Here is a 286,381-nt window from a genome sequence, read left to right on the forward strand (position 1 = left end):
ACGTACTAATTAATGCGAGGGTATGTCCATTAATCTTTGAAGGGAATTAGACAGATGAGAGTCAAGACCAGATAAGGAAAGCTTAGGGGCAGGAAGCCTCGATTAACTATTTACAAACTTCCAGTTCGGACCGGAATTCATGTTATTTCAATTCAAAAGTTTTCTCCTGAAAATGAAGTTAGTTAGATGATTGGCATGACTCCATTAATAGAAAAAGTATGATATATACAGCAAGACACTACTAAAATTGAGAACATTGTGACAAAAAATTGCAACCCAGCATTGTGAAAATGTCACAATAAATAATTGCTTAGTCATAAGAAATCAATGATATAATACACCATCACCTGACATAAATAATGGGCTAAATTTTGGATATATATGATTAAAGATTAGAAATAAATTTGGCACTAGAGGTAGGCGTTAGGCGACATCTCTTATCAAAATTAATAATTATAATATTTAAGTAATTTATATATCCAAAATTTAGCCCGATTATTTATGGCAGGTGGTGGTGTATTGGGCTTAACATATCGGGTTTAGTTTGTTGTTTATCAATGATATAGTTTCCTAATGAGTTTTATTTATGATGTAATATAACTGATAAGAAAGTTAAGTAAGTAGACTCATTTAATAAAGTACTTATCTTACACTTTTATTGAATTTCTGATAAAAATCATTTTTCTGTTACAAAAACTATTTCTGATCATCCATTAACAAAACAACACAACTAATGTAAATTCCATTAAGTAATTTACAATGTTTAAAAAACTTTAAAAATACAAATATTTCCTAATACTAAATGGTGATGAAATAAATGTGATCGATATTTATGAGAACATTTTAAAAAATATATCATTTTATAATTTCAAATTTTCTGTGAATTTTTTCCCAAATATAAAATTAAAATAGTTCATTTTGAAACTATTTTAAGAAATCTGGAATGATATCAAATCTTCTTCTGTAAATGCTTCTGGGAACTTACTATGTTGTGAAGTTTTGATTCTACTTCACTTGTTTTTACATTCATTGGCAACACTACATTCATTCTGAATGTCCCACCAATGGTTTAATTTCCATATGCATTTTCTACACTTTGAAGACTCTTCCTCAACTTTTGTATAAAACTGTTCTGCTGCAGTTTTGAAGAATTGTCGAGGTTCGTTAGCCTCAACAAATCTCATTAAGAAAATGGAACCTTCTGTGTTTGCAGATAATCTAGCAGCCTCCGATTCTGGATAATCCATATATGATTCTCTTTTTCCTTGAGGAAACACTTGTCCATTGGATTTTAGACCAAAAACTTTCTTTCCCTTATCAACTGACTCAAAATGAGAAAAGGTGTAAAGTGTAAGACTGTACTTGTGCAGTAGATCTGTCAGATACTGTAGTTTCAATCCACCCAGATAGGTCTGAAATCAAATTTAGATAAAAAATAAGCATTACATTGTAATTATAACAAATATCACATAAAGTTAAAACATAATGATTTCAATAATCTGATTATTGAATTATATGACTGAAAAAATACATATGTATCAGAAAATTTAGATATTAATATATAGATGATATTACAAGATAATTTAATAAGGCAATTTTTCATGTAATTTTTGGCCTAGGAAGTTCTTTAAATTGAAATTGAATTGCAATTTGAGAACTGTAAATTTAGAATATGTTGACAAGAATTAGAAATGATAATATAGTAACTGCTACATTTAACTAATTTTTAAGTTTTTCTAATCAAATCACTGTTTCTTCACTTAGAATTTTATTTTATCATCTATTTAATGCTAAGACAGTTTGATTAAAAATCATATTGTAATGCAATTATAAATTCAAAATGTAAAACATTAACTTTGCTTAAAATTAATTAAGTATACTGCAGAATTTTACCTTACATGCTATTAAAAACATTTATTTTACTAGTAATTAATGTTTGCTTGCATTGGTACTATTAGCATATTATTATATGTTATTATTTTTTGGGCAATAACTAAATTCTATGCAAAATGAAAATGCAGTCCATCATTAATACGAGTATAAGAACTGTGCAGTATTAGTCTTTGAAGCAACTTCCCAACTTGTACAATAGTGTGCTTGATATATAGTATTTGAAGTAAAGAAAAATTACTGTAATCTTGAATCTATAATTTCATTATGATGCAGTTTTTAATAAAACTGTTTCTACTTTTGCATTATAAGACATAACTATTTTTAATAAGCTTATCCTCATTATAACTTTTTCTTATATAACTTTTCTTTAAGAATAATATTTATTTATTTCTTTCTTATCAACATTTTATATTCTATGTATTAATGATAATGGTATATAATTATATACATAGGAAATATTCAATAATAATTAATAATATAAATTATAAGACCATTTTTGATTTGATATTTTTTTAGATTTGTTTTAAAAATTAAAAGTATGTTGTGAAGTTTTCAACCAACTTTCCAATGTATGAGTTTCTTGAAGGTAAACATGAAACACAGGGCCGGCCTTCTCGATAAAGGGGCCCGGGTGCAAGAAACTATTTGGGCCCAAATGTTTTTCTAAAATAAAAAAATTTACAAACACGAACATATATTAATGCATGTTTATTTAAAGCGTGATTTTGTTCTTGCTAATACATTAATTACTTCAGAAAAATTACTAAAAATACTGCATTCTTGATAATGTTGGGGCCCCCTCAATCGCGGGGCCCCGGTGCGTAGCATCCGCCGCACCCCCCCGATGGCCGGCCCTGATGAAACATCCAAAAGCATCAGAAAAATTCATAGCTTATATTATAATAAAAATAAATTAATAAACTATTTTAAAGAACTATATGTAGTTTAATTTTGGTTTCAAAATAATTTAACAAAAGTAAAGGGACTACACTGACACATCCAAGAGTGGATCCTAAAGGGTTATAGGCATTTATGAGAAATTTGAAAAAAAGAAAGCTGATATATTTCTTTAAACTTCATCAAACGATCACCTAAATGTTCGGGCTATAATTCCACTAATTTAAAGATTAACACAAAGTAATTTGCAACTAGAGAGGTAGACTTTAGGCACCATCTCTTAACTAAATTAATAATTATATTATTTTTTCAAATTTGAACATTGAACATTGAAAATCGAATTATAATATTAATAATTTATTAAATAATTTAGTTCTTTTCTTCCAGATGGTTCTGACCCAGGGTGGGGGTTGAACCCACAGCCTCCGTTTACTTTGCCAGTTCCACCACCTGAACTCCAAGCAAGCTTTCGTTTCCAGACGCATTTGAACTTTAAATATAACCTTATGTGGTTAATCACAGCACTGGCTGGGGACAACTCCTACTGCCATGGTACAACACCACAAAGCCTGATATAGGGGCTTTGCGATGTTTGTTATATTTTAATAAGTTTATCCTCATTATGTCTTGAAATGTAAAAGTAAAAACAGTTTTATTAAAAATTGCATCATAATGAATATCAGGCATTGAGATGTTTGTTATATTTATATATTTTTTAAATTATTGAAAATATTAGTCTTTCACTAATCACACACATCAGTGAAAGATCATTCTCAATATTTCATAAATTTTTAAGCAATGTTTAAAATACCAGAGCTCTCAACCACCTGTTTCTTGCACAGACAATTAGCTTTTCAAGAGTGCTGTTTTCCTATCTGCAAGCTTTGTCATTTGTCCACTTTTTCACTGTTGTTTCCAATTATTAATCTTTAAAAGCATTGTTTCAATTTATACTTTGTTTCAATAATAAAGATTTTTTAAGGGAGTTGGACAGTTTTTTAAAAAATATAATGGCTTTTTTGATGTGCTGTACATTGGATGATTTGTTTCAAATATCTTTAAAATATCCACTTGGCCACAGGTAAAGTTGATGGCTAAGTGGATAGAACATTAGTAATTGGTGGTAGAAGTTGATGGCTAAGTGGATAGAACATTAGTAATTGGTTGTGGGTTTGTAAAGTACCTGTGCTAGAAACTCCACGTCTGAAACCAAAATAAAAACCATTTTCCCATAGAAAGTCCTACTAGGAGGCATCTTTCACTTGGCAGATTGTCCATCTGTTGTGTTGCCTTATTCTATCAAACATGCTCTAAGAGTCTGAAACCTGTAAAAGTTTTGCAAAATGGTAGGTGCTCACCATTAACTTCCTTATGCAGAAATCCATATTTTTAAAATTCTGCAACATATTTTCTTTTTTTCTTACAATTATTGTTCTGAGATAATTTGTTCTTTTATATATGTTAGGCTCAAAGACCAAAAATGCTCATTCAGTGAAAAACACGACCACAACGTGTTGTGGCTAACTTAAACTGGCCACAAAGCGAAATTCGTGTCTTGGCTTTTATTATATTTGACCACTATGCTTTGTGGTGATTAAGAAAAGCCATAACACATTCTGAATGTTAGTTGGTGAACCATGATAGAGGGTGATACGATATACAGTGGTTTCTAACTTTAAAATATGGGCTCTAGCCTCGAAACATTTTTGTTTACAATTTTTAGTGCTGAACAACATTAGTTCTACAAGTTTTCCTAGAAATTTAATTTTCATACTTAAAAAATTTCAAAGAAATAAAATATATGGAGAAAATACACATTTGTTTTTTTTTGTTTTGTTTTGCTTAAAAGTGCTAAAGGTCAATCTACATGCACTAGTAGTTGCTTGATGTACTCTACACGATAATATAAAAATCAGCTGCTAAAGTTAAAAACCACTGTGTGATGGATTTATTATAGTTAAAAGCCACCACAAGTTCTGGATGTTAACTAATAACAAAGTGATGATAAGAAAATAAAACTTTCTTTTTATAGAAATAGAAAAATTTTCTTCAAATTCGTTCTTTTTCGCCCAAGGATGATGAACTTAGAATCATTGAAAGTGCTTGCGAGATAAGAAAAATTGAATTAACGCTGAACTCAGTGCTAATGAAGATACTAACTTTCTTTTTCATTATGATTTATGTATCTTCAATTATCTTATATAAGTAGGTAACAAAATTATTCACCACATACAGAAATGTAACTTGGTTACCTTTCAACATTTAATCATTCCTGAAAATCTGTTGCGGTGCTCGAGATGTCAACATTTTCAAACAACTAATTTACTAAAAATGATTACTTTGTCAGGAACTTTTATTAAATCAGTCCTTTTTTGTGAGAATCAAGAATGTTGCAGAGTGATTTATTTTTACAAAAACTATTACCATGATATTTTGAGTTGCATTTTATGTTCTTTGAATGACATTTGCATTTTTTATCAATACAGTATCTTTTACAGTGACACATTATAAACCCTTACCTACTTCCAGGTGTTAACATGAATGCTGAGTGAAGTGTTAATGAAGTTGAGGATACATCCTGAATGTTAATAAAGTAACTGTCAGAAATTGTAAATTCATTACAAGCATAAAGTCAATAAAGAAAACCCTTGTTTTCCTAACTGATAGAGACCTGATGGATTAATGCTCATAACAACAGCTAAAACATTTCTGGGAGCTGCATGTCCCTGATTAACATCAGGCACTCTAACTAAAACATTTGAACCAATTTCAACCTGTCCATTGTATCGTGGTTACATCAGGTAAAGTTCAGAATGTGTTATGGCTTTTCTTAATCATCACAATGCATATCATGAAAGCCACAATGCAAATTTTGCTTTGTGGTCATTTTGAGTTAGCCACAACATGTTGTGGTCATTTTTTTTGCTCAATGAGCATTTTTGGTCTTTGAGCCTAACATATCTACTTATATAAGCCATTGATCCCACTGTTTGTATATCTGTCATCTGTCACGGAGTGCCTAGAACATGCACTAGGAACATCCCTGCGATGATTTTCAGCTATTATTTAGTATTATTAATAGTATAATTTATTTATAACAGTATATATTATTATTATTATTATTATTTATAATAGGAATTTGTTATTTATATGAATTTTATTATTTATATCATGGAATGACACCACTGCTGATAAAATGCCCACAAGAGAGCATCCTGGATTACTACTATATTAGAATATGACATTGTTAACAAACACATAAAAATCCACTAACCCATATTTTTGTTTGTGATTGGCAATGATTCAAGTGTTGTTTACATTTTGAAAGTTTTTAAGGAGAGGAATAATGTTTATAAAAAGTTTATACAAAACCATATAAGAATTGATGAGTTTGCTTGCAAGTTGCAATCATATATTTGAGAATTGCTGTTCTACACTACTGTATTAGTATAATGAGTACAAAATGATAAAAACTATAAAACAGGTGTGATAAAATAAAATAAATTGTCATTTGCATGAATCGTAATGATCAAAATCCAGTATTGTAACTGAAAACAACACATAGAACTCTGTTGGGATGAAATGAGAAACAATCATAGTGATTACAGAATTCCTCTGATGAATTTTTTCCTGGTGTAATGGATGAATCCCCCTCACCTGTTGCTTGTACTTTTAAGTTTTCTGATGCAAAACACTTAAATGTATACTTTGGCATATTTATATCCAAAAACTGCATAGCTATATCATCAGTCATCATGCAAACATCAAATTATTTCATTTCTGACTACTATATTAAAATAATATTAAATTATATTTGAATTTTATTTTTTAAAGCGCATTATTGGCTGCCCTAGGAATTTGGCCGCCTGCATGCATGCATGCATGCACTGCACACCTATCAAAACTGGCCCTGGATATGGTTACTTATGGTGCCAACTGGGAATGCCTTCAGCACCCTCATCCTGCAAACTCTTACTCATGTCACTCAGCTGGCCATTGCTCAACTCCTGGCATGGTATATATATATATACATAAACAAACATCACAAAACCCGATAAATTTGTAGAGCCAAACAACTAACAGATTACATCTGGCTACTTTCTACGATTATGATTAATTAATAAATAATTTGTCACTAGAGAGAGAGTCATTAGGCACCATCTCTTATTAAATTTAATAATTATAATTAAGTTAAATGATAAATTTTCTTCCAGAATATTATTTACTTATCTATTTTATAAACTATTAAATGAATAATAATAAAATATGACCTACATTAATATCATGATCAGTAAAGAGAAGCATGATCCTGGAAGATTGCATATCAAATGGTAAGATTGTTGTTGCATATTTAATTGCTTCAAGAGTATTTCCTTTGTGCTCTCCTTCAAATTTAAGTATGTTTTCCAAATGAGAAATTAATTCTGCTTTTGAATGCCAAATATTACTGAAAAAGTTTATAAAAATAATGAGTTTTTCTGTGTAATTATCAAATTTGTCTCCTTATTAAATATCTTACCTGTCTGGTGTATAAATGTGAGGATCCCAATGAATGTGTTTGCCACCATATCCAATTACACTGAATACAATACTTTCATATCCATTCTTTTTAAATTCATCATGTATAGCTGAAAATAAGCTATCTAAACCTTTTAGTCCTGAAGTAAACATCTTGTGATATTCTTCAATTACTAATATTACTTCCAGTTTTTTAGCAGAATTAACAGTTTTCAGATACCAACTAGGTTTAGATGCTAGAAAGAAAAATTAAATTTTTAGGAAGAATTACTTTTGAAAATTAATATAAGTTAGAGCCAAACTCACAGCATGGGGGGAATTTCATTCCTCGAACAGTACAATAACCAGCAAGTGCATCAGGACTAATGCATACGTCCTTTCCTTGAGAAACATCCCATCGACATGCTTCTAAAAATAAATCTTCTTCAATACCTAAAAGTGCTGTACAAGCTGTTGAACCATGTGGGAATTGGCCTGAACAACGGGTCTGAGTATCTTTAGTAAACTCTGGCTTTTGTTTGTCTTGAATATTTCTACAGCGTTTGCGATTACTGACTTCATAACCACGAGCCAACTCGGCTGATGTTTCAACATGTTTACCATCAGGTAACTGAGGAAATAAAATTTAAATAATTTAGAATGATGTTATAAAATTATATTGAATTTTAAAAGATGCATAATTTACTTACAGAAAAGTCATTATAGGCTTCACCATCTGCATTTCCAAATAAGCCTATTGTTCCACTATGATATAAAGGATCAAGTATAAAAATGCAAAATGATCTCTGAGAATCACAAAGAACCTTTAAGCCAATAGAATTTATAGATACGATGCCACCTTCACGAGTAACAGATACTTTTCTAAAAGAATGTGTAAATAAATTTAAGCATTGACACTAATAAATTTTTATATTTTTTTCAAAATAACTCACCCATTTGGAGTTTCTATTGGTGCTCCGCTTTCTTGACGGCTATTATTTAAATATATTTTATTATCTCTATCAAGAGTTACAGTTACTTCAGGGAATAATATATGAAGTTTTTGTTCAGATAAAAGAACTGAGAATGTTGATTCTCTGACATCATGAGCCAACATATAAGTACAGTCTGGACCTGGAATATCTGGAAATTCATACATTTTTCCATCAAAAGTATACATATGGCTTGTACCAAATATCATAGCTGTTTTATGAAATGGTGATACAAGATATCTCCTTTTAAAAAGAATTTCTTTATTTAAATGAGGCAAGAGATAGAAAACTGGACTTCTATAAGTTCCTTCCCATGGTTGAGGAAGCTAAAAAATAAAAGAGTAAGAATATTAAATAATATATTTTTAAACAATAATATAAAATAGGCATACCCTTAGAATTGCTAGATCTATCAATCCTACTTTAACAAAACAATATTTCTCTACACACCATATTAAAAGAAAACATTAGATTTGTTTAACTTTAAAAAACTTTTCTTTTTGAATTATTTTTGAATGAATGATCTTATGATTTGAATTTGGTTTCAGAAATATTTACTTCGTGAATCTCCAAAGACTTTATTTTAATGAGCATTTTAGACTCAATTTATTGTAAGGAGATGTAGAGAAAACATTTTAACTATATTTAATCTCAAATTGATATGAATTAACATAAACTTTAATAAAATTATGCACTAACAACATATTTTTAAAAGTAACAACATATTGAACAAGTCAAAAAGGATTCATATTTCTTCTTGTTTAGGAAATAACACTATAAAATCCATGGTTACATTAGTGTCCCACATAGTTTCTTTACAGACCAATGCATTAATCTCTTATTTCCAGAAACTTCTGGATGTTGAAAGAAAGCTTTAGCTTGGTTTAAAACCAAACTAAGGATTTATTTACTCTATAAATATAATACATGATATATATGCATTACTTCATGATATTCTTAGTAAAATTGCTGTTTTTTAAAAATGTCTTTCTGTCACTTTATAAACTATTCTGCAATAAAACCCTTTATACTTGTATAATGCATATAAAAAATTATAAAACATTGGTGAATATTTTTTCTTTCTTTAATTTCATTATAGCATAATTTCTATAACATATGAAGAGAAAGTATTACTAAATTATTGCATTTATGTCTGTAGATACAGAAATTGGAAAATCAATACAGCTTAAATTAATTTCAAAATGTCATTTATATTCATTATAAAAAATGAATATATAAATAATGAAAAACACATTATGAAAAGATATTCTAATTGTGATGAAAGAAAATGATTAATTTAAGCAATATAAAATTAACAAACTGTTTGAAAACCATTAACTGTGATCATTCATTGATTTTATTAATAAAAAAACTCTGTGCACTCTTAAGAATAAATTTTAAAGAAATCATTAAGTAAACATTCTGTTAACTATAAATTTCTGAAACATATTTACCTCAAACAGATTTGGCCAATAGAATGGATGGGGCCCACTATAATGGTACTTTACAATGTTATTTTCACGACTTGTAATGTAGGATTTAATAGCTTCAATGGATTCTTGAGGAATCTGTGTGACTGCTTTATTGACATACCCTTGATAGTCAATGTTTCTGAAAGCATTTGCTGTAAAAATACAAATATAAGTTTAAGTTATAACTATTTTTTATTAATGTTTAAAAACTATCCCAAGATCAAAAACATATACAGTAGAGCGTCATTTATCCAAAAGCTGATAAACCGAAACGTCAGTTAACCAAAAGTGTTCCAGTCAGATTGTATCGTGCTGAATCGAATGTTTTTGATACTAGATTAACTTCCAAAATATAATTATTTTGTTTTTATATTTTTCAATATATTTATTTTGTTTGTACAAAATAAAGAAATAATTTTTAATGATACAATAGCCACAATTATTATTTAAAAAAATTTACATTAGGCTTAACATCGACAAAAATTCAATGCATAGCGACAGGCAGTGGAGAAAAATTTCAACATGGGGTAAGTTAATATATTTTTTCATATATAATCGATTATCTGAACAACCCCAGTCCCCAATTGATTCGGATAAATGATGCTCTACTGTATATGTATTTATGTACATACTATAAGTTCATGAGGATAACCCATAGATTGTGTCTTTAAAAATTATTTGTATTAAATGCTTAATTTCAGGTAGCCAACTATTTAAATTTACCACAAAGGAACATTTTTGTCCTGTTTTAGACAGCTTTAGTTTCTCAATAAATATAAGTCACTGTTCCAACTAAATTTGAACATTTTATATTGTTTTTTATGGGTCAAACAATACATTTTCATTCTAATTTGTTAAAATCAAACCCCACACATGTATAGTATTAACATCTTAGATCAGCTAAAAATATTAATTTTTCACATTTATATCAAAGAGCCTCCTTCATTTTTTGTCTGCAAGTGTTAACTATATCCTCCCAATTTCTTGTTTCTAGTACTCCCATCCATCTGGTCTTCAGTTTTTCCAGTCTTGAGCATTAATGATGTTTAGATGCTTTTTAGATGAAACACTGTTCCAGAACTCTTATATTTTTAATGCCATACCAGCTTCTAAGTACTATGGGCTGCTTCCAACATACTTCTTCTTTCTCTAGGACCCATTACATTAAGATCATGTTGTTCATGGGATATCAGATAATAGATTCAAAATGCTCTTTGACTGAGACTCACTGATCTGTAAATGGAACCTGTGTAGAAAAATTTGTTACTCAATTTGCTTAATCTGATCACATAGATTCCCAGCTTTTTAACTTTTGCCACTGTCTGTTCTTATTATCTGTATGATCAAGAGTAATATTTTAATCATTACTTAGATATATTTTTTCACTAGCAGTGTTATCATCGCTGTTATAGTTTTGCCTGATGCTATGCAATGTTTTCTAACTTCTTTATTTTTTATTTCAATTGTAGATTGCCTTTTATGTCTATCTGTTTGATTTAGATATGCTTTTACCGACCCCTATATCACTTTTTGTGAGCCCTGTGCATACATGATGCATTGATTTTAAACATGATCTTGTTTTCTGTGCCAATTGTAGGTTGAGTGAGTGACTGCTCTTTTCAGTAGGGTTCTATATGCTTCCACCTTATGAGCTATGGAATCACAGAGTACCAGTGAATATATGCATCAATGTTATCTAGTTTTCTGTACACTTTGGTACAATATTGCTTTTTTGATAAAAAACTGTTACATTCAAGAAGTTCAATTCTGATGAACTTTTCTGATCTATTTTGAGAATAATGATTGCTTTATTGGTGTTAAATGCTTTGATGAAGTCCTTTATTGAGAAGTCACTGTTTCAAATAATAATTAGATCATTAATGTATGTTCAAATTAGTTTAACTGGCTACAATTTTCAAATTGCAGACCTATTAATTCCAACTGGCACCTGCCTGTCTGTCCTTCCTTAATCTAAAAACAGAGTTAGATAGATGAAAGTTGAGACCAGATATAGAAAAATTTAGGGACAGGAGGCTCCAATTAACTTGAAAAAACTTCTGGTTTGGACTGAAAGTCATGTTATTTCAATTCAAAAATTTTCTCCTGAATGGAGTTAGATAGATGATACATGACTCTATTGTTAACAGGAAAAGTATGATGTACAGGGGCAAGTCAGTACTAAAATCAAAGCCTATATTTTTAATTTATTTAATTTAAAATATAGGCTTTGATTTTAGTATGGTCTTGCCCCTGTACATCATACTTTTCTTGTTAACAATAGTCATGCATATTTTAAATTAAATACATTAAAAATATGGTTAAAATTGCACCCAAACATTGTGGTGTCACAATAAATAAGTGCTTGCATTATTTTTGTATTTCTTTGTTACTGGTGCTTCCATCCAATCTTCCACTATTTTCGGCTAGGTTGCTTGATGCTGGTACCCCATTAGCACTCCTATTTCTTGCTTATAAAATGGTTTATTCCAGCTGAAATATGAGTTGAATATTATAATGTCCAAGAAATCTGACACTATTTTAAATTTATAATGCTTAGGTTCATTTTTTGCATATTACCTCTCTAGTTAAAGCTATGGCTGCTTCTATTTTAATGAATAGGAAGTGATTGAACAATTTACAAAATTTTTAATTCAATATTTAGAATATTAACCTGATGAAGATTATTAAAATTGATCAAAAACATTAGTTTTTTTCCTCTTAAATAAACCTTTTGCTGCTATTCAATGTTGCATGAGATTGAGTGATATACTGTAATTATTAATCATGTATTCTGAACCAATTACAGTGTGCAGATTACAAAAACAAACGTTTTCAAACCCCTTCTGAGTCCTTCATCAGGCTTTTTAACATTGCCTCAATGGATCTTTGGAATAAAATTCAAACAAGAGTTCAAATATAAGTTTGAAAAATTATTAAAACCATGTTGCACTTGCGCAGAGAGTTGCCCTACCGAGACTCAATGAATGGTTAATCCGTGTTGTCAATCAACTCTTGCCAGGTCAGTGACAAAACCATTTCCTCTTTATAATTTATGCACATAGATGTAAAGCTGGATTTAAAAATGTACACTGCCTCCAACCATCTGAGGTGTTCTGTGGGGGGCATAGTGAGGATGAGTTTGGCCCAGTTAAAGTTTGCTACAGTGTCCAGATCTGTTGCATATGTAGAGAGGACCAAACTCATCCTCACTATGCCCCCCACAGAACACCTCAGATGGTTGGAGGCAGTGTACATTTTTAAATCCAGCTTTACATCTATGTGCATAAATTATAAAGAGGAAATGGTTTTGTCACTGGCCTGGCAAGAGTTGATTGACAACACGGATTAATCATTCATTGAGTCTCGGTAGGGCAACTCTCTGCGCAAGTGCAACATGGTTTTAATAATTTTTCAAACTTATATTTGAACTCTTGTTTGAATTTTATTCCAAAGATCCATTGAGGCAACGTTAAAAAGCCTGATGAAGGACTCAGAACAGGTTTGAAAATGTTCGTTTTTGTTATCTACACACCATAATTGGTTCAGAATATGTGATTAACTATATCCTGGTGTGGTGAGTAGTTGTGTAACAATTATTTTTTGGATCAATAAGAATCTTGTGACATCACTATCATCTAATTTTGTCCTCCTCAATTTTCACTAATTTTCAATCCCTGGTTGCCTGTATGGTCAGTAGCAGCTCATTTCTTAACAAAATTTCAAATGGTCTTTTGCTTAGCATGCTAGGTCATCTGTCTTATACTGACTCAAATGAGATGGTACAAATAAGATTGGGATTCTCAAAACTCTACACACATTAATTATTTTGATTAGCTATTTTTTTATAGATACTTAAATGGATTATATTCTTCAATAATACTTTTATCTATGTTCCTCCTAGATCAACTCAAAATTTATCTTGCACTTCCTAATTTTTGTCTTTCTTTGTATAGACTAGCAGTTCCTAACTTGTGTTCTAAGGAATCCAAGTTAGGGTTCCTTAGAACACAAGGAACCCCAGGATAAAATTTGAAGTTCTGTAATAAAATTAGTTTTTGAGCTTTAATTAACAGTTTAAAATATCGAATGTATAAAAAATTTATAAATTTTCAAAAATTAATATTTTATAGGAATAGGAACCTATGCACAGACTCACATTTGTCGAAAATAAAACTTATTGAGTCTAATATGGGAGAATCAAATCTTGTATTTGATTCTTTGTATTCAAAAACTAATGTACAGGTATTTATTCCTATCAAGAAACTGTTTCTGAGGAAGTAGGAATACTCAAATACTTGAGTGTTTATTTAAAGATATGCAAAAAAATCAAATGCATTTGATTCTCTCAGTTGAATTCCTACTACATGTGCTGATGAAATCATCTACAAAAATTAATCCTTCACATTAATTACTAGTTTAAATTAATATCATTTGCTTTTCCATTATTAATCTGTTTTTTTATGTTAAAAAATTATTTTTGATTTGTTATTTTTATTTATAATCAGTAAAGATTGTCAGGTTTCGAAACTTTCTATTAATATGAAAAGGTTCTGTAATTAAAATAAGTTGGGAACCACTGATATAGACAGTTGTTTTTTTATTATTACATTTTACATGGCACCATTGAAAGGGAGGGGAATGAAAATCTTTTCCTGGACACAGAGAAAATTTAGGGTCCTCATAGTGGTAGATTATCAATATAAAATTAACGTTATTTTTATAACAGAAAATGAAATCTTTATTTATTGCTTATTAATTATTAATTGCTTTTTATTAATAAATAAACATTTTAAATATTTCATTTGTTCAAAAAGAAAAAAAAAAGGTTTTTTAGCCTTTTTTTTTTCTTTTCCTACTCTACCTGCTTTACCCCCAGACCTCATACAATCATACAAGTTCTTGTTGGCCCTGCTCTTATAGCAACTTTAAATATGAAGTTCTTCTTATGTTTTTAATTTTATTTATTTTAAATTTAAGTAAAAAAATGACTTATAATTTATTATTGTAATATATATATATATATATACATGTTTTATCTTATATTTTTAATTTTTATATATTATACAAATTTTATAAATTTTATACATGTATTTTATTGATTTTATTTTTGGTCATGTGTTTTGTGTTATGTTTATATTGCTGGGGTAGTAATCACATGCCATATAGCATTACTTAATGAGCCTTAATAAATAAACCTGAAATATAATCATAAATTTGATTATTGAAGATTTCAGTTGCAAGATAGAAAATGTTTTACTTTGTCATGAGTTCACATCATAAAATTTAATAAACCATTTAATGTAAATTTTATAAATTTTTCTTTTTTACAGTATTGTTTGACTATTTTTATTTCTCAAAATTTTTATATTACTCAAAAAAACATTAAATAAATAAAACTGCTTTTTCCAAGGTTTATATCTTTATCATACTAGCACTTTCAGGTTCCTACAACCCATCTTCAGAAATGTTAATAGGCAAAAATGAAAAAAAATCATATATTTGGTAAAAGTAGTCTTTTTTTTTTTTTTTTTTTTTGGACTTTGTGAATTATAAAAAGGATAAAATAAAACTGGTAATGATAAAATACTGAGGTCTTTTTTACATCATTGACTTGTTCATTTAAAGTTGTATCGTTTCCTCGAAGTCGGAATAAGAAAGTAGTTTTTACTTGTTTTTAAAACTAAAGATAATTCCTTTATTTTTAGCATTTTATAAGTATACCGATCCCATTGTTTTATTATTTATATATTTTAAAAGTAGTCTTTTTTTTTCTAAACAAATAATTTGATACAGGCATTATAGATTTTTATCATTAAATTTTCAAATTTTCTGCTGTTTTTTTTTACAAAGTTTTTAAAATAATTCTATTTGATGTTTATAGAACTTTCCAAATTTATTCAATGTTTTAAAAAATTAAAAATTATCAACATATAAGAAATTCTTGAATATTTATATTTACCTGCAACTGTGAAAGATTCATAATCTTCTTGTGCTTGTTTTGTACGTTCAGCTGCTTCTCTTCTTATATTATTAATCATTTCAACAGTTGGTTGTATAAATGGATAAAGCAATTCACGGATTTCTTTTCTATTTTCTTTCAATTTTTCAATTACATTTCTATAAAATTCTTCCTGCAGTATCATAAATTTATATAAGATGCCAAATATAATCAGTTCAATATAAAATAAATTTCATTAAATACCTGTTTCTTTGACTGTTTTCTTAAAGATTTAATAAGAACATTTATAGGATGATTGCGATCTTTCATCATAGCTTCTATTTTATGTGATAGAAGGGTAAGCCTAGGATGAAGTTTCTCTACTATTTCCATTGAATATTTTAAATCTTCATATCCTTTGATTGAAATTGTGAAAGGTGATAATAATTTCAATGCTAATGCAAGATTTTCTTTTACTTCTTCTGGTTTATCCTAAAATTTCCCAACACTTGGTTATTTTAAAACATTCTTAAATTATTGAGATAATAAAACATTAATAATGCATATTAGTATAAATATATGATTATATGTTATTAAAGATGTTATTAAAGGATACTTTTAATTAGTTAATAATTATATTTAGTTATAAACAATCAAGGTTCTAAGTTTTTTCTTTAACCTTTATCAAAATCGCATAAATAACTAAATGCTTACTGTATGAACATGAGTTCCTACAATAGAAAATCCACTTCCATCTCTTGCAATATCTGTTCTGTATTTAATATTCTTAAATCCATCTTCAGGAACTTCAATATTTAATTCCATATATGGAGTACTTGTGAGTTTAGAAGAATAAGTTATTTCATAACTTGGCAATACATCTGTCTGTCAGTGAATATACAATATTTTTAAGTAAAATAATAAATGTCAAATTATATACAAAATATAAATAAGCAAAATTAATATTGTATTAAAATAGAATTTTTAAAAAAATTGAGTATACAATGAATAAATTTCCCAGGAAAGTAACAAAAAGTATAAGTCTGAATTTTCTTTAAAATAAAAGAATTAAAAATTCTAAAAAATTATAGAAATTTATCATAGAATTTAAAGTAGAGGAAATTAAAAAAGAGATAATTATAAGAGAGCTTTAGGATTTTAAAGTTGTTTTGTGTTAGTAAATGCAGAGGGAGTAATACAGTGAATAATGCCTAAAGATTCTCAAGAAGTAAAGAGAAAAAAGAGAACAAAGAAAGAACAAGTTTAATATTTTAAAAATTTGAAGATGTTTGAAAATAAGTCATTCTAAATAGAATATTTCCTGAGGTTGATGATGATGATAAGAAATTAAATCGTCTTAAAAATGTTTTGTCTGTTAAAAATAAATGGCTTTTTGATTTAAGGTTTGTTGTGTATTGACAAAGAATATAACATTATATGGTTAGGAACTTGATATGTATGCAAAACATTTCAAAATTATCCATATATAGTTAAAATATTTAGATTTGATGTACTATCCAAATCACTTTTATAAATTTTTTCTCTTAAACCTTGAAAACATACACACTTTTTTTTTAGTTATTAATTTTTTGCAAATATTTATGAGAAGGATGGAGAATATGCAATTCTAAAATGTTACTACAAATTTGAAAATCTCAAATCAAATTTATAATCAGAAACTAGAAACATTAAAAAAACTTGTGAATCCTTAATAGCATTTCTAAATACAGTAAACTACCAATTATCCGGGCTAATGGTGGGAAGAGGTGGCACGAATAATCCAAACTATAATTATTTATTTCTAAAATACAACGTATTATACACTTCTAAGGCAGACAACTATTTTAACATGTTTAATGCTCATTATTAAGAAAATCTGTGATTTTGGTTTGTTTGCAGAAATCTTTTAATGATTTTTTAATATCAGTTCGAATTTTTCTAAGAGCTATTATGTCATTATACTCGAATTCCCATTGGTCGATGTATTCCAACAAAGTGTCAACAGAATTCAGGGCCATGTTGTGACTAATGCGATTGATAATTTCTTCTTCTCTACTTTCAGCTTCATTCTCTTGCTCTTCTGGTTGAATGAGATTGGAAATAATATCCGCATCACTCATTATTTGAAAACCTCCATCACATGAATCATGTTCTAACCACTCCTCAATATTTTCTCTATCAACATTTTCAAAGCCATGTAAATTTGCACTTAGCTCACTTATTTCAGATACTGTTTCACTTGTCTCGGGCTTGATAGAATCCAAAAAATCACCTTCTACATTTGGTAGAATTTTCCTCCACGATCGAACGAGTGTTATTGGCTTTAATAGGTGGTCGTCTCTTTAATCCGAAAAATTCGGTAGACTGTCTTACAGCTAAACAGGCTTAAAAACTTTTTTATTGGTTTTTCATCAAATGCATTTCGAACCAGTTTTATGAGTCCTGGTCCCTCATCAGTGCTACAGGAAACAAAAATTTTTTAACATGAGTGCCGCGAGTACTAAAATAATAAGATTTACAAAAAATCCTTTAAAAAACATTCTTAAAAAAACAAGGATTTTTTAATTATTAATTATTAATTATTTTTTATTATTTTAGTACTCGCGGCACTCACGTTAAAAAACCTTTGTTTCCTGTAGCACTGATGAGGGACCAGGACTCATAAAACTGGTCCGAAATGCATTTGATGAAAAACCAATAAAAAAGTTTTTAAGCCTGTTTAGCTGTAAGACAGTCTACCGAACTTTTCGGATTAAAGAGACGACCACCTATTAAACATAAATACAGCTACTAAAAAATTTAATAAAAAGTTATTGGCTTTATTTTGTTACACCATGTATCACATCCAGTATTGTCATTTTTTCCCAAAATTTAATCAAATCATTACCTTCATTAAATTTTTTTAAAATTAAATTCATGCACAGATAATCTGCAAACCGGATAATCTGCACACGGATAATCGGGAGTTTACTGTAATTATTATAATCAATGCTAAATGAAACATAAAAGTTTCCTAATTGATGGAAATGAGAGAACTTGCTCTCCATCTTTCTAATCTCTTGACAGTCAAACCATTATGTCTTGCAAAGTATATTAATCACACCATAAAATGGAAAATGCCAACAATTTTTAATATTTTGAGAAATGATAAAGAGAAAGTAAATCATTTGGGTAAAAACAGAGTTTAATTCCAAAATTCCAATTTACAAAAAATTGATGGATCAATTGTTTTGAGTATGTAGCATCAACTAACACTTGTGAGAAGATTAGATTGTATCACAGAAACATTAAGAAATTGGAAAGAAAACACCCTGCCACCAAATGCCCTGGATAAAAAATCATGTTTCCTGGGGGCAATGCTGTAAGTCCTTAAAACTTTAAGAGCTGAAGAAATCCACTGTATAGAAGAAACTTTCTTATTTTTTAAAAAAGCTTAAAAACAACATAATTAATTGCAGAGATTCAGGTCAATTAGCAACATCATGAAAATTTTAATTTTATTATTAATCTATTATGGTACTTACTACAATCTTCTATTGTAACTTCAACAATAGCTTTTTGTTTACACTTTTGCATTTGCAATCATACAATAACAATAGATCTATCATGTTGTAAAGTTGAAATTTACAAATTTCATTTTTTTTATAGAAATGACAGAAAAAAATGTTTTGAGACATTCAATGTGGATATATAAGTAGAGTAACCTAAGGACATTTCCTCACATATTTCATTGGAAATAGACACATCAGCAATTTCTGACAATATGAAATTTTCAAAAGAACACATTCATGTGCTATTGCTCTATCACCAATGTGGCCACAATGCAATGAAGGCTCACAATCTCATCTGTAAGGTGTTCATGGGTGAACAAAAGTCAACCAACTATTGCAAATGTCAAAAGGTTGATACTAGTGAAGAAGGCATGATATGCATTTGTTTGGTGTTATCATGATAAAGCTGCTTCCAACTAATATCACTGTCACAAAGAGCTGTACTGCAAACATCAAGATTAAAGAACTTCATCCAAAAATTGACAAAGTCCAATATTACCATAACAACATGCCAGCATATAAAGCAAAGATGACCTTTGAGAAACTAGTCAGTCTGAGCTAGGAGGTTCTACCTCATCCACCTTACAGCCCAGAATTAGCACTGATTAACATCTATTTTGCACCCTGCAGGACAATATTGCTGGTATGTAGTTCAATGACAATACATGACACTCAAGGCTTTCTTCAAAGAAAAACCCCTAGTCATTTTATGCTCATAGGATTGAAAGTTTACAGTTAAGATGGTGAGATGTGATTGATATTGATGGTGATAACCTACAAATATTATTGTAATCATTGTTAAGTTTCTTGTCAATAAAATTCATTCAAAATGTCTAAATTTTACCTTTATAACTGGGTATTTCAGCATCTCTGTTGATGAGTGTTGTAACTCAAAAGTGCTAAGATGTTTTACGTTTTAATTTTAATTATTTCTCCATTAAAATATTGTTTTCTTATTTTTATTTGAAATTATATTAAATTAAAATGTAGAAGATATTTTTTGATTCATAGGATAAAATGTGAAAATTTTTTTATACATATTTCTGAGAAATGAGTAAATTTTTCATATCAGTCAGAAATATATGTAAAATTTTTAATAACAGATGATAAGAATTTATTAATAATACCTTGCTCTTTATATGATATTTCTTGTCATAAAATGGACCTTCAAAATCCATTCCAATTTTTCCTTCTGCATCTATATTAATAGCTGGGTGACTAAAATTCATTGTTTCCCATCCTTCTAAATGACGTTCAAGATAGAATACCTCTGAAACAAAATAATCAAAGAAAAGTAAAGTTAATAAATAATATTTTTAATACTTTAAATCTATATATAAAGAGTATTCCAATAATAATGAAACTCATGATGAGGATATTGAACAACAAGCATTGTAATCTGATATCCAAGATGACAACACAGCAATTTAAAATACTGACCATTAACATATATTTAGGTAAGTTTCTATGTATATCTTTGTTCAATCATCCATTAGTTATCATTACTTTCAATTTGTATATATATATTTAATCATATTTTGACCTAAACACAAGAATATGGTATCCATAACGGCATCCAGAAGAAGGCATTTCAATCAGTATTTTGAGGCTATGGGTTGCTAAGACTAACATATTTTATTAAGAAGAGAATTATTTAAATACAATAAAGATAAACTTTGTTTTTAAAATAAGTAGCTTACTTAATGGAAAGGCAGGGTCATTACTTTTAGAATACTCTATATTTCAGATTAATTTACCTTGAATGAATTTACCTTAATTATTTATTATATTAAGAAAACCGAGACATTTAAATATCAAATTATGAGATAAATGAAGCAAAACTTAAGACTAGTGAATTAAAGAAATGTTCTTTTGCTTAATGATTTTAATTAGACTCACTACTTAAAAACAGTTATTTCATTTTCAGGTTTATTTAGATCTAATTAAAAATACTGATTAATTCTATTTAGTTTTCAATTTGAATTCAAATATGAATCACATTTAAAATTATGAATTATATTTCATTCATAATATTCAATAATATTATAATATTTTATATAAATTTAATTAGGCAAAATTACTTCATATACAATGGAAACTCAATTATCCAAAACCCAATTATCTGAAACTAAATATTATCCAAAATGGTTAAAAAAAACATGTGTAGCATCCCAACTCTCCATATAACTGGAAATCATTACATCATTACTGTCCTGTATTCTCATTGTAGGTTCTGATAAACTTAATCTTTCATTGTTACAATATTTTCAATGTGCAGGAAACTAAATGTGAAAAAGTGATTGTGACTAGTGTTGCCACCTTTACAAAATTGCTGACCCAGATGGCAGGTCAGATTTGTTCGAACAGAAGTTCCTGACGAATGCGCAATGTCATTTTATAATGCAAAGAATAATATGCTTGCTGGTTCTAAATCAGTTACAGTTAGGGACTAGGGACTTGTGTAGGAGTAACATACAAGCAAAAAAAAAATAAAGGTCAAGAGGCAGGTTGCGTATCACACGTCAGCATAAACAGAGTAACATGGTGAAATGGCAGATGAGTTTCAGTGAGTGTGAGGTCTTTTGTTGTTCAAATGGTGTAAATTTATAACAATATTTGCAAGAACTTTGTTTCATCGTAATTTCACAATTTCTACGAAATTCCTGGACAAAATTAATAGTTCACCCGGACAGTGAGTCAATTCCAGGACTGTCCGGGTGAAAACCGGACAAGTGGTAACACTAATTGTGACAATTGTATATTGATGCCTTCTTTAATAAAAGATCATTTATGGAACTTTGTAGTGCTTGATGTTGTACCCAAAACAAAAACAAGCAAGTTTCTTGGATTATTTGAAATTTCGTTTACCTGAACCATCAAGTTCACGTTCAGATAATTAAGTTTCCACCAAATCTTATTTCATTTATGTGTAGTGTAAATGCAACTTTAGTTTTAAAAATTTATTTTAAAATAATGACTACATTACTTACGACGAGTTTTAGAATTAAGCATATCCCATTCAGGTGAATTAGTATTTATGTTAATTTCCAAATTATATGCTTTAGTTCTTGGTTTACATTCTAATAGAATTGTAGAATCAAAATTGTAAAATGAAGACTGGAAATCATGCTTCAGATCTATATATTCACACTTTTCCTTTTCACCCCATAGAAGGTTAAGATTATAGTCAGTTTTCTTCTCATTACCACGATAAATAGCATCATTATGCATTACTAAAGTTTTAACCCAGTCATGCTTAGAACCTGTCACTGTTTTAATTTCTCTTCGCATATTAGCTAATGTATTAACTCCTGTAAGTGATAATTCAGATCCTACAGGTCTCTGGTGGCCACTTTAATAAAAAAAAAATATTAAATTAAAAAGTTAATGCAAATATTAGGAAAAAATATTATATTTAAATTTTAAAATACAGAATATAACAGTTATCATAATAACTTAAATTTTTATAAATTATTCATGAAACAACATAAAAGAATTGTAATTATTATCTTTTATAAAATATAAAAAATATTTTTCAATAAAAAGATAATTCCTTATTCTTTAAATTTAATCTTAAAGATAAATTACATGATTAATCCAGTGATTTAGATATAAGGCTAGCTATACTATAGAATTTGACTTTTGATTATATTCTATAACTTAAAGAGAAATAATTCTTCAGAATTTTTTACCTTCAGTATAAAATTAAATATCATATCTTATATACAATGTAATTCAGATTCTTTCTCATAATATTAATATTTCTAAATCTGCAATATTAATTGTAAATTGTAACATTTAAGACAACTAATGTTTATATTTCAGTATTTATATTTATCAAATATATTTGGATTGTGACAATCTGATAAATTTCAAGTTAAAATATTTATTTAACCTTCTAACACACTGAGTTGAAATATAAAACTTCTTACTTGAAACCAATTAACTGGAGCAAAATTCGTTTTTAATGTGCTAATGTTTTCGATGCTCTCAGATTGAACAGAACTGGGTGGATAAGATGAATTCAAGGATTAAGCATTTTGCCAATTCAAGGCTTGCCATCAGACTCGGTATGAAAGACATAATAATGGACGCCTCCGACATCCCAAAACTAATTGCCTTTGCTAAGACTCATAGGGCAGCAGATGCACCCCATAGTAGACAAAGCTAGAGCACCTACATGCAAATTAGAGAAGTACATACACAGCATACTTGCCATTCACTTAGAAGGTTATCAGTACACGATATCTAACCTGGTACAGCTGTTGGAATAACTTAAGCTAATTGCTCCCCTATGTACGCAACTGTGATGGACTTCAGATCCTTGTACCCATCAATAAAACTTCCACCATGTTTTTGCATGATTATGGACTTTCTATTTGAATAAATAGGAGATAGAACAATGCACCAAGATATATTGGAGCTGGCCCACTTGGCATGCTATAATTTGGCATTCCAATTTAAAGGGAAGATGTACGCTCAAGGTAGAGGTGTTCCTATGGGTAGTCCACTATCCGGGGACCTCTGCGAATTGGTGGTGGAATGTTGGAAAGCAGAACCCTACCTAATTTCCTCCCAAATATTATCCACTATAGGAGATACAACAATGACATAATCATCTTTTGGAAGATGAAGCTGGATCTGAAAGACTTTATACATGCAATGAACAACAATCCCTATGGTCTTTTGGTTGAGATTGAGCAACATAGCCAGAACAGGGTTCACTTTTTGGATATAGACATAGTTTTTGAAGGATCAAACATACAAACAGCAGTGTATAGAAAATCAACAGCAATCACAACGTACATTTCAATAGGATCATGTGATCCCTTTTCTTATAAAGTAGCGGCTTTCAGAACATTAGTCATGAGAGCATACACACATTCTTCCACAACACAGGCATTAATGCAGGAAATAAATAACATAGAAAGGATAGCAGAGGAGTGTGGGTACACCAACCTTGTGCATAAGTTAAGTGAAAACTACAAGCGTAAGAGGATGGTAATGTCTGATCTAGAAGAAAGATATAATAAGAAAAATGTAGATGACAAGTTGACAGTCCAAGTCACATATAACCTGATTCCAAAAACAATATATACCACCATTTCAAAGAAATGGGAAATCAAAGTAGCATACAGGAGATGTCAGACCATTTATGGCCTGCTAAGGAATGGAAAAGACTGTCCAAACCAAAATAGATTACCGGGCGTCTACAAAGTCACTATAATGGATGGCAGGTTTGGTAGAGAAATGGTGTATATGGGTGCAACCAAGAGGTCTTTAGAGGTACAATTGAAAGAACATAAATTGGACAGTCTGGTCAGATTTTATTGCTACGCAAAATCATTATATGGGATGAATATACAATGGCCCATAGGAAATCACTCAAAGCACTAGATAGAATATTACAGGATTTTCGGAAAAATACAAGACTAATGGGAGGAATTTTATTGCTACTATCAGGAGATTTTCAACAGACATTACTGGTAATTCCAAAATCAACACTGGCTGATGAAATAAATGCATGTTTAAAGCAATTAATGTTTTGGAATCGTGTTGAAAAGTTATCATTAACAGAAAATATGTCTGCAATAATTACAGGAGATCTGAGAGCACAAGCATTGCTGAAAATCTTTTGAAAATTGGAAATGGTGCCTATCCCCTTGATCCACACACTGGTAAACTTATTTTAACAGAACAATTGTGCAACACAGTAGATACAGAAGAACAACTTATTGAAAAAGTGTATCCGTGTATAGAAAGAAACTATCTGGATAAAACATGGTTGTATGAGCAAGCAATTTTACCTACAAAGAATAATGTAGTGCAACAAATAAATGAAAAGATACAAAATATGCTACTGGGGGAACAGAACTATCCAACAGAATTTTTAAATTCATTAAATCCACCTGGTGTGCCTTCGCATATATTGAAGCTAAAAATTGGATCGCCAGTTATACTATTACAAAATTTTAATTCACCAAAATTATGCAATGGCACAAGATTATGCATAAAACAGCTACTTGACAATATTATTGAGGCAGTAATCCTAACCAGCAAAGAAAAAGGAAACTTTGTTTTCATACCAAGAATCCCATTAATTTCAAATGATTTGCCATTATGTTTTAAACAATTACAATTTCCAGTGAGACTAGCTTATAGTATGACTATCAATAAGGCACAAGGTCAAACATTCCCAATATTGCGGAGTTAATTTGATAGAATTCGTTTCTCACATGGTCAGCTTTATGTTGCTTTTTCATGTGTCGGACAAGCAGAAAATCTATTTGTGTATGCACCATACAACAAAACATCAAATGTAGTGTATAAGATTGTATTTTAATAAAATTATTTAGTATATATAAGATATTTGTGTATACTTAGTATCTAAGATATTTATGTACAAAAAAGAAAAAAAATTAAAAAGTTTAAAAAAAAAAGAAAAGTCTTTTAACACATCTTTTATATAAAAAAAAACTATATTACATATAAATATATGAACAAAAAAAACCCAGCAAAGAGGGTACTTGCAGCTAGTTATATATATATATATATATATATATATTACTTATTTACTTACAATTTAAAAATGTCAAATGAGCGTGGTTTATCTTCATACACCCTTAATAAATGGCCTTTTACAGTTATTGATTCTTCTTTATTTTCATTTGGAAACTTTAAGGAAGCATCTATGACTGTTTCAACTCCTGGATAACGTTGATCTTTATTTCTGATGTAATCAGTTTCACGCAATTTTTGTGGTAATAACTGATTTTCTACATGTTTATGCTTCATATGTCCTTTATATTTTATCTGTACTTCTTCTAAATCGAAATTATCCAATTGAATTGGTTCACCAACCTAAATAGTTATTATTAAAGAGGAACATTACTTTATGTCTTCATATAATCAATAAAATTTTTTTGTACTTATTCATTATTTAATAAAGAATAAATAAATGTAGTACTTACATATGATTTTCCTTCTTCAGTTTTTGGAACCATTCTATATCTAGTATACACAGCTGAAGAAGAACTTTCTGAATCACTAATTTCTCTTTCTGCTCGAATATCCCAAGAATATCTTGGAATTACAAGTTTAAATTCATGTGCACGTTTCCAGGTTCCTCTAGCATTGAATTCTGATCGGTGATAAGATCCATTGATGAATGACTACATCAAAACAAAAGTTGCATTATCTGAAGTAATTTTAACAATACATTATAATATATTTTTAAAAAATTTTTGCATAAGTTTTAAATAATTTCACTTTAAATTATTTTAAAACAAACTTATTCTAAAGATTTAATTTTTTATAAACACAAAATCAAATTACAGAAGCATTTCATTGTTGAAATTTTAATCATTTGAAATAATCCTAATAGCAAAGAAAACTCATAAATACGAGGGTCATTCTAAAAGAAAAGAATGTTTTGGTCTGACAAGATGCACAGTTCTTCCACCACAACCTAATGCCATGTCATGGTCCTTTCCATTTTTACGTGCCAATCTGATGCTAACAGTGAGCCGCAATAATTGTTTACTGTTTATAGTGTGACTTTGAAATGTGTGACAACAAATTAAAGATCTCGCCGAGCGTGAAGTTCATAGTGTAATACAGTAGAACATTGATTATTTGAATGTCGATCAACCAAGATCAACCAAAATGTCAATTAACCAAAAGCTTTCCAGTTGGACTGTGTCAGGACGTGTGTCGTGCTGAATCGAACACTTTTGATACTAGACTAACTTCTAAAGTATAATTTTTTTTGTTTTTATATTTTTTAATATATTTATTTTGTTTGTACAAAACAAAGAAATAATTTTTAATGATACAATAGCCATGATTATTATTATAAAAATTTTTGTTAGGCTTAACATCAATGAAAATTCAACGCAAAGTGACATGCAATAGAGAAAACTTTCAATGTGGGATATATTAATATACTATTATTGGGATATACTAATATACTAATTACATGGGATATACTAATATACTATATTAATAATGTATTTTTTCGTACATAATTGGTTATCCGAAAAATCGATTTTCCGAACAACCCCAGTGCCCAATTGGTTTGGATAATCAATGTTCTACTGTATGCTTTTTGAATGTGAAAAAAGTCTGCCCTATTGAAATTTACAGACAGATAACCGATGGTAATGTGATGAATGATGCTTCAGTTCGAAAATGGCGAATCATGTTTAATGGCAGGTGAATGAATATTCATGACAAAGAATGCTCAGGCTGGCCTTCAGTTGTGACTGACGAACTGAAATCAAGGATTGAGGAAAAAATTCAACAGGATAGATGTTTTACTATTGATAGACTCAGCTCATTCTTTCCTGAAATTTCAAGAACAGCTCTTTATGGCATTGTTAGTGGTGATTTGGGCTACAGAAAAGTGTGTGCCAGGTGGGTTTCTCGAGTTTCGACAGATGAACACAAACAAAATTGGATGAGAGCTGCACTGACTTTTCTCAGTCAGTACAACAAGGATGGCAAGGAGTTTTTGAACCACATTGTTACAGGTGATGAGACCTGGATTTCGCATAAAACTCCAGAAACAAAGCACCAGTCAATGGAATGGCATCATTCCAGATCCCTACCAAGACCAAACCTAAAAGCCAAACAAATTCCGAGCACCAAAAAGGTTATGGCTACAGTGTTTTGGGATCAAAAGAGCATCCTACTCGTCGACTACATGCCTAGAGGGGAGACCATAAATGCAGCGGGCTATTGTCAGACCCTTCACCAACTACGCTGCGCCATTCAAAACAAACAGAAGGGATCATTGTCCAGAGGCATTGTGCTTCTTCAGGATAACACACGTCTGTATGCTGCTGCATTGATAAAGAACTTGCTTCAGCAGTTTAAGTGGGAGTTTTTTGAACATCCTCCTTATAGCCTGGACTTGGTTCTGAGTGATTACCATCTTTTCTCAAAATTGAAGGACTTTTTGGCTGGGAATCACTATGGAAGTGACAATGAACTGAAAGAAGCCATTAATGGCTGGTTCAAGAACTTGGTGGTAACTGAGTGTGCAGAAGGCATAGAAAAGCTGGTGATACATTATGACAAATGTTTAAATTTGTATGGTGACTACGTAAAAAAATAGCTAAGGTATCATATCTGTTGTAAAATAAATTTTGTTTCATTATCTTAAATAAAAATATCTAGAGAAACAAACATTCTTTACTTTTAGAATGACCTTCGTACATTTATAATGAATTATAAATACTAAATTATTCAGCATTGATTTTAATTCAGAATATTGAATTATTTCAATGAGTAATTCAGTATTGAGATTTGCAGACTTTTCAACAATACTTTTAATGTATTGTACAAATTTTATTTTGATTTTTGACTGCAATACTGAAAATGATTTGATGTGAGAAAGCGACTACACAATTCTCCTCTATCTTTTAAAAGTACAATACAATCTTGGTAATCTGGCCATTTGCTAGTTTGAAAACATTCAGTAATTCAACACTAGTTGACTCATGAGAGTTAATGGCATTGTTGCCAAACTCACTAACTAAAGGGAATTATACAAGCTTCCCTCATGTTGACATACAAGTTTCCCATTAGTTAAAACTGCAGTTCCCACTAAATTTGAACATCTTCCTTCTAAATATGGCATAATGCACTCCTCAAAAGTGAAATCACAACACCACAAAAGAATGTGCATAGTCTGCTGATTGAACATGATGCCTGGCATGACACTCAACAAAAAGGGCTGACATGTAGCATTTCTCAGGATACTGCCAAACCATCCACAGCTGTCATTCCTCCACAGACAGAAGCAGGATTCATCCATAAACAATACCTGATGCCATTCAGTGGTCAAGTTGTGATGATGATGACATAATGCCAGGCATGCAGTCCTATGCTAAGAAGTTAATGGCACTCCCATTGTTATTTATTTATTTAGTGTAGGGCTACATATCTAGTTAGTAAAAAGAGCAGAAAGCAAAAAGAACACAAATTACAAATGTAAATCTAAGTCAAAAACATAGTTCAGAGCACTTTCAGTCACAATGAGGAAGTCACTCAGTTTTCCCGGATAAGATCTTATTGGACAATCTTCCAAAATGTGATGTATAGTCTGTCTTTCAGCACCACAATCACACTGTGGGGATGCAACTTTTCCTCATTTAAAAAGATTGTCTCTGCATATCCCATGTTTTGTCTGATTCTATTCAACATGCTCCAAAAATTTCTGGATAATTCAAAACCAGGTGCTTGCTTTATAATACAAGGGAGTTGTTAACTTTCCAAGAGAGACATCGGCCCATAGCCTTTTCCAAGTTTCAGTAAGGTTGAAATTGCTGGAATTCAAGGACTTAGCTCTTAAGAGAGGGGATGTCTCAATTTAAGTTGATTTATGTTGAGGTCATTGATATCCTGATGAATTGGAAGTTGTGGATTGCACAATATTTTCCTACATTCCATGAGCAGAGTGTCATCCCTTCAGAGTACTGGTGGGGGGATATGACTCAAAATAGGTAACCAATCAATAGGAGTAGATTTAATAGTATCTGTTATGATGCACAGGATATTATTTAATTGGGTGTCTAGTTTTTCAATATGAGCACTGTTCATCCATACTGGTGCACAGTATTCCGCTGCAAAGAAAACTAAGCCAAGAGCAGAGATCTGTAAGGTAGATGCTGAAGAGCCCCATGTAGTTCCACATAACTTTTGGAGAATGTTGTTTTTGGTATTGACCTTGGCAGGAAGATTCATCAGATGTGTTTTAAACAACAGAGTCCTGTCCAAAGTGACACTAAGATATTTCAACTCCCATTGCTGGTTGCCGTGCATGCAGTCTGACTTCATGCAACCTGTTGCGAATGATTTGGGTGGATACAGATTCACTCATTGACAGCAACAGGACTTGTTCATCATGGGCTGTTCAGCAAATCTGCAAGTCTGTGTGTTCTGTCGTGTGCCAGTGCAACCCACTCCATCTTCAGTGTGTTTGCAGATGTTCCTGCATCCATTGTGTCACACATCACTAGTACTCATGTTGTGACTAACATGTGTGGCAACTACATACATTGACAAACTGAGGTTATACAGCTTTAAGACACAGTCTTGTACCCTAGCCATTAGCTGTGGTATTCAGCTTGCTGTTGCCTCTGAGGCATTTTCTGTTTTTTCAAAAGTTTGACTACTGTGAACTATCGCTGATAGCATTTATGATCCAAGCTGGCTGCTAGTTTTTCTAGTCGAAAACTAGATATCACATGACCCAATGTATACACAAACTTAATCATTTGCATATCTCTGTCACCTCTACCAGTCCTGCAATTTTCATGTGGCTATGTGCATGCCTTAATGGTGTTACGATTTCACTTTTAAGGAGTGTATTAAAGAATGTCAGGTTTTTCATCTTTGGCTGCTCAAAAAAATTCAACCTCTTATAATAAAATACTGTGTAAATGTAAAAATCAGTACCCCAAAATCAGTACCTCAAAAGTACTGTACCTTTCACTAAATTTCCCACAGTTACTTCAATTTCCCACTGAACTTAACTTGCAACATGTTTACTTACAACAGCAGCACATTTGAATGTTTTGATCAGTAGTCCAACTTGTGTTTGTGACTCTACACTGACAAATTCATTTATGTGCCATTAAATTCATCTTACTTCCAATAATTGAGCAATCTCCTTAATCCAATACTGTTTCAATACCAGATATGTCAGATTACAAAGATTGTACTGTAATTATTTAAAAATGATGAAATTTATAGTTAAAAAACATTCTATATGAAAACCTTATATATAATATTAAAAATATTTTATATATCATAATATTATGTAAATATACACAATTTGTCAATCTTATACTTAGTTTTGTCTATAATTATAATCTTTCATATTCTCATTACTGTTACTGAAGAAGTCAAAATTGTTTGTTTCAGTACTAAGTTTAGTCAGTTTTGAGTAAAAATTTCTAAGTATTTCATTCATTAATCTAATATGTATGAATGGTATCTACTATATATAATTAATTATATTACTTAACATATCCACTGACACAATAGGAGAAACAAGTCACAATGTGATCAACATTTTCAAAGATAAATTTATCTTTCACACAAAAGAATATAAAATAATTTTAAAATTATTATTTAAATTAAAATTCTTAATATAACTGTAATGAAATCCATACTTAAAACAAATTGTTACTATTCAGTTGTAAGAATATTAAAATTTTTAACAAGATAATAAATATATTATATACTTATTTAAAGTTAAATTTAAAATAATTTAAGTACATTAAAATTACATTAACTTACCAAAAATTTACCACTTGGTTTTTCTAGAACAGTAGCATTAGCCTGAAGATGAAGATTTTCAGGTGTTTTCATTTTATGAGTCACTATTTCAACAGATCTCTTAGGAGAGCTAAGTCTCCCAATTGAATGGCGATGGAAACGGTCTGACTCTCCCTTTTCTATTTCCAATTCTCCTTCAAAATGTAGCCAAGCTTTTTTATCTGTTTCCCACATTGAATCTGGAAGATATTTAGCTGGCCACTTCCATCCATCTGCTAAGCTAATTAATGACCAAAGTACTATTTTAAATTCTTTTATAATTTAAATATATTTAAAAATATATAAAATTATTACTTCTCGTATGTTAAAAGAGCTTCAGCCTTCTTTACACCATGATGAGTAAACAGTTTAGAGTTCCATCTATAAATATTATAAGGAGTTTCAAAATCAAGTGTTCTTTCTCGTGTGCTAGCTGAAAATTCTTTACTTTTTGCAGAACGTTTATGATGTCCTTTGTGTCTTTCATGAATAGGTTTTGATTCTGTTTGTTCATTTACCTAAATATATAATTTTAAAATATATCCTTTAAATAATAATCAAAAATGTAGCCAAATGTTATAATGATCTATCTTACCTTGTTTATTAAAATAATAATAAATAATTTTTATTGTAAATTCATAAATGATGCTCATTTATTATCAAAATCAGATATCAAATAAAAATTTGCATATAAATTCTTACATATCTATATGGTTAAAATGCAAATTTATAATATTGATATTTTTAATTATGATTCACAAAACTTGGCACCATAATTAAACAAGTATCAATCATACTGCTTTTTAAGCTTATAAAACTTAATTTTATTTTAAAAACATTGTTATCTTTATTACATTACTTTATAACTATTCTTAACTGAAGATGGCTCAATGGTTCAAAATGAGTCAAAAATGTTTTTAAAATAAATATTAAGATTGGTAACCTTAAAAAGCAGTATGGTCAATATTTCATATTTATAAAATATAAAAAATATAAATACGACGTTGCAAAGTTAGGACTTTGCCTTTTGTCTTTCCTTCTGCCATATTTATTAAATGTAATAATGCCAGCCATGTTTCTTGTGATTAAGTTTTACTTTCATATCTATAATTTATTTATAAAGAAAATATAAAAATGCTATCCAATTTTCTATTTGAATTACAGTAGAGCATCGTTTATCCGAAAGCTGATCAACCAAAACGTCAGTTAACCGAAAGCATTCCAGTCGGACTGTGTCGTGCTGAATCAAACATTTTTGATACTAGATTAACTTCCAAAATATAATTTTTTTGATTTTATATTTTTCAATATATTTATTTTGTTTGTACAAAATAAAGAAATGATTTTTAACAATACAATAACCACAATTATTATTTTAAAAAATTTACGTTATGCTTAAAATTGATGAAAATTCAATGTGAAGCAACACAATGGAGAAAAATTTCAACATGAGATTGGTTAATATATTTTTTCATACATAATCAGTTATTTGAAAAATAAGTTATCCGAACAACACCAGTCCCCAATTGATTCAGATAAACAATGCTCTACTGTATTATAAAAATATCTAAATTTAGACTTGATGGTTATATAAATCTTATAAAATAGAAATAATTTATCTGCTACATACAACTATCACTTTAAATCTTCATTATGAAAATATCTCTAGATGCAATATCCAAGTTCATATTTCTCTTCTCTTAATTCTGATTATTTTTTAATGTAGTAAAATTTTTTCAAAATGCCTACAGATTTTAATCTCAACGTTTGACAATGTCAGATTTTAAATTTAATGTCAAACACTGATATTAAAATCTGTAGATAAAATGCTATTGGTGTAGATTTATAAAATCTATATTTCTGTCAAAGACAATTAAATGTCATTTTTTTAAGAAGAAATAAAATCCTAACATAATACAAAACAGAAAACAATTAATATAGTGTTTGAAAAGATTTTGTAAAGTATAACATTTGAATTTTACTACATTTATACAAGATTTATTTTAATGTTTGTAATTCACAATTGAATCTTCAATTTTTTAAAATCTTTTAAATTCTGCTTTATTTAAGAATATAATGTTTAGGAAGATGCATTAGTAAGTGCATGTCTTTTGAATCATCTTCAGAGAGATAATTTTGCAAAAGTGGCATTTTAAATTTATAATTTCAGATCCCAAATTTTAGAATCTATTGGAAAACCTGTATATTGAGAAGTGTGCCTTTACATCATTTTCAGTTGAAATGTCATTAATACTGTGGTTGGTATGCCTGTGCCTTAGCTGGGCACTAAGAGGGCCTCTTTTTGCAAGCCCATTATGGGTTCGGCCAGGCCCACAATGGGGCGACCGGGTGGTGAGGGACGGGGCCCGACATATCCGGATGGATCACCACCCGAAAAATTCCTGGGGATTTTTCGATCCGTTGGGATTCGAACCCGGTCCCCAGAGCGATAGGCTGCCACCTTGACCGCTTGGCCATCCGGTCTCAGTTGAAATGTCATTAATACTGTGGTTGGTATGCCTGTGCCTTACATCTTTTCCTACCCCACTTTTGCCATGTGGTGGATTCGACTCAGTGGCATGCTCCTAGGTTAAACATCGGGGTTGGGGTTATGTGTGTAAAACAGGGTGTGTAACTGGGGGGTGAAGAGATTTATTGGAGGGTGTGTCTCAGGGAGAAGACAAGGATGGAAGTGGAGAGAAGAGGAAAAATTGGAGGAGAAGCAGAGTGGTGTGTGAAAGTGCATGGTAAATTAGTCGGGAAGCCGGAAAGTAAAGACTGTGCAACCAGGTCAGTGTGAAGATTTTGAATTTCAAACTGTTTCTGTCCGGTGTGAAGTAAAGGAAGAGGTACACTTCAAACTCATTTGTCAGTACCTTTTATGTCTGCGTGTTACAGGAATTCTGTAGCAGTATATTTGTTGGGAGAATTGTGTGTTAATGTTATTCAGTAGATTGGATTGTTGGGCTCCGTACATTCCTGTGAGTTTCCCTGGAAGTAATGTATGTTCTCAGGAAAATTAAAGGATTATCTTGACAAAGACAACTATCCAAAGTTGTCTTTGTCTAGACCCTACTGAGGTTAGTGGTTTCCCTTTCTAAGCATCTGCTCTATCAAGCACACTTGTTATCAATTTGTCCCATTGAAGAAATCACTAAAGTTCTCCATGTCAACTCGTTTGTACTTTTTATACTCCCACATACCTTTTTGGACAGAATAACAGTGCTCCTTGATACTAGAGACTCAGCTGTTGTTCCAATGTAGATCCATTTCTTGTTGAATCTGTTGTCAATAATGGGGATAGAATACACCCCAGTGAATGTTGCCTGTTAATAAGATCTTTGGCATTTCTAACACCCAATTAAGAACTGGACCAATCTGAAACATCTGAAGAAATTTAAAATTTCTTCAGATGTTTCAGATTGGTCAAAGCCACTTTTCAGAATTCTGCAATAAATTACAGAGATTCCAAGACATTCTCTAAAGCATGGAGACCCATCTTTAAAGTACATCTATACTTTAAGACAGATCTTTAAAAAAGTATTTGTTTTACCTCATTGTGACTTCAGCACTTTCCACCAATAAAATAATTAACCCATTTTGTTTAAAAATGTTCAAATTTTCACATATATGTTTTACTGCTTTTTAACCTGATGATGATGTTTTAAAATCATCAAAAATGTTTGCTTTTTATTTTTATTTAGTAAATTATATTATTTGATAGATATTACCGGGATCATTTCATTATTTTGGATAATTTTTAAAATCATAAACTGTGCTGCAACAGATATAGTCATAAAGTTATTTTTTCTACAGTAAAGCCTGTGGATAAGAAAATACTTTGTATTTCCTTTAACTACATTTTAAACTATAAACATCAATATATAAAATAGTTCATTTAAAAATAAAAGTAACTCACATTGTAATTCATTTCATATTTTTTATCAGCATGACACTGTATTAGCCAATAATGTTTTACTCCAGTTTCTACATGATCATCATTGTGAATTTTTGTACGATATGCAGTAAGAGCAAAATCTGGAAAGTCTTTATGAGTTACTCCAAGCTTGTATTCTTTAGTTTCAACATTTACTTTTAGATCAACATTATATTCTCTTGTATATTTTGAACCTAAAATTTATTTAAAATTTCATTGATTATATAATTTAAATAGTGAATTATCTAATATTTTTATAAATAAAAGGAATTTTGAAAATAACCTGGAGCACTATTTTTCAGTTTAATTTCAAATGAACCTTTTTCATTGTTCCGAGGAGTACTTATTTGTAGTGTACCATATTTTAATTCACTGAAAAATAAAAAGTTTTTTGTTAAATCAATTATGTCTGACATTTTTTTTATTTTCATTAATTAGTTTTATATTTAGTTTACATAAATTAGATAGAAACTAATTATATATTTTTTAATTTGAAGACAATTACTTTAATATAAAGACACTTATAATGTCAAAACTGAAATAAAAATATGTAGAAATTTGACAAATATCTGATATGTATTTTATGACTGCATTGTTGATATGTAAAACTATTAGAATATGCAGTAGCTAGCAAAAATCTAGTTAAACCTACACTTTCATCATGGATTGTATTGAAAAACAAATTATGAACACTTAACTTATGATAAAATCAGATTTTCAAATTAGAAATATTTTACATTAATACTTAGTTAAACTGCAAATTGTCTTAATCTAAAACATTTCTTCAATTAAAAGTTGTACAAAATAATGGATTATGATCTATGTTATGCAAATGCCTGTGAATCATATAAAGCTAGGATTATCTGGCTGATGCTAACTTGTGCACTTTCATAAAATTACTTCAGAAGTCTGATGTCTTTAAAGAAAAATAGTCTATCTAAAGTAAGTAACAATCTATTCATTTTGAACTTTATCTATATAAACTGGATTATGACTCCTGACTGTTCCTACTGGTTCACATCAAATGACGTATTATGTTCAGAATTCTCATATGTATGAGTCTTCCACAAGTACAATCCACAAGTAGAAGAAATTTGTGGAATTTCTATGCTGTTTCTCATGCATTTCTTTGTTGTTTTCCCATAAACATTATCATTTCACAGTTACTGTTCTTTAGTAAAAGGCATTGCCACAGTGCTCAACCAATTAGTCAGATTGCATGATGATGGCTCTTTAATAGAGATGTTGAAAATGTATGATGCTACATGGTTTGTCAGAATCAAATATTTTAATTTGCACATTGTTCTTACACTAGAAAATTTGCATATTGCCACAGAACTATAGTGCAATTTACACATCTTTGTTGTGAATAAATAAATTTATTTTAATTTAACTATTAATTTATTTTATTGTAAACACTGTAGTGGAACTAATGCAGCATATGCATATACTCGTACAATGCTGGAAAAATCCTTTTGCACCTGGAAAATGTTAAAGTGAACATCTTGTATAATAACTGTAAAATTTTAGTCTGTTTTAAATACAGAAAATAGCTGTTTTCTGATAAAATGGGATAGTTATTGAATTATATTGTCAAACTGAATTTCACTTACACACATACCCCAAACTAGTGTGTGTGTATGTGTGAAGTCAACTAGAACATAAATAAAGGATAGATAGATTACTTATAATCCTAAAAATATTATACTAAAGAAAAATTGAAAGTATTATGTAAAAAAAAAAAAAAACATTGAAGACAGAGATACAGAGAGAATTTGAACAGGATTTCAACAAAAGAACATAATTCTTTTATTCAAGTTCTATTAAGAGCAGTTAATATATTTCACAGAACTTGATAAAATTTTAAAATTACAAACAATACACAACCTTACTTCAGTCCAGTAACGAGATTTTAATGCAAGAAACAAGTTTGTTTTATGCACTAAAATCTTGTTACTGGATCAAACTAAGATTGTTTGTTGTTGTAATGTTCTATTTTCATAATTTCATAATAATAAGATCAAGTTCTATTTTCGTAATTTTTGTTTTTATAGTCATACTTAATGAACAGAAATATGTATTAGGAAAAAGATTAGAACTTTTACATAAGAAAACTTTCAAATATAAAAAAGGAATGAAATTAACTTTAGAAAACACAAAAAAACTACTGAGGTGAAGTAGTCAACTTTCAACTTACACTGGTTGGACTAACTGACTTTTCTTTTTTTTTTTGCACAAAATTTAGAAAAACTTAACTGGTAAATGTTGAGTCTATTTTATATAAAGAAAATTTAAATCTATCAAATTAAAATAAAATTCAAATTCAAATAATGGCAAAACTAATAGTCAAAACTAAAATAATTTCTTTAATATGAAGAATACTATTGTCTTTTAAACTAGCACTTATTAATTTTTTTCTTTTTTCTTTCTTTTGTTCCTATATTCTGTTCATATTGTAAAGTTGACACTAGCTTATATGATTAAATTAATTTATGCAACATAATATAAAAAATACCAACTTAAGTGTTAATTCAATTTAAATTCAAAAGCGGATCAGCTTAGTTCACTTTCCAAAACAAGCTTAAGTCAGTTTGACATCATAACTGTCTTATATTCAAAAATATAGCAGAGGTTACTAATAGAATATATCTTGAATAAAAAGAAACTGATTGAAAAATTGGTCTGAGAAAGAAATTTTAAATATTTTAAAAGAAAAGATTGATAATTTATAATGAACTAGGTATAATATAATCATTTATGAATCAATGGCTCAAGAAACCTGGGCAAAAATAAAATAAGTTGCTTTAAAATTTTGTAGTGAAAACAAATAATTATCTTTGTTTTCAGCAATGTAATTTAATTTAATCCTGTTTAAATATTAATTCTAGTTACAAGTTTCAAGTGTGAATAGGGTGTAACAAACAGCTAATGAATATATTTGAAATCAAACGTACTGTACAACACCTTTAACATATCCAGTAGGAAGTCTTTAATAGCTTAAAAACGTTTTCGGCTGCGTTAATCAGCCTTCGTCAGTTAAACGAATACTAATAACGAATGAAATTCGAAATTACAAAAAACGGCGTTCGAATTTACAAAAAACCGCGACTGCACATAGACAGGTCTATGCTACAAACAGAATAAAAGAAGAAATTAATAAACGGCAATAAATACAAGAATATGATGAGACCGTAGTAGGTTCCCTCTCTTTCCCGTGCCAAAGCGTAACGTTATTCGACAAGTGACTTCCAGGCAGATGATAGGCCATCCGCATCTCGGTGGTTGATGCAAAGTGTAGATAACTGCGCTTTATGTATCTCTATTTTTTCCATGTATTTGACAGCCTGCCTGGATCGAGTGGCTCTTATGATGGAGGCCTTATCCCAGTGCACCGTTATATCATTTGCTAGACAACATGATATAACGGTGCACTGGGATAAGGCCTCCATCATAAGAGCCACTCGATCCAGGCAGGCTGTCAAATACATGGAAAAAATAGAGATACATAAAACGCAGTTATCTACACTTTGCATCAACCACCGAGATGCGGATGGCCTATCATCTGCCTGGAAGTCACTTGTCGAATAACGTTACGCTTTGGCACGGGAAAGAGAGGGAACCTACTACGGTCTCATCATATTCTTGTATTTATTGCCGTTTATTAATTTCTTCTTTTATTCTGTTTGTAGCATAGACCCGTCTATGTGCAGTCGCGGTTTTTTGTAAATTCGAACGCCATTTTTTGTAATTTTCGAATTTCATTCGTTATTAGTATTCGTTTAACTGACGAAGGCTGATTAACGCAGCCGAAAACATTTTTAAGCTATTAAAGACTTCCTACTGGATATGTTAAAGGTGTTGTACGTTTGATTCCAGTTCCAGTAAACGTTTCTCATTTTTTTAAATATATTTGAAGCAGTAATGCAACAAATAAGTTTGTAGAGCACTCCTATTGGGAATGGTATATGAACTGTATTTTCTTTAATATGCAGTAGATAGCAGTGAAAATGTTGTAATAATACTGTACATTTTACATCAAAATATTATATTACCAAATGAAAACAAAACTGATGTAAAATAAACAAACTATTAAAAATAAGTTTTTAAGATTGCATTGGAATTTTATGATTAAAAAAAAACCACTAAGTTGCCCAAAATGCCATTAATCAAATAAAAAGAGATGGTGTGAATGAAGTCACTCCATACTTCCTATTTTTATTAGCAAAACTTCATGTAACCAGGATTATTCAAGTTGGATAAGACAATGAAAAATTGTTCATTGAACAAGTGAGGAAAAGTCAAAATACTTTGACCTAAAAGATCCATTGTGCACTTTCATAAAATTACTTCAGAAGTCTGATGTCTTTAAAGAAAAATAGTAGGTCTCTAAAAGAAATCTGGGAGATGTCACAAAGGCTCAAAAAGCAAGAACTCAAATGAATATGTCTACCCAAGCAAAGTTCTGCATACTCACAAAGGAGATGTGAACATCTCCTTAGCAGAGTTTCAATCAGCACAAACATTTATGAAAGTGGCCAAAACCAGTCACAATATCAATCGAAAACTAAACATAAATTTTGCCAAAAGCTGGAAAATCCATAGTTGTAACAAACAGGCTAAGCAGAAATGCCTTACTTTACTTTAGACCAGTGATGGCAAACCTTTTTGAGAAGAGGATCAAATTATGTTCATTAATTCTTTTAGTACTAGCTCATGGGTCATTAAGTGGTGTCAATTGGAAAGGGGAGGGGAGGTGGTTAAAAACTACTTTTTTTTTTGCACATACCCTAATGCCTGTATTGGGACTTTAGACTGGTTTTTTTTTATTAATTTGACATTAGATATATATACTTTATTTTTTAAATATTTTTGATTGTCTGTTCTCTCTTTTAAGATATAAAAAATAAGTTTATAAAAATAAACAGATGGGTCATTTAAAAAGCCTGCGTGGGTCAGTGTCTGACTCGTGGGTCATAGGTTTGCCACCACTGCTTTAGACCATGAGTTATTCTCAATGGCTTTGAATGACCAGAAACAGTCCAGTCTTTAACAGCTCCAGAAAAAATTACTTGAAGAAATATTAATAGTTGGTTCAAGCCTAACAATATGGTAGGAAGTTCCTTGCTTGGCAAACAGATTTGCATACTTTCATTGTCAGCTATTCTCTCATGCTTTGGCATACATAAGAGAAATATTCTATTGCAGATAGCTAGTTCAGTAAGACAAAAACAAGCAACATTCCCAGACTGCTGAAGTAAACTGACAATAATCAAGTGCCTTCAAGGCAGGCTGACTGTCAGAAGCAATTTAGAAAGTCTTATTAAAAAGATATCTACAGATAGCAGTGCAAATACTAAATTATAGTTCTGTTAGCTATTATTTGGTGTGTTTGCACCATTTTAACAAAGCTAAGTAACTATGTAAATAAACTGACTAATAATCAAATTTTGATGATGATAAGCTAAAAAATTTTCAATATGATAAATACGTAATATTGTTTTAAAATTTAATTTATTGTTATAATTATATATTAATATACAGTTGAGTTCGCATAAGTCGTCATAGGTATAACTCAACATCGTCGGTTAAGTAGTCAGTTTTCTGTGGTCCTGGCCAACTTACATAGGCATTAATGTTAAAAAACTGGTTTACTTGACACCGTTTAAACTCATCACCACTGATAAGTCGACATACTTTTGCTGTCCCACACTAATTTAGACGTCCGATAAGTCGACTTCCCTCCTGAAAAAAATGAGTCCACACCACACTGTGTGGTGTAAACTCATTTTTTTCAGGAGGGGAGTTGACTTATTTATTAATATGTATATATTAATAAAAAAGATTATGTCTTAAGATTTTATGTATTTTTATATACAAAATAATAACAGATAAACGAAAAGAAAATATACAATCTATATCAACATCACAGCAGAATGTGATTTTGCATTTTCTCACATCAAGCGTTATTTGTAGCACCTGTTTCACATTTCTGTTAGAAATGAGTGTCTGAAAACTAACAATGCTTATGCTGAAAGAAAAATACAAACTTGTTTCTGAATTTGAATGTAAGAAAACTTTGCAAGCTGAATTTGAAAAACAAAAAAACTTTCCAAAAACAATATTGGTGGGAATCCTGAAGAAAAAAGAGGAAATTAAGAAACTTTTTCTTGGATCTTCGTTGTGGCTGTCTCGAAAATGCCAGAGAAAGTCGCTGTACAAAAATGTCGAAGATGCTCTCATATGTTAGCTAAAGCAAATTTGTTCATTGAATCTTCCTGTTTCGGGACCAATACTAAAACAAAAGGTGATGGAAATTGCTGGAGTACTTGGAGTAGAAACCAACTTTAGTGCCAGTGATGATGATCAGAGAGGCACATTGCATTTCTGTATTTTCCTAATTGTAGTATTGTGGTTATTTTTCGACTTTGCTTTAGTCGTCATATTGGATAACTCAACACATTTTCACTTCCCCTTGGGGTGTCGACTTATGCAAAACTCGGCTGTATATGTATATATATATAATTGTGAATTATACCCTTTTATTATAACTTAAAAGATTGTCAAAATTGGCTAAATAACAAAAATCTTTTATCATCATAAATATAGATACTTTTTAACTACTTTTAGCTACTTCATTTTTACAAATTACCTGTCATATTTTTCAAGATAATATTTAGATTCAATTCTGCCAAAAAGGAAAGTTGATGTTTTTAATTCATCTGGAAGATTAGGATAATATTTATAATGGCACAGTTTCACTCCGACTATTTCATTAAAGTTCTTCCCAGTGCATCCATCATTTTCTTTTATCAAATTTTCATCAATAGGAATATCCTCAATTTTATCACCAAATATTTCTTGATTTCTCCGACTATATAGAAAATATATTAAAATTGAAAGTAAATTAGCAATTACAAATTTTGAAAGTTTCTTATAATAAAATTTTTACACAAGACACATTAAATGTATATTAAATATAAATTAACATTACATAAAAATATATTGAGTATATTAATTAAGGGATCAGTGGCATATATAATTAATTAGTTGAAGTTCTAAAATTTGATAATCAGACCTGTAATTATTAAACACAATGTTTGTCTGAAAGAAATCTGAACCATTTTTCTTAGGATTGACTTTAGACTTTATTCATCTCTTTATAATACTTAAGATTTTTACTTACTTCATATAACATGTTATTTATGCCACTGTAAATAATGCAAAATACTAAATTTATTTCTGCTAAACAGTGTTACCTAGTTAATCTAAATATAGTATTTGCTTTTTAATTAATTTCAAAATTAAAAAAGTTTGATTAATTTATTTTAAAAGTTAAACTTACTATAATTCAAAATATTTTTGTTTCTTTTCTGGCGCTTTTGATGTAAGTTCATGAAAATCATGAGCTTCAGAATGGTGAAATTTATGATCAGCATTCCAGGATGCATGTGTTGAGGTATTTCCTCGGAGTCCAATCTTTGTAACAGTTGGGAATTCAAGAATCAACTCATCAATTACAGAATAAGAATTACTGTAACAAATAAATTTATTTTTTAAGTGAAATTTAAAACATTAATAAGCTTTATTATTACAAACTATCCATCCACCCATTCAATATTAACCTCAATCTTTCATAAATAGTAGAAAATAAACAAAATTCATTTGGATTACATGTAATTCAGATAAGCACAGATTTAGATTAAGAAGAGTATCCTGTATATATTAAATATAAAATATTCTTTTAATTTTATAAAATATTTTTTGCATGATAAACTCCTTTCACTCACTGTTCAACAGTAATTTTTTATGACAACCAAAGCATGTAATATTTGCATTTTCTATATACAGTAGTTCTATATAATATACTAGCTGACCCGGCCACGCGTTGTTGTGGCTCAAAATGTATCTATTATAAATGTATAACGTTTCCCCCGTGGGGTGAATTTCAAAAAATCTTTTCTTAGTGTACAGTACATTCTCTTGACGTACCCTATTAAAATGCAATCAAAAACGCGTCTAAAATAGTATAATAAAAGCAGAGTTCTACACAGTAAGCCTTAATCCTGTCCCTCTCCCCGCTGGGGAATATCGAAAAATCCCTTTTTAGTGTATATTCTGTTGATGTACCCTATTAAAACGCAATCAAAAATGCATCTAAAATAGTATAATAAAAGTCAAGTTCTTCACAGTAAGCCTTAATCCTGTCCCTCTCCCTCGCAGGGAAATATCGAAAAATCCCTTTTTAGTGTATATTCTGTTGACGTAACCTATTAAAATGCAATCAAAAATGCAAAAACTGCATGTAAAATAGTATAATAGAAGCCGAGTTCTTCACAGTAAGCCTTAATCCTGTCCATCTCCCCCAGTAGGGGGAATTTCGACATGTATATTATATAAGAACACGTGCGTATTCGAATGCAACGTTGTGTCAAAATTTCAAAGGAATCGGTAGGAACAAACAAACGTTATATTTTATTTATATAGATAGATAGAAAATGATCTGCTTTAGTCCATCCTCACAGAAAAGCATAATGCCTCACAGAAAAGCAAACGTAGGTCGTGAGTTAGTGCCATCTGTTGGACATAAAAGCCTTAATCCTAGATGTTATCTTTTAATTTATATGAATGTTTAACGGAATAATATATAGCCTATGTCCACCCTGAAGGTCCATTCTAAATATTGGTGAAAGAATTTTTGAAATCGGATGAGTAGTTTCGGAGATTACCTGTTACAACCAAACTTAGTTACCTCTTTATATATTAGTATAGAGTATAGATATAATATTTACGCATATGCAGATGTTTGTTATCATTAACTGACTTCATTATATTTAAATTAAAATTATTACAGAAATATTCTTACTAGCTCAAAAGTTAAGTCATCAAACATATTAATGGACACAGTGTGAAAGAAATGGCATAATTGTAATAATAAACACTTTAAATTGATAATTAATTACAGAACAGTTAGGTTAACATTCTAAGACAAAGATGTGAAATAAACCAGAACAGAATAAATAATGTAGAGATTGGGTGACATGAAAACATTATTAACATGCAATACAACACATGTCAAAATTTTTCATGTCAAAGTGTTAAGATAACATTTAAGTACACTATTTTTCAGGCAATAAAATGTTTTATTGCCTGAAGAAATTTGAATTAATAGGTGAACACAAAGAATTGAAACTGCTTTTAAGCAGGTTTTAATTTTTTCTGTTCGCTGAAGAACAGAGGAACAATACTAAAAAATCATTAAGAAACTATTATTTGATGGAATCATTCTTTTTCTTCAAATAATGAACTGATACAAAAGCTAATAATACAATAATTAAAGATATATTATAATATTTCTTTATGTTATATAAAAGTTGGCTCAAAATTTACTTCTAATTTACACATAACAATATTTATTAGTAAAATCTCTTTCAGTCCAAAGATATTCACAGGAAGAGGCCAGGAGGAATAATTACCTCTCCTTCTTGAAATTTGCTTTTATTGAATAACAATTTTATAGGTATATATATTTGGATATAAATCTTCATTATATAAATAAGGTTTATATCCACATATGACTGTTTAACACATCTTAAACAAATTAAGTATAATATAAAAAACAAAAGAATAGTATTATTGGTAATTCTTTCTTATATTATAAGTATTATCATATGAACTGTACAAATATTAAATACAAGAAACAAAAATTAACCAGTAATTATATATATATTATATATATATACAAGATAGTTCATTTTAATCAATCCATTGGATTAACTCAAAAAGTATACATTCTACAAAAAAATTCATTACACCAAAATTGTTAAATTTTACAATGTTACTTTACAAAGATAATGTACAACAAACTTTACAAGATAATGTTACAATTGGCAAAAATAGGGTAAACTTCATTTTCTTAAATAGGTGTCTCCATTTTTTATTACATATTATGATTCTACATAAAAAATAAACAAGGTATTATTATTTGGTGGAATCAAGATCAACATCTCTTTATCACAAGCTCGATGTCCTTAACACACTGTGGCACAAGCTTTTGTATCAGTTCATTATTTGAAGAAAAAGTCCATCAAATAATAGTTTCTTAATGATTTTTTAGTATTTTTCCTCTTTACTTCAGCGAACTTCACAGATATCCATAGATGTGTAAAGGCACTGTGATGGATACACAAAACTGCAAACACTCATAACTTCTAATAAGAGCATCTTTTGAAAAAAATGTTTTCAAAAGCTTGTTTACTTTTTTATATAGAATCATAATATGAAATAAAAAAATGGGGATACTCATTTAAGAAAACAAAGTTAATTCCATTTTCACCAATTTTAGCACTAAGTTGTGGCTCCTGTAAAATTTAACAATATTGGTATATATTGTTAAACTTTACAGGGGCCATTGAGTATCCCAATTTTTTTGTTGTATATTAGGATTCTATATAAAAAAGTAAACAATTATTTTTTTATATAAATTTTTTTTATAGAATGTATGATTTTTGAGTTAATCCAATGGATTGATTAATATGAACCACCCTGTATAATTAAAAGTTCTTTACACTTTTAATGAATATTACCATCATTTACCAGTATTAGAAAGAAATATCCTTAGACACTTGCTTAATAGTAAAATTCACTTATATCCTATTTCACAAATTGCATACCTATAATCAAGAGTGAGGTGTTGTGTCTGGTCCCCAACATTTTCAGAAGCATCAATTTTGATACGAGGGGAAAATATATTTATGGCATTGCTTCCCCATGTTAGTGGTAATCCCATGGATGTAGGTACATGATGATATGATTCTCCTATTTTTAGAGTGCGTGTATAATCATATTGTATACCTTTACGTAGTGATTCTCCAATGTTCTGATTAGAAATCCAGTGGTATTGAGTAGTTAGAAAAGAGAAGATACCATTGAGAGTAACAAAAGCAAGTTCATTTCCTATTAAAATAATATTATATTAATGAATACATTTCAGTAGTTCAATAATTTCATTATTTTGTTGAGTATTATCAATTTAAATAAAACTAATTACTTTACTATTATTAATAAATTTAAACAATTTTTAATTTTAATGTTATTTTAATTCATGTCTAACTTAATCAAAAAATAAATAAAATAAAATGTTATATATAAACAAAACAAAAATAAATAAGAATTTGAAAATTTTATTTATATAATAACAAGATTAAAATAGATTTCATGTTTATAAAATTTATCAATACTAAACTTATTTACACAGTAAAATTTGGAGTGATCATAAATCTTCAAAGTTAAAATTGGAATTTAATTTCAAGAATCATATGGCTATTGTTTTATAATCTCACAGATTTTAACTGATAACCTTTGAAATAATTTTTTTTATCATACTTTATAATTTCCTGAATTGTTGTTATAAACAATAATCATACATACTTGCATATGCCACCCAGAATAAAATATTGTACAAATGAAAAACAAAACATTTCTGTATGTTTGAGAAGTTTATGAGTTATTGTCATACTATCTATCCAAATTTCATTCTTGATTTATGAGAAAACAAATTAATCACTATGAAGTTAATTTGATTTTACTACCATTGATCAATGTGATTAACGTGAGGCCAATCTTTATACTGTGGAAATTTAAAATATATTACTAATCAAGTTATCTTTATGAAGGAATGGCTCACTAATACAGTGGGTTAGGTCCAAACTACTGCTTTACACCAGTAGTTTGGACCTAACCCACTGTATCTCTGAAACAGTCTTTTTTTCACTTTCCAGTAGGCTACATATAAAAGCTTAAAAACATATTTACACTATTATTTATTAAATATGAGTAATAGTGCTAGGTATAAAAAAATATGCAAAAATAGAAATTATATATAAAAAAAAAATACTGAAAAAATCTTAAGAGCAAAGCAAGTACTGAAATTAATAAACATGAACAGAATTAAAGTTGCTCCCTTTGGAAACTGACTTTGTTGGCTGTTGTGATGACTGGAAAGTAAATAAGAAGAACAATATTTAAAATTTGATGAATAATTTAAAGAACATCTAATCACATTTAATCTGATGCTGAAATTAAACATTTTAGCAAATTTTAATTAATAAATTAAAATGAACAGACAATAAAATCACACTAAATTTGACATTAAAATTTGATATATTAGCAATTTTTTCAGGGGAAAAAGAATCAGATGAATTCTAGACTGACTCATCTTCAAAAACCAATTTCTAAAAGTCAAAATGGCAGTTGATTTAGCATAAACAAGTATTTTTTACTTAGAATCATGTAAACTGTGTTTGAAAACTTTGTATACTATAGCACCATCTAAGAATAATGATAAAAACTTTCATAATTATAAAGTCATTTTATCATTACAAGTAAACTAAGTAAACTTACTGAATAATAAAAATAATTTTACATAATATTTTTTCAATTAAAATATAAATAAAATTATATATAAATTTTGTTTCTATTTTAAACCGTTTTGCCATCGACTGGCTTTCATCTAAAATTGCTAGTCAAGCCAATCCAATGATTGCTGGGAGGCAACTCTAAATAGAATTGATAAGTGCCGTATTAGCAAAGTTCCGTAAAGCAAAAGTCCCTTAAAGCATGGCACATCTATAAATTCCTTTAGAAAGGAAGGAAATCTATAGGTGGCATTTTAAGTAAATTTTACATGTTTTAAATACAAAAAAACACTATATATATATTGTTTTTTAAAAGCAATAATGTGCAAATTCTAAAGAAAATTAATTGTGTAAAAGAAACAGAATTCTCATTATAAATAAAATAGTATTACAAAACAGATTAGTGTTTATCATTGTATATGAAGACATGACTAATTAAAATTACAGTAGAGCATCAATTATCTGAATGTCGATCAACCGAAACGTCAATTAACCGAAAACTTTCCAGTTGGCAAATTTAATCTTTGGCTATGTCTTGGGCTACTCCAATATTATTTTGTTGTTGTGTGTGTTTTAGCTGGCAGCACTGGTGTGACCATGAGAGGCTACTTAATGATGTGCCAGGATTTTCAACGTGGGATAGGTTAATATAGTTATTCGTACATAATCGGTTATCCAAAAAATTGATTTTCCGAACAACTCCAGTCCCCAATTAATTTGGATAATCGATGCTCTACTATATATGAATTTTAAATCCTATTCCGACAATTTTACATTAAAGAATATTTTACTTTGTTATCCTTATCAATATCTTATGCCATGTTTTGTTTAATACACATCAATGCTATGATGTAATCAATTTCTTAATAAATAAAAAAAATCTTACAAAAATACAAAATACACAACTGAATTTGAATTTCCAAATTTTCGTATCTTTGAATATAAGTCAGAATTTGACAATTTAACTAAATTAAGAATGAATCAAATGAATTGGAAAAAATTTGACAAAAAATTTTGATTTACTTATATTTAAATAGATACGACTGGATTTTACACACATACACACATGTACTTATACAAGTGTACATAGAATTAAAATATAAATTGAAAAAAGAATTCACAGGAAACTGAAAATAACAATAATTTGCATAATAATTATTATTTATTAATTTAAAAAAAAAAAAATTATCAATTTATAATAAATTATTATAGAAACAGTTGAAAGGTCAATAATTGTTAATAAATGATAATATGAAATATATAATGATACAGAATTCAATAAATAAAATGAAGTAATTGGTTAAGATTAGTTTAACAAATATACTAAAGAAATAAAAGAACAGAACATTTAAAAAAATATACAGTAGAGACTCGTAAATCAGAACCCCGGCAATCGGAATCGCCGGTAATCGGAACGATTTTCAGTCGGACTGTGTCGTGCTGAATCGAACGTTTTTGATACTAAATTTACTTCTAAAGTATAATTTTCATGTTTTTATATTCTTCAATATATTTATTTTGTTTGTACAAAATGCAGAAATAATTTTTAACGATATGATAGCCTCGATTATTATTATAAAAATTTTCGTTAGGCTTAAAATCGATGAAAATTCAACACAAAGCGACATGCAACGGAGAAAAATTCAACACGAAGTGACATGCAATGGAGAAAAATTTGAACATCAGACAAGTTAATATATTTTTTCGTACATAATCGGTTATCTGAACAAATGACTAATCTGAACAACCCCAGTCCCCAATTGATTCCGATTTTCGGTTCTCTACTGTAGTATTAGAAAAGAAAAAAACTAAAATAATCTTAAAAGTGGAATCATACCCATATCCCATATCTGAATAATTAATTATTACAGATAAAATGGGGTTAACATAAAACTGGAAGAGAGTATATTAATAACCAATTTTTAGACAGACTTCAAGCAGTCAGAAACTAAAAGGTTAAAAAAAAAAAAAATTTACTTTAAAAAAAAATACATGTACAGTATTGCCAAGAAAAAATTGTTTTGAAAAATTATGAAAACTAATTTGCAATAGAGAGAATTCAGCTATTTTATTTTATTTAATTTCTTTATTCAAAACTATACCAATGATATCAATATCTGAAATTCATTTACTTTTGAACTGAATATTAGTTCTGTTTGAAAGTAAAATTTCATGTATTTTTTTTTCTTTGAGTAAAAGTGATGATAAATCAGTAATAATTCCATTTTCTCTACTTAAAATAATGCTTAAAATAAACTTTCATTTATAAATTATTTTTATTTGTATTTTATTTATATATTTTATTATATTATTTTTATTAAAAATAAAAGTTTAAAAAATAATAATGAAGAAGTTTCAATACTCTATTTAAACAGAGAACTTTTTAAAAATCTTATGAATGTTTTTATATAATATTTCAATAAACAATACAAAGCTAATTTCTATTGTATGAAATATATAATGATTTTAATAACCATAAGTTTTTAAAATTATTGAAGAATCAATATGTTACATTTGGAAATTAGAATCAATATAATCTATTGAACTAACAAACTATTATAAATATAAATATTTCATTCCTAAATATCCTTAGAAAAATATTTTCTATAAGTTTCAAAATCAAAAATCTTATTTAGCTATTTCTGCCTGTTTTCTATGTTACTATGACTTTTACAAACTGTAATGCTAAATGATTAAGGTAAAATGTAAAATAATTACAGAATTTATAAACTGAATATTAATTCAAGCAAAATATTAAAATATTTAATATTGTTTAAAATATAACTTACCAAATATTTTTAAATAGATTTCTAGAGATGGTTTTTGTTTTACATTAGCATCAAGAAATTGTTTAACTACTTTTCTTAAATTATCTGCAACTTTTTGATCAGGATAAACAAATGATAATTCTTCACCACCAAAATTTGATACTACTGGAATGAGTCCTTTTATTCCTAATTTTCTCACAACTTCAATAAAATTCGTAATTACCCATTGACCAACATTTATATTAGAATCTGAAAGTTGTCTTCTAATCCAAATTCCAAATTCTTCCCAATCTACAATAAACAACCTTTATTAATATATTTTATTACTATTAAGAATATGTTTGCTAAACAAATAAACATACTTTTTGCAGTTATGCCTGTTTCGAAAAGATTATAATATTTGTTGAAAAGTTGGACTGTATAATTAAAAGTGGAAGAATATGGTAAGGCACTGAGTGTTTCAAATATCACTTTATGTTCATATTTTGATCCAAAGCCTCTCATTTCTTTTGGTAAAAAGTGGAAATCATAAAAAGAAGAGTCTCGATATGAGCGTGAATGATGAATAGGACTACAACGAATATCTTCAAGATAAATTCCTTCTGTTTTAAAATGTTCTTTTAATTTATCAGCAAAAGTGCTAAGAGAAAAGAATTATATCATTATTACTCTATAAAGAAAAGAAATGTTAGCATTAAATAAATAGAAGTACTCAGTTTTAGTTGATCCAACATGTTCTTGTTCTATCATTTGGACATCTGATGCAATGTAGCACTTTACTTGTATACTTTTTTCTTCTCTTAACAAAAGTGCTATTTCTTTTGCTAGATCATCATCATCGAATAAATTAACTAACACATCATAAGCAGCTAATCGAACTCCTACTGCACGAGAAGTATCTCTCATTAAATGAGTAAGTTTTTTGTGGATGTAATTGTTTGGTTTCATTCTGTACATTGCCTAAAAACAAATGGTTAATTATTAAATTAATAAATTAATTACTGCATAATTATCAATAATAATTTTAGCATTTTATATTCCTTATTCTCAATTCCTTCAATTCAAATTCATCTAATTACAGAAGTTTTAATTTTTATTAAAAAGCATTTATTTACTATTGGATTCTATTACTATCATACTTTAGTATTATTGAATCTAAATATTAATATGTTAATGTTTATCAAATAGAGGCCCTTAAATTGGGTCCAATAAGGATTATTATTGGGATGAGATAATTATAATGTAATATACTAATATCAAGGTGTAGACTTTATGCCTATCAGTGGCGTGCCGTCATTGGAAGCGATGGAAGTGCCGATTCCACCTTCCAATGACTTTCCCTTGAATTTTATAAAATATAAATTTTCATATTTTAACGTACTTTGAATTAATTAAAATTAATATTTTATTATAACTGCATTATGTATCTTTTACAAATTTCTATACTACATGTGAAAAAAAACGATAAGATTGCTATTGTATAGTCGAATAATTCGGTGGCGGAAGGAATGTCGAAACCGGGTCAGTCTCCAATCAGCCAGATTATATAGGCATTAGCACATGCGGTTTACAGTGCACCAACCTCACCCGGTTTAGCTGGTAGAAGCGACACACTCGTAAAGAGTACAGCTTTATATCCCGGAGCGGTTGTGGGCTGTTATCCGCCTGCCTGTCAACTTCCAAGCAGCCAGATTATAGGCATTGGCGCATGCGCTTTACATAGCACAAACGTCACAGTTTAGCTGGTAGAAGCGACACACGCGTAAAGAGTACGCGACTTTATATCCCGGAGCGGTTGTGGGCTGTTAGCCGCCTGCTAGATATTCGGCCACCCTCGCCCGATTATGTGAATAACGAGGAGACTAGATCAACGGCAAGCAACCCGCGGGCCAGCTACGGCTGGCGAAAAGTTTCTATCCGGCCCGCGAGATCTTTAATAGATTATTAAATTGGAAAAATAACTAATTAATAGTTATTTTTCCAATTCTTTGTAATTTTCGAAAACGATAAGAGAAATAAATGTAGTAATTAACTTTTTATTTATTTATTTCATATTTGCAGACTAAAAAAATTACGAGTCACAAGAAGGCGTCAATTAACTACTACGGCACGAAAAAAAACGTAAAATTTATTCTGGCCCATGTTATAAAAAGGGTTGCCCACCCTAGACTAGATTTATAACAACCCAACCGATAGGAGTTTACTGGCACGTTTTTATGATAGTTCTGTATAGTTGACAGGAGTTTTAAAAAACTCCATTAAAATATTTGATATATTTATTCTGCTTTATTCCGCTCTCCCATCTTATATTACTTACGGATTTCAATGTTAAACCGGTGATATTACGATTTAGTATGTCCCATCTGTAAGGGGATGCAAAAAAAACGTGTACAATTCTAGTACAGTGTTAAAAATTAACTGTTACTTTGGCAGCATCATTTACAACCAAATGTAATGAATGAGACGTACAGTACATACAATGGTACAAAAAAAAAAGCTCTAGAATTTATTTTCCTTAAATTTACGATTTATATATCCGTTGTCATAAAAATTTGTCTTTCCACTGTTTTCCCAAGACTACAGATATTCAGGTACAAAGTAACTGGTTTCGACTTATTTCTACTTAAGAAGTGACTAAATAATTAAGAGATTAGGGAATGGGGACATAAATAAAACCCTGTTGAAAGAGCCAGAATTTTACTTCAACAAAAGCTTAACAGAACCAATCACTCGCTCAGTACAGTGGGAAACTGATTTCCGTGTACACCTGGTATTAAAACGAATTAGTTAGAAAACGAATGACTATTAAGTTTAACATAGTTCGATTTTTACAGCTACGGTGAGAAACGTTTAAAATTTACAACAGCCCCGTGGCGTCCTTTGAGATATACTAGTGATGCGACAAAAGAGGCATTTGACATTGACCGGTATCGGCACCCTCGGGATTTGGCACGCACACACTCACTACACACCTACCTGGACCGTCACTAGTTCCATCCATTAGCTACTCGTATCAAGATATTTGACTAAGTAGATTGTTTTAAGATTTAAAAAGTAAAGAATATTTTATGTTATTTTTATGTACATTTCTTTACAAAGCTATATTTTAATTATAATTTTCTTTAAAAGTATATTAATACAATCGAACAATACATTGTACCAGGTATGTATATCCACCGCACATTTTATTTCACCGAGTAAGTTTTTATAATTTATTTTTAATTTTAGCCCTTATATCATGGCTAGCGATTCAGAATGTAATTGTGATATTAAAAATACATTTAGAGAAGTCTACAGTTTTTACTGGCTTATCGAACAAATGAATACAAATGGACCCTAGACCAGTAATTCTTAACAGGGGGGCCGCGGCCCCTGGGGTCCATAAGAAGTTTGCCGGGGGCCGCCAAATTATGCAAAATTTCCTTCAGAATATAATAAAAAGAAAATTGATGTATAATCCGAATATCGTACTGAAAAGTGAAATAAGAAAAATAAAGTTTTCCTATTTAGTTTTTATTTATTTATTTTGTATTTCTTCCTACATACAACTTTGTTAGTACAGAAGAAATAAATGTAAATATGCTACTTACACCGCAGTATTTACTTCTTTTATTCCAAAGCAATTTTAAGAAACTATTAATGCTTGGAATTTTAAAAATAATTAGGAAAAATAGTAGGCTTTGAAAATTTAAATATTTTTGCAAAAGATATGCAAAATCCTTACGACAAGTGGGCGTTTTAGTTTTAGTTTAGTTTTAGCATCGACATTGGATCGATTTATCGACATGTTTCTTATTTTATTTTCTGTTAAAAATTAATGAGTTTTCATGTTTAATTGTGAAGTTTGAATGTTATTTAAATAGATAATGAAATAATAAAGTTATGATTTACATTTATTATATAAAAAATAAAGCAATAATAAAAAAATCAATTTATTATAGATAAATTATCAAATTATCAAATATAAATTATTATTAAAAAATGGGGGTCACAAAAAAATTATGAAATATTTAATGGGCGGCGATTATAAAAAGGTTAAGAACCACTGTCCTAGACCATCACTGACGCGCAATTAACTGATTGCCCCTGGAAGTCGGCTTCTTACAGAAACACAGCTTCCCTGTCATCAAATGTCACGGCACACCACTGATGCCTATTGTTTATTATAAACAAAATAAATTCTCTGTATTTTAAAGTAGTTTTAGTGAGATAATTTTGAAAAAAGATCTAAGAATTAAAAGTAGCTATAATTTTAATAATAAATATATATATTATATTAATAAATTATAATAAATTAAATTTTTATCATCATTGTGAAAGCATTATTTTAAGCAACATGTAGATATTGTCAAAAATGAAAAAAAAATAAAAATAAATCAAATTTTAAAATTGCTTTAACCTTGTTTCTAAAATTATTTTAAAGCTGAATATTAGCAGCTTGAGTTAAATAAATCCCTAAATTCATAATTGAAACGAGGATGTATTGCAAAAAATCCCAGGCATTGCCTAGCTTATTTTATGTAGAATATGTGAATTCAGACATCTTTTTGAATACAGATATTCCAAATTACACAAGTCTTAAATAAACCTGTCATCTTAAAGCAACTATTATTATTATTAAATAATTAATTTTTTTATTTGATTTTCATGGTGTTCTACTTTTATACAAGCTTCAGAATGTTTGTCATTTTTGATTTAATAGCTATCTTGCAGTGGCATGCCATTCATAGAAGCTGCCAAAACACCACTTCCCTTGTATTTTCTAAAATATAAATACATATTTATGTTTATGTTCATTATTTATGTTCATTATTTTCATATTTTAATGTACTTTGAATTAATTAAAATTAATATTTTATTATAATCACATTATGTATTTTATTACAAATTTCTACACATGTAAAAAACAATGATAAGATTCCTATTGTATATTCAAATATAAATTCGTATATGCATACTCCCAATAGAAGTGCTGTATTGTTGAATATGGTACAGCTTCCACAGCGAAAATATTTGAATCGTGTAAAGCAACCAGATTATATGCATTCATGCATGTGTTTTACAGAGCACCAACCTCACACAGTTTAGTTCATGGATGCTACACACTAAAATATCGTATAACACTTCCAATGATTCTATCTGGGGCTGGTACAGCTTCCCTATCATCAAGTGTCACTGCTATCTTATCAAATGCAAGAACATTTTTTGTAAATTTTGCAAATTCTATTGGTATTAATTAAAACAATCATAAATGTTTTTTTTAATTCTTGATATATTGAATTTTCAGACGCTTTATTTAATTGATAAAAGAGAACAATTCTGATAAAAATAAATTATAAAATGTTTTTTATTTTTTAGATATTTTTAGTTATTTATTCATTTAAAAATTCATTAAATGTGTTTTTGTGAAATTAACATAAATTATTATTTTATTAATATTTATTATAATATTATTTTAAAATAATAAACATTAAAAGTAGAAAATGTTTATTATAAATATTATAATAAACATTTTCTACCTTTAAATGAGATTATTAGTAACTGATATTGATAAAAATTAAAATTATAAAATAAAATTTTATTATTATTATTATTATTTTTTATTTTATTTTACTAATTTGTAACAAACTGTAATCAATTTACAATAGCAATCAAAGAACTATTTTTGTTTTTAAATATTATTTGGAATTCTACTCAGTTTTGCTAAGCCCTTTGTACTATATAAAGATTTTTAAAAAAAGAATACTATCTAATATTCAAAACTTCAATAACTACAATAGCCATCAACATTATTAATCTATTATTATTTTTTCAGGTGTTTACTAATATTTCTTTTATCTGAATTTGATCAATTTCTAAAACAAATTTTACAAATTAAAACTAAGTGTTATTAACTTGTTATAAGTAAATATGAATTACAAATTTCAAATCATTTAAGATATAACATAATTAATTTGATACAAAAATTAAAAAAAAATTGAAATTCTGAATTACTTCCAATAATAATAAAATTCTTACTTTAATAGCAGCCACAGATACTTCTAATGATGTTTCTTTACCAGCTGCACAAGAATATAATTGCTTAACAACTGTATTATGAGCAACTCTGGCAGTATCACCAATGTTTCCAATTGTCTAAATATAAATAATAAATTATTATTATAATAACTAAAATATTATTATTGCTCATCTTTCACTGTAATATTATATAATTCATTACAAAGTTTTTAAAAATCATATAAAAACTTTTAAAATAATTTAATTATTAAATTGTTCATATGACTGTAATTTGTAAGTATGAACAATATATTGTTATTAAAATTTAAAAAAATCAATTACATAAAATAAATACAATTTATTAAAAACCAAACACAGAAAATCATATTTTTCAATAACATTAATTTTATTACTATTAAGATGAAATAGTAGTTAATGTATGTTTTAATTATAAAAATAACCTTTAATTCAAATAATTTAAATTTATCTTTGATAAAATGAGATAGTTTATTCTTAGTCTTATGTGTTATCTTTATTTTAACTTAAGAATTATCTTTGATTTGTCTCTTAATTTTTAATTCAGGTTATTTGGGAGATTATCTGTGACTGGCTGTGATGGATTACTGCACATTGTACTTGATTTACACTTTTTGCATTTTTCCATATATGCAGAATTTACAGCTTCTAAATGGAAAACTTTTTCACTGGGAGATTCTCTGTTAGATTCTGATGGGAGAAAAGTGAAAGCATTATTAAGATTGAAAATTAATTAATTTTGAAAATATTAGGATTGAGCAGTTGTTAGGATTGAAAGGAGAATTTGAAGTAAAGGACAGTACGGCTGCATTAATTAAAATGAATTGTAATTTGAACTTTAATTTGAATGATTTTCTAGAGTGTATCCAAGCGTAGGTGTTTAATATAGATAAGAATTTGGCTGATTCAGATATGTGCATTGAAAACCTGGAAAAGGATGGCAACTATGGTTTAGGATCTTTAGACGATATTGTGAACAATTCTGAATCTCAATTAAAAGCAATTTTTGCAGTTGGTGTGTTTCAGCAGATGAAATATTACTATTATTATTCAGGTGTTAAAGAGTCTCATGGCAACAGAGCAAGTCAGATCCTTATTATCGAATACGAATCTGACTTGCTCTGTTGTTTTAGATATATTTAAAAATGCTCTCAAAATTGATTTTAGCCATGTTTAGACAGGTGAAGAGAGAACCAGAGAGACCTAAACTTATTTTCTGTAGTTTTTTGAATTTAGAAATAAGATGAGTAAAAACTACCTGTTAACCCACTAGTTTGGAACTATACTGGTGTGCTTAATAAATCTTTGTTGTTTTGGTCTTATATTCAAGACTATGATACACTTTTTTTTCTTTCTTGAAACATGGTGGGATGACCACACTACATTAGAGTTAGAAAAATATCTGTATTTATTAGAACTATTGCTTATGTCAAGGTTTTTGTTCACCAGGACAAAAATGTTCCTTCGTTGGAAAAGTTAAACAGTTGGCTACCTGAAAGTAAGCATTTAATATAGATAATTATGCAAGGGTTTTGCATATCTTGAGGCAATTATTTAATTGCGAATGGCCTTTTGAAACAAATAAGGATATTCAGATTTTGGCAATGTTAAAGGAAGATTTTTATAAATTTTGTGTTTATATTTTTATGGGACAGTGCTTCATTGTTCTGTTATATTTGCTATTAGTTCAGTGTGACTTTTCTGCTTTGGGAGATTATCTGTGACTGGCTGTGACAAATTATTGGACATTGTGCTTACTTTATATTTGTTGAATTTTTCCAGATACATTTTGCCTTATTTATTAATTTTCTTTGTTTGTTTGTTTCTAATTCTAACATTGTGTAAAATGGTCTCTATGGACATTTATTTAGGTTTTCTATGTGAGAAAAAAAATATAGGGGTTGTTTCAAAAATAGATAAATAAATTTAATTTTGTATCTCTTTTAAGCCAGCACCAATCCTGGACTAAAAATTTTTTCCACAGGCCAACTAGTAATAGTTTATGTCTTATACATAAATCTAAATGTTTTCAAACTTTATATATTTTTATACCTTAATTCTGCAGATTAACTACAGTGGCTAGTTCATTCTTACCTTTATAACTGTAAGAAGATATTCATTTTTGTCAGCTGTTGTGTAATCTGATGGGAATGTTACATCTTCTACATTGCAATCATCACTGATATATGATGTTAAATAACTAACTGCATCTGATACAGCTTGAGGAATCTATAATAAAAAAAAAGAATATTGCAACAATTTTCATTTTTTTTTTCTCATCAGTATTTCTCATTAAATTATGTATTTCAACTTTTTTACATATGAACTAATTTTAACAATGAAAAAATAATATTTTTGTATATTCCTATTATTTATATTAAAAAATTCCAAATTTCAATAAAAATTAGAAAATTGATATTTATTTGTTTCAAAAATTATAACTCTTATTTGTATTAAGAATTATAGTATTAACTCTTAATTATATTCATATCAATTTTTGATTTATGTTATGATAGCCTTTAATTGATTATGCATTGTTGATCAAGCATAAATCATTTACATCTATAAACTTTTCAAATTTGTGTACAATAAACTTTGTTTCAATGAAGTTATTTATTTTAAATATCCATAAAAACAAAATTAAAATTTATATACAGTATGAATAAAAGCAACAATAGCAAGATATGCAGATATTAGAAATGATATGAATCAATTCCAAAATTACAAAAAAAACTTGAAACAGTTTATATCAAAAGCAATATACAATGGTTGCAAGGGTAAATGAATAAAAATATATTTAAATTTAAATGATAAACTAAAGAACATAGTAATTAAGTAAAATAATATTACTTCAGAATGTTCCTGGTTATATTTGTAGATTGCAGTTCCAAGAGTTAACCAGCACAGTTTCATTTCTGTATGTTTACAGATTGCCTAAAAAATTATTTTTAATTATTATTATTAAATAAATTATTTTCCTGTAAGCCATTTTATAACATTTTATAAATGAATTTAATTAATTTAGATAATTGTTTATGATATGTATAATTAATAATAAAACAATTAAAACATACATGCAAATTTTACATTTTATATATATAAATGAGATGATAAAAAATATATGTACATATTCTATAATAATTTACAAATTTAAAAATTAATATACGATATCTGTAATCAAATAAAATAATCAATTTGAAAATGACCATTAATTTTAAAGGAAATAAACTGCAATTTATTAAGCATAAATTTAGATTCTCTTCTTTCTCAGTATTGAATTTTTTATTCAATGCTCACAGATAATGTAAGAATAAATCAAATAATTTAATAATTTCATTATAAACAATAATTACAAATGTTGATATCAGTTATTAAATAATGAATATAATTTTGAAATATGAGATTAATAAAGCATTTTAAAGTTTTGATTACTTACCAAAATTTCTTCAATATAAGTTGGATTTGGAATAGGCATATTTGTCAATGAAATAAGAACTAAATTCAAATACATTCGAGATATTTGATCCCGAACAACTAGATGTCTAAATCCTTTCATGCAAGGTCCTGTATTGCATTGTGATATGACATCTTTAAGAAATTGCAGTGCTAATTGCTTTAAATAAAAAAGTACACAAAAGATTATATAATTTTAAAATTATAAAAATTTTTATAGAAAAGTAAGAAGGTTAATTTGTTAAAATTATAAATATTTAGGAATCATACTTTTTGTACTTTATTGCATTTTGGTACATCTTTGATAAAATTACAAGCAGTCACTGAATCAATGAAAGGTATTAAATCTGTTGATTGTCTCACAAGATACAGAAGCTCATTGAAGAGGCCTACAGATCTTATTTGTACCTCCTCTTGACTAAATAATACTAAATTTGACAAAATATCTTGTGCATTTTGTAGAAAATCTGGAGGCTGTGTTGTTGGTTCTTCAATTTTTTCATACTCCATTTCTATTCCAGTAGCTCTCATCTCATTAAGTTGATATCTTTGTTTAAATAATGCTGATTTTGCTGATTCTAATGTAAGATGATATCTGAAATATTAAATACAAATGAATACTTTGCTTCAAATATATAAAATTTAAAAAGCTTTTAAATTCTTTTTAATTTAATCATGTATAGTTTATCAAAAATTTATCATTTACATTATTTATTTTTAAGATTCATACTTTATATTGGCTTGCACTGAAACTTCAGTATTTTTAGATGAATGTGGGAGAAGAATGTGCTTTTCATGGCAAGAGACTTTTTCTAATTTCATTTGGCCTGAATTAACATCATAATCACAATCAACACTGGATCTAATTAAAACTTGAGCAAAACTCTAAAACATAAATTTTGAATAAATATAACTTTTTTTAAAATTTAAATTAATAATCTAATTTAATATATATTATGATATTCTTAATAAAACAGAATGATTACAATAAATTCATATTTTATTACTCCAAAGTTAAATAAAAATTTCAAAATATAAACTCACAGTATTCCAAAAAAATGAAAATGGAGACAGTTTCCAATTTGGTTTGCTTGGGAATTGACACCTGTTTATGATTTTGTGTGAACTGTATTTCTGATCACTAATCGAATGTGTTTGCCTGGGACAGTTGCCGTGAACATCTCTTTGAGTCTAGTAAGTTTTAAAACAAACATTAAAATATATTATTTGTAATTAATTCTCTATATTTTATTAAAATATATTGCTTATATAAAAAAAATCAAGAAATTTATAAAACTAATCAAATAATTTAAAAAGCCAATGGGATCGGTAAAATTTTCAAATCTTAAAAAACTTTAAGTTAAAAACCAAGTAGAAAAAACTACTCTTTAAAATCCGACTTCGAGTGAGTCTGTGAAAAATTTACACAGACTTTTACCGACAAAAGAACGGAATCTCGATGGGATCGGTTGTCGGACCAAAACTGGCTGATATCTGCATGATACCGATTGATGAAAAAATATCACAGGCTCCAGGTATAGAATACTACGCACGTTACGTTGATGATATATTGATTATATATGACTCACAAATAACTTCATCTCAAGATATTGAAAGCTATGCAAACAGTTTGAGTAACAACTTAGAGTTCACCAGTGAAGAAGAACAAAATCAGGAATTAAATTACTTGGATATTACTATATTGAGAAAGGAAAACCGATTGCTATTCCGTAAGTACGAAAAATTATGTAATACAAAAAAGACTATTAATTACAAATCATATTGTCCCGTAGAAATTAAAAAAAACGTCTTTACTATGGACCTTAAAAAAATAGTGAACAGGACATCCTTACAAGAAGACATAGATAAAGAAATAAAACAACTTTTTAAAAAATATTTATTGAATGATTATCCAAAGAATTTATTATGTAAGTGGTACAATCAATTTGTAAATTACAGATATAATGTAAAGAATCATATTGATAATATTATATATGTTAAATTTCCATATGTACATAAACTTTATGAGAGATATAAATTAATTTTTAAACAGTATTCTATATGTATCGTGGCAAAACAAAAGAACAAATTGTTGAATATAGTTAATGTCATAAACAAAGATGATGCCAATATGTTAAACAAACTTGATGTTGCAGGTGTAATTTATAAATTATCTTGTACTTGTCCACAAACGAAGTCTTACGTCGGAGAAACCGGAAGGAAGTTAGAAGTACGTTTAAAAGAGCACGAGGCAGCAATAAGATTAAAAAGAGAAGAATTGCCGTCGTACCTACATCATAAAAATAATTTTTGTAACATAGACAGAAATAATATAAAAATACTTTATAAAGAAGAAGATTGTTTAAAACGTAGAATAATAGAACATTTTTGTATAAAAGAATATGCAAATTTAATCAATCTGAATGACGGTATGCAGATAGATGCATGCTGGGAAAACATCATCCGGCATAAAAGGAACGGAGGTTACCAAAACTCAACTACCCACTGATGAGGCTTGGCGAAATGCATTTGGGGAATAGAACCAATAAAATTATGAAAAAAGTATAGCATCTTTTCGTTTCTGTTTATTTGTTTTTAACTCACTCGAAGTCGGATTTTAAAGAGTAGTTTTTTCTACTTGGTTTTTAACTTAAAGTTTTTTAAGATTTGGAAATTTATAAATTAAGAAATGAGTATATATGTGTCTTTATATTTTACAAATCAAATTAGAAATTTTAAATAATTAAACTGTCAAATATCAGAAAAGTGAAATACATTTATTTTAACTTATTTATTAAATTATTTAAACATATGACATTTGTAATAGTTTTATCATTATTACTTTTTAAAATAAAAAGTATGACGTAACACATATGTCTGTAATAAATGTTTTCAATAAATTTAAAAAATTTTTTTAAAAAGTATATCTTAAAATTGAAACAATTAATAAGTTTCTATTATAAATTATTAAAAATTTAATTAATCTAATTAAAAAATGTAATCTTATAAACAGTTACAATAACCCCAAATTCACTTAAATATAATATAAAATCTGTTTTATTGGAACTCACTCTAGTATTTTGGGGAACCAAGCCAATCATCAAGAGATACACAATCACCTGATGATAAAATTTAATATAATTGGGCTGTAATTTTCAAATTGCAGACCTATACATTTCTGCTGTCTATCCTTTGTCAATCTCAAGAATGGAATTAGATAGATAAAAATCAAGACCAGATATGAAAAGCTTAGGGGCTGGAGGCCCTGATTAACTATATACAAATATCCAGTCTGGACCAGAAGTCCTGTGATTTCAATTCAAAATTTTCTTGAAAACAGAGTTAGATAGCATGACTCAATTGTTATCAGATGAAGTATAATGTATAGGAGCAAGACACTACTAAAGTCAAGACCAAATATGGAAAACTTAAAGGCTGAAGACTTGATTAACTATAGAACTTCTGGTCTGAATTAAGTTTTATGACTTTTTTTAAATTAAGAGATCATTAAAAAGTAGAGCCTGGCATTGTGACAATGTCACAATAAATAATTGCTCACTAACAATTTTTTCTACTGTTTTCATTAAAAAAAAGTGAAATACATTTAATTACTAATATTTATATTGTTAATTTATTTGAAGTATGCTAGATAAAAGCAGGGAAACAAAAGATATTATTGTTTCAATTATTAAAAATATCAATGCCATTGTTCATATATAGATAAATGCAAATACAGTTATGAATTAAATAAAAATTCAATCATGTTTAATTCTGTTTCTGTATTTTAGAAGCAGTTAGTAGAATTAAACAGTTAAATATTTAAAATCATTTATTTAAAAGATATGTTTTATAAATATTATATATTGTACAGGCCGTGAAGATGGAAAAGTAAAGCTTTCTGAAAACAACATGGCAAAATAAAAATCAAGATTTATAATTTAAGTACAGTAAACCTTGATTTATTATTTAATTACAAACAAACCATTATTTTTAAATAATGGTTTGTTGGTATAATTGTGGTGACATTGAGTTGTTTCACTGTTTAGAATAATATTCTTGATTAAGTTAAGATGATAATATTAATATTCTAGTAAAAAGAATTTGTTTTTGAGAATTATTGATATACTGGTATTTATTAATCACTACATTATAGACAGATTACTGTATATCAATTATTTAACTATTACTGAGCTGAGTGAGATAAGTTCATTTCTTTATGCTTAAATATCTTTGAATTTAAATAAACTCCTCCAAAACCACTTAACTAATCTCAACCAAATTTGGTATGGACATTAAGTCCAGATCAGTGAATGTTGTAGACCAGGGGTGGCCAACAAGTCGATCGCGATGCCAATTTTGGTCGATCGCTCGCGATGTCTTTGACTTAATGTGTTACACTTGTAACTGAACGCAACGTGTGCGTTCAGTTACACGCGCAAAAGCAACAATATGCATGCAGTTATGACTGGACTCGTAGAAAACACAGTCATTTAGCTTGAATATTTGATATTGTCATGCGGTAGCTTCTTTTCTTTAGTATTAACAATATTATTATTATTAATATTATTTATCCACGGTGACAACGTTGAGTTTCAATTTTTCATTTGTTTAAAATGTAAGTACCTGTTCTTTATGTTTTAAATTAAATTATGGCTTTTCTTACCTATCTATTTACTTGATAAGTGAGCGTTTTCGGCAACAAACCTCTATATTTTTGGATTTTTGGAAATACGTCAATTGAGAAAAATATCCCAGTATCACCAAATGTAGCAGATATATTTATTCCTGTTTCAAAACTACATACCTGTGTGAATTGGCATTTTCATACTTAAAGTTAACGAAGACTAAACATTCTGTCCTGACTGATTCCCATACTGAAGAATCATTATTATCTTTGTCAGGATATAACCTAATTATGTTTCCTTGGTAAAAGACGTGCAAACTCAGTCCTCCCATTAATGTAACGTAATAAAATAAATTCTAAATCTGTCTTCATCAGTAGCTAATTTGAATTAATAAATATTATTAATAATTACTCATGTTGTTTTAATTCCCCTGGACGTGAGTTTTTTGGCCCGTTAAATAATTACGTTGTTTTTTACGTAGGTAGATATACAGGGTGTTTCAGTACAAAGAGCACTCCCGCGAGCTATTGATAGATTAGCAAAAAATAAGTCTAAAAATCTTATATCATTCTTCCATGATAAATTTTCCTCGCCCAAAAAAAAATCGCGAAAGTAAAATCTTATAATCAAATTATCAGCCGTACTGTGCAGTTTTATAACAACTTTTTCAAGTTTACGAACAAATAGTACAACAATTTATACATTGCAATTGGTAAAAAAAAATTAAATTATATTTTAAGTTAATAAAAATCTATCTTGAAAGTGTCGAAAAATCGATTTTTTTTAGGTGCCGCCTGTATGGAATGAACTTGTAACTGCAAATATCAAAAGTTGGATCTGGAAATTTATTTTCTTTATGAGCCTATATCTTGAAAACTTAATAAGTGATTTAAAAAATAAAAAATAGTTTTGAACATATATTTTCCTTGTCTACCCATAGCTTGCGGGAGTACACCTCGTACTGAAACACAGTGTATAAACATAGTATGTATTTCACACCCCCCCTCGCCACTTAGACTATGCCTACGACAACAAGTCGATCGCGACACATTTTTAAGATAAAAAGTAGATCTTATGTACACAAAAGTTGGCCACCCCTGTTGTAGACTATTTGGAATCCTGATTAGATTGAGTCCTTGATGAATATCTTGGGAAAATTCTGCTATAGATTTAAGCTGGGACCAGAGCTGCAATAAACTTTTCGTAGGCCCTAGGCACTTTTTAATTTTTTAAATATAACCTTTTTCTTTTATCTTATTAAATTATTTTTGGATGCAAAACAGTAAAAGAATTATTGTTTCTGCAAAGGAGCAGAATTTAGTTTCCAGCTTCCTGCTTTTCTAATACAAATATTGCTCTCAGAATGTACTGTACTGTACATGTCTATCTTAGGATCAAATTCTGAAGGAGAATGATCTTTTTCAACATTAAATCACATTAAAAATTATTCAAGAACTAATTTGTCTGAAACAAAATTATCATATTTACTTGTACTTTCTGTAGAAAGTAAAATATTAAAACAGTTACTAGTTGAGGAAATTATTAAAGGTTTTTCATGCAAAAAGTGCAGAAAAGTCTACATAAAATAAACTGACTGAGCAAAAATTCAATGTTTTATTTTAATTCCCATAACTTCTATTCTCTCAATTTTTACCTTCATAATCCCTTAATTTTTCATAGGCCTTAGGTGCTGTGCCTTAAGTTCCTAATGGATAAGACAGCACTGGCTGGGATATATATATATAACAACATCCATATTAGAATTACCAAATAATTTACCAAATTTTGTTTCAGATTATTAATTAGGATTAAAATAGCCCAATAAAAATCAGGCAGATTGTTTGTTAATTTTAAGATGAGATTTTCAGTGCTTATAAATCTTGCTCAACTCAATATGCAGGAAATGAAAACAACAAATGCAATACTAGTTGCTGATATGAGTATTGATTAATATCTTGTTCATTAAAGACATAAAATAAGATTATAGGATATAATATTATAAACTAATTTATATCTTTAAATGCCAAAACTTATTATATGTATAAGTTTATTAGAATTTATCTTACTCTTTCTTTCCCATCTGCAGATTTGGAAAGAGAAAATCCAGAGATGATGCCTCTCTTGATGTTAACTGAATATATTGGATCTTGTGGTAAAGCAAATACAGATCCCAATTTTCCATTATTCAGAGAAAATAATACAGGATACCTATGAAATAATTTATTAATAATTTAAATTCAATATATTATATAATTATGTACATTATGTATTATTATGAGTTTCTGTAAGATGTTAACTCCATCTCTAATAACTAATTCTAAAATCAATTAAATCAGCAATGTAAAATTATTTTTTTAAATCTAGAAGTTTTTGGCTGTTATTCTTTCCTTAGAAACTATCCATTAATCACATGTACAGTTTTGAAGCAATTTTTGACCCTTCTACCTCCATATTGCATGCAATAATGTACTTTTAGTAAACCCCTTCCTTCCATTAAACTGTATGTGTAATTAATGGACAGCTGCTTAAACATATGACAATATATCATAGATTAAACGTGCATGTCAATTCCACTCATTACATTTTGCATATGTGAAAAGTATAGTGGAACATATCTCAGGATTTAACATTCTCTATGTGAATAGACAATAAAATATTTAAGGCTATATATAAAATAACGTAGACATTTTTGTACAGTAAAACCTCTGTAAACTGGAATCACACAGTCCTAGATATTTTTTTAGTTTAACAGATTTCTGTTTTGAATCAGTTTTAGAATTTTCCTCTTTTTTACCTGATGTATTTAGTAAAATCACTTTTAAATAAATAAGAATATTCTTCTCGAACTGCACTTACAATAATAACTACAGTTTACCAACTTTTAATATGCAGTATATTTTATTAACGTAATCTAAGGTTTTTGGTCAGTTAATTGACTGAAAATGTTAGATTACGTTAATAAAATAAACTGCATATTAAAGGTTGGTAAAGTGTAGTTGAGTAAGAACATTTTATTACAAATACTAGGCTTAATCCAAAGTAAGGACAACTAATGATGGGAGTATTTAAATGCTAGAATTGAGAACTATTTGATAGCAAAAAGTTTTTGTTTGTGTTGGGTATTCAAATCCTTTTCCATTGAGATCTTTATGAGTTTACACAACAGCAAATAAGCCAGTTTCAGTACCAAAAACAAATATGTCACTCTATTGCTATCAGAAATTGTAATTGTGTTACAGTAATACAGAGACTAAATTATTCTGTGATCTGGCTTCTTAAGGAATTTTAATACTTTAATCATTTACTTCAGTCTCTGTAATTACCAACAATGTTAATCAACATGTTCTCAAATACTCAGTATAAGTAAGTTACTAGCTACTTTGTACATAGAAAATTGGTAACATTAGGTTACAAATGACATTCATTGCTTGTTCTCAAGTACTTCATCCTTGGAAAACTCTTTTGATTCTGCTTCTGGTTAATTCCATCAAAAGCTATTATTATTAATAATCAGTATGTCCCCTTGTCACATAACCTTCATTTCTTTGACAAAGTTCAAAATCATTATTGAAACATAGTTTGTCATGGTCTGCAGTGACTGTTATACTTGGAAGTAATCTTACTTTTATGCTTTATCCAGGTTATGTTCTTCATACCAAAAACTTTCATTTCTGTATTGATTCCATTAAGTCTCCAGCTTATAATAGAATTTAATGTAGAAAATCACTCCATTCCAAAGAATTTTTTTTATTTAGGTAGGTTTCCATTTTATTCATGTTCCATTTTGGATAGGTTTCACTGTATATAATTCTTTTGAATTTTTTGAGTAGACTGGCTTGATAAGTCAATGTATTACAAAGGGAATCAAACAGACATCCTCAGGTTACAACTTCAAATGAGGATGTCAATTTGAATACAAATGAAAACATTTGTTTGAGTAAAGGGTTGAAATTTATTTGCTGGTTTTGGATGTCAGTGTATATTATTTGTAGTTAATATTGGTTTGTGTGCTGATTCTTAACAATGTATGTAATGAAATTTTAAAATATACAATAAAAGTGATAACCAGTTACATAAAATTCTTTTATAAATTGCTTTAAAAGTGATTATGGATAAGTGAAGATATTCCTCAACAAGATGGATAGAGGTGGTGATCCTGTAGAGCAGGGGTGTCAAACTCAAACTACTTAGGTGCAAATTTTTTGTCTGGAGTATGACAGTGGGCCAACAGAATAAAAACTGCATGCCAACATCAAACATAGAGGGAACTGTAGCCATATGTATGCCGTTCAGAGGGATCCTACTTTTCTCTACTGTCTATCTCCTCTCCCTTCTTCTTCCCCTCCCCTTTCCCTTACACTCTTTTCTGCCAGCAAAACACTTCGTGTATGGCCGATGTTTTTCTTGTATGTATATGTATACATGAAATAGTGTTGTAATTCAGAGTGAAGTAATGTTGGATCATTGAGTAAAACAAATACATTAAATCTATAGTTGTTAAAAGTGTTCTAAGTGTTGGAATTAAGAGGATGTCAGATTAGAGAGGTTTAACAGTGTTTATTTTTCATATGAATAAAATAAATTCATTATTGACTTACTCAGTTAACTCAGATAAATCACGATCTTTTACCCAATACTGAAGATGTCCATTTGGTCCTCCTCCTGCTGAAGTTTTGCATCCAGAAAGCTAAATGAATAATAAGATTTATTTGAATTTTGTATCTGTTTCTTATTCATAAATATTGTGAACATATTTGTTATTAAAATTAAAATTTAAAAAATGTATTTTTTATTTTGTTTAGTTTTCTTACCTCTAAATTATAGAGACAATTAACAGCAGCACTCACTGTTACAGAGCATTCAAGTTCTATCTCACTAGATCTATCATTTACTCCAGCAAAAGCTATATTGCCAACTGAATGATAGCGATATTTATAGACATGCCCAGGTTGTAAAAAGCTCTCTGGTAAAACAAATAAATGTTGTTAAATTCTTATAACAATTTGCATATATTTATTCATATTTTTATTTTATTTTATTTCTTACCTGAGTCAGAACTGTGCCTACATTCCTTTTTAACAATATCCTGTAAATCTGCATCTATTTAAAATTGAAAAATTCATTTAAAATGAAATTAATCATGGGTTTTAAGAATCTTTTAACACTAGATCAACTATAATTTACATTTGGACAAACTGAAAATTACTATTATTAATATATTAAACATCGGCATCAATCTACAGTATATGTATATATACATTGAGGTTGGGCCAATGACAATTGTGGATATTCACAATTGGAGCTTGCAGGGTACAGTTTCTCAGTCCCTGCATTCAGATTTCAAATGGTTGGGAGTAGCATTCTTCAACTTTTCCAGTATTCAGTCACCTTCAAAACATATCACTAGTCCATAAGTGGATCTTCACACAGGTTCTCTGAGTTCACACCCCTGTCTGGGGTCTATGGCTTACATCCCTTTCAGTGAGGGAGGCTGAGCAAGAAACACTTGAAAGGCAGTCATTAACTGCTATTGGTAGAAAAGTAGGTTAGACATTCAATTTTGCAAGCCTATAGTGAATCACTCAGGGATATAGAGTTAAAGGTACTGGTTCAATTTTCACTTCCTAAAACATTCACACAAGTTCCAAAACCAATGTTCTTTAGCACCACCACATTTTATTGGTCAACATTAATGTCTTTTGGGAGACTAATGTCAACCAATTACTTGTCATATTTTTAACTTACAGAATTCTGTAAGTTTAAAAATATGACAACTAATCATTCTGTTAGTGGATTTTGATAATCAGCAAACATTGCTCCAAGGCAGCTTTCCTTTAAGTCAATGGCTTTTGTCATAGATAGTGATCAGATGTCCAAATTGGGTACAACAGTCTTGCTTCTTAATATGCAATAACTGTATGAGACAGCATATTAAGAAGCTTTTTAAAACTGTATGCAAAAGTCCCACTTTTGGACTGTTTCGTAATTATATTCAAAAATAGCCTATATTCATTGCATAAACTGTAAATCAAAAATAAATCGCATACAAGTAATAACAAAAATTTTACTATGCAACTTATAAAAACAATAACCCAGACATGGGCAAATGCAGCTCTTTTTGAGTTACATGCAGCTCTTGTTGAAAGTGTTAATTTCTGCTTTTTATTATTATTTTTACAATTTTATTTCCACAATTTTGTGAAAATATGTAATTATATATATGTAATATTTAGTAATTTATTTCCAAGTTGGTGCAATAAATTAAATTGACATTTCAAATCTATTCTTTTAAAACAAAGTTCTCGACCCGGATGGGGACACCCTATGCTTCCCTGCCTTACCATACTATCCGCTATGACAGTACAGAACTGTGGCTCCCATGCATTTTGCAAAACCTACATTTCGGCTCCCACTGAACTCTTGCTTGCCCACCTCTGCAATAACCCAATTGGCAATTGTCTGACAATTCTATCTATCATGAACAGTGAATGTATATCATGTCATCATTGTTGGGTTTTGCTAATTATCTGAGTTAAAAAACAGTGATTAAAGCAAACAATTCTAAACTTGTAGCCATAATTAAGTAGTGATATCTAAATTAATAGTTCTGGAAGCAAAGGAATAGTCAAAAGTCCAGTTAGTGTATATGGCAATGCGAAGTACAGTAAGTGAAAGTTGTAGAAGATTAATGAATCAGTTTTAAGTCAGAGTCAATTTACAAATTTTAAGCAGTGGGTTAATTTGAATCCTCTCCTTCACTATCCAAGTACTCCCAATGTGATACAAATCCAGATGAGTGAAAAAATCACAAGAATTTTTTAGGGATTGTCCTTTCCTGATATGGGATCCTGGCCACATCCATGATGAGCTTGATTAAAAAGCCCTCTTAGAATTCACAAGGAGAAAAGAGTATAAAAAATAATAAAAAACATTGATGTGGACTGGCCAAACCCATGATGGGAACTGAAAAATAAAATCTTAAGGGAATATCCATTAATTACATGTATAGTTTAAAGAAGGGAGAGACAAAGAAGCATCTCCAGGGAGGGTGCTTAGGCTGATACCAAACCAGTCACTTTTGTTACTTTAAAATAAAAAAAATAATAATTAATTTCAATTAGGTAAGGTTAGGTAATTAAAGTAATTCTAAGGTAACTGAGTAACATTCTCTGAAATATGACAGGGGTATCCTCCTCCAAATCTGCCTCGAGCAACATCCATATTCTCAAAATCCTGCATATGCCACTAGGAGAGGAGATTGCAAAAAGTATATCATTGTACACATTACTAATGAATGGTCCCCAATATTCACATAGCAGAAAGAATTAAAATTAAAAAATATAGGCTTACATATTGTAGTTATCAGTTGCCAAATGTTATATCATATTACACTATATAGTAGCATTAAGTATTGAATCTATACATCATAAAAGAAAAATGTTTTGTTAATGGCTGAACATTTTACAAAATTGTAGATGCTATTTTTCTATTCTAAAAGAATATCATAACTATAAAAGAGTAAACAGTAGAATTATTATGTAGCATTAAACAGACTGACAATGTGCAATGTAATTTATATTTTGAGACACTTCTAAATAAATAGCTAATAGTAAAGCTAAAAACTGTAAGGCATTTGATTAATTATACTAATTTTTTAAAATCTATTTATAATATATTTACAAAAAAATCTTAATTTTAATATTCGTTATACTTTTCAGTCTTTTTGTATTATTAGGTCTGTAGAAACGTTAATTCAAGTATTGATGATTTAATGTTATCAAATTTTAATATCACATAAAATCTATTCAAAATTAAATAATGTTTATTTAGAAAAAACAATATGCAATGAAAAATTGGAAACAAAAAGAATAGCATGTAGGAAATAAATGTCATCGAAACAATACGAAAATGAAATTGATTCGATTAAAAGAAAAATATGACGACCGGCGGTTCCATTACTTCAAGTAATTCGCTGACTTATTCAAAATAAACAATACAAAGAAATCGTAATATAATATTTGATTATTAGTAAAATTTTCCTATCTATTTCATTTCAAATTTTGGTTTCTATCGAATCTATTACAATTATCCTATTTATTTTTCCGAATTAGTCGCTTCTAGATCGTAATATATGATCAAAGCGGATTAATTCCCCAAATACGACAAAAAGAATAGAAAAAAAATGTTAATTGTGTCCAAAAGACAAAGATTACTAGATATTTAAAGTGCGTAACTATCTCTGAAAGACTCGGGTTTGAATCTGACGAGTGAACCGCACTACAGCAATATTTTACGATTAGATAGATTAGAGGCTTCTTTCTCGTCATCCAGCTCGCTTGTTAAGGCTAATATCGTATTTTGTTTTTTATATTTATTTTAAAAACTACTTTTTTACTATGATTTCACGGAAGATTGAAGTGAAGAGTAAATCTAATGTTGATAGCGTACTTATAAAGCAGCTTTAATCATTACGTAATTTATACGATCCTTCTCTGGAGTAAAGTGCGCGACGTAGGAGAATTGTCGATCAACTTTGTGATAAATGGAATGTAATAAGTCGATGTATACAGGGGCGGATCTACACAGGGACTATTAAGGCTTAAGCCCTGGTCTAACTAATGCAAATTAAAAATTGAATTATTATCATAAATTTTTAATACTTTTTTTCATTAACAATGAGCACTTATTATATAGTAAAAAAATAGTTAATAATATAATAATGATGATAATTTATAGTATTATTTGTATTAACAAAAAACGGGGCCTCATTGGACTTCAATAAGCCCTAGGACCGAAAACCCCAGATCCGCTCCTGGATATATTACTTGTATTATTTATATTACTTTAAACACAATATTTGCATTACTTCAATCGCAACATGTTGAATATGTAAATTTAATAATAAGTTTTAATTAACGAGAACATTTCCTCAAATAAGATGTTTTATTTTTTATGAATAAAAACAAAATTTCCTGTTTAAAAAGAACGGATTAATCACGAGTGTATAAAATAATAACAACAACAACAAGCCGGAAATTGAATGTAAAACTTTTATCTCTACAACTACATTATATGTGAAAACTAAATTCATGTGGATAAATCTAATTTAATGATGTCAACCTGTGCGCGTTTTGGAATCTTCTACCTCCTTAAGACATTTATATTTCAATTCTTCCTAGATTTTGACTATTTTTGTGGGTAATTTCAACAATACCCCATTTTCTATTTCTCGTTCACTCTTCTTTTTTCAGTCTGTCTTATTGATAATGGACTAAGCTGAATTTTACATGGCATAATAACGAGCTAAAAATCTCACTGGAAAAAATGGAAAATCTAATTCACTGAATATTATATGAAACTAATTCACTGATTATTTCTTTAATAACAAAATAAATTTGGTTGTTAAAGAAATAATAACTTTTATTTCTTTACCTAGTTAATATCTTTAAAAAAGTTAAGTTTTCATTTTATAATTATTATGATTCTCTCTCTCTTTTTTTTTTTATAACTATTATTCCTGTAATGAAAATTTTCTTGCTTATTAGAAAATATCCTATCATTTTATATCTGATGATTTTATTTTAAAATACAGTTTTATCTTCAAAATAATATGAAGAACGAAAATAAATATAATGTTCAAACTATGCAAACTTTATCATAAATTTGAATTTGAATATTCATAGATGGCGAATTATTTACTCTTATCCTAATATAGCTTGCTACTTTGTTAATATTTTGATATTAATATAGTAAAATTTGTAAAGTATGATCAGTCTGCTTGTAAAATAAACTTTTGTTGTAATTATTTGTTATATAAAAGATTACTGCATTATGTAGAATAAAGAAAAACTTCTTCAATATCATTTTCTAGTTATAACCTTTATCTGACGGGAGATTAAAACTATCAACGTAAAAATGTGATCATCAGATCAAAATCTTACGCCAAGGATATCTGTCTGGATGATGGTAGACATCCTTGACCGTCTTTCTTGTCTACAATATTTGTTGTGATAATTGAGAAGAAAGCTATATATAACTAACGCAAATATTTTTCTGAATGACAGACACTATTTGAAATTAAATAAATAGATTTATGTATAGAAGAAATGTATTGATAATAAATGTCAATAAAACGATCAATATTATCAGTCGCTATTACTAATTAATTACGCCTACTACTTGGCGTTAGAGCCATTATATGATTATAGAGAAATAACAGCACGTATCAGACGTCATATTCGCTGAATTGTTTTTAAACATTCAATTTAAATTTTAAAAAAATCTGGTTTTAATTTAAAAAAACCAGAGATGTATAAGAATTTCAGAAATCAAATCGGGGGTGTGTTTTTATTTTAAGCTAGTTATAATTTGTTGATACCGAAACGGGAGGTGGAGCCTTAGCTGATAAATACAGGCTCTCGCTCATTAAAATTTATTCAAGAAATATAGATGGGCATACATGTCTCGTAATATCAAATTTAATAGTTCGGTTGGTGTAGGTTACCTAGTCAAACCGGGAATACTTTTCAGAATAACTTAAGTTCTGATCACTCGTAATTTTTACCATAAAACTAATCACACTATAAGGCGCAATTTTGCTTTATAATTAGCATTCATTTCACGGTTTCGATATTTAATTTCCACTTCACTTTTGACCACTGAGAATTAACGAATAAAAATATTTTTTCTATAGTAGTTGAAATTTCCGAAGAACAAAGGACTAGTTTTATCAAATTATTAAAATCTTGGAATCCAAGATCTTCAATCCCATCAAAATGTGTTGCACACATATTTTACACCCTTAAAACAAATATTTTGACCGTTTCCGTCAGTTACACTAATTTTTTCTTCATTCAATTTCTTCAAGTGTTTGGTTATCATCAACGTTATTAGTGTCGATTGACCGAATTGTCGAATTTAATGTTTCCGTTCGTGAAATACGTTCTTTAAATTCGACGGAACTATTCTGTTAGCTATATTTCATGCCATTTCTTCCTCAGTAGTACGATTCAAATTTATGATCCTTATCAACGTAGAGTAAACATTTTCTAACAAATTACAAGTTCAGTATACAATATAGGCTACTAATGCATTTAATATAAACTAGAGAACTAACAAGTTTGGTAACGTCTTTTAGTTGTAGAATTAAAAATTAGAGCAAAACTGATAAGATCATATTTAAATCATACTCGAACTGTCTCGTATCACTATTACTAAATAAAGCGCGATTTTGGTATAAAAAGTGTTCTGTAAACTAAATTTCCTTAATGTAATAAAAATGCTGTTTTTGTTTATGAAAAAAAAGTTTAAAAAATGAGTTTAAATTGCATTAAAAAACAGATATTTGTATTTATTTATAATACAATTTTTTATGTCATACCACAGTAAACAACAAATTCAATTTTATTTTAAATTCTTACAATATAATCAAATAAACTGTTTTTGATTATATTGATATATTTTTAAAAAATCGAAATAATTCTAATCGAAGATTACTTCGTATTTTAAAAATTATTGTTTTAACTCTCATTTGGGAATAAGTAAAAAAATGGAGATTAAACAGTACATGGTAACTTTAATTTTTTTTTTACTCATTCAGTTCCTCTTTAGTCTACTGTATTGTGGGTATTATTATTATTATTTTTTGTTACTCTATATTGTAAAAATTTTAAAAAACATTCTTTCATAACAGTATATTAACTTCCATCCGTTCAAAATCCTGTGCACAAACCTAGTATACAGCGCCGGATTCAATAGGTGCGAGGCCTGATTGAATTTTTTTTTTGCGGGGACCCCTCAAACTTTAAATAACAAAATTAATTAACTGTTAATTTACATATTGAAATATGTTGTTTTATTTTTAATAATAGTATACCTAGATATTTATTTTTGTAACATGTACTATTTTTAAATATATAAATTTTGACGTGATGCGGGGCCCCTTTAAGCGCGGGGCCCGATTGGCACCAATCGCCTAAAATCCGGCCCTGCTAGTATATATTTATCTAACTACTGATGTCACGATAACTAACGGCACTATTGTTCCTTTTGAACATATAAACGTAAAATTAATTTCTTTATCATTATCGTTTAGTTCAGGGATGGCAACCTTTTTCTACGTAAGGGCCGCATTTCAAAACTTTTGAAGTGACGCGGGCCGCACACAAGAGAAAAGAGGGGGGGAACTGTCGGTAAATCACAATTCTTTATTCATATATAATTATAAATTAGCATAGGTATACTTAATATAGCTTCTGGCACCGATCTAAACGTAATATATCGGAAATATATGGTTAAATATCAGTCACTGCTAGTTTTAAATTAGTTTCAATGTGTCTGTTAGCCGGTTTCTTGTTTTAATTTTTACTAAATTCATTGCGAAAAAAACTTTTCACAAATGTAAGTTGTAGAAAATAACGTTTGAATTTTTGTCGAATATCTCATTAAGCTGGGAAATTGATATATTTATTCATACTTTATGCCACGCGGGCCGCAAAAAATATTACTGCGGGCCGCGGGTTGCTCATCCCTGGTTTAGTTGTATTTCTTTTTATAATAGATTCATTGGAAAAATGAGATATTGATTTTGTTTTTTTCTAAAAAAAATTCATTAGAAAAGAGGTTCTGTAAAGATTTTTTAGATGATATAACGTTAAGAGGGACCCACGACGGACGTATTAACCCATAATGCGTCTTTTGGAGCAAAATTTAATATAAGACTTGAACTTATTTTCGAGGAAACACCGTACATATACTATTGTAAAAATATTTTACAACACATTTAAAGTTATTAATTAGTAGTAAACATGAAACTCTATTACATAGAATGTATCTGTTCGGTGTTATAAATATTACGCTACTTTTACACATTAGGAGTACGGTATATATAAAATGTACGGTTTTCTGCGAAAAATGTAATACTTTTAATAAATTTTAAAGTAAAAATTATTTATATTATTAAATATTAATATATGGCTACTAAAGGCGTTTTATCATTATTTCTAATTCTGAGATTAAAAAGTATTATCGATATTTAACCATGATTATAAATTTTTATATTAATAAAAAAATGAAAAAATTACAAATAAAAACTTGAATTAATAAATCGTTTAGATTATTAAATAAGTTCTTTCTTTGATGATGACGACAAATTTTTCTCAAAATGAGAGAGAGAACTTACCTATTAATGGAAGAATGAAAAGCACGTAAAGTGCCTGCCACTTCCTCATCTTGATTCAAGAGGAATGACACTGGGTGATATTTGACTAGCAGTAACAGTTCTCTAACATGCACAGGATATCATGCACACCAGACTGACAACGTTCTAGCTCCGGATCAGAGCTAACTTCCAAGTCTGTTAATATTTAACAGCCAATAGGGTAATATAAACTTAACCTCTGATCTACACTCATCAATCGCTAAAACTAATTGTTTAGATCTTATGCTTTTCTGAACTGTTCGATTCTAAATGATGATGATGATGATTCACCAGAGAGATTTTAATGTGATTTCCTACAATTTTTAAGTTAAACTAAATCCAAATAATTTTTATTACAATATATGAGATTCAAGCTTTTCACTTTTGAAAACCACGAACTCATACCACACGTCATAAACATTTAAAATCTACCAAACGGTAAAGATGATTCTGTAAGTAGGATTCTTATGTTCTTATCCCGCCTAAAGGCTTACAACGTCATTGGAAAGTTTAACTTTTCATAAAATGTTATGCCTTTTTTTTTGGTACAAACTTAGGCCTTCTTCAGATGCATGCCGATCTCACAATATGGTGCAATATTGTGAAGCTCACTAGTTAAAATATTCAATGTCTTTCTGTCCATCTGAAAGCCTGAATTTGTGTAAAAAAAGGGGGGGGGCAAAACATGTTATGAAAAGTTAAATAAAGGATTTACAGTGACGTTATGAATCTAGGCATGATAAGCATATTGATATAATAATCCTACTTATAGGATCTTTTCAGTTTGCTTATTTGGAACTTATCATCCAAATTTCTGAAGAATCTCCGATAAATATATAACTTAAAATGGCTTTAGTTTTGGATTCGTATCATAATGTCTTTATTTACTTTAAACACTCTTGCATTTCTTGAATAAACCCAAAAGCTACATATTACTAAAGATTATCGGTTACTACCACCACAGTTGGCAGTCTGGACTCTTTAGTACAGAATTTCCTTTTTTTTTTTAAACAAATAATGGACCTTTTACGTTTCTAATCAGCAAATAAAACATCTCTGCTCGATTTATAGTTAGAAATATGAACAGGATAGAGTGCTTCTTTATTCACGATTGGAATTTTAGTCGAAAATTATATTTACGATAATGATTATATTTCTAAATCTTTTATTATAAACAAGTTAAATAGAAAGATCTAAATATAATGTTATTAGTTTTAATTTATTGTTACGACAAACACTTCAAAATTATCTGGATCAATATAATATTTATTGATGATAACTTCTTGTTCAAATAAGATAAATTTCTGTTTATAAAAAATTTTCTTATCTGAGTTTAGAATGTCGATGGATGCGTTACGAAGTTTGATTAAATAATAGTTTAAACTTTGATATTTATTACTATAAATTCTATTTAACTTGAAACACAAATAATAAATTTTGTATTAAATAAAATGTTTTTTTTTCTTTTTAAATAATAAAATAAAAAACCTTGTTATGGCGTTAGAATGCATAAATACTCTATTGATTTTTATTTCTTATAAAGTTGAAAGCAGAAATTTGAACATTAGCTATAAAATCAGACAAATTAACTGAATATTTCCACTTAACAAAATTAAATGATTAAATAATTTAATTATTACTCTGAAAATTTTCTCTAAGATGAAAAATAGCTTAAATCTTCAACTTTATTTCATTGTTTTAATTAAAATTTTAAAAACTACTATAGTAACAAAACAAGTTTGATAATTAATTATAATTATTATTATTATTCAACTATTGTTCTTATTAAGATTAGAAAATATCCAAGATATAAAGTATAAAATAAAAAAATATGAAATTATTGTTGCAAATTAATAAAAATCTATTTTATAATCTTACTAAATAGAGACCTGAGATCTGTGAGAACAGTACAAAAGTCAAAGTTTGATGTTTGTTGATCAAACTATGCTGCTTTATTCATTTTTAAATAAAGACAACTTTCGAAGATAGTTTTCTGAAGATGCTTCTTAATATTCTGAAATTACATTTGATAAAAATGTTAAATATTCTTATTGATGTATGATTAAATTTTATATTTTTATAATTGTTTTTTAAATTTAATTAATTACATTAAGTTATTGTCTCAAGGTTGAAAACTTTAAAGATTTTTAATAATAAATATATAGCAATTATTTTGTTCAACTCATATAACTATTTTTAAAAAGTTTAAATATTTTAATTTAATCTTTTTTTAAATACAAAATTTATAAAGTTAAAAATTTTTTTAAATTTGAAGTAAAAAACATTATTTGGAAATTTTATGCTTCTTTTCCTTCAATATATTTAAATAATGGTGATGTAAAGAGTACATCCTTATATAACATCATGGAAGTATCTTGTACATGCTTATGAACAATATGAGTATGTTCTAAATAGCACTTTTCATAACGATGCAATACAATTTGATCAGAATATAAAATTTCTCTATTATTATTTTTTACTTTGTTTTTTCTCCAAATAGAAAGAGCTGGTTTTTTATATAAAGTTATAGTAGAAACATTCTTTGCTAATCGTTTGGTATACTTTAAAGTGAGAAATGGAAATTTTAATGTTTCAGCTACTATATCTGGGTATTCAGTACAGAACTGATAAACATTGAATTTATATTGTATTGTATTTTCTAAAATTTTTGTTAAATTTTGATGTTTTGGCACGAAGAATTCATTTAATGTTGTAATCATCACATTATTAGTATTATACACAAGAAGTGATCTAGCAAAGCAATCTAGATGGTATATATCTTTATCCAATGCTCCTCCTGGATAGTTCCACTTGAGAATATCAACTTTGTATTTATTGATTTTGGCATATTCTAGTAGTTTCCTACTTTTGGGAGATATTCCTTCATCGTAAATAATGAAATGACTTTTTCTTATGTTGTTATGAAATGTCAAATGTTCAGCTAACAAAATGACATCTTGAAAGCCACTAGAAAGAGGTTCTACACAAAATACAAATGATGCATTTTCAGTATGTCTTGAGATATTTATGAGACTTGAATTTACAGATTTGAATGATAATGTCACTCCATAAGGCACTTTATTTATATTTGAAGGTATACATTTAACAAAAAATCCTGAGTATTTATTAGATTGCTCTTCTAATTTCACTGTACCTAACAATGGTGTAGGGTAATTATCATACCATAAAAAACATTCCACATCTGATAACTGTGTAGACATGTCCAGAATCATTGCTAATATAATAACAGATGAAGTATTTTTATCACGTTCCCAAAATGCTGAATATAAATGTAAAGAATCTACAATATGAATCCATGAAACTTCCTCTTTAATTCTAATTTCTGGTCTGACAGTTGTTTTGTGATGCTTTAATTTTGAAAATTCTTCTCTATTTCCAAATGAATTTAAAACTTCCAAGACCATTTTCATTTTGGAATATTTTCTTTCATAAATAATGACTAAAATAATAGATGTAACTGCAGCAATGACTAGTGCAAGTTGAATATATTTCCTCATATTTACTTGTCTTTCACAAAACTAATTTCTTACTTTTTAATATTATGGACATAGTTTCTGAAAAAATAAATAAATAAAGACATTATTAATTTTAAAGTTGTAAAATTTTTAATAAATGTTTTATTCTTAAAATTCTTATATGAAATAAAATATAAATTATTACTTTATAAAAACCAAGATTTCATTAATTAATTTTAATCATCATATTTTATGGCATATAACACAACCCCACTTATTGATCATTTTTATCGATCAAGGAAAAGAGAAGTTTAAATGAAGTCATTTACAATTAAAATATTCTACATTAACACATGCAAAAGCTACTTAGCTGCAGAAAAACAAAAATAAAAATAAAAAGCAACCTACCAGTATTTTCATAAGTATAAAATCATAAACTAGAAAATCAACATTGTGGAATTCATTTACAATTAAAAAATAAGTTATATGAAAACTGTACAAGTAAAAGCTGCGCAGTTTTTGGAAAAAAAATTTTACAGACAAAATACCCAATAACCAGTATTTGCAATTTGGAAAATTCATTAGCCTATGGAAGATCACAATTTCACATATATGACACAAATTAATTTTTAAGCCACTATTTTGGGCAAAAGTTATGTTTTATATGCCATAAAATACTGTATATAAAGAACACATAATTTAAATCTCCTTACACAATTTTACAATCAAGAAAAATTTAAATTTTATTTATTTATGAACTGAGATAAATACATCTTAATAATAATGTTTCAGTTATTTTGGTTAAACTTAATTTATGGATTTAAAAATCTTCATGAATATTATTTTTATTATATATTTATAATACTAAAGATGAAACAATCTGGAATGAATAAAAGTATATAGACTAATAGTAAAAAACAAAAAATAAAATATAAGATAAGCAACCAGAAAAGTCAGAAATTATGATTCTGTTGAATGATAATACACTTGTATATAAAATTATCTCAAGATAATTTTTACTTAAAAAAAAATATTAAAACTTTATAGATGCTAAAATATTTATTTATAAACATCTATTGAGATATTTATAGAAGAATAAAATATATTAGAATTATTTTTCACTACAATCAAAATACAGAAATATTAATTTTGACTAGATAAATATTTGGTAACAAAATTAACTTATATATATTTATAATCTTGATTATAAAAATTAATTTTTTAAAATTACAGGACCAAGAAAATTTATTTATTAACATTGTAGAATAATTTTATTGATTTATAAACAAAAGTAATAATGATATATCAATTAAATTTAATATATATTAAATTTTTATATTAAAGCATCTTTAGATATTTTAATCTAATTTAAAACAAATATTTTTTGTAAACTTATATATTTAATAACAAAAATTCTTTTACTTAATTTTTAGTTATTTTTACTAGAAAATTAAATAAGTATTTATTACAATATTAAATAGTTGAAAGATGTAAGAAGCAGCAATCAGGGAACAGATTGAACTGTTGACATTTAGGATTCCAGTCCAATCCTTGATGATTGATAATCAATTTAAAGAATTTGACTTAATGACCAATAGGAACAAGATTATATGCCACATCACATGCTTCTGTTACTAAGAAATGATTCTAATTTTTTCTTGTTGGTTTTTAATCTATTTGGAAAGCAATCTATTTAGAATTTAGGGAAATTTTTTTTGAATCAAAGGTACAATAAAACTTAACAAATGACTTTTTAAAATTTTTTTTCATTAAATTTTCATTATTAAAATCAATTTTACTTCACAAGCATAATTAACAATATAATATATATTAAAAAGTGATAAAAATTTTAATTATATAAAATTTGTGAAAAAAATAAATGGTGAAAAACATCATTCCACAAATTTAAACTGCTGATTTTAAAGAATTCCAATCAAAGACAAGCCGACGAAGCACATAGTTCATGGACATATCATATAATCAGACTTGTCCAAAGGTCTGTACAAAAACATTTTTTTTTTCAATGCAAGAGGTGAAGAGTTCAATTTTTGTTAAAATAGTTGACCAATGCAGATGAAAGCCAATAAAGGATAAGGTCAGAAATTTTGTAATCTGTCTGGGTGGTAAGGTCAAATACAGGTTAAGAATGATGTAAGAATAATTATGATTTAGAAAAGTTATCATAACAGATTTTTAAAAAATTACTACTTTTCTTATTAAATCATAAAGTTAGAAATAACACAGATAAAAGATAATTAAACAAAAAATTTAAATTACAGAAAGCTTTGTAGTTTTAAGTCTATTGTTATTAATTAAGTTATTATTTTATTACAAAAACTATATTAAATGAATGACAGGATAATGCTAAATTTGAATATTAATTAAATTAATATTTTTAATTTCTTGGAAAATAAATTGATGTTATAAGGCTGGTCTTGTGTCTAAGATGGTGTAATAAGTCTAGGAATAAAGAAGCCATCATAGTGCCACAAGTATATAATATTTTTAAATTTCAAACATACATTTTATATAATTTCCTCATATTGTACTAGTACACAAAAAAGTTACATATAAATATATAATTTTTTTTATTAAAAGTAGCTAGTTTCTAATAGTGTTTTAGAAGAAATAGTATTATTACAAATATTTCATTTATGTATAATTACAATTTATTCATAAATGATATTATTACATTCAAATTATTAATAACCATTAACTTATTTCTATAGAGAATTTATCCAATAACTGTTAACTAATGATTTATATATTTATATGTATTGATAACTTTATCAAATTTTTGGAAAAAATAAAATAACATTATATATTTCAAATTGATATAGTAATAAAATAAATAGCAATAATTACAAAAAAGTAATTTATAAAGTTTTTTACTACAGAAATGTATTAATACTATTCCCATTCTCTAATTGACAGAACAGTAGATAAGGAAGTGTATATGAAATCAAACACAAAACAGAATTGTTTATAACTTGAGTGTTAACAGACTATTTAGTTCCCCTTTTAAATTACTGACGTCATGAAAATTCCCACGCTTTAATAAGGCCATTTAATATAAATATATAATTTTAATATCATCCTTTCATTCATTATTAACTAACTCTAGTATTTTATTTACTACTGGTGTAGTAATAAAAATATATCAACTAATTTATTTCATTCTTACAATAGATTTTATTATTGCTCAAGATGTTTTTGTCATTAAAATAATCTATAAAAACTTGTTTAAACGATTTTAATAATAACAATACTTATATGCCATTTTCATAAATATATTTTCATTTATTCTACAACTAACTTCTACAGAGAAGTTCTGTTGCTAGTTCAGAGTATGAAAGAAATAACTCAGAAGTTATTTCTTTCATACTCCATGGAAACTGCAAGGAGATATTTCTTCACTCTCTGAAGTTGCTGTTGTTTAGAATACGAATTTTCAATGATCTTTAAATACCTATTATAAAATATGGATTTGTTTATTCTATTAAACATAGTTCATATTCTATTCTTGATAATATTAAAAGAAATTTATTCTGCATAATAAATATTTACTGTTTGTGAGATTTTATAACATATTTCTAAATGAAGCCTACATTACTACAGGAGACATTAGTTAAAATTTTTATTAAAAAATCATTAATGTAGTGTACAATGCGATATGATAATTATTAAATAATGAAATTATTTTAATGTATTAATTTACAATTCAACACAATAAATTTATTGTAAATTTATACAGTATGAAATTATTTTGTTACTATTAATGTTAAAGCAACCATTTAATTATTTGTAAAAAAATTACTTTAACCTTAACATTACACTATTTAATATTATATTAATAATAATAAAAAAATTAAAATGAATTATGAAATTAAAGTAATTCTTATAATCTGATTCCAATATTAAAGGAGCCAAAAGCTTTTATTTGTATGTAAATAACAGCATACTCTTATACATTTAAAAATTTTAAAAATTACAACAATCTATTCATTTTAAAATCATATAATTAATATCATTCATTCATTTAAATTTATGTATCATATAAGATATATGATAAGCTCTATTAATTTGCATATCAAATTAAGATATAAGATGACAATAAACTATAGCAATATTAGAAATAATCAGAAGCTATAAAAATTAAAAGCTGAATAATTAATTCATTCTAACAATACATGAATAAAGAGATCATATATCTTAAAATAACTATTATTTGTTAAATTAAAACAGGAATTTAATTATGTTTTTATAGAAATTAAAAGTTAAACAACAATATTAATTAAAAGGAAAAAATAATCACAAAATATCAAAGACAGGTTTTTTTTTGTTGTTAAAATTCTTATTATTATTACGGCAAAACTTTCATTTAACAGGCTAATTTGGATGCAGGGGTGTATGTTAAAGATAAAAGTCTGTTATATAATAAAGTAGGTTTTCCAAATGCGTGTGTTTTAACAAATCCAAAATTTACTAATTAGTTATTTATCTGTTTTTACTTATGCAGATACAATTTGTGTAATTAAAATTAAGTATGCATGAGAAGTTTAATGTCACAGAAAAATTTTGTTATAGTCTGTTTTGTTATTAAAAATTGTTGTTATTATTACTCTTTATGTATGGTACTTAGTCACTGTAGTTCTCAGACTGTAATAAACAAATATACAATGTAAATTGAAATAACTAAATAAACATTTTTTGGAAAATACACTTTATGAGCACTGACTCTTCAATTTGAAAAAATAAATAAACTGTTAATTTAATTAAATATAAAAAGCATTTTAAAATTAACAGGATGTTCATTTTTCACATATGACACACAGACTGGAAATTTTGTACATTAAATCAAGGTTTTACTGTATCAATTTGTAAAATCCCAAATGAGTGCTATCAGGAGGCATGGTACAATCCCTTTCAATGAATACCTCTGTAGAATTGCAATCTGCATTTCAGGACAAGTGAGTTCAAAGATGATTTTAATAATGAAATAATAATATAAATTCATAAGTTTAAGTCATTTGTAATCATTTTTAACTGTTAGTTTTTTAAATTGAAATATATTTTCTTTTTATTAAGTGTTACCCTTCAATACAGTATTTAAGCCATTCTTTTGTTATGTCACTGTGTACATAGGGTGTCCACTTAAACATCTATCCAAGGACAAAAGAGAATCTAATTTAACCAGCATACATTAGATTTGATTATGTCACCATTCTGCTGCTATCTGCAACTTACACAACATACAAAGAATGCCATACATCAATGAGTAACATGATGTTAAATGTATAGCCTGATGAATCACAACTCCTTCAGCACATTTTATGGACTTGGTTTCCCAGAATGGAGTGTAAATTATCACAATGTGTACCACTGAGCAGAGCATGCTCTAGGATGCACAAAATATATGACACCAAATGCATTTATCCTAAATGTCAGGTATGGACTGTGTGATGAGCAATTTCTTGATAGAAAATCTGAATAATTCAATTGAATAATCTATTGCTTTTAGCCCCTTAATTTTGTTTTATTTCAAGTCTACATCAATTAGATATATATATACATGAGGGCTGGTGCTGGTCCCACTAGTAAACAGGATTGAATTACAAAAAATCTTTAATAATAATTTTTTTACAATAAGGTATGGCTCTCTATGACCATATTATACTGACTGAACACTTAAGTACATTTTGGACTCAATACGTCCCTCTTCAGTCAGTGTTCTTAAAATTATACAAATCACAACCATAAATTTATACAAAATACAAAAAAATATAAAAATAAATTGTAACATTATATAAATTATGAAAATATACATTAAAGAGCTATATTAAAAATGACATGTTCACAATTGTCATGAGTGACATCTAACAATTACAATATTTTCAAGAACATCACTTTCTCTGCTTTTCTTTTCTTAGCCACCAAGAACAAAAGGTACTTTATTTGAACTAGCTGATACACACTACTCTAAACTATCCCAGCAAGTTATAAACTGGCAGCTTTCAGGGCACTTATAAAGAGAGCGTAAACACACTGCAGTAAGGTACAGGACATAATTAAAGAATTGATCACATTAAAGAACTAGCATGGCAATTCAGAGTCAACCAGAATGTGCTAAAGGCCATAATCAACAAAAGCAGAATGGGCAATAAGAAGTTAATGAATGGAGAAGAATTGAAGAATGCACAGTGATGGACTACATGACAATCCTAAGCAATCTTTACAAAGAAATAGGAGCAGCAACAAACGAAAAGATAGTTTTCAAAAATGTGAGGTCGCAGAATTGGGGATAACCAAATGTCAGGATTTATTGGATGTGGGGTGAAGGAAGTCGAATAGCTGCAGTGAAAAATAAACCCATTTATTCATGCTAAATCTTACAATCTATAGTGTTGAACTGATGGAACTGAACTGTAGAGTCGATGGCTCCAGGGCAGTCAGCCGAGATGCTTCTATAGGTGTCAGGAAGTCTGGTGACAAAGTGTTGAAAACCAGAAAAGTCCAAGGCAAGATGGTGATGTTCGGAATGAATTGTCCAACTATAGAACAATGAAGACCAGGCAGATAACTCACAGCAGGAGGCAGAGGAAAGTCTCGTCAGATACCTTCACAATGGGAGACAGAGAAAGTCCACCTTTGTCCTTGAGATCCAGGCATTTAAATTCTTTCCTTAGATCTGTAGCTTTCCAATTGGTTGGTTTCTTGTGTCCAGATAGATAACAGACCATCTTGGGCTGCAGAGAGTCAAATTCAACACTGCATTTTATTCAATCAAGGAAAATGAACTGCACTTTGAAATTGCTGCTCGTATTTAACTATTGTTTCAAATTCTTGTAAGTCTGACACACAATCTCCATGCTATATCTCCTTTTAAGGTTATTTAAAACATTTTTTTTCTTCACTAATAATTTTATTCTTTCCCAATTTTATTTAGTTTTTCTTCCAGTTTTTATGAGCGTTAAAATCAAAGCCCAATTCCTCGAATTGACAGTTTATTAAATTTTTAACACGAGCTCAAGTATCACTCAGGCCTCACAAAAGGAATCCAACAGTATACCAGATGCTATGTACGAACAAGAAAGACATAGACCAGAGCCTTATTCCTGGAATTTACAGAATACCAGTATAAGATGAAAGGCTGCAAAAAGAGCTTTACTACATCAGAGCCACAGGGAGGTCATTAAAGTTCATTAAGTAGAGATGTCCACTATTGTCAGACATTGGTGACGTACAGTACCTATTTTCAATAAAATATGCGATGAAATCATTTGGCTACTTTACATGGCATGTAAACCCATACTGAATGTTCTAAAACATCTTTTTTTCCCCAGTTGTTTATAGAAAAAAATGAAATGTCTAAATTTCATCTTTACAATCTGATAATTCCTTTCAAGAAGAAAGAAATCTACAATTTAGCTTAAAATCCCTGAATGTTTTTACAGTGGTGCCTTGTACTTTGAATTTAATTCATTTCAGGTGGCTGTTTGAACTCTGAATTATTTGAAGTCCAAAGCAATTTTTCTCTTTAGAAATAATGGGAAGTGAATTAAACCATTCCCAGACCATAAACAATACCCATTTTAAAAAACTTAAAATAGCAAATATACATAATTAAAGGTGCTAATGATAAATTAAAGCACAAAATCAATAAATAAAATATATATAAATACTGCATAATAAAATGAAAATTGCATTTACTGGTTGCACACTGCCAACTTTGGTATCTTAAACATGGCTGCCAGATCCATCACACATGTACCACTTTCATGCTTTGCAATAAATTCCTTTTTTATCTCAGCTGTCCATATTCAACCTTCCTCTTAGGTTTGGTTGCTTCCACACATTTCTTGGATGCCATGATTAATAAGTAAAGGTTATATTATGAAAGCTTTTTTGCATTTTTAACAGATGTTACTCAATATAGATATGTGAAATAATTATAACAGTTGTGAAATTTAACACATTATTGCTAATTTGAGATTGTATTCTTTGTTCAAAAGCTTATTTTATGCTTCAAGTGTATTTTTCATTGTACATGCAGTTCAAACTCTGAAGCATCATTCAAACTCCAAAGCAAATTTTTTTGTAATTTAAGATTCAAACTCAGATGTTCATAGTACATGGTACCACTGTACTGTTCACCAAAGTATCTCTAGAAATAAATCTTATCATTTCATTTTTAATTTTATCTAGATTAAAAGTCTTTTGTTTTGCAAGTGACACAACACAAACTCTAGCTTCTGAAGAGAAACTGGAAAATTTTTGTTATTTATTAAATTCTATTAGTTCCATTAAAGCAAAACAGTTTAATTATAAATAATCATTATTTACTTGAAATTTATCATAAATTTCTAACAATATTTATTGTTTTGTCATTTTTTTAAGTGAAGATGTGAAGTGAAAAGATTTAAAGATTAATTAATAATTCTCAAATTACTTTTAAATTAAGTTTACTTAAGTTTTCTGACGTCAATAATAATAGAAACAAACTCAAGATGTGTTTACTGCTTGATTAAATAAATATTTTTTGTAGAATTCTAAGAAAAATTAAGCGTCAATTGAGCAATTAATCCTAGTTATCTAATCAATATTTGTAATTATTTAAGATTTTTGAGAATATTAATTATCAATACAGTATCAATTAAACAAATGAATGTTTTACGGAGAAATGATTGTTTATATTATTTAAAAATACTTTATTAGATTAGATTACTCTTATATTTTTAAGTTTTCAATGCTAAGCTACATAATTAAAACAATAATTTATAATCATATATTTGCTTAAAAATTATTTTGTGAATAAAAAAAGTAATTTTATTAAAAATATTTATAGAGCTTCTTCATTAATAATAATGAATTATATGCATTAAAATGGAAAATTTATCAAACTATATATAGTTGTTTTATATAGGTTCAATAAAGACTTCCAAATTTTTGAAAAGTGCATGACAGCAAAATAAAAGAATACTTACATGAAACTAACAATAAAATAATCAAAATTACATTTTTTGTGATCTCAAATTTTCAAAACTTTACTTTAATACAAGAAAATTTTGATTAGAAAATGAAAATCACTATTATACAAAATCTTTGTCACATTTACATACAGTGCCCTCTAGTGATACTTTCACAGAGTTTAATGGGCATCAAATATTGTTTATAGTTTAATTTCTTATTGGTATCTCTCTTATTTGATAAGTATAGAAAAGCTGCTGATGAGTTGTTGCATCTATGGATGAACAAATAAAAAAATTTATTCCAGAATTAAACTATGGACTTATATAACATTAAGATTCTGTAAACTTGTTAGAAAGAATAAGTAGTTTAATAAGTTTCACAAATTAGTTAATTAGTTTCACATAACTAATGATGCACAAATTCAAATTATTTAACAAGTACTTTTTCTTGTTACACTCATGCTTTACAAGAACATTTAAAAAAAAAACCAAAAGAATTTGATTATATAGAACAGATTTTAAATTTTAAAAATATATTGGATTCACATGATATACAGTCCCTGGCCAAATTATTAGACGCACTACAGATTTTTCATAATTCAATGTTTCATACCCGGTTTGGTGTAGGTCTATCTTATAAATCATAATTTTGATAAACGAAACTTATTTTTTAATGTCATTGTATACCTATATTTGTTATATTTCATTACAATGTTAATATATTGGTAGGTATCAGAGCTTAGACATTGAAGTATAGCGTACAAGTACGAACGTGTTTCAGTCGCGTTCTCGCTTGCTACTGGTGTGGACGTGTTTCTGTTCACCTCTTGTATTTAGGTCATGGTATACAATTACGCAAGTGTTTGTTTTCTTCGATAGTAGTATTTTTACCAACCAGATATAATAAATTGTGATCTTTTGACATGGGGAAAAAGGGAGACCTTTCACCACGTAAAAAAGCTGAAGTCAAAGCCCTTGTTAATACAAAAATGTATTCCAACCGTGAAATTTCACGAAGCTTGAATGTGTCTGAAGCTAGCGTACGATGTATAAAGAAAAAAGTTGAATCAGATCAAGATCTGAGTTTGAAAAGAAAAAATAAATGCGGCAGAAAGCCAATTTTCAACCCAAGGTCAGAAAGATGTCTTAAGAAAATTTGCTTAGAAAACAGATTTGCTACCACTAAATCAATAAAATCTCAATTGGAAGATGCAAAAGTGAATGCTTCTGAGCGCACTGTTTGCAGAAAATTGAAAGATCTGGATTTTAAGGCTTACCGTCCAGCAAGAAAACCCAAGTTAACAGTTGCAATGAAAGCAAAGCGTTTGAAGTGGGCCAAACAGTGGCGTGATAAGGATGTAGACTTCTGGAGATCGGTAATTTAACATTAAATAGATTATTTACTATAAAATAGACAAATTAACAGTAGATACTTGATTCATAAGATATATTTTTTTTGTTTTCTCAGGTCTGTTTCAGCGATGAAAGCACATTTGAAATTTTAGCCAACAAAGCTCATTTTGTCCGTCGTCGTAGAAACGAAAAATTTCATTCTGACTGCGTCATTCAGACTGTTAAGCACCCCACGAAAGTAATGATTTGGTCTGTCATCAGTGGCAAGGGCACTGGGCACCTGTACGTAGTAAAAGGCACCTTGAGGCAAGACCAATATAAAGAAGTCTTGCAAAATCGGTTGCTGCCACAGGTTAGAGAATGGTTCCCAAATGGGGAACCATTTATTTTTATGCAAGATGGAGCTCCCTGCCACACAGCCAAGTCTGTGAAAACATATCTACAAGAGCAAAATATCCCTCTGTTGGATTGGCTGGGTAATAGTCCTGACATGAACCCCATAGAAAATGTGTGGGAGCTCATGAAGAGGGAAGTGGCCAAAGAGGTCATCACAACCAAAACGCAGCTTTTGGAAAAAATCATCCATGTGTGGAATCATCATCCACAAATACAAGAGACAGTCCAGTCTTGCATCGACAGCATGCCGTGCCAGATTGAGGCTCTCATAGCTTCCAAAAGGTGGCTCAACAAAATACTAAAATTTAAATGGCAATTTTGTATTTTTTTACTATGTTAATAAAAACAAAAATTTTCAATAAATATAACGTTTTATTCGTGTTAGCACCTATGTAATAAAGTAAACTGTACATTACAAGTTAAATTCATTGGTAATAAATATTCAAAGACCAAATTGTAGTAGCTGATAATTAAAATTTGCATAAAAACTATAGTGCGTCTAATAATTTGGCCAGGGACTGTATATATAATATATATATATATATATATATATATATATATAATTTTTTTTAATAATTAGTTTATAAAGTTTTAATTGGTATTAAATATTTAATTTTTTCTCTATGTATTTTTATAATTCCAAGCATCTGAAATTTGGACTGATGGTATACTACATGCTGTATTACAACTAATTAAAACATTTTCTGCTAGAAATACAGTAACTAAATTGAAAAGTGTAGGTATTAATTTTCACATTGTTCTAATCAACTTAAAAAAATTCAGAAACTGTTGATCTTGCTAATGCAGTACTTGACTTCTGTGCTTTTATACCACTCTTATGTTCACTGACACATTTACAAGAAATATAGTAGTGGCTCTAATGTAAAATGTGGTATCATAACTTTGCTGATGGATATGCTATGTACACACCAGATTTTTCCATTATTGCCCATATATCCCTATCATTAGAAAGATGCTTTCATAATGCTGAAGATGGAGAAACAGCTAATTTTAGCTAAACAATACATGAAATAGTCCATAAATAGTGATGCAGGCACAAACCTAGCTTCTGAATGCAAAGAGAGGAGCTTGTAAGGAGTCAAGTTTGAACATTATTTACATTTTTAGAGTTTTACAGGGTGTGTTTAGTTGTTATTATCATTTATTTTGGGGCAGTTTATTTTATTTAAAGGACAAAAACTTTACCTGTGCAAAATTCAAAAGTAATAGTAAAAGCCTTAATGTCAACATGACTGACACATTTATGAAGCCAATGTCACCAATCTCAGAATGGCATCTTAGATTAAGTGATCTCCAAGTGGAGTTAAGGAACTGTCTCTTAATCTCCTTGTTACTGATTTTAGAAAAATCAGAAATCCTTTTTTAAAAAGATTGGAATAACTATTATGAAAAAGATTATGAAGAAAAATAAATAATATTGTTAGCATGTATGTATGTAAATGAGAAAGAGCATCATGTTCAATTGTGACATCATACCCAAGACAAATAAAAACCCTAATGAAGCTGAAGACAGAGAAATGAAGCTCCTGAGAGCAAGCAAGGCAAGAAGCAAGTTCAGTCGACGAAAGGATTTCTGTAATTTTTGGTGTATTAGTTAGACAGTTTAGATCAGGGGTGGCCAACATACGGCCCGTGATTAATTTTTCAATATTAGCCACTTAACTTCCAATAACTGGTCGAATGGATGATTTGTGATATTTCTTCATTTTTAAAAAAATTCCATTGTAGAGATTTACAACGTTTGTATTCATCTGTTATAAATTTCACTATCTGAAGAACGAAAGACCCCACACTCACTGAAACTCATCTGCCATTCCGCCATGTCCGCTCTGTTTATGCTGACGTGTGACACACAACGCCGCCTGCCTGTCGACCTCTTTTTTTTTTTCTTTCGCTTGTACATTTCTTTGCATTGTAAAATGACAATGACATTGCGTACATCAGGAACTTCTGTTCGAACAAACCTGACCTGCCACCCGGGTCAGCATATTTGTATTTCACATGATTTAATTTTATTATTTCATTCAGTCCATGAAAAAATTTTTCTTTCCAATTTGGCCTGGGGGCAAAAACTGTTGGCCACCCCTGGTTTAGATCATAAGAATCTTTCTTTTGTTTGTAAGTAATCTGCTACTGATTTAAATTGTTGGTTCTTATGAAGAATTAATTATAAGTTAGATTAAGTTCCCCAATTGTTGGGATAGTTTTGTGAAAATTAGTTTTAGTTTTGTCTCTGATTTGGACTAATTATAACTTTGGTTTTTATAACTTTTGTGTGGTTTATCATCACTAATGTAAATTGTGTTTTTTTAAACACCTTTGTACATAATTCATTCATAACATTTTCAATAAATTCTGTCTATGTTGATGCATAGTGAATTATTTTTGGACTTCTGTTGCACTAAGCATTGTTTTGGCTAATTCATTTGTGTTATTTCTGCCCGTTTCTGAAGTCCAGGCCTGACAACCAACCAACCATCTTCTTTTGTTGCTCTATGTAATATTTTGTTAGGTTTAGTTTCAGGCTGATAAATGGTGCATTACAAACTTAGTTTGTGAGAGTAAGGAGTTTCTAACTTTGTTGTCTAAATAATGAACTTTGAACCAGTAAAGTCACTATTAACAAACGCACCTTTGAGGGTATGAAGATCTTGTTGTAGATCACTTGTTGCAGAATAATATAAGCAAGTTCTTTCAATATGTAAGGTTAAAGTATGGATCATACCAACAAGAATTTATTATTAGTAAATCTAGTACTGAATTAAATTTCCTAAAAATAAAATATTTGTTTAATTCAGTGTTTGTTTGCAGTCTTTCCAATGCTTGATGTCCTGAATTCAAAATATTGAGCATTAATAAGCTAAAACATCATTATCAAAAGATTTTTGTTCAGGAAAGTAATAAAAGACCTAGAACACAAGACTTTCACAATTACAGTACTTGAGATGATTCAAGTATTAAAAATAGCTAAGAACAATGTTATCCCAGCCACACTTTGTAACTGCTGGATCCATTCAAAACCTGCATATGATGATGATCTACCAGAAGATAACATTTCCCTTTCAGAATCAATTCAAAAACACAATGCTACCAATGTCTGGGATATTGATCTAGTTATTACTGATGATGAAACTATAGTAGAGTCCCACAAACTTCACTGAATGTGGACTGAGATGATAATGCGTTACCTAAAATGATGAGTTTTATGTATAGCAACAGTGCTAGTCTAAACAACAAAATTTTCATAAAGGTATTTATGTGCAAATCCACGTACATATTAATTACATACCAATACTATTTCTATTTTCTAGTTAAATTTTAATTTAAAAAAGTATTGACTGTGCAAATACATTTGCATAGTGGTGTTTTGCAATGAAATCTTGGAAAAAGGGTTATATTCTTTGTTAAGACGTGGAACTGATGCTATTTACAAGTGTAGCCAGTGAATTATGGTAACTTATTTGATTCTAGTGTTATGTTATAGAGATAAAAATGACATGACATGTATTTCCTTTTTTTTTTGGATGACATGATGGGTTTTACAGAATGTTGAGTTATCAATACTATCAATGACAATGTGATCACGTCAATTGACAAGTCTTATTAGAAACTGTAAAAAGGTATTAAGAGTTCACAAATGAACACTGATCAAGTTGATGATGATGAAACAAATGAAATTAAGATTGAAGAACCTCCCCTTCAATTAATGAAGCTTTTGTTCCAATTATCCACTTCAGTTGAAGCACATTTGTCAAACCTGGAAATTCTGCAAGTAATCTTATTGTTACATGTGTGGTTTCCTTTGAGTACATTCTCATAGGGAAACTATATTATAAAGTGTGTGCTAATAATGCTTGGAAAGATCTTACTATAAAAATCTATAAAGATTTGTCAAGTATAGTAAGTCAAATGTATTATTCTTGCATAAAAAAAAAAAAAAAAAAATATATATATATATATATATATAGTTATAATATGTAGAATTATTTGATGAATGATAAAACATGATTCAGCCACTTTATCATCAAAACGTGCATGAAAACACTGTAAATTTTGTTGTTTAAAATTTAATACATGTCAAAATTATTATTGAAAGTATTCATTATATATTTCCTTCTATTAATTGTGTGTGCAAATTTATTTTTATTTTTTACCATAAATACATATATTTTTAAATTTCTGATGTTATATTTTCATGTAAATTGATATTTCAATAAAAAGTATCTGAACAAAAAATTACTTAGGAATTGTAAATTTATAACTAATTTTCCAAAAGATGTTATGATGTAAATTTTGACTCATTTAAAATGGAAAATTATTACATCAAAATTCTTAAACCTAAAATTTAATAATCTAAAAATACAATATATTAAAATTATCTTCTTGAATTAAACAAATCAATAATCTTTAAACACCAGTAATGTGAATTTAATGAAAACTTCAAAAACGTTCGAATTCATTAAATTCATTTGTTCATTTGTTTTGAACAAATGAATAATAAATAAATAAATGAAGTTTCATTAAAAACCTGGAGCAGGCCTTGGATAAGGCTGAAAACATTCGAAGTTTTCATCAAATTCATGTTACTAGTGTTTAAAGGTTATTGATTTGTTTACAATATATTACTTTATAATAAAACTTTAAACAAATATTCAAAGTTTGTATGTAAAATATTCTTATGTAAAAACTTGTATGTAAAATATTTTCATATATACATTTATTTAATGAAAGAGTCCAAAATGCATTTTAGTTCTTCAATTGGTGTTTGCTTCTTTTTTTTTCTTACAATATCTTTTCTTGTTTTATCATCATTTTGCAATGACTAATTTTTACTTCCACTCATGGCAAGCCTATTAATAAATTGTACAATTAATTAAAAATTGATAAATGATTGATAACTGAACTTCAAGAAAAATATTAAAAACTAGTATGATTTGTTGTGAAACCATGTTGTATTGTTCTTAGAAGTGTTGAACACGAAATCGTGTTAATAACAATCACATGACTTTTTCCACCTTTATTTAGTTGATATGGTACACATTTCGGGCCTTGTGCCCCTCATCAGTTAACAGTCTTCCCCCAGTATGGCACTTGCACACGGTAAGTTTGCACATTACAAGCCTGAGAATTAAAAGGTTATAAAATTCTTGTACATTATTGACTGTTGACTGATTAGGGGCACAAGGCCCGAAACGTGTACAGTATCAAATAAAGGTGTCTACAGTATCTAAATAAAGGTGGAAAAAGCCATGTGATTGTTATTAACACGATTTTGTGTTCAACACTTCTAAAAACTAGTAATTATTAGAAATTTTGTAATTCAATTGTAAAAATAGAAATTGACAAAAAAATCAATAAAATTGTATACATGTGTAAATATGTTGACTGTACACACACACACTCACAACTGACATTTCAACATAATATCAACAATATATTTACCAATAATAATGTCACAGAATTCACTAAAAACTACTATGTTGGTATTATTACTATATTTGAAGAACACTTGAAAAATTTTAGATTAGAATCAAGTATTTTTTATTAAAGAAAATGAAATTAAAATTAAGTAAATGAAAACTTGTTAGAAAAGAAATCAAATTCTTTACCTGATTGAAAATTATTAAGCCCTCAAAGGACAATACCACTGTCTTACAAAAAGCCAAAAGACCCAGAAATTAGAAACAGTAAATTATTATTGTAAGTCTGTCTCAAATGTTAAAAAAATACTCAATCCATTATCCATTTTTTTGAAAATAAATGCAAAAATCACTTTAGATGATCATTGAATACATTCTCTTAAAGAAATTAAGGATTATTTAAGCAATGTTCCAATTTTAAGAATATATAATCCTAATAAAAATGCTTTATATTTATACTAGTAAAGTAGGAATTGGAGAAATCTTAAAACAAAGGGTGAAATGTTCTACATCGAGTAACCTGATTAGTATATAAAACAGGAAAAACTGTTTGTTTGCAGCAGCTAAAAAGTAAAGCTTATAATCGAAATGAAAAGTTTGGTGCATGATATTTTAATTTTATTTATTTTATTCTCTAAAACACCTGTAAATTGCATGTAAATAATCTAAATATATTTTAGATGATTATCCTTCTCCTTTCTTGCATCCTGTTATCCTTACAAGGATATCAGGTATCTGAAGGGGGATGGAGGAAGCGGAGTCAGTAGGAGTTACAACAATGGAGGATATAGAAGGTTTGGAGGATATGGAGGATTTGGAAGATATGCTCATGATTATTAATAATCTTTCTTCTGAATGTTTATTGTAAGTTTTTAAAAATTTAGTTAAAATTAACTTAATTTTCAATTTTTAAACTTTTAAGAATTTCTATTATACGATATACAGTAGTTTTTATTCCTTTTTCAGGAAATCTTGAAATTCATTAGAAGTCTGTACAAAAATTTATATTTTATTGTATATTATGTCTTGAGTTTTTTATTTAAATAAAATATTTTTTCCTCAAACGTTTGTTTGAAAGCTTTGTGATCATTTTAAACTAGAAACATTTTATGCTCTCATTTTTATAGATTTTACAGATTAGACAAATTTACAATAAATAAAAGTAGCTTAATATTTTAACATTAATGTATTCATTATGTGAATTTGAGTTTTTATGTAGTTAATATGTCAATTGCATGAAATTATAGTTTTCATGCAAATTCTATTGTATTTTGTCAGTTTGAAGAAATAATTACTTGAATACTCGATATCTACACCCTGTGTAGTGTTTCTTTTATTCAATTAGAATCTAATTAATTTAAGAACCTAAACTTAATATTTTATTTATTTATTTTAAGCATTTATTTAATAGTTACTTTCAAAACTTAGAAATTTAATAATTAAATAAGCTTCTAGCCCAAAATTAACTACACATTAATCAGTTAAGCTATTAGTAACAGCTATAAATTGGAAGTAAAACATATGAAATCGAGAAGGAATACAATCACTAAAAAGCTGTATCAAATTATTTAAATATAGCTTTAATTAATTTCCTTTTCTTTCGAAGACACAATGTAGTGACGTAAACTTAAAAAACACTAGGCGAATTTTTCATCCTTTTTATTCGGTTGGAACACTTTTATTACATTACGCGTTTCGGGCCGATGCCCCTCTTCAGCCAACTAAACATTAAAAAGTATTTTTTATATAAGAGATGGCTATAGACAAATATTTAAAATAAATACCCGGACAGCATACATAACTAGTTTTTAGAGATCATTACCTTCTAAATCCTGGTGGTAAGAGCTTGTATACCATTAAAAGCTGGTCCGTACCGCATTCGGGAGCATAGACAGGGTGTGAATAATCCAAGGGTACAAATCTTTATAAAATTCCATAAAAAAGTTTAGTATCAGTCTGTAGAAGTATATTGGGTTATTCTCCACAGATCGTATTTTTAAAACCATACCTGAGATTTGTCTACCGGCATGTTATCTAGGAATTCCCCTGTGTAGTGTCTAGAGCCATGCGCTGATCTCGTACTCCTCCACCTCAACTGCGGGGTACGATCTGTTTCCAATTTGCATATATCTGGTCGAGCATCAGCAGGGGAAATATTCCTTTTAAGGGGTTTTTTCTTTTCCAATAAAATTATTCGGGGGCTTGGCGGTGTTTTTTTTAGAACTCATCAGTACACGGCATGTGCCCATTGCTATTTTTTCCGCTTTTGGTTTTTTTAATATCTGTCGCTATGCAAATGACGTAACATCAGATCTTAAAACAGTTTTTTATTTTATAATATTTTTTATAGTAATTTAATCCAATTTTCATTAATTTTTATGCTTAGATTAGTATTTATACAGGTCTATTTTTATTTTTATTTTTAATGATTTCTACACTTTCTTTGAATTTCCTGTTGTATGTCTTCTTTTCTCTATGTAGAATGCTTATTTTATTATCATCGATTTTACAGTTATTTAACACACAATGGTCATGGAATACTGATTTAGTACAACAGACTAAACTCAGTATTCCATGACCATTGTGTGTTAAATAACTGTAAAATCGATGATAATAAAATAAGCATTCTACATAGAGAAAAGAAGACATACAACAGGAAATTCAAAGAAAGTGTAGAAATCATTAAAAATAAAAATAAGACCTGTATAAATACTAATCTAAGCATAAAAATTAATGAAAATTGGATTAAATTACTATAAAAAATATTATAAAATAAAAAACTGTTTTAAGATCTGATGTTACGTCATTTGCATAGCGACAGATATTAAAAAAACCAAAAGCGGAAAAAATAGCAATGGGCACATGCCGTGTACTGATGAGTTCTAAAAAAAACACCGCCAAGCCCCCGAATAATTTTATTGGAAAAGAAAAAACCCCTTAAAAGGAATATTTCCCCTGCTGATGCTCGACCAGATATATGCAAATTGGAAACAGATCGTACCCTGCAGTTGAGGTGGAGGAGTACGAGATCAGCGCATGGCTCTAGACACTACACAGGGGAATTCCTAGATAACATGCCGGTAGACAAATCTCAGGTATGGTTTTAAAAATACGATCTGTGGAGAATAACCCAATATACTTCTACAGACTGATACTAAACTTTTTTTATGGAATTTTATAAAGATTTCGTACCCTTGGATTATTCACACCCTGTCTATGCTCCCGAATGCGGTACGGACCAGCTTTTAATGGTATACAAGCTCTTACCACCAGGATTTAGAAGGTAATGATCTCTAAAAACTAGTTATGTATGCTGTCCGGGTATTTATTTTAAATATTTGTCTATAGCCATCTCTTATATAAAAAATACTTTTTAATGTTTAGTTGGCTGAAGAGGGGTATCGGCCCAAAACGCGTAATGTAATAAAAGCGTTCCAACTGAATAAAAAGGATGAAAAATTCGCCTAGTGTTTTTTAAGTTTACGTCACTACATTGTGTCTTCAAAAGAAAAGAAAATACAAAACACGGTTTCCTCAAGATAGAGCTTTAATTAAGTTAGAAATGCATTTTGGGTACGCAGCTTCTCATCAACCCATTGATGACGGGTCTACTACTATTTTATAAAAAGTTACAAAAATACCAATAAAATTATACAGTCACAGAACTGGAATGAATAGGTTTAAGTGTTTACTGAAACTAAATTAATATCAATTTGAAATTAAACACATATCAGGCAGAAATAATGAATAAGCCAACTATGATGAATTAGAAGAAAACAATCTCAACTAGGACATCACACAACTTTGTCTCATTGCCACAGAATTGAGGCAGAGCTGGAAAGAAAGAACAATCTCTGCATCTGTTAGGAATAAAAGATGCAACCTTTGTACCTGACAGATGTGGACAGGTGAATTTTGCACTTGTCACCAAAAAAGAGGCTATCCTTGTACCTGCCAGTCATACGACACACAATTCTTGCACTGGCTGGGTATAGAGAGATGATCCAAGAACAAAACAATAGCCATCAATTGCTCTATTCTTGTGTTTTGTTTGTTTTTCTGCACCTATTTTTCATTAGGTGCATGCAATGCTGTTTTTATTTTTGAATTCTAGGCCTAAATTCCATTAAGCATGTGCAGTTGCATCAAAGAGCTTGGATATTGTCACTTTAATACCTCTGTATATCAAAAATGAAGTACACTCCTATTTTTTACATTTAATGGATCTTCATTACATTTTTGGGTTACATTTTTGGGATTCCTGATTACAATTAATGGAAAATGGCAGGTTTTATTTTAATCAAAATCATCCAGCACGGTTTCAAAATACATCCAAAATCATCCCATTAAATTTTGAGAATGAACTCAAATCTATAAGCCCATGGTTGCTAGCACACCTGTGGGCTTATAGATTTGAGCAATGTTGTTTTGTCATGCATGCTTGTGCTGACCTTATATCTCGAAAAGAAAGTAAAAATTTTTATTACATTTTTGGATTCCTCACTGCAATTAACAGAAAATAACAAAGTTTAATCAAAATCGATCAAACAAATTTTGAGAGCAAACATAATTCTGTAAGCCACGTAGAAGAGGCTTCGCTAACACGCCACCTCTAATATATAAATCTTTTCTAAACCTCGAAAATAGAATGAGAACAAAAAATTATTTAGAGAATCAAAATCTAAACTACTAAAATGTGAAATTATTGATAACTTCATTTTTAAAGTGTAAGAATGAGATAAAAACTTTTCATACTTGAAAATTTGAGAAACAATCTAATGCAGGAGAGAGAAGAATTTTGGACATAAAGAGAGCCAAAAATTTTCTAACCTAACATAAAAAATTAGAGTTAATAATATCTGTAAAAACCAGATACGTGACAGTATACATTTTACATATTATATTATATTTTATTCATTTAAATATTGAATGCTGATGGGTATTTTCTTATTGGTTTATGTTAAATTTTTAAAACTTTGTATTGTATTTTCGTTCCTTTAAATAAGAAACATAGATTATAAGTTTAATCCATTATTTTATTCAAATTCTGTATCTAGCTGAGGAAGGCCTATGAACAGGTTTAAAATGTTTTTAATATATTAAACTCATTGCTGGATATCAATAAGGTGTGTTATTGTATTTTTATAAGAAGAGATATTCAAAACTTATTTCTTTGACATATGTTACAATTTTATATTAAGTCAACAAAATCAAAACCATTTATGACAATTCTCACATCTTGGATTTGCAAAAAACCTTTCAAAATAGTAGCCATTGACATCATTGGAAGGTTTTAGAGTACAATCTTTACAAAAAAAAAAAAAAAAAAAAAAAATCCATCAATGAGTTTCATAAGTTTCCTGGCAACAATATTTAAAATTGCATGTAGTGCCATCTGTTATGATATTTTAACAAAACTTTTTATACAATTAATTATTATAAAATGGCAAAAAGCTTAATTTTGAGAATAGAGATGAGTTTTATAAAAGAAAAAATACTGTCAGATATCAACAATGAGTAAAATCTTTAAGTCTGACCACACTCGTGATATGACACACAACCCCCTCTATCTCTTCACCCCTCAATCTTTAATCACCATAATTTAATAGCATCAATCTCTCTAATACAAAAACCTCCCTGAAAAATTTCAGAAATTTTTGGAGGAAGTAAAGGAAAAGGGAAAATATTGGGATGGCAGAGTAATTATGGATTTGGAGGAAAGAGTGTGGTGTGACTCAGTAGTAGTTAACATCAGGGATGGGGAGGTGTTACCAGCTGCTTGGGAGTGGGTGGTCAAGAAAGGAGAATAGCAAAAATGAGAAATTAAAAGTTTTGAATGAAAGAAGACATCTGGATGAGGACATATGGAATCTGTCTGCTTAAAGACAGAACAAAGAATTGGAAGATGTAGAAAATGTAGCAATCCTCAAACACATGTTCAAAAATTAGGAATTGCCATAAAAGAAAAGTTCCTGAAGATGAATTAGATGGGCTCAAAAGTACATGGGAGTTAAAAATCAGTGTTTTTCAGATTAGTCTCCAGAAAAGCCATTAAAGTATCTTTTTATTATAATAAAGTTATTATCAGTAAGGTAAAATCTTCAAAACTCGAGGGACCAAAAAAACACTATTTTAAATTATCCGAAGTTTTTTCAAATTGAATGTTGTTTTGTAATTCCTGAATAAAATTATGAGTTTATCTTATACAATTTCACTAGTTTGGTTATAAATGCATTAATATTATGAGTTATTACTGAGTAACTTAAGCTATTTCAAGAAAACCATCAATTGGTGTGAACTTAATGAAAATAAAACTACATCCAAAGGAAGACCTGAAAATAACATATGAAAGGAGCTTAAGTGCTTCAATAAGAATTATTTGCAAATTTCATCTAGAGGACCAGTAGCTAGTTCTATGAAGAATTTACTATCTTGAGTTTGAGATTATAAGAATCATGTGATCTGATAAAAACAATCTCTATTAATAACTAAGCTATGTATGCATTCTATCCTGAATATGCACCCATATTTAATGGACTTTGGAATTATTGAAACAATAGATTTTTGCAAAAAATGTCCAAAATAATTAAATACCAAACAGATTTCTTCCATAAAAATAAAAAATATTCCCTCTTCATTGATGTGTAAATGTCCTTGGACGGATGTCCAATAAATCAATATGTAATTGGTGGAATCAAAAACGAAACTGCCACATGGGTGTGGAAACTTTCCTTATAAACACATAATATGATGGAAGATTTCAAATTAAATGATATTTTTGCAAGTTGCTGGACTGGACAACGACTTTGAATTTCACTGTATGTATATTTCAAATTATCCAAACTAAAATATATGCAAAATCCTATTCTCTTGGCGACTTCAAATTACACAATACTTCGAATTATCCGATATTAAAATAACAATATTTCTTTTTAAATTTGTAAAAGAATACAGTTGCTCTGAATAGTTACATTGCCTTTACATCTATGTACAGTACACTGTACAATACTTTTACATCCACATTCATTCTGTCTAAATGGTCCATTCATATTGTAATACAAAAACAATAGTAATTGTATACATACATGTATTTATTGAATTTTTTCCAAATAAAGCATTTTCAGAAAACTATTTGAAAAATCAAATTTTATAACAACAAATTTTAAAAATTAATAGTTATAATTAGCATAAATGAAACATTAATGATGAGAAATATTACTAATATTAAAAAGGATTATTCATTTACTTTCATTACAGGAAATTACAAAAAGAGAAATAATAAAACTTAGTTACTCATTAATAAATTTTTCATTTATTTATAATTTGTCAAACATTATCAAACATTTTAATTTTAAAATCTTTAAAATGAAAGAAATAAAACTTTAAGATTGCAACATATTATAAGATTTAAAAAAAAAAAAAAAATGCTAATGTTTGTTATTTATTTAACTTCTTTTGCCACTTTATATATAAATAATATAAACTCTAAACACTTTCTTACATTAATTTCAAAAAGAATCTTTGAAATAAACATGAAAAACCAGAAAAATCTAAAGAATAATTAAAATGTAAACATTTCAAAAATAAAAATTCAAATATCTTATTCAGAGAAGCTAAATACAAAAACAATCCTCAACAACACAATTCAAACACAACAAATCTTTGTCCAGTAGTTAAACTTGTATAACTTGTACTCTTATGAATCTTGCTTTAAGGCATATTACTTTACAAAACTTTGCTTTTATGGCATTAATAAGTATGAATTTATTATTATTATTTAATTTATTATTATTATTATTATTATTTTCAGCATTTGTCTTATTATTATTTTCAGCATTTGTCTTGCTCTTAAGAGGTTTTTCAGGCATTTTTATTTATTTTTATTTTTGAATTTTCTTAAGCCAGTGATATTGTACACTTAATGAATGTTTGTATAAATATTTCTAGTCAGGTTGCCAAGGCAGTTAAGGCAACATCCTACCACTTCTGAGGATCTGGGGATCTTGAATCAAATCTAACCCTAGGAATGTACCATGGGTAGTCTGTCACAGAGTCTAAGTCATCTCTGTCCCTTGCCACCTATATGCTCCTTTGGGGCCTGGCCAAACTCACGACGAGCCCATTAAAAAAATGCCCTTTCAGCACTCACAGGATGGTTATAAATATGTTTTTAAGCTTTTGTAAGCACTAGTGAAAAAATTTTCACTGTAAGGCAATGTTTGCTTTATATGAAGTAGTAGTAGTTTGGAATCTAATTGCTACATTATCTTAGTATGCCTATATTGATAATCTGCTGATAAAACTGTCAAGTACTTGTAATGAGAAATTTAACATTTTTATTTGTTTAAATTGAAAAAATAAAAATAAAAATAAATTATAAAAGTAATTAAACAATTAAAAATATAAAAGTCATGAATAAATGTAAAATTAACAAATTATAAAATTTTTCCAGAGTATTTACAAAAAACATTCTTATAAATCTTATAATATAATCGAGATGGGTTGATAATAATAATAAGTGCAGAGTCCAAATGGTAAGGAGTTGAAATTTGGTACACAGTTAGGGTACACCACAAGAACACACACTATGAAGGGATTTTTGGGAATTCCCCACGCGGGGGAGAGGGAGGGTTAAGGATTACCCCGAAAAACTTGGCTTCTACCATACTAGTTTAGATGCAGTCTTTTGCTTTTTTGTGAAAAATCAAACATATTTTTAGACCCATCTAAAAATTCTCTAATTAGTCTCGGAAGAGGGGTGACCTAATTCTCGCACCCGGCGAAAACTGGCAAGATCGGCTATGATCTAACAATCTTAATCTTCGGTATCGTTACTTTTCGCACAAGCAATGCCGAGCTGATCTGCTAGTTTCTCATAAACGGTGATGAAATTTTTGGAGGGGGGAAAAAACTATTTTTCAAAACATCAATTTTCAAATTTAAATGCATTTTAAGTCGTAAAAATAGGAATTTTTACGAGTTTGTTCTTCCCCCCCCCGAAATTAAGTTTGTAAATACGAAATGTAGTTTGAGACTAAAACATTTAACGTAAAACTGAAACCATTTTCCTAATTTTCCATTTGTATCTCTACTTATACATAAAAATTATTTTAAAAATATGTTCTGGCTAGTACCAAAGGAATATTTTATGTATATTCTTAACATAATAAGCGCTGCAACATAGCATAACGAGAGGGGGAGAACTAACAAAAAGTTGTGTAAACAATTTTATTTGTATTCTTAACTCCATTTCTCCTAAAAGCGTAACGTATTTCATATTCAATTTCTATTACAGTCCATACAATTGATTTAAAGCGAAAAACCCTAGTTGCTAATTGAATAAATTATTAATATTAAATATTAAATGTTTATTCAATACACAGACAAACCTTTTAAGAAAACAACAAACAACAGCGACACCTATCTTCAAATAGAAAATAAAGCAAAAACGATCTTTTTGAAAAATTCGTAATGTTAAAATTTAAAAATTATATATATTTATCATAATATATGAATTAATTTAAAATTATTATTACTAGTCTAGCTAAATGATTTTTTAGGCAAACTAAATTTAATCTAATCTAATTATCCATAATGGGCTTACTAAAAGAGGCCGAACCCATTATGGGTTCGGTCAGGTCCACAATGGAGCGGCCGGGTGGTGAGGAACGGGGCCCGACCATATCCAGACGGACCACCCGCCGAAAAATTCCTGAAGATGTTTCGATCCATCCGATATCGATCCTGGATCCCCAGAGCGGTAGGGTGCCACCTTGACTGCTTTGCCATCCGGCCGTTTAACAAGGATCTAACAAGGTGGTTTAATGGTAGAACGCAACGCAAACTATGGGCGGTCTGCTAAGGGAAGTTTTACCTCTAGGAAGGACTTTTTCTATGGGAAACTAATCCATACACGTGAAGAAAACTCAGAGAACTCTATGCGGCCAACCCATCGATCAGGTGCAAACCCACGACCTCACCAAACTACCAGTGTCCGGTGGTTTTATTCACTCGGCTACTTTCTAACAAGAAATATTAAACAAACAGGTTAAAATTTACGATGAATTTTATAGATCTCAGCTTCTATTGAATTGTGCCTTTTTAGTTAAACTTGCTGCAATGATATACCCCTAAAGCTAGAGTACCAAGGTACTCTACCTAGAGCTATATGTAACAATGTATAAATATTGTAAAATTTCGAAAATTTATTGTATCCGAATAAGAACAGGTAGTGACGCATTTTGCATCAATCAACTTTTGGTTGGATTATTGTAAGAGATAGCAATGAAAGTATCACCAAGCGTACCACTTAATAGCAGAAAAAGAAAATTTTGCTGAACAAAAAAGTTTATTTATTTATTTTTTACTCTCCGCCCTGTGGATACTAATTTTATACTCTTACAAAGTTTACTCTAAAATACAAAACAATTTTTTACGTATGTAAAACACGTTCTTTAAAATACCGAAAGGCATTTTTCGTCGAAATAATTTTAAAAAATTACAATAAGCTATTGGTTTTAATAAATTTAATTATAATAGATTTTAACATTTTAATTTTACAACTCATTTTATAAATTTTTGTTTCTGAATTTAACGTGTCTTTTTATGTTCTGTTTATGGTAAAATAGGAAGCTACTCGCTTCACGGTGTAGCTGGGGTTTTTTTGAAAATATCTATTGGGCGTCATAATAGTTTCTTTGAGATTACGCTTTATTTTTTGGATCCTTTTTCTTCTTTTGTCCTGCAATAAATGCAAACGGCAATGACACTGCTTTTCAGATAAGTGAAGTAGTTCCGAGATGTTAGGCAAGAAAAACTTAAAAATCTTGCTTGTCGGAAAAAATGGACATCCACAAGTCCATCTTTTAAAAGGATATGTAATCATAAGACTACAAACAGATGTTTTGGAGATATTCATTATACATTAAATTACATTGCATATCAACATGACGACCGAATCGATGAAATCAGCAAAGAAACAAACATCTTTTTAGTCAGATTTCTAACAAAAAATAAAGGCTGGAGAGATAAGACTCCAATGCCCTATCATCGTATCTTGAATATAAATTTGATTTTAAAAATTTTTACGAAAAGAGATATTTCATGTTCACATTCATATATTTAATCATTCTTTTGAAGAATTTTTGCACGATTAGAGAAATAGCCAGCATCTTTTTTATCTCTTGTCATATTGCAAATCAGCTTAATTTCTGAAACACGTTTTAACGCATCTAAAAATGTTTTTGTTACGCGCTTATAGGGTAATTTGGAATAAATTAGCGGCTTTAACTATTTCCTTTTATCTGTTTATATGTTATACGATTCTTCTTCGTCAAAATTACTGACTGATAAATAAATTAAGATTGAAACTGGAATAAAGAAGAAAACTTTCTTAGAAACATTTTCTGTCCACCTGTTTCTTTTTTATGTGAATTATTATTAAACAGTTTAACTTTCCATTTCATGTTTATTTGTTTTTTCATTATTTAGGTTAATTGTAAAAATTGGTGAATCCATGTCTGTTCCCCATTCTTATTTATGCTGGTAGATCCTATTGAAGTATAGGTCCGACGATAATGATAGTAACTGTGGCCAAATCTATTGTCTATAATGTACTGTATTAATACTTCAAGTTAATTAATTAATCTATCTATCTATGTATCAAAAAGCAATTTATGTTTTTATTTTTATTACAATTTATATAAACATTTTAAATCACTATAATTAGCGTTATCTAAACTGCAAACCAAAGACAAAATTGCAATAGTACGGTATATTATGAAAATATTTACAGCAAATTTAATCAATCAGCAGCAGAATCATTTAACATATCTACATGAAATTGACTAAAGATTAATTTACTAAAAATTTAATTTGTTTATTTTTAAAATAAACAAATTTAATTATAGTATTTAAAACTTTAACGATATTTTACTATATCTGTATTATATTAGCCAATACGATATAAAATCGCATAGACTGATATACTACAAAACAATTTTTTACAGTTCACCAGTTGATCGTTGGCCACGTGGAGTTTTCTGGGTTTTCTTTACGTTAGTAACACCTAAATAGAGATCAGCTTTACATAAAAGTCTTTCCGGAATGCGTCCTCCTTGGCATATTGCTCACGAGTCACGTTGCCATAACCCAGTGTTTCTCAAACTTTTTGGTCCGCGACTCCCTTTTGTACTTAAGATGTTCGAACGTTCAGTCAAATTAATGTACGTACTGTACGTGCAACAATTTTAAGGCACAACATAGAGCTCGAAGTCTTTTTCTGTGCCGATATTTATTTTTCTTATTTATTATCATAGTGACATTGCTTCATTCAAAATTTCCTGTAGTTGTAGTCTGTGAAATGTGCACTTTATGCACATGTTGAATCTTACCGTCAAATCTGCTTCCAGTCGTGCTTATGCCGAGTTTCCTTTTCTTAGATGTTTTGCTGAGCTTTACTTTTTTCAACCTGGTTTAATCAGTTTTTTACGGTATCGCATAAAAGCAAATCTCGCATTTTACAAGATTATTTTATTTAAATAAGTCTTGTATGAAGTTTTTTGGATGTTAAGGTTAGCAACTTCAATCTCTTGCGGAACCATCATAACCTAACCAACACGGATTACTTTTCAAATATTAACAGTAGATCAATATAAAGTAGTAGTCGTTGATCATCCTCTCTCCCAGGAGGAGGACAACTATTACTTTTGGTCGAATTAACTTCAACCTCCATCTGCAAGTCCCTTCTTCCTATCGGACCCATCGATATGGCAGCATTCGAATAGGAAAATTACATAATACGATGTTACCAGCCTGCACAAAATATGAAGTGGTTTTTGAGAGGACGAGTTTAAATATTTATTCCATTTTTCGGAAAATTTGATTGGTTGGCAGATCACCATTTTATATTCGGCTGTGGATGAAAGTTTGTTAGTGCTAAAATTATAAAAGATATGATATCTTATACTTTTTACGATGTATTTTCAATTGGTGTCTACTTGACCAATGAAATTGTGCCATTTCGTACCATCCGAGTATTGCGATAAAAGTGGCAATGTAGGCTGAAATAACCAAACTCTTTATATGGTTTTCGTTTTAATGTTTGTTATATCATAGTATTTGATTTATATAATTACAAAGGTTATCTTACGTAAGGATTTATCACACTGAGTGATCAATCTAACACATTATAAAAATTTTCTTCCTCTCTCTCTGCGTGCCATATCAGAATCTTAACGGCGGCAAGCACCCGGCGCAGGTTAAAAAGTGGTTAAAAAACTTCGGCCTCAACCTCGCTATTAACGGGCCAAGGTGTATCCTGGGGGAAGTTACATCCAGAGTGGTTTCCCGTTGCCTTTTCTGGAGCACAGTGTTACAAGAGGGGAAAGAATGCCTTCCGGGAGGTCTTGTAAGGGAAACTGGCCCCTCTTCAGGTGTTACAAACGTGGAGAAAACTCGGAAAACTCCACGTGGCCAGCCCGTCCGAACGCGGCGCGAACTCGCGACCGAACTCCCAGTGTTTAGCGACAGAACCGCTCGGCCACTGGTGGGCTTTCTGCCTCGACTGTACACAATTTAAAGAATTTTTAGTTTGTTAGATTGATCACTCGGTGTGATAAATCCTTAAATAAGATAACGTCTGTAGTTATATAAATCAAATACTACAATATAATTTAATATAATAGCAGGGTTCGAAGTACGAAATAATCTAATAATCTTAATGTTTGTACTTACTTTTTTCCGGGCTTACCTGCTGATGTATAAATATTTGATTGTTCATGTGTAACAAATTATGCAAGTGAAACTGAGAAAAAGTCAATAATTAAGATTGCTGAGCGTATTTAAGCAATCAAAAATAATTTGCAATCATAGCAGTATCTAAACATTATATTTAATTTACTTGTAACATAAGGACTCATTAAAAATAATTAAAACTGTTCCAGAAACGATAAAAAATAAATTGTATCAACATCTCGAAATCACTAAAATTCCAGAAGAAAACAAAATCAATGATAATACAATTGGTTACCACGTTTTGATAAGGAAAAATAAATATATCTATTAATTTTAAAGAAAATTTTTAAGATTTTAAATTTTAAAAACATTTTAATGACTGTATAATATATTAAAATAAAATCCAAGCTATGTTAGTGTTGGTAAAATTTATTTATTCTCCACATAAAAATTATTGATTATTGTAAATTTTTCGATAAGTATCCGATCTTGATTAAATTTACCATTCAAAAAATTTGAATTTTCACTCTTTTCCAGCATTAAGGGGAAACAGAAGATCCTGACATAATCATCATTTCATGTAATTCATCGTAAACATTTTCTGTCAAAAGTTGGACATTGCAATGATTATTTCTCCATATTTTGTACAAAAGATAACGATTCCTGCAATATAAATGATACAAAAATTACTATCTGTTCAATAAATAAATAATGTTTCGTTAAAGTACAACTCTATGCAACGAGCTTGATTCTCGTCCATTCTTTCCGTCCTATGGGCACTAAGAGGGCCTTCTTATAGCAAGCCCATTATAAGTTCGGACAGATCCACAATAGGCTGGCCGAGTGATGACATATCCGTTTGGACCACCCCCGAAAAATTCCTAGAAATTTTTCAATCGACTCGATCCCGAGTCCATCAGAGCAGTAGGCTGCACCTTGACCGCTCGGCCATCCGGCTAATTCTCGGGGACTGCCGCTCCAGTAATAATTAATTAAATAATTGAAATTTCATCAAGTTAATAATACACTGTAATAATTAGGCAATTTTATAATAATAAAATTATTTTTTATCAATAAATGAGAATTCGTTAGTTTCGGATTTTGAATATTTTCGAAAGTAAAACATTCGAATGAGCGTTCTAGCATTTTCGAGTTCGATTCATTATATTGAAATTCTAAGCGCAGATCGAAAGTGAAAATGGAATTTGTGATTAAAAGAACCAAGAGAAGAATTAATGAAGGTAAAAAGCATTTGAAATTAATTAAAACGTTGTTTAATATTATCATCATAGTTTATTTCCATCTTTTGTACGATGGCGTCTCTAGAATCTTCCGTTCTTCTTGTTGGTTCCCTTATTCTTCCATTCCTACAAATTTTCAAATTTTGGTAAATATTTTAAATTTTAATACATTTATAAATAAATATTTTCATTATATCATTAGCTGAAGAAAAACATGACGTCATCGAGAAGATTTTAAACGTCGGGACACTTCCGAAGACAAAAGATAATAACGTTAACTTATTGAAGAGCAACCTTATACTATCTCCTTTGGGCAATCGGGAGTTATTGTCTGTATCTACCGATATCAAATACAGAGACGTCAAGAGGGACAAAGTAATCGTAAAACCGAAGGATGTTTGTTTCCAGGAAATTTTCCCACCCAGACCGGGATTCGGGTTCGCTGGCAGGAGGATCAAGATCGTAAGCAACTTCTTCGAAATGAAGATAGACAAAAATTATATTTACCATTACGACGTAGATATTATCCCTCTGCAAAAGAATAAGAAACAATCCTTAACTTATAAAAGATATAACTGTCTCGACACCAGAGAAAACAGGAAAGTAATTGATAGTCTTTTGACAAATTTTCAATTATTTCGAGATTATTCCGTCGCTTTCGATGGAAAAAAGAATTTGTTCAGTTGCAATCTAATGCCCATCGAAGAACAGAAGACGTTCTCCGTATCGCTAAAGAGCAATAAGGGAATATGTGAATACAACGTAGTTTTAAAACCCGTCTGTAAAGATAAAATGGCTCTTCCGAGAATCGATCTAGAACCTCTTCGAGAAAGAAACCTCAGAAATTCCGAGGAGGCCATCATGGCCGTCGATACAATCATGCGTCACGGACCTGCAAAATCTCTGATACCTATCGGCAGGTCGTTTTTTTCTTCTTCGAGCGATAAAGAAAGAATTTCAATGGGAGGAGGTCGAGAAATCTGGTTTGGTTACCATCAGAGCGTTCGCATAGCTCAATGGAAACCCATGCTGAACGTCGACATATCGGCTACCACGTTTTATAAAAGCGGACCGTTGATAAATTTCGTCGAAGAAGTTCTGAATACTAACGTCAAACAGGACAGAGAGCTGAATGTTCGCCAGATAAAAATACTTCGAAAAGAATTGAAGTCTCTGAAAATTACAGTTAACCACTTGCAATACAAAAAAACATACAAGATTAACAGCGTCACGAGCGAACCCGCAAGATACGTCTACTTCACTTGGGAACGAGAAAATTCGCCATTTCATATTTCCGTTGTTGATTACTTCAAGAAGCAATACGGAGAACTTCGATACTCGCATCTTCCGTGCATTTGTGTGGGAAACACAACCAAATATTCTTATTTTCCTCTCGAGATTTGCGAAGTTTGTCCAGATCAACACTGCAATAAGAAGTTGGACGATAAACAAGTGGCAGAGATGATACGAAACACTGCCAGATCCCCGCAAGTTCGATTTAATGACATCACGAAAGCCGTTAAACAGACTTGTGAAGAAAACAAGGAACTTAATCGGAAATTTGGCATCGTTATAAACAGTCAACCGGTACGTGTAGACGGACGAGTGTTAACGCCACCTGTGGTCATGTACGGCCAATTGGAAGAAATTCTCCCAAAGAACGGCGCTTGGGACCTTAGAGAGAAGAATTTCTATCGTTTCATCGACGTAGAATGGTGGGCGTTTGTCAGCATGTCCTGGAATGTCTGCAAGGAAACGGACATGTTAAATTTTGCTCGGATGATCTGTCAAGGAGGAAAGAAATTTGGCATGATTATTAACAAACCATGCTACGTAAAAGAATATTCCCCTGCCAACGATTCCGTTGAGAGGCTTTTCAAAAGCATAATATCTTCGTGGCCCAGGATTCAGTTGATCATGATCGTCCTCCCATCTCGAGGAAATGGAAGCGTCTACGCCGAAATTAAAGAAATAGCGGAAATAAGGATGGGACTAATCACCCAATGCGTTAAAGACGCGAATATTTCAGGCAAGAAGTGTAACGCCCAATTAATCTGCAATCTATGCCAAAAAATTAACGCCAAATTGGGCGGAGTTAACAACATCTTGTCGCCGGTAGTCAACCCCAAGATTTTCGACAAACCGGTTATCATCATCGGTGCCGATTGCACCCATCCTTCGCCACATGACAGAATCAAATCATCGATTGCCGCTTTGGTGGGAAGTTTGGACAATTATCCAAGTAGATACGCCGCAACCGTCAGCGTGCAGAAAAACGGTAAAAAGAACAGAATAGAGATCATAGAGAACATGAAAGAGATGATGAAAGACTTATTAATCTCGTTTTATCGAAACACCAGAGGACAAAGACCCGAAAAAATTATATTCTACAGAGACGGATTGAGCGAAGGTGAATTTTCTAAAGCGGTGAACAAAGAATTGATGCTAATGCGCGATGCCTGCGCAGAAATGAATCCTTCCGAAGTATACGAACCACCCATTACTTTCGTCGTCGTGGGCAAACGACACCATACTCGTTTCATACCTGAACATTTGCAAGACGGAGTAGGAAAACATCGGAATATCCCCCCGGGCACCATCGTGGATACGGACATCGTCCACCCCGCCCAGTTCGATTTTTTTATCTGCAGTCACACCGGCATCCAGGGCACCAGCAGACCCGCCCATTACACGGTGTTGTGGGATGATAACAATTTTTCGGCTGACGAGTTGCAAACCCTGTCGTATTACTTGTGCCACACTTATGTCAGATGCACTCGAAGCATTTCCATCCCGTGCCCTGTTATGTACGCTCATCTGGCAGCCTACCGTGCCAAACAACACCTGATGTCCAGATGGGAAGATATGGACAGCAACAGCGATTGTAGTTCTGTCCTTTCCGAAGAACAGGTGCTATTGGAAAACAACTTCAAATATGCAGTCGAAGTCGATCGCAAGATCAGAAATTCCATGTATTTCGTTTAAGAATTTCTTGTAACGGCTGCCATGTTGCTTTGTGTTTATTCAAACAGCAGTTCTTTTCAAATTATATTTTGTTTAAACATCAAAATTGTAGAGTTTCAAGTTAAAATTTATTAAAGTTTCAGTTTATCTCAACATTTTTGGAAGTAGTGATTTATTAGAATATTAGAAAAATATCCACAACATTTTTTGAAAAAAGAAATGCCAACATCAAGATCGTATTTAATCAAATAGGGGATCCCAAATCGAGTAACACTAGGAATTTTTCAGACAGCTTTGATTCTCACCACGCGACTCTCTTTTGTATTAATCAATATGAAATGACTTCGATACATCAACTTAAAATATGTAAAATTGAATCTAATTTATATATTTGACGGGCGAATAGCCAAGCGACTAAAGGTTGGTTGATTGGTTGGTTGGTGTTTTTTGGCACAAAAACTATACAGGCTATGCTGCATGGCTTTTGTGCCAAAAAAAAAAAACACCAACCAACCAACCTTTAGTCACTTAACTATTCGCCCGTCAAATATATAAGATTCAAGTTTACACATTTAAAGCAATGGCGCGTTATAGCATCACAGGGTCCAGGCAAATTGGAATTAGGAAGTCCCATGTACAGCGTTGACGTCAGACATTTTCCTTTGCAGAAGCCTTTTGAAGGAAATACTTTTTTATAAAAAATTGGTTTGGGGCCCCAGGCAATTGCCAATAGGATAACGCGCCACTGACTAAAGGTGACAGGACGGGGGATCTGGGATCGATACGGACAGATCATAAGATCCCAAGAATTTTTCGGGGGCGGTTCGTCCCTCACCACCCGGCCTCTCCAGTGTGGGCCTGGCCGAACCCGTAACTGACTTACTAAAGAAAAAAAGGCCCTGAAGTACTCACAGGACGGAGAGTTAAAGAAAAGTATATATCTGTATTGTACTGTACATATTCAGTTGAAATGTTAAGATCAATACGAATTCTCGAAAATGTCTCCATTTTGCATTTTAATGTAAAATGGTAAATTTATAGACTAGGAAATATGCATTGATAAATGGAAAAGAAATAAAAATCAACTTTTAACATCATCACTAAATAAAATTTCGCATATAGAAATGTATCAATATAAGAACATTAAACAAATCCATATTTGCTTATATTTCAATGTAGAAATAAATATAAATTGTTATTAATATAACTGCCATGGACAAAGAATTATAAACTACTTTATAATTGACCGATACAGTTTAATAAAATCGATTGTCTAGTTACAGACGGTACAACAGAAGGATATTAATAATACTGTACTTACAAAACAGGTCTAAGCATCACCCAATACAGCAAAATGGATGGACCCAAAAACAAACTTCGCGCCTTCCTGGATCTCCCCACACGGCGGTTACAAAATAAGAAACAGAAAAAAATATTTATACCGAAATCCAACAATAACATTCAATTATACAGAATTTTATAAAAACGATGAAAAGTGACAATTTGTGTTATTTATCAAACTATGGTTGATAAATAACTCAAATTGTACACAGTGTAGCCTGTGTAGATTTATGGTCTATTAATTTTACCTAAGTATAGCAAATAGGTACTTTTACTGAATATATATCTGTTACAAAAAAAATTGTGAATTTCAATTATTGCCATAATGAACTAATTGTTAAATTGTTTAAACTTTTAAATTTCCAATCTGCAATAATGGCAAAATATTAAATAATAAAATGATTATTTTTCGAATTTTCGATAATTTCGAATTTTATGAATGGTACATTCTACCAAGATAAAACGGATACTTTTCGAAAGCTTCAGAATAGTTAATTATTTTTAGAGAGAATAACTTTCACAACAAAAATTGCAGTCTCTTTAAAACGTAAAATTATTATTATTTTTTTAAATTCCCAATAATCAAAGGACCTTTTTGTAAGCCTTTTAAGTGTCGAAATTCCTTAAGTACTGAGCTGGCATTACTGTTTCGTTGAAAAAAAATTTAGCAAACAACACGATTAGGCAAAGTGAACAATATGACCCATTTTGACTGATCGTCCACCTATCAAATAATAGTGAAGAACTCGCTTCTCCTTTTATATTCAAAACTCATTAGAAAACACACGTAATGCGCATATTAAAAGAACAACAGCCTACCGACTGAATTTTGAATTAAAACTCCCGAAAATCGAAAACGCATACATAGGTATGGACAGGGGCGGACTGGCCTTAAAATTTTTGTGTGGAAAAAATTATTACCGGCCCAGCCCATAAATTAAAAAAATGTCTTTTTTTCTATTCATATTTAAAGATGCAAAAATGACTCAACTCAAGGGCTAACTCTAGTTGCGTCGAATATATGTACGAAGCGGGCTCTTGATATTTAGTACGATTACAAACGACTAGATGTCAATATTTTAAATTTTTATTTTATATAGCGTTATATTGTTTTGTAATATTTTGTGCAACGCCGCAGGTTGCCCATCTACAAGCAACGCCACCGTGGGTGAATGGCAAACTAAAGATTAGTTAGCTGAACCTAAAGAATAGATTATTTTTAATTAAATCGTTTGGAATATAAGGAAATTATTATTGAATAAAATTTTTACTTACCTAAAATAAAGGAAATGATATAATTGGCCATTAAATCTGTTATGACTACAGTCAGCGTTTTGGTGGCTGGGTGGAAAACTAATAACTCGTGTTTTCAAAGTTTAGCATTAAGATTCATAGGGGTGGTGAATAGTTTCTAGCAACGTAAACAAATGATCAATTTTGTCTGTTTTGATTATTTTTCTTCTAGAATGCTTTGCGTTTGGGCCGAGTCGGGTCAATGTAGTGTTGGACTCGGGTCGGTCGGACTAATTTAACTTCAGACTCGGGTAGGGCCGGATAACAACAAAGGCCTACACATATATCTATATTACACCTTAAAATTGAAATTTATCTTACTTGACGAAAAAAAAATAAATGAAATTTAAAAAAAATAAAACCGAACAAAACGGTATATTATGTACTGTACATACTGTATTTAGAAAAACGGCCCAAAATATATACGGCCCATGTGGAATTTTCCACATTTTCAACATGGCCAGTCCGCCCCTGGGTATGGACACCAAATTTGGTTGATATTTGTTCAACAGTTCTGAACAATTACTCATTAATTATGACCACTCTAAGTTATTCGCTTCGACGGCTGGATGGCCGAGCGGTAAAGGTGGCAGCCTACCGCTCTGCGGGACCCGGGATCGAATCCGAACGGGTCGAATAATCCCCAGGAATTTTTCGGGGGGTGGTCCGTTCGGATATGTCGGGCCCCGTCCCTCACCACCCGGTCGCCCCATTGTGGGCCTGGCCGAACCCATAATGGGCCTACTAAAAAAGGCCCTCTTAGTGCCCACAGGGCGGAAAGAGTTAAAAAAAAAAAAAAAAAAAAAAGTTATTCGCTTCACACATATACACGTGTGCGTCTATATGTATGTTGTATTAACTTTTTAATAGTGAATTTTTAATAAAAAATAGCCAAGTTTAATCTCATTAAAAATTACATTATTTTTAAAATAAATAATAAATTTAATGTTAAAAAGATATATAAAACCTGAGAGAACAATACAATTTGTATAAAAGTTAAATTTTAATAATTTTTAATGTTCTTCAATGTGTTGTGAAAAAATATGAAATAGTTTTCATTTCCAATAAATATTAATAAAATAAAACATGAATTTGAATAAATATTATCATAAAATAAGAATAAGAATATTTTATACTAGAAGCATGTTTTCTGCTTTCAAGTTTTGTTTTTCTCGTTAGCCTCCAATAGTTATTTTGTAAATCTCATCTTCGTGTGGGCCTGGTTAAACCCATGATTAGCACAGAAAGAGAGTTAGGAACCTAATTTTTTCTTGTGTATGTTACTTATTAAAATATTTTAAAAATTCAGATTTATTTACATAAAACTAGCTGAACTGTAATTACATTTGTGACTATTTAGATGTTCACTGAATGCAGCCTTCTTAATTTTAATACATCAACATGGAGCAATTGTTCTTAGATTTGTACAAAACTTCATTACACACGCATTCCAGCAACACAACATTCTTGTAAAATTGCTATCACATTCAGTGATGTGTTAGAGATCTCACAAAATTTTTAGGCTTATTCCATTATATATCCTACACTTAAACGTGTATAGTAGGCCTATATATACCAAAATATAAAGTGAGATAAATGAAAAAAAGAAAACAAAATAGAGGGCAACACGGCACTATCGTGTTGATAACGTCACGAAGGTACAGTACTTACTTATATGTCGATTGCATCAATAAAATTTACGGATAACATACATTACATCTAACGATTCTAATCACATTCTTACATAATAGTTTTACATTTCGCAATGACTGGGTGATGCTATCTAGATTTTTTTTTTTTTTAATTTAAAATCTTTGAATGGTCAAGTATTTAGTGCGACTCACGCTTTGACTATCGTTCTTCTACAACATTTAATATTGTTATAAATCAATATCTTGCCTTATCACCCACAATATATTTATATTTTTAAGATGACAATCATCTGTTAAATTAATGAAAAACCCTAGTTTTAACTAAGTTAATTGTGAATTACAGAAATGCACCATAACTGATGACTAAATATTTTATCTCAGTTTACGTACCAGGGAGAAAATATTAAAATTGCATATTAAGTGTTTATAAAAATATCAAATTTTTAACTTGAAATATTCAATATAAAATCAAAAGTTGTTTCGTGTTCTTTTTCTGGAGAATCATTTGATTTAATATTAAAAGACTTTTATGATGATATTGAAATTCTGACTTCACGTCTGTCTCTATTTCTTATCAATATTTTCAACTTAAAATGCTTAAACAAATAAAACTCGAAATAAAAATTTACAAATACTTATTTAAAATTTGCAATTAAATATACAAATGTCATAAAATTGTATTCGTAGTTTAGAAAATTCATCCAAATATTAAACTTTTTTTTTACACGTCTATCAACAATTCTAAACAAGATAAAAAAATAAAAAAATGTTTAAAGTCGACGGCATTAAACGAGATAAAATGTTGTTTATAATGTGAGGCCATCATATTTTGGTAATAAGCAAAAATTTTGTCAAGATGACCTTCAGTTAGAATGATGATAAATATAGCAAAAGTGCCTTATTCAGTATTGTAAAAATGTTTATTAGAAGATCCGTTTTCAACAATTATATATATTTAATTTTAGAATTAGAAAGTAATAATGAATATAACTTTTTAATCCTATATTCATCCACAGACTCTGTTTTTCATAAACTTGTGCAAGCTGGTATTCTCAGCATTGTTTTTTAAGTATGGCCGAGAATTCTAAAATTATTAAAATTCTAAATCATGATTTTAATAGTAATAATTATGAATATTTAATTTTAAGACTTTGTTAATAAATTTTGAATTCGTTTAAATATGAAGTGCTTGTATCAAGACAAAAAATGATTTAAAAATACATAAAAATAGATAAATTTTTGTCATATTTAAATTAATTAGAAAAGTAAATTAAAACATAACTGTATAAAGAAGGAAATTAATAAATCTAATTATTTTCCTCCCAAAAAATTTTTGTACTATAAATATTATATAACGAGGACAAACAGACGTAAAATCTACCAAACTATCTACAGCAATTTTTAAACAATTTTACAAAGATCATAGTTTAAGTTCACAGAATCCCATTGGCTAATTGATATTAACAAAAATCCAAGTTAGCTCAGATTTGTAAATTCCATTAGATACCTTGTGCATGTCTTACTGTCGTCTTGATTCATTCTTTTTTTGGAGAATGATCAAGATGTGGAAGATATTGTACCTGTTTTGCATTCTTCCAGTCATAGGTATTTTATTTATTTATTTATTTATATTCATTTAAAAATAATAATTTTAATAATATAAACTTTAATTTTTAAAATTACTTGTACTAGTTTTATCATAAGTAAAATTAATACATTGTAATTGGATAATTATGAAGTTAATGTACAAATTTAATATTAAATACATCACATATTTTAATTTAATTTACAATAAGTTTTTAATTAAACCGTTACTTAATTTATATTAAATTTTTAATTTTTACACATTCTATGTATAGAATTAAATATTTTTTATTTAATTTGTAATTTTGTATCATATTAATTGAGATAATCGAGTTATATATAGATGATATTTATTATTTTTATATTGAAGTTAGTTAATTAATTTGATACAAAATAATAAGCTAATAATAATTAATATTTAAATAAATTAAACTTTATAGTATTAAATAGGGACCGTCAATTAATTGTATGTACAGTATAGTACAGTGTCGTTTATAGGAGAGAAGGGACTTTTTAAAAGTATATCACTGTATCTGATAGGCAGGGAGGGAGACAAGGCATTGTCTACGTGAACTTTCTAACAGTATTAATGGCATACGAATCTGTTTTTATACGCCCACTTGCTAGTCAAATAAATAAACTATCAGTTAGAAAATATTTACAGGATTTGTGTAAATCGTTTTTCAATGTCAGGGGAAGAAGGTCCGTGAAATACTGTAAGCACAATTAAAGGGGAGAGAGTTTATTCAAAGTACCGTATATCATTGTACACAATAGAAACTACATAAGTGGCTCAGAAACTGTACACATAATTAATTAATGGACGGTCCCATAATAGAACTGGAATGCAATGTTAATTAATAAGATTATTTTGATATTGTAATCAATGTGAATTAAGTTTAATTATATTTTTTTATCAATTATATTTGACATTGGGACAATATTATGGAAAAACTTTCGGATAAATATTATTATTAAGTAATTTAATCTGAATTTATTATAAGTGATTTTAATAAGAATTCTACTTATATAAAATACATTAAAATATTTGATATATACAGTTCCTAGTTTCAACTAACAGATCGGCACTATTAGTATTTATGTTAATGTTATTTATTCAAATACTGTATACGGTGTACTTTCCTCTTTTTCAATTATAATAAACAGTTTTGATTTCTAACAATAGAAAATAATTTTTTTTTTAATTCTTAAAATGATAAAATATTTGGTATTAACCAAAGTATCTGGTATTATCAGAACAGAGAAACAAACTCGAGTTCGATAAAAATTTTATCTCATGCCAGTAATTCCTAATAGTTATATTATTTATTTCATTTTCAACAGACCAATTATTCTTATATTATATACATATTTGCAATAAATATGTTTTAAAAATAACATTTAATTATAGATTTAATTCAAGCTGGCACACACCGGTATAAAGTTTAAAAATATTCAATTATGTTTTGAGTTTTTATAGATAAATTAATGATGGATTAAAGTACGGGGAGATCCCCAATCACACACTGATTATGAGGTCCTTATCTAAAGTGATGGTAGCAAGATAAAATTTTTGATTTATAGTTGTATTTCATATTTATATTACATGATCTTACACTATCATATAAGATGATAATATAATCATGTCATAGTAAGATTTGAATAATGAATGGAATTGCATCCAACTAACTAAATATTTTAGTCATATTTATAAATAAAAAATTATTTAAAATTTATTCCTATAAATGGATGTTGGTAAAAAGACAAAGACTTGTTTCTTGTAAGTATGTGTAATATGCAAATCAGTAATGTGTAAAGAACATTGCAAAACTGTGGGTTGGAGTTGAATTGTAAGTTAAAAGATTAAAAACTTTCTTCTGCAAGGTTCTTTTCTCTAATCAGATACTGAGTACAATAAATGCAATTTTACTAAATAACTTTATTGTATTTAATGAAATTTTGAGTCTTGAAATAACCACTCGTTTTATTAGTGAAAGTTAAGTACTGACATTCTAATTTAGTAAAGTTTTTAAACTCTGGCATGAGGTTTTTGCTTCTTTTTAAGTTTTAACCTTCAACGTGGTACTAAAAGCTTTAAATCAAGGAAATTTGGAATCTCGATTAAATGAATTTAAATACATAAATTCAGAAACAAATATTTTAATCATTTTAGTAGACTACTCGAGGTTTTTGTTTTGTGAATGAAATGTTTTTAATAATCAAGACAAACTTTTTCTCAATGAGAATTTAAAAAAAAATGTAAACATGTATTTTATTAGTAAACTGATTTTAAACTTAAAATTTTTTCTAATATTGCTTTTATTTTTTCCCCCTGAACTAGTTATTTTGTGAGATTATATATATATATATAATAAAAAACCTGAATATTCTAACAATTGAAATTGCAATAAAATCATACCGTTATAAAAGCTATTAAACGTTTAGTCTAACACATAAGAACTTATGTTGGAAATACCACCATGAATAAAAAGATTTTAACCTTTATTTTACATTTTTCATATATTTATTGGTTTATGTATACACAAGCAGTACATATATACTATTTTTAATATCCATATAGGTCATTAGTGTTATCCACTCTATTGACGGCGCATGGGTGCTTCATTTTGAATCAGAAGTGATATGTCAATTCTTGAAGCTCTCGCTCCAATAAAATTATCGCTACAAACAATCAAAAGTTAAGAGATATAGACATAAGACAATTTTTTTTTCTCAGTGTATTGCAATACTGATTATTTGCAGACAATTTTTGGGAAACACCGTAAGATTCATTGTAAACTTTATGAAATATTTAAATAACGTTAGGTGTTTAATGGATTCTCAGTAGCAACAAATTTAAAAAAGGAAAATGAATGAATAGGAAAATAATAATTATAATAGTAATAGTCGAAGTGGATGAAGTGTATGGTCCATCAATATGGATAGAGTATGTATATAAAATAAACTAAAAAGCAGAAACTAAAATGACTAAAAACTGAATGTTGAGAGTAATGTTATTTTTGTGATGCCTGCTTAATATTTCGTAATATTTTGTAGGCCTACTGTAAGTATGTTCAAATAACTCCGACCTTAACGATATTCAATTTATCAAATAAATAGATTAATAAAGTAAATATTTTTTAAAAGAAATTGAAGTGGTATTTGTGCATTTGTTAACATCGAATAGATTGAAAACAAGATATACACCGAAGATGTAAAACAGGCAATATATTCGCGATAATCACTATCTTATTTGTATTAATCTTAAAAACAATTAAATTTAATAAGATATTTTACGTCGATCACTTAAAAACTGATCAATTAAAAAATAACATAGATAAAATCTGAATTGAAAAAAATTTTCTATTTAGAACGTTGAACATAATTCACTGGCAAAATAAATAAAAATATTGATTTAATTCTGTTCGGACCAACAACGATATTTATTTTTATTTTTATTTTGGTTGTAGCGTTCGTTAGGCGAACCTGGTGTTGGTTCTGTGTTAATTCAGGGCTGAACCCTGAATCTATGTATCATTTTGTTCTACTTTTTGTGAATCCACAAATAAATTCACCAGCTATTTGCTGGAGGTGTTTGTTGCGTTAATTTATGGCCCACTTCGTAATTAGACGCACAACAAATTCATTTAATTAATTCAATTAAACATGAAATTTTTCAAACTCATGGAAAATCCCATTTTAGCACAATCTAGAAACAAAGTCTGTTGTTACACTCATCCAGCGACGTTACGCAAGTGGACCTGAGATTGCTAGTTGCATTTTATTACATTGAATGCAAATATTTACAACAATATTTTATGAATTATTATAAAAACTGTTATATGCATATACAGTGTAACCTCGCTTAACGAGCACCGCGGATAACGAACAAATCAAAATTTTTATGCATGACTCGCTTAACGAGCGAAGTTTCGCATAACGAGTGACGAGAACGGGAAGTCTCGGATTATGCGCATGCTCCATCATGCTATTATCTGAGATTTTTTTTTTGTTGTTGTTTTCTGCAAATCGAATTCGAATTCCATGTTGGTTCATTCCGTGTTAGAAGAAAAGATGACGATGATTCACGCTCCTTAACAGTGTATATTGTATAATTTTCTTTGAATAAACGTTATACGTAAAATACCGTATTTACTCGCGTATAAGACGATCTCGCATATAGGTCGGGGTGTGACTTTAAAGATCAAAATAAAGAAAATTAGATTTATTAATACAATTCTAATTTCATTTCGTTTAATCACAAATAAATTATCATCAAATGCACGTATTAACGCAAACAACCATGTTTTCTTAATGCTATAACCTTTTGTTTACTCAGACTCCCCCTCCGAAGCTTCGTTACAATTCTCCTCTTTTTCACTTTTACTCCTCAAAGCATCGTCCTCTGATCCTTCGAGTGAATTTAAAATGCAGTATTCCCTGAATGACTGCTAACAGCTCTTGAAGAATGCTTTTCCACACACCTGATACCCATGTAGCAAAACCAAAAGATTATAATGCACGTGACAGGAAAAAGTTTATTTTTAATGATTCAGAATGTACAAATATTCATTAAAAATACCAATTTAACAAATATGAAATAACTACATTTATAATCATTGCTAAATGACCAGCTATTTTCGGATCATCTTTAAATGCGACATTCACCTTGACCTCGATAGCACTCTTCTATAATGGCATCATGAACTATACACGGTTCACAAAAATTATTGCAAAAACGCAAAGGATAGGACGACCTAGGTTTTTGAAGCAATGAAAAATGAATAAAAACCTCATTTTATACGCAAGTAAATACGGCATTTGAGTATTTTTTCCGTATGGAATGCATTATCGTATTTTACATTAAATTCTATGGAAAAAATTGTTTCGCTTAACGAGTGTTTCGCATTACCAGTAAGATTCTGGAACGAATTATGCTCGTTAAGCGAGGTTTCACTGTATAAATATAGGAACATATTTATAAATAAATAAGTAAATAGAATAATATATATATATATACTGTTTTATTTACTTATTTATTTATAAATATGTTCCTACTTAAACACTGATAAGACTACAGTAGTTTTGTAGTATATACGTAATATATTTTACCGTGTATAATGCGCACATTTTTGCCAAATTTGTAAAGAAAAATAAAGATGCGCATTATACATGGTAGTACTAAGTAGTATATATATATATATATATATATATATATATATATATGTTTTTAATTCTTTTATTTATGTTTAGAATTTAAAAAAAAGTAATCCAGTCCTCAGTAACGATATCCACATGCAAAATAATACTCTGGAATACTATAATCTGTTTTGTTGAGCTTACGAACTTGCAACAAAAACAATTACGGCCGACGATTCAACGAATTGAAACAAAGAGCGATGTATTAGCAAAATAAAACAGAAATTACTAAAGGGGGGGAACGAAGAGACGTTGGTCATGCAAGTACCTAAATATAAAGAAATAAAAATTTGAATTAAAAAATTAAAAAGAAAGATTTTTTTTTCCTAAAAGTTTTGGATAAAATCATGGGTATGCATTATACACGGCAAAATACGGTATATATTTATATATATGTATTGTATTGTACAGTACACCAGGAAAATATTTTAGTCTCACCATTGTTTATACAGAAAAATAGTATTAACTAATGGACAGCTGGCGGTATCCACGAAATAAGGCAATAAATAAAAAAAGTTAATTTAGAATTAAAAATTTGAATTTAATTCCAAATGATGTACTTATTAATTGGGTTATAGCAAGGTTAATGATTAGATGTAAAGCAATTTGTCTATAGGTAGGCGGTTAGATAGCCATTAATGATACATTTAATAATTAAAAATAAATTTAATTTTGGTAATTTAAATTTAGAATATTCTAGAAGAAAAGATCAACCTGGAACAGGACTCAAACCTGCAACTCCTGCTCACAATGCAGGTGCACTGCCAATTACGCTATCCGGATTCTCTCAAATCTTTGCTTCCCCAGTAGTTACCTTGTTATAGCCCGATTAATAACCTGGCAGTTCGTTTCGCATTAATAATCAAATTAAGTTGATGCCTGTTGTTATATTGTGAGAATATAGAAAGTACGAACGAGTCGACACGGAGATCTTTAGTGATTTCTTCGATGGGACAAATTGATAACAAACGTGCTTGATAGAGCAGACGCATAGAAGGGGGAATCATTTATCTCAGTAGGGACTAAACAAAGACAACTATCCAAATTAACAAGATAACCCTTTAATTTTCCCGAGAACATACATTACTTACAGGGAAACACACAGGAACGTACGAAGCCCGACAATCCAATCTACCGAATAGTGTTAACACACAATTCTCCCGGCAATAATATGCTACAGAATTCCCGTAACGCGCAGACATAAAACGTACCGACAATGAGTTTAAAGTATACCTCTTTTTTTACTTCTCATCGGACAGGAAACAGTTCGAAAACGACATCTTCCCGCTGACCTGAAGTCTTTTACTTTCCGGCTTCCCGACTATTATTTTTGGTTAATGTTACTCTAGGTATCGAGATGGCGGCTCGTCTCCGATTCCAGAAAAACAGAAGCAAGGAAACAGTAGGGACGCACGTTCTAACCTAACCTAACCTATTCTAATAAATTACCATAATTATTAGAATAGGTTAGTTTAGGTTAGAACGTGCGTCCCCACTGTTTTCTTTCTTCTGATTGCTGGGATCGGAGACGAGCCGCCATCTCGATACCTAAGGTAACATTAACCTTTTTTTCCACGCATTTTCACACTCCACACTCTTCTTTTATGATTCTTCCTCCTATCTCTACTTCCATCCTAACTTCTCCCCGAAACACATCTCCAATAAATCTCTCATCCTCGGATACACACCCTGATTTACACACCTCCTCTCCACCGAGTCGGACCCACCACGTGGCGAAGGGAGGCAGGAAAAGACGTAAGGCACAATATGGAATTTAATGTCTATCAAAAATTACTTGTAGTTTAGACTAGTGTTTCTCAAACTTTTTGGTCCGCGACCCCCTTTTGCACTGAAAAATTTCAAAGGACCCCCGAAGAATGACTATGTGTAGGAAAACATCACGGAGGGACGGGGTTAAATACCCTCTCATGGTCGCTCCAGTGCTGCCAGCTAAAAACGCATATCAACTAAAATAATTTCGAGTGTATCGTAGTATCCCAAGACATAGCCAAATATTGCAGCGCCACAGCACTAGCGGAAATTTAAATTTTCCGACTGAAAAGCTTTCGGTTGATCGGTTTTCGGATAACGACGCTCTACTGTATTTCTAACTCGACTTGCCTACAGACGCAACGCTGCTAGCGAACACCGTTCCAAATGACAACGCTGTTCTATCATATAGTTTAGGCTGAGAGTGGAACTCTGGGGATTCCCCAATAGCGCACAAATTTATGAATATTAGGCTCGTATTAAAAAATTTATATTGTTTTTATTATTTATATGTGCAATTTATTTAAGTAATAATTATTTTATATATTTTTTATTTCTATTATTTCTAAACGTGAATCCATAGTAAATTTATAAAATATTTGAAAAAAATTGATCTGGCATCAATTTTTCAGCGACCCCTACTTTGAGAATCACTGGTTTAGACTGACAAGTGAGTGAAATATATTCACACTCCCAACTTCAACTACAAAAATGGATTGCAAAATTTCTTTATATAAGTGGTGATAAAACCATAAACTCAAGTCCATTTGACTACTTGGCCTCTTGCTGAATGTCCTTAAGCCATTAAAGGACCATGAAGAACTCGTAGTCCTTTAATGGCTTAAGAACATACAGTAATGGTTAATGTTTTCATCAATAAAGACAAGAGAGAAGGTTCATTGCAACAAGGCAAAGAGGAAAAGCTGTTGGTATCTTGGTTCCTGTTGGTAGTTATGGCAAATGCAGGAATTACTAGAATTGATAGCAACATATCTTGAAAGGGTTAATGTTACCTATAGGAGCGAACATGGCGGCTCATCTCTGAAACAGTGGGGACGCACGTTCTAACCTAATCTAACCTATTCTAATAAATTACCATAATTATTGCCAACCAAATTATTAGAATAGGTTAGGTTAGGTTAGTATGTGCGTCCCCACTGTTTCAGAGACAAGCCGCCATGTTTGCTACCATAGGTAACATTAACCCTTGAAAGGAATAATAATTTCTGATAGAATGAGTTTGATGAAGGAATCAAAAAGCACTGTCCACTACTTGACTTTGTGAATTCTTTTGTAGTCAAGCACATGCTCATCATTGCCAGGATTTGTATGTGAGTTTCATTAATGCAACATTTTATAGTTGTTCATGTTCTGCAGAAGACTAACTAAACTGATCTTAAAAGTTTCTACTTCTTTTGGAAATGAAAACACACTTATATACTCAGACTCATTGAATATTATATAACATATACATCGTATTGCTGAGAATCATTTTACTACTTTAAACTAACGTTCTCAACCTGATCAACAGGCCAACATCAGGTTATTAATTTACTGGAACATTTACAATCGTTTGATAATCGAACCAATATATACTGTAATATTGTAGTTACCTTCACATCCAGGAACACAACATCTGCATGGCATTATAAATAAAAAATGTTTCATTTTTAAGTGTTTTAGAATAACTAAAGCATTCATTTACATACCAGTTTCAGAAAAAAATATAAATCAAATATTATTTTTACCATGTGCTCATCTAATGCAAACTGAAACATACACCTTAGCCAATATATGGGAGTGGTTAAGCGTTTTGATTGGTTTATTGAAAGCGGGTGGAATCAAAACTATTTCTCTGGCCTTCCCTCTAGTCGTTTGTGCACGTGCATATTTTTTTCATTTGAGTGTGCTTGTTAAATGTAAGTATTTTTAGTTAATATTATATTTATTAATCGTTAAAAACAATTTACAAATCGATAAGGTAAGTTAAACATAAGAATACAGTATCGTAATGTTGGCAATTGTCACCATAGACTCTGTTTTTTGTGTATTATCCAATTGATAAGGACCAGTAACGCTGAAATGCATTTGGGATAAGTTAATTAAGTAAGCTGGATGTGTAGTAAGCCTGTCATAAATAACTGAGTAGTTTTTGTAACTAATTCTGCAATATGTCAGTAGGATTATTTACAAACTGTATCAAGCATTGATCCTTGTTTAATCTTTTTAAAGATGATGATTATTATATGTGAAGATTAAGATTATGATTTAGTAGTAGTAAATACTAGTTTGTACTAAAATTTAAGTTATCGTTTATTAAAATTAATAATATTACATAATTTTAGAAACAAAATAAAACAAAAATCAGAAAACAAAACAAAGAAATCAGAGTAAATAGTTTAGATAGAAAGATAAAAAAATCACTTTGACCAGTGTCAGAAACCGATTAGAAAGGGTCTCTACTTGCTTCCGCTATTGATTTTGATTTATATTATTTTAATTATTATTTAATTAAATACAGAATACTGTATATATAAAAGATATGGACTGCTTAAGTCAAATTTTACATTTTGTCTTAAAATGAATTCATAACATTATTTTTTAATCACAGAATTTATTATATCTAAGATTGTAATTCACTTTGTATATAAAAGTTGCTTTAAAAAGGTTTTTCTTGATTGTTATTTAATTTTTAACAGGAGCATCTTGGCAAGATATTATTGAAAAAGAATGTGACTTTCTTTCTAACTCAGGTAAGCTAAAATTAGTGTTCTAATTAAACAGTAATATGAGTATAAACTTATTTAAAAGAGAAACACAACAATGCTGGTAAATATATTTATTATTAGAACACTGTATACTTCTCTGCACTCAAAGCTAGAACTACTTAAAATAAGTAAGACAAAAACCTTTCACACTTTTTTCTAGCAGTTTAATCACTAAGTACAAATGTTTTTGGCTGTTTTGAATGGCCGAAAATGTTTGTACTTAGTGATTAAACTGTTAGAAACAAAGTGTAAAAGGTTTTTGTCTTACTTAATACTGTATATTCTCAAAAATATTATAAATTATTGATACTCATAATTTTATTTAATTGATATAAAATGTTACCTAAAATGTCACTTTAAATACAACTCCAGTCTTGTAGAAAATTAAGAATAACTGTTTTATTGTAATTATCAACATAAAAAAATAGATTTTTTTTATGTTGATAATTACAATAAGACAAATTAGAAAATTAATTTATATTTTCAGAGGCATTCAAAAATTAGCTATATGTAAAAATTTCATAAATTCACAAAATAAGAAGAAAAGAAAATGAACATATTGCATTCTATTAGTAACATCTTATATGTAGTAATACTGTAATTACTATTAATTATAAGATGTATTATGCTAAATTTAGAAATGTATTCATTCATTCAATTCATTACTATATAACGAATGAATAAATAAATTTAAAATATATTAATAACCTTCTGATGATTTTGAATATGTGAAAAAATCAGTAATGATAAATGTTAGTTTATTGCATTACTAATATTAAGGTTATCGTTACATTGACATTTATTAAAATTGGTAATTTTAGTAGCTTTAAAGATAAAACAAACTAAAATCAAAATGCAAATAAGTCAAAAAATAAATAGTTTAGGTAGAAAGAATCTAATTCACTTTGAAGGATTGAGAGATTTTTTTCATCTATGTTATTAATCATGTCTTTTTGTAAACTGTGTCTAAAAATCCAGATGTTCTGGACACACTAAAAATATCCTTGTAGCAAATGTCTTTTAATAACTTAACATTAACCCATAATATCTTTGTCTTTCCTACAAGTAGATAAATCTGGTTATCAATCAAAACTGATTATTTAGACAGCATTTATATAAATTTTATTAAAACTGAATTTTAGAGTAATATAATCTCAATGAATAGATAGTTTAATTTAGGTGACCACATTTTTTTCCTGCTTGAATTAATCTATAATATCTGAGATTATATCATTATGATGCCAAATTTTGTAGATTTTTATTTCAGTGTAAGTTGATATTTTGAAATACATTTGTATGAAAAAATTAGTAAATGTAATTTGTGATGAAATTATTAAAAACAATCTTTCAGTCTATATAGTCCAATGAATTAAAAAAACTAGTATTGATGTAGTATTCAAGAAAGTCAATTATGTATTTATATAGCTTAATTTAATATCAACTATATATTTAATATAAGTTATTTTAATAAAATTTTTAAAATAAATATAAAAAACTTTAATAATTTTTCAAGGACATTGAATATAAATGATAATATAATATTCAATAACAAAAGATGTATAATGAAGTTAAATTTTCTTATAGGGAATTTTCTGAAATCTGGACATTCTTATCAATATCGATATCATGCAACTGGTAATGGAGCTGCAGCTGGCATAACTGATATATCCAGTGAAATAGAATTAGATTGTTTAGTAACATTGAGTGCTGCAACTAGTTGTCTGTATAACTTAGAGGTAAAACATATTAAATATATATGAATATAGATTTGTACGATAAACAACTATAATAAATTAATAATTTTTTTATAGCTCTCTAATTGCAAAATATCAGCAAAGGGAGGACCAGAAGGGATTGGTAAACATTGGATAAAAGATCAAAGCTTAAGTTTTTTAACACAGTAAGATAAATTATTGTATTAATTATATGTTAATAAAATAAATAAATAAATAAATACTTTAAATTGTGTATATATACCAGTTTAAATGTTAAATATACACTAATCAACCAAAACATGATCACATAACTAATATTTCATTGATCCAAAACTGCCTGAACCTAGTAAGGCATTGCCTACAAGATGTTTAAAGGAGACTTAGAGTATTTTGTGCGAGGATGATAGCAACACAGTTGGCAACTCTACAGACTTTGTGGTGAGGTAGTTGCAAAGCAAACCTGTCAATCCCACACATCTCACAGATGTTAGATCAGATTGAGATCTGGGGAGATTAATAAATTATTTAAAGACAAAGTAAAGTTTTAGAAATCACAAGACTTTTAAATTGAATATTTATATTTCATCATTAATAGATTTTTATAGAAAATCAAATTGAATAGATTCTATATATAATTTTTAAATAAAGTGTAAAAATTGTTATTATAGCTTATTAAGGCTAAATAAATTAATTTAATTTTGGATGAAAATACTTCTTTAGATTAAAAATATGTCATATAACATTGATATTGAACTAATTTTATTATAATTATTAGTATTATTTGATTATTTATAATTTTAGTTATTTTGATCTGTATTATTATATTAAATGTTTTTTATTTAAAATTTCTAAAATTTTCAGATATCCAGTATTATTTTCTTTGAATAATGGAAAATTGGGTACTGTATTTGCTCATCCAGAAGATTCATTGGTTTCTGTTAATATTAAAAGAGGTATTATTTCTGGATTTGCTATTTCACCATCATCTACAGATGGTGAAGAAAAGGTAAATTATAAAATATATAAAAGTTGAAGAGAAGTTTTATTATAATACTAAAATTATCTGTATTTGTTTATACAAATATTTTTATCAAAATCAAGCTTAGTTTTAATAGTCTTAAGTTGATTGCAAAGTATTGTGTATAAACTTTTTCAAAATTTATGCAAATTAGAATTGCAAAAATTTAAAAAGTTTTAAGCTGTTTTGTCTTCCTTTTCTGCTTCAGTTTTATATGCATTGGCTTACAACTAAGAGGAACATAAGGAAGACCAAGAGTATTAGTCAACTTTTTTATTGCACTTTGGTTTTCTGACCCTTTTTGCCATGTCCTCTTAGTGTCCCAGGGTAGAAAGAGTTAAAAAAAAAGGACTCTTTTTTTGCTCATTTTACTTTTGAAGGAAGAGTTTATTGGGTACAAACCAAAATAATAAAACAGTGCAATAAAATATGACATGCCTTTTTTAGCATTCATTCATTTTTTTTTTAATCTTGTAGGTCTTTGTCAATTCTTGTATCTGTTCTAATAGAGAGGGATTATTTGATTGTATTGGATTATTGTAGTTATACAGTAAACTCTCCATTAACTGTAACTCAAGCAACTGGCAAAAAAATTGAAGAAATAATATTTTAAATAAAAATTAACATAAAATTAATTTCTAGTGGAAATATAAGTTTAAACTTGGTACACTGCATCATGAGTAAGCCCATGCTTTGCAAACCCCATTTTTGTCCTGCCATTTAATTAAAATTGCACAATACATTCACAAAGCTGTTTTTAGTATAAAACTATGTTAGATTAAGTTAAGTTTCTTTATTTGTTTTCATTTGCTTTTAATTACTATATTTCATTATTAATATCAAGTCAATATAGAGTTTATGGTATTGTATAGTATGGGGTATATTATTAGTTAGGTCTGTTTTAATAGCCTAACTAATAGAAACTACAATTATCTGGCATCTCCAATCCTCGTGGGTGCCAGTTAACTGAGGATCCACCATAATAGTGTTCCGTACATACATTGCTTCCAACTTTCAGTTTGGTTAGTATTTTTGTCATCATATTTATGTTGGTTCTGTTGTCCAGTTTTTGAGTGTTGTCAGAATTGCCAATTGATTTGATACTTTAATTGGTATGTTACTTTTTAGTTTCTTCTCTTCTGATTTAAAAGATGATTCCTGATCTTATAATACTTTGTCTGGATATGTATTTGTTAGATGAATTCCTTTCATAGTTTCAATTACTGATTTTGATATTGTTTTTCATCATTTTAAGTTCTATGTATTTTGAGAAGTAATTAACTATGTATACTTTTCCTTTTAGGTGAAATAAATCTTTGTCTAGTTTCTCCCATAATCTTTTTGACAGATATAGTATGTTTATATCTTGTATATTGGTATTCATGGAAGGCCAATATAGACTCTCTGGTCTTTCTTTTACACATGACTATTCCTCCATGTTCCATATGTTGTCTTTTAAAAATATCTGAAAGTGTCATGGTTGATATGACTGTACAGTACATGATAATCCTTCTACTTTATGTAGTTTTTCTTAAATTAAAACACACACATGAAACTATTCAATTCTAGCAGATATGTTTTCATTTGATACAAATATTTTTAGTCTCTTTTATAGGTTTTCTTCCGGTATAACATCCAAGAAAGGGAATGAACTTCATATGTTCTATTTAAGATTTTATATTTGTATATATTCTTTTCCTTGATACATTATATTAAATAGAATTTTGAAATGTACATGTTTCAATTATATGTAAAATGAACATTCTTTTCTTGGATCTGTAACCTGTTGTTTTCTTATTATGTTATAGAACCTTTGGAATATTCCAATTTAGAATATCAGAATTTTGTACTTGAAAGCTAAACCGAGGAAGGTCTACAAAATATACTGAATATGTTTGTTCATTTACTAAATAAACTTATTGCTTGAAGAGTGTGAATAATTTTGCTTTATAGACAAGTAATCTCTACTCCTAAAATAATATAGTCTAAGGAAGCAAAACTTCCAATTATTTTATTTTATTTTATTTTTTAAATTTAAACACCAGGCAGGAGAAAAGCAAAAGCTCTTTTGCAGTATCTTCTAAGCAAATGTAAAAACACCCAGTAAAAGAAAGACATATGAATTAGTTACAATTCAAAGTTTAGTGGCTAACAAGTTTTTCTAAATAGTTTTTTCTGGTTAAATGCTGCCAGTTCTTTTAAATTTTAAAATTTACATTATACTGTTGTAAATATTCATGAAACTATATAAAATCATAGAATATGTAGTTTTTTGTTATTTTGTCATTATATTATATATAGTTTCACATTAATTTTTATAATTATGAGTCAAATTGAATAATTATAATTATACAATGATAGAATCATGCTTCTGTTGCATTGCCAGTTCTATATTGATATTACTTGTTTATTGTTCTTTCTGCTTATTTTTGCTTTCACTAATAGTTATCTTGATACTGTGAGTCTTTTCACATATAATGTCATGTCTGTAATGTGCTTTCAACAGTTAATAGGGTAAATTGCATCTTTTTAAGAAGAGTCTAGATGCAGACCTCCTTGCCCATTGTAGTGATCTGTGGACCTCTACGATGGGCAAGAGGTAATTTAATATTTATACTTCTATTTCACAATTAATATGATTAAGATTACAAACTTCCAGGAAAAGATTTCCCCTCAGCACCACAAACAATTAAAAATCCATATGAATTGCTTCTTATACAATTTTAAATGTTATTTTATTTCTTTTGCTAATAAATAATTCAGTGTGATCAAATTTAAGCAGTAGCCACTGACTTACCCTCTGTCTCCCTTCTACTAGGTTATATATTTTGCGGACATTCATAAAGAATCAAGTTATATTATTAATTCAAGCAGCTTTGAGAATTTTATTGATTTTTTTTTTAAAAAACAATACAGTTTTTACTTGAAGTTAAATATAAGATTCAAATAGCAAATTGATATAAAAGCAGACATGAGATTGAATTAATTATTTACTTTTTTTTGAATAAGTTTATGTTTAATAAACATTATAAATATTAAATTATATTTATATAAAAATTATATATAAAAAAAAAAATCATAGTTCTGATACTTTTCTTGTATTTATTTATTTTTTTCATTTTTATGAAAAATAGACAAATGTACTACTGTAATGTTTTAAAATATGTAAAATAAAAAAATTAAAATATTTGTTGTTTTTAATTCATAGTTACATAGAGATATACATGGTACTTGTCCAAGAAAAATCTTTTATAAGAATAATCGCAGGATATCATCATCTAAAGATATGCAAAGATGTGCTTTCCCAAGTCATCCAGGTTGGCATCTTAGTCCATGGTCATTTTTTTGGAACATGGTGAGTTATTAACTTATGTGTAAACTTATTATTTATTAAATTATGTATTACACATAGTATATGTAGAATTATGAAATACTAATTTCTGATTTGAAAATGTAAAGTCACCTGATGTAGCATATTTCTAAAAATTTTCTGTTTAAGCCAATGCATCATCAACTGCCATAAATAATTGGGCTAACTTTTGGATAAATATGATTAAAGATTAGAAATAAAAGTTTATCCAAAAGTTAGCCTGATCATTCACGGCAGTTGATGATGTATTGGCTTAATGTTATCGGGTTTAGTGTGTTGTTTATTTGTATTTTCTGTTTAATCATTAAAAATAAATATTGTGATCTACATTTATTCTTGAGAGGATATATGCTTTTTTATTTCAATAATGAAAAAAATGTAATTTGTTTTGGAATATTAGAGATGATATATATCTTAAAAGATTCAATTTTTAAATTCCTAGTGATATTTCTATATGTCAAAAAATTCAAATATTATATTTTACTTGATATCTTCTCTAATTTAAATACATTTAAATTAAAGAAGAAATCAAGTAACACTAAGTTTTGACCAATTCATTAAGATTTGTAAAGAGAATTTTAATTAATAATTTTCATTAACATAATTTAGATAAGGTGATTGTAAATTCTAATATTTATACTTCTATTTCACAATGAATATGATTAAGATTACAAGCTTCCAGGAAAGGATCTCCCCTCATCACCACAAATAATTAAAAATCCATATGAATTGTTTCTTATAGAACTTTAAATTTTATTTTATTTCCTTTGCTAATAAACAATTCAGTGTGATCAAATTTAAGCAGGAGTTATATTAAGAAATAAGAATTTATGCAAATTAAAACAAAGTGTTCCATTGTAATATGTTAAAAGTTTATTATAAAGATATTGATGTAATGGACACTATAAAGCATTATATTGACAAAAATCTTAACAAAACACAAAAATTGTTCCTAAAAATCAACTAGTCTTATAATCTATGAAATTTGTTGATATTATTTTTATTATAATCCATGATATTTTTTTATGCAGAAATTTTGATTAGCTTAGCTATTTTTGTAATGATAAATACATTAATTAAGCACAGACATACAGAATTAGTTATGCAATTTTCCAATTGTGTTAAAAACTTCAGTTTTATTAACTGTACTTAAAATTTTGATATTGTATATTTTGAATAAAATTTTTTCTGTATGTATTTTAGAAAAGCAAAACTTTATTATAATACTTTGGAAATATTTAATTAACGAAAGTAATTATGACAAAATGATTATTCAGTAAAACTAATCAAGTTGAATATATTTAATGTAGTATATATAATCTTATAATTTTTATAATTTATATTTAAATAACTAATACAAAGTGGAAACTATTGTTGCTGTACTGAATACATCAATTATTTGAAATACAGTAGAGCGTCGATTATCCGATTCAATTGGGGACTGGGGTTGTTCGGAAAATTGATTTTTCAGATAACTATTATGTAAAAAAAATACATTATTAATATAGTATATTAGTATATCCCATGTAATTAGTATATCCCAATAATAGTATATTAATATATACCACATTGAAATTTTCTTCTTTGTGTGTCGCTTTGTGTTGAATTTTCGTCGATGTTAAGCCTAATAAAAATTTTTATAATAATAATCATGGCTATTGTATCGTTAAAAATTATTTCTTTATTTTGTACAAACAAAATAAATATATTAAAAAATATAAGAGCAAAAAAAAATTATACTTTAGAAGTTAATCTAGTATCATAAATGCTCGATTCAGCATGACAGTCCGACTGGAAAGCTTTCGGTTAACCAAACGTTTCGGTTGACCGGCTTTCAGATGAATGACACTCTACTGTATATGTAAAGTGAACATTCTCTTTTTGGATCTGTAACCTGTTATTTTCTTATTATGTCATAGAATCTTTAGAATATTCCAGTTTAGAATTGGAAAGCTTTTGGTTGATTGATGTTCGGATAATCGACGTTCTACTGTATTAATTAAATCAATAGATATGGAAATAAATAGCTTAAAGTCTGGTTCTTCTTAGTAACATTAAACTAGTATCTTCTCATAATCTGTATCAGTTATCATCTTTTTCATTTATATATAATCTACTTAATCCCAATGAATAAAATATAAAATTGTTATTGTAGAAATATCAAAAGTATATAAATTAAAGATAATTAGTAAGCAGTTATAATTTAGGTATTCTATTTCTTTTTCTCTGGGAAAATAAAATCTTTATTATGCATATTTTTAAAACTGATAACTGTAAACTTAAAGATAAATTTTTTGATTCAAAAAGAAAAAGTATATATTTGTTGGAGATTTATGAAATATACTTTCCAATATTTGAATAAATAAACAACTATCTATATATATTATGCAGTAGGGCCAAATCAAAAGCTTAACTTAAAGCTTTGACTTAAAATATCCAATGCGTTTAACTATTATTTAACTTTAATTTTAATTGATTGCATTTTGTTTTCAAAATATAGAAGACCCCCCCTATAACATGGGTTCATATAACACGGATTCGTATAACACGGTGAAAAAATTGCGATTGTGTTTGTATAACACACTAAAAGAGACTCATATAACATGGTAAAACGTCATCGCTGACTCATGTCGCAACAGGATTGGTCAAATCTAGACCAATAGCAGATATTGTACAAACCGTTGAGTTTAAACGAGCACTGGACCTACTAAAAAACATTTATTATTCAACAGCCATAAAAATTATATTTTTATTAATGATGTCTCCAAAGTTAAGTTATTTTTCTGCGAAAAATTTGCTGATCAGGAAACACGCTCGCCATTCGATGAGCCACTCCACAATGAAAATAAGCTTAAGCAATGGTATCGTCGAACGATGTGCACTCGGTAAGTAATCCTACAATTTTTTGTTTATAGCATAGTTTATATGGATTATTCCCAAAAAATTATACGTGATTTGGAAATGTTGAGTCAAATTAGTCTAGAATCGATTAATTTTATGGAGGAAAACCTTTCAAACAGCTGTAGCCCCTAAACTGCACACATGCTGGACTGTGATTGGCTCATGTATTTAAGTGACTCATACAACACGGATTCATATAACATGGAACGTATCTACTGTGTTATAGGGGGTCTACTGTAATATTTTATAAAAATGAAACAAATTTAAACATAATGTAGAAATAACAAATTAAAACAATATTAAAAATGCTTTAAAAGTTGATATTTTAATGTTTAAAGGCAATTTTAAATGTTTTAATGGATAATATTTTAAATGTAATATTGTTTGATATAGCATTCGTAAGATTATACTTTAATTCTTATATTATTTTGGTATTTAGAGTTTCATTCAATATTTAATCAACTCATCTGCTAACTGTGATTATTTACTTAATGTAAGACAAGATGAATTAGAAAGTATTTCATGTCATGAAAGACATGCAATTCTACTTGATTCTTCACAACAAACAGCAAATGCAGTTCAAACAAATATAAAGTAAGTACAGAATTAAAATATTTTGATTTCAAAATAAAACAAATTTATTTTTAGAATGTGATTATTATTATCCACTAAAATAAGTCATTAAAATGTAAAAAGCTAGTTGAAGTATATTTAATTTCCCTGTATTCTGTTTCAACTAAGTTGTTATTGATGTAGCCAGCACAATATCACAAAAATCACCATAATAGGATAACTACTGATGAATCCCAATATGCTTCCACACAATATAGTTGTAATGTACCACATGACACAAGAGGATGGGGTTACACAAGTTAGGGTTCAAATCAAGTACCAATCAATGGGAAGCAAAATACAATGATTCAAAATAACACTTAAATATTATTGTGGATTTTTACTTATAGATTGAACAGTATTATGTATTTAAACAACAATGATTATAACAAGAATTAATAATAAGTATATATTTCAAATACAATAGAGAACCGAAAATCGGAATCAATTGGGGACTGGGGTTGTTCAGATTAGGGATTTGTTCCGATTACGGTTTATGTACGAAAAAATATATTAACCTGTCCGATGTTCAAATTTTTCTCCGTTGCGTGTCGCTTCCTGTTGAATTTTTCTTTGTTGCGTGTCGCTTCCTGTTGAATTTTTTCCGTTGCGTGTCGCTTCGTGTTGAATTTTTGTCGATTTTAAGCCTAACGAAAATTTTTATAATAATAATCGAGGCTATCGTAGCGTTAAAAATTATTTCTGCATTTTGTACAAACAAAATAAATATATTGAAGAATATAAAAACATGAAAATTATACTTTAGAAGTAAATTTAGTATCAAAAACGTTCGATTCAGCACGACACAGTCCGACTGAAAATCGTGCCGATTACCAGCGATTCTGATTACTGGGGTGCCGATTTACGAGTCTCTACTGTATTCAAAAAAAAAAAACAAGTCAAGATCAATTATATACAAAATAAACAATCAATCAATCAATCAATGAAAAAATTATTTTTCATATAATCAATCAAATCACCAAAATAATTAAGCAAAGAATACACTTTTTACGAGCTGATCGCCTATCAAAGAATGCAGACAATTCACCTCAATGAAGGTCATTGTCAGGAGCTACACCATGTTGAAACAAGCATGTCATCTTTTTATTTGTTCCAAATAACTCTGCACTACCCTATTTATATATCTGTGCATCATGTGATTAGTCACTCATATAAATTAGTATATTTTGGTCTCTATTTTTGAATTTTGCATATTTGGAGTTTCTTGGGAGTTTCTATCCTTAAAAAAAACCCCAAAAAGAAAATAACAATAACTAAAAATAATGCCCTAACCATAAAATAACAACCAGACTTCAACTCCTTACATAGTTCTATCAAAACATTTCTTTACAGGAGTTCTTACATTATGAAATTACGTATTCACAATAAGCAACGTGGAAAGTATTAAAACATGGCTTATCTTTTTTGTGCTCAGTAAAAATCCTTCACTCACAGCATTCTTGAACAGAACTGAATTTCCTGCTTCCTCAAGATTTTAATTTTAAATTACCTTGTACTTGGTTTTAGTTTTTATATGTTAATAATTTTAAAATAAACAAAGCATTATTACATTGCTTATTGTGAAAATTTTATAATATAAGGATTCCAATAAATGAATTTTTTGATGAAATAATATTGGCATCCTTTCATACTTCACCTATACAGTGATTTCTGTGATGTCATATCCTTTACATCACTATCAACTTAGTTGAGACAAAGTATAGTCTTTTATATTCTTTTTATTCTGAAATCACTTGTGAATAACAAATAGGCTTATATAAAATAAGTTAAATACTTTTGAATTAAGTAATTTGATTCACTATGCTAAAAAATTAATTTTTATACTGAAGCATAGCATCAATTTCAAAACCATTAGCTGGCAAATGATTATGATATTTGGAATAATATACTTTTCTTCGTTCTGATAATAAAATTACTCTAATGAAAGACATGAAAATATAATTAACTGTAGATTGAATATAATATATTAAGTTAAATACTTGGTATGTTCTTTCATTACATTCTGTTTAATTTTATTATTATATTGAAAACACCCAACTAGTATTTAATTCTAGATGTTTTAATTGCTCTATAGTTAATTATTTAATTTTTACTTTCCTGGCTGTTATATATAACAGAGAGGAAATGATTCCTGCAGAATATTACATTTTTGGACTTGGGATCTTGAAACGTTGAGAAATGTAAAAAAATTTAGAGGTAATTTCTATAGGTATGGATGTTATTGTATGTGCTGTGAAGTTAAAGATGAGAATATTGTTAGCTGATGAACATGAATATATCGAATAAAAAGCCATGCACAGCAGATGGTGGAACAAAGTGTTTATTTTTGTAGATAAGATACTGGAGGATTCAAACAGAAAAACAACAAACAGTAACATAGCATCACCCAAAAATCCAAAATATCAGTCAAACTGTGACTAAATGTCGCAAGGTGTATAAAGAACTGAGCTCAGATAATGCTATAACTATTCCTTAAACCTAACTTTTACTAAGGAAGAAGGAAGTCGAAAAGGATAGGGAAGAAATAGTGAGATAGTTAACAGAAGAGAATTGAATACTCAGGATGTACAAACATTACACAACTTCTGTGAGAGGCCATGTGGAACTCACTTGGACTGACTTTGAGTTATCTTTATTTTTCTAGATTTGAGATTTGCTGTGTTGTCACTTCAATAAGTTTATTGATTTTTTTCAGGCCAGTTTTGTTTCACCAGTCTCGCTAATATGCGACAACACTCAACATCATCATCTTCATCCTTACTTTACGATGGCCAGCAGAGCAAAACTCCTCTCTCGTTCCAAATGTGCCCTCAGGTAGCCTTGTCCCTCTTTGTTCATTGGTTCCACAAATTGGCTCTCACTTTCCAAGAGACTAGAGTAAGAATGGAAAGTCCTAGAAGTAAGAAGGAAGAACAAAGGAAAGATTCTAAAACTATGACTAAGTGAAAATTATACTATGGCATACAACCACAGTATGTGCATGTGAGTCCCCCAAACATGTGCTGCATGCACATGCATGATTTTGTTCATCCTTTTTAAAGTTTAATAAATCCTGTGCTTTTTGTTGAAAATTTCTGAAATTTTGCAGGGAGGTTTGTTTATTAGGGGAATTGATAACATTAAATTTTGGTGATTTAGAGGTTGAGGGGATGGAAAGATAAAGGGTGTTGTATGTATCTTCAGTAGGGTCACACTTAATGATGATTTTACTCATTAGCATTTACAATTTGTTTTATAAAACTCATCTCTATCCTCAAAATTAAGTTTTTTGCCATTTTATAATACTTAAAAATATTTAAAAAATTTTAAAATAAAATATCATAACAGATGGCGCCACTAAATGTTGCCAGAAAAGTTAAGCAACTCATTGTTGGATTTTTAAGATTGATATAATTTTCTGTTCTATTTATGACAGTCTAATTTGAGATCTTACAATATTGGTTATTTTTTAAGTGAACCTGCAGTAAAATTATTTATATTACTTTGTGTATGTTTTTATATATACAGTAGAGCATCGATTATCTAAATCAATTGGGAACTGGGGTTGTTTGGAAAACCGATTATGTACCAAAAAATATATTAACCTATCCCATGTTGAAATTCGTTCAAATCCTGGCACATCCTTAACTACCCTCCCATGGTTGCACCAGTGCTACCAGCTAAAACATGCACACCAACAAAAATAATATTGGAGTAGCCCAAGACATAGCCAAAGATTGCAGCACTAGCAGAAATTTAAATTTGCCGACTGGAAAGCTTTTGGTTAATTGACGTTTCGGTTGATTGATATTTGGATTATCGATGCTCTACCATAAAGATAAATGTTTGATTTAGGGAAATGCTATTAAAAATTTTCTATAATGTAAGAAAGAAATTTAGACACCAATTTGTGATTGTTGAACAAAAATTTAATTTGATTAATTTAATTAATTATTAAAATTTTATATATAAGTACAATGTTTGAAATTAGTAAGGTAAATATTTATTTAACATTTTTATTAAATAAAAAATCTGTGTATAAATTTTCATGTTAAACTGATATAAAAGTTTTTAACTTAAACAGAGAATGAAAATGTGATTTATTTAACATTTAAAATGCTATTTATGTTTCTAAAATTTAGATATAGACTTGAATTGGAGTCTTCAAGCAGAAAATCATTCAAGCAAACATATAGATTGAATGAAATGCGTAACACAGGAATAGAATTTGAGTATGAAGAGACTCCTGATCCACTCTTACAATCATCAGATATACTGAATGAAGTTCAAAAAGTTTTATCTGATTTAGTTATTAATAGTCAGGATAAAATACATCTAGGAAATGTTCCAAAGTTTCATGAGTTTGTAACACTTCTCAGGAAATCATGTGATTTGATCCCTTTCATTGATTCAGTAGTTTCATGCAAATTCTTGGAAAATGTTCCTCGTTGTAATAAATTACAAAAGGTATAATTGTGCATATATTTATTTATTAAGATATTTTTTTATTAAATATAAAATATTCATTTTAAATTATTTGATAGGAGCTTGCTATGGATTATCTCAAGGATGCTTTAGTCCAGTGCAATACAGCATGTTGCATAAAAGGAATTCGGCATTTGATTGCTCGAAATCAAATTTCACAAATATACATGAATTTCATTTTCTTATCTTGGTCAGATATTCATATATTAAAGCCAGCATATATTGAAGAAATTTTGGTAATTAATATAAATCATTAATAAATTAGAGATAAGTTTTGAATTCTTATTTTAAAATTAAAATTATGATATAATTATTTTTTTTTATAAAAAATTTTAAGAAAATTAAATTATGTGATAGTCAGTGTGGCTGAAACTTCTTAAAAATTATGGATTATTTTATTTCATTATGTGAATAAATATATATGGTATTTTAATTAACATTCTTTTATCTTTGATAATCATAATAGAGAGAGAGAGAATAAGATTGAGATTGTTTTAAAATTTGAAATAGAAAACATAAAAATAGAATATTTATATTATACAAATATTATATACATTAGTGTTCCCTTCTGTGCAATATTTTTTAATTTTTTTAGTTTCCTAATTTACCATTCTTTGTGCTGATTATGATATATTTTTGATATCTTATGCATTAACTAGGATAAATAAATAAATATAAAATTTATTTATTTATCCTAGTTAATGCATAAGATATCAAAAATATATCATAATCTAGAAATAAATAAATTTTATATTTATTTATTTATATGTTAATTTTATTAAGTGATTTTGGAATTATTATTATTGTTAATAATAATAATTAAAGCAATCTATTAGATATTAAATGAAATAGAAATTCAAGCCAAAACTAAAATTAATCACCAATATAAATAAAAATTAATAAATATAGAACTATTGTTTAATATTAAAGATACAGTTTAGCATTTCACATCTGATATCATGTCATAGTAAATATTTATGGTACATTTAAAGACTTTTATCATTTAAAAAAACTCTTTTATATTTAGAATCTGATATGCTAATTGTTAGAGTCTTTACTGAGAGATGGAACACTTCTAAATATATAAAAAAACTAGAATTTTCTGAAATTTGCTGCAGTATTTGTCAAAACTTACTTACTGTTACACAAAAATTGCAATTAAATCACTAAAAGAAAAATGTAAATCATCTAAAACAGACACTACCAAAAAACTTTCTTATATCAATACACAATATGTACTTGTCCAGTGAAATAGCTTTAAAACTAGCAACACTTACTGTGATACAGTGTTTTTCCTTAGTTATTTATTAACAACAGAAACTGGTATCCAGAGTTACAACCAATAGGAAAAGTATAGTAAAGAGTGAATTAAATATTAATTACTTTGATACAAACCTTAATAATACATATACATGTCATGTTAATTATTATGAAAAACTGAAAAGTTATGCGAAATTCAACTTTGGAAGCGGAAGAAGACTATTGGAAGAAGTACACTCCCCAAATTAACATTTAACAAAAATTAATTTATTGAGGGATATTATTATTTACAAGTCTTACGACAGCATTTTAAGCTCAGCATAAAAATTAGGAAGAGAGGGAGTAATTCTATTCTGACTTGGTTTGAGAGAGAGAGCTCACAGTAAGCTGCGTAAATACCTTATAATATTCATAAAGTTCTAGACGTATCAATGCGATGTCTTTCTCGTTGTCTTTGATTCTTGATGATGTAAATCCTCATCTTCATGGCTTCTTGGGTGGCGGCGAGAAGTGAGTGACGACGGCGGGTGGGCGGAACACACACACACTGTTTTGAAAGGTTTGATGACGACTGCCCTTGATTGTCCTTACCCCCTCCCTTTTTATTGGGGGCCTCCTCTGGGTTTTTCCCCATGACTGGGCTACGACCATTTAGTGGTTTTGGACCAATAGTCAAATGTTCGTTCATAGTTCCGAGAGTGACACGTTTGGTGTGTCACTCCCCTATTGAGAGAGAGAGCATTAAACTGTTTCCCATGGACTTACTTCCCTGTTGTGGGAAACAGTTTAATTCTCTCTCTCTCTCTCTCTCTCTATCTCTCTTTGTAATTAAAACGATATTAATTAATTTAACAAAAAAATTTTTAATATAACAATAAATTTCTTCATTACATCTTGGCTCTCACAAATATATCAATTATAAATATATTAATTAATATATAATATTTAGCATTATATAAAATTTATTTATATATATATATAATTTTATAATAATTTTAATAACATTTTATTAAATATTTATTTAATATTAGGCCATATGTAAACATACAAAAATGAAATTATGCTGGTTGACTCTTGGAACTGCTATTTATAAATACAGTCAAGAACATTCTGAAGTAATATGATTTTATTCTTAATATTTATAACTTGCTAATAGTAATAAGATTTCTTAAATAAAATTTTGCTATTTTTAGATTCCTCAACGAGTTACAGAAGCTGTAGCACATTTGTCATCATATATTAGCACTGACTGTATTATTGATGATATAACATTTCCTTCAGAATATACTACAACTGATGATAAAATTGAATATCTTCTTACAATTATAAAGGTACTCTATAAAAGTAATTGATTTAAAATTTTATGTTATTTACTATGAATATATTGCATGATCCTGTTTTTTGTCATTTTGATTTGCATTATTCTTGAATTATGTCATTGGAAAGACAATAGCAGGTATAGATTAAAGGAAGTAGAGAAACTAGAATTGTTAATATATAGAAAATTTGTACAGGTGATTGAAAACTGGACTCAACATTAATTATGCTACATTCTTTTAATTTTAAATCCTTAAAATTTTTTCCTTTAATTTCAAAGTTTTAATAACACTATTTATAATCTTTATTTTTCAAATTAATTCTCAGTTAAAGATGAATATTCTTTTTTGTTAATTAATCAGTTTATTGGTTAAAATAAAAATATTTCGATTGAAACAGCTGGCAGGCACATCAATTATTAATTTTAATGATAATATACATTGAGACCACAAAATGTTTGGCTGATATAAAAATATATAATCATAAACAAAAGATGGCATAATTTGTCAAATTTAATGAATCTTTGCATATTAATAAAGAGACACACATCTAAGATGTCAAAGCTAAATTAAAGAACAGCATGAATTAACAGTACAATATTATCAATGTGTTTTCTGGCTAGATTTTTGAATTTTATTCAATTTGATTTCAAAATTGGAGATTCCATTTCAAAACAATTCAGGTGATACTGTATGGAACTGGTGTTGTAAAATTTGGCAACCAAAGCTATTAGGGCATATTTATTAGGACTTGCTTTTATTTTCTGGAATGATATGAATTTTATCATCTAGAGAGCTCTGATGTTTTGGGCTTTCTTCTGATCAGTAATATTTCTTATGAATAAATATTTACAGTTTCAAGTTGTTTTTTATATCGATTTTGTGTTTGACACTGTTTCACATAAAACACGTATTTAATTAACAATTAACTTTATTTCCTCTCTGATATGACTGACTGGGGTGACGACTACATAAGAACTCCCTCTCAGACAACGAAAATATGTAGGAATTTTCACCCTTGACCTGACACTCAGATCAAGTTACAACTGATCCGTTACAACATTGTGTTTTGTCATTTTATATATGATGACAGATTACACACAAGTTACCTGTAATAAAATGGCATAACATTCATAATTCAACAGTAAATGTTAAACAGAAACATTCTTGTAAAATAAGTTTGAACTTAACAGGAAATTTTTGGATCATCTTGTAGATTTTAATATATTGCATTATTTTATAAAATTTTTATGCAATACAGATAAACATTCCGTTGTGTTTTTTCTTTTCTTTATATGATAGAGTAGTGTAAACATTTGTATCTAAATTGAAATTTTTAAAATATTATTTGATTGAGAATTTACATTTCATTCTGAAATTATCAATTTCTTGCATATTACAATTGTTATGTGCAATTTATCATAAAGAGACTGATAGTCTAGTATTTTCTTTCTATTATAAAATATATTATTTTAACAAAATAAAGTAGATTATTGGTATTATAGAGTATATAATGTATTTGTAGTTTGTGCCATTTTAGCAGTAATTGTCGGTTTTTGGGCTATACGTTGTCAATTTATTTATTTATTATTATTTTTCGGATAGTTTTGATTGTCAGCACAGCTGGGACGGCAAGAGGGTATTTAAGATGTGTGGACTGGCAACTCGCTGGACTCTATGGTTGGCATGCTGGTCGCATTGGTGTTGCTTGGGAATTTACACATTTCTTTTGAGTTTGATGTGTTTTCAGGAACTGTGCATTGTGTTAAATTGCTAAGATAATCTCAGAGCTAAATCCATTTGCATTGAGGAAATTACCTGCTGGGTACATTAGCTTTAGTGTTTAGGTTAATGAATCGTTTGTGAATAATATTGTCCAATGGGTATTATGGAGATCCACATGTTGAATTGTTGAAAGGACTTTTGTGTCAACCACCATGTGTAGCCTAATTTGCAATTTGTAAATATATTCTGTATAATTATAAACTTAGTTTTATGTGATATTTCATTGTCTCCCATTGTTTGTGGTAATCACACTTCTACATACACACAATCATCCTCTTACAGATCTTTGTGAATCCCACAAGTTCATAATCATTTATTTTGCATTGCCATAATGATTGAGACAACTAATTTACATTTTAGTCTATTAAGTGCACTTATTTTACAATATATTGAATTATGAAAATTTTGAATTAAAGATCACTTATTACACAGATATCTCTTGTACTGTACAACATGGTTTCACTCTAACATAGTTTGAAAATTGGGGCTATCCCCCATACAACACGATTTCTGTTTTGCTCCAACACAATTTTGGAAATTCTCCATACAAAATTTGACAATTTTTAAGTGTAAACTTTGTTATTTGATATATATTTTTATTCAAGTAAGCATGCATGTTGTCTCAAATTTGCCCATGGAGTTTAGAATATTGAAATTTTCAAATTATTTTGTGCTTTTCCTCAGGTTTACTTTAATGAAAACTGATTGTGCAATTTTTATTTTCTTCCTTGTCCCGACTTTCCCATCAACCAGGTGACATTGTTACTTTCAGACTTTAGCTCTTAAGACTGTCACTGTATTTTCTTTTTATAGATTAATCTTCATATTTAGTAAAGTTTATTTAAACGTTTTTAGGTAAGTGTTATTAAATGTTTTTTAACCATAGGTATTACTTACTTATGAATGATTACTTCATTCAGAAAAGTGATGAATGAAATACAGTGGTAGCTTGGTATTCGAACACAAATTCTGGAAAAATCATTTGGTACTCAACTGAACAAACATGACCCTCTAGAACAATTTTTCAATTAATAACATATTTTTATTTCATCATTCATAAACATTTTTTATGATAAAAATAAAAAATATGAAAGTGTTGCTGATACTTCTGATCAAGATCAACAAAAAAGTTGAGATGATGACAATATTATGTAAAATGAAAACGCCCTTGTTTAACTAAAATTAATATTAATATTTAATATAGTATTTTTAATTGTGATTGTTAATTAATTACTTATTGGAAATAAATTATTGATTGCTTTAATAAACATATTTCTCTTAGTAACAAAAAAGAATAGTATACTTTTGCTAACTTCTGAAACCTAACTCTATGTTTTGCATTAGTTCTTTGTCTCATATAACATGGATTTGCATAATATGACACTTTTTTAGAATGTAACTACCATATTATACTAGTAATACCTGTATTTGTTATTACAAATTTATAAATACATAAAAAAATATTTTCAATATCAAATTTTTCAGACAATTGGAAATATTGGTGATATTGCTAGACTTTCCCATAATGATATCATCAGGCAATTGTATTCATGTGCAATTTCTAAGGAGTCAACTACAGAAATTGCTGTTGCTGCTATAAAGGTAAACATTTTTAAGTATATAATAAAAAATATTTTTATTATTATTTTATATTTGTGTTAAAATATAAAAGCCTTCCAGCTTGAAAAGCATAAAAGTCTTAAATACAAATTATTTTCACTTTTTATACTAATAATTTAAAAACTTATGAGTTTGCTATAATTTATAAAGTTCATGTAATGAACCTTATTCTTATTAACAATTCACTGATATTAATAAGTTAAAAATGCTTATTTCATTTTATATTTGTATTCTTTCTGGACTCTATTTAGAATTTCATATTTTATTTTCTCAAAAATATTGTTATTAATTTTTTCCTAAATAAGTTTTTGCTAAATTATAGATATTTTATAAGAAGGAAAATCCAGATTGTTATTTGTAGTATGTAACAGATAAATAATAGATAATAATAGTTATCAAAAGAATGCAAAACTTATATAATATAAATTATTAAAGTTCTATTTTTTTCTTACATTGGCATTCATTATATATAAATATATATATATATATATATATATATATATATATTTTATTATATATATATATATATATATATATATATATATATATATTTTATTATATATAAATAATAAAAAATATAAAATTTTTAAATACAGCCTCTTCAACCTTCAAATTTCCGGTACACGACGACGAAAGTTAACAAACTAACATTTTGTATAACATTTTGAACAGGTGTAAAGTATTCCGGTAAGGGATCACAGGTTCCAAAGGGACCTGGTATATATTGGATCCACCAAGAGGTTCGTTCAAAACAGGATTTCTGAGCATAAGTATGACATTGACAAAAAAAGACACACCACTGCTCTGTCGACGTACGCCACGGACCCCGATGTAAGAGCAGACTTCGATAACACCAGCCTCATTAAAAAGTCATTCAAAACAGACCACATCAGGGCCTTGGAGACCCTTGAGATTTACAAGGCAACCAAATCGGAGAGATGTATTAATTTCAAGGACAGTAATGTATTATCGTATGCGTGGCACTATACCTCTGAGGTGCATCCACATTGGTAGTTATGTATTATTCCTGAATAGATAGACCACGTCATTATTGTGATAGACTCCTGTCTATTAAATTTTTTTATATCTTTGATCGTTACTACATGCTGGAGCTATTCAATTTTTTGAATTTCAAAAGCATTCTGTATTCATCGCATTCCATTTTGCAAGCATTAATGAACCTGACGAAGATTTCAGTGGAGAATTGAAAACGTTAGTTCATTAACTTTCGTCGTTGTGTACCGGAAATTTGAAGGTTGAAGAGGCTGTATTTGATCTTATATGTACCGGTAGTCACTAGTAAAGATTGTTTTCTATAAAATTTTTAACTTTTTTTACTGTTATTTGTATTGTTTGGACTTGAATTTAGAAAATTATATTAATTTTTTGTATTCTTAATAGCTGATTATTATGAATATTTAAATTTTACAAAAGCTTTTACATTCTTAGGCAATGTTTAAAATGAAGCCAACTAATTATATACATAAGAAACTTATTTATTTAATGAAAGATAATACACAATCAGTTGCAGTTAGACTTGCTGCATATGATATTTTAGTTCATCTATTCAGTGATGATGAATTAGCTCAGGACATAGCTATACTACTTAGAGAAGAGAAGAGCAGTCAAATTAAATGTTATATAGCATCAGATATTCAAAAATTGGAAGAAAACCATGGATCAAATAGGAGAAGGTTAGTTGTTACAGAAAAATAAAATTTAAATTTAATATTTTAAGTTTAGTATTTTTAAGTTTTTTACTATTATAATTTTAAAATTTATTTAAAAATCATTATTAAATATGACCTATTGAGAATAATATCACTTTTATAGTTATATTATAATTGTACTTGATTCACATTTATTTTAAGAAATATCAAAGAAAAGAGAAATTATTATTTTACTATTTATTTATTTAACATGTGAATCACATTTCATGAAGTATGTTGAAGAGATGCGTGAAATGAAAATGGATATAAACATATTTAAGTTTCCAAACTTACTATTGATGATTAATCTACCAATTCCAAAAAAAACTAGAATTATATTTGATTAATTAATCCCTAATTAATTAATTGAAGTGTATTAGTTTTAAAACTAGTAAACTTAAGAATATGTTTAATTGGAGCTCAATAACTTACATTAAGTATCATTTTCTAAAATATTTTCAGGGAATCAACCCATTATTAGGAGAAACAACAGTCTTATTCAGATTGCTATTTCTTCTGATGATGGATTTGTTTGCCTAAAACTATTTTAGAAAATGATACTTAGTGTAAGTTATTGAGTGCCAATTAAGCATATTTTAAACTTTGTGATTCTTTATATCACTATAGCTAAATAAATATTATAACTTTAGTGCAGCAGGTAAGGATCGATTTTATACCAAATTTAATGCTCTATATAGTAAGTTAAAAATTATGATTGGAAATCATCTGACTTTTGGTTCATACTGGAACCAAAAGTCAGGTGATTTCCATATCGAGTCTCAATTTTCATCTGTCTACTCTGTTCTCAAGATTAATGAAGGAGTGATGGGCAGACAGCAGACAGGCAACAGTGGGAATGTATAGGTCTGTAATTTGAAAATTGTGTCCCAAATATCAAAACTAATTTAGCCTAAAATTTTTAGTTAAACATAGTTTAATACCACTAGACTTTTCCAGGCTGTTGTAAGACAAATAATTTTGCAATAAATTAATTTATAAATTATTAAAAATAATATAAATATCTACTTTCTGGAGTTTCACTCTGAATTTTAATTTCACTCTGTTGATGTTTGCTACTTGAAATAGTTAATCAAATTAAAAATTTATTTAGATTGTTTTACTGTTATGTTATATTTTAATATAGTTTCAGCCAAATTTGTTAAAATTAATAATACATTAATTAATTTATAACTTTAGTATAGCTCAGAAAAATTCAATGCCAATTGATTAAATCCAAAAGTTATTGAAAGAAAACAACAACAAAAAAATTAATAAAGTTATTTTGAAAATGTCTGTTTGATACATCACACTTAAAAAGTGATTTAACATACCATGCAACACAAAAAAGCAGGGTTAAACAAAATTAGGGTTTTACCAAGTACCAAGCTTGGACTTAACAGGCAAGCAAAATACAATGATTGAAAAATGACACTTATATAAGCAAAAATCCACAATAATATTTATTAATATATAAACAACTGTGGGAAAGTACTTGATCTTTAGAGTATTCCCCGTGCAGGAACAAAACAAAAAGAAACTTCAAAGAAATAAATCACACACTCTATGACTCCAATGCAAGGAACTTAAAGTTTATTTTAGTCCTTCCAATCACTACTCTGTCCCTTTGCTATAACAGACACTAAAACAAAAGAAACAACACACACAAAAAAACAATCTCGCGACTCTATCGTCTACACGTCCTCTCTCCATTCTTTCTTCCGAAAAACTCCTTCTTCTTCTGTTGAGCATACGCAATCTCCCTCTCTCTTTCTTTTTTTTTTCCGAAAATGCGGCCCATCCTTTCTTTACCCTGCAGCCCATCCAAGGATCATGCAATAGAACACGTGATCTTTAGACCACACAACAATGATTATAAACATGAAGCTAGTAATAAATATATATTTCAATTATTCAAAAACTAGTCAAGATCAATTATGTACAAGCAAAAAAAACAATCAATCAATAAAAGAAATTTTTTTTAGCTTGGGACATATGATTAATTAAATCTCTATCAATATCAAATAAAAAGCAAAGAATACACCTCTTAAGAGTTAATCGCTTTATCAAAAGAATGCCAGACAATTCGGTTCAAGGAAGGCCACTTTTGGGAGCTACACCACACCATTGAACAGGTGTGTCAGCTTTTATCTGCTTACAAGTGTAATTTCACACTATACTATTTACATATTTAAGTGTTATGGAATCAGTCACTTATGTAAATAAATATTCGTTGGTCTTAATTTTGAATTCAGTATATTTTGGAGGGTTTCTTGAAAGTTTCCATCCTTAAAACATAAAAATGTCTCAGAAAAGAAAACAACTAAAAATAAAATAATGATCGGACTTTGACTCCTTACAATAATGTTAAACTTTTTTGTTCAGATGTTTTCCTTTGAAGTCTGAATAATCCATTTCTTTTTTAAATTTTTAGAAAAATTATTGAAATATGGATATATCTGTAGTATGACATGTATTTCAATCTATATTGAAGTGTAAAGAACAATTTATAGTGTATATCTCAGTATTGATTTATTTAAAATTTTGTTCTTTTCAAAATTTTTTAGAGGGGGAGAAAGTATATTTGTACAGTAGAGCATCGATTATCCAAAACAATTTGGGACTGGGGTGTTTGGATAACTGTTCATTAAACACATTATATTAATATATTAAACACAAAACTGTACTGTATATAATTTGTATCACACATCTTAAAAATACATACCTTACATAATCTAGTACATTAAAGTAGGCCTACAGTTTAGGTTGGCAGAGGGGGAGAGTGCTGCAATACCACAGCACTAGCGGAAATTTGAATTTGTCGACTTGAATGCTTTCGGTTAACCAGTGTTTCGGTTGATCGGTATTCGGATAATTGTTACTGTACTGTATTTACATTTTATTTGTGTTTGTTAATATTAATTTTGAGAGTATCAATTTTGCTTACTTCTATGCAATTTCGTTGTTAAAACATATTTTTTATTCATTTTTTTTTTATCACAAATATAATTAAATTCCAAGTTAAGAAGCAGCATTAACTTTATTAAAAATAAGTTTAGATTCTTCATAAATTGTTTTTATGCTACAGTCTTTATTTCTTCAGTATATTTTTAAAATTAACTTTAATTTTTATTTAACAGTTTCCCTCACAGGCTTAAAGAAAAATTAGAAGAAAATAACATAAGCCTTGATGAAATTCACTGTAATCTTCTTCATCACTCTCAATCTTATCAGCGATCTTCTTTCTTTAATTTACACTTCTTACCTAAAGAAATTCAAGAATTTGGGTCAAAAATTGATCAAAAACTGATATTTGAAGCTCTCAGTGCTTTACCTTATTCATCTTCATTAAATTATACAGTGAAATTTTTTAGTAAATATTATAATTTATTTGAATATGGAATATCACTCAAAAGTAAGTTAATATTAAATGATATATTACTTTTGATAAAATATGAAGTATTTAATTTTAAAACTTTTCTATTTTGCAATAGATTGGGAAGAATTTGGAATTTGGTTAAGGAGACAGCTTGCTGATATAGATATAAATTATGCACGTTGGTCGGTAAACAATTTTGTTGAAATTGTCCAGAAATTAGGCATAAAAGGACTTATTCCTATAGTATCTAGTTATGGGAGTGAGAGATTATCTTTTGTATATCCTGATCAAAAAGTTGCAGAAAATTTAAGGAAATTGGTCATACAATTTCTTGAAGTGAATGCAAAACAAAAACCATCATTAGAAATATATTTCAAGATGTTTGGTGAGTAAACTTAAAATGCAATTTATGTGTTATGTTTCTTTCAAATGAATATTATATTGTAAAATATTTAAAAAATATAAAGTTTATAAATGTCTAATTATAATAAATACGTATATAGCTGTTCTCTAATTCACATATCATAAGAGAAAGTTAAAATCCAAAAAATCACTATTCATACTTGTGTATTACACTCGACAAATGAGAGAATTTTTCAGTAGGGAGAGAAATACAATATTTTCATGTTATATTTCAATGAAGCATTTTAGCTTTTTTTTTTTTCAATTGCTACTAAACAAAAAATTAATATATAGATATTGTTACATACCTAAATAGAATTATCTGATTATTGCAAAACTTGGCATATGGTTATATCTCAGATAGAAATGTAAATGATTACAATTGTGGCTTGTTTTACACCAGGTATTACCACCAGAATGCCTTTAAATTTCTATTCTAGCAGGCATACTGGAATAGCAGTTTTTGGCTATAAAAAGCTTGAAAGGCTCACCATATCTAGAATTTTTTGTGTTCTTGTTGTTTGGAGGTTTTTGAACACTAAACATTTAGCTGTGCAAAACAATCAAAGACATTATGCACAACTGATGGGGTTTGAAAAAGGCTGCATTATTGGGCTGAGAAAAATAGAATGGCTGTTTTGCTGAATTGCTCACCATCTGTGCTGTTTCCTATCAGAGTTGATTTTTATGTATATTGGAAAGGATTGACTAATAACAATGAGTAAGAAAAATTTCTCAGATTTGAATAGCTATAAAATACATGTATCTATTATGTACAGTACCCATTACTATTCCTGATTTTTATAGTATGGTATAAAAATAATAATATGTTGGGAAGGGGAAATTTACCAATACAAAGAATTGGGGGATTTGTGCTATCTGTCCCTTATAGATCAATGCCCATACTGTGCCAAAAACTTATATATATGAAACTGATAAATTTTAAAGTTTAGAATTCAAAATACCAAAATCAATAAAATATTGACTTTTATTGACAATGTTGAATATTAGTATTTGTTATTAATGATGAATATTGATATTAGTTGTCAATGATAAATATCAATATTTGTTGACAGGGATAAATAACAGTAATTTACTAATGGATAATAGCTCAGTTAATGACATGTGTATCAATGCACTTTTGTTCTTTGTGTTTGAACAGTTTTACTGTATTTAATTGCATTTGTAATGACTATATATGCATGTAACAGCAATAGGGCAAATTGCTTACAGTTTATCAGCTGTGTAACTGAGCATCTAAACACAATTTTGAAACTGTTGAGAGAACTGCAAAACACCCAGAATGTATACAATCTCCTGACAGATGGAGAAATTATTATGTTAAAAAACGAATTGTCGGTATTGAAAGAAAATCATTTACTTGTTAGTCTTACTTTCTTTGACAGCTGAATGACTGAGTGGTTAAGACATATTTCTACTACTCTTGGGACCTGGATTGAATTCAAATGGGCAAGAAGCCCAGAAATTTTTATTGGTGGTCCATCTTAGACATGTCAAGACTTGTGTAAGTTGCCAGCTGACACCATTTTGTAATAAAATATAAAACAATCTTTCCCTCACCACTTGGACATCCCTATTTAGGCCATTGTGAACATTTAAAGTTAAATTTTCCTCGATTTTTTAAGACAAAAAAACATATGCAACAAATTTACTACATGTTGTGGATCTTGCAGTTGGTTGACTTTAATGAGAGCAAAGGCAACCAAATTTTGAATTTGTTGAAGATCTGGGGTGACTGCACCTATCACCCCAGATCTTGAACAAATGAGTCTGGTGATTGCGCAGAACAATCATAAAGGCATTGACAACAACACAGAATGGCAAATCTGTCATTCTGTGATGTCTAACAGTCTGAAAGCAGCTTTTAGTGTCCACGGGTGGAGAGAATCAAAAATAAAGAACCCATACTTTTTCATTTCAATTTTGATTTAAGAATTATATAATTCCTGGAATAAACACAATTAATTAAAACTATGGAAAAAAGTAATAGTATAAAAATAGTTGCAGTTTTGTGATATAATTTATGTTATTTTACACTATTTTAAATGTAATGAAAATAAATGATGCCGTTAAGATAATATGTTGCTAATTTTCTCTTATTTTCTCAACTGCTAAAATGATTAATGTTGTAAAATCTCCTGAAATTATAAAATCATTTTGAACATCAAATGATTATCATTCAAAATATTTTAAATGAAATCAAAAATATAAATATTTTTATTGAATACTTTTGAAATTTATTGTATGATAAATGAAAATTACAATTCTCATGGACTTTTTATTTAATATAATATATATATTTTTTTTACTTTTATTAAAAATATTTTGTAATCAACTGATTATTTTATATTATTTTCCAGTACTGATTATTAAAACATGGTTGATAGTTCACAATTATAATATCAACATCAATATTCAATATATCCCTAATAATAACTATAAGATTTCTTCTAATGTTGTTGTGAATAAATAGTACCAACTACATTAGATTAGATTAGATACTTTACATTAGATATTTTTATATTTATATAAAAATTGTTTTTTTTTAAAATTATTATAAAAGTTTATTTAATTCATTTTATTTTTTAAGGTAATGAACTAGGTTTCGTTTCACTTAACAGTATATTCTCCTATTTTGCCAAGCAGTATCAATGGATGGCTAATCAAGATATTGTACAATCCTTGCATAAGGGTATAACATATAACATTACACGTCCTTTAAGATTAATTGAAGCTTATCATTTAGTACCAACAATGATGGGATTACCACTCAATTGGACAACTAACTGTACTTATATTATATCTCCTCGTGTAAAAATTGATGCCAATGTTAGTCCTGGAGAACGAACTGAAAATTTTCACATTCTGTATAGGTAAATAATTTTATATACTAAATTCTCTATATGCTACAGAGATTTAATAAAGCACCAGCAACTGCCATATGATATTGGGCTACATAATGGCTATAATAATAATAAATTACTAAAAAATTTGACCGTAGAGTTGACTAGTTTGACACATTAGGTGCCATTTCATATAAAATTTAATAATTATAATTAAATTAAATAATTTTAGATTAAACTAGAAGAAAAGATCTTAAGAAAATGGCCAGAAATATTAGAAGAAAAGAATCGACCCAGAGTGGGACACAAACCTGCAATTGCTGCTTACCGTGTAGATGCGTTCCCAATTACGCTACCTGGACCTCTGATCTGACCTACTCTTCCAGTGTATATATATATATATATATATATATATATAACAGGCTGGATGGCCGAGCGATTAAGGTGGCAGTATACTGCTCTGGGGACCTGGGATCAAATCTGAACTGGTCAAAAACTTCCCAGGAAATTTTAGAGGATGGTCCATCCGGATATGTTGGGCCCTATCTCTCATCACCTATCTGTCCTATACCTGGGATCAAATCTGAACTGGTCAAAAACTTCCCAGGAAATTTTAGAGGATGGTCCATCCGGATATGTTGGGCCCTATCTCTCATCACCTATCTGTCCTATTGTGGGCCTAGCTGAACCCATAATGGGCTTGCTAAAAAAGGACCTCTTAATGCCCTCAGGGCAGAAAGAGTTAAAACAAAAAAAGTATATATAACATTGTTATATTGTTATATATAATAATTTAATATAACATATAATACAATAGAGTCCTGCTAGTCTGAACTAATTGGGACTGAGCCCTGTTTGGATTAGCCGAATAATTGAAATAATGCAGAAACAAACAGTAAAGCAGAGAATGATGGCAAGCTCGGTGGTACTGCGGACCAACTTGTGCCACATGCAGACGTGGCAGTGGCCCTTGACTTCGCTTTAACAATATCCCAGCACTTCACCTGCAGATTGCATGTTTATGAGGCAGTGGTGAAACATAGCATCTTCTAACCAACTTTCATCATTACATCAAAAGAAATAAACAGATTTTGTCATTTTTGAAAAATGACTTTTGTTCCTGTTTTTGTGTGTAAGTACTGTATAGATCTGCTGTTTTAATAGATCATGTCGAACACTGATTTATTAATTTTGTACAGTATTAATACAGTACTACAATAAAATGCAAATTTTTTTCTTCTTTTTGTGGAATTCTAAATGTTTTTAAACCATTAATACCATTTAAATTTAACTGGAAAGTACAAAAAAATATTTATTTTGCAAGTTAAAAAATTTCCTCTCCATTGACCGAAATTTGGATTAGCGGTGTTTGGACTAGCAGGACTCTACTGTATTGTTATATATACTGGAAGAGGAGATTGGACTGGAAGTCTGGGTAGCATAATTGGCAATGAATCTGCACAGTAAGTTGCAGTTGTGGGTTCCTGTCATACTCCGAGTTGATTCTTTTCTTCCAGTTTAATCTAAAATTATTAATTTAATTATAATTATTAAATTTAATATGAGATGGCACTTAATGCTCCCCTCTTGGGTCAAATTTATTAGTAATTTATTATTATTATAGCCGTTATATAGCCTGATGTCATACGAGAATTGTTGGTGCTTTATTATAATGTATTAGGTTTCATTGAGTTGTTTATAATTGTATAGAGATTTAAAAAATTGAAAACAAATTTAGCCCAGGATACTGTGCTAAAAATAATATAATATACATATCTGAAAGAATATGGATCAAATTTGGTGACAGTGACTGTAATATATTAAATTCATATTTATTTGTTTATTTAATTGATTAAAATTCATAGATAATGTTAATGTAATAAATGAAAAAAAAAACTTTCTCAAAGAATTAAAAATAAAAGATAAATGTTTTGTTTACTTCGTACTTAATTATATATTAACAGCATAACTGCTATTAAATATTTGTAAGAATGTAAGAATTTTTTGTAATGCTGTATAAAAAAAATGAGATAAGTATATAACTTATGTAATTTGTATATTTGCAATTGAATTCATACTTCAGGAAAAAATATTAGCGAGAAATGCTTCATCAGATATTAGGTTAGATTGTATGATCATTTCATATTTCTGCTTGTGAATACTGATCATCTGCTATAATAAAAATTTTATGATCTTACTATATTTAGTGTTGATTCAAAAAGCTAGTTTCTGTGGGAAGATAACCATTATATAAATTTATATGAACAATAAATATCAAATATATAAATTTTATTATATTTATTATTTTACACTTTAAAAGTTGATAAATTTAATTTTAAAAATTTAAATAATAATTTACTTTTTATTCATTTTCTTTTTGTTTTGTTTTATAGTGAGGAATTCACTCTACAGAATCGTATGATTCTTGATTTTCCAATGGTGACACAAATTGGAGTTCAAGCAAATACATCCATGCACACTTCTCTTAGTTATGTATTTACTCTTCATCATTCTGATCGTCGTCATTTACATGAAATAATATTTCATAAACCAAAACAAGAACAAAAGTATACAGAATTCTAGTAAGTATTATTTGTTTTTGTATAAATAAAAAATTTTATGTAAATTAAATATATATATTAATATAAAAAAGTATAAATAAATATAAAATATTGTAGACTCCGCAAGCACGTGGTTTGCGGGTATGAAAGGAAGTGGAAATGAATAGTCGGTAGAAGCGTATAGATAAACAAACAAAGGTTTATTAATTACACACACAAAAAAAAAGGGAATTGATTGCCTGATTTAAACAGGCAAACAGCGTTCTTAACAAAATTAAGGATGACAATAACACTATGATTACAACAGTAATTAATCGCGAGACTAAAACTAATACGCGATTAAACCTTAAAAAACTATACAAACATTTACAAGATGGTAGATACCATCGCCGTATTTCGTGGGACACGTTGTTACGAAATGAGATTCTTCTCGCTGGTTCTTGTTTTTTTTTCTTCCTGATCGGCTGCTCTGCTTCGAATCCTTTCTCTCGTCTCTTCACCGCTCTAGATCCCCGATCCACGAAAGAGAAAAATGAAAAATGCCTCGACACGTGGAAGTCACCCGTTTATATCTCCCACCATCCGGGAGCTTTTTCTTTTCCTCCCACGTGATCCTCCAAATAGCCAATCAAAAACCACGGTACAGCAATGACGACAACAGACGGTACGGTACACAACAAAATGGCTGTGCGTCACATCTAAAACCTGATACAACAACATATACGCGACGCGACATAAACGAAAAAACAAACATATAAATAGAACAATCGAACAAAAAAAAAATACATATAGTTAATAGCGGCGAAGCGCTACAATATAACAGTATAATGCATAACCTCAAAGAAATAGCTTACTAATAATTTTTTGTGCCTTATCAAGATACAAAAGTATATTTAAAAAATAATTAATAAAAGTATGAAATATTACTACACTTTTATTATTATCATCAGGAAAGGCATTAGCACATACACTATTATGGCTCATTGGCTCATTCTTTTAACATTGAATCAGTGTTATGTTATTACTAGTGCTTAAAAAATATATTATTAAATATACTTTTTAGTTAAAATTGTAATGTGAAATATTATGTCTTATACTCTTCTTAATAAGTGTATCTCTTGCTTAAAATGATCATAATAGTATTTACTTATATTTTGTCATACAAAAAAGTGATACTTTTGATAACTTGATTTCAAATAACATCATGATAAATGTTAAATTTAAAACACTGCTTTATTACACAACTTAAGTAGATTTATAGCTATTCACCTAAACAGTGGTAAAAAAAAATCTGTACATCATACTTTTTATGGGTATTTCAGAAACAAAAAATTAATCATTACAAGAACTAAGTAGATGTAATCAGTTGTTAAAATAAATGTCTACCAGTGGCACACTCAAGATTTAATCTTGAAGGAGCAGAGTTAAATGGATAAAAAAATTTTTAATGTGAATTCAATAAAATTCCTTATGTGACTGTTAATTCATAAATGATAAAGAAATAGAACACATGACACAATATAAATAAAAAATAAATTTCAATAAGGAAAATATACTTGTAAAATTTACTAGTGTTTCTTTTCCTTTTACTTATGGGAGTGCCAGCACTGATGTCTACTGTAAACAAATTATTTTAAATCAAATTTTACTTATATAAAAATGCAAAAAATGAAAAATCCTACAGATCAAAAAAGTATTCATACAATTTTATTGATGATTTTTATTTCATTACAAATATAGATAATACCTAAACTAATACTTGTATGAAGTCCATTTGCATAAATTATGGCTTTAAGTCATCTAGGCATTGAATCTACAAGAATTCTTTGTAACATTCCTACTTAAGTAATTCCATGCATTTGTTAATGGTGAGTTTGAAGTATACTTGATTCTTTGGACTTGTTTGTCCAAAATTGTCCATAGATTTTTGTCTGAATTTATGCCCCAGAGATTGGATGGTGTTTTCAATAATTATAGTAACATTACCTTGCAACATACTGTGTGCTTTGGATCATTGTCTTGTTGGAATATGTAGTTTGCCTCTATCCCCAACTTTGTATACTTGATTTTAAATACATCACAATATCTCTACATCTCTCTCTCTGTGTGCCATATCAGAAATCCTGACGTTGGCAAGCACCTGGTGCATGTTAATAAGTGGTTAGTAAGGCATGTATCCTGGGGAAAGTTACGACCAGAGTGGTTCTCTGTTGCCTTCTCTGGTGTGTGATGTTACGCAAGGGGAAATGCCTTCTGGGAGGTCTTGTAAGGGAAACTGGCTCAAGCACTTGCTTCATGCATTTTCTGGATTATCTGCGGCCAAAGTGAAGGAAGGTGTCTTTGTGGGTCCAGATATTTGAAAACTTATGAAGGACGAAAAATTTGAAGCATGTAAGACAAATGTTGAAAAGGAAGCTTGGAGCTCTTTTAAAGAAGTTGTTAATAAATTTCTGGGAAATTATAAGGATCCCAACTTCAAATAAATTGTACAAATTATGCTTGAAAATTTTAAAAAATTAGGATGTTCTGTCAGCTTAAAAGTTTGTTTCCTGATGTGTCATCTGGACTATTTTCCTGAAAATCTTGGTGCCATTAGTGAGGAACATGGTGAAAGATTTCACCAAGACATTAAACAGATGGAATGCAGATACCAAGGTAGATGGAACAAGAACATGATAGCAGATTACTGCTGGTCGCTACATAAAGAACAGCCACAAGTTACACACAGAAGATCTGCTTCCACACAGAGTTTTCAACACAAAAGAAAAAGGTACTACAAAGCCTTAGAAACTTGACTTTATGTGGCCATTACTGAATATCCAGAATCATATGCTTTTGTACTAATGACAGTAAACGAATCAGTAATGAAGATTCTAAATATATATGTGAGTATTAAAGTAATTTTTCACACAAAACTTTTTACTTATTACAGTAGACCCCCCTATAACACAGTAGATACATTCAGTGTTATATGAATTCCGTGTTGTACGAGTCACTTAGATTTTACAAATACATGAGCCATTCACAGCCTGGCACTTGTGCAGTTTAGGGGGTACGGCTGTTTGAAAGGTTTTCTTCCATAAAATTAATCAATTCTAGACTAATTTGACTCGAACATTTTCAAAACACGTATAATTTTTTGGGAATAATCCATATAAACTATGCTATAAACAAAAAAAATTGTAGAAATACTTACTGACATGAGTGCACACCATTCAAAGACGCCATTGCTTAAGCTTGTTTTCATTGCAGAGCAACTCATTGAATGACAGATGCGTTTCCTGATAAGTTATTCTTTCTGCAAAAAATTCCCTGAACTTTGGAGACATCATTAATAGAAATATAATTTTTATGGCCATTGAATAATAAATGTGTTTTAGTAGGTCCTCTGTTCGTTTAAACTCAACAGTTTGTGCAATGTCCACTATTGGTCCAGATTCAACCAATCCTGTCGAGACACAAGTCGGCCATGACAATCTGTCTCATTCTTTTACCATGTTATACGAGCCTCTTTTAGCATGTTAGACGAACACAATCGCAATTTTTCCGCCGTGTTATACGAATCCGTCTTGTATGAGCCTGTGTTATAGGGGGGTCTACTGTACTTTGTTTTACTTCCTAGAAATGTATTTACATGATATATAAAGCGTTATTTTTCTAAATTTTCAAACGCAATTTTCAAAAAACTGTTAGATGATGGACAAAAACGAATGGCATATTTGAAATTAGCATATCAAAAAACATAAAAGTCAATTGCTACTTTGCAAAAAATATTTGTTTACTGAAAATTTGCAGACCTGTGTAATTTTATTTTAATTCTATTTTTTAGAAAATGGTTTGTAAATAGATTTTCTGTATGAGAAGTTGATATAAATATTTTATATGCTTTTTTTATTGAACTATGTATTCAGTTTTTAATTTAGTAATAATAAATTTATTGTATTTTTTATGTGCATATTTTTAATAATGCATTCTTATATTAGTTTTAGTGAAATATTCCTTGTGTCATTTCAGTCGTACAAATCATCAAATTGAACATGGTATATATAAAGAGATTCCCGATAGGAAGTTTGAAAGAAAAGAGGAAACTCGCTGTACTTCTGAGGATTTTAATGAGCTGCTTGGTGTAAAATTTTGTCATTATAAAACATATCCAAAAATTCCTGATGAAATGAAACTATCAGTTTTTATGACTGGCAGAATTGAAGAGAAATTTATTGCTCAGCCATATGATAAGTAAAGATGTGTTGAATTATTTGTTTCATTTAACGATGTTTTATTTTTAATATTAAAATGTAATTACTTTTACATTTTAATATTAAAAATGAAAATGAAAATTTGAATATTAAAAATGAATATAATTAAAATTTCAACTTTTACAGTTCAAATAAGATTTGATAATATTTATATAATTTTATGAATTTTAATTAATAATAGAAAATATTAAATTAAAGTTTACTTATTTATTTACTTTTTTTAAATAAACTGGGAAATATTCAAGAATACAGTATAACAATGTATTATAATTATAAGTCATTTAATATGTTCTCATAGTATTATATTTTTATTTCAGAGATTTGCAATATTACAAATTACAAATATTTAATCCGCCTACAAATGATAGAAATATATATGATTTCAAATTAAAATTCAAAGCTCAAGGTTAGTGCCATCTAATTTAGATCAGTGTTTTCCAAAGTTTTGACATCTGTGATACTCATCTTTAAATTTTCATAAGTACTAAGTTATTCTTTTTTGACAAGGACTTGTCAAAAAAGAGTTTGAAAACTACCCAGATGCAGCAATTGAGTAGAAGAATTTGTATGATATATATAATTTATTGGAAAGTATATACATTTTAAAACAATTTGTTACTAAAGTATATTTTTCTTAATGATGATTCTGTCAGTAGTATGTAGCTGAAAATTGCCATATACTCCACATATCCCAAGGATATACATGGGAAATACTTTGTGAAACACTGATTTAGATTATAAAATAATTCTCATTATAATTAATAAAATTTTTTTCAGGCACAAAGTATACTAGAGAAACAAATGTTGATTTTAACTTTAATACGGAAACAAAAGAAGGTCAGTTTGAAGTAATCATACCAGAATTACCAGATTTGACAATATCTGCAAAACGTTCTATAATTAATGATGAAGATGAAGATGAAACTGGAATAAAGCATTATTGGATTTTACATTTCAGTAAAAATAAGAAATATGAAATGAATTATAATGTTAGTAATTTAAAATTTTGTTATGTGAATAAATTTTTATGTATTTAAACATTTATATTAAAAAATTATTTTTCTTGTAATGTTAATATATTAACAGTCTTCAATAGTATAAAGTAATAAAATTATACTGAATTTCAGGATAGTATCAAATCTTTTACATTAAAAATTTCTTGATGCTATTAACATTACAATTATATAAACCAATTAAACATTTAATTTTACATTTTAATTATTATTATTATTTTAGTTAAAAGAAAAGATAGAATCAAAAATAATACCAAAAGGAAGAGGGCGTGCAACCAAAGAATTTATAGCTAAAATACGAGAAAGAACTATTGATTTGAAAACTCCTTATAACACTTACCAATGGATATCAAAAATGAATGTTCAAAATCATACAACAAAAGTGGAAGCACTTTTATCTGTTGAAAAGTGAGATTATTTAGTATAAATAGAATTCTTCACTTTTATTATTGTTTTTATCTTGTAAACAGTAACAACATATTACATTAATATTTATATAAAATAAAAATTAATTTTAAATTTTAGTTTGCAAGGCTATTGGAATTGGCCATCTAATATTCTACCCAGTACATTTTGGGAATCAGATAAAAAAGCTTGGATACAATTTGAAACAAATTTAGAGATGTCAAAGGTTGTACATGGGCAAATGATTCATGACATTGTAAGTACAATTGAAACTCCCAAAAGAACTTTGCAAGTACTTATTCACAGAATTCAAATGCCTGGTCGTTATAAAATTAATACAAATTCAACTGTAACAGAAAAATTATCTGGCAATTGTTTAGTAAGTATAATAATGAATATGAATTTATATTTGTAAAGAATGAAAATGAATTCATATTTTGTTAAATATTGTATTTTCAAAATAGACTTTTATGAATGTTTCATATAATGGTTGGAAAAGTGGAAACAAAGATCATCAAAGAGATATTCATATATTTGATATAGAAATTCCACAATATTCATGGAATATGCATTTTGAGAGAGATTCAAATGATTTTAAACACTTATGGACACTCACATTATCAAGAATAAAGATGATTCCATTGAATGAAAATGGAGAATCTTGTGTGAGTATAGTTTTTTAAAATTTTGCATTCATATTAGACTTTTGGATGATTCTTTTTAATTAATGTAAAAATATTACTTTTTAAGATTGGAAGATGGGATTCATCACAAAATGATAATTTTGATATTCAGAAATGGGATGTCAAATTTGAAGGAAAAATGACACACAAGTTATTAGAAGATCAGTTATTACCAGAGAAATTCCGTCAAACTGATTATGTTTACGATAAAAATCAAAAGTTTCCTGGAATAGAAACACATATAGATGTTTCTTTAAAGTTTCCTTTTGAAAGTGGAACTGAATCTTTAAATGCTAGGGGAGATATTTTAAGAGTATTTAAAATGTTACCTACAGGTAGTGGTGTTCAATGGTATGAAAAATTCATTTTAAAAAAACACTTAATGCATATTTATAAATTTGAAGTATTATATTTTACTTTATAATTATTAGGAATTTATTGTATACATTCAACAGTAACGTCTAGAACAGCGCTGTCCAACTTATTATAGCTCGCGGGCCATATTTTCTTCACCAAACATTTTGGGGGCCAAGAAGGTTGATAAATGAAAAGTCAGTTTATGTTAATTAAAAAAATATTTTATTTACACTAAAAAGAAAACTTTAAAATATTCGTAATATATTAATGAGAACATTGTGGCCGTAATTTTCACATAGTAAAATAATTTTACTATTAATAATAATAATTTAGTAACATAAATTTATTCATAGTAAAATGTACTCGCGGGCCGTAAAAATAATTTGGCGGGCCGTATACCCCCCCCCCCGGGCCGCCAGTTGGACAGCCCTGGTCTAGAATAATTGTATTTGGTTAAACATTTGACTATAATTTCAGAATTCAAAAAAGCAAGTAAAAGATGAACTTGACTTTTAGAAAAATTTAAATAACTTAAACTCTGGATTTAGAAAATGTAATTCATTATTTTCTAAAATGAAATATACTTGGAGTTTTATTAATTTGAATATTAAAGTTGATAAAACTCCAAAAAAACAAGTGTAAATTATTTTATTTATGAAGATGTAATATTTTTTTTTGTATATATTTTTTACATTATTTTCTATAAATATATATATTTTTTAATTGTTATAAATATATAATTTGTTATTCTACTATTCTTTAGTTAAATTCAAAATGTCACATAAAGATCATTATTTATTTATGTTTTTGCTATTCTTTCATTTTCTACTACAAGATATTTTTTTTAAATCAGTTTTTAGGAATTGAAAATAAGAATTTATAACAAATTATAATAATTAATTAATATTTTAAAAGTTTTATATTACTATATTTAATAATCATCATCTAAAAGGATTTAAAATAAATAATTTGATTGATTGGCTAGTTAATTTGAAATAATTTGATGTTATTCAAAAATGACTACAATATTTTTTTTTATTGAAATTATACAAATATTTTAGAATAGTAATATGGATGCTTAATAATTTAGGTTAAAGAAAATGTTTAGTGAAATTAAGAAAATATTAAAAGAAATTTTTGACAAGTTAGCGTTATCAATTTTGAGAACTGAGACTCAAAATTTTAAAGAGAAATGAAAAATTAGATATTTAGAAAATGACTATTCTTTTCAAAAGTTGATTTATGAGAACTTGTATTTTGAAATTTTATATGAAAATCTGAATGTAAAGTAATGAGATTTTTGTTTCTAAGATTTTTTTGTTGAACAACAGAATTCTGATACTAAATATGTCAAACATACTGAAAATGACAAAAATTAATGATCAGAATAGATTATAACTGGCATTAATAAAGGTGATCTAGCCATTGTGGTTACTCATCATTTATGCACCTTTAACAGTGGTGAAATTTGAATAACACCAATGGTTCTGCCCAGTTAATGGACTATCCTCAGGTGGGACAGTTGAACAAGAAGACATCTTTAAGCATGGATCTACATACTTAACGATGGCAAAAAAATTTGTTATTTAAATTTTTCCATTGTTAAAGATACATTAATTAAACTGTATAACTGGCAGTGTGAAATGAATTTACAAATGTAATCTATACATTTCAATCCAAACAACAGATCAAAGTATAAGAGAACAAGAATGTCAAAATCAAAAACTAGAAATATGCAAATAATTTATTATGAAGTTATTTCTGTTAATCAAATAATTAATCAAGAGATGCATTTGAATATAATGTAGTAATTTAGTGATGCTGTGCAATAAAAAAGATCAGAAAAATTTAAGAGCATTGAATAGAATAATTTACTTTATCAGTAATACAATAAAAAAATGTCCAATGTGCATCTTATTCTATAAAATATAAAACTTTTAAAGTTGATGAGAAAATATTAATGATAAAATGGAAAAATTGTGTAGAATGACATACAGTATTTAAATCTTATCTAAATTAAACAAATTAATTATAAATAAATAACATTAATTATACAGTTGTTTGATTTATTATCTTGGTTTTTACATCCGTCTTTGAGTTTTAAAAATTTGGATATTTGTTACAAGTTATAATCTATTTTTAAAAGTTGTTGTATTAGAATTAACTTATTTTTTAATAAAGATAACTTTATTAAATTATAAATAGATTTTTGAATAAATAAAATATTTAATAAATTTTTTATTTTTGTAAATGAAATATTGATATTATTAATTATTATGAATGTTAGAAAAAATAAAAATTAAAGAATTTTGAAAATTTTGGTTGTGTTTATATAAAATAAATAAATTGTTACTTTTTAATTCTTTATTTAAATTTATGTTAATGTTAATTTATTCATTTAGCATTTAATTAATTGATATATAAATATTTTATAAGTTGTTATTATTTTGTAATTGTTATTTTTTCTTTTCTTTATAATATATAAATTAAAATCTATAAAATACTTTAATTTAATAAATTTTGGACATTAAATCTATTGTTTCAGATGAATTTTTTATTGGATCAGATTTAACTTCCTATACTCATTTATATAAAATATTTTATATAAACTATTTAATTGTTCCTGAAACTGTGTTTTTACTATGTATTGAATATTGAACACAAGACTGTTATTTATTAAACACTTGGCTTTTTCCGTCTTTATTTAGTCAACTAAATAAAGGTGGAAAAAGCCAAGTGTTTAATAAATAACACAGTCTTGTGTTCAATACTCAATAAACTATTTAAAATAAATTTTTAAATAGTTAATTTATAAAATATTTGTTTCAGGTTTGATTCAGAAGGTTCCGAATTCTCGTTTACTCTATTTAACACAATCAATAATTTTCGAAGAGAAATCAGAGCTGTTACTGGAAGCAGACAAAGTTGGATTAATAAGTGGATAAGTTATAATGATATCCTTTATCGTGGAAATGATAAAAGATCTGAATACCATATGAATTTTCTTTGGGGAGAAAAAGAAACTTGTGAATATTTTGACGTTGAGCACAAATTTGTCTCCTCCTATTTTAACTTTGATTCTGACTTTTTGTTTGAATGCAAACCGGAAACTAAAGCCTATCACTTAGAATTCAATGCAAATTCCAACTCTCCTGAATGGGATATGCTCAACGTGAATATTAAAAGTAAGTTTAATTATTCTATTAAATTTTTAAACATATTATTGATCTGTAGAAGCTTTGATAATATTATATATAGTTTTATATAATTATTGAGATAAAGTCCATATAATTTTTAATTTATAAAACCATTTTGTCACAATTTTTAAATAATGTACCATATTGTTATCTGGTTATTAATTTAATTAAATCTATATCTTATTTTTAAACTAGTTAAATGAAGAGTTTAGTTTTAATATTTTGGATATCAAATCAAGACAGAATCAAAAACAACTGTCGTATTGTTTTAGTAAATCACTACCAATGTGCAATAGACTAGTTAAAATTTATAATTTATTTAATACATCTATTTTACATCTATGTCATTATATGTTAGATTAAGAAAATGATATAAATTTTATCAAATCATTATTAATATACATTTCAATAATATACAATAGTAAAGTATATTACTAAAAATAAAATATGATAATTGGATAACAATTTAACAAAATTTAAAAAGTTAGGTAAATGCTTATATATAAGCATTGTATTATATAATATATTATAAAATATAATTATAATTAAAAAAATAGATATTTTTGGAATATTTTAAATATATATGTATATAATCTTTTTAAAATATCCTTTTAAATATTCTAAAAATATTTGTTTATTTCTAATTATATTTTATAATTTTCTTTGTAAAAATAAGAGAACAATCTATATATATATAATGTTTGTACAGTACAATGAATATGAGAAGTCTGAATGTATCTTTTCTCATCATAATATTTCTTACAATAAATCATTTTATTTTTATTTTTAGAATTATTTCATATGGAACGTAATTTAGAAGGTTGGGACTCATTTAATTTAAATCATCCAAATCTTAGAATAGATGCTGAAGGAAAAACTGGAATAAACTCTGAAGGATTTTATTATGATAAAAAATATAGCATAAGGAGCCAGGTAATTCTAAATACAAAATTTTAAAAATATTGTAATTATTTATAATATAAATTGATGTTTTTTTATTTTGTTATATATTTGTAGACTGATATCATTCCGAATGCAGAGATAAAATATCATTATAAACTTCTAACAGCTTCTCATTACATAAAATTATCAATTGAGTCACCAGAAGAAGGACTTAGATCCGCAAATTGGATTGTGGATATATCTGGAGATAAAAAAAAATTTTCACTTACTGGAACACACATGCTCATGGTAAAAATTTTATATTTTAATATTTATAAAGATGATGATTTTTGTGAACTTTATAAGGTAAACATTTCTTAAAAAGCAGTCAAATTGTTTTATTTATAGCAAAATAAATGCATTAAAGAAACAGCATATTTTTAATCTTATTAGCCCATGTTTAGAAGTATGCTATTAAAAGACTAAGTAATCACCATAGACTTATATTTTGTTGTTGCTATGATACTCAAACAGCTTTGCATTAAATGATAAAAGTAAAAATATTTTGTACAGAAATATTGAAATATAATAACAATAGTGCAAAAAATTATTTAAAAAATTCCAGAAAACTAACAATCAAAAAGTAGTGTTTGATCATTAATCTTAAAAATAATTTATAATTATCATAAATACACATTAAACATAATGTTCGTTTTAAAATGTGCTAAAGTTTTATATGAAATAATAAAGTTTTAAATTCAGTTCAGATGGAATTTAAAAACAAAAAGCTTTTTTATTTTTAAACAAACAATCCCTCAAAACAAAAAGTTTAAAGAAAACTAATGCCTTTATTAGATTTCTTATATAGTTATACACCAATAATGAATAAAACCTCACTTTCTTAAATTATATAAATTCAATATCTTTTCTTTTTGGACTTCTGGTGATTAGCATATATTGGAAGAGGCGGGCTTCTTTAACAAGTGTGTGAAAATATTTAAGATTTTTTTCAATAACTTTCCCTAAAGATGAAGTAATGAATTTGAAACATTAGGTTTCTTTTTGTTATGTTTGTTTGTTCCAATAAAGCAGTTTGTTGTTTTTCATATTTATATATAATAAATATGTAATGTGATATTGTAATCATGCCAAAAGACAGACAGATTATTGTCTTTTTCTGGATAATTCTTATGAATATTTACATAGTAGTTAAATGTAATCTATTTTATTGTATATATTGGGCATGTTTTTTGGTAATACTGCTTAAAGCCACTTTGTTAAAAGATGGTTAAGCTATTTCTGTTTTAAGATAGCCACTGCACACTACTAGTACAGTGAGATTCAGAGTGCTGAAAACAGTAGTTAAGATGGCTGCCATCATAAATTATATGCATATTATGTACAGTACATAAAATGGAGAGTGTGATATATGAAAATGTATTTTAAACTTGTGTTTTAATTTAGAGTAAGGTTTAGTTTTTAATTTAAAATAAGTAATTTAAAATTTTATTTTTCATTAACTGTAAATTTGCTAAACAGTTGAAGCAATTATATTTTGATAACTAGATATTTTGGATTGTTATTGAAAATACAGTAAAACCTGTTTTTATGCGCTCTTTTTATGTGCGATTTTTATTTGTGCGATTTTTTTAATGCGAATTTTTAATTTGTGCGGTATAGTTGGCGACTAGTCTCGTGTGATTCGTCATGTCTTACGTTGACTTATTATAGCTAAATAAACTTATTATAGCATAAATGCACTTATTATAGTAATATTATTGCATGAATATGCGAAAAATGAAATAATTTACTTTTTAAGTCAACAAAACACCACCTGGACAAAAATATGTAAAACAGACGATAGACCAGACGATGCAGTCAAGTGCTGACATCTGTTGTCAATAAATTCTATTTGGTACGGTTTTGAGTTATTTTCTATGTGAGACTTTTTTTATGCGGTCCCTGTTGACCGCATAAAAAAAATAGTTTTTGCAACACAATTAAAAAAAAATATTTTTTAATTGTGTTGCGAAAACTATTATTTACAGCCATTCGTGAAGTTTCGTGAGATTTTTTTTAATGCGTTTTTTTTAATGCGGTCCCTATCCCCTGCATAAAAACAGGTTTGACTGTAATTAAAATCACTAAAATACAATATCCTATTAAAATATAATCACTATAAAATTGATTCTATTAGGAATACTTATAAGCATAATAATTTTTATTATTTGTGATTGTTTTACTTTGCTGTTTATGAAAAACAACTTGTATCCAAATCACATGCATATTTTCTTTTTATTTTTAATTTATAAATTATTATTATTATTTACAGAGGAATCCTGAAAAAGTGTATAATCGTGGGAAAATTTTACTGAAATTAGTAACTCCATTCAAGATATCAACAAAAGGCCATGTAGATTTAAAATCATTGTATAAGTTTGGAAGATGGCTTCATTCTAAAATAGAAATACTGAAAACTAGAATTCATTTGGTTAAAAGAGATCGTAATCATCCTATTAAACAAATTATGAAATCTCTTAGAAAAATTACAAGAAGAGAGGTAATTTAAATTAATGTAATTTTTATATTTTAAAATCATTCCCCAGACAGCCAATTTACAACATTAACAAAAAAAGTGTTATATAGAATTTAAAAAATATTACATATGTACTATTTAATGTGTTTTAATTAATAGAATATTTAGTAATAATTGATGTAAAGCATTTTTTAATACAGCATATAGATGAGCAAATTATAAATATTTATATGTTTTTTAAACAAATGCAGAAATTTATAGAATCAAAATAGGATTTTGTTTGTAATTGATTTAATTCCATAAATTACAGTCCAGGCACTATTTAAGTGAAGAATTCTAGAAATTAGGGAAAAATTTGCAAGAAATGTTATGAGTTCTGAAAAGGGATTAAACAGAAAGAAATGAGAAAGGAATTGGGGTGGAAACAGCTGCAAATTATTGGAAAGAGCAGTGAATAATCAGGAAACATGCAGATAATGAAACCATTATGGATTTATCTTGACCCTAGATCAGAGCCGTAACTAGGGTATGGCCAATGTGGCCCCCGTCATAGGCGCCGATTTAATAAAGGCGCCAATGAAAAGGTTTCAGAATAATATGTATTCAAAATTAATAACACAAAAAAAAACTTTTATATTTATATAGTATTTATGATCTGTAATTTCTACAAACATATATTTCAAAAATAAACCGCCATTTTTATTGTTATTAAAATATATAAATTCTTTCTTTCTATATCCTCGCCTTTTTCCATGTTTATATGGGGTCGGCGTTTTCTTCTCTAATGCATTTCTTTCATTTTTCTCTATCAATTTTTCTACTGATTTTTCTACTTCAACATTGTAGAAATAATGGTATTATCATGTTGGAATGCAAACAAAAATGTGAAAAGTTGGGAAATTTTTCTACTGAGGCTTCTTCTGTCTTAAGTCCCCTCTGGTTCAAGTCTTCTTTCCTATGCATCTTTGGTTTTCTTCTTTTATTAACAATAAAATTATTAATAAAAGGAAAGAGGAAAATTTATATATTTCAACTTGTTAACAATTATAACAAAATTGAAATATATAAATACAAATATGATATTTTATCAACAATAGTTTACTTCCGAGAACCTCTTTGCAGTAGATACAACTGCACGAATTTATCTATATTGTTATGATAGGTTTGGTGTTTATGTTGCATGCGCATTGCACTATTAATGACAGAACAAAAAGAAACAAAAGTATCATATTTAAGTGCAAAAATCCAAAACGAATTATTTCTACACTAGCATCTAAAGTTTGAAACAAAATTATAATATAAAAAGAGCAAAATATTTTAGCATAATAATTGATAGTATTCCTGATACATCTCATAAAGAACAAGTATTCCAGATTATCAGATATGTCAAAATTGAAAATGAAGTGGTAACTATCAAAAAGAGATTTGTTGATTTTGTACTATCAAAATGTAAAATGGGACAAGGACTTGCAATTGAAGTTTTGGATAAGTTAAAAACTGATGGTTTAGATTTCAAAAACATAAGAGGACAAGGATACCATAATGGAGCAAACATGGCCGGAATATATTGATATAATGGCATGCAAGTGCATACAGCACAATTAAATGATCTTGCCAAATTTGTTCCTTGTGCTGTGCATTCACTTAATTTAATTGGAGGGCGCACAGCAAGCATGACCGTGGGGATGGTTTCATTTTTTGGAATAATCCAGAAATTGTTTAATTTTTTGCTTCTTCTACTTGAAGATGGAAAAAAATTACAGTAGACCCCCCCTATAGCACGGGTTCATATAACATGGATTCGTATAACACGGCTAAAAAATTGCGATTGGGTTCATATAACACTCTAAAGAGACTCGTATAACACGGTAAAACGTCATCACCGACTCGTGTCGCGACAGGATTGGTCAAATCTGGACCAATAGCAGACATTGTACAAACCGTCGAGTTTAAACGAGCACTGGACCTACTAAAAAACATTTATTATTCAATGGCCATAAAAATTATATTTTTATTAATGATGTCTCCAAAGTTAAGTCATTTTTTTTGCGAAAAATTTGCCGATCGGAAAACACACATCCGCCGTTCGACAAGCCGCTCTGCAACGAAAGCAAGCTTAAGCAATGGTGTCGTTGAATGGTGCACACTCGGTAAGTAATCCTATAATTTTTTGTTTATAGCATAGTTTATATGGATTATTCCCAAAAAATTATATGTGATTTGGAAATGTTGAGTCAAATTAGTCTAGAATCGATTAATTTTATGGAAGAAAACCTTTCAAACAGCTATAGCCCCTAAACTGCACACATGCCGGACTGTGATTGGATCATGTATTTAAGTGACTCGTACAACACGGATTCATATAACGCAGAATGTATCTACCGTGTTATAGGGGAGTGTCTACTGTACAACGTTACTAAAGACAACACTTGAAGGACATAGCAACGCGAGATGGTGCTCTAAATCACGTTCAGTAGATGGAAGTTGTATAGATTACTCCCCATGGAATTTCAGGACTTTTAGTATATATCTGAACTCAGGGCCGAGACAAGTTCAACGGTACCCTGGTAGAACGCATTGTTAAAGGCAAGAAATCGTAAATATGATACATTCTTATTTTTGGTCTCTGGTCCAAAAGTAGGGTACTGTTGAACTCGTCTCGGTTCCCCAAATTTAGATGTATACTCAAACTCCTGAAATTCCACGGGGAGTTCTATACAACAGCCGTAAGTCATTTAAAATATCAAATTAATGCAGTTATAGAAGTCCTTAAAGAAATATTTTTCATTTAAAGATGGTGTCGCTACAGCTAGAATTATTATTGGACATATTGAATCATAAATTTTATTTCTATGTTAATTATGTGGGAAGATATTTTAGCCAAAATAAATGTTGTAAATAACCAGTTACAGGATAAATCACAAGACATTTTTCGCTCTTCTGAATTATTAAACGGACTAGTATCTTTTTTCAACATTTTAGAAATAATGGTATTATCATGTTGGAATGCAAACAAAAATGTGAAAAGTTGGGAATTGACTCAATACCCAAGATGAAGTGAAAACGCAAAAGAAAACTGTTACCTGGAAAAACAGAAGAAGGAACTATACTTTCAAGTCAGGATGAATTAAAACATTTGTTTTATGAAGTTGTTGACATTATATCCCACTAGGTGATCGATTTAAAAGTACGCATTCGATATCATCAATTTTTGATTTTTTAAATGGAAAAAATTTGGTTACCGTGCCATTAGTAGATTTTAAAAAGCTGCAGCCGACTGTTGCATTGTATATAGTGCAATTGGATGCTTTCAAAGTCAAGCAAAAATAATATTTAAAAATTTGATATCTTTACACCATTTACAAATATTAGAGAGAATGGTCAAGTGGGATCTCTCTGAGTCTTATCCCGACACCAGTATTGCATTAAGGCTAATGCTTACTCTGCTCGTGACTGTTGCTTAAGGCGAGAGAAGTTTCGGTAAATTAAAAATCATTAAGAACTATTTATGTTCTATAATGTCCCAAGACAGATCGAGTAGTTTAAGTTTATTATCTGTAGAAAGTGATATTTTTAAAGAAACCGATTTTGAGGACGTTATAGATGAATTTGCAAATCTGAAGGTGAGAAAAGTTCATTGTGTTTAAGTTTATTTTGGTATTGTTATTCGAAAGATATTAATTAATATTGTGAATGTTCATTAATCTGATATGTTAATTATAAAATTTTATTTTTTATGTTGATTACTAAGTAATTATTATTTTTGTTTTGTTACCAGTAACGTACTAATAAAGGGTTAAGTATTTATTTAATTTTGACATTTAAAAGTGATATTATTAACTTCATAACAATGTTGATAAGCAGCAGTATGTTGGAGTCATTTGCCTGTGTAACAAAGTGAAATCAATGATAGTCGAAAAAAGGTTATTTATAAAGATATATTTTAAATTATTTACCGTGTATAGTTGAAAAATATATTCAATGTCACTAGATAATTATTTTTTAATAACAAAAATTAAAAAGACGCCATTTTTATTCTTGGCCATAGGCGTCTAAAATCCTAGTTACGGCTCTGCCCTAGATGACTCTTCAAATTTGATGTTTGAATAATGTGACCATTTATTTTTTGACTCAAAACGGGACATTGGTTTATTTAGGTTAATTAACAGGTAGTCAATAAAAAAACGCTTTTTTTAAAGTTATTTATTCAGAAAAAGTCAGTTAGCTTAAAAGTTACGAATTAAAAAATATATATACCCGAAATGTTTAGTTATATTTATATTTATCAGAGGAACAAATTTGCTTTAATATAGCTGGTGATGATTTTAAGTAAGAATGAAACTCTTGGCACGTTTTTTTTATATTCACCTTAATTATCAACATCGCCTTTAGAACTGAAATTTGTAACTGGGTCTTCTCAGATGGCCACAATTTGTTCATCATAGAAAATACTCTTTCTACTGGAGCATTTGTAGCAGGCAAACATAAAATATATTCAATTAAAATAGAAAAGTTTTCATGCTGAAGATTGTTGGCTTGAAAGTGTTTGAATACTTCCACCCAACGAGTTTCCGTGGAAACATTTAGATTATTCCATTCGGTTACTTTATCCGATGTAATGTAGTTACAAATTAACAAAAATTCGTCAAAAACTTTTGCATCTTTATTACAGTCAATATATTCCTTTTCAATTAATACATCCAGAGATTTTTGAACGTCTTCCCGTGCGGGGACTTTTTTTAAATCTGACCAATAAAATATCTCCATTTCTTTGGTAAGAAAGCAAGTCCACTGCTCCAGATATTCACGGCTTGTTTGATAAAATTCTGTAGCCGCCCTTTTCACAAACTCTTCATCTATGTCAGTAACATTATCTTTCGATTTCACTATTAATTGACGGACCATAAATGGAAGAAACTGATTGGTCTGTTTCTGAGTCAAATTGTCTTTTATTTGATTGATTTCTTTTGCAGCTTCAATTGCCGATACAGTCTGACCTTCCAGTTTCAATACAGCTTGATGAAAACTTGCTGACAGACCGTGTAAAAAATAAAGCCACAATTCGGATGTGGGATCTTCAAAAAAGTTTTTTAGTAACAGGGGACATTTTTCAATACTCAAAAAGTAGTTTTTTAATGGCTGATACATTTTTAAAACCCTTTCCAAGGCAGGCATAAGAGCAAGCCATCTAGTTTTGCTATAGCCGAGCATTTGTTGATATTCCGTTTCAGTTTCGGCGCAAAACTCCTTTAGAGCTTCAACTTGAATCGTGTAAATATAAAAAAATGAATATATCTTCACAATAATGCATTTGTAATCTAAGGGTAGCCTGTCTGCAGCAGATTTTATTGCATTGTGAATTACATGGGCTCCACATCCAATACCTATCAATGGCTTTTTCAGTGATGATTGCAATTTTGTTAACACATTGTTAGTTCCTCGCCTAGCCGCACCTCCGAAATTGACGTTGGCATTGTCTCCGCAAAATGCCACGACTTTTGCTGTCAAATTATTATCTGTCAACACTTGGTTTAAATAATCGACAATGATGTCAGAAGTCTCACCTGGTTGGTCTTGGAGATCTCAAAATTTTTACTTACACACCTACGTAAGGTTGAAAAAAGCGCACTAGAATAGGGTATATTTTCTTGTTACCGTGGTTTGAAGCGTCGTTTAGTATTGTAATACAATTGGACTTATCAAGATCATCTTTTAATTCTTTCATTGCTGTAGGCGTCAAAACATTTACTACAATAGCTTCTGATTTCGTATGCGCGCATGTAAATTTGGGATCAAAACATGATTGAATTAATTTCGATGCACAATCATTAGAGCGAAAACTGTGGTTTTCTTGTATCGTGTGATAAGCCTAGACGCCTTCTGCTGCGGCGATGTCCAAATCCTTTAAAGTTGGTGCGTCCGATTTCTTGAAAAAGGTTAACATCGAAGAACTCGAAGCGGCGGTACGATCGGCATTTTTATGTTTTTCAGACTTTAAATGCTGTTCAATATCACTGGCACCACCATGGGAAATGCTAAATTCTGTACGACACTTTTCACATCTCACATCTGAGGGAGTATTTATTTGCTTGATAAACGGATATTTTGCTTGTAAGTTAACATTGAACATACACTTGCGTTTCGGCATTTTAACTTATCATTCCAAAACAAAAGAAGTTTAAGTTATTTACTAGGTACACGAGCATCAAACGACAACAAAACAAATATTGAGAAGTGAGCGAATGAAAAATCTGCCAAACAATTAGTCAACAAAGCACGAGCGATGACATCTTCGCCACTCTCGGCTATCGTCGCGTCAACCGACGACGCGGTTTGCTCTCGCACACCGATCGCGTCCAGCCGCCGGCATGACGGCCGTCCGGCCGGCTCGACTACTCAAATTTTTGCGTGGTTTCAGAAAACGGGACAATTTTGCGTCCCAGAGTTCATTTCGGGGACACCGGGACTCGTAACTCTAAAAAGGGACAGTCCCGTTCAAAACGGGACGTCTGGTCATGTTATGTTTGAAGAGCCACCTAGGGTAATAGTCTTTCATATAAATACATCTAATGAAGTGCTGACATAAATAAAATGAAAGAAATAGAATATTTGAGATCTTCTACACTACATGATGATAAGTGTTCAATGATATAGAACAGTCGTGTCCAAATGTCTCTTTGCCAAATCCAGCCTGCAATAAACATTAACCCAGCTTGTAAACATTTTTGACACATCAGTTATAAATGATAGAAATAGACCTACTTTTTGTATATTTGTGGCTCACCTATCTACAGTTTGGCTAACTAGTAAAAAAGTTTGAGAACCACTGATGTAAGGTATATGGTATGTAAGGTAGCCGACCTGGTGGAAATAGGGGACCTGGAAACCCCTCCTTGGCACCCGTGTTAGGTTGCCGTCTTTTAGATGGGATCAGTTAATCCCGCATCAAGATGAACCTTGGGAGAGGTAGTATGTGAGTTGTGACAGAGGAGGCAAATGATGACAAGTGTTTTTCACACGAAAACCGTTTATTTGTTAACATTAGTGCTTACATCATCAATCAACAGTCCTTCACTAATCCAGATGAGAACTTTGGCATTAGTCGCAGCCCCGGGGCAGACAAGAAGGATCGCTGGGTGTTGGGGATGATCGTCACAGATACGTCTCAGGCGATGGCACAATCCACTATGAAGCACAAAGTGAGCTTAATCCAGAGGAGACTCTCTTTTGACCTTGAAGTCCCAGTTTTTATATGTTTTCTCGTTCATCATCCATATTTTGGATTGGTCTCTCGTTCCTTTTCTCACTTTCCGATTGGTCTCCTTTTTGTTTCCAAGTGCAAAACAAGACCATCTTGGGTCACGGAAAAGGTCCAATTCGAGGTGTACATCTGATACCTCTTTGTCGATTCTGCTTGGGATTGTTTATAATAGTATAACATCTGCACTCATAATTCAGGCCATTGTTTGTAATTTCCTTGACGTCTAAACTTTAACGATCTTTTTCATCTGACAAAAATTTCCCCTTTTTTGGGAAAGTTTATCTCGTCAAAATTTTATAACTACTCGAGTCAAAGATCTACCTGTTTATTAGCGCTCGTGCTAGAATTTACAGATTATTTGACATATGTTTGACCAGTTCTGAGTCTCATTGTTTACATTTTTTGTGTCGCGTTGTTTAGATCAAAGGTTTTTTTCTGTTTCGTAACACAATTTATCGCTATCATTTTTTTAACAGAAGAATTTTGCGTTTTATTCGCTTTCGAACTTGTCTGGTGACTCACAGGTAGTATGGGTTATGAAAAGCTTTTTATTACCATTAAGGCAATTTATGAAGGTTATATGAGGTCTCAAGCTTTAATGAAATTGTATAAAATTATGGTAAATAATGCCATTAAAGCTACCAATTTTTGATATATAAATTTTGTTATTTTGTAGGAAGAATATTTTAAAAGAATGTATAGTCAGGCTGAAGAAAATTTGAAAGAAATTCAACATCTTCTCAATCCATTTGTAGAGCCTACTGTTGAAATGCTTTATAATATCAAAGAAATAATTATTGTTAATGCACATCACTTATTTTATAACTATGAAGCATATACAGTAGGAGGTAAATATTTTTCATAAAGTTTCTTTCTTATAATATAAAAAATTTAAATATAACAAAAACTTAATAGTTTTTTTTATATTTAACTTTAATTTAATTAAAAACTTATAGTTTTTCTCAAATATAGCAAACAATTCATTAATATTTTCAATAATAAATACTATTATAAATTTACAACATTTTTATGAGATTCAATCACTATTGAGATTAATTCGATATTATTTGTAACTATAAAATGTGTGTAAAATTGTTCCACATTAACAAAAAGTTATGCATAATTTTTAATTCAGTTAGTTATAAACAATATTTTAAAGACTTAATATAGAAAATATAGTGAAAAATTTATTGGAATTTATTAAAATATATGAAAAATTTATAAAAAATAAGAGTGTCACTTGTTAAATTTATTAAATTTTTTTCATAGGGCAGGCAATAAATCAGTTAGGAATTCACAAATATATGACTGAAGCATTAGAAAACCTTCCAAATGGAATTGTTGAAGCAATAAAAGTTAATGTTGCCTCCCATGATGAATATATAGTTAAGTTTCATTATTCAGGACCACATTGGTTTCAATGGCATAGTCTTTCTGAGGTAATATGTTAATTTTTTTATATATTTCATATTTATTTGTCATGTGGTTCTTAACATAATGTTCTTTGACACTCAGCATCAAATATATACAATAAAATACTCTGTTTTTTGATGTTAACAATTTAATAACTTTAAAAGCTAACACACTTTAACTCTCCACATGTACAGTTTGGTCTAATGATGTGTTCACTTGTTTATAATCGATCAGTGCAAATCGCAACCGTCAATCTCGTAACGGTCAAATCGTAACGGTCAACTCTTTGATAACAGGTGCGTGTCTGGGAATTGTAACGGAATTGTAACGGAATTGTAACGGCTGCGCTGATCGATTATAAACAAGTGAACACATCATTAGACCAAACTGTACCTTTTGATCACTATTTTACATTTTTCATCTTCAGGAGAAAATTTGAAATTGTAATAATCTGTTCAATTTTGAATTTACACTTAAAAATGACAGATATGAAATAGTTGTTAAAATTACTTGTGAAAGGGTTAAAGTGTGTTCATTTTTAAAGTTATTAAATTGTTAACATCAAAAAACAGAGTATTTTATTGTATATGTGGTTGTACATGATTAAGAGCTGTAGTTCATAATCACATAGAATTACATAATATTTTCTCCATTAGATCACATTCTGTGTATAATTGTATGGTCTAATGGAGGAAATGTAAGATGATTTGGTAATTATTTTTTCAAGAATATTTTATAAGAAATATTGATGTAAATAATCATAACAAAGCAAAAAATAATGTAAAGTTTAAGTAAAAAATAACTTTGCAATAGTGTGCATACATTATAATATACAATAAACATTATACTTATTGATATCAATGTCATTTTGGTAATGAAATCAAAATTGATAGCTTATTGGACAAAAATCATATCACTTTTTAAATATCAATATACTGTATTTACTCAAATATAAAACAACCTCGCATATAGGACGAGGTGTGACTTTAAAGATCAAAATAAAGAAAATTAGATTTATTAATACAGTTCTAATTTTATTTCATTTAATCACAAGTAAAATATCAAATGAACATAAATGTACACATTGTCCCGCAAAAATTACCAGCATTTTAAACTTTAAGGAAAAATATTGTAAAATTGACAACATAATTTGTTCATTTAAACCTGGACAATCGGGAACCTTTTTCTTTTTTTGTTTTGCCAATTCTTAACAGTCAAATCCATTCTCTGTCGATTACACTTATGAGTTTCTCTGAATTCTGATTTCCAAATAATCATCTGTTTTCACATGGGAATGGATTAAAACTTATATTGTGCTCTCATGTGATTTTGGAATTTCAATCTGGAATTTAATTCAAAAGCTTTCCTTTTCCTATTGCTATTCATCTTTACTCCTGACAATATACAAGAACGATTCAAACGATCCAGATAAAATGCTTATGTTTTAAATACAAGAGATTAAGTGTCCAGTTAAAAGTGTGAATACATAGTTCACAAAAATTATTTTCAGAAATGCAAAGAATCTTTTGCTTGCACATATAGGACAATCTAGGAATTTGAAGCTGTGATAAATGAATAAAAACCTTGTCTTATATGTGAGTAAATACGATATATTTATATTCAGTTGACACATATTATACATCACACCCTTACTTTATGATTCCTTATTTTGCAATTCTTATTTTACAACTGACATAAATTTTTTATCATCATTATATAAATATATTTAACCTGATGCATCCTGAATACTCTATATGTGATTCTTCACCAATGGAAACATGAATAAAGGTGGTTGTCATTTTTTAGAGGGTGCCAACTTGGTAGGGGGCACTTCATAGCTATAGATAGGCATCATCTAAACACTATTGCCAGGTCTGGCAGTTTATTACCAAATTTAGTAATATTTCTAACCAGTTAGCAATCTGGCAGCAATTTTTCTAAACTATTATAAATCTCTTAGGGGGCTTTGTCCTCTTATTTTCAGTATGGGCTATTCATAAAAATATCATGACAATTTATCAATTTCCAATGCTGCTGTTTCTATTTTTATTTCCTTTTTTAGCAAATCCATAGATGTTTTGCTGCATTTTTAGCTGTATATCTGTATATATGGTGCTTATGATCAAGCAGAACTGAATCACTATTTGATAAAAATAGGAAAGGCTGAATTTTGATTTTTTTTTTTCCCATAATCATTACACTCAAACCTGTTTTTGTGCGGTCTTTTTTTGTGCGATTTTTTTATACGTGCAATGTGTTTTGTGCAATTATTTTTTGTGCAGTATACCAATTTGATTGAAATTCATATACCGCACACAAAAAATCACACAAAACAAATTGCGCAAATAAAAAATCGCACAAAAAAAGACCGCACAAAACCAGGTTTGAGTGTATGTTTTTGATGGAAGGATTCTGCACAAAGCTCAAGCCATATTACCTGAAACAGGTCATAAAAGACCAAAAGTTGGGAGAGGAACTTTATGCAGTACACATATTTCAGTTCTTAGTAGAAGCAATAAAAAGTTTGGAAGAAACTAGAACTATTATGGAATATCAGTGGGGAATAATAGTTAAAGAAACTCTAGACCATTTAAAAGGATTTGCAAAGAAAAAGCTCGAGCAGTTGATTTAGGAAAACCCAAATATTCAAGAATTTGTTTATTGCAAAGACATGAACCAAAGAATTAAAACAGTTTGCTCCACTTGTTTCTGTAGAAGTAGAAAGATCTTTCTCCATATATAAACATTTGTTAGGAGAGAAGCAAATGAACTTTACAGAAAAATACATCAAAATGATAAATATTACGTACTACAACAGATAATGATTTTTATTTGAATAAAACTAATTGTGTTTTCTGAAATGTAAATTTTTGCACCTATTCTGTCCCTTTTTGGCCTTTTTCCCACACCTTTTCTTGCACTTTTTTTTTAACATTTTGCACCTAAATCCAGCCTTTAATGATAAGACAAGTTATAACATTTTTTAAGATTTAATTTATACTTATAATTTTTAAACAGCTTCCTCGATCATGGGAAGGAACATGGAGAAATCCAGTGTTTCAACTTTTACCTCAATTTCATTTAGAAAATCTATTTAAAAGAAGATATATAGTATCACCATTTTATAAAACAGCAATGATATTTGGTCCACTTCATGTTTATACTTTTGATGGAAAAGTATATGAATTTCCAAAATATCCTACACCTGACTGTATGTACTTACTGATGCATGACACTAGGGAATCATCATTTTCTATTATGACTTCAGAAAAAACAATTTATTTGCTATTTCCTGAGCTAACAATTTCAATAAATTCTGATAAAAAAATTTATGTGAATAATAGTCATGAAGAGAGTGCTGTACCCATTGAATCTCCAAATGGGTAAGTTTACATATTTATTAATCATTTTAAAAAATGAATTTTTATAGTTTTAATAAATAAATTAAAACAATATCTTAAGATTCATTAAATTCTATATGTCAAATATTTTCTGTCATTAAGAAAATATTTGACATATAGAATTTAACATTTCTCATATTAGATCTTAAGTTTTCTTCTATTTTTTGAAATATGTATTTTACTAGATTTTAACTATTTAATTAAGAATAACATTGCTAATTTAATCATTCAAATAAGTAATAGAAAAAATATGATCAAAGTAAAAACAATAAAAACTTATCATTAAAAAAATAAAATAGATTTCCTTTTGCAAATAAAAATATTTTTAATATTAGATATTTTGAAGACAAATTTCTCATCTTTAAAGCAACTATAAAAAGTAAAATAAAGTTACATCCATATGAGAAAAGATTTGAGCAGTTATTTTGTCTCCTACAAGAAATCCTAAAATATTATAAAATTTTGGTTTAGTCTATCTTTACTACGATTACAATTAAAAAATGATGAAATTGGACAAGAATTGTAGCCAAAGGAAAACAAGAGAACAGTGGTGTAGCAAACATAACTGGTGCCTGGGGCATGACACTTTATTGGTGCCCCCCTTCCCCTCCAGAAACACATATAGTTTGTCTTGGAGACCATTTGGGCGCCCCTCTGCGAGTGGCACCCAGTGCATGATATTCCCTCTTGCACCCCCCTCACTACGCCATTGCAAGAGAATATCAGAAAAAATATTAGGAATAAATACTAAAATTGAAGAATAATTATTTATTTGGTAATATTTGAGTGTCCAGAAATGTATTTTTAAATATGATTAACTGTCTTACATCATAGAAAAAATTTACTTTTAGAAAACCTAAATCATTAAATGTTTTGGAAGAATAACTAGACAAAGTTAGTTAAATTTTTAAATTGGTCCTTTTAAGAAGGAAGTATAATTTTATAAGTGTATGATATTCCCTGGTGTACAGGGTGGGCCAGTGAAAACGAAACGGCAGAGTGTTCGTGTTCGTCCAAGCAAAGCGCTCGGACAGGTCAATTTTACTTTCGAGGGGACATCTTTTGCATAAAAGTTTTTGCGATTCTGAATACAACAGACAACAAAAAATTTTAAAAACTCATTTATTTTGTATTAACTAAACAAACATTTATTTCGAAAAAATTGTTTGTTTAGTTAATATTCAGAAAATTTTTTCGAAATAAATGTTTGTTTAGTTAATACAAAATAAATGAGTTTTTAAAATTTTTTGTTGTCTGTTGTATTCAGAATCGCAAAAACTTTTATGCAAAAGATGTCCCCTCGAAAGTAAAATTGACCTGTCCGAGCGCTTTGCTTGGACGAACACGAACACTCTGCCGTTTCGTTTTCACTGGCCCACCCTGTATAATGAAATGTAAAGTTTTGATAAATTATTGTAACCGATAGTGGCATATACACCACAAAAAGTTGCTAGGTTGCCAGCTTTACAAATTCTAAATAGTGTGAAATAAACATCAACTTGAAAAAAGCGACGAACGAAAGAAAATCTCTTCAGTTATTTTAATGCTGGAACTAGCATGCACCACAAGCATACACTCAAGCAATGCTGGAAAGATCTCTTTTGTCCCTGGACAGATGCTTAAATTGACACCCTGTATACGTGATGTGGCAGAAAAGTAATGAGACAAATATTTTTTGCAACAATTTTATTTTATTTTTATACATTAACATTATCCCCTTCAAAGTAGTTCCCCTGGGCAGCTATACGTCGTGGAGGCATTGTTGCCAGTCTTCGTTGCAGTACTGGAAGGCTTCAACTGGAATCGCCTGCAGCAACACGGTTATCTTGGATCTTATTATTATTATCTTTGGATGTTATCTTGGAGAACAAAAAGTCACACAACTGAGATCAGGTGAACAGGGGCTAGGGAACCACAAGAATTTCTTTTTCTGTCAAAAGTTGGTTGATGGAGATGGCTGTGTGACAGGAGGAGTTATCATGGTGGAGCATCCAAGTATCCACAATGTCCTGTCTGATTCAAAGCAGTCAATGTTAGTTGACAGTCTGACCTCATAAGAACTCTCTTTCATTTCACATTTTCCACAGTTCTTGATGTTGAATGTCTCCCTGAGTGAGGTTTGTTTTCTACTGCTTCTAGGCTTTCCAAAAAAAATTTTTGTGCCACCGAAAATCTTGTGCTCATGATAAGGAGTTTTCCATAGGCTCATTGCAACTTTTCGTAGGTCAACTTCACAGGTTCACAAAGCTTAACACAAAATTTGATGGTGCAATGTTCCTCCAAATTTTGCTATTCCATTTTCTGTAATGCAATACAAAAACAAAAGTTCACTTATCATGCTCTCTAGGATCGAGTAGTTACTGCATGAGGTTGAAACTGAGCATCTAGGATGGCCTGACATACAAGCTACATAAAAGGGAAGTTTGCAGTGTTGCCAGATCGCTCTCAGTGATAACAATCTTGTTACTTTTCTGCCACACTTCGTATAAGATAATATATGTAGTCACATATATGAAAAGTATATTCTATTAAAGTATTTTTATTTTTACTTATTATTTCAGTAAAGTATCAGTGACTCGTGAAGGGGAAATTATAGCAGTAAATACTATTGGACTGAAAGTTCTTTGTGATACAAAAAGGATGTTTTGCATTTTTATGTTGGATCCATTACATCACAATGGAATTATGGGATTATTAGGCAATGCTGATGGTGAACATTACAATGATTTTATGGTTTGTATTTAAGATAATTATAAAATTTTTCTTTATTGATTTTTAAAGATAAAAATAAATGAATAAAGTAATTTAAGCATTCTTAATTGAAAATACATTTAAATTTTTAAATATTTGTAAATAATTGATTGATTTATTTATAAATTAAATAATAAGATAGCTATACTTTTAATAAATGAATGACACTTTTTAAATAGTATCAGTGATTTATTATGTCACTTATTTAGCACTTACTACTGAGGTGCCTTGAAAAGAAAGAATTGATAAAAATGTTAATTTTATGCATTTATTTTTCAGCTTGCTAATGGTACAATAGTTCAAACAGCAGCTGAATTGGCTCAGGGATATGAAATGAGTAATCACAAAATATGTAGACAATTGCAAGAAAGAATGAAACCAGAATGGTCTAGTGATATACATGATCAGTGTTCAAACACATTTACACGTCATCTATCAACGTGTGCAGTTTATTTAGAAGTTGATCAGGAAATTTTTAAGGAAGCTTGCTATTGGGATGTTTCCGAAGGAAATAATGCATGCTTTAGTCCAGATGCTTTAGCTGGATTTTGTACAGTTAATGGAATGAAAACAGAACCTTGCTGTAAGTAATAAGATTATATCTTTAATTTAAAGATAAAATTCAATATAATTAGACTGATTTTAGATTTATAAACTAAAAATTAACATATTACATGATATTTAGTAAAAAACACTCTTCTCTAACTGCACTCCATAAAAACAACTAAACCTCAAAACAAAACCTTTTAATATGTAGCCGTTTTATTATCTATTTGCATGCTTTCAGTCATTTGTAATGACCTTCTTCAAGAACAAAAATCAAATGCTTTCAATTTGTATACAATAAAATTTTTGAGACATTTTTAAATTTGAACTTGCTAGTGCATAAATGTCAAAAGGGTCAAGCAATCGCAAAGGGTCATTTGTGGGCTATCGGCCCTGAGACAGACTCTATGATTACAAGAAACCATTTATTTGACACAAAAGAAGCTTACAAGATTTTTGCAATCTTGGAAGTTCTACAATGGCAGCAGCCTCTGGGTCTTCCTCTCCTTTCCAAGATAGTCCCATTTTGAAGGAGTGTCCCTGGGTTGCGAATGGACAGTTTCCTCGATGTATTGACGACTCCGAGACAATGTGATTGACTTCCATTGATGGAAAGATGGTGATCTGAGGTCAGGAGACGGAAACGAAGATGGGCACGAGACACACACACACACAATAGATCTGTCACTTGGAACTTTCAGGAGAAGCCTGTTGCATCTTTGAATTTTCAGGTTTTATCCAATTTTCTCCAATTCCACTTTCCAATTTGTCTCTCCTCATCACCTGGTGACAATTTGAAACCTTTCGGGGGGTGCAGAAGTAGTCACAATCAAAGTTTAATTTGATTCCCATTCGAAGATAGTCAAACTTCATTTTTCCATTGTTCTATTGTTTAAAAGTTTGTGTCATTTTTATTAAGAAAAGCTATTTCTAACTTCTATTTTTTTCTCAAATAAAGATAATTTTGTCCTTAAAAATAAATTATTTTAATGTGAATTTCAGTGAGGTTTGGACCTGTCCAGAGCCTCACATTAAATTGTTTACAAGGGACTGAAATGGCCAATCAAATTTGAGTGTTTTGAACTGAAAAAATAATCATGGGCAGCAGTGATGTAGCAAACATAACTGGTGCCCGGGGCACAACACTTTATTGGCACCCCCTCCCCTTTCCAGAAACACATATAGTAATATAATATATTATATTTACTTGTAATAAAAATATAATACAAACAATAATAGAATGTAGTACCTACCTTAAAATATCTATAATATATTACAAATAATTAGTATTACCTTCATGCCCCCTTCGCTTCACTACTGATGGGCAGGGAGTGGAATGGCTCAGTTGAAAACATCCTTCAAAATTCAATGCAAGATGGGATACTTTAACTAATAACTTAGTGGAGGGATTGGAGTGCAATTTGATCATTTCTGTTTGTATTAAAATTGTGAGGCATGGAACTGGAAGTCCTGATTGGAACAAACTATGATTTGTTTTGTCTTATCAGCATCAAGAAAGTAAGGTTGTTAGAAGTGAAGAAACTGACCCTTTTGAAGATTGAAGACAGTAGAATAGTAGAACACATCTTATATAGGATGAAGTGGCAGTGGCTAAATAATCAAGGGACTGGGTTAACTCTTTAGGTATTAATTTTAAAGCAGTCAAAAGAGATGGAACAAGTGCAGCTAGATTTGAATTATGGCAGACTTTGGACTCTTTCTTGAACTACTTTAAGCTTGTTCCAGGATAACAGTTAAAGTATCCTGTCTTACACCAAATTCAATTTTAAAGAGCATTTTAACTGAACCACTTAGAATCCCTGCCAACATTACCTGCCTGTAGTTATTCTTTGAGGCCAAAATACGCACCTGATTGGCCATTTCAGCCCTGTGTAAACAACAATCTCATATTCTTAAAACTTAAATATTTATTAGGATATGATTTTACACTTTTTTTATTTATATTTATTTTATCATTTTATTCATTATATTTTTCTTTCTCAAATTATTTTAAAACTAATAATTTTAGAACAAATTTCTTGTCCATTAAATCAGAATCTGTTAAATTGAGGGTTTACTGTAATAGTGTAATTTGTTTATTTTATATTTTATTTTATTGACAAAAGTAAAACTTAAAATAAACAAAAACAAGTATAATGTAAAGATAAATATACTTATATATCTGTTTTTATTTTATTGTAGCATTTAAACCAAGATGGTATTTAAAAGTAGTTGATTCTTTGCATAAATTAGAAGTTATTGTTATAATGGATCAACATTATTCTATGTTTTCCCCTGGTTTAAAAGGCCTTGAAAGTTTATTAGGAGCAGTTGAGGATGAATTCAGAAGTAACGGATACAGTAGCATACTTTACAGTTTAATAGGATTTGGTGGAAAGGGAATTCGTGAAGATCCACATATAATAACACCAAATATGTAAGTTATAAATATGTTGTCTTTGAAACCGTGTTTGATGAATTTGTTGGACTACGAACTCAAGATTGAGTTTTAAAGTAAACACTTGGCTTTATTTCCATCTCCATTTAGTTGAAAAAAAAAAATCTTATTGCGGAAGGATCTTATTTTTTCCTTCGGAACTAAATGGAGATGGAAATAAAGCCAAGTGTTTACTTTAAAACTCAATCTTGAGTTCGTAGTCCAAGTTATAAATATTTTAATAGTTATTTAAATAGCTGATATACGATGTCCTTAAAATTTTGGGCGGTGTTCATAATTTTATTATATAAATTTACTTATGATAGCAAAATATGTTTTGAGATATTTGATATGTTTGTTACTCGTGTTTGTAGTTTTCTCTATAATTCAACTTCAACATAAGTCCATTTATATGTATGTTTACACTGAAAAAATTAAACTTATTCAGAATAAGAATGTTAAAATTTAAATGAATTAAATTCATTTAATAGTAAACCAGATTAAATTGTCATTTTTTTTTTATTGAATCAAGTAATAGTAAATATTTTCATCAAAACTCATCATTGTGTGTAAATAACAAAAGCTTTTTTCTAATTTCATTCTGAATTTGCCACTCAATAACATCAATAACCAATACCTGTAAACAAAAACAACAATTTTGATTATATATTGAAATATGTCAAATGCAATAAACTTGAATTAAATATCACATACCATTCACACATAATGCATGTTTAAAAATTATCTTGGACTTAGCAACTGTAAGTAACATACATACACAGTATCTCTGAGTGTTTCTGTGTCACATTGCTTGACAAATACTATGGAATAGCAACATTGTTTCCAAGAAATACCACCTACTGGGCACACAATCACTTGAATCAACCTGCAGATGGCAACATTGTGCAATACTTACAATTTGCATAAAAGGTGTTTATCAACAATTATTCTCACTATATAAAATTTTCATCTGTAGGAATAATATAGTAGAGGTTCAAAGATGATAACCAAGTTTTAGTGTAATGTTTTGGTTGAAAGCAAATACTTATCAGTTGCAGATGCCTCAACATCATCATTCAAGTGCATATGATTGGATGAGTTGAATGACGAGAGGCACGATGCTGTATATTTATGCTTCTTGTTTTTGTTTTTCTGCTCCTTTACACAGCAATATATGACTGCCATTTTATGTCAATAAAGTAGTGCTTCTACTTGTATATGATAAGTACTTCTTATTTGACTGTGTCCTGTACTAATTACATCAAGAAATGTCACTGTTCCCTGGCAATTGTCAAGCAATATAATTTGATACAATATTTAATAATTGAATGGTCAAAGACAGGATATATATATATCTTGAAAGGCATTTATGTATAAATTGAGTTGTCACTGTAGATATAATTTATTATTTATATTACTAGATTAAGCTCAGTGACTTAATCTAGTAATAGCTTAGTATAAAAATGGATTCAAGAATGCTATAGATTGAGAATATTTGTTTATGAAACTTGTATTTATTATGATGCTTTAAATTTATTATTGTTAGTCTGTAATAAATTTGTTTTGAAAAGCAATTTACAGTATTTTAAATATAAAATCATTTATTTTTAGTGATATGTGGCATGTATATAAAGATATTATATCAATGGGACAGTTATTGAAATTTGAAGGCAAAAAAAGAGGTGATGCTTTAGAAGCTGTAAAATATGCTACTACTATTTTGCCTTTTGACATGCAGTCTTCCAAAATTATTCTTTTGTTTACTGTAGATGATACAGATGTAAGTGATTTTTTTAATTATATCAGTATATTTTTTTAATTGCTTCAACAGATTTATTTATAAATTATATAAATATAATCATGCTATTTTATAGTTTTTAATAAAATTATTTTTAGTGAACTGATTGAGTATTCTTAGAGATTAAAATTTTAGAAGACAACTATAAAGATGATTTAAATAATTTGGATTTCTGTTTAAAAGATTCCTGAATTTCTTTGATTTTTCTGCATTATCTTGTTTTTAAATGACAATGTTTTTTTTACTTTACCTCACTTAATAATATGTCATTTATATATTCTATTATATAATTTATTCTATTGTTAAACATATATTCAAGATTAAGTTTGTACAGACTTGATCTAAGTTAGTTTTTTCTAAATTAGTTTTCAGATGAGTTATCATTTGAAAATTTGTTAATATGAAAGATAAATATGTGATCGTTAAAAACAACTTCCTTGCTAAAAAATTACTTTATGGTGCTTGGACATTATAAGAAACATTACATAGTCTGCTGATTAATAAGGATTAAAATAAAATAAAAGCATACTAAAAACACTAGATTCACTCTATTCAAAATACATTCCTCCTGTATTATACAGTGAGTAGCATAAGCAGTCAAAGATTTGAATGACTTATGCATGGTGTCTTTGGTATACATAGAATGGAAGCTATAATCAATTGAATGCTTTTGATGTCTTGAAAAAGTTCTCCTTTTAGAGGCAGTTTCAATTTCAGAAATACAAAAAAATCTCAGAGAAATCATAACTGGAGTATACAGTGAGTGGTTGAGTACCCAAAGTTTTTAGGATATGCAATTAAATGATGCAAAAGGTACTTTAAAAATGTTAAAATATATCTGTTAGGGATAATTGAAATGATTAGAAAGAAATTCAAATTTTTGACATCTTTAACTTTTCAATTTGGAATAACTGTTCTTATTTCTAGAAATATAAAAATTGATAATTTTTGAATGAACTTTCAAGAATGTAGGTTAGTTTTTGGTTTTTTAAATTTTGACTTTTCATTAATGTCTGTTTCATGATTTTTATCAATAAATTCTTTTTAAATTATTATGAATTGTTTTGTTAGTAAAGATACATTTATACATATAACTTTAATGTTATTTATCCGAATATATATTTTCATTTCAGACTAGATACAGCAATTTGAAAGTACAGTATCTTCATAAGCTCTTAGAGTCATATGCTATTACACTTTATACATTTGCTGATTTCTCTTCAATTGATAAGGGCAAGAAAGTATTTGGGCTTAGAGCAGATGGTCTTATTTTTCCTCAGTCAAGAAGAGGAGAGTCTTTTATGGATTTTCCAAAGACCGAAAAAGCAAAATTGACTTCGGGTACTCGTGGATCTATCTTTCTGAGAAAATTTGCAGAAGCCAACGAACCGTATGCATTTTACAAAATTGCTGCAGAAGAATTTTATGCCAAAGTTAGAAAAGAAGTTTTGAAAACAAGAAAATGTGATTGGACATTAAATCATTGGTGGGATGTCCAGAATAAATGCCTTTTGGGTGATTAACATTTTGTTTATTTTTGTTTTTGGAAGATAAAAATTTATAATTTTTTTTTGACAAAATTCATATTTCTTTATAAAAAGAAAATGCATCAACTTTGATATGAAAACTGCTGTATGATAAGAAAATATGTATTGTCATCTGATTTCATATTATATGTTAATAAAAATTCTCTAAATTTCCCTTTAGTTATGCATTTAAAAAAATATTTAAATATTCTACTGTTTTATTTAATAAATTACAGTGAGTAAAATTCCTTTTTAAATTCTATTGTAAGTTTTTTCGTGAACATTTAAAATCTTAAATAAAGATTCTTAATACATTTTAATTCTAGTCTGATTGAATGCAGATTATATTGAAAAAACATTGTTATTTAATATGGAAAACTTTGTTTCATATTTATTTGATTTACTAATTAATAATGTTCTATTAGAACAAATTATTAAAACTCCTAAATATTTTGGGCAAATAGCTTATATGACAATAGTGAAAACACTCGTGAATTAGCATGTACGGCAGTGGCGACCAAGGTTTATATAAGGTCAGGACACGCCTTAAAGTAAAATTGCATCAATTAAACTAATTTATGCAATTTTAGTTTAATTAATGTCGTATAAAATTGACTGCTCGTGTGAGGCTCTGGATAGGTCCGAACCTCACTGAAATTCGCGTTAAAATCATTTATTTTTAGAAAAAAATTATTTTTTTAGAGGAAAAAAAATAGAAGTTAGAAATAGTTTTTCTTAAAGAAAACGACGCGAACTTTTAAACAATAGAACAATGGGAAAACGTAGATCGTCTATCTCCGAGTGGGAAACGAATTAAACTTCGATTTTGACCTCTCCCGCGCCCCCGAAAGGTTTCGAATTGTCACCAGGTGACGAGAAGAGACCAATCGGAAAGCGGAATCGGAGGAAAACAGATAAAACCTGAGAATTCAAGGACGCGACGGCTTCTTCCGAAAGTTCCAAGTGACGGATCTATTGTTGTGTGTGTGTCTCGTGCCCATCTTCGTCTCCGTCCCCCGACCTCGGATCGACATCTTTCCATCAACGGAAGTCGACCGCATCGTCCTGGAGTCGCGGAGTCGTCGAGGGAACAGGCCATTCGCGACCCAGGGACACTACTTCAAAATGGGACTATATCGGAAAGGAAAGGAAGACCCAGAGACTGCTGCCGACCTAGAACTTCCAAGATCGCGGAAATCTTGTAAGCTTCTTTCGTGTCAAATAAACGGTTTCTTGTAACCGTTGAGTCTGTCTCAGTGCCGATCGCCCACATACAACCCTTCGCGACCGCTCGACCCTCTTGACATAGTCGGCACCTTGTCGGCAACCTCACACTCGTACAAGTTTGTTTTAAACATGCGACTCAAAAAGGCCCAAAATGGCGGCTCCAGTACGCGTGTCCGACCTTATATAAACCTTGATGGCGACAGCGCGAACTAGTGACATCTAGCGGTTCCAGGATATTGTGCCTAGACATAATCAGACAAAAGTTAATAGCGAAGGTTGAGACCGAAGTTTTAAACGAGAAAACGTGTACGTCGGACGTTCAGCGCCGCTTTCCTGTAAGCCTAGAAGTTTGACAATGGCGTTTGGAACATCGAGCATGATTCCACTGACTTTCCAAACACCATTGTCAAACTTCTAGGCTTACAGGAAAGCGGCGCTGAACGTCCGACGTACAGGTTTTCACGTTTAAAACTTCGACCTCAACCTCGCTAATGTAAAAATGCCCAACTTCGATAAATATCAAATCTTTAAACAGTTAGCCTAATATGAAATATATAACAAATTTTATTAAATGTAAAAATTTATGTACAGTACAATCATGAAAATTCCATTCACAATTTTAATTGTTGAAGTAATTATAATTCTGCTTTGGACATATATCGGTTGCAATGTGTTTTTTTTTTTTTTTTTTTTTTTTTTTTTTTTTGTAAACTTTAGCGTGTAAATGTTCAACGTTTAGTGCATGAATCAATTAATGAAGCTGAAATTTCAGGTATCCAGATATAAAAACGTGTTTCAAATAGAAAAACAAATTATGGTTTAACTGGATAATTAGCAGGGTACTTGTTTTCTTTTTTCTAACACATGGCTTAATTTAAACTCGATCGGATCACCGGTGTTTTCTCCGCACTTAATATTCCGTTAATTAATTAACTCATCTGCCCGTGTTTTTCTGTAATCCGAGTATGGGCCGTATCTTGAAAAGAAATTACACATTTCTTTTCAAGATATTCTTCTAAGTAGAATTACGAAAATATACTAACGGTCTACATTCCCCCCCGGATTTATGAGTTTTGAATGTAATTTTTAATATAGGCGTTCTACTCTTTGATAGAATTTCAGTTGTAGAATACTTTTCTAGTTCTATAAAATCTTCATTCTTTCCCATTCGTTAGCAACTAAACTAAGTTATTCTGCTTTATCCGTCCGAAGAACAATTATATTATTTTGTTGTAGGCTTAGGAAAACATTTTCAACTCCTTCCTGACGATCAACTGCCGAAATTTAAATTCAAAGAAACGCGTAATATTTTTTGTAATAAATAATAGCTTTTGAGACTTGAATATTTGAAATGTATCTAAAATAAAATCAATATAAAATAATTTTTCTTTCGTATTCAAATTTCCGTTTTCCGCAGGAAATTCTTCTCCAAATTGCCGCCGGCGAGGTCTAAATGCAGCCTGTCAAACCTTTGGCGACTTGTCGCTTATTTCTGGCGTTTACGATTAGAATAATCTCCATGCGTTTCTTCTTAAGCCCGCTCTTGCGCAAGAAAAATCACCACGGAAAAGTAATGCGGAAAAAGAATACAGAAAAGTAATTCTATAGTGGTTCTGTGCGAAATATACATCGTGTCCTCGTCAGATCCGGAAAAGAATTTACGCAATCGGATATTATTGTAATGAGGTCACAGCCGATATGGTCGAGATGGAGGAAAACGCTATTGTAGCATTTAGTTGGCATGTCTGCGTGTCGATGGATGAGAATCTCTTCTATAGACGATTGCATAGAATTCCGATTGCTCTCTTACTTCAAATACTATATTCTTTCGAAACTCTTTATTATGCAGTGGTGATGACGCAAGTCTCTACTTTATTGCTGTCGGTGCAAGAAAGTCCTTTTCCCTATTACGTAAAGGAAAGGTTAGACACGATTTTCTGCACTGGTTTTGTGGTACGGAAAGGGAGAATTTCTCTAAATACGTTTTCCGCAATTTTTTCCATAAGGGGCTTTACTCAAAACCATTAACTGCCTATAAGGAAATAAACAAAAATCGACACAAATCTTATGGTTCTAAGATTTAGTAGACACTCTGATAACACAGTGCGATTTAAAATCCGTCCGCACTGAGTGTGGAAACGACAGGCGCTTCCAGGAACGAAATAATGACTTGGCACGTCCAAAGACACAAAGTAAATCATGACGTCGGCAAATCAGCCCAGCCACTTAGGGGCGAAGACCCTTTACCATCGCACTATATAATCCATACCTAGCTAACGCGGGAGAGAGAGAGAGAGAGAGAGAGAGAGATTGCCTATAGAGCTAGTGGAAGGAACGGCGAAACTAGATTGAAACGCCTCTAGCGGCGACGCCGGGTAACAGAATCGGGGCTACAAAGGCAGCACCAGTGTTGTTTCACCTAGTACTTTTGTACTAATCTAATACCTTTTTACTTGTTCCAGTACCAAGATACCAACACCAGTGGCGTGCCGTGACATTTGATGATAGGGAAGCTGTGTTTCTGTAAGAAGCCAACTTTCAGGGGCAATCAATTAATTGCGCGTCAGGGCCCGTTCGTATTCGTTTGTTCGATAAGCCAGTAAAAACCGTATACTTCTTTAAATGTATTTTTAATAGATTATCTGACGTACTTAATAAATAAGAAAGTTCAATATAATTACCCTCGTTATTAGATTCAATAAATTCCCTACGCCCTCTAAATGCCAATTCTCGCTTTGAGAAAAAAACATATAACATCTATTAATTTAGATATACCTATTAATCGTAATTATCTCGTTATAATTTTCAATATTTATTTTATATTGTCTACCAATGTTAAATTCTATTCCTTTTTGATTTCCAAATTGCTTCAATTTTACGAAAGAATCGTCATTCGTCATAAATTTTATCGTCAAAATGTCGAAATTTTTTGTTGACGTATTTATATTTAATTTAGGCATTGATCTTTTTCTTTTAATAATGTTTTCTTTTTCATTATATGGTCTTGAGCAAAACTTTTTTAAAATAAATTTTTGAATCACTAGCCACGATATAAGGACTAAAATTAAAATTATAAAAAAAGCTTACTTGATAAAACAAAATGTGTGACGAATATACATACCTAGTACAAAAAATTCTTCAATTGTACGAATATACTTTTAATGAAACTTATAATTAAATATAACTTTGTAAAGAAACGTACATAAAAATAACAAAATATTCTTTACTTTTTAAATCTTAAAACAATCCACTTAGTGAAATACTGTAGCTCCCTACGAGTGGCTAATGAATGGAATCAGAGACGCTCCAGGTAGGTGTGTCCGTGCCAAATCCCGAGGGTGCCGATACCGGTCAATGTCAAATGCCTCTTTTGTCGCGTCACTAGTATATATCAAAGGACGCGACGGGGTTGTTGTAGATTTTAAACGTTTCTCACCGTAGCTGTAAAAATCTAACTATGTTAAACTTAATAGTCATTCGTTTTAATACCAGGTGTACACGGAAATCAGTTTCCCACTGTACTGAGCGAGTGATTGGTTCTGTTAAGCTTTTGTTGAAGTAAAATTCTGGCTCTTTCAACAGGGTTTTATTTATGTTCCCATTCCCTAATCTCTTAATTATTTAGTCACTTCTTAAGTAGAAATAAGTCGAAACCAGTTACTTTGTACCTGAATATCTGTAGTCTTGGGAAAACAGTGGAAAGACAAATTTTTATGACAACGGATATATAGATCGTAAATTTAAAGAAAATAAATTCTAGAGCTTTTTTTTTGTACCATTGTATGTACTGTACGTCTCATTCATTAAATTTGGTTGTAAATGATGCTGCCAAAGTAACAGTTAATTTTTTAACACTGTACTAGAATTGTACACGTTTTTTCTGCATCCTCTTACAGATGGGACATACTAAATCGTAATATCACCGGTTTAACATTGAAATCCGTAAGTAATATAAGATGGGAGAGCGGAATAAACGCAGAATAAATATATCAAATATTTTAATAGAGTTTTTTTAAACTCCTGTCAACTCTACAGAACTATCATAAAAACGTGCCAGTAAACTCCTATCGGTTGGGTTGTTATAAATCTAGTCTAGGGTGGGCAACCCTTTTTATAACATGGGCCAGAATAAATTTTACGTTTTTTTCCGCGCCGTAGTAGTTAATTGACGCCTTCTTGTGACTCGTAATTTTTTTAGTCTGCAAATATGAAATAAATATATAAAAAGTTAATTACTACATTTATTTCTCTTATCGTTTTCGAAAATTACAAAGAATTGGAAAAATAACTATTAATTAGTTATTTTTCCAATTTAATAATCTATTAAAGATCTCGCGGGCCGGATAGAAACTTTTCGCCAGCCGTAGCTGGCCCGCGGGTTGCCCGCCGTTGATCTAGTCTGCTCGTGATTCACATAATCGGGCGAGGGTGGCCGAATATCTAGCAGGCGGCTAACAGCCCACAACCGCTCCGGGATATAAAGCTGTACTCTTTACGAGTGTGTCGCTTCTACCAGCTAAACCGGGTGAGGTTGGTGCACTGTAAACCGCATGTGCTAATGCCTATATAATCTGGCTGATTGGAGACTGACCCGGTTTCGACATTCCTTCCGCCACCGAATTATTCGAATATACAATAGCAATCTTATCGTTTTTTTTAACATGTAGTATAGAAATTTGTAAAAGATACATAATGCAGTTATAATAAAATATTAATTTTAATTAATTCAAAGTACGTTAAAATATGAAAATTTATATTTTATAAAATTCAAGGGAAGGTCATTGGAAGGTGGAATCGGCGCTTCCATCGCTTCCAATGACGGCACGCCACTGCATTTTACATTAGTTTCCAATGTTAATTTACTCCTGAAAATTGAATCATAATAATACTGTAAGTGAGAGTTACACTAATAATAGTTACGAATAGATTGCTATCCACGTAAAACAAATCCCAACCAGAAAATTTTGGCAAGTCTTGAATGCCTCTCATATAAAATCGAAAAGATTCCTCTTGCAGAGACTTGTCATTGCTGTCAACAGATGCCTTGTAAATGTCATTTAGTAGATTTTTCGCTGCTTTTGTTACATTCAAAGAAGAAAAACAGACTTCAGAAAATAAATAAAATTGAAAAACAGTAAATCCAATAAACTGTGTAATGTAAAGTGATGATGAATAATACATAATATCATTAAGAAGTAAACCAAGAGTGAAAATAATATTGCAACTCACTAACATTGCCCATAAAAATAACATAGGAGAATAAATTGATTGTATATTATTTATTATATCTACTAATTTGGAATACTTACTCGTTGCTAAATTAATCATTTCTTTCTCGCCCTTGTGATTAAGTATTGTCATATTTAGAAACTTAAAAGACTTTTCGATCTCTTTGCATACCGAAGAAAAGAAAAGTAACAGAAAATTATTTTGTATAATTATGAAAAAGAAACAAGAACATACAATAAGACACAAAATTATATTATCCAAATTATAATTAATAATCGAAATGTGCGTATCATTCAACGTAAACACCATTTCGTAACGATAAAAATAGCAAATTCCGAATAGAATTACATTATTTATCCAAATTAAAATACATTTTAACAGAAGAAATCTTTTCCCATTGTTTCTTTCAATCTGCACAGTTTCGTAAATATTTTCGATTTCACTTAATATTCTATGCTTTGTAATATGAAAATGATACAAGAACACTAAAAAAATCGAAAAAGCGACAGATTGGAACACGTATATAAAACAATTGATTGTAAATGATTTATCTTTTAATATTTTTACAAACGAATGGTAAATAATAAAAATAGGGAAGATTTTAGCCCCTATCAGCATGAATATGGCATTGGGAGAAAATCTATTCTGAAAGTTTAACCCAAGTATAGCCATCGATATTATTAAAGGTCTGTACTCATTCTGAAAGGTTGTTCTTTTGTTAGAATTCTTTCCAAATTCTTTTCCACTTGGAAATATTTCGATGGAATTCGTTATTCTATTCATTTAATTAGCTTTTAGTTAACTGTAACGAGACAACAATTGAAAAAGTTTCCAAATTATAAATATTATATTGAATTATATTTACCTCTTTGTTAAATTGTATGACACAGAATGATTTTTTTCGATGTTTCTTTTTATGTGAATTACCTAATGGAAACAGAGCGATTAATTATTAAAGATTCTGTTAATTTAACAACATATATATTACGTAAATTATTTAATGAAATAGTACTGTACATTTATACAATAATAATTATATTTTACGTTAAAGTATTTCCATTTAACTCACCAGAACTGAGAAGCCTTTAAACTCTCAAAGTACAGTACATGGACGAAAATTTCAGCTTTTCGCTATTCCTTTGGTTCTCCTGTGACTTGAGTAATGGGGGAAAAAATGAATTGATCGAATAAGTAAACTTAATTTATTGAAAGTCCTCTTAGAAATAAAAAAAACGAGAGTCAACATGTTTGCAAATACTTTTTCGAATACAAAATAAAATCTAATATAAATATCATTCTACGCGGATAGGAAAGAAAGTTGACTTTACCATAAAGAATATTAAAAAGTGAAGTTGAGATAAATAGTCTTAATGACTGTTTTTATTTTACGATGAAACGATGATTTGTGACCTCGCACTATCGACAATTCCATTTTATTCAGTACTGTATACATTATCCATTTGTTTGCCAATAACGGTTTCGGGTTTTCATCACTCTTCTATTGGTGATATAACATTTGTTGTCGCAGTTGTTTTCTGAAAGAGTTTTTAAACTTTAAAATATTTCTAAATTTTTTGTATTAAAAGTTATTTTAAAAGAGAGTCAATTTAATAATTATAAACCCAAATGTAGGCTAATTTTAACTTGCGCTTTGTTTCTTTGTGTTATTAAGTTATGGCAACGCAACACTTGGGTGATATGATTAGGGATTAGGCTGACAACAAACGTTTATGAAGATCGAAGTTTCATTTGCATATATGTAAAAATGGGGATGATGCTAGGTATTTTATGGGAAAACGTAGGTTTTACTGTTTCGGCTTGACACGAAAGCACAAATGCGGTGACACGCTTATAACTTTCTGTTTAAAGCGGCTTAAAACTGGCATTTTTCACGGAGGACGTGCATGTTCACTGTCGTGTTTGTTGACGTTCAAAACACACATGTGCGGTCGCGGGACACGCATGCGCGTTTTGAAAAACTGATATCGTCACCACATCATTCACGTTAAATGCTCGTCATAAGGATCAAAATAAACGTTTGTCTAGAGCTAAATGTCCACTGACATGTCGCGCCCGACCAGCTTACAACTGGCAATCGGCCCATAGACTTTACATGGCAGATTTTGACTTGGAAAATCTCGGCCCATACGTGAAATTTCGAAATTTTGATTTCGTCACAATATAGGCTTTGACGAATTATACGTACAGGCTGTGATAGAGCCGTTGTGAAATAATGGCATTAATAAAGAAATAATAAGCGTGTTGTAAAACAATAGAAGGAATTTGATTATTTGTTCCTTATGACAACATATAACAATAATTTTATCAAAAAGTAATTAATAATTAATTCCCTTCTGTTGTTATGTAAATTTCTTTGCAAACAAATACGAAGGGACAGAAATGGCCATTCGTGTGGCAAAATTATTGATAATCGGGAGCCAATTGGGCCTAGGAATGACTGATTAAATGTTAAAATAAAGCTCTATATTTATCCTGTAGCGACATGAAAATACTTTGTTTATTGATGGAAATCAGTTCCACAGTGTGCTTTTCATTCTTTTATTTCGGAAGACTTTATATGCAAAACAAAATCATGTCTCAGTAATTCCAATAATTTTGTTCGATTCTATAAATTTTCTAGTTAATTTATTCTGAATTTTCCCTTTAAGTCCCTTAGAGTTCCAAAAGCTAAATAGCATCATATTATTCGTTTCCTTCTGCAATTTTTTTTAATCACTTTTGCTATGATTATTTATATCCATTTTCTCTTTATTCGCATTCTCTTTCTTATTATTAATTTCCAATTGATTTTTCCCGTGATTTACTGGTTGTATAGATATTCCTACTACCGTTCTGTTCGTGCACTCTTTATTGCTTGACCTAAAAAATGCTTGATTAATATTATCTCATTCGTATTTATGTCAATCGTATAAATACGGTTATCTTTTATAAAATAATCATCATTTATTTGAATTCTAGAATCATCTGGAAAATCACGTTTAATTTTAACATGGTCTGAAATTGAAGCTTTAGGTGAAAAAATTAAGGAAACCGTTGCAAATAATACAATAAACATGGGTCAACTGTTTGATGAAGTAGTGATTGCAAAAGCTGTTTTGGTCAGCTAACTACGAAATTTGAAAAAATATAAGTTGTGTAGAAAAATGGATACAACTTTTCAGTCATTTCAAAGAAAAGAACATTTCATTGCCCAATCTTATTGAAATTATAGAATACATTTTCAGCATGCCAGGCACAGGTACACAAGTCGAAAGAGTATTCTGAATAATGAATATATGGCCTGAAGAAAGAGGTAGAATGGCTGAATCAACAGTAAAAGTTTTACTACGCTGCAAAATTAACGCTGAATTAAATTGCAGTGAATTTTTCGAAGCCATTAAAAATAACAAAGAATTTTTAAAGAAAATTCATACTAATGATAAATATTAATAACTTCTTAAAAATGAGATATGTTCAGTTAAGTTATTAAAAATTGCTCTTAACTCATTGTTGTTTTTGTTAACAACTTCTTTATTTAGCCTTTTCAATCAGGTACTTATCCTAGTAGGTTTCATTTTCTGTTGTATTTTCTCAATATTGTCCCGGCTTGAGGAAAAAAATATTATGGTAAGCCTAATTCAGCATATTTTGAATTTTTAGTTATTTCTCATAAAAGAACAGATAATAATGATTGTTGCTCAGTGGCGTAGCGAACATAACTGGCGCCCGGAGCACAACACTTTATTGGCGTCCCCGTCCCCCTCCAGAAACACATATAGTTTGTCTTGAAGACCATTTGGGCGCCCCTCTGCGAGTGCGGTGCATGATACCCCCTTGCATCTCCCTCGCTACGCCACTGTTGTTGATTTGAAAATACAAAGCACTTGTATTACATTAGATTATTGCTTAGTTTAACTAATTGCTATTACTATTATAAATATGAAAATATTTGTTTCCAATACCAATCTGTTACATTATGAAGGCATTTGTTTAAACCAGTATTATTAAAACTGAGGTCCGAGGATCAGTGCAGTCCACCGGAAGATTTCGCTTGAAACTTCATAATTTTGTATATTAAATTAACACAACTATTTAAAACATTTTAAAGAGTCTTTTAACAGAAATTTATTTTATTACTTGTTTTTGTTTATTATTTAAACACAGTACCAAAGGTGGTTGGTGATTGAAATTGACCGAAGAAATTACTTAAAAATGGAACACAAACCATTTTTTCAAAATCATTAGAAACAAATTTTGTTATATTTTGCCTAATAATTTAGTTTAAAAATTAAAATTAAAAAAGAAAATGCATTTGAACTCTGTTCTTTCTGTTATTTTATTTAATTTCACAAAAATATTGGTCCATGAGGAATAGGAATGGGGAAAAAACTGATCGCCGAACAAAGCACTGGATTAAACTAACATGATTATTTCCTCTACTCAAAATCATGCAAGAATTTTTATTTTAATTCTTTAATGAGTTACAGTTCTTTTTGGCTTTATATTTCTTGCGTAATTATGAAATTAATTAATAATGACAATTTGTGGGTGGTTGTCGCAACATTTTGCTTTCCCGGATTCGACCCTGACTATAAATATTGTTGCTGAAAAATGAAATCAACGTATCGGTAGAGTATGGATGTAATTTTGTAATAGAATATGAGATACGAAAAATCTTGATTTTCATATAATTTTTAAATTTTATTTTAACAATGTATACGAATAAACGTTTATATCAGTTTACTAGAGTTGATACGAATATCGTGATTAATATTGGCTTTCGTTCGTAGGTATCTTTGTATAAGTCTTCGCATCAGCTTCTGTTTGGTAAAAAAAAAAAAAAAAAAAAAAATATTAGTAGCTTACAGTAATTAAATTTCAACGTGTAAAATAAATGTTTGAGATTTAAACTTACATTATTTGCTTCTTCATCATCAGTCTCCTGTTCCTTTATCACATAGCAACATTTCTAAAATTCATTCCGAATGATTTTTACTTGTGAAAAATTCTGATGAATGAATTAGTCAAATATCTGAAATTACTTACCAACCAAGCCAAATATCCTCGTAAGGGACGTAATCTTGTTCGATCTTGGACCTTTCTCGCTTCTATTAATGAATATATCCCAGAACATAACGCGTACCAATTCAATGCTAAATTGAAAGGGCTGGGGACGATTTCTTCAGTATAAAAATATGTGGCACATTGTCTGGTTCTGACATATTTCCATTCCATGTCAGCATTATCCTAAATTATTGATAAAGATGAAGTATAATATTTAAAATGCATGCTTGAAAAAATAAAGTTAATATAACGTAAAATGTGAAAAATTCTTACCACGACTTTTTGGAAGGTGTTCGTTAAAATGGCAATCAGCAAATTAATGAAAATTATAATCATTAACACGTGATAACCACCAAATAGCAAAGTCCCGATAGTCTGGGTGAAAGTGTGATGATTAACTTCGTTAGAAGGAGCTCCGATTTTACTTCCAACGACCACTTCTATGGAATCTAGATCGATTAAACCGAACAGTGCCCAGAATAAAGTCTTCATTGAAGAAAATAGGCTACAAAATTTTCAAAATTTAGTATTCTAATTTACTTTATTCATATTACTAATTAAAGTTACTTACGAAGTGAAAGCAGCATCTTGAAAGATTAGATCATCCCCGTTGTTTTCAATTTGTATCATTCCTTTATAGTGTGAATATAAACTTGTCATGCAAATTGCTGTGGTGCTAAGAAGAACGAAAAAACCCACCAAGAACCACGCGATATTGACTAGCATTCGTTTTAAAGATACCTAAATATGAAATATAATCTTCGCATTTCTAATATTTCTAAGCAAATGAATGTGCATTCTTCACCGATAACAATAATATTTCTGCTAATTTATTTACTTAACATTTATTTCACTTATTTAGAAATTTATTACCTGAATTGGACCCAAGTAAAAACTTTGCTGAAAGAAATACATCATTTTTGCAATAGCTAGAACTCCCGAACAGCTTAATAAAGCTTCGTGTATAAGAGTAAAGTCATACGGTGGCCAAAACTCCCTGGGAACGTCCTTGGCTCCTGTGCGATGTATATCGATCCATGATTTAAACCACAATATGAAGGTCATCGATAACATCAATTCCAGTACGAGATTATACCTGCGATAATTTAAATATAATTAACGGTATAAATTAAAATAGAAAGTAAGTAATATTGGATAAGATTGAAGAATTCCCTAGCAAATAGAATGCTCCAAAAGTCAATTGACCAATTAAAACGCTACTATTTAGATTAATAAAAATAAATAATGAAATCTCACCAGTTCCATAAATTCTTAAAAAATCTTTTATAGCCAAACAATGCTAGACGTCTGATTGAAGCCCATACAAATCCAGTAACCCAAAGTACGACCGGAATCTCCAATCCTAAAATCAAAATAAAAGAATAAATTAAAATTAATAATAATAAAAATAATTACAATAATATGAAACAAACAGAAAATAACCTGTATTTGGAGGACCTCTTTCAGAAGTATTCGTATCGATGCCAATCATGGTAAAAAGCAAGACGAAGAATATTAAATACGTTACAAATTCATTTATAAATCTGTTTAGGGGACAGCGCCATCGTTTACCCCAATAAGTGTTTGGTGCGGTCATGACAACGATACACACAAAAGGAAAAATAAATATTCTAAGCAGTATATGAGCCACTTTCCGAATTAGAGAATATTTTATCCAAGTTAACCATAAACCGTTCCATTCCGCGCTCACTATTTTCTGAACATGAGGATGAGCCACGAACTAAAATTCGAAATATTTGTCATAAAATCCAAATCAATAAGCCAAGTTTTATTTTAATGCCATCAAAACTTACTTCTTTCTGAGAGTAATCGAGAGCAGTTTGTAATCTCGGATATTTCAAATTCAAACCGCTGAAACCTTTTTTAATTTTCAGAATCCGTTCTACTTCATTAGGTTTTGGACATTGCGATAACAAATCGACTGCAAACTTTCGAACGCATTCCGACAAGGCATTATACTCCAGCTAAAAGTGTTAATTGGTTAATGAAATCGTCAATTTTCAAGATGAAATTTGAGTTTGAAACAAACCGTAAATTCTTTTTCTATTTCGGCGGATTCTCTTAATTGTTTATCCAGTATAAAAGCTGTAAAGATAGGATCATTTGTTGTAAGACAAATAAAGTAGGGGTTGCATATAGCCTTGTATATATTTAATCTTTGTAAAGTTGGATCTGCACCCACATCTTTGGCAAGACTTTTGCAATCTCTGCACTTACCTATTTAGAATAAATTAATTTTAAAATAAACAATTCTAAGTTTCAAGCTTCTTTTGTAAAAACTTTTAAAAATTTTTAAGAATTTCATAGTAACTACCGTAAAATATTTCAAATATAGAAATATCGTTACGGTCTATTTCACGTATGAAAAGTTGATTATCCTATACATAAATAATAAAACATATTTAAATATATATAAATCTTACATGTAGGGAAATGCGGTTCGGGTATTTGATGACTTCTTTTTAATAAAAGCCGAATTATTTCAATAGAACCTCTTTGAGCAGCTAGTATAAGAGGTGTCATGCCATAATCAAATTCTATACTGTTATAGTAAGGCTGAAATTCCAAATCTCTGTTCCTAGAGCGAGAAATTAATCAAATTTAGAAAATTTAAAATTATCGAATTAACTATTTTGTACTTACTTAAGAGCATTCAATATTATTTCTATGATTTTTATATTTTCTGTGCGTATGGCATGGAGGACACAATCTTTTATGTCTATGTTTGGAACGGTGAGTAAAAACTGAACCATCTCGATGTTTTCATTTTCGACTGCAATATGAAGAGCAGAAGAACCTTGATAATTAACGCAATTTACGTCTAATTGATTATTCTGAAATTTCATCGAAAATTAATAAGTTACTTATACATAGAAAACGACCTTTCCTTATTCTGTGTATGAAATTTTTAAAAGATACGTAAAATATTTCTTGTATACGTAAACATAATACTTGAAAAAAATCTTTACCGACAAGAAATCTTGTAATTCATTTACGTCTCCTTTCTTGACAAACTGGAAAAATTCTGTCTCCTTCTGGTCCAATTCAGGTAAAGAGGCTTGTTTGGGACTATCCTGAATTTGTAAAAGACTCGAACTCGACTGCATACTTTACTCAGTTTGGATCTTCAATACCAAAATAATTCTCGATATTAATAAATACACCACAATAGTAATTAGGCACTGAATAAAATTAAACGTTAGAAATAGAAATTCGAACAAAAGAACAAAATTACAACGTATTTCAAAAGCGACTTCAAACGAAATAAAGTTGAAATTTCAAAAAATAAAAAAAAAATTATTTTATAAACGAATAAAACTTGACATCATTTTGAATAAATAATTAAATAATCATAATAATGTAAAATGTTCATTTTAACCCTAAACCATCAGCATTTGAAAATATATAGGTGGCGATTCCATTGCCATGTGTGATTAGGTTCCATCCTTTCTTAGGTCCATTGCCATACATGATGAGACTTATTGTTACCAGTTTCATTCCGATTCGAAGAGGTAGTCAATAAAATGACTGATACTTTCTTTGCCTCCACTCAAAAGAGTCACCTGAAAAAATCAAAGGTCAAGACAAACTTTTGGACAAGGATGGAGTCATCCATACGGAATTTGTTCCTACCAGTCAAACTATGACCGCTGCATTCTTCCTGGAAGTTCTGTAACGTTTGTTGCAGTACATCCGATATGTACAGCCAGAGTTCTACGACACTAGAAAGTTTTGCGGCATTACAACGAGCCAGTGCTATGTGATCCGTGTGTGCCTATTCTTGACTCAGCATGGTGTGACTGTTTGGATCGCCTACTGTATTTTCCCGATCTTGCTCCTGCAGACTTTTCTTTTCTCGTCTCGAAGAGGTCACGAAGAGGTCAAGTTTTGTAGACGTCTGTGCGATTCAGGTCCGTGTACAACGATACTTAAGGCGATTCTCAAACAAGAATTTCCTAACTGTGTCCAATAGCTTTACAAACATTGTCAAAAATCTGTTGTGTTTCATGGAGAGTACTATACTTTGAAGTCCAATAAAAGTAATTCCTGCATTTTGTTTATGTTTTTTTATTTTTTATTCTAATATTCACTGAAATTTTTACACATACCATATATATATGATGTGCATGTGTGAGCGTGTTTTGGCCTTTATCTCGTTTATCTCAGAATGGTGTAATGGTTAAGAAACGAAATTTGGCATGGTAAATTGTGTATAAAAGGCACTGATGCTATTAATATTAGTGGTTAAAAGTCGACTGGGTCAATGTCATTTCTCGAGAGGGGTCAGAATTAATGAAAATTTTTCTCGTTATAAGCATTTACATTTTTAAAAATAAAACCTTCTCAAATTTCGCAATTTACATTTTATAATAACTAACAACATAAATTTAAAAAAAAAAATCTCTAAAAATTTTCATAGGAAATTAATACAGAGATTCTCTGTCTTTCTTCATCTTCATTTCAGGAACAACTTAGTTATAAAAGTTATTTTTAAAATTAAAAAAACCTTATAACAGTCGGGAAAGTTACGCAACTCGTTGTTGGATTTTTTAATGTTTAATTCAAAAGAACTTTTAAATGATATTTTCGAGTTTCCATTCGAGTTTTTTTTTTTTTTTTTTTAATTCTAAATCACAGATGAAAAGCAAGTAACAATAAAATTATTGTTAAAAGATATTAAAAACAAATATAAAAACTTATATAGAGATATTAATTCTCTTCAAAATATGCTAAAATTTTATTAGTTTATAATTATTACATTCGAAAAAACCATATAAAAATAGAAAATTAAACTGTAAATTATATAAATGTACAAAATTTATACTTTATTATAATAAAAATATTATACATCAGACAATGTAAACGTTTATATTTGTTTTTCCTAAAATAGTCTGCTTCACTTAAAGTCCATTATCTCACTCTATTCAATCATTTCTTTCTGAATAGAAAAGTTGTAGAGGAAATGTCGTCAAACGTTGTCCAATCCAAATATAGTTTATTTAAAGAGATTGCACTCGCATTAACATTATTACTTCGTAACTAACAACCAATTGGACAGATATTTATGACGCTATTCCGATTTCTTGTTTATTTTCAGCCTCATCTGTGTAGAAAATCTTATATAAAGAATAATTCCGTATGAACCACGCAGCTGATGTGTACTCTTTAATTGTTGTCTGGTAAGTCATCTTTATGATAAAAAATGCTTTTAATTACAAAAAATAATAATTTTACTTTTTTTTAAAAAATATATTTTATAAATAATTGGAAATTTAGAGGAATGGCTAGAATAAATACTAATATTTACATTCATAGTAAATGTAATCAGTACTAGAGATACGTTAACTCTATCATGTTTATTTTCATATAATTTTCATTTATTTCATAGAAAAAAGTAATTAGAACCTCGTGTTTTCAGGATAGAACTTTCTTTAAAAATAGAGAGCAAAACAGAAAAACAAAGAAACTTTATTCTAATTTACCATTTTTCATACTATTTAGTTCAGTGTGATTTAATATTTAGGAAATTCTATGCATGAATTACTATCGACAAACAATATTAATGTAATTGAGTCTCTGAACAACGGTCAATGACAAAAACATAAAAATGGCCGTTGTTTGAAGATCGTTTTGTGCGCATTTTGTACATAAAAGAGTTCCCGAGAGAATGGTCGCTGCTTAGAGGTGACTGTTTTTGGAAGTTTGTAATACATAATATTTAATATATAATGTAATAAACATATTACGACTTCAAAGCAAGGATAATCTATGTCAATGAAATCTAATTTTGAGATAATTAATAAAAATTTTTACACACTTTTCCATATTTTCTTTTTTTAGATCTGGGATCCAAGTAGAATTTGTTGTACTTGGATCTGTACTGCATAAGATAAAGCAGTCGCTTTTAAGCAAACTCCACATGCTAAGGCTATAAACACCAAAATTGGACTTGGTCGTCATATGATTTGAACGTTTTAGGATAACTTAGCAAATACAAAACTCTGCATAATTTATTTTATAAATTTTTAAATTGAATTTAATAAAGCTTATCAAATTTTTATCTGAATGATGCAACTTCCAATTAATTCAGAACGAAAATTAATCTAAATTATTATCAATTTCAAATGTTAACAAATGGATTTTCAGTTATATCTATGATCTTTTTAATATATATTTTTTAATACTTTTCTACTGTTTGAAAATATTTTATATGTTTACAGAGAAATTTATTCGATGCTTTAAGAGAATTTGGAATGGCAATTCGGCTGTTTTTTGTTGTAATTCTTTGGTTAACGTGGTTATTACAATGCACAGCCCTTACAGAAGAGAATAAGAAACTATATGAGTCAAGGTACGTTTAACGTTTTGCTTGACTTATTATTCGAATAAACAAATTTCATATAAATTATGCATGTTCGCTTATTTCTCAGTGTAGATATTATCAATTTTATTACAACTTCCTTCAGCTGAAAAAATAGAGCCTTTTAAATCATTCCCATCGTGGGTTCAACCGGGCTCACAATTGGAACGGAGGGGGTGAAATATTCGGGACAGACCACCCACGAAAATTTCCTGAGGATCGTTCACCAGGTTTTATCACGGACCCTTCAGAGCGATAGGCTGATGCCTTACCGCCTTGACCTCCGGTTATCTATCTAAGTTTAAGATTATTTTATCAAAAAAACATTAAAATTGCTGTTTTAAATCACCTAAACATATCACGAACTAAGAAAGGTCCCAATCAGAGCTGATCAGAGGAACCCAAAGAGGATTGACTCAAAAATTAGAAGTATTCAAATAATTATAAGCACCTTTTATTAATTTAACACGTGTATTGCTGATGGTTTGATAATCCACATTCATCATCGTAAACGTTTTTAAAAACAACGCTTTGAAGTCAAAACAAATAAATTTCAATTATTTTTTTGTGTGTGTCAATGGGAGGGCTTAAGTCCCTCGCAGCTCCCGACAGACACGAAAAATGGATAGTTTCGATTCAATGTTGATGAATGAAGAATCTATTGAAGGATCCGCACTGGTTTTCTATTATAATCTTCATTTTAAAGATTTCCTCTCTCCGTTATGGTTCTAAAGTATTATAAAATAATAAATATAATCTTTATATATGTTATTTATTTATTTATTATTAATTTTTAGAAATTTGGAAGAATGGAAATCACATTGGCATACAGAAAAGCAACGAATATGCGATTTTCACACAATAGACAGCTATGTGTCATTAGCTTGTGAAAAAGATATTTACAAAATAAATAATGAGGATCTTTCTCACAACTCTTTTAGCAGTTTAGTGAAGAGAGGTAAGATGTTATTTTAAAAGACGTAAAAATAATTTTAAACGTTTTAAAAGCATTTTTTTCTTTACGATAGATGAATATCTGCCGATTGGTTCAGCATATAGCTTCGGAATAAACAAAAGAAACCGCGTATTAAAACGTAGAAAAAGAGGAATTTTTCAAGAATGCTGTGATAATGTCAGTGGATGTTGTTGGGAAGAATTAGCAGAATATTGTCAAAATAATAACCGGAGAATAAATCACGGAAATATAGTTTAAAATGATCTAAATCTGACTTTAATATTCTTATTGAACTTATGTCAATTGCTTGCCAATTGTTATAATGATAAATATATCAATTGTTTAACGACGCTGTTGTTATAAATTGTATGTAAAATTAAATTTTATATTATGAAGATGCTCAGAAAAAATTAACAATAAAAATATTTAATTAAAAAGTATTGCAAAGCATGATTTTTCATTTGAGATATTGGCTACAACAACAAAATTTAATGCAAACTTATTGATAAACTTCTGTTGATAAATTCAATAAATTTCTATTCTATTAAACTTTTATTGAGTAACTGAAACATTGAGTTTTAAATAAATTATGAAAAGATAATACACTGAAGCCCATATTAATGAAAATAAAAGTGTTCAATAAGAACACTACATTTATGTATATGTAAAATATATAACAAACATTTTCTCTTAAACAATGAAGTTTTTTTCAGGCAAAAGAACAAGGATTTAAAGTAAGTTAGAACAAATTTTTTTAAAAAAAACTGTATATAAGGGGCATTGATGCTATTAAATTTTGGAGGTCGAGGAGGGTTATATGTCATATCTCGAGTAGGGTCGGACTTAACGAAAATTTTACTCGTTATTGGCATTTACAATTTCTTAAAAACTCATCTCTAACCTCAAAATTAAGCATTTTGCCTTTTTATAATTAATAATATAGAATTCATTTAATAAAATATTATAAGAGATGGCGCCACATACAATTTTATGTTGAATAATTACTAGCCAAATCTATAACTTATATATAAAAATAAGTTTTTATTGGCTTGTCCTTTATACAAATCTTTATTCATAAACCGCTCTGGAGAAAAATTTGTATACGAATATTATTTAGACCAAAGAATCGACACAAACAAGGAGAGAGTCAGGTGTTCGGGTCTCCGATTCGAACAGAAGGTGGTGAGCTCGTAGCCCTAAACACAAAAACTCCTTGTCCAAATAATAGGACCCACTTCTCACGCGTTTCCGAAAAACAAGAAATTGAAAATTGTGATGTCAATTCCTGTTTATCGAAAACTCTAAATTTTACTCTTTTATGTCGTTAAATAAAATTTTTATTCATTTATTTATTTTAATGGTAGTGTTATATTTGAAGTGTAACAGGCATGCACGAGGAAATAGTTCATAATATTAAAAATGAAAAAGAAATACGCTGGGACTATGCTACTCTATTTTCATACCAAATCTTGTCTTTTTTGTCATGAGCAGTAACGTCTGAAGCTTGTTAGTTTGTGGTAACAGTAAGTAATCGAACGAAATTATTTAGGAAAGCAAAAATGTTCGAAAATTGCAGGATGTGCGATTACACGTTTTGTTGAAACAATTTTTAACAATTTACACCTATAAATAAAAATTATCGACTGACTTCGAACACGTTATGAAATTAGTTTACAGTTTAAAATGAACAATCTAATACTTTGGTTTTATATTTTGTACCATTGCAACAGTATTGTTTATAGTATGACTAATATAAAAATCTGCACGACAAACAAGTGAAATATGCAGATAATGGACCTGTAAGGTCAATTCACATCTGCAATAATAATGCTTTCTAATAGGTGCATAACACATCGCAAGAGGTTTTTAAGAATCAATAGATAAATTAAAAGTTTCGAACGCAAAAATCAAAGCATATAAATGTGGAAAGTGAAACGCCATCTGCCGGCGAGACGACGAGGGCGGGACGAAACGCGACTTCGCGAGAGGAGCGACGGTTGAAGAAGAACGCGCGAAAAGACGGAAGACGAAAAAGAAGTCCTACATTTGTTTTTTATAATAATCACTATATTTTTATGTAATCTGTATTCCTTAAAACGTTCCTGTTATCCAAACCTTTCTTATCTCAATTAAAGTTCTTTCATTAAATAGAACGTGCTCAGCAAAAAATTATAAATAAAAATCTAACACCTTTATCGTTGCCGAGAAAGTTTAATTTAAAACAAACGTTTTTGACCTATTTCATAGGCCATCATCAGGTTAAAAAAAATCGACAAATGGAACAGTTCCGTTCCAGAAGATCGAATACAAATATTTAAATTTCAAAAATTAACAACGGATTAAAAGATGATACATAATAAACTAATATTGTATAAAATTAAAAAACAAAATAAAAATTAAAAATAAACTCAGAAAAACTTCTAAATACAAGCATCAACTAAAACTAATGAAAAACCATAAGATAAACATGTAAATTAAGAGTTCCTTGCAGAGTTTTTAACCATATACTTCCAGGCCGATGGAAGGCCCTCAGCGTCCCTCGCATTTATACACGCCCCTTCTAGTTTGCTCTTGTAAATCTCTATCTTCTCAGCGGTCCTTGCCAACGTTGGGGAGCTCACGGGTTTTATAATGTCCGCTTCATCCCATTTAACTATCGAGCTTTCGGTCTGAGCCATTTGGGATAGTACCGTGGCGTTGGAGCTTTTTCTGATGTTATACTTGTGCTCCTTGAGTCTTACACTCAAACTCCTTGTCGTAACGCCGATATAATCTTTCTTAATTTCCAGCTGTGCGTTCTCGTATGGTATCCTATACACACCTGCTTGTTCTTTCTTCTTAATGCTATCCTTGTCATTCCTTAAAATCTTATAAAGGTTCGGGGCTCTTTTCAGAATTATTGATGTCTCATTGCGGTTAGCAATTTCTTACATAATGCTTTTGGCATATCTGTTATAAGTGAATTTAGTGATTTTAGCGGGACCTTGTTTAGAGCCTCTTGCTACGTTCTTCTCGTACCTTTTAACCATTCCTGTTATTGCGCTTTTCCTGTATCCTAAGGTTTCGGCTACCTGTAGAATTCTGTTAATTTCCTTTGCTCTGTCCATAACGTTGTCACAATATAGAAAGGCCCTTCGGATTAGAGCTCGGAATGCCGCCATCTTATAATGATATGGATCATTTGATTGCGAGGGGATATAAAGCGGACTGTGCGTTGGTTTAACGTAAACACTGGTAGATAAATGCCCGTTTTTGAACTGGATGTTGATGTCTAAAAAATGAATTGTTACGGAACTTTTTTGTTCTAATTTCAGTTTTAGGCCGTCGTTATTACGATTGATGCTTTCAATGAACTCATTAATCCTACGGTTATTCTTCCATAATATAAAGATGTCGTCTACATATCTTTTAAAATATACTATATCCTTACGGAAGTCAAACAAAACTCTTTTCTCCAGTTTTCTCACAACCAGCTCACAAAGAATTCCTGAGATCGGACTTCCCATTGGAATCCCCCCTTTTTGTCTATATGTTTGTCCATCATAGCTGAAGATAGATTCGTAGCATATCAGGTTAGCCAGTTCTACTACTTCGTTGTTGTAATGTAACAATTCAGGGATTCTGCTGAACAATAATTCGAGTAGTGCTTCCTTGCATGATAGAATTCTTATGGACGGGTATAAGCTCTCATAATCCAATACCGTTCCTACTTCCTTTTCCATTAACGATATGTGCTGAATTTCCTTAACCACAGTTCCAGGATCTTGTGTCAGTAGTGCGTTGCTTTAAAGTTGGGAGGAGATAAACTTGTGTAATCTTTTTCCTAAGACAAAAGTCGGTCCCCTGCACTTTTCTACTATTGGCCTAATTTGTTTACCCTCTTTGCGAGTTTTAGCGAATGCAAACAACCTTGGAATAGCAGGCCTTGGATTCCGGCACTTCTTAAGAAAAGGTAATAAAGTAGAAAGCTTTGTCCCTTCTAGCTTCATGACCCGTCTATCAATGTTCTCAATGATATTAACGTTAACCTTTTCACATTCCGTTTTTTCGATATAATATTCTATCGCCTTTTTTGTAAGTTTCTCTTTTCATGATCACCATATGTTTAGTTTTGTCCGCTCTTGTTACCAGTAAATCGTTTACGTCCAGCCAACGCTTAGTAACCCGAATATCGTTATTCCTAAGCTCTCCTAGCTTCCAACGTTCTTGGTTTTTAATGACCGTTTTCCACCTAAAATAATCTTTTTCTAACGAATCTAGCCCAACTATTCCTCTTTCAATCTCTTGAATCGAGGCTTCCCAATTTCTTGTGTGAGGCCCGGAAATAGCCCCCCAGAAGGGAAATGTACAAGTTTGTTAAGTCAAACCCCAAGATTATAACTTTTATAAGTGTCGAGTCGCGACACCGGATTTTGATATCGACGCTCATAAAGAGTCACGGGAAAAACAAAATTTTAGGTAAAGAAAATTTAGAAAGAAAAATATTAAAAATTTAAGACGCAGTTTAGAAAGCAAAACGAAACTAGAAAGAAAAAAATATCAAAATGAGCGTAGGTGTCATAGTCAACGATTAAACGCGATCATAGTCTAAAAGACGGTGTCGGGTAAACCTTCTCTTGCCGACCTTTCCTGCGACCTAACGAAGCTCCATTTACACCTGGAGACAGGTGGGATACCAATTGGGAAGCGAGGAGGAGAAGAGTTAGCCAATTAGCGATGATTCGATCCCGAGAAAATTATGAAAGAAATTGCTAACCGCAATGAGACATCAATAATTCTGAAAAGAGCCCCGAACCTTTATAAGATTTTAAGGAATGACAAGGATAGCATTAAGAAGAAAGAACAAGCAGTTGTGTATAGGATACCATACGAGAACGCACAGCTGGAAATTAAGAAAGATTATATCGGCGTTACGACAAGGAGTTTGAGTGTAAGACTCAAGGAGCACAAGTATAACATCAGAAAAAGCTCCAACGCCACGGTACTATCCCAAATGGCTCAGACCGAAAGCTCGATAGTTAAATGGGATGAAGCGGACATTATAAAACCCGTGAGCTCCCCAACGTTGGCAAGGACTGCTGAGAATATAGAGATTTACAAGAGCAAACTAGAAGGGGCGTGTATAAATGCGAGGGACGCTGAGGTCCTTCCATCGGCCTGGAAGTATATGGTTAAAAACTCTGCAAGGAACTCTTAATTTACATGTTTATCTTATGGTTTTTCATTAGTTTTAGTTGATGCTTGTATTTAGGAGTTTTTCTGAGTTTATTTTTAATTTTTATTTTGTTTTTTAATTTTATACAATATTAGTTTATTATGTATCATCTTTTAATCCGTTGTTAATTTTTAAAATTTAAATATTTGTATTCGATCTTCTGGAACGGAACTGTTCCATTTGTCGATTTTTTTTAACTTGATGATGGCCTATGGAATAGGTCAAAAACGTTTGTTTTAAATTAAACTTTCTCGGCAACGATAAAGGTGTTAGATTTTTATTTAGTTTTTTCAGAAACAAAAGAAAATGTCTCACAAAAGTGGGGGCTCGCCAGGGATAGGAATAGGCTTGGATGTGGATTAGGCTTAACTCGAAGAGATTCGACGAACTGCGCTTTGGTTTTGTGAGTACGCTGGACATTTACGGACATTTCTGTTTTTGTGAACATTTCGACGTTGGACAGCCCGAATACATCGGCATTCCGGAAGGACTTCGACTTACATTTCGGCAAACCGTGAGTAGTTCTAAAATTCTATTTCTAAGATGGCGACGCCCGTAGAAATTATCGGCGAAACACTAAAGTCGGCGTCGACAAGTTCGATAAAATTATTGCATCAACTTATATTTGAAGAGGTTGGAGATAGGAATAACAGGAAAAGGTTGAAAACCTTTGGTGAATTCAGTTTTCCATCCAAAGAGGACGAAAACTTAAAAAAGAAAGTACAATATATAAATGAGAACTTTCGGTTAAACGATCTAGTTTTGTGCAACTTATTAAATGTTAAATATGACGGTACTAAAGACGAAATTGTCGAAAGACTTGTTCTTTCTCTTTCCGATTTAAAATTATTACAATCAGATCTGATCTTGGCAGACGTTGATACCGGAGACGAAGATGTTTTAGATGTTCAAACTGTTACTTATAATTCACTTAGCAATAATTGCCTACATGTATCGGATATGACTAAACTTTCCATTAATTTTCATGACGTGAAAAATGTAGTGAAATCTTTTGATGGTAGTGAATACTGTTCTATTGATAAACGGCTGGATGCATTCGAAGATTTTGCTAAAATTATGACTTGGTCTGATTTGCATAAATTTATATTTGCAAAACAATCCCTAACAGGATTAGCAAAATTATTTGCTGATAGTCAAAGTGGTATCAGTTCCTGGGATAAATTGAAATCGGAATTAAAAGCAGAATTTGGTAGTAAGTACAATTCAGCACGATTGCACGGTATTTGGTATGCTCCCAAATGAGTCTGTACAAGAATATTTCTTTAAAATGCAAGAACTCGCTAGTCGTGGAAAAATTGAATCCGAGGGATTGATTGAATATGTTATTTCTGGGATACGTGACGCACCTAGCAACAAAGCGATGTTGTACGGCACAGATAATTTGACGGAATTTTGTGAGAAGTTAAGAGTGTATGAAAAAATCCGGTCTACGTATTCTCGTTCACTTCAATCTAAACCAAATCTAGAGAGCACCATAAACCCAGCCTTATCGTAATAAGCATGACAGTAAAATTGTCAAGTGTTTTAATTGTAATGAAATTGGTCACATTTCAAGTACAGTCAAACCTGTTTTTATGCGCTCTTTTTATGTGCGATTTTTATTTGTGCGATTTTTTTAATGCGAATTTTTAATTTGTGCGGTATAGTTGGCGACTAGTCTCGTGCGATTCGTCATGTCTTACGTTGACTTATTATAGCTAAATAAACTTATTATAGCATAAATGCACTTATTATAGTAATATTATTGCATGAATATGCGAAAAATGAAATAATTTACTTTTTAAGTCAACAAAACACCACCTGGACAAAAATATGTAAAACAGACGATAGACCAGACGATGCAGTCAAGTGCTGACATCTGTTGTCAATAAATTCTATTTCGTACGGTTTTGAGTTATTTTCTATGTGAGACTTTTTTTATGCGGTCCCTGTTGACCGCATAAAAAAATATTTTTTAATTGTGTCGCGAAAACTATTATTTACAGCCATTCGTGAAGTTTCGTGAGATTTTTTTATGCGTTTTTTTTAATGCGGTCCCTATCCCCCGCATAAAAACAGGTTTGACTGTAATTGTTTATATAAATCTGAAGGTGTTAAATGTTGTGCAAAAGATTTAGCTAACGCTTGTCCTCAAAAAGAAGTAAACAAAATAAGCGTAACAACAAAATTGAAACTGATGTTGAAATTCTAGGCCCCAAAACAAAAGGACTCATTGACACGTGGTCGGACGTAACGATGATACCAAGGCAATTTTATGAAAAAATAGAATCTCCGAAACTAAATTCCGATAATGCATCTTTAATTGGATTAGATGGGAATAGTATTTCTCCGTTAGGTTTCTTGGAAAGAGAAATAAAGATTGACGAATACTCTTTCCTGCAAATATTTACGTGTTAGAAAGTGATCTGTGTAATTCTATAATAGTTGGAATAGATGTTCTGAATAAGTTGAATTTCTCTATTACGAACCATGGATTCAAGGTCATAGGAAAACGAAGTCAAAATACTATTCGTGTTGATTATGCTCGAATTTTTATTCCCGTAGAGAATTCGGTGGCTGAATCAACACTTGTTAGATCAGACGGCGCGTATGGAAAAGGGCAGATGCCTCTTTCGCATTCTATCGAGCGGAGTAAAGAAAACGGCTTTCAAAACACTAAATCACTTAATGAGTACCCATCCCTTGTGGCTAAGGATGTAAATGATTTCGGCGCAACTAAAAAGAAAAGCTGACTTTCGAATTTAATACAATTTCTTGTAAGCCTTACAATGAAAGCGAAAAAACGCAAAGGCAAACGGATGGAACAGTGAAGTCTTTTAATGTAAAAAATGGCTATGGATTCATTAACAGGAATGACACGAAAGAAGACATATTTGTACATCGGACAGCCATTACAAAATTAATCCTCAGAAAGTCGTGAGAAGTGTGGGAGGCGGAGAAATCGTAGAATTTGATGTTATTGGAGAGAAAGAAAATGAAGCTGCAAATGTAACTGGACCTAATGGATCTCACGTTAAAGGAAGTTCATATGCAGCAGAGAGACGACGCAATTTTAGATGTTGCTATTATCCTCGACGACATAGGCAACAATCTCAACAGTTCAAACAGGATGATGACGAAATTGCACCAGAAGATAACGAAAGGGATGATCGTCCAACATCTAGACGACCGAGACGCCCATTCGTTCGTCGTTATTACAGGAGTCTTCAAAATTCCCCAAGAAAGATGACAAATCCTGATAATTTTGAGAGTGGATTACAAGAACCGCACAATGAAGATAAAGGAATTCAGGACGCCGTCCATCCCGACGCTTTTTCCATCGTTTCTTTTATCGTAGGCCACGTTGTCCTCGAAGCGACACAGAATTTAGCCAGAGTAGTGTCGAAGGTGATGTCAATAAGGAAAATCGTAAATCCTACAATAAGAAAAGAAAACTCGCTCCCAAATATCAGGTCAGCAACCTCGTTGCTATTCAAAGAACTCAGTATTTGACAGGACTCAAACTAAGACCTAAGTTTTTTAGACCCGACAAGGTTACCTCGACGATGCCTAGGGACAGATATGCGGTTGAGAAAATTGGTCGATTTGAACTATTGTTTCGTGATAAATAAATATTTGCTTTTGTAATTAATACTGTATATTACAGTTGCAGCAATTATATCACACATGCACGGAATATAAAATAAGGTATGAAATATCAGTTTGGGGGAACCGCATCCTTATATGTAAATTATTTAGTACAAAATGACGTACTAGATCATGCTGCTGTATGCTTTCGATTTCCTCACTCACGGTCTTTAATCAGTTTGATGATAGTACAGTGCAATGACAATTCTTGCTCGGCGATTGTGGCGTAAGCATGTATTAAGCAAGTAAAGTACTGTACATAGAAAACATAAAGAAGATGGTGTAACAAAAGGATTTATTTTTCTCTGCGCTCCCTCCCATGGTTGACATTCTGACATGTCAACTTGCACAGCCGCTAATGTCTTATGCCATACAACGATGCAATTCGATTTTTGTGTAAAAACGTCATAAATACAGATAAGGTGGCAATCGTTGCTTGTAACTGGGATTGCAAATGTTCTTATTGATGTTATTAAGATATCGAAAAACATACCTGTAAGCATTGCAGGTACAGAAACTGCCGCCAAGCATATGTTTTCAATTATTACCGTTTTATTTTGGATGTACTGTACACGAAACACCATAAAATATAAAACCTTCATTCGATGACTACTACGTTCTTCCGTTACTGTTTTCTCCAGGAGGAGTTGTGTTTCACCAATGTAACATTTTGTCTGAAGGCCCACCAGTAGTTAACTGGTCCGAACCCTCAACAACTGGGAGTTCGCTCCAGGGTTTGCGCATCGCCAGGACGGACTGGACACGTGGAATTTTCCAGATTTTTTTCGCGTCTGTAACGCTCAAATAGAGGCCAGTTACATTCGGAAAAACTTTCCGAAAGGCCTGTTTTCTCGCTTATAAACAAAAAACATATAACTAGTAACCACGTTACATAATATGTTCATCGAAAAACTTGTCACGGAGCACCATGCCTAGTAACTCCTGTCCAACACGAAAGCCCTAAAAATTTATTACCAATCAACCGTTTTGGTTGGGTAGACGTAGACTACAGTACTTAATATTTGTTACGATCTGACTCCTCTTTAGATGATAAACTGGCTCTGAAAAGAGCCTTTTGTAGTTTTGATTTCATCAAAACTTTTTATTTTTAATTTTGTTAATTTGAAAAATGATTTTTGTATTTAATTAATTTAATTTAATTAATTTTTGTTCTTTTTTCGTCTTTTCGATCTACGTTCAATTTTCTCATCGATGTCAAAGCTTATCTTGAACTTTCTTTTTTTCGGAATTTTAATCTGTATATCAATATTATCCTTACTTTGTTTCAACATTACTGTTTTACTCTTATTTTCTTCTTCCTTTTTCTTCCTCATTACATTTCCCGTGTTATTTTCTTGTACATTTTCTTTTATTTCTTGTTTCGTTTCTGTAACTAAAGCCTGACTTTCACTTTGATTTTCTTCGTTCTTTTCTTCGTAGCTGAGCGAAAAAAAAATTCCCATTTCAACTGTTTTTAAAGACGTTCGGAAATTTAATTTTAAAAATTTCGAATATCTCATCACGTGAATGATTTTAAAATTATTGAATATTCGAAATTTTAAAATCATTCACGTGATGAGATATTCGAAATTTTAAAATCAAAATGGGGAACCTCTTTTCTGAAACTAAGATCCTTGAAACTAGGATCCTTCAAAAGCTATATTACGTCGGGACCCAAAAATTTCCTCCTTTACTTTCCCATCGCTCAGATGAGAAAGCTTGCTTCAGGTAAGCAAAGCCTTGTCCTTCTCTGTCCATATCTTTCACAAAGTTTTTATCAAACCGAGCTTGATGTGAAGAGGAGGTAAAAGAATTTTACTTTTTTCCACCCGGTGGCCCAGAGAGTTTGGATGCTCTCACCACCACGCGGTCCGCTGCCTTGGGTCGCATGCGTCCGGCCTCGTCGTCTACCCGCCTCCGGACACCCTCTTTTCTGCCGGTCAGTTTCCCTTGGCCTATCCAATTCCACCCGCGGCTTGTTTCCCGACGAGCTTGTTCTATCCCCGAAGTCTCTGTTCCCCTCGACTTTAAGTCCTTTGGGTCGTGTTTGCTGTTCCTGCCGCGTCGTATCGTCTACTTTTCCGGTGATCCCCAGCTGTAACTTAAGCTGTTCTAATTCTATCTCTGCTCTCTTCGTCTCGGACTCGATTTCCGCTCTTCTCGCCTTGGCTTTTGCTATCCTCACCTCGGCCTCAGACTTGATTTTCGCGAGTTCCGAACGAAGCCTTGCCTTTTCGAGTTCTAGCGATTCGTTTTTAGACGCGTTTACTCTGCTCTTGAGGGTCTGGTTGCCCTAGCCCTCCTGCGTCTGCCATTCCTTCTGCCTCGGGTCGTCTGAATTTTCTCTGATGGCCCGACGTAACGTAAGCCGTTCTAATTTTATTTTTTCTCTTTCCGTCTCGAACTCTGCTTTCTTCGCCTCGGTCTCGGACTTGACTCTTCTCGTCTCAGATTTGATTTTCGCGAGCTCGGCCCGTAACCTACGTGCTTCGAGTTCACTGACTCGACCAGCTTGTCCTACGCGCCGTCCCCGGCTCGTCATCTTTCCAGTCCCTAGTCTCTAGCTGCCGCGATTTCGTGCATCTAGGCATCTCTGTGTGCTAGCGAGAAACGAATAATTTACCTGGGTCTAATTGCTGGCGATGCTCTGTACGTACGTCTGCTTCTCTGTCGTAGCTCAGTTCTTCCAATTCTTCGGAGTGTAATCCAGGATAATCCGACGTAATCCAAAGTATCCTGTCGAGTCTGCGCCAGTAATGTTCAAAATAACACCAGTCGGATTGACAAAACAAAACGTTTATATTGATGAGACAAACATACAAAATAACGTTTACAACTAGGTATCCACAATACACTAATCTGTTACAACCGACTATGTTCCGTACAAGTTCGGAAGGAAAAACACCTTACGACTTCCGCTAACAGACAGTACTCGCAACACCTCTGAGTCAAGAAAAGTTCGTGATAGTCCAACGGGAGTCCACTCACACCAGGTCTCAACAAGGTCCCAAAAGAGAGATAGCGAGCGAGATAGAACTTAGAACCTAGCACCAGCGTTGCCAGATGTTTTTTGCCGTTGTAGCCAAAAAATTTTAAAAAGTAGCCCAAAAGTCGCCAACTACTCAAGCAGTTGGCTACTTTTGGGCTACTTTTGTACTAGGTGTTGTTTTTACCTAGTATTTTTGTACTAATCTAGTACCTTATTACTTATCCCAGTACCAAGATACCCAACACCATTTTCCTAGTACCATTCATGAAATCCTAATACCTTTCCTTTCAAAACATTCACTTTTATTCTATATTTTTTTTACTTTACTTTGGCAGTAAATTGAGTTTTTTATTTCTTCCTCATTCAAGTGCAGTAGTTGAATGTATTTTTTTGCAATTAAATTTAATGAAAACTACTAAATCGATTCCTTGAAGCAGTTATTAGCAAAGGAGCTACTTAAAAGCAACAACGATAAATGTTTAACTTGGAAACAATCATCTGCTTCAACAATACAAAAACATTCTAGTGAAAAAGATTATGATGATGATGATGATGATCTTACCAGTGATTTTTCAATGTGATAATTTTAAATTTTAGTATTTCACGTTCATTACTTTTGTTTCAAAATTCTGTTCATTTGATTGTTGTTGAGGAATAATTCTTGTAATTCTTGTTGATTCTTGTAATATATGAATTTTGTATGTTACATGCAGCACTATATATATTTTAATAAATAGAAATTTGATAAATTATAAATTTATATATTATTTATACGTATATATTTAAATAATATATAATATATACATACATTCAGCAGTTTACGATCAGAGTAATGCTTGCATTAGTTAATAGATCATTTTGACTTAATGCATTGATTCTGCACATACGTATGTCGTATTATCGATATTAATATAGATTTTAAAAAAATACTATAGCACATTACTGGTCGATTTTTTAAAGAAAACTTAGTACCATTTTTTGTTATCTAGTACTCTTTTTAGTACTGTACCTTTTTTAGAAAGGCTTGGAACAACGCTGCTCTCGAGCCAAATGCCACGGTCAACACGTATAAAGTACTAGATTCAATAAGCGCAGTCTTTAAAATTTAAAGCACTAACATCGGTTTGTAAGTAGTCTATACTTATTAAGTAATTATTCAGGTTTAAGAACTAATGGAATAAATGCAACACATATTTAGCAGCCTTTATTTCAATTATCTATTATTGCAAAATTTACATGTACAGTACAATATCCAACTACAGAGAACTCTCAAACTATAAATTATAACAGAATAAATATACAAGTTATATTTTTATAGCCTGCATATTTATTGTTATAATTTATAATGTACCTTAATCATTCATAGAACTATTAATACTTTTTAGTAATTTATCAGGTAATTTGTATTCACTCATACGTATGTCTCTGGAAAATAAATAAAATCGAATGTAAAGGAGTGCACGTAAAAGTTGCAACCCCATTCTATTCCGTGTGTCACTTTTTAAATGGTTAACAGCAGAAAAAGCTCTTTCTACTGAAGCATTTGATATCGGTAGTGTAAGTATATTCAATGCTGCTTCAGCAAGTCGTGTTGCAGGATTGTTACCTGCAGCATCCTTATATTCAATAACTGTTTTCCAAAAATGTTCTCCCGTTGTTTGTCTGGAGTAATTCCTGGAATGTTTTGGACACAGCGTATCATCTTCTCTAATTCCACGCTGTTAACAGTATGTGTCAGGTATGAGCAAGTACACTGATTTTAAATTCATCAAATCTATGCACAAGAACTGTTCTACAGAATGGTTATTTACGACTGAAGGTTTTATAATTCTTTTAGCAAATGACATAAACAGTGACTGTAATTCTTTAATAGCTGCAAAAGTATCTATACTCTCACTTTGAAAAAGTAAGTTATTATACATAGTAATAAATTATACTATGTATAAAAACAAAACGAGTAGACAGCACACAGGTATAACCTTTCTAAGCGCAAAACAAATGATGAAATAATTTGTGTAACCAGCCCAAAATATAGCCAAGTCAAATGTCTGTAGCCCAAAAAGTAGCCAGTGCGCCAAATGCTTCTTTTAACGCCAAACTGAAAAATAAGTAGCCCAATTTGGCGCAAAGTAGCCAAATCTGGCAACACTGCCTAGCACCTAGAAAAACTGCTCCTTATATAGCAGCCGACGTTCAAATTCTCCGCCAATCAGCTTCGATGTCTTCATAAAGTCCGGCCAACGGCCATTCTCCGACAGCCAATCGTCCGTCGATCGTCGATTCAAACCACAACGGCTTTCCCAACGGATCTTTTCTAACGGTTCTTCCGTAACGGCTATGACTTTTGAATTACAAAAGTTTCCGTTATGTTACAAACAGCGGGAATCGCTCGCCTGGGCGATTCCATCCATTACAAACACTTTCCGATGGCAGAATTAAAAAAAATCTATACATGTCATCGATCAGGAAATTATGTTCCAAAAGGATGTGGGAAACGTCAAATAAAATCACAGGGATCTTGCAAAAGTGGCAAGATATGTCTTGCTTCTATTGAGGTTTTCACCGCATCAAATTCATAATAGTTAAATACCATAAAAACCACTGTGTCTCAGTCTTACACACATCCATTTATCTGATAGTGAAAAAGCAGTTATTGCAGGTAAAGTGTATTTTACTGGTTGATTTGCAAAAAGTAATAAATGATTAATTATCGATACTTTACTTTTTAGGAAAACTTGCTAATGGAGTCACCCTGCAGAGAATGTTAGATGATATTCGAAATTCTGCAAGTAATGAACTTTTTCGCATTCATCTTGTGACAAGAAAAGATTTGCAAAACATCAAGTGTGCATACAACATTCAGGAAAAGAAGAAATATCATCCTGAAGATAAGATCAGTGTGCAGCTATGGGTGGATAAAATGAAATCATTAGAATAGTCTCCAGTTTTATATTTTAAACAAGTTTCTGTTGATGCTCAACAGAAACTTGGTAATGAAGATTTTATATTGATAATGATGTTACCTATTCAACAAGAATTATTAAAGATGCTAGGACAGCAGATGATCTGTGTGGACTCCACTCATGGCACTACTGCATATGATTTTTATCTCTGTACTATATTAACAGTTGATGAGTTTGGAAGTGGTCTACCATGTGCATACTGCTTAAGCAATTGAATAGACACAACTTCATATTCTTTGTTTATTGCTGCCGTCAGAGAAAAGCTTGGAAAACTGGAAACCACTGTTTTTATTTCTGATGATGCCTCTGCGATTCATGGAAAGATATTATGGGTCCTGCTTCACACCAGTTATTGTGCACGTGGCATGTAGATAGGGCCTGGCGTAAAAAAGTTTTCTCATCTTTCCCTGATAAGGTTACAAAAGCTCTGATAGACAAGATGCTACGAGTTCTTCTTGAAGAACCAAATTCAGAAAAATTTGAAAATCTGATAAAGGAATTCATCCAATCATTAAACCAAAAAGAAACTGAAGAATTTCAAAAGTATTTTGTTCATACTTATCTTCTGTTATAGAAAGGGTCTTGGCATAAACACAAACATGTATTTGGAGGCCATGCATAGAGTTTTAAAACATTGTTATTTGGAAGGTAAAGTGAACAAGAGGGTGGACCATTGTATTTGATGTGTTGTTAAAGATGACTCGTGACAAATTGTTTGAATGCATCATAAAGATGTGCAAGGGGACTATTTCACACGGGTTAGCAAAAATACATAAAAGTCACAAAGAAAGTGAAGCAATAGCATTTTGTGGTATTACCAAAGTTATTGGCAGTATACAATGGCAAGAAAAATCACAAAGCATAACAAATTCTATATAAGTGGTGGAGAAAAAAAATGAGAACATTGAAGACCATACTCGATGCAAGTTGTTATGTAACAAATGCAATGTGTGCGTGCATGTCTATTCATGTACATGTCCGGATTAAGAAGTGAGTTTAAACATGTGTAAGCACATTCATGCTGTAATCAAAATTTAAAAAAATTCTAACAGGAATGCAACAAATGAATTATCTTGTGACATTTTGGCTGATCCGAATACACTTTTTAAGAGTGTAGAAAATTATCGTGTATGTGTTACAGTAAAAACCCGTTTTTAGTTAAAACTAGTTTATACTTGATGCCTTTGTTAAAACCCGTTTTGTCTAGTTAAAACTAGTTTTAACTCAAATTCATTTTTGACTAGCAGTAAATTCCAGTTTTAACTAGACAAAACAGACGGCCGGATGGCCGAGCGGTCAAGGTGGCAGCCTACCGCTCTGGGGGACCCGGGATCGAATCCGAGCGGGTCGAATATCCCCAGGAATTTTTCGGGGGTGGTCCGTTCGAATATGTCGGGCCCCGTCCCTCACCACCCGGTCGCCCCATTGTGGGCCTGGCCGAACCCATAATGGGCCTACTAAAAGAGGCCCTCTTAGTGCCCACAGGGCGGAAAGAGTTAAAAAAAAAAAAAAAAAAAAAAAAAACTAGACAAAACCCGTTTTGTCTAGTTAATTTACTGCTGTACATGTTTTGATTTTACATAAAACTAGTTTTAACTTTTAATATTAATTAAAACTAATTTTAGTTACGTAAATATGTTTGGGGGAAATAAATAAAGTTATGTATATTCGGGGGAAGATGCCTAACATTTTGCTTATGAAGGAAATTATAGCGATAATTTGGGTTTTGGAGGCCTCTAACGAAAATATCATATTCTTGAGCATGTTTTTCAAATAAAACTTTGGAGTATATGAAAAATAATTGCATATTGTGTTTGCAATGACGACTTTTTTACTGTCTGGGATTTTAGGCATCTCACCCCAAGTATCCGGGTGAGATGCCAAATGACATTAGAGTAAGATAACAAATATAATTGCATAAAATTAATTTTCGAATATCTTAACCAAATTTAATTTATTGCATATGTAGTACAAAGTACTTCATAATAAGTATAACAGCACAGTATAAGTATTAAGTTTCCGCCCGTTCTAACGTGCTCTATAGCTAGCTGGAAGCTTTTTTCAGTCCAAAAACCTTTTTGAGAAGTCCTTATATAATTTCTATGCATATCCTGCAATAAAACGAGAAAACAAAAATTTATTAAAAATAGGCATATTGGAGTTCAATTGACAAAAAATAGGCATGTTACCTCAAGAAAAATGTGGCATCTTTCCCATTTGTTAGGGTAAGATGGCTAGTGGAGTCACGTGTTCTAGCATGTCCGATCGGGATCGGCGGTAGCTCACAATGGAAACTTTAAAACCTTAACTACATCACACATTAATTGTTTTACGCAATTTTTAATAAATTCTATTTTAACTTTTAGTTTTAAAATGATTCTAGAAACATTTCACAACAAAAACTTCGTTCTTATCTTGCTTTTATTCCTCTCAGATGTAGAAAATGAGGTAACGGTAGCCAACTACAGCTTTCCGCACTCAATATTGGCCCAACGATTCATCATACAAACAAATACATGACAATATCTGACGTCACCGTTTGAAAATATCAAAAAGTAGGCATCTTCCTCCCCTTACCATCTTACCCCGAATCACTCTATATATTGCAGTCAAAACCATTTTTTAGTTAGGATGCATTTTAACTAGTTGAAACTAGTTGATACTGGATGTCTTTGTTAAAACCCGTTTTGTCTAGTTAAAACTAGAATTTACTGCAAGTCAAAAATGAATTTGAGTTAAAACTTAACTAGACAAAACGGGTTTTAACAAAGACATCCAGTATAAACTAGTTTTAACTAAAAACGGGTTTTTACTGTAACATATGTGTGATGGACGAAGGGACGAAGGTGTTCAATCAAAAATATTTTTTCTATTTTTCCCTCCACCATTTTATCAAAAGATCTGTTGAAATCCATAAAAATTATTTCCCACGAACTTGCTTCCTCGTTGAGGATGATCCATCTAATTAGACGTACAGTATGTCACCCGGAACTTTCAGAAGTAATTCACGTATTGGACACCCGACCCTTAACAACGAGATTCTGACCTCATGGAAAAAACCCAGGTGGAAGAATAATACGACGGAACGATGACAAATCCAGCAGTCGTCGTTTGGTTAGCCACCGCGAGTCCAACCCTGAAAAACTTCCCGCAACCTTCCGATCTGTTTCCGAAACGACCCCACCTAGGAGACCGGGAATTAACTCCGTGAAAATAGTACCGTGTGAATTGTTTCATATTGTGGACTGTTTATTCTGTGGATTGTGAACCTCTGTGGAATATACCGTCTAGGATCGTGGATACCCGGCGGCTCAAGGACTCTCACATCTCCTTAACCAAGGTATATATCAACTCGCGAAGCGGTTGTAAACTCTCTCTCTCCGTGTATCTAAGAGTACAGTACGTCATTGTTAGCTAGGCGTCGTGCTGTAAATTTTTATACATTTTTATTAAAGTTATTCTTGTTACTTAGCCAGTGTCCCGAGTTACTCACTTCCTCGATTCTCCTACCTCCACCTCCATAACGAACCTACTCGCTCACCCGCGACCGCTCGCGTGACGTAAGAACCTGCGTCGCAATTTCCGAGTCCTGACCGACTCGGTGGTGTCACATCCTAACGAGGGGTCAAAGAGACTCCGACCCTCCGGTCACATATGCATATGTAAGGAAACTAAATCTATTGATCAATCGTCTGAATATTGTGAATTGGAAAAAAATTTAAATGTAGTTCATGCAATAGTGAAAAAACGAAAGCTCAACAAAATACAAATACACTTTCCTTAATGATTGGTTGAGAAAAATTTCAGTGGAATTCTCATTTAACATTAATTCAAGCATTACCTGCAACAATATACCTGCAAATAAAAATATTACAAAGCAAACTAGATACAAATCAACTAAACAGAAATCCGAGAAGATTCAGCATATTCCATGAAAAAACCTAGCAAAGCACAAAAGGAAAACATTCAGAAAATGATGCAGAATAAAGGAGAAAGTGTTTTAGAGATCCATACTGATAATGATCATGTATACTAGCACATTTACATTTTGCTTGTATTTACAGATTTTCATTTAATATCTGTAAATACAAGCAAAATGTAAATGTGGTAAATCAATTACAGTAGTAAATCCAATTGAATGTTTATAATTTAATACATTCAATTGGATTTACTACCTAGTTAAGTTATAAATTGTTGTTTTCTGTAACTCTCTAAATTGTACAAGATTGAATACTTAAAATCTACTATAAGTCTATATTGTTCCCTTTCTTTATGCGTTTTTAAACGTATATTTAATCTCGGGGTTCTATTATTTTTAAATTTTAGTATGTTATTTTTATTTATTTCACTAATTTTATAATTCGAATACATGTCTTTTATTATTTTCGTTAGGTCTTTTTTAATATTTTCATAAGGATTATTTTCGAGTTTTTTTTATATTGTTCGTTATTAATTTGTTCTTTTGTTTTATTTTCTAAATTATTATTATCCATTACTATAAGCTGTTTTGTTTTATCAGCCTTAATTATGGACAAATTATTATTTTTTAAAAATTCTATAGTTTTATTTAAATTTATTTTGCACTTATTTACTTTATACTTATTTTTCCGGCGCATAAGTTTTATATCATGAATAACACAACCTATAAGATTACTTTTCATTTCTTTTTTAATAGGTAAATCTTTTATGCTTTTATCTATATCAGCTATTACGTCTATAGTTATTTTATCTATAGGTATATTAAATTCACTTCCTAGAGCCAAAAATTATTTTATAGGTCTAGGGATTTGCATGTTAGTTTTGTTAACAATTAAGTTATTTTCCCATATATTCTTCTCTTTAGGGGTTGGATATTTAAAAAGTTTTTTTAATTTTATATCTTTCTTATATTTATATTTATTTGCTATTCCTTTATATGGGTTCTCAATATAATTTTGTCTATGTAATTCTTTCCTTAATAGGTATTTTAATTTATTCCATTTTTAAACTTTACTTTTAATAACAGGTTTTATGATTTTCCTTTCAATTTTCCAGATCATGTGTCTTGGTATTATATTACGTATGTTCTTGTTTAATCTTAAGGTGTTTGGAGTATACTCCTCGCTTAAAAAGCACTTGAAATAGTTTCAATAGTATATATCATGTTCTAACATCTCTACTCTTTTAGTAAGGGTTATTAGCCTGTTTGTCATATCCATTTTTTATACTACAATTTTTTTATAATGTCTTCTACTGGCGTTGTTTGTTAAGTAAATAAATTTATTTTGTAGCACTGAAGAGGAACAGGAGGAAAACACTGGACCGAAATGCATCTGTAGTGAAACAATAACAGAGTTTATAGCCTGTATAAGCTGTAAGATAGTCTACCGTTTAAAACAATTTTTCGGATTAAAGAGACTTTTATCAGTTCATCATATTATGCAGCTGTCATTACAAAATTCAATAATTAAAATTAATATTTTATTATAATTGCATTATGTATCTTACTACTAATTTCTATACTACATGTGAAAAAAACGATAAGATTGCTATTGTATATTCGAATATTAGTGGCAGAATGGAAGCACTGTATTGTCGAAACCGGGTCAGCTTCCAAGCAGCCAGATTATACTCATTCGCGCATGCGCTTTACAGAGCACCAACCTCACCCCGGTTTAGCTGGTGGACGCTACACACATATAACGCTTCCAATGATTCTATCTCGGATCGGTTCTGGGCTGTTAGCCGCCTGCCTGCTAGATATTTGGCCGCCCTCGCCCCATTATGTGAATCGCGAGTAGATTTATAACTTAACCCAACCGATAGAAATTTACTGGTATGTTTTTATGATAGTTCTGTGTAGTTGACAGGAGTTTTAAAAATCCCATTAAAATATTTGATATTTTTATTCCGCTTTCCCATCTTATATTACTTACGGATTTCAATAATAAACCAGCTTTATTACGATTTTGTATGTCCATCTATAAGGTGATGTAGGAAAAAACGTGTACAGAAAAAGATCTAGAATTTATTTTCCTTAAATTTACGATTTATATATCCGTTGTCATAAAAGTTTGTCTTTGCACTTCTTTCCCGAGACTACAAATATTCAAGTACAAAGTAACCGGTTTCGACTTATTTCTACTTAAGAAGTAGTTAAATAATTAAGAGATTAGGAAATTAGGGACATAAAACCCTGCTGAAAGAGGCGGAATTCTATTTAACCGAAGCTTAACCGAACCAATCTCTAGCCGAGTACAGTGGGGACTGATTTCGTTGTAATATTAAATGTAATAAAGACAGAAATTTTTCCAGTTCAATGAGAGTGACTGAAAAGTAAATTTTGGAAATTTCCGTCGACACCTGGCCCTAAAACGAATTAGTTAAAAAACAAACGACGGAGAATCTATTAAGTTTAGCATATTTAGATTTTTACAGCGATGGCGAGAAACGTTTAAAATTTACAACAACCCTGTCGCGTCCTTTGTAGTATACTAGTGATGCGACGAAAGAGGCATTTGACATTGGCCAGTATCGGCACCCTCGGGATTTGGCAGTCTACGTGCCATGCAACCTACTCTGATTCCATCCATTATAATACCAAATATGACATAAGTGGATTGTTTTGAGATTTTATGTTATTTTTATGTACGTTTCTTCACAAAACTATATTTAATTATAATTTTCTTTAAAAGTATATTCATACAATTGAAGAATATTTTGTACCAGGTATGTACATCCACCACACATTTTATTTCACTAAGTAAGTTTTTATAAATTTATTTTTAATTTTAGCCCTTATATCGTGGCTAGCGATTCGGAATGTAATTGTGATATTAAAAATACATTTAGAAGTTGACAGTTTTCACTAGATTATCGAACAAACGAATACGAATGGACTTAAACCATCATTGACGCGCGATTAACTGATTGCCCCTGGAAGTCGGCTTCTTACAGAAACACAGCTTCCCTATCATGAAATGTCACGGCACGCCACTGTTAAGACTACATAGTCTGCGGTGTTAGTATTCTACTCGAACGTCAGATGGCACTAGTTCGCGCTGTTGGTAGGATCGTTTGAATCGAATCAAAAAATTAAAGATGGCGGTTAAAATCAAGCTTATAGTTGAGAGCAAAGAAATATGTTTAAATATCTTTTAATTTGACAGTAAAACTTATAAATAGTAAGTAAAAACATCATTATTAAAATATCCGATAAACTGAGATGAGAAACTAAATATTAAGAGACAATTTTGTGAGATTGTACAGCAAGAATGCATGGCGTGCACCCTTCCATTTTGCCGTTTTATGCGCAAGTTTATTCACTGAGTAAATACAATTCTCTCCTACTTGTATACTTTCCGCCAATTAAAATACACGACAAAAGCGATCTGTATCACATGACAAAGACTGATCTTTCAACTACTTTTCGTTTCAGATCGATCCGTCTAAAACGAAAAGGTATAGGCACTCCTAGAAACAATGAAAGCCAGTAAATTATAAGTTATAACTAAGTGAATTCTATTTTATTGGAAATATTCGTGCATTTCTTTTATTTAATAAAACAAATACACGAATACTGTCAATAAAATATAATTAATTTAGAACTCCGAGTAGCCTCATTGTACATAAAAACAAAACCAGAATATTTATAATTCATAGCAAATCGTTAGCTCTATCCCATTGTCCAAGAATCGGGGAGAGAAAGATAAAAAAAAAAGGTACTCATTAGAATAAACACGATACATCTAATTACCTAAAAACTAACAATTATTAGTTTTCAAGTTACAATAAATGAACTGTTGCGGAAAAGGTTGAAGTTAATGATATAGCGTATCTACTTCGAGATATATTATTTACTTAATCACTGCGACAATAATATTTTTTTTTTCTTGTTTTTTAAATTATGTCCATTTTTGTATGAATTATATTTACTATTTTTTAAACTTTCCTGTCAATAGATGGCGCTACATGTAAAACGAGCAAATGAATGTAGTCAGAAATTAATTCATATGTAGCAATTAAATAAATATATTATGGTGGAATGAACAACATTAAGTTAGGAGTATGTGAGCGTAACTGCCGAGTTTCGTAGCAATTGGTCGAATGGTCTAGGAGTGTTTAGCAAACAAACAAAACCATTTTCATTTATAGATTTAGATTTATAAAAATATACATATATTATTTACAAAAATTAAATGATTAAAACAACTTTTTTGAAGTTACTGTAGGAATTATGTACAGATTATAATTTATTCCCGTTAAAATCACACTAAAGTCAAAGTACTCTTCGTTGAGCGATAAAATACTTCATCTTCTTGAACTCTTGCCAACTGGAAAAAAGATGTGAGAAATATTTTAAGATATTAAAATTCGTCACGAACAATTTTCACAAAGAATTAAGCAAATATATAAAATGATTATTATAATAATAATCATTTATATTTTAGATAGATATTTTTGAATGAACGGCGATTGTATTGTTTTTTTCTCTTCAGGAAATTATATTTATGAATGTTTATACTTATTTTATTTAGAAAATATATTAATACCGACTCGTAATAATTTTAAACAAACGTTAATAATGGCTGAATAAATTATTAATTACCTGTTTGCACATTAAGACATACCGTCCTCATATGTCTTAACATATTTCCGCTCTGAGAGAAACCTCTGTTGCATCTAGTGCACTTGTAAGGTTTCTCTCGCGTATGAGTCCTTTCGTGTTTCTTTAATGTAGAAGGATCAGAAAAACTTCTATTGCACCTAGTACATGTATGAGGCTTCACTTTTAAATGAATTTTTCTGTGGTTGTCTAATGCCGATTTTTGTACAAAGTTTTTCTGGCATGTTAGGCAACGATACTTGACACTACTCTTAATTTCTTCCCTCCTTAGATGACTGTTGAGTTTTTTCACATCTTTAAACGCTTTCTTGCAGCAGTGACAGGATATCTGATACATATCTGGAAAAAGTTTTTAAACCATGAATTTAAAAAAATATTTAAAATAATTATTGTATTTTCTTGTTTATACCAAATTCACAAACACACACAAGCGATAGATGGCCTTTATATTATTAATATTTGTAAATTAATCTGTATTGCGATAGGAACAAGAAATAAGAAAGTTTTATAAACAAAGATTTTAATAAATAAATAAAATAGGTAACATTTAACATATCTAAATAAACTAAGTATTAACACCAATTAATTGATTAAAATTTGTAGCTAGGTAACACATGTAAGAGAACGGAATCAAAGGAAATTATTATAGGTCTACGTAATTAATATAGCGATAGTAACGAAGATGCTCATTAAGTTTAAAAATGTGTAATTAGCTTTAGTCTAATTACAAGTCTCTTGTAATTAGAAATTCGAAGAATAAAAATGATAAGTTCATTTTAAAGTTTTAACAGGAAATGAACTTCGGGATTATAAACAAATCTGTTCGTTATAATCATCACACACTAATTATTTTATGAAAAAAATTTTCAAAAAATATTATCCGATACTTCTACAGAAAGTATTTGTTTTGATAAAACGAATTATCCATAACAAAGCAATATTTGAATCATTCATTTGTCGTGTAAAGCAAACTATGACCTAACCGTTCAATTAGCGACAATCTTGACATAACTTACGTTTCTACAAAATATATTATAAAATTTTAACTATAAAGTTTACAACATATAAGTTAAGTAAAAAATATAAAAAACATGGCCGACGGTAATACATTGTATAAATAAATATATAAAAACAACGTTTAACAAGAATTACTCTGTTTCCGTTTATTCGTCCGTCGTTCGCTCCAGATGACAGTCCAATTTCACAATCACGGAGGCGACCTTTCCTTAGAGGCTACTGCCTCCGGAATAAAATGCAAAACAGTCAACTAGCGTCCTCTGGGCTATCGCCACTTTCACAAATTACAATTTAAGTATAGAAGACTAGTTGACTGTTTTGCATTTTATTCCGGAGGCAGTAGCCTCTAAGGAAAGGTCTCCTCCGTGATTGTGAAATTGGACTGTCATCTGGAGCGAACGACGGACGAATAAACGGAAACAGAGTAATTCTTGTTAAACGTTGTTTTTATATATTTATTTATACAACATATAAGTTATTAAAAGTATAGTTTCACCAAAATCGAACGTGAAGTGAGAAGACATAAAATAAGTAAATTTCTAATATTGACATCATTCGGCGTCAGAAAATTCAACTCGTTCCCGCATTCTTACGTTTTGCCTCACAAACTGTAATGATATACATTTTTTTTGTAAAATAGGGCTGGCGGAAATACAGTATTAATGTAAAAACACGTAAACAAATAATAAAAATATCTTCTTTACTCGCCATGTCCAATCACCAGGAACAAACTATTCTCCACAGCAGAGACGACCTTTCTTTAGAGGCTACGCCTCTGCCAAATTATGTAAAACAGTCTAAAATGTCCACAGGTGACAATCCCTTCACAATTAAAAATATAAGATTTCTTTTTCCGCCAGCCCTATTTTACAAAGAATTTCATCATGAATCACAGTAAAGTCAAATTACTTTTCGTTGACCGATAAAATACTTCATCTTCTTGAACTCTTCCCAATTGAAAAAAAAATGTGAGAAATATTTTAAGACATTAAAATTTGTCACGAACAATTTTTTATATAGAATTAGACAAATATATAAAATGATTATGATGATGTCATTTATTATAAAATACAAATGATTGACTGCATTGTTTTTCTCTCTAGGAAATTATATTTAAGAATGTTTATACTTATTTAATTCAGAAAATATATTAATACTGATTCGTAATTATTCCCAAGAAACGTTAGTAATGGCTCAATAAATTAATAATTACCTGTTTGTACATTAAGACATGCCCAGCTCATATGTGTTAACATATTTCCACTTTGAGAGAAACCTCTGTTGCAGCTAGTGCACTTGTAAGGTTTCTCTCGAGTATAAGTCCTTTCGTGTTTCTTTAATGTAGAAGGATCAGAAAAACTTCCATTGCACCTAGTACACATATGAGGCTTCCCTTTTAAATGAATCTTTCTGTGGTTGTCTAAAGTTGATTTCTGTACAAAGTTTTACTGGCATGTTAGGCAACGATACCTGCCACTACTCTTAATTTTGTCCCTCCTTAGATGACTGCTGAGTTTTCTCATATCTTTTAAACGTCGTCTTGCAGCAGTGACAGGATTTCTGATTCATATCTGGAAAAAGTGTTTATTAAAAATGACTGTAATTTATCATATTTCTGTATTTTTAAAGAATATAAGTTATAAAACTTATTTAATTCAGAAAATATATTAATACTGATTCGTAATTATTTTGAAAAAACGTTAATAATGGCCCAATAAATTAATAATTACCTGTTTGTATAGTAAGACATGCCCTGCTCATGTCTTCACATATTTCCGCTTTGAGAGAAACCTATGTTGCAGCTAGTGCACTTGTAAGGTTTCTCTCGAGTATAGGTCCTTTCGTGTTTCTTTAATGTAGAAGGATCAGAAAAACTTCCATTGCACCTAGTACACATATGAGGCTTCCCTTTTAAATGAATCTTTCTGTGGTTGTCTAAAGTTGATTTCTGTACAAAGTTTTACTGGCATGTTAGGCAACGATACCTGCCACTACTCTTAATTTTGTCCCTCCTTAGATGACTGCTGAGTTTTCTCATATCTTTTAAACGTCGTCTTGCAGCAGTGACAGGATTTCTGATTCATATCTGGAAAAAGTGTTTATTAAAAATGACTGTAATTTATCATATTTCTGTATTTTTAAAGAATATAAGTTATAAAACTTATTTAATTCAGAAAATATATTAATACTGATTCGTAATTATTTTGAAAAAACGTTAATAATGGCCCAATAAATTAATAATTACCTGTTTGTATAGTAAGACATGCCCTGCTCATGTCTTCACATATTTCCGCTTTGAGAGAAACCTATGTTGCAGCTAGTGCACTTGTAAGGTTTCTCTCGAGTATAGGTCCTTTCGTGTTTCTTTAATGTAGAAGGATCAGAAAAACTTCCATTGCACCTAGTACACATATGAGGCTTCCCTTTTAAATGAATCTTTCTGTGGTTGTCTAAAGTTGATTTCTGTACAAAGTTTTACTGGCATGTTAGGCAACGATACCTGCCACTACTCTTAATTTTGTCCCTCCTTAGATGACTGCTGAGTTTTCTCATATCTTTTAAACGTCGTCTTGCAGCAGTGACAGGATTTCTGATTCATATCTGGAAAAAGTGTTTATTAAAAATGACTGTAATTTATCATAATTCTGTACTTTTAAAGAATGTAAGTTATAAAACTTCTATTTGCGAATCATAATAATCTGTTTAGCGATTATAATATGAAATTAGAGTGTCGTGAATGCGACCTCTCACGCATTCACTTTTTACGTATCATCAACACTTATCTGCTTGTGTAACAATGAAAATAGCCGAAAACAGATTTGTACTTAGCATTTTAAATATTACTGAATATAAGAAATAATAATGTTCAATAAAATTCAATAAACAACAATTGTTTATCTTCACACATTGCACATAATTATTACACTACATTCAAACACTACATTATCAAAGTTGTTCTAGACTCTTTACAATTGATGTAAACTGCTGGACAATTAACATCTTTCCAGCGTAAATTGCCAATGGCATCAAGATCGCACACAATCTCATTGAAAAGTAAATTTCGCGAACAGTTGATATTTTATATTCGTACAAACGAAAAATTTATAAATTTTGAAACAAATGGCACGATAATTGCAAACAGAGCGATATACCAAACGAACCGAACTTAAAATCTAATATACCTGTACTTGATCTAATATACTTATTTGATTAAATTTAATAAATAATTTAAAATATTATCTATTTTACTCTAAAGATAAAATTCAAAAAAAGCTTGGATTTTAAAATTTAAATTTGAAAAATAATTATTTTAAATACGAATGATAGAAAATTTCAGTTTCTAATTTATTCGTATTAATTCCGTATCTTTGAGATTATTAATAATTTGAAATAAGAAATGTATTTAGCACATTTTTCCTGCTTTGACTAAATTATAATTTCATTTATTTACTTTGTTTTATTATTATTTAACGTATATCAAACAATTGACTTACCTTGCACAATAATATTTTCTTTGGATTCTTCTTCTGTACAGTAATCGCGATAACGTTTCTTGATTGGCAAGGAGTGATACGGTAAAATATTTTGAATGGTATTTTTATTAATATTTTCAGCTTCGGATGATGCGAGCGTCGTATCCATGAATGACTTCCTCTCTGGACGAAGTTAGATCCAGAGGTTGTTCCTGGACTCCCTTTTTCACCGATTCGGTAGACTGCTCTAGCATTCTTCGAATTGGCAATTGTTAGGTTATCAAGGGTCGAGGTGACGACAAGTAATTAAAATGATGCCTGAAAGTTAGTATTTGTATAAAAAGTTGTTGTATAAAATAATTATTCATGTATTCTATTTCTGATGATAATTATCTATAACTAAAAGTAATTTTATTGTGTTATATAAATACAATTTTTATGCGTAATATGTATGTATTCATATAACTTAAACCTAGTTAATATATAATCATTCAGTTTAGCTTACGTGAAAACAAAAACGAAATTAACAAGCAAAATATTTGTTAATTTCATTATAGACAAATGGAATCTCTAATCTGTTAGATTTGTTTTTAAATTATTTCTTTTGTTTCTATAAAATTATTACTAATTCGAAAATTCAATTTTAGCCTTTATTTCAAGAAAGTAAGGAAATGATCTTGTCGAATTCTCTCTAATTCGAAAATTATTTAAAATTATTTCTGATAAGCTTCAAGATTATCAAATTATTATAGCAAATACATAATTTAAGTACGTTAACTCTGTTTTTTTCTGGATAAATAATAATAATTTTTCAAATAATGATTCATTGTCAATCTTCAAATTCATACTAAAGATAAGATGATACCAGAACTCGAAATTTTAATATAAAGACATCTATATTAGAAAGCAGATACGGTTATTCGTTAAATATAAAATTCTGGAACAGAATGGCTTACGTCTGATCACATATAACAAAAGTTTTGTCTCAAGTGAAAAACATGTGCTCAGCTAATTTAACAAAGCATGTGCTTTGTTAAATTAGCTGACACGTGACAGAGACTTTAGTTTCTATTTCTATAGAGCAGATGGTTTGTTCATTTCGGTTCATTAATTTTTAGGTATTCAAAATATCAAATATTCGATACTGGGCATACTTATACATTAGTTTACGTTTAGCCTATATTATTAGACAAATGTTTTCCCACGGTATTAACTATAATAACGCAATAAAAAATTTTCAGTTATTTTAACGTACAAATCAAATGACATTATTTTCATACAAAAGTAGGAATATATACCATGAATTTTGAAACCCTTCACTTGCTGGAATCAGTGTACATAACCGTGGAATTGACACTGTGGTAACAGGATAAAAACCGCCTTGCGCATACATAATTTGATATTCTACGGGGAAGAAAAATATTATGTCGATCAGTTTTTAACGTAAATAAAAATATTTAGTAAATTTTATAAATAAATTTATAAACTATAGTTTATAAATAAATCTTCGAAATAAATCGAAATTCTGCTCAATACTTTGAATATAAAGTAAACTTCGCTGGCAATTTTTATTTAGACTCAAGACGAGTTTCTAGTTAGAAAAGAAGTATTTTTCTTCACTTTGTTCTAAAATAAGGCATTCCCTTAGCTTGTTATATTATTTTAATTATAAACAATACAATTTTCTAGAAGATATTTACGATTATTTTATTATGTTAAAGAAATAAACCTTAAGCGCCCGCCATATTTTAGTGCAATAAAGTAAGACAATGGTTACTACTCTATTAATGTTATTAAATTTAATATTAATATTCTTATTACCTTTTATCAAAAGTACATTTTAAATATAGAATTTGTAATTTGTTATAACTAAATACTTGCTTTTAATTAAGTTATAAGTGTACTTATAATAATAAATGCATTCAAACATACCTGAGTACTTCGTTGCAAGGAACTCTCTTGAGAAAAACGAGAAATAATCCTACTGAAGTGTCAGCCTATTTTAAATACTATCGCTGAAGTCACGTGAACTTGACTCATTGTACCTACTCAATCAACATTTTTGTGACTAATGTTGATTCGTTGCTTAGTTAAGCCTTTCAAAGAATCGACCGTTAACACACGAGGCTTACACTTATTTAAAAATAATTGAATTTGGACATTAACTGCTCGATTGCCTTCTGTTCTATTAAAGAATTTGTGTTAATAACAGAGAGACAATATAATGTTGCATATTTTCAATTTTCCAAAGTTATCCGTCATTACTTAGATTGTTTATTCTTTAAAAATTTTAAAATAACGAAGTATTCATCAAATATTTATGATTTTCATTTTTATGCCTATTTACATCAGAAAACATTATTACTTGATTGATGTATTTGATTTTTGAATTTGTATAAAACTTAAATATTTAACTTAATTATTTCCTCTTATAAAAGAAATTTAAAAAAATAAATTAGATAGGGACTTATACATGTCGAGTTCGTGGGTATAATAATGCCTGAATTATTCTAGAATTACATAGTTTTAAATTTCGTAATTTTAATTTTGTACGTAACAAAATATTGTTCATTTAATATATTTGATCAGCCAAAATTTTTATTCGCTTTGTGAAAGCCATAAATGTTACTAGACATATTAATGATTCCATCTTAATTTTATTATTTATGTAACATATAATCGTCATTGTTATATTATTTCATACTTTTAGATATTTCACTGTTTCGAGTGAGATATTCAACTACAAATAAGACATGGACAATTCACTCATAGTACTAAATATTACGTGTTGCTTCTTTATTCTTCAATTTTCATGTTTATTGCACGTTTTGAATTGCGCAGCTATAGCCTGTATGACTATATTAACCATTGATCCAAAAAATTGGGCTATACCAACTAACCAATATGCAACACCCTTTTCTCTCCTTTTTTATACATAAATTAAAAAATTGCATAAAGTTTTGCTTTACGAAATAAAATTATAAAAGTATCGAAAAAACAACATAAGACATTTTTTCGGGAACAATATTGTTTTAAGATGTGCTTTAAAAAAACAAGAGCTATTTGTGTAGGCTTCGAATAATAAAAACAACACTTAAGTTGTTTTTTACTATGATCTTTTAATACCTGTTTAAGTCATGATGAATCAGGAGATTTAAGCTAACTTTCCAAATTTATTTTTCAGACGTAAATGAAAGGCCAAGTTTGCTTAAATTCTGATATTCAAACAGAATAACTGCTTTCACCTACACACTATTAAAGATATTATTTTCGAAAAATATGAATTTATCTAAAATTCCTTTGTGAAAATGTAATTTAAGTATTGTAGCAAGCGAACGTACTATAAGCCTCTCGCAAAAATAATTAATAAATTAATATAAAATCGATTTAATAAAAAGCAGAAATGTAATACCGTGTTATATACTATAGATGTTGATTATCAGTCGTATAACTTATGCCGAATAATCGATAAAATATTGGATTCAGTTCTTGCAATTTAGGCATAATACTATAAATTAGTTGGATTCGAATTGCTTGTAGTTGATTTTAACCAAATTTTGGTAATCTATCTTTCAATAACCGATGCATTCGTATACGCAAATTGTTATTTTCTTTATCCATTTGTTACTGTAAATCACACGATGACAGAGAAAGATGACTTGCGTAATTAGTCAGCTTAAGGCTATTATTGTCTACATACTTTCTTTTGAACACATCAAGACTTGTATGTGTGAAAGTATTTTGTTTTTCACAAATAAAAGAAGTGTGAAGAGAACGTACTGTATGTTAAGTTTATATGAAATATCACAATAAATTATTTTTGTACAAGCATTATTTGATATCAAACATTAATATGCATTTGGATTTTCAAATCCATTTAAGTGGAAAAATGTTAAATTTTTCGTTTTAGACAAACACAAAAAATCAGATAATTCTTATTGATCTTCAACTTTTACCTTATAACTAATTAATGGTCTAAATAATTTAAGCGCGGAAACAAAGTAGATTGGTAGTTATATTTATACAAAATAAACGTTAAATACAATCGAACATTTCTTCTATGGATACTTCCATAAATTCTTCAATAAACAAAAACCCAATCGATTAATTTAGCCCCACTTGATAATGTGTTAAAGGTTAATCCTTCGAAAGGCTTGACTAAAGCGTGAATCGACATGACTCAGAACTGGCTGCCTTGTTAGAACAATAATTTGAATCACATGACATTAGTGATCTCATTTTGGTCGGACCAATATTAAGAATTCATAGTTCTTTTTCCCCTATTTCCTTAATATTTTAATTTTGTTTTTATATTGTTCACGTAGATCTTGTTTATAAATAGGACTTATTATACTAGTGTAGTTTCTAACTAGCAAAGAGAGGAAGTCTTTAATTATTACGCCTTTGTGTCCTTTCTATCTTAATTTAAATTTAATTTGTATACTAGTACTTTTTATATATTAACAGGACTTATTATACTGTAAAATATGGATGCAGATATTTAGTCTTACAAATCAAAAATAATGTTCTTTATTTAGTTCACCTGTAAAGTAAATAAAGTACTAAATAAAGAACATACCAGGTGAACCAAATAAAGAACATTATTTTTGATCTGTAAGACTAAATATCTGTATCCATATTTTACAGTATAATAAGTCCTGTTAATATATAAAAGATACTAGTATACAAATTAAGTTTAAATTAAGAGGAAGTCTTTCTTTGCTAGGTTTATTTAGACAATATAAAAACAAAATTAAGAATTTTTTTACCTGTTACAACTGCGTTCATCAACGAAGTATTTGCATTGCTCTAATGCAAATTCTGTATTTTGAAAGTATCAACCACTTGCCCATCGAAAACAAAAAAAAAAAAAAAAACGAAGTCATTCTTTGGTAAACTTTGAAATCGTGTGTGGCACCATCTGTTTTAAAATAAAATCTCATATTATTATTTATTATAAATGACAAAAAGCTTAATTCTGAGGGTAGGGATAAGTTTTATTTTAAAAAAATTGTAAATGCTAATAATTATTAAAATCTTCGTTAAGTTCGATTCCATTCCAGATCTGAAAAGTGATTTCTGTGCTCCTGACCTTTAGCCGCCAAAATTTAATATCAATCCCTTAATAGAAAAACCTCCTTGCAAATTTCAGAAATTTTTCACAGATGGCACAAGAGTTATTTAGCCTCAAAGCGAGTGAAAAAACTCGTGCCTCCCTCTCACACAAACATCTATAGTTTATACATACAGAAAGAAAACCCAATTTTTTCATTTCTCGATGTTTTACCGGCCCGAGTCCAAAGGTGTAGAAATTTTGGTGATTTTAAATTAAACTAGTAAGACGCTGTATCAGCGTGTAGTCGGAACGAAGCTACTTTCTAGATCAGTGGTTCTTAATCTTTTTATACTCGCGGCTCACTAAATATTTCATACTTTTTTGTGACCCCCATTTTTTCAATAATAATTTATATTTGTTTAATTATCTATAATAAATTGATTTTTTTATTATTACTTTATTTTTTATATAATAAATGTAAATCATAACTTTATTATTTCATTATCTATTTAAATAACATTCAAACTTCACAATTAAACACGAAAACTCATTAATTTTTATAAAAAAATAAGAAACATGTCGATAAATCGATCCAAAGTCGATGCTAAAACTAAACTAAAACACCCACAACTTGTGGTAAAGATTTTGCATATCTTTTGCAAAAATATTTAAATTTTTAAAGTCTACTACTAAGCCAACTATTTTTCCTAATTATTTTTAAAATTCCAAGCATTAATAGTTTCTTAAACTGCTTTGGAATAAAAGAAGTAAATACTGAGGTGTAAGTAGCATATTTGCATTTATTTCTTCTGTACTAACAAAGTTGTATGTAGGAAGAAATAAGAAATAAATAAATAGGAAAACTTTATCTTTCTTATTTCATTTTTAAATACGATATTCAGTTATACATAAATTTTCTTTTTATTATATTCTGAAGGAAATTTTGCATAATTTGGCGGCCCCCGGCAAACTTCTTATGGACCCCAGGGGGCCGCGGCCCCCTGTTAAGAATGACTGTTCTAGATTATGAGGGAATAAAGAAACAAAGAATCATTCGTTCTCAACAATATATTTGATTTCTAATGATCATTTAAAGGTACATATATAAGGTCAGAATAAGCCATTAATTAATTGCTATGCCAACGTCTCATGAAATTCTATCACTATGGTCCTTGGACTTACAGATTGACTCGTAGCGATTTTTATTGTAACTCTTTAAAAATACTGAGTCAGTTATTTTTTTCACTCGACTCAATGTAACATAGGTAAGACCGATAGCTGTCTCTTTTTTCCCTATATCTATTTTGATTTTTGGAAGAGTTAATCCCTGTGATTTATGTATAGTCATCGAGTATGCTAAGGTAAGGGGAAACTGTCTACGAGATCGCAATATACTGCCATAACACGCTCTTCGAACGATGGCAGTATATTGCGATCTTGGAAACAGATTACCATAGATGAAAGGTCCCCGATAGCTATCGAATTCCACTAAAATAAACAGAGGAAGAGCTGGAGGGCGAGCATTAGGAGCATATATAATGTAGCGTATAGTTCCTAGTGAACCATTGACGAGACCTCCTTGCACCCATAAGTTGACTCTCAGCATGATTCTGGCATTAACTGACAGATTCAAATACTTGGAGAGACCAAGAGCTGAGTCATCTTTGGACGAAGGCGGGGCAATATCTGGAGTGTTTTCAGATGCTATATAACCAAGAGGGCATCCAGTTGACTGCAAGTAGTTTTCGTTGCTTGGTTTAACTTGCTCGTTTGTTGGATATAGCTCTACTGCCGTTTGGAACTGATCAAGTTCATCTCTGGATAAATAGGCTCGATTTCTTGTCGTCAGAATGTTCAGATCTGTATCAGAGAAATCACCCGAAGCTAGATGTTGTAAGATATCTGTGAAGGAACTATCTGCGCTATTTTGTCTATGAGAATTACTAAGTTCAATGAAGTTCTCAAAAGAATCAAATGCGAATGTTGGACATTACATTGTAAAAAACACTCGAGTAGAGAGGAGTATCTTTAACAGGAGGAAGCTGATGAAAATCACCAATCGGCTCATCTTTCTCGGGGTTTATCTCCCTCAGTCTTCTCTCGATCATGTAAAGCATTCTTGCACCAACCATTGACATTTCATCGATGATGACGAATTTGAGCGACTTCATCTCAATCTGGAATCTCTGCGCAGCTTCTCTCATTTAGAGATCGAAATTTCGTACTAACGATAGGAAGACGAAGGAGAGAATGGATCGCAAAGCCATCAATATTGATCGCTGCTGCTCCACGTTTTAAAAAGAAAACTTTTTAAACTTATTATTCTATAAAGATTCTTTATATTTGTTGTTGTGTATCTAGTTAGCAATAACATTTACCTTTCAAAATTACCGTTTTAATGCTTGTCATATTTTCCGACCACTAGATGACGCTTCTACACGTGCGTGCAGGAAACGACTAACACTTGACTTCGTGCATTCCTTGTCAACATTATAACTCTAGAATGAGTTGTCCGATCTTGATGAAATTTTCTAGGACGATTCATCATCACTCAAGAATGAACTGAGTAAAACGTCAACTCTCAAAAATGAACCATACTGAAGAAAAACGCGATCTTCGTTTTGACCACTATCTCCAGTTCTACAAAAATGGATCATTTTTGAGAGTTGAAATTTTAATCAGTTTATCCTTGAGTGATGATGAGTCGTCCTAGAAAATTTTATGAAGATTGGTCAACTCATTCTAGAGTTATAATGTTGTCAAGGAATGCATAAAGTCAAGTATTAGTCGTCACTTCGTTCCGACAATTAGGGCCACATAGTCTCTATCAGCAGGCTCCTCGATATAATGGGCAATGGTCACAAATAAATCATGTTTTTTACGCAGTTTCGGAAATGTATTATGGGGTGTATTCAATTTTACAATTAAAATACATGAAAGGAAGAAAAAAACGTCTTTAAACATGAGGTTAATTATCTATATATATAATCGAGACGAGTTGATAATAATAATAATAATCAGCGCAGAGCCCAAACGGTTAGGAGTTGAAAGTTGAAATTTGGTACACAGTTAGGGTACGTCACGAGAACGCACACTAAGAAGGGATTTTTCGAAATTCCTCCCCACGGGGAAGAGGGATAGGAATAAGCTTAACACTTCCATCAACAATAGAAAGTGTGAAGTCACAATGAAATTGTCAACAATAAAAGTGTTACAGTAACAATGGAATTGTTAAGAGAAAGCGACGTGCAAGACGCAGATGCAGTTTTTTTCGTTTTTGCGGAAATCGAACATATTTTTAGACCCATCTAAAAATTCTTTAATTCTGTCTGGAAACAGGGGATCCCAATTCTTGCATTCTGTGAAAACGGGTAAGGTTGACTATAATGTAATAATCTTAATCTTCACTATCGTTAATTTTGCCCGAGCACGCCGGGCCCACCCGCTAGTATCAAGTATTTGTAATTATTTGTAACAAATGTGATAAATTGAGTGTTATATTATTTGTCTATGCTTTCGTTTGTTTTGACTAAAAATGGCTGCCAAAGTGAATTATAAAGTTATATTATTTCTCTTATATCGACCTGTATTTAAATAGATTTGTTAACATATTCAAATTAATATCGAATTCTTCTAATTACAATTTATGATGACCGTAAATGTATTAATTACAATTTTTTAATTTAAAAAAATTGTCTTAAATTGTCTCATTTATATTACTTTACAACTTAGCAATTAGTTTCTTTGTTCAAAGGTTTCCAATCACCCTCATACAAATGCATTGAAGTCATTAACAGAATTCGTACAAAAGCGATTCCAAAAGGATTCGTTTGATCTAAGTCTTGCAGGATAATTAGTTTCGAGTTAAGCGAGTGACAACACGAATATGTTGAAAATAACACGTGTTACGAACCTATTTACTGTGACCCTTCTCTAGAAATTCGTGTCACGTCACGCAAAACATTGCTTTTGACAAATTTAGCATTTAGGAAAAAGTTTTTGTGTAAATGCATCATTCTATACATCCAGAAAAAATGATGTAAAAATAATATAATTAAGAGCATGCAATTTCACTGCTTATCAAATAACTTTACTTTTTTATTGTGTATTCGATAATCGCAATAAATTTGTACAATTTGTTTCATATTAAGGAAAAAATAAAAGGGAAAAGCAACTAAATAATAATTTTACTAAAGGGAGTAAAAACAAAAAATATTTTAGCGTTTTGCCATAATATGCTTTATTCAAGAGAATTTACTCATGCACAGCATCTTCTTGGAACAAACGCCAAATACAACTCTCAATGACGATCCTTTTCTAACGAAACAGCAAAGACGTTTATGAACTGCCAATAAACACAAGTTGTGGTGTGAATGAGTTAAGAGTTGTGTTATTTTCCTTTGCGCAATAGAACTTTACAATTTGTGTTACGTATATCTGTATTTATAATTATTAAATTTATCATGAGATGGCGGCCTAACCGCCGACTTTTAAGAGCCTATGTATATATATATAGAGAGAGTAAGCCAATGACACTTTACAGCCATTTTTAGTCTAAACAATCAAAATTGCTTCAGCGTAGACTCCGTAATTCTATTTAACTAATCATAGTGTACAAAAAAGTTTTATAATATTTCTACGAATATTTATCGTAAATTAATTTATTTTAATTTTTGGACAACGTTAACAAGATAATCCACTTAAATCATCGAAATCGAAAAAATAATTGAATGTCGTGAGTGGCATGAAAAAACTAGTTAGATTAATCTTTAACCTATTCGATATTGCATATAACCGTAGTAATAAAAACTAATTTTCGTGAAATTTTTTACCGTCAAAAATGTCAATAGTGACCGATAGATTACGATTTGCGTGATCTTTCAAAACTTCAGCAATTAGGGAATAAATTAAAAGTTAATTTGCAAATCAGATTTCTTTTCCAAATTTCACTTAAAAACCTGTACAATATATTAGTTATTTTGTTTCTGTTAACATTTTTCTGGTAGACGAGATATGTTTTCTTTTATTTCGCTAAGACTTTTAATTATAATTTTCGCCTTTTATTCTCATAAATCTAACATTGATATTTGATATATTTCTTACTTTTTCAAGAGTATCAAAGTTACAAAAATAGAAAGCAATATCAGACAATTCATCCGTCGTAGATACTGGCTAAAATTAATAATAAGTCCAGTGACAGTTGAGAAAAAGAAAGACTTTTTATTAGGAATAAGATTTTTCTTTCTATGATGGAAAAAATAGCTTAGTTAATTTTCCTTGAAACTCTAAATATTTTATTATATTTAAACACAAACTCAGAGTTTCATTTAAAAATTATGTAAATATGGACATGTTTTTTAAAAAGTTTTTTGCAGAAAATATACATTTTAAATTTATTTTATAGTGTTGCTTTTACATCAGCTTTTTTCGTTTTCCTAAATAGAAAAATGGCTTGGAAGAAATATGAAATTAACTCTGTTTCAATTTCTTGCACGATATTTTTTTTCCAGGAAGAATTTAGAAGCGATTTTCGGGACTGATTGCTAGACACAGTCATTTTATTTCATTTCATTTAATATCTGAAGATACTCATTTGTATGTAAATAACTTTAATATATCTATATCTCAGCGTTATAAAAGTATGTGATTATAATTTCTACCGCATTAACCACGAAAGTTAAATTATATATTCTTGCTTAATGGAGCATATGTTCATTTAACTTTCTGTGAACAAGACCTCTGTCGTTCTTTGTTAGGATGTTTCCACTACATTAAACTTTCACAGTGAATTTACAGTCGAAAATTATAAAATGGAACACATTTCACTTGTATTTTGTAGAACTGTTTGCTAAGTCATTAAAACTTTTTGTGTCAAGTCAGAACATCATGCTACTATAAAATACTACGGAGGTTGATTAAGCAATTGAAAAAAGTTAATAGTTTAAAACTATTTATTGTTTGCCTGTTATCTTCGTTGTTTACACATCATCTACGAAAAAGCTCACAATTTCTATTCTTTTACTTTCCTGGCTATTATTTGAGATTTTTGAAATTAAATTATCAGACTGTAGACAACCAAATTTGTTTGTAGTCATATATCAGCTTAATGTCTTATAAATATACGCATTCGGTATAAGTTTAGAATTCCTGTTGCTTTTTAATATTTTTACGTAGAGTAAAACCTCTCTGTACACAACTGCGTTAACTCGAAGCTGTCTACACGTCCTCGGGCGCTTTGTATAAGGTTTTCCGTGTAATACATCTACTTTAGTCGAATTTATCTACACGTTTAACTCGAACTTTTTCCCGTGTACCCTGACAGGTCCGCGATCTTCATTCTCTCTTATATCGGCGTTCTAATTCAGAATTGATTACGCAAAAGCTTTATGAATTGTATAAAATTTTGTAATTATTCTGTGAACAAACTGTCGAGAAACGGCCTGATAAGGGGAAATTTACCGGCACGGAAAAATTTGAGAAAATCTAATACTCTAAACTCTCGGGAGTTTTTACCTCTTGAACTTCCACTTAACGAGGTTTTACCGTATAAACTCTATATCTGTTAATGATTTTTTGGCATTATTATATTAGAAGACAAAGTATAAGAACGAGATTTGTGCCAAAAACACATTTACAACAGATACATATTGACCGATTCTCTCCGTTTAATAAATAATTCCAGCAACGAGTTACTTAACTTTCCCGGCATCTGTTATTTTATTTAAAACAGCTTTTTATATTTTTATCATAACTATTATAAAATGGCAAAAAGCTTAATTTTGAGGGTAAGGATAAGTTTTATTTAAAAAATTATAATCGTTAATAACGAGTAAAATTGTCATTAAGTCTGACTCTAATGTATAAACGTGGGGTGCGCATTAAAATCAGGAAAAAATCGACATAATTCAGACTCTTTCGAGCCGTATGCTATTCTACTCGTCATCATTACAATAGTCTGGCTTGTCGAAAATAATACTGATGTTTTTCAATGACTAGCTTATAGATCTGACCTAAACCTTAGATTTTTTATAGAATGACTTAATAAGGATATACGCCTATAATAATGGACGGGATAACATTTAATTCAAAGTAATTTTAAGTTTCGAAAAAAGTGTTTATTAAAAGAAATAATTTGAATTTGAAAAGTTTATATTAATTTATACACGATATTGTTTTTTTTCTTTTGCATAAATAAATTTTTTGAGAAGCCAAGCCGTGAACAGGCGATGCACCATTGGCCGTGACAAAGTATGCTGTCTGTAAATAAACCCCTGTAAATTTGAGCAATTATCTTTGAGATTTGTATATAATCATGACGTAAGATACTCTAACACGAAACTGTAGTCGCTTAAAACTTCTAAACGGTAAGTTTGTTGAGATAATGGAAATACTATAGTATAATGCTCTTGCTTTTAGGAATCTCTAAATACTGTATAAGTTTATTCGAACTTGTTCGAAGTAATAGAATCTTACACCTTGTACGATATAAAATATCATTGGCATGGCCTTTTTCCTATGTAACTTTTTAAAAAGGGGGCCTGGAAGCATGGACTCGCCTAGGGTCTCGTACAACCGAAACAGTTACTTGAAAGAGAGATTCTTCAAATCAATGCTAATTCTGCTAGTCACACTTTTGTCGTTGTGTGATTTATAATGGTAAACGGATCGGGTAAACGATGCGCTTATATGAATGCAACGGTATTAGGCAAATAAAGTACAAAATTTGATTAAAATTAACCGTAATCATTTCTTATCCAACCATTTTATAGCATTGTGACTGAATTCAATATTCTATCGATTATTCTGAATATAATCAGTTATACTATAGATATTGATTATCAGATATTATAACTTTATTATTATTACAATGTTAGCCTATATACTATGATTATATGGTTAATGTACCTATTAATTATTTTTGTGAGAGCTTATAATACGTTCGCTTCTACAATACTTAAATTGCATTTTCACAAAGAGATTTTAGATAAACTCACATGTCTTAGAAATAATATTCGTAATTGTATATAGGTTAAAAACAGTCATTGTTTTTGAATATCACAATTTAAGATAACACTGCCTTTCATTTACCACTTGAATAAATTTCCTGACTCATCATGACAGGTGCTAGAAGATTAAAGTGCAACTTAAGTATTTGCTTTTATTATAGAAGCCTGCACAAAAGGAAGCTATTTGTGCAGGCCTCGAATTCTTTTTAAAATATATTTTCCAGGAAAATTTATCGTGTCCTCAATGTTTTCCTAATTTAATTAATGAAGCAAGAATTTTATATATTCTGTTAATTTATCCACACAAACAAAAGAAAATTGCTTTCTTACTGGCTGGTTGGAATAATTCTTTTAAACAATGGCTAACATAGCGAAGTAAAACTGTCTCAAGTCAATACGTGAAATAAACATGAAAATTCAAGAATAAAAAGCAATAAAAATGTAAATCCGGGCCCCTACAAAACTAAACAGGGGCCCCCACAAAACTAATTACCGCGACAGCCTAGTGTAGCCTAATCATGAGAGCAACAGGCAGAGAAAACCAAACCCGGGAAAAAACCTAGGAAACATCGGAAAAGTTCGGGAAAAAATTTCACATGGGTATTTTTCAGTTAGATTAAAATAATTAGTTTTACACAATAAAATATATGTATGTTTACAATAACCTTATTTTTAAATGAAATTTACAACTTCCTAGTTGAAATCTAATTGAAAGTACAGTATTTTGTGTAAATTTTCTAAATCATCAAATTTGCCTACTCTTAAAGAGGGGACCCCGCCGAATTTGTGCCCAGGGCCCCTGGATTGGTAAATCCGGCCCTGGTAATAGTCAGTATAATGAGTAAATTTCAATATCGTATTTATAGGTGAATATTTCTCACAAGACAGTGAAATATTATAAAAATAACGATTATATTTTACATAAATGAATAGAATTAACATGGAATGATTAATAAGTAACAGTTACCGCTTTTACAATGTATTTATCTAGTATTTGTAATATTTTAGCTAATGATAATTTTGTTTTTAGAAGAAAACTTTTAAAATTACAAATAATCGGGGATTTTAAAATTGATTTACTTAAAAACAACTCTTCAGACACTTCCGGATTGATAAATTTTCTGCACGCTAAGGACACTGCTATGTTAAATTCTTGCACGCATCGTGCAATTTAACATAGCAATGTCCTTAATATAATAATAGCACTCCAGACATGAAACAGTACGCTATTCAGAAACTTACCATTAGTTATCTAAAATTTAAATTATTTTTCTAGAATAGCACAATTAATTTTGTTCATATTGTTATATCATCTCTCGGTTAATATTATTTATGGTTCCAAGATGGCGGCTTGTCTGATTCCAGCAAGGAAACAGTGGGGACACACGTTCTAACCTAACCTATTCTAATAATTTTGTTGGTGGTAATTATGGTAATTTATTAGAATAGGTTAGGTTAGGTTAGAACGTGCGTCCCCACTGTTTCCCTTCTTCTATTTGCTGAAATCAGAGACGAGCCGCCATATTGGAACCATAGGTAGCATTAACCCATCTCTCTTAACTAAGCGTGCCTTCACGCACAATTCTAACTATGAGGATACCCTAGCTGAACTCAGACATATTCAAGAAATGGGTGTAAAGGAGTCAATGTCCGATCATTAATTCTTGTTTTGGGGCGTTATTTTTATTTTGTTCTTTTCTTTTTCTTGGTTCCTTTTTTTTTGTTGTTACGGACAAACTCCCAAGCACCAATGACCAAAAGAACAAAAAAACGAAAATTTTTAACTTAGTTTGCATCGTTGCCCGATCCTGGAACATCATCCTATGTAAATTAGACAGTGCGGAGCTACACTGGATGAACAATTAAAAGCGGAACAGCCAGGACCAAAAGGAGAGAGAGCTTCAGGTGACCAAGGTGGTAAACGTCAGTGATAAGTTCGAGGAAATTGTGTTTGGCTGTACACTATTTATAGCTTGAGGAGGAGATAAAACGTTTTCTTTATTATGAGAAAGCTGTACAAGATTTTGATATTGTCTGTGGTTTGTGGAAATTATTAGTTTTAAATAAAGTCCTGGTCTGGTACTTGCCTCATTATTATGTAACCTATTGTTGTTTCCGAAAACGGTGAGTTACATGGCAACAAGGAATGGGTACAGCAGGAACCTAGTATGTAACATCACACGCGCTTACACACAGGGGAACACGAACAACACGCCTGCAGACACAGTGGGGTCGGGTGATAACAACCGAATGAGGAAAGTAGTAACGTACAATAAGCACCTTGATGAAATATACAGAGAGATTTCAAGCATTACAAAAAACAAGATAGCCTATAATCGGCCACGATCAGTATATGACCTACTTCGCAACGGAAAGGACCCAATAGACTTAAACCGCGCACCGGGAGTATATGAGATCCCTATGTGGGATAGCAGATTCAATAATAGCTTGGTTTATGTGGGCTCAATCAAACGCTCCCTGCAACAACGCTTAAAAGAACACAAGTATGATATAGACAAACAGAAGCATACCACCGCCGTTGCCCGTGTCGCCTCTGAACCTGGAATCACGGCCGATCTACAAAGTGCCCGTCTCATTAGACTCTCCCACCGCACGGACTAACTCAGAATCATGGAGACCCTCGAAATATGCAAAGCTGGATTACGGAACACATGCATTAATTATAGAGATGCGGCCAACGTTTCACAAGCGTGGAAGTACTGTTATGAGGGGGAGGACCCACGGTAGTTACATCTTAATGGATTTATTTAACGGTTATGCAGCAACTTGCAGTAATAACTTCTCACGCGCTAAACTGTCATCTTAGCACGAGCGGATTGTTCCATTTTCAAGCTCAACTGTTTTATTCGTAATTTTGAATTGAATTGGATTCGATTTGCATGTTCCATTTCACACGTTGGTGTATTTCTTACAACGACATCCTGAGGAAGACCCAGATTGGGTCGAAAACGTTTGATGATCTATGAACTTAGTTGACTGGAGTATTTAAGGTTTTGTTGGATGAAATATATATTCCTCCAGTATTTGATTTGACGTTCGTTTGAATGTAAAATTTTTTATTTATTAATGCAAAGTATTTTTTGGATGTTAGATCACATTACACATTAAAATTTTTATTAACATTTTATATTTGAAAATTGTTACTAGTAATTAAATTGACTGAAATAAAATTTTCATTGATACATTTTATCAATATCATTTAATTTAAATGTTTATTTAAAATTTAACATAGGTAGTAGAAATTAATTGATCAATGTCAACATTGAATATTAAGAATTAAAAATGGTATTTTTCTTCTCATATGAGAACTTGACGGGTTTGTCTGGATAAGTTAGCAAAATATATCTGTTTAAAAAAATCCAACAATGAATTGCATAACTTTCCTGGCTGTTATAACAGTTCATCAATTAAAATAATTATTCCTTTATCAAAAAATTGTGTGTGAAACATCTGTTATGGGATTTAATTAGAATATAAACGTTTTTGTATTTATTATACGGCAAAAACTTAATTTTGAGGATAAGATTAGTTTTTTTTATGAAAAGAAATTTCTAAATGCCAATAACGAGTAAAATCTACATTATCCGACCTCTTTCGAAATACTGCTACATAACACCTCATACCCCTACCCATCCGACCTTTCACCACCACCACCACAACCAATTTAATATCAATGCCCCTTGTATACAAGCTACCGTGCCAAATTTTTTCTTAGTCATTACCACATTTTGAGATATTAAACGAAATAGAAGCCAACAAATACACACACATTCTCAGAATTTTTTCCGTCATTTTTAGTTTTTAGGAGTCAGGAGGTTTCAAAAAACCTCGGAGGATCAAATTTAACACGATTCAATACTTTCCCTTATGAGTACATGACGATCGGGAAAATAAAATGATTTTATTTATACAAAAATACAACTATCATGTATTTCGAAAAATCAAATGATTAAAACAATGTTTTTTAATCAAAAATAAATATAAAACATGGCCGACAGTATTACATTTAATTGTATAAATATAAAATTGCAACGTTTTAACAGAAATACTTGTTTACGTTCTTCGTCCGTCGTTCGCTCCAGTTGACAGTTTATATTTAGAGTAGAAAACCGAAAATCTGAATCAATTGGGGACTGGGGTTGTTCAGATTAGTGATTTGTTCCGATTACCGATTATGTACGAATAAATATATTAACCTGTCCGATGTTCAAATTTTTCTCCGTTGCGTGTCGCTTCGTGTTGAATTTTCGTCGATTTTAAGCCTAACGAAAATTTTTATAATAATAATCGAGGCTATCATATTGTTAAAAATTATTTCTTGCATTTTGTACAAACAAAATAAATATATTGAAGAATATAAAAACATGAAAATTATACTTTAGAAGTAAATTTAGTATCAAAAACGTTCGATTCAGCACGACACAGTCCGAATGAAAATCGTTCCGATTACCAAGGTTCCGATTAACGACTCTTCTACTGCCTATTATTTTAGGCCAGGCTATGTTTTATATTTATTTTTACTTGAGAGTGTATTTTATGTAAAAATGGCAATAGCACCAGAGGACGTTTTTACCATATTTACATTTTAATGCGAAAAAGTAGCCTCTCAAGAAAGGTCGCCTCTGTGTTTGTGAAATTGTGAACTGTCAACTGGAGCGAACGACGGATGAAGAACGTAAACAAGTATTTTTGTTAAAACGTTGCAATTTTATATTTATACAATTAAAGGTTTTTTAATCAGTTAGGAATTATCTACAGAATATAAGTATACCCGTTAGAATCACAGTGAAGTTAAAGACTTTATCCCTTAAAAGTATTTTATCATAAAGTCTTTTAATGTTGATTTCATAGATGCTATATGTAAGTTCATTACTTTCTTGAATACTCGCCAACTGAAAAAGGTGAGAGATATATTAAGACATTAAAATTTGTCACAAACAATTTTGTTATAGAATTAGAGAAATATATAAAATGATTATGATAATCATCTGTATTTTATAATAAATGACGACTGCATTGTTTTTCTAGAGAAAAAATTATATTTAAGGATATTTAAATTATATTAAGGATTTAAGCATTCTCTAGAAAATTATATTTAAGAATGTTTATACTTATTTAATTCAGAAAATATATTAATACTGATTCGTAATTATTTTGAAAAAACGTTAGTAATGGCGCAATAATTACCTGTTTGTATAGTAAGACATGCCCTGCTCATATGTCTTAACATATTTCCGCTTTGAGAGAAACCTCTGTTGCAGCTAGTGCACTTGTAAGGTTTCTCTGGAGTATAAGTTCTTTCGTGTTTCTTGAATGTAGAAGGATCAAAAAAACTTCCATTGCACCTAGTACATATATGAGGCTTCCTTTTTAAATGAATCTTTCTGTGGTTGTCTAAATTTTGATTACTGTACAAAGTTTTTCTGGCATGTTAGGCAACGATACCTGCCACTACTCTTAATTTTGTCTCTCCTTAGATGACTGCTGAGTTTTTTAATATCTTTAAACGTCGTCTTGCAGCAGTGACAAGATTTCTGATCCATATCTGGAAAAAGTGTTTATGAAAAATGACCTGTAATTTAACATTTTTCTGTACTTTTAAAGTATGTAAGTTATATAAACTTTTAAATTCAGAAAATATATTAATACTGATTCGTAATTATTTTGAAAAAACGTTAGTAATGGCGCAATAATTACCTGTTTGTATAGTAAGACATGCCCTGCTCATATGTCTTAACATATTTCCGCTTTGAGAGAAACCTCTGTTGCAGCTAGTGCACTTGTAAGGTTTCTCTGGAGTATAAGTTCTTTCGTGTTTCTTGAATGTAGAAGGATCAAAAAAACTTCCATTGCACCTAGTACATATATGAGGCTTCCTTTTTAAATGAATCTTTCTGTGGTTGTCTAAATTTTGATTACTGTACAAAGTTTTTCTGGCATGTTAGGCAACGATACCTGCCACTACTCTTAATTTTGTTCTCTCCTTAGATGACTGTTGAGTTTTTTAATATCTTTAAACGTCGTCTTGCAGCAGTGACAAGATTTCTGATCCATATCTGGAAAAAGTGTTCGATATGTAAGATCTGGAAATCTCCTTGAACGTAAAGTTTTAATAAATTATATCCGAATTAATAATTACCCCTTTCTTATATCCGGATATAATTTGAATATAATACGAATTTTAATAAAATTGTTCCCTATATTGAATCAAAAATTTTTCTATTATAAACATTCTGCCTAAAAACGGTACTGGACGAGAAATTATGAGTCTCCGGCAGTATAGCTGTTTACTATCCATTGTTCTTACGCTGAGTACAGATCATCTTGCAACTTAAGTCTATAGTTAGCGCTCGAATTCGCCGTATTGTTTCCAATTCCGGGAACACCTATGGCCTAAGCACATGCACGTGACCACCTTTTCCAGCCAAAAGCTATATAAGATGCTTCCTTCCCTCCCCTCAGGGGAGTCAATCATCGATTTAGATCGAGTCGCGATCTTACCCTTTGTGCCTACGGAATATATTTGACTTTTGTGCCTCAAGTGCCACCGACCCTTCCCTAAAAAGGAATATTCGATCATCGTGACGAACAGCATATTTGAATTACTGATTGTCCAAGAGGTATGGAACCCATTTATGTGAGCTCTCTCTCTCCTCGCGTGGTAGGGATATATAGCTTTTTATATGTCACCCCTTTTATGTCAGATTTTTGTAACGTATATTTTGTTTTCCATTAAATTGTTGTTATCCTGTTATATGGTGTCTTGTTTGCTCGAATATCCGCTTATCGCCTTACCACGACTCCACCTTTCCTCCTACACTCGACCGGATGAAAATTAGTCTTGTTTCTACGGGATTTCTACCGACAAATAAGCCATCTCTGACTCGTGGGCAAGTCCCTCCGACTTCTTAGCCGAAATTAGACAGTCGTCCCTCCTCGGTACCCACAAATAAATGACTGTAATTTATCATATTTCTGTACTTTTAAAGGAAGTAAGTTATAAAACTTCGATTTGCGAATCATAATAATCTGTTTAGCGATTATAATATGAAATTAGTGTGTTGTGAATGCGACTTCTCACGCAATCACTTTTTACGTATCATCAACACTTATCTGATTGTGTGACAATGAAAATAGCCGAAAACAGATTTGTACTTAGCGTTGTAAATATTACTGAATATAAGAAATAATAATGTTCAATAAAATTCAATAAACAACAATTGTTTATCTTCACACATTACACATTATTATCACACTACATTCAAACACTACATTATCCAAGTTGTTCTAGACTCATTACATTTGATGTAAACTGCGGGACAATTAACATCTTTCCAGCTTAAATTACTAATGGCATCAAGATGCCTCACAATCTCATTGAAAAGTAAATTTCGCGAACAGTTGATATTTTATATTCGTACAAACGAAAAATTTATAAATTTTGAAACAAATGGCACGATAATTGCAAACAGAGCAATATACCAAACGAACTTAAAATCTAATATACTTAATCTAATATACTTATTGGATAATATTTTAAATTATTTATTAAATTTAATCTATTTTACTCTAAAAATAAAATTCAAATAAAGCTTGGATTTTAAAATTTAAATTTGAAAAATAATTTTAAATACGAATGATAGAAAATTTTAGTTTCTAATTTATTTCGTATTAATTCCGTATCTTCGAGATTATTAATAATTTGAAATAAGAAATGTATTTAGCACATTTTTCCTGCTTTGACTAAATTATAATTTCATTTATTTACTTTGTTTTATTATTATTTAACGTATATCAAACAAATGACTTACCTTGCACAATAATATTTTCTTTGGATTCTTCTTCTGTACAGTAATCGCGATAACGTTTCTTGATTGGCAAGGAGTGACATGGTAAAATACTTTGAACAGTATTTATAATAATATTTTCTGTCTGAAATGATGCGAGCGTCGTATCTGTGGACGATTCTTCTCTGGACGAAGTTAGAGCCAGAGGATGTTCCTAGAATGTCTTTTTCACCGATTCGGTAGACTGCTCTAGCATACCTCGAATTGGAAATTGATAGCTTATCAAGGGTCGAGGAGACGACAAGTAATTAAAATGATGCCTGAAAGTTAGTATTTGTATAAAAAGTTGTTGTAAAATAATTATTCATATATTCTATTTCTGATGATGATTATCTATAATTAAAAGCAATTCTATTGTTTAATTATTATGCCTTTGTGTCCTTTTTAACTCTATTTAAAATTTATTTTGTATACTAGTACTTTATATATATTAACAGGACTTATTATACTGGAAATTAGAGATGCAGATATTTAGTCTTACAGATCAAAAATAATGTTATTTATTTAGTTCAGGTGAACTAAATAAAGAACATTATTATTATTATTATTATTTTTTTGTTCAAAGAAGTATATGTTCAACTCATCTACAAAAAAAATTAGAGCAAATATTGATTGTGTTATATAAATACAATTTTTATGCGTATTATGTATGTATTCATATAACTTAAACCTAGTTAATATATAATATGAAATTCAGTTTAGCTTATCTAAAAACAAACGAAATTAACAAGCAAAATATTTGTTAATTTCATTATAGACAAATGGAATCTCTAATCTATTAGATTTGTTTTTAAATTATTTCTTTTGTTTCTATAAAGTTCTTACTAATTCGAAAGTTCAATTTTAGCCTTTATTTCGAGAAAGTAAGAAATGATCTTGTCGAATTTTTTCTAACTGGAAAATTTTTTAAAATTGTTTCTGACAAGCTTCAAGATTATCAAATTATTATAGCAAATACATAATTTAAGTACGTTAACTCTGTTTTTTCTTAATAAATAATAATCAATTTTTAAATAATGATTCATTGTCAATTTTCAAATTCATTCTAAAGATAAGATGATACCAGAACACGAAATTTTAATATAAAGAAATCTATATTAGAAAGCAGATATGGTTATTCGTTAAATATGAAATTCTAGAATAGAATGGCTTACATCTGATCATATATAACAAAATAATTATTATTGCCTTACTGTCCTTATTTAATTTCTTATTATACATATATTTTGTCAACGTGGACGTTAATTATTAACAGGAGAATTATACTGGTGTTAAGCATTTACACAAGAATTGAGGAAAAAGTTCTTAAAGAAAACAGACTTTCTTTATTAAGCTACCTGTACACATACATCGATACACATCTGTAATTGGTTTACAATGTTCTATCAAAAAACACACAATACCTTGAGTATTGCGTGTTTTTTGATAGAACATTGTAAAGGAATATAAAGCAAAATAAAATTAAATACAAAAACCAATTATTGTCGGTAATTGGATCATTGGCTGCTTGTATATCTTTAATATTATAGCCATTGTAACCCTGCTGATGAGGGGCATGATAGCCCGAAACACAGAATGATGTGAATCGATGTATGTGTACAGGTAGCTTAATAAAGAAAGTCTGTTTTCTTTAAGAACTTTTTCCTCAATTCTTGTGTAAATGCTTAACACCAGTATAATTGTCCTGTTAATAATTAACGTCCACGTTGACAAAATATATAATAAGATAAATAAAAGTTTTGTCTCAAGTGAAAAACGAAAGCATGTGCTTTGTTAAATTAGCTGACACGTGACAGAGACTTTAGTTTCTATTTCTATAGAGCAGATGGTTTGTTCATTTCGGTTCATTAATTTTTAGGTATTCAAAATATCAAATATTCGATACTGGGCATACTTATACATTAGTTTACGTTTAGCCTATATTATTAGACAAATGTTTTCCACGGTATTAACTATAATAACGCAAAAAAAATTTCAGTTATTTTAACGTACAAATCAAATGACATTATTTTCATACTAAAGTAGGAATATATACCATGAATTTTGAAACCCTTCACTTGCTGGAATCAGTGTACATAACCGTGGAATTGACACTGTGGTAACAGGATAAAAACCGCCTTGCGCATACATAATTTGATATTCTACGGAAAAAAAATATTATGTCGATCAGTTTTTAACGTAAATAATATTTATTAAATTTAATGAAAATGAACATGTACATCAAAATGAAATTACTATTTAACTAAGCAACTAAATATGCAAAGATTTCTAAGAATATTTACTAATTCTAACATATTAAATTATAGATACATTGGTAAATTCTAGATGATAATATAACATTAAGTAAAAATGCGATATATGATAAATTTTTGCCTGCAATATGATATTTGAAATGAAACAGCAAATACAAAAGTGTTGTAGTGTTCAAAATTTATAAATTTTTTTAAAAACAAAATTTTTTTGAATACATGGGAACACGCTTTGGTTGAGCTAAAGAATCTTAATAAATTTCAGAAACATTAAAGATAAAAGAAAAAAAAAATTTAGAAAATATTTTTGTCACATTTAATTACTAATAATATTGTACAACTGTTTGGCATCGATTACATGTGATGTTAGTACTTATTGAAATATTTTTACTCATTGTTCTATCAAAACATACTGCAATTTCTGAACAATCATTCGAAATGTTTTTCATCAATCGTGTTTAATAAAAGTTGAACCTTGTTTTCTAAAAGAGTAGCCCAATGTAAAATGAATAAATATTGCAAACTGTGATAGGTAGTTTTTCTGTATTCGTGGACTTCTCACTTCAATTAAATTTCTCCATTCTGCTTTAGCACCAAATGACAAAAGAATTATTTGTATTATCAATCAATTGCATTATCAATTAAGCATTATCAAATTAAGTATTATCAATCAATTGCAGAGTGATTGTATTTTTATTTAAAAAGAAAGTTTATGATTACTAGTCGAGGTAGGCAGAGAAGTTTACTTCAAACTTCTCTGCCTACCTCGAGTAATCGAAAAGGAAACGTTCAATTTAAAGTAGTCAGAGTGGTATTATTTGAATGAATCCGGTATATGAACTACTTTTCCTTACTTATATCGAAAGAAATTTAAGAATTGTGAATATTGTACTCTTATTTTTAATCTTACTTCAAAAGTTTACTCTTTAGTCGCATTGATTCACCTCTTTCTTCGCTTTTACGAAATTTAAGTTTAATAAGAAATAATTTTTCTTTTATTACGTATTAAATTGAATTAATTTCGAAAAATAAATATTAAAAGCATTCATGATTTTATGTTAATATGAAAGATTTTGTGTATCCGACTACCTGTAATAAAACTTTCTGCTTTCTACAGTATCTATTATTGTTTAATTGAAAAATTTCCGATCCTTGTAAAGATTTGAGAAAATGCATCAAAAAGTGAATAAAAATTTTACGATTTTCTGGCCCTTTTTATTGCTTTTTATCTAATAATTAGTTTTATAGAAGAAAGTACAAATTCGAATAATAAACAGGATTTTGCAAACAAGAAAGATGACAGAAATGATTTCATGAATTTGATATTGTTGAAACAAATAATCCGATGTCTAAGAATAAGAAAAAGCTTTAATCATCAACACCCCTAAAATTAATTGTTGATTTTTTATGGCAGAAATGTAAGTTATTGGAATTTACATACAATTGTTACAAAAACTTCCAACAGTCTAGTTCGCGATTGAAAACCGCAGCAAGATTGTATCCAACCAAAGTAAACCGTCGATGAATCCTGACCAGAGTAGAAATTAGAGCATCTGTGTAAATAACAACAATATCAAAAGACGAGAAGTATTTCTGAATGAGAAGTATATGTTCTTAAAAAGTGTTTATTAAGAAAAAAAATAAATAACATCAAATCGATTATAATATCGAACATTAATAATAGTATAAAGCAGATACTAGCTCAGCCAATAATTAGTCTAATTCACAAAATAACACCTTTTACTTATAGCTGAGATAATTTTATTAAGAAAACTAACGTTTTCGGCTTACTCAATAAGCCATCTTCAGGTTTTAACTTTCGAAAAAAAGAACATTATCGTTCCATTAAAAGAATACAATTGTTTGAAAAAATTCAAATCAATAGTAACGGACAAAAAATAAAAACAAAAAGGAAGAACATGGTAATATAAATAAATAAATATACAATAAAATCGTTATAGTGGGAATAAGAAGTAAAAAATGAAAATAAAAATGATTCCACTGGTGATACTTTTTTAAAAAGAATGGCAGATTATCGAGGAATGATGCCAAAACAAGCTAAGACAAGCCTACGAGTTCACGATACATTTCTATAACTACGAATTTCCAAGCTGTTGGTAGGCTGTCAGCGTCCCTCGCATTTATGCATGCCTCTTCCAACTTGCTTTTATAAATTTCAATTTTTTCTGCGGTACTTGCTAACAATGGGGAGCTCAAGGATTTTACAATATCCGCTTCCTCCCATTTAATTACCTAGCCTTGGGTCTGCGCGTATTGCGAAAGTACTGTTGCGTTGGAGCCTTTCCTGACGTCATACTTGTGTTCTTTAAGTCTTTTCCCTAAACTTCTTGTTGTGACTCCAATGTAGTCTTTTTCGATACAAGAGATTCAAAATACGTTCCCAGTAAAATCACAAAGTTTACTTACAACAAGAATTCAAAAGGCATTATGAAAGAAATTGCAAACCGCAAGGAGAACAGAATGGTTCTAAAAAGAGCTCCGAACCTATACACAATCTTAAGAAATGATAAAAATCGCATTAAAAAGGAAGAATAAGCAGGAGTGTACAAAATCCCGTACGAGAACGCGAAACTAGGTATCGAAAAAGATTACATTGGAGTCAGAACAAGAAGTTTAGGGAAAAGACTTAAAGAACACAAGTATGGACGTCAGGAAAGGCTCCAACGCAACAGTACTTTACTGTTGCGTTGGAGCCTTTCGCAATACGCGCAGACCCAAGGCTCAGTAATTAAATGGGAGGAACCGGATATTGTAAAACCCTTGAGCTCCCCAACGTTAGCAAGTACCGCAGAAAAAATTGAAATTTATAAAAGCAAGTTGGAAGAGGCATGCATAAATGCGAGGGACGCTGACAGCCTACCAACAGCTTGGAAATTCGTAGTTAATTAAGAAATGTATCGTGAACTCGTAGGCTTGTCTTAGCTTGTTTTGGCATCATTCCTCGATAATCTGCCATTCTTTTTAAAAAAGTATCACCAGTGGAATCATTTTTATTTTCATTTTTTACTTCTTATTCCCACTATAACGATTTTATTGTATATTTATTTATTTATATTACCATGTTCTTCCTTTTTGTTTTTATTTTTTGTCCGTTACTATTGATTTGAATTTTTTCAAACAATTGTATTCTTTTAATGGAACGATAATGTTCTTTTTTTCGAAAGTTAAAACCTGAAGATGGCTTATTGAGTAAGCCGAAAACGTTAGTTTTCTTAATAAAATTATCTCAGCTATAAGTAAAAGGTGTTATTTTGTGAATTAGATTAATAATAGTTAAACGTGTAATTTTTAAAAATCATATTTAAACCTATTCGCTCTGAATTTGTAAATTGTATCACAATCTGCATACTAGGAGTGGCAGGTATATCATCTTTTTAAAAGTCTACAAAAAAGATAAAATTGGTAATAGCTTTCTGTGTGAAATACGACTCCGAATCTTGAAACAGTTATTTGATATTTATTCTGTAAATAGTTGACAAACGGCTTTATAAAAATATAAAACCACAGTATATTTAAACAATTAGTATGTGTTGATTTAGTCGATGGAAAAACATAATAATACAGTTTCGAAATGTGTTTCATTTTCACTTAGAACTAATTTCAGATGGCTTACTAAACACGAATAATCCACATATTCTAATTTTATACGTTCTCGCCATCTGATGTATTGATATGGCTGGAGAGAAGCAGCGTTTCATCAGAAAAGAGAACTACTGCCTTAGATGCCAAATTACAAGATATACTTAAAAGTCGCCATAACACTTGTATAAATTTATATGTATTGTATTAATACAATGCATTGACGAGTTTGCTACAGGCGCCAAAATTAGTTCAATTGGTCCTACATATAACCAACATGTCTATTCTCCTTTATTTTATGTTTATTGAATGCACTTTACTAGTATTTCTAATTGAGCTATTCGTAGCTCTGTCTGTTTGTTTTCAAAATAAATTATATTAACCAGATGAAAAGAGTAACTTATTATAATATAATTCATCATTTAATTTTCACATATTCAGAAAATGTACTATTCATGATAGACTTAATAAATTATTATTAGGTTTATTACATATTAATATTCATATATATTCGATAATCCCTAACTAATATATCGAGATGAATTTTGAAGTTAACGATTAATTTTTTTATCAGAATAAAAATAACTTACTCAATCTCGTTTTGGTTAAAAAAAACATTACAACGTTAACTTTTTATCGAAGAAATTCTCAATAGCGATAATATCGACAAAACAACTAAAAACTGCCACATTGGTCCAGTTCGCGTCTGTGTAACAGAATGTCCATACTTTCCGAATTTTTTTTTTTTTATTTGGCTAACTCATAAAAGACTAGCTCTTTAAAGAAAGTTCTCATACGAATTACCTATCCATAGCAGAATTTGCATACTGATATTCTTCAGCATTACTCTAAAAACATATTTAACAATCTAAATGCAATTTAGTTTCGTATTCTGACGATTCAGGACATGCAGAATACATTGCCGTAAAAATATTAAGACCTATATTTTCAAGTACGGTATTTTTACTAGTTAAAGCAATGATAAATTACATAATGTTGGCCATGGAAAACAGAATGTGAGATTTATGGAGGTCATGTTGCAAATTTGGGAACCTTAAAAGACAGTATTACTGTGCAATTTAAACGCATCACAGACTAATTATAGTGAAACCGTTAACTGTTATGCGACTTCAGAAATTACTTCTTCAGAATACGAACCTCAAAAAGCACTACGTTCCGTATCACTAATATCTCTATATTGCATCAGCGTTATCACCAAGTGAAATGTGTACGAGAAAAGTTTTCCTTACCCAAAATATAAATTTTAGGGTAATACTAAAATACTAATATAAAAATCAATTTCTTTAAAAAAAGATCTTTCTTTTTAAAAAATAATTGATGAAACTTCACAGTTAAGAACGATAAGTTCAATCGTTGTTATTTTATCTGGACAGCATTTCATCAGAGACAAAGACTACTGGTTTTATCTTTGCTATTCTATATTTTACCATGCATTTCGGGTGCAATCTTTTGGTCTAACTTGCACCCCTCATCAGGTGTTACATTTCTACAAGTGGTAGAAAACACATTTATTACAGTAATTATTGTAGTGGAATTATTACAAGTTACACGAAGTTATTACAATATTTTTACAGGTTACAAGTAATTATTACAAATTATATTATTATTAACATATATAGTGAACTAACCTTTTTTTACATTTAGACATTCAGTTACGAATCTTACGATGTGTTGATGTTTTGTTCCATAAGGCATTTCTAACACTCTTTCTGTCGGTTTACTTGCTATTTTTAGTTCCTCTTATTTTCTCCCATACTTCGTCAATCTCCATGCCATTGTTTAAGTTTATGGTGTTGTTTTTATTAACTATTGCGAAGTGTTCTTTGAATTTTCGTAAATAACTGTCTTCCTCTTTGTGGATTATTTTTACACTTTTGATATCGATTGTACATCCAAATTTGCTGCACTGATTAGTCCATGGTGATTGGTTATATTTGAGTCTGATTGCTGCTTCATGTTCTTTTATTCTGGTTTTGAGTTGCCTTCCTGTTTCTCCTGTGTAAATTGCTGATTTTTTGCATGTAAATTTTATTTCATATACCACTCCTGCTTCGTCTACTTTTTCGTTATTTTTAATTTTATTGATATTGATGTTGTTTTTAATTTTAATTTTTAGTTTGGCTTCTAGTATAATATCATTTTTTCTGAAAACATTTCTATATTTTTCATATGTGCCTTTCATATAGGAAAATGACGTATATGTAATATTCGCATTGTTATTTTTAACATTGAGTCTGTTTTTTATAAATTCTCTTGTCCATTGTTTTATTAATCTGTTTGGGTAATTGTTCAAAATAAAGGTATTTATTAGTTTATTTTTTTGTTTTTCTCTGTCTTCTACCTTAGATGTTCTGTTCCATATTTTTGATAATGCTGTTATAAAATTATTTCTTTTAATTGTTATAAGACAATATGATTTGTACTTAAGGAGTTTTGCTGCTTTTTTGTATCGTTTTACGTTGAGGATGTTTTTTTCCGGTTTATAGTTATGTCTAGATAATTAATTTCATTTTTATTCTCTGTTTCACTTTCAAACTTTAGTGTATTGCTTAGTGTGTTTGCATAGTTGTATATTATATTTTCATTGTTTATTGCCTTGTCGTATATTATTATTATATCATCTACATATCTAGCCATAAAAACTATTCCATTCATGTTTGCTAATTTTTTATCTATTTCTATCATGCGTATTTCGGCAAGTTTTGGTCCAATTATTGTTTCCATACTGATACCATTTTTTGTCTATATATTTTTTCCTCTATATGGTAGTAATTATTTTTAAAACTATATTTTATTAGTTCTAGTAACCAGTTATGTATGTCTAGATTGCGTAGGCTTTTTTCAATGAGTTCCCATTTTATTGATGGGTACATAGAAATTATGTCCAGACTTAATAACCTATATGTTGGTTTCATCTTTACACCCATCACTATTTTTATTAATTCGTCGGTGTAATATATATATAAAATAAATAAATTCATCAACCTCCAGCCGAAAGAAAGAAAGAATGTTTTTACAATTTCTAGACCATTGCTTCTGCATTGAAAGCATTATTTATATTTAATTACCTTTTATTTGCGTAATAAACAATGTTTAATTTTTCTAACTTGATCATTATACAGACATTCTGCGTTTCTTTGCTTTTTTCCGAGAACAAATTAATAAATTATAAACAGGAAAAATTTAATTCTTCAAAAATTTAATTTTGTTACAATAATTTGAAATATAGTATATTTTTCTAATCTTTTATTTTTCAATTACCTTTAAAAACTACATTCAATTATCATTTTTAATGTGTATTTAAATATATTGTTTTACTTTATCAATCTGATATAATCTAAACACCAAACATTTTAATTTGAAAAAGTTTATAAATATGTACTGTTTTATTTTATTTTTCATCAATTTCACAGATCAGTAGCAATTTATAATGAGCGTAGATGAAAGGTTACAAGAAGTATGGAGTACTTTAAAATGTATCAAGCTTTGATAATCGAGATATGACAATTATTAAATTATTTCATTAATAGATTAAGGAATCGCCAATTCAAAAACATGAAACATTAATTTTTCTTTCTGAATTTTAGAACGAAATTTTCATTCTTCGACTAGTTCAAGCGTATACTATTCTAAATATATATTTTGCATGTATAAAATGCTTTATAAGTATAAATATACGATATATACTTATATATATGTTTTTTTTTATATAAACAGAAATACTTAGTATATTGTTGTTTACATTTATTTCATACCACTAACTAGTTATATTTAATTTTTACCGAATGATTTCCTATGCAATATATAATGATAACCTTATATTTAATTACAATTATGTTCGAAAAGTTTGAAAAGTAATCAGAAGAAGAAAGAACAACAAGATTTAATTTAAAAAATGTTGTTTACTAAATATTTCTGAAATAACCATTCTAATGTAAATTCTGTCAGAACAACTATCAATAATTAATCATTTAATAATGTTACATAAGTTTAATTAAAGGTAAAAGAAATAAAAGGTTATATTATAGAGTCCAGGAAATGGGGAGATAAACGGAGTCGTGTGTTTCTCGAGTAGGGTCAGATTTAACCTTTTAGGTCTTCATTCAACTTCAGCTTTTGTTCTTGCGTGGGTTGATCTGTAGACCTGGATGTACTAAATCACATGTCGTTTAGTTTTATTAGAAAGGACGTCCTCGTATTAAAAAATACCGAGACCAGCTAGTATCGGTATAGAGCAGACATGGGCAAATGCGGCTCTTTTTGAGTTACATGCGGATCTTGCTGAAAGTGTTAATTTCTGTTTTTTTATTATTATTTTTACAATTTTATTTTTATAATTTTGTGAAAATATGTTTATTAAAATAATTCGATATTTGTTTTATATTATATTTATATTATATAATAAAAATCGCGCGCCTTACTATACTATTCGCCACGACAGTACAGAACTGCGGCTCCCGTGCATTTTGCAAAACCTACATTTCGGCTCCCACTGAACTCTTGCTTGCCCACCCCTGGTATATAGTATAAAATTAAATATCTTGATAATTGTCGTTGTTCACCCTGACTTCATTTTGAAACGTTTTGTGTAATTGAAACATTTAGTTTTAACGTAAGTAACAAGCTTTATTCTCGTTAGTTATTATTTAAAAATTATAAAATTGATTTGTAATTTAAAGTAAATATTACCAATATTGCATCGGTTGATTTGAGAATTTAATATATTTTTAAATTTTTAATTGACGGATAATTGTGATAAATCATAAATAATTGGCGAATTATTTATGATTTATCACAATGTAATAATTTAATTTAATGATTTAATTATTTATCACGAAACAGTAACGTGAACTCTAAGCTTACGGTATATGCATTCTTAAAACATAATTTAAAGTAATAAATTTATCGATTTTATCATTAATATTTTCTATATAGACCTATGATAAACTTAGCCAAAAATAGTATAAGACGAACAATCGTTTTCCAAGCGTTCTGAAATAACCAATGCCGTCACCGCACAAATATTTCTCCGTTGCTTTATTTTTTACTGTCCAAATCGCTCAGCTTTTCTTCTTCTTGCCCCCACTGCGGTGACATGCATCGAACCAGGCAATTTGGGTCATCTGCCCTCACTATGAGCAGGCCCGTTTCACACTTTGATCCACCCATTACTCAACATCGGTCTGATTTCTAGCCTGCCAAACATCTATTGGCTTTCTGCTCAACTGTCTCTAAAGAGACATATTGAGGTTTTGGAAACCTACATACACCGAAATGTCTCCTATAACCAGCAGAGGTCGCTTCATCGGAGAACAAACTATCAGGCTATTATCTCAATATAAACTATGGATTGAGCATTGAACTTGTACCATTTAGATTGAGATTGGCCAGAACTGACTTGAAAACCCAAATTTAAGTTTTGTTTTGGATTTAGCTGCAAAATTCAATTTCGGTCTGAACTTCCCTGTTTGTGAAAAATGATTTGATACCAGAGAAAAATTATTGATACCAGTATCGGACCATAAGTATGGATTACAAAATGTATCAAAGGAAAGTATCGGTACAGGCATCATTGGGAGCTCCCTATTCTAAGTTGATACCTATGAAAATGCTGTATAGTTGACATCACAGGCGAATTCAGTTTTCTCTGGATAGAAAAGAGTATTTCATCGATAAAGTATTTCTCTCTATCAAAAAGTTCTATAAAAAACAATTAATGTTGCAAAAGTAAATCATGGAAAAAGTTCTTCAGTACAGACTATTATTAATAGAGACCCTTAAAAACTTATTTTAAAACTAGCTGACCCGGCCACACGTTGTTGTGGCTCAAAATGTATCTATTATAAATGTATAACACTTCCCCCGTGAAAGGAATTTAAAAAAATCCCTTCTTAGTGTACATTCTCTTGACGTACCCTATTAAAACGCAATCGAAAATCGCATCTAAAATAGTATAAATAGAAGCCGAGTTCTTCACAGTAAGCCTTAATCCCGTCACTTTCCCCGCTGGGGAATATCGAAAAATCTTTTTTTTTAGTGTATATTCTGTTGACGTAACCTATTAAAACGCAATTAAAAACGCAAAAAATCGCATGTAAAATAGTATGAATAGAAGCCGAGTTCTTCACAGTAATCCTTAATCCCGTCACTTTCCCCGCTGGGGAATATCGAAAAATCTTTTTTTTTAGTGTATATTCTGTTGACGTAACCTATTAAAACGCAATTAAAAACGCGAAAAATCGCATGTAAAATAGTATGAATAGAAGCCGAGTTCTTCACAGTAATCCTTAATCCCGTCACTTTCCCCGCTGGGGAATATCGAAAAATCTTTTTTTTTTAGTGTATATTCTGTTGACGTAACCTATTAAAACGCAATTAAAAACGCGAAAAATCGCATGTAAAATAGTATGAATAGAAGCCGAGTTCTTCACAGTAATCCTTAATCCCGTCACTTTCCCCGCTGGGGAATATCGAAAAATCTTTTTTTTTTAGTGTATATTCTGTTGACGTAACCTATTAAAACGCAATTAAAAACGCGAAAAATCGCATGTAAAATAGTATGAATAGAAGCCGAGTTCTTCACAGTAATCCTTAATCCCGTCACTTTCCCCGCTGGGGAATATCGAAAAATCTTTTTTTTTTAGTGTATATTCTGTTGACGTAACCTATTAAAACGCAATTAAAAACGCGAAAAATCGCATGTAAAATAGTATAAATAGAAGCCGAGTTCTTCACAGTAATCCTTAATCCCGTCACTTTCCCCGCTGGGGAATATCGAAAAATCTTTTTTTTTTAGTGTATATTCTGTTGACGTAACCTATTAAAACGCAATTAAAAACGCGAAAAATCGCATGTAAAATAGTATGAATAGAAGCCGAGTTCTTCACAGTAATCCTTAATCCCGTCACTTTCCCCGCTGGGGAATATCGAAAAATCTTTTTTTTTTAGTGTATATTCTGTTGACGTAACCTATTAAAACGCAATTAAAAACGCGAAAAATCGCATGTAAAATAGTATGAATAGAAGCCGAGTTCTTCACAGTAATCCTTAATCCCGTCACTTTCCCCGCTGGGGAATATCGAAAAATCTTTTTTTTTTAGTGTATATTCTGTTGACGTAACCTATTAAAACGCAATTAAAAACGCGAAAAATCGCATGTAAAATAGTATAAATAGAAGCCGAGTTCTTCACAGTAATCCTTAATCCCGTCACTTTCCCCGCTGGGGAATATCGAAAAATCTTTTTTTTTTAGTGTATATTCTGTTGACGTAACCTATTAAAACGCAATTAAAAACGCGAAAAATCGCATGTAAAATAGTATGAATAGAAGCCGAGTTCTTCACAGTAATCCTTAATCCCGTCACTTTCCCCGCTGGGGAATATCGAAAAATCTTTTTTTTTTAGTGTATATTCTGTTGACGTAACCTATTAAAACGCAATTAAAAACGCGAAAAATCGCATGTAAAATAGTATGAATAGAAGCCGAGTTCTTCACAGTAATCCTTAATCCCGTCACTTTCCCCGCTGGGGAATATCGAAAAATCTTTTTTTTTTAGTGTATATTCTGTTGACGTAACCTATTAAAACGCAATTAAAAACGCGAAAAATCGCATGTAAAATAGTATGAATAGAAGCCGAGTTCTTCACAGTAATCCTTAATCCCGTCACTTTCCCCGCTGGGGAATATCGAAAAATCTTTTTTTTTTAGTGTATATTCTGTTGACGTAACCTATTAAAACGCAATTAAAAACGCGAAAAATCGCATGTAAAATAGTATGAATAGAAGCCGAGTTCTTCACAGTAATCCTTAATCCCGTCACTTTCCCCGCTGGGGAATATCGAAAAATCTTTTTTTTTTAGTGTATATTCTGTTGACGTAACCTATTAAAACGCAATTAAAAACGCGAAAAATCGCATGTAAAATAGTATGAATAGAAGCCGAGTTCTTCACAGTAATCCTTAATCCCGTCACTTTCCCCGCTGGGGAATATCGAAAAATCTTTTTTTTTTAGTGTATATTCTGTTGACGTAACCTATTAAAACGCAATTAAAAACGCGAAAAATCGCATGTAAAATAGTATGAATAGAAGCCGAGTTCTTCACAGTAATCCTTAATCCCGTCACTTTCCCCGCTGGGGAATATCGAAAAATCTTTTTTTTTTAGTGTATATTCTGTTGACGTAACCTATTAAAACGCAATTAAAAACGCGAAAAATCGCATGTAAAATAGTATGAATAGAAGCCGAGTTCTTCACAGTAATCCTTAATCCCGTCACTTTCCCCGCTGGGGAATATCGAAAAATCTTTTTTTTTAGTGTATATTCTGTTGACGTAACCTATTAAAACGCAATTAAAAACGCAAAAAATCGCATGTAAAATAGTATGAATAGAAGCCGAGTTCTTCACAGTAATCCTTAATCCCGTCACTTTCCCCGCTGGGGAATATCGAAAAATCTTTTTTTTTTAGTGTATATTCTGTTGACGTAACCTATTAAAACGCAATTAAAAACGCGAAAAATCGCATGTAAAATAGTATGAATAGAAGCCGAGTTCTTCACAGTAATCCTTAATCCCGTCACTTTCCCCGCTGGGGAATATCGAAAAATCTTTTTTTTTTAGTGTATATTCTGTTGACGTAACCTATTAAAACGCAATTAAAAACGCGAAAAATCGCATGTAAAATAGTATGAATAGAAGCCGAGTTCTTCACAGTAATCCTTAATCCCGTCACTTTCCCCGCTGGGGAATATCGAAAAATCTTTTTTTTTTAGTGTATATTCTGTTGACGTAACCTATTAAAACGCAATTAAAAACGCGAAAAATCGCATGTAAAATAGTATGAATAGAAGCCGAGTTCTTCACAGTAATCCTTAATCCCGTCACTTTCCCCGCTGGGGAATATCGAAAAATCTTTTTTTTTTAGTGTATATTCTGTTGACGTAACCTATTAAAACGCAATTAAAAACGCGAAAAATCGCATGTAAAATAGTATAAATAGAAGCCGAGTTCTTCACAGTAATCCTTAATCCCGTCACTTTCCCCGCTGGGGAATATCGAAAAATCTTTTTTTTTTAGTGTATATTCTGTTGACGTAACCTATTAAAACGCAATTAAAAACGCGAAAAATCGCATGTAAAATAGTATGAATAGAAGCCGAGTTCTTCACAGTAATCCTTAATCCCGTCACTTTCCCCGCTGGGGAATATCGAAAAATCTTTTTTTTTAGTGTATATTCTGTTGACGTAACCTATTAAAACGCAATTAAAAACGCGAAAAATCGCATGTAAAATAGTATGAATAGAAGCCGAGTTCTTCACAGTAATCCTTAATCCCGTCACTTTCCCCGCTGGGGAATATCGAAAAATCTTTTTTTTTTAGTGTATATTCTGTTGACGTAACCTATTAAAACGCAATTAAAAACGCGAAAAATCGCATGTAAAATAGTATGAATAGAAGCCGAGTTCTTCACAGTAATCCTTAATCCCGTCACTTTCCCCGCTGGGGAATATCGAAAAATCTTTTTTTTTTAGTGTATATTCTGTTGACGTAACCTATTAAAACGCAATTAAAAACGCGAAAAATCGCATGTAAAATAGTATGAATAGAAGCCGAGTTCTTCACAGTAATCCTTAATCCCGTCACTTTCCCCGCTGGGGAATATCGAAAAATCTTTTTTTTTTAGTGTATATTCTGTTGACGTAACCTATTAAAACGCAATTAAAAACGCGAAAAATCGCATGTAAAATAGTATGAATAGAAGCCGAGTTCTTCACAGTAATCCTTAATCCCGTCACTTTCCCCGCTGGGGAATATCGAAAAATCTTTTTTTTTTAGTGTATATTCTGTTGACGTAACCTATTAAAACGCAATTAAAAACGCGAAAAATCGCATGTAAAATAGTATGAATAGAAGCCGAGTTCTTCACAGTAATCCTTAATCCCGTCACTTTCCCCGCTGGGGAATATCGAAAAATCTTTTTTTTTTAGTGTATATTCTGTTGACGTAACCTATTAAAACGCAATTAAAAACGCGAAAAATCGCATGTAAAATAGTATGAATAGAAGCCGAGTTCTTCACAGTAATCCTTAATCCCGTCACTTTCCCCGCTGGGGAATATCGAAAAATCTTTTTTTTTTAGTGTATATTCTGTTGACGTAACCTATTAAAACGCAATTAAAAACGCGAAAAATCGCATGTAAAATAGTATGAATAGAAGCCGAGTTCTTCACAGTAATCCTTAATCCCGTCACTTTCCCCGCTGGGGAATATCGAAAAATCTTTTTTTTTTAGTGTATATTCTGTTGACGTAACCTATTAAAACGCAATTAAAAACGCGAAAAATCGCATGTAAAATAGTATGAATAGAAGCCGAGTTCTTCACAGTAATCCTTAATCCCGTCACTTTCCCCGCTGGGGAATATCGAAAAATCTTTTTTTTTTAGTGTATATTCTGTTGACGTAACCTATTAAAACGCAATTAAAAACGCGAAAAATCGCATGTAAAATAGTATGAATAGAAGCCGAGTTCTTCACAGTAATCCTTAATCCCGTCACTTTCCCCGCTGGGGAATATCGAAAAATCTTTTTTTTTTAGTGTATATTCTGTTGACGTAACCTATTAAAACGCAATTAAAAACGCGAAAAATCGCATGTAAAATAGTATGAATAGAAGCCGAGTTCTTCACAGTAATCCTTAATCCCGTCACTTTCCCCGCTGGGGAATATCGAAAAATCTTTTTTTTTTAGTGTATATTCTGTTGACGTAACCTATTAAAACGCAATTAAAAACGCGAAAAATCGCATGTAAAATAGTATGAATAGAAGCCGAGTTCTTCACAGTAATCCTTAATCCTGTCACTTTCCCCGCTGGGGAATATCGAAAAATCTTTTTTTTTTAGTGTATATTCTGTTGACGTAACCTATTAAAACGCAATTAAAAACGCGAAAAATCGCATGTAAAATAGTATGAATAGAAGCCGAGTTCTTCACAGTAATCCTTAATCCCGTCACTTTCCCCGCTGGGGAATATCGAAAAATCTTTTTTTTTTAGTGTATATTCTGTTGACGTAACCTATTAAAACGCAATTAAAAACGCGAAAAATCGCATGTAAAATAGTATGAATAGAAGCCGAGTTCTTCACAGTAATCCTTAATCCCGTCACTTTCCCCGCTGGGGAATATCGAAAAATCTTTTTTTTTTAGTGTATATTCTGTTGACGTAACCTATTAAAACGCAATTAAAAACGCGAAAAATCGCATGTAAAATAGTATGAATAGAAGCCGAGTTCTTCACAGTAATCCTTAATCCCGTCACTTTCCCCGCTGGGGAATATCGAAAAATCTTTTTTTTTTAGTGTATATTCTGTTGACGTAACCTATTAAAACGCAATTAAAAACGCGAAAAATCGCATGTAAAATAGTATGAATAGAAGCCGAGTTCTTCACAGTAATCCTTAATCCCGTCACTTTCCCCGCTGGGGAATATCGAAAAATCTTTTTTTTTTAGTGTATATTCTGTTGACGTAACCTATTAAAACGCAATTAAAAACGCGAAAAATCGCATGTAAAATAGTATGAATAGAAGCCGAGTTCTTCACAGTAATCCTTAATCCCGTCACTTTCCCCGCTGGGGAATATCGAAAAATCTTTTTTTTTTAGTGTATATTCTGTTGACGTAACCTATTAAAACGCAATTAAAAACGCGAAAAATCGCATGTAAAATAGTATGAATAGAAGCCGAGTTCTTCACAGTAATCCTTAATCCCGTCACTTTCCCCGCTGGGGAATATCGAAAAATCTTTTTTTTTTAGTGTATATTCTGTTGACGTAACCTATTAAAACGCAATTAAAAACGCGAAAAATCGCATGTAAAATAGTATGAATAGAAGCCGAGTTCTTCACAGTAATCCTTAATCCCGTCACTTTCCCCGCTGGGGAATATCGAAAAATCTTTTTTTTTTAGTGTATATTCTGTTGACGTAACCTATTAAAACGCAATTAAAAACGCGAAAAATCGCATGTAAAATAGTATGAATAGAAGCCGAGTTCTTCACAGTAATCCTTAATCCCGTCACTTTCCCCGCTGGGGAATATCGAAAAATCTTTTTTTTTTAGTGTATATTCTGTTGACGTAACCTATTAAAACGCAATTAAAAACGCGAAAAATCGCATGTAAAATAGTATGAATAGAAGCCGAGTTCTTCACAGTAATCCTTAATCCCGTCACTTTCCCCGCTGGGGAATATCGAAAAATCTTTTTTTTTTAGTGTATATTCTGTTGACGTAACCTATTAAAACGCAATTAAAAACGCGAAAAATCGCATGTAAAATAGTATGAATAGAAGCCGAGTTCTTCACAGTAATCCTTAATCCCGTCACTTTCCCCGCTGGGGAATATCGAAAAATCTTTTTTTTTTAGTGTATATTCTGTTGACGTAACCTATTAAAACGCAATTAAAAACGCGAAAAATCGCATGTAAAATAGTATGAATAGAAGCCGAGTTCTTCACAGTAATCCTTAATCCCGTCACTTTCCCCGCTGGGGAATATCGAAAAATCTTTTTTTTTTAGTGTATATTCTGTTGACGTAACCTATTAAAACGCAATTAAAAACGCGAAAAATCGCATGTAAAATAGTATGAATAGAAGCCGAGTTCTTCACAGTAATCCTTAATCCCGTCACTTTCCCCGCTGGGGAATATCGAAAAATCTTTTTTTTTTAGTGTATATTCTGTTGACGTAACCTATTAAAACGCAATTAAAAACGCGAAAAATCGCATGTAAAATAGTATGAATAGAAGCCGAGTTCTTCACAGTAATCCTTAATCCCGTCACTTTCCCCGCTGGGGAATATCGAAAAATCTTTTTTTTTTAGTGTATATTCTGTTGACGTAACCTATTAAAACGCAATTAAAAACGCGAAAAATCGCATGTAAAATAGTATGAATAGAAGCCGAGTTCTTCACAGTAATCCTTAATCCCGTCACTTTCCCCGCTGGGGAATATCGAAAAATCTTTTTTTTTTAGTGTATATTCTGTTGACGTAACCTATTAAAACGCAATTAAAAACGCGAAAAATCGCATGTAAAATAGTATGAATAGAAGCCGAGTTCTTCACAGTAATCCTTAATCCCGTCACTTTCCCCGCTGGGGAATATCGAAAAATCTTTTTTTTTTAGTGTATATTCTGTTGACGTAACCTATTAAAACGCAATTAAAAACGCGAAAAATCGCATGTAAAATAGTATGAATAGAAGCCGAGTTCTTCACAGTAATCCTTAATCCCGTCACTTTCCCCGCTGGGGAATATCGAAAAATCTTTTTTTTTTAGTGTATATTCTGTTGACGTAACCTATTAAAACGCAATTAAAAACGCGAAAAATCGCATGTAAAATAGTATGAATAGAAGCCGAGTTCTTCACAGTAATCCTTAATCCCGTCACTTTCCCCGCTGGGGAATATCGAAAAATCTTTTTTTTTTAGTGTATATTCTGTTGACGTAACCTATTAAAACGCAATTAAAAACGCGAAAAATCGCATGTAAAATAGTATGAATAGAAGCCGAGTTCTTCACAGTAATCCTTAATCCCGTCACTTTCCCCGCTGGGGAATATCGAAAAATCTTTTTTTTTTAGTGTATATTCTGTTGACGTAACCTATTAAAACGCAATTAAAAACGCGAAAAATCGCATGTAAAATAGTATAAATAGAAGCCGAGTTCTTCACAGTAATCCTTAATCCCGTCACTTTCCCCGCTGGGGAATATCGAAAAATCTTTTTTTTTTAGTGTATATTCTGTTGACGTAACCTATTAAAACGCAATTAAAAACGCGAAAAATCGCATGTAAAATAGTATGAATAGAAGCCGAGTTCTTCACAGTAATCCTTAATCCCGTCACTTTCCCCGCTGGGGAATATCGAAAAATCTTTTTTTTTTAGTGTATATTCTGTTGACGTAACCTATTAAAACGCAATTAAAAACGCGAAAAATCGCATGTAAAATAGTATGAATAGAAGCCGAGTTCTTCACAGTAATCCTTAATCCCGTCACTTTCCCCGCTGGGGAATATCGAAAAATCTTTTTTTTTTAGTGTATATTCTGTTGACGTAACCTATTAAAACGCAATTAAAAACGCGAAAAATCGCATGTAAAATAGTATGAATAGAAGCCGAGTTCTTCACAGTAATCCTTAATCCCGTCACTTTCCCCGCTGGGGAATATCGAAAAATCTTTTTTTTTTAGTGTATATTCTGTTGACGTAACCTATTAAAACGCAATTAAAAACGCGAAAAATCGCATGTAAAATAGTATGAATAGAAGCCGAGTTCTTCACAGTAATCCTTAATCCCGTCACTTTCCCCGCTGGGGAATATCGAAAAATCTTTTTTTTTTAGTGTATATTCTGTTGACGTAACCTATTAAAACGCAATTAAAAACGCGAAAAATCGCATGTAAAATAGTATGAATAGAAGCCGAGTTCTTCACAGTAATCCTTAATCCCGTCACTTTCCCCGCTGGGGAATATCGAAAAATCTTTTTTTTTTAGTGTATATTCTGTTGACGTAACCTATTAAAACGCAATTAAAAACGCGAAAAATCGCATGTAAAATAGTATGAATAGAAGCCGAGTTCTTCACAGTAATCCTTAATCCCGTCACTTTCCCCGCTGGGGAATATCGAAAAATCTTTTTTTTTTAGTGTATATTCTGTTGACGTAACCTATTAAAACGCAATTAAAAACGCGAAAAATCGCATGTAAAATAGTATGAATAGAAGCCGAGTTCTTCACAGTAATCCTTAATCCCGTCACTTTCCCCGCTGGGGAATATCGAAAAATCTTTTTTTTTTAGTGTATATTCTGTTGACGTAACCTATTAAAACGCAATTAAAAACGCGAAAAATCGCATGTAAAATAGTATGAATAGAAGCCGAGTTCTTCACAGTAATCCTTAATCCCGTCACTTTCCCCGCTGGGGAATATCGAAAAATCTTTTTTTTTTAGTGTATATTCTGTTGACGTAACCTATTAAAACGCAATTAAAAACGCGAAAAATCGCATGTAAAATAGTATGAATAGAAGCCGAGTTCTTCACAGTAATCCTTAATCCCGTCACTTTCCCCGCTGGGGAATATCGAAAAATCTTTTTTTTTTAGTGTATATTCTGTTGACGTAACCTATTAAAACGCAATTAAAAACGCGAAAAATCGCATGTAAAATAGTATGAATAGAAGCCGAGTTCTTCACAGTAATCCTTAATCCCGTCACTTTCCCCGCTGGGGAATATCGAAAAATCTTTTTTTTTAGTGTATATTCTGTTGACGTAACCTATTAAAACGCAATTAAAAACGCGAAAAATCGCATGTAAAATAGTATGAATAGAAGCCGAGTTCTTCACAGTAATCCTTAATCCCGTCACTTTCCCCGCTGGGGAATATCGAAAAATCTTTTTTTTTTAGTGTATATTCTGTTGACGTAACCTATTAAAACGCAATTAAAAACGCGAAAAATCGCATGTAAAATAGTATGAATAGAAGCCGAGTTCTTCACAGTAATCCTTAATCCCGTCACTTTCCCCGCTGGGGAATATCGAAAAATCTTTTTTTTTTAGTGTATATTCTGTTGACGTAACCTATTAAAACGCAATTAAAAACGCGAAAAATCGCATGTAAAATAGTATGAATAGAAGCCGAGTTCTTCACAGTAATCCTTAATCCTCGTCACTTTCCCCGCTGGGGAATATCGAAAAATCTTTTTTTTTAGTGTATATTCTGTTGACGTAACCTATTAAAACGCAATTAAAAACGCGAAAAATCGCATGTAAAATAGTATGAATAGAAGCCGAGTTCTTCACAGTAATCCTTAATCCTGTCACTTTCCCCGCTGGGGAATATCGAAAAATCTTTTTTTTTTAGTGTATATTCTGTTGACGTAACCTATTAAAACGCAATTAAAAACGCGAAAAATCGCATGTAAAATAGTATGAATAGAAGCCGAGTTCTTCACAGTAATCCTTAATCCCGTCACTTTCCCCGCTGGGGAATATCGAAAAATCTTTTTTTTTTAGTGTATATTCTGTTGACGTAACCTATTAAAACGCAATTAAAAACGCGAAAAATCGCATGTAAAATAGTATGAATAGAAGCCGAGTTCTTCACAGTAATCCTTAATCCCGTCACTTTCCC

General features: G+C 29.9%; 7 protein-coding genes across 8 annotated transcripts; 3 read left to right on the forward strand and 4 right to left on the reverse strand.

The window, feature by feature from the left end:
• Positions 1-629: 629 nt before the first annotated feature.
• Positions 630-78,141, reverse strand: LOC136987426 (uncharacterized). Its single transcript, XM_067285161.1, has 36 exons — positions 77,977-78,141; positions 69,843-69,896; positions 69,608-69,759; positions 69,395-69,483; positions 66,863-67,004; positions 61,216-61,362; positions 60,902-61,056; positions 60,442-60,766; positions 60,155-60,331; positions 59,569-59,652; positions 58,813-58,947; positions 56,704-56,820; positions 51,398-51,645; positions 51,048-51,325; positions 50,707-50,976; positions 46,175-46,457; positions 42,847-43,035; positions 42,154-42,375; positions 35,788-35,876; positions 35,487-35,698; positions 31,883-32,085; positions 31,550-31,808; positions 26,212-26,412; positions 25,821-26,101; positions 22,231-22,592; positions 20,368-20,510; positions 16,404-16,574; positions 15,954-16,181; positions 15,711-15,882; positions 9,734-9,903; positions 8,241-8,605; positions 7,998-8,169; positions 7,615-7,918; positions 7,310-7,544; positions 7,066-7,237; positions 630-1,412 (listed from the first exon to the last, which is right to left on the reverse strand). Exons 1-36 carry the CDS (start codon positions 78,023-78,025, stop codon positions 1,011-1,013), a joined length of 7,257 nt encoding a protein of 2,418 aa, XP_067141262.1. The 5' UTR covers positions 78,026-78,141; the 3' UTR covers positions 630-1,010.
• Positions 78,142-80,141: 2,000 nt separating this feature from the next.
• LOC136987428 (uncharacterized) lies at positions 80,142-135,041 on the reverse strand. Of its 2 annotated transcripts, none has more exons than XM_067285163.1 (2): positions 135,030-135,041; positions 80,142-81,569 (listed from the first exon to the last, which is right to left on the reverse strand). In XM_067285163.1, exon 2 carries the CDS (start codon positions 81,510-81,512, stop codon positions 80,292-80,294), a length of 1,221 nt encoding a protein of 406 aa, XP_067141264.1. In that variant the 5' UTR covers positions 81,513-81,569; positions 135,030-135,041; the 3' UTR covers positions 80,142-80,291. The 2 variants fall into 2 exon arrangements, with proteins under 2 accessions (XP_067141264.1, XP_067141265.1); XM_067285164.1 differs by lacking the exon at positions 135,030-135,041 and adding an exon at positions 90,455-90,472.
• LOC136987431 (protein argonaute-2-like) lies at positions 112,441-115,848 on the forward strand. The gene is made up of 2 exons (XM_067285166.1): positions 112,441-112,604; positions 112,807-115,848. The coding sequence occupies exons 1-2, from the start codon at positions 112,562-112,564 to the stop codon at positions 115,587-115,589; spliced, it is 2,826 nt and encodes a 941-aa protein (XP_067141267.1). The 5' UTR covers positions 112,441-112,561; the 3' UTR covers positions 115,590-115,848.
• Positions 121,310-196,811, forward strand: LOC136987425 (uncharacterized). The gene is made up of 36 exons (XM_067285160.1): positions 121,310-121,459; positions 131,107-131,160; positions 132,760-132,911; positions 132,987-133,075; positions 133,752-133,896; positions 137,117-137,263; positions 140,619-140,773; positions 144,934-145,258; positions 145,336-145,512; positions 147,568-147,651; positions 147,730-147,867; positions 151,123-151,239; positions 152,707-152,951; positions 156,104-156,378; positions 156,458-156,727; positions 159,356-159,638; positions 162,002-162,190; positions 166,184-166,405; positions 166,743-166,831; positions 167,203-167,414; positions 167,662-167,846; positions 167,964-168,222; positions 168,308-168,508; positions 168,594-168,877; positions 171,713-172,068; positions 172,871-173,013; positions 173,098-173,271; positions 175,295-175,522; positions 183,436-183,607; positions 184,029-184,198; positions 187,191-187,555; positions 190,135-190,306; positions 190,604-190,907; positions 193,073-193,307; positions 194,919-195,087; positions 196,239-196,811. The coding sequence occupies exons 1-36, from the start codon at positions 121,369-121,371 to the stop codon at positions 196,626-196,628; spliced, it is 7,266 nt and encodes a 2,421-aa protein (XP_067141261.1). The 5' UTR covers positions 121,310-121,368; the 3' UTR covers positions 196,629-196,811.
• A 10,962-nt stretch (positions 196,812-207,773) lies between these two features.
• Positions 207,774-211,372, reverse strand: LOC136987427 (short transient receptor potential channel 4-like). The gene is made up of 13 exons (XM_067285162.1): positions 211,142-211,372; positions 210,816-211,006; positions 210,596-210,750; positions 210,202-210,389; positions 209,966-210,136; positions 209,595-209,892; positions 209,409-209,514; positions 209,025-209,247; positions 208,723-208,892; positions 208,425-208,656; positions 208,134-208,334; positions 208,003-208,056; positions 207,774-207,907 (listed from the first exon to the last, which is right to left on the reverse strand). The coding sequence occupies exons 1-13, from the start codon at positions 211,277-211,279 to the stop codon at positions 207,818-207,820; spliced, it is 2,217 nt and encodes a 738-aa protein (XP_067141263.1). The 5' UTR covers positions 211,280-211,372; the 3' UTR covers positions 207,774-207,817.
• Positions 211,373-213,304: 1,932 nt separating this feature from the next.
• Positions 213,305-215,877, forward strand: LOC136987432 (probable insulin-like peptide 7). The gene is made up of 4 exons (XM_067285168.1): positions 213,305-213,352; positions 214,394-214,524; positions 215,331-215,491; positions 215,562-215,877. Exons 2-4 carry the CDS (start codon positions 214,427-214,429, stop codon positions 215,744-215,746), a joined length of 444 nt encoding a protein of 147 aa, XP_067141269.1. The 5' UTR covers positions 213,305-213,352; positions 214,394-214,426; the 3' UTR covers positions 215,747-215,877.
• A 22,672-nt stretch (positions 215,878-238,549) lies between these two features.
• Positions 238,550-241,307, reverse strand: LOC136987430 (gastrula zinc finger protein XlCGF7.1-like). The gene is made up of 3 exons (XM_067285165.1): positions 241,139-241,307; positions 238,913-239,247; positions 238,550-238,615 (listed from the first exon to the last, which is right to left on the reverse strand). The coding sequence occupies exons 1-3, from the start codon at positions 241,305-241,307 to the stop codon at positions 238,550-238,552; spliced, it is 570 nt and encodes a 189-aa protein (XP_067141266.1).
• Positions 241,308-286,381: the final 45,074 nt, after the last annotated feature.

Source organism: Centruroides vittatus, unplaced genomic scaffold (genome assembly GCF_030686945.1).
Source record: "Centruroides vittatus isolate TY-2023 unplaced genomic scaffold, ASM3068694v2 scaffold_2003, whole genome shotgun sequence".
Lineage (NCBI taxonomy): Eukaryota > Metazoa > Arthropoda > Arachnida > Scorpiones > Buthidae > Centruroides > Centruroides vittatus.

Excerpts from the sequence above, each read along its gene's own strand:
- LOC136987426 (XM_067285161.1), bottom strand. The coding sequence starts at position 78,025 with ATGAGGAAGTGGCAGGCACTTTACGTGCTTTTCATTCTTCCATTAATA. Across the intron at positions 60,767-60,901 it reads TCAGTGCAAGCCAATATAAA|ATATCATCTTACATTAGAAT; the intron begins GTATGAATCTTA and ends TTAATATTTCAG. Across the intron at positions 35,699-35,787 it reads ACTGAAAAATAGTGCTCCAG|GTTCAAAATATACAAGAGAA; the intron begins GTTATTTTCAAA and ends AATAAATTTTAG.
- LOC136987428 (XM_067285163.1), bottom strand. The coding sequence starts at position 81,512 with ATGAGGAAATATATTCAACTTGCACTAGTCATTGCTGCAGTTACATCT.
- LOC136987431 (XM_067285166.1), top strand. The coding sequence starts at position 112,562 with ATGGAATTTGTGATTAAAAGAACCAAGAGAAGAATTAATGAAG. Across the intron at positions 112,605-112,806 it reads CAAGAGAAGAATTAATGAAG|CTGAAGAAAAACATGACGTC; the intron begins GTAAAAAGCATT and ends TTATATCATTAG.
- LOC136987425 (XM_067285160.1), top strand. The coding sequence starts at position 121,369 with ATGTCTTACTGTCGTCTTGATTCATTCTTTTTTTGGAGAATGATCAAG. Across the intron at positions 156,379-156,457 it reads ATATGGAATATCACTCAAAA|ATTGGGAAGAATTTGGAATT; the intron begins GTAAGTTAATAT and ends ATTTTGCAATAG. Across the intron at positions 187,556-190,134 it reads CCCATTGAATCTCCAAATGG|TAAAGTATCAGTGACTCGTG; the intron begins GTAAGTTTACAT and ends TTATTATTTCAG.
- LOC136987427 (XM_067285162.1), bottom strand. The coding sequence starts at position 211,279 with ATGCAGTCGAGTTCGAGTCTTTTACAAATTCAGGATAGTCCCAAACAA. Across the intron at positions 211,007-211,141 it reads AATTACAAGATTTCTTGTCG|AATAATCAATTAGACGTAAA; the intron begins GTAAAGATTTTT and ends ATGAAATTTCAG. Across the intron at positions 209,893-209,965 it reads TCGATTACTCTCAGAAAGAA|TTCGTGGCTCATCCTCATGT; the intron begins GTAAGTTTTGAT and ends TTCGAATTTTAG.
- LOC136987432 (XM_067285168.1), top strand. The coding sequence starts at position 214,427 with ATGGCAATTCGGCTGTTTTTTGTTGTAATTCTTTGGTTAACGTGGTTA. Across the intron at positions 214,525-215,330 it reads AAGAAACTATATGAGTCAAG|AAATTTGGAAGAATGGAAAT; the intron begins GTACGTTTAACG and ends ATTAATTTTTAG. Across the intron at positions 215,492-215,561 it reads TAGCAGTTTAGTGAAGAGAG|ATGAATATCTGCCGATTGGT; the intron begins GTAAGATGTTAT and ends TCTTTACGATAG.
- LOC136987430 (XM_067285165.1), bottom strand. The coding sequence starts at position 241,307 with ATGTGTACTAGGTGCAATGGAAGTTTTTCTGATCCTTCTACATTAAAG. Across the intron at positions 239,248-241,138 it reads ATGTCTTAATGTACAAACAG|ATATGTATCAGATATCCTGT; the intron begins GTAATTATTAAT and ends AACTTTTTCCAG. Across the intron at positions 238,616-238,912 it reads TGTTAAGACATATGAGGACG|TTGGCAAGAGTTCAAGAAGA; the intron begins GTATGTCTTAAT and ends TCTTTTTTCCAG.